The following is a 224,704-nucleotide window of genomic DNA, read 5'->3' as shown; positions in this document are numbered from 1 at the left end:
GCACAGGAGAGAAGCATGGGGGAGAGAAGCACAGGAGAGAAGCAGGGAGGAGAAGTATGGTGGAGAGAAGCACAGGAGAGAAGCAGGGGGGAGAAGTATGGTGGAGAAAAGCACATGAGAGAAGCATGGGGGAGAGAAGCACAGGAGAGAAGCAGGGGGGAGAAGTATGGTGGAGAGAAGCACAGGAGAGAAGCAGTGGGAGAAGTATGGTGGAGAGAAGCACAGGAGAGAAGCAGGGGGGAGAAGTATGGTGGAGAGAAGCACAGGAGAGAAGCAGGGGGGAGAAGTATGGTGGAGAGAAGCACAGGAGAGAAGTAGGGGGGAGAAGTATGGTGGAGAGAAGCACAGGAGAGAAGCATGGGGGAGAGAAGCACAGGAGAGAAGCATGGGGGAGAGAAGCACAGGAGAGAAGCAGGGGGGAGAGAAGCACAGGAGAGAAGCATGGGGGAGAGAAGCAGGGGGGAGAAGTATGGTGGAGAGAAGCACAGGAGAGAAGCAGGGGGGAGAAGTATGGTGGAGAGAAGCACAGGAGAGAAGCAGGGGGAGAAGTATGGTGGAAAGAAGCACAGGAGAGAAGCAGGGGGGAGAAGTATGGTGGAGAGAAGCAGGGGGAGAAGCATGGGGGAGAGAAGCACAGGAGAGAAGCAGAGGGGAGAAGTATGGTGGGGAGAAGCATGGGGGAGAGCAGCAGGGGGGAGAAGTATGGAGGAGAGAAGCATTGGGGAGAGAAGCACAGGAGAGAAGGAGGGGGGAGAAGTATGGTGGAGAGAAGCACAGGAGAGAAGCATGGGGGAGAGAAACGAAGAAGAGAAGCAGGGGGGAGAAGTATGGTGGAGAGAAGCACATGAGAGAAGCATGGGGGAGAGAAGCACAGGAGAGAAGCAGGGGGTAGAAGTATGGTGGAGAGAAGCACAGGAGAGAAGCAGGGGGAGAAGCATGGTGGAGAGAAGCACAGGAGAGAAGCAGGGGGGAGAAGTATGGTGGGGAGAAGCATGGGGGAGAAGTATGGAGGAGAGAAGCAGGGGGAAGAAGTATGGTGGAGAGAAGCACAGGAGAGAAGCATGGTGGAGAGAAGCACCGGAGAGAAGCAGGAGGTAGAAGTATGGTGGAGAGAAGCACAGGAGAGAAGCATGGGGGAGAGAAACGAAGAAGAGAAGCAGGGGGGAGAAGTATGGTGGAGAGAAGCACAGGAGAGAAGTATGGGGGAGAGAAGCACAGGAGAGAAGCAGGGGGGAGAAGTATGGTGGAGAAAAGCACATGAGAGAAGCATGGGGGAGAGAAGCACAGGAGAGAAGCAGGGGGGAGAAGTATGGTGGAGAGAAGCACAGGAGAGAAGCAGTGGGAGAAGTATGGTGGAGAGAAGCACAGGAGAGAAGCATGGGGGGAGAAGTATGGTGGAGAGAAGCACAGGAGAGAAGCAGGGGGGGAGAAGTATGGTGGAGAGAAGCACAGGAGAGAAGTAGGGGGGAGAAGTATGGTGGAGAGAAGCACAGGAGAGAAGCATGGGGGAGAGAAGCACAGGAGAGAAGCATGGGGGAGAGAAGCACAGGAGAGAAGCAGGGGGGAGAGAAGCACAGGAGAGAAGCATGGGGGAGAGAAGCAGGGGGGAGAAGTATGGTGGAGAGAAGCACAGGAGAGAAGCAGGGGGGAGAAGTATGGTGGAGAGAAGCACAGGAGAGAAGCAGGGGGAGAAGTATGGTGGAGAGAAGCACAGGAGAGAAGCAGGGGGGAGAAGTATGGTGGAGAGAAGCAGGGGGAGAAGCATGGGGGAGAGAAGCACAGGAGAGAAGCAGAGGGGAGAAGTATGGTGGGGAGAGCAGCAGGGGGGAGAAGTATGGAGGAGAGAAGCATTGGGGAGAGAAGCACAGGAGAGAAGGAGGGGGGAGAAGTATGGTGGAGAGAAGCACAGGAGAGAAGCACAGGAGAGAAGCAGGGGGTAGAAGTATGGTGGAGAGAAGCACAGGAGAGAAGCATGGGGGAGAGAAACGAAGAAGAGAAGCAGGGGGGAGAAGTATGGTGGAGAGAAGCACATGAGAGAAGCATGGGGGAGAGAAGCACAGGAGAGAAGCAGGGGGTAGAAGTATGGTGGAGAGAAGCACAGGAGAGAAGCAGGGGGGAGAAGCATGGTGGAGAGAAGCACAGGAGAGAAGCATGGGGGAGAGAAGCACAGGAGAGAAGCAGGGGGTAGAAGTATGGTGGAGAGAAGCACAGGAGAGAAGCAGGGGGGAGAAGCATGGTGGAGAGAAGCACAGGAGAGAAGCATGGGGGGAGAAGTATGGTGGAGAGAAGCACAGGAGAGAAGCATGGGGGAGAGAAGCACAGGAGAGAAGCAGGGGGAGAAGTATGGTGGAGAGAAGCACAGGAGAGAAGCAGGGGGGAGAAGTATGGTGGAGAGAAGCACAGGAGAGAAGTAGGGGGGAGAAGTATGGTGGAGAGAAGCACAGGAGAGAAGCAGGGGGGAGAAGTATGGTGGAGAGAAGCACAGGAGAGAAGTAGGGGGGAGAAGTATGGTGGAGAGAAGCACAGGAGAGAAGCACAGGGGGGAGAAGTATGGTGGAGAGAAGCACAGGAGAGAAGTAGGGGGGAGAAGTATGGTGGAGAGAAGCACAGGGGGGAGAAGAAAACAGGCCCAGTGAGTATAAATACATTGAGAATCTATATTATTAACTATATGTATAATATGTACTGTTTAATGTCATTTTGTGCCATTTTGGTTGGTGGTGCGCCCCGGGATTTTTTAAGTATAAAAAGTGTGCCGCGGCTCAAATAAGGTTGAAAATCACTAGCTTAGACTATACCCTTTGACGTGAACCTTTACTTTACATTTGCCCATCACAACAGCTTATACTGTCTACTTTGCTGAGACCTCATTGATAAGAATTACAGCACCATTAACCCACCTCACTCCTTTTTGTATTGTTGTTTGTTCTCTGTGTTTCATTGTACCCTAAGCGCATCATGTTGGTGTCCATATTCCTTGTACTATTATCTCTAAAAACTTCTCAATAAAAACAGATTTGACAAAAAAATAAAAAAACTGGGGAGAGATCTGTCTCAACACCATATACTCTACAGAAAGTACAGATAGCTTGGCTTCAAAAATCCTCCAAGTGAGTACAAGACCACATCATTGACATATTTACATAAGGTCAGCATTAGGCAAATGAAATCTGCAAATGCAATGCCAATGTGGGGATCTGCAAATGCAATGCTTGACTAAAGATTGACAAGTTGCCCTTACAGCAACATATAAAGTCTTTAGATGTAGTTCACATCATGCAATGGTACTATTACCCAGCTAGATTACCCAGGTTTTATGAGGATGCCTAGAATAGAATTTTTCCAGGGAGCAATGCACCTAGGATTTCACTGCATTTAACGTTTTAACCGGCAGCCGACAGTGTTGTCGTTTTGTTGGTCTCCCTGAGATCTGCGATTTGTTTCTCTAATGGCTTTAATAGGCATTGCTCCCACCTAGCCAGAATCCTGCTCTACACTGATGAGGGACAACACCCCGAAACAACTGTCTGTGGATGGATACCTGGGCCTTGTTTTTTTTCCTTGTCATTACATTGACTTATAGGGCTACTTAATATGGTGGTTTCCCTACAGGAGCCACCCCTTGGGATATCTGGCTAGTCCTGTGTTTCGAGACTCTTAAATGAAGCTCCAAGGGCTCTGCTTTTGCATATTCATGTTTTCCAGGGAGCAATGCACCTAGGATTTCACTGCATTAAACGCTTTAACTGGCAGTGTTATCGTTTGGCTGGTCTCTCTGAGATCTGCGATCTGTTTCTCTTATGGCTTTAATAGGCATTGCTTCCACCTAGCCAGAATCCTGCTCCACACTGATGAGGTGCAACACCCCGAAACAACTGTCTGTGGATGGATACCTGGCCTTGGTTTTTTCCCTGGTCATTACATTGACTTATAGGGCCACTTAATATGGTGGTTTTGGTGGTTTCCCTACAGGAGCCACCCCTTGGGATATCTGGCTAGTTCTGTGTTTGGAGACTCTTAAATAAAGCTCCACGGGCTCTGCTTTTGCATATTCATGTTTCCTAGGGAGCAATGCATCTAGGATTTCACTGCATTAAACACTTTAACCGGCAGTGTTATCGTTTGGCTGGTCTCCCTGGGTTCAGCAATCTGTTTCTCTTTTGGATAGATGTTGGCATTAATGTAGTAATAAGGGCATCCCTGTTCCATGTTTTGTGGCAAGACATACTGTTTTCTGGTCTAAGGTGCTGCAATCACCAAAGATGGTGCTCCTCTTTCTGCTAATTTCTGAGATTAGGTACATGGCATGTATGTTATTTATCCATGGTAAGATGGTATTGATGAGAACACTGGAAAACGGAGACTATAACCTCAGAATTAGAACTAGTAGAAGTTATCAATAATACCACTAGGAAAGAATAATTTCTACAGGCTCCATCACCTACGAGAAGTTTACTAAAAGCTGGGATAGACGCAGTGCTTTGGACTATATTGATCTACCATATGAAGCATATAAGAACGTGTTCAGTTTTGTTTCTCTGATTCTTTGTAATACTCCCCATATTACTGGGGTGCATCTGATGCTTTATGTATTAGGGAGTACGTTCACAGGGAGTAAAACTGGCGAAATTCCGCGGTGGAGCCAGCCTCCGTGTCATAATGGGAGTCTATGGGAGGCTCGCACGCCTCCTCTCTCCGCGCTGAAGAATAAACTTGTTCATTCTTCATCACAGAAAGAGAAAGAGTACGAGCCTTCCATAGACTGTCATTATGACACGAAGGTTGGCGGGTTTCCGCCAGTTTTACTCCGTTTGAATGGAGCCTAATGTAAGCTTGTTATTTGTTAAAAACTTTGAACAAGACAAATAAGATTGGGATCTGAGTCAGGTCTACACCCAATATCATGCAAGAATCTTCTACACTCCATTAAGTATATATGTGAGATGTACAATATCCAGGAGGGACCTATATACACTGGATATAACACCAGCCAAACTGGTTACAGCAACAGTTCCCCATACTCAATTTTGTACAATAGTATAACACACTAAGGGTACAAACACACGTACCGGATCCACAGCGGATTTCTTGCACAGCAAAATCCACTGTGGATGCCTTGCCTGTCAGTTTCTATAAGAATCCATACTCGCAGTGGGATTCTCATCTCACTGTGAGTATGTAAAAGCTGGCCCCTTAACCCCCTGCCGGCCTGAGCATACATTACCTGCTCCACACTCTGACTTGCTTCTGGAACCTTGGACATCCCGCTCAGCCAATCAGTGCGATGCCTCACCGCGGGACGTCCAGACACCATGAGCCCCCGAAGCAAGCCGGAGCGGAGCAGGTAATGTATGCTCCGGCCGGCAGGGGTTAATGGGGCTGTCACTTACATACTCGCAGCTGGATGTCAATCCCGCTTCCAGTATGGATTCTTATAGAAAGTGATCTGCAGCGGAAGGCAAGGGATCTGCAGTAGATTTTGCTGCGAATTCGCAGAGAGAAATCCACTGCAGATCCGGAACGTGTGTTTGTACCCTAAAGCAATAAACTTATCAGATGGCTGCAGTGCAAGTTACACAAGGTTATCCACAGGCAGCCACACACCATGGACCACCACAAGAGGCACCAATGGCTGATGCATAGCACTTTCCTTGACATCCCCAACATCGTTGGCGACCATAACTTCTGGTCAGCATAAATTGACATTCATCAGTGATCAGCACTGAGGCCACTGGTCCCTCATTCAGCGTAGGAGAGCGTTATGCATCTGACACTGTTGCCTTTGGTTGTGGTGGCGCCTACTAGACCACCATGGATGCTGGGAAATAGCTATTTAAATGCAGCTGTCAGCTTTGACAGCTGCATCCAAATAGCTAATTAGCGGGTGCAGTCCCCCCTCTGAACCCCGCTACTCGACCCAGGATGTGCAGTTACGTTCTGGGTTCAACTTACCCGGCCGTGCCTCAGCGTCAGAATGATGCTGATGCTGGCTTGGTGATCGGCCAGAGTAATACTGCACTGATCTAATGGATCAGTGCTGTATTATGTATACTACACAGTGTAGTCCTCCAGGGACTCTAAAGGTTTTTAATTAATAAAAAAAATCCCCTCCCCTAATAAAAGTTTAAATCACCCTTCTTTTCCCACTTTATAAATAAAAATAAATAAACATATTTGGTATCGCCAATGCGATATTGCCCTGATCTCGCACGGTAAACAATGTGTATAAACCCACAAAAGTGCAAAATTGCTGATTTTTAGTCACATCAAATCCTGAAAAACTGTAAAAAACTGATCAAAAAGTTGCATATACGCAATCAAGGTACCAGTAGAAAGTACAGATCATGGCGCAAGAAAAATTACTCCTCACACAGCCCCATAAACCAACAAATAGGAGCATTATGGATAGGAATAGAGCCAATTTTAAGGGAACATTTCTTTTTTTTTCTTATTTTTTTTTAACAGCAGATAAAATAAAAGTTAAACAAGTTGCGTATTTCTGTAATCGTACCGATTTAGGACTTATTCACACGTCCCGTAATTTACGGATCCATATTTCCGTATACAAGTTAGTGCACATTGATGTCTATTCGCACTATAAATAGATTACAAGGATGTAAACCAATGCTGAAAATAAAGGACATGTCCTAGTGAGACCCAGATTTTTTTTCTCACGGATCCTCTCACAGAAATCAATTTTAGAGGTCGGGCATTTACTGGTGCTAGTTTTTTTTTTAACCTACTCAACTTCATTAACTAGTATTGTGCAGTCAGTAAAAGAAACGGATTTACAGAAATAGTATGCAATACGGATGCCCAATCTGTAATTTTTATCGGATTATGCGGGAAGACTCTATAAGCCAATACTGATTGTGTGAATAAGGCCTTATACAGTCCATAGCCCCCAGGAACATGTGGCACCGTTGTCCCCGGAAGAGGCGCTGTTCTCCATAGTAATAAGACGCCTCAATGAAAGGTCCGGTTTCTATGGCGCATTTTGCGGTTCCCGTGCCGCCCTATCCGTATATATTTCCTATCCGTATATATTACGCTCCGTACAGTATACACTATAATGGCTGCAGCGAGGCCCCAGCATCCCCTCAGTCCCTGTATCTCCTGCCACTTCCGCATGCCCTACAATGGCACCCGGCGCCGTCTCTATCCTGACTGGCTGCCGGGTTGCCCTGGTGACGGCGGTGGGCGGGGCCGGTAACCGGGGAGTTGTTGTGACTGCTGTAAGGAAAGTAACGGAAGAGCGGGCACCGGATTGTCCTTGCGGTGCGGGCACGGTGTGCTATGGCCGCTGAGGTGAGTCCTTAGCCATTGTCCAGAGCGGAGGGCAGCTCCCCCACCATGTACACGCCGGAGCCCGGGGGCGCAGATGTATCCAGAGTGGTACCCGGTGCCCAGCGAGTACTGAGGGCTCTCTGCAGTGTGTGCCAGCCGGAGAGTGTGTGACCAGGGCCGGGCAGTGCCCCTCACCACCGGAGGCGGTGGTAATGAGAGTGCTATGGAGAGTGCCCGTGTAACCAGAGAGTGCCCGTGTAACCAGAGTGCCCGTCTAGTCAGTGAGTGCACAAGTAGCCGGCAGCAGCCAGAGAGTGCCCGAGTAGCCAGCGACAGCAAGAAAGTGCCCCTGCAGCCAGAGAGTGCTTGAGTAACTAGCAGCAGCCAGAGAGTGCCCTTTAAGCCAGGCACAGAGAGTGCCCGAGTAGCCAGCAGTGACCAGAGAGTGCCAGAGTAACCAGTGACAGCAAGTAAGTGCCCATAGAACCAGAGATGTCCAGGAGTACTCCTAGAGCCAGAGAGTGTGTGAGTAGCTAGCAACAGCCAGAGAGTGCCCTTTAAAGGGGTTATCCAGCACTACAAAAACATGGCCACTTTCCCCCCTACTGTTGTCTCCAGTTCAGATGCAGTTTGCAATTAAGCTCCATTTACTTCAATGGAACTGAGTTTCAAAACCCCACCCAAACTGGAGACAACAGTAGGGGGAAAGTGGCCATGTTTTTGTAGCGCTGGATAACCCCTTTAAGCCAGGCACAGAGAGTGCCCGAGTAGCTAGCAGTGACCAGAGTGCACCCGTGTAGCCACTGACAGCTAGAATGTGACTCTTTAGGGTGCCTTCACACCTACCGTATCGTAGTAGAAAATCCGCTGCAGATCCGCAGCAAATTTAACTAAATGAATGAACACAGCATTAAATACGCACTGTCAAATCCGCTGCGGATCCACAGCAGATTTGTAAGTGCGGATTTGATGCTGTGTTCATTCATTTAGTTAAATCTGCTGCGGATCCGCAGCGGATTTTCTACTGCGATACGGTAGGTGTGAAGGCACCCTTAAAGTGACTCTGTACCCACAATCTGACCCCCTGCAAACCACTTGTACCATCAGATAGCTGCTTTTACTCCAAGATCTGTCCTGGGGTCCGTTCGGCAGGTGATGCAGTTATTGTCCTAAAAAACAACTTTTAAACTGGCAGCCCTGTGCCCAAAGGTCGGGGCTTAGATTGTGTATGCATTAGACTGGCACAACCTCTCTGTCCCTTCTCCCTGCCTTCCTCATCATTAGGAATGCTCCAGGCAGATTGCCTCCTATTCTCCACCTGTCATTAAGGCACCTGTGCAATGTTCAGCATGGAGAAAATGTTCCAGTGGCATTCCTAATCATGAGGAGGGCGGGGAGGAGGGACAGAGTGGTTGTGCCAGCCTAATGCATACCCAATGTAAGCCACTGCTGTTGGGCACAGGGCTGTCCAAGTTGCTTTTTAGGACAATAACTGCATCACTTGCTGAATGGACCCCAGGACAGATCTTGGATTAAAAGCAGCTATCCGAATGTGCAAGTGGTTTGGGGGGGGGGCAAGTGGCAGATTGTGGGTACAGAGTCAATTTAACCATGCCATCAGTGGTTAGGACAGTGCTATAGAGAGTGCCCCTGTAGCCAGTGAGTGACCAAACAAAATTTGTCAGAATTTTTTTTTATATAGACAGATTCGCTTTAAAGGGGTTGTCCGGGATAAATGCTTAAAGTGACTGTACCACCAGGCCCAGGCTGAAGCACTGGGGGCGGGCCAACCCACCCTTAGTGGGAGGAAACCCTAGCCCCTCTATAATAGGGTTCCATTGATTCTAATGGAGTCACGTCATGGAGGGGCTGGGGTTTCTTCCCACTAAGGGTGGGTTGGCCCGCCTCCAGTGCTTCAGCCTGGGCCTGGTGGTACAGTCACTTTAAAGGGAATCAGGCTGATATGGTTCCCAGGAGCGCTGTATAAAGCTCCTGCAGCATCCACGGCATGTACCAGCCATGGCTGCAGCAGGAGCTTTATACCAGAGAAAAAAAGAGTTTTATTCTCCAGGCACGTGACAGACACAGGCGGGGAAGTAATCATCTGTGCGGCTTCCTGCCCGTATCTAGTCACCAGAGAGGTCCATCACTGGCCACTCTGCCTGTCAATCATCCTGCGGAGTGCGGTGACTAGATACGGGCGGGGAGCCACCCAGATGACTACTTCCCCGTCTGTGTCTGTCATGCACCCGGAGAATAAAACTCATTTTTCTCCTGTATAAATCTCCTGCTGCAGCCGTGGCCGGTACGTGCCGCAGCTGCTGCAGAAGCTTTTTACATTGCTCCAGGGAACCATATCAGCCCGATTCGGCTGATTGGTTCCCTTTAATTACCCAGGCTGCCAGGGCTGTGGGGGACATGACAGTAATGTATACTTGCCTGCCCCACTCCTCCGCAGATTCCGCTTCCTGGGCCGTCCTCTCAGCGCCACTGTCAGTGTTTTGATAATATCTGCTGGGGTGTCACTCCCATAGGAAATGGAAAGTCAGACTTCTTTTTTTTCACTCCTGATTTTGGGTAAAATTCCTGTAATTCCTGTAGGTCCTGTCTATTGACATCTATGTCCATGGGTTTCTAGTAAAGCATACCAGTAAATGCTGTTAAAAATAGCTCAGGCAAGATGGCTGCCCCCATACTAAGGTACAAAAAATGAAATTGCAATCAGAAAATAGTAAAACGAATTATTGCCATGCAAAGTAAGCTAAATAAGATCTAAAAAAAAGTGTATGCCCCTGGTGTGTTCTTTATTCTTATCTATATCTATAAATTTTGTTGTACAGGTTGACATCTGGGAAGATATAAAGCTAAAATGATTATGTGCAAACAGGGTTGTCTCCTGGTCTGAAGATGCCTACAGGTAACCCTGTCATTGTGATTCTTTGCTCTGCATTGTCACTTGGCTGGCTGTTTAGAATGTATATCAGTGATGGGCAGCCCCCAGTGCTTGGCCTGTGGTCACTGGTCTGTGTGACACTATCCAGTACACAGGACATTCACTCTGCTTTCCTGTTTATCTACACTACATGGCTTTGTTTGACTTGTGAGACCACTCTAATATCTACTATTTAAAGGGGAACTATCAGACAAATCTAACCTGCTAATAGCCCCCTATAGCTCCGGGGACGCTGAAGAGGAAGGTATGTGAACTGTCCCCAAAGTGTCATTGGATAAAGCTGTGGGGGGTGCGGCAGTACTCCTAACAGTACTCCAAGCCAAAGATTACTCCAAGTAACAGCGCAGTACCTTCATTGGAGAGGGAGGTAACACGCATACCTACCACCTCAGCACCCCGGGAGCTATAGGGGGCTATCAGCAGGTTAGATTCATCTAACCTGCTGATAATTCCCCTTTAAAACCCTTTTACATGGAGTGTTGATCAGGCCAATTGGGACGATCATTGGCTGTTTGTTGCCTTCCAACATGTTGCAAAATCATTGTCCGACAACCATGCATCGCTGTGTGTGTTAGTGATGCACGGCTGACGGCTGATAACAGTGTGAGGAAATAATAAGGTTTATACTTGTGTCCAGGCTTCCCCGGTGTCCTGCAGACTTTACCCTGCATTACCTGCTCCCCGCAGCTGCCTCTGGCACTTCTGGCCCTGTTTCTGTTCTTACAGGCCGCTCAGCCAATCACTGGCCGTGGGACTGTCCAGTCTTGGCCAGTGAGTGGCCTGTCACTGAAGGGATGGGTCCAGAAGTATCAGAGGCAGCTGCAGGGTGTAGGAAATGGAGGGAGAAGGCATTGGGACACCAGGGGAGCGCCTGGGTAATGTAAACACATGAAGTCTGACCTGTACAGAGTATCACGGCTCAATGTGTCTATCAATCACATGACTGCCTTCTCTGTGAGCACGCCAATCACCTAGGAAACACAGGACTTCTTGTGTTTAGTCTCTTTAAAAAAATTCAATTCAGGAAGTGCCGTGTTATCCATAATTAAGATAAAAATAATGAATGTAAATTGCGAACCTGCTTTATATCACATCTACTGTTGAAAGTTTTAAAAGTTATAACAACAGTGACACTTTAAAAATGTTGCTGAGAGCTCCTCATATGGGAAGGGGATGACAATATCACTATAACGGGATGATTATCGGCAAGGAGCTTTGCTGGAAATGAGACAAGCGAAATTCTCTTTTCTGCGGCTTTAACATTTTGTAAATGGGATGTGCAACCAATAGCAATATATTTAAATGGACGCACAAATAATACAGTCATCGTTTGTGCATCCTGGCTGCCCAATTAATAGCTTGTGTGCTTTCCAGGGGTCACCATGTGATCACATGACCAAACTGGAGGAAAGGATTCTAGGGATTTTCAGATAAAAAAAAAATAAAGAACTAAATAAGGTAATGCTAGTTGATGGTTCTGGTTATTGACACCTTGTTAAATCCTGTATACCATAAAGCATTGACATTGAAAACTCTTTGAGACAATCACCCAAAATTGCTATGAGCAATGTTTTTTTTTTTTTGTTTTTTTTTCAGGGGTGGTCTCACATGAAAAAACTGGTATAAATAGTGTACAGTATAGCAGGAAATCAGGTCCAGTTAAGGGGGTGGTCTTCTCAGAGAGATATTTCACTTTATATATAATATAACCTGGTATCTGTCTCTTACAGTAGAGAGTGAGGCAAAGGTGAGGACAAAGAGCCGTTTTGACGAAGTCTTCCAGAATTACGTTGCTCTTGCAGAGGCGAAAAAAAAGACGAAAAAGAAAACTCCCAAAGAAGAACATGTTGTTGTAAGTGTCTCATATGTAATGTATTCATGTGGAACTGAGAGTAAATTACAATATTTTATGTCCATTTGCTCGATGAACAGATATTAGTGTACCTGTCAGTACAAATAACTTTTGATAGGTCATCAGACATGTCAGAACTTATTAATCACAGCAGGTGTCACTGCTGAAACCCTCTCTGATCAGAAGATATAGCCGGGGAGATAATACTACAGCGTGATCCATTCCCCGGCCGACTGCAATAATTTGCTGAACCAGGCCCATTTGGCAGATTGTTGCTCTGTGTAACAACGATCATCAGCTGATTGTGTCTTTAGGTCCTGATCCAGAATCATTGGCTTCCGAGTGTGCATCGATACATGTAATAGCGATATCCGCAGCCAACAGCTGATTAATCTCTTAAGAATATAATAAAGTCTATACGCTACCTGTCCACGCTCCCTGGTGTCTTCCTAGCTGTACTGTTTTGTTATGGTATATTGCATTTTATTCTGATGATTTTTTCCCATTTTATCATAAAGCTTGAAACATTCAGCAGTCAACTCCCCCCAGTCAAAGATCATGTGCATGAAACGTTAGAAAGCAGCACCTACGGCCAAGAAGAGGATAGCCCAAGAATTACAAAGAAAAAAGCCAGAGAATTGCTGTGGGAAAGGGAAGAAGGAGACAATGGTGGTGCTAAAGAGCACAGGCATGCAAAATCTGAAAAGAAGAAAAAAAAGAAAACTGATGTGATAGACAAAAGTGAACCTAGTGACCATCAAATAGAAAACTTAGACTTAGTACAGCAAGTAAATGCTAGTAGCATTTCAAACCAGCCATTTATGCATTCTGGGATGCCAGTGGATGCCACTTCAAGAGAACAGCGTAGCCCTACTGAATTTGAGAATGAAGAACAACTTCTTGAGGCTTATAGACTTCATGTTTCCCAGGAGGAAACCAATGAAATCAAAGAAAAGATAAAAAAGAAACTAAGTGCTCATCTTCCTAGCAGCGATGACCAACAACATCTTCTACCAAATGGAACCAAAAAGAAAAAGAGAAGGAAAAAAAAAGACTTGGTGGAAACAGAGCCGGAAACGAGGTATTGATTTTGTCATAGTTAGCGGAGTATACCCAACAGTGTGAATCTGGAGACACAGGACTTACAGGCTACTTTTTATGGATCCTGGTAACCCAAGCCCATAACAAACATGTAGGGTTTAGTGAGGCAGGTCTTGATATGTCCCATACTATAAGAAATCTGCCCCAGTCAAAGAAAGCAGCTATAAAATCCTAGTAAATAGTATGGATATGCTGTGTATGATATCCTCTGTGTCTTCAGCAGAAAGCAGCAGCTCAGAACTGGGGAAGGAGACTGAAAAGTTAATAACAAGTATGGAACAAATTGTTAGTCTGCAGGAGGTGGGATGATTCCACATGTATTTTACCTGAGTGGAATACCCCTTTGTAGTGCTTTATTTCAGCCTTTTCTTATCCTTAGTATAAAACTCATCTATTGTTTTTACACAGTGTAATGTCTCTAGTGGAGCTGCAAGCTGCACCAGCAGAAATGCATGTCCAGCCTCCGCCCGAAATGTCTCCTCATGCCGATGTACAGGAAGATGTTCCTAAGGTTAAAGGCGTGAAATCTAAAAAGTCAAAAACAGGTTAGTGATGTACAGTATGTTCTGACTATTATTGAAATAGCAGGGATGATTGCCTTGGTTTTACAGGATTTTGTGTCACATTGAGACACACTTGCACATTGTTCGACAACCAGCTGTGGCTTTTTCTGGAAAGGGACATGATTTTTTCAGGAAAGGAGTTATTGCTGTCTATGACTATAGAGTCTATGGAGAAGAAGCAGCAGAAGACAGCACCTGAAGTCAAATGGAGTGTTTATTTACTGGTGCGCAATGTTTCGGCTCAACAATAGCAGTCGTTCTCAAGAAAGGCTGCTATTGTTGAGGTGAAACGTCACTCACTGGTGACTAAACACTCCATTTGATTTCAAGTGCTGTCTTCTGCTGCTTTTTCTGGATTGGATACAAACCTGAGTCCAGTTTGGTAAGGCGCACACTGTATCGCACTTACTAGAGATGAGCGAACCGGGTTCGGGTCCATCCGAACCCGAACGATCAGCATTTGATTAGCGGTGGCTAAGCTCTAAGGTTGTCTGGAAAACGTGGATGCAGCCAATGACTATATCCATGTTTTCCACATAGCCTTAGGGCTTTATCCAACTTCAGCAGCCACCGCTAATCAAATGCCGAAAGTTCGGGTTCGGATGGACTCGAGAATGCTCGAGGTTCGCTCATCTCTAGTACTTACCTCTGTGCTGCTGCTGTTCCTTATTATAGACTCTGTGGAGCTCCTCTTCAGCAAGACAGTGGTGAGAAACAGCACTCTGCATGTGATTCTCGAGTAATTGGTGGGGGCTCAGCCCCCAGACGACACCGACAAGTCTCTAATATGTGAAACACTTTCTGAAATTACATTTTCATTTTTGGGCTTTTGTTTTCTCTTTGTTCCCTATTAAAGGTTATTACTCCTAAAGGGGTACTCCAGCAAAAACATGTTTTCACATCAACTGGTGTCAGAAAGTTATATAGATTTGTAAATGATTTCTGTTTAAAAATCTAAAGTCTTCTAGCACTTAGCAGCAGCTGTATGCCTTGCAGTGAGTGGTGTATTCTTTCGAGTCTGACACTGTGTCCTGTGCATGACAGGAACTGTCCAGAGCAGTAGAGGTTTTCTATAGGGATTTGCTACTAATCTGGACAGTTCCTGTCATGCACAGGACACAGTGTCAGACTCGAAAGAATACACCACTCATTGCAAGGCATACAGCTGCTGATAAGTACTGGAAGATTTTTAAATAGAAGTAATTTACATATGTATGTAACTTTCTGACACTTTCTCTATTGGTGTCACCCTTTGCTGTAATTATGTACAAATCCCTTTCCAGCAGCCTCCTCCTTATCACAGAACAAGAAGTCTCAGTTTTGTTTTAGGATTGAAAACTGCTAGATTTTAGGATTATTTTATCATACAGATCATAAAATGAAACATTAATAAAAAAGAAAAATTCTTAAAAAATGTTTGACATAAAAATTTAATTTGAACCTTTTTCCGATGATATCATTCATTTTAATAATTTAAAGCGTAACTATAATTTTAGTAGCCAAAAAATGAAATTTCTCAAATAAAAAGCCCATGTGTTACCCTTTAAAAAGAGCCCTAAACTGCGTTGATAGCTTGTACCCCAGTTGTTTGGCTCAGAGGAATTAATGAATTTTTCTCCTGGCTGAGAGAAAGTGGGCGTGGCCTATCCCTCATCTCCCTGGCTGGCTCCCTCTATCCATTGACCAGCACCTTAGCAGATGTATCACACATAGCAGGATCAGATAGAGCCCCAGCATACAGTATCACAATGTAAGATTAGATACAGAGCCCCAGCAGATGGTATCACACACACAGTGAGATTAGATACAGTCATCTGCTCTCATAACACTGTAGGATAATGTCAGCCAGGGACGTGGGAAACCTGCTGCAGACCTCTGATAGTGAATGTTATATGTACTATGGAAGGACTACAGCTGTGTTGTGCTGGGACTTGTAGTCCTCCCCTCAGTGACTCACCCACTCTCCCTCATGCAGCACATTGGAGTCATGGCTGGGATGTCCCTCCTTGTTGAAGCACTGGGTACTTGTCCCTCCATCCATCTCCTCCCCTGCGCTGCTCCTCACACACAACACCCTCAGCTCTGCTATGTGATCTCTGTGAGGGGAGGGGGGAGTTCGTGCTGCTAGGAGGGGGGGAGGAGGGTTTGTTTATGTGTATGTCAGGGCTGTTATTTGATGCTGCTGTCAGAGTCTGTATTCTAAGGGTACTATTACACCAAGCAATTTTCCGACGACTAACGATAAACGATCTTAAACGACCGCTAAGGCAAACGACCCGAAATCGTTCGCCCAAGTACACGAAACGATGATCGTTGATCGATGATGATCGATGGTCGCTATTGCGTACGTTTCAGCTGTGAATTCTTTTTCCACCGAACGATATGCGAACGATGAGCGAACGATCAAACGATAAAAATAGGTCCGGATCCTATTAAACGATCAATGATTTCTCGTTGGTCGTTTAATCGTTGCCTGCTATTACACGAAATGATTATCGTTCAAATCTGAACGATTTAACGATTTTTCGAACGATAATCGTTCCGTGTAATACCACCCTAAGTACGGGTCTGCAGGGAGGGGGCGTGTCCAGCAGGAATGCAGAAATAAGTCAGAGCCAGACAAAGCTGTAAGGGCATAATCAGCCTTATGTATTTAAAAAACTGTTCATTTTAGGTTATTAATGTATATTGCAAAAATTGTTATCATGCCCTAAGCTAACTAAAACTCTAAGGTCAAAATATTTTATAGTTACGCTTTAAGTTTGTGTCATTTTGTCCACATACATGTTTTTATGTTTTTTTTGTTCAAGAAACAATTTCTTATTTTAATAGATATCCAAAAACTTGACCCAAGAGAAGAAGGTGTAGACAAAAGCATCCCTAGATACATGTATGATCCCAGCCTGGTGTTAGGAGTTTATGTTCATCGCTCTGACAAGCTGAAAATTGACCTCCTGGTATCTCGGCCATTGGTGAAGGTTCATGTCATTGATCAAAAAACAGGGGAATATGTCAAGAAGGAGACAAGGTGACTTTCTGGATGGTGTTTTGCTTGTTGGTCAATTGTTCTTTGTTTCTACATAAGCAGTTTTTACATAAGGTTTTTCAAGGTTCATGTTTGTAAAAAGGCGTGATTGCTTTCCACTGTCGACCTTTTTTAAATTCTTTTCTATAGTTATATTAGTCAGTATTTGTGTGTGTGTATGTGTGTGTGTATATATATATATATATATATATTTATTTATTATTTGTGTGAAGGGACTTTTGTAGGACAGTAAGATATTTTGATTTCTTTAGACATTTTTACAAATAGTAAAAATAACAAATGTTAGGTAATTGCTTCTTGTCTCATGTGGCATCAGTATGTAATTGTGTTTTTGAACTCAGTTGATTTTGTTGTGGCCATAGTGGATTGCTGCGGCTAAGCTCATATATTCTTCAATGGGATATGAGCAGCAGAAACCCTCTACACAATTACCAGAAGAAGCGATCTGCCTGCAGCCCTGTTCATTGTGTCTGTCCCAGAGGCAGGGTTGTGTTGAACAGCTGATGGTGGCAAATGTTCACACTCTGCTGGTAATGCTGCGTTTACACGAAGCGATAATTCGCCCAATCGATCGTTTAACGATTTGAAGCAGCAATTTGGTTTTTATAACGATCAGCGTTTAGAGAATAAATCTTTAGAAAAATCGTGAGAAAATTCATAAGAAAAATCGTTAATGCAATCGTTTTTACGATCGCTTAAGCCCATCTTTTACATAGGGTGAATCTTTGAAAGACTGTTTACACGAAATGATCTGCGAACTTTTAGCGAACGATGAACGACGATTTGAGAACATGTTGAAAGATCAAAATGAACGATTTTTCGCTCGTCGCTTGATCGTTTGCTGTGTATACATGGAACGATTATTGCTCAAATGCGATTGTTATTGCGAAAATTCAAACAATAATCATTCCGTGTAAACGCAGCATAATACATTAATGGCCTATCCACATGGCGGCCTTATCGAGAATGATACATATTGCACATATGGTATGAGTGTAAGGTGAGCTCTCAAAAATGAGCTCTCAAAAATGAAGTATACAGATCTACAAATCCTTTAGAGTTTTAACAACCTGACTTCATCCAGCTCACACCTTGCTGTAATTGTATTGCTTTTATTTTCAGCTCTGATGCGGTTCAATCATTTCATGACCAAGAAAGAAATGAGTATGTCCTCCCCAAGTATACACAGCCATACGACTTCAAGCGGATGAAAACATTAGTTCCTGAGTGGGATGAACAAATCATATTTATGGAGAAGTTCACACACTTTTTGCATGTCAGGGAAGACAGCCCTAACGTTATCGTATTCTTTGAGGTAGACAAAATGTTTATCTTTATAGATAAATGTATATACAGCTTGATATTAACCCCTTAAGGGTGCATTCACCGCAGATCTCCTAGTGCCTGCTCACTGATGGCCCGCTCAGCCAATCCATGCGCTGTCTCGACATAACCAGGCATTGGCTGAGCGGGCCATCCGTAAGCAGGGACCCGGAGACTGAAGAAGGAGGGAGGGCAGGTAAGCATAGGCTGTTTATTTTTACTAACTGGCTGAGCAGACTTGAAACATCACGTCTCAAGCCCACGTCAGAGACAGGAAGTGGCCAGGCAGCGGGGACCGGAGCGCCGCCATACAGGACCCACCGCTGGAACCAGGGAGGTGAGTGGACGTCGTTGCCCTCAGCCACCTCCTCCCCTGCCAGATCAAAAAAGGAGTACCCTTTTAGGCTACGTTCACACTACGTATATGTCCGGCCGTAGTTTGTACGCGGCCGGACATGTGCAGCTGAAACTACGGGCGTGGGAAAAATAGACATGCGGCCGGATTGCGAACATGCGGGCGAACCGCGAACATACGCCCGTAGTACAGTTATGCTTCCTAGCTTGTTTCGAAACAGGTCATTTACTTGAAAATCTTCGCCCAGCCCAATAAAACACACAGAACCTTTTGGATCTAAAAATCAAGTTCAATTTGGCTGAAATAAGTACAACGTACGGGGCCGCATGGAAATCCACGGCCGTGAGTTGGAACAGTTCCGGCCACAAACAATGGTCTTGTTCATTTTTCAGGCTCATAGGTAGTGTGCATTGTGCGGCCGGAAATCGTATACTTCCAAGCGTACGCATCAACCTCAAAACTACGGGCGTATATTTGCGGTTCGCACTACGGCCGGAAATATACGTAGTGTGAACATAGCCTAAATGTATATGCCAAAATATTTAACTTTAGGAGTCCTACAAGTATAACAATGTTTCAAGGCATCAGGGGGCTGTGCACACTCACTAACATCCATCATTTGTCCTTGGCGTTCTGGAGCTAGTGTCTCATAGACAAACATCTATGCGACTTCTGGTATTAATAAATGCATCTAGTCAAAGACTGGGTCACATGGGCCCTGCAGTAACTGGACACTGGACTGGACAAGCATCCCTCAAGTGCAAATAACCCCATGCTTGGGACTACAGACAGTCACAACCCTAGTGCTGACCACCCTAAAACAGGCTATACTGTATAAACTGTTTTGTCATTTATACGTTTTATTTTTGGAGTTTTCTGAATTTGAATTCATTGTGTTCCAGATCCTGGACTTGGTACATGAAGATAGTTTAAACACAAACTCGGATATTGAAATAAAGGAGAAAGCATTCCAAAAAGTTGCATGGGCTTTCCTGAAGGTATTTTACATTTTTTGTCAGATCTTCAGACTTTCCGTCATGAAGCATTGATACTTTGCATGTAAAGAAAGACAGCAATTTCTATCGATAGGCCATCAGTTGTTTATATGGGGAGAAAACATTTTAACCAGACATATTTGGTGGTTCTTTATCCCCCTCAAAAGCCCAGACTTAAAATCCAGCAAGCCTGACTCCCCTTTATTTTGGGGGGAGGGAAGTTGACAGGCCCCCATACACATTAGATAGTTGGCAATCCCTTTGTTATTATACATCTTCAATAACTGACTGCAGAACAATTGTTTGGCTTCAGTTTTAGTGTATATATTTTGCTCCTTTTCTTTTCTTTCACTTCTAGATTGTCGGTGCCAATGAAGTGCTCAATGTGGATAAAAAATTACGTCTACAACTTTATTACCCTCCTTCTAGAGCTAGGGTTGCTTCAAGCACTCATGTCTACGAATGGTGGCTTAAACATCCCAGAAACCGTTACCCATCTACTCTGTATGTAACAGTAAAAGGCCTGAAGCTACCTGATCATGTAAGTCTTCTTGATTGAAAACACAGAAAGGATCTGTCCACACACTGTTGAAATTGAGTGGATGGCCGCCATATAACAGTAAATAACTTCCATTATTTCAATACAACAGCCGTTGTTTTAAAATAACAGCACATATTTGCCATTAAATGACGGCCATCCACTCAATTACAACATTATGTGAACAGAGCCTTTCTGTGTTTTCAATCCACTCCTTGTTTTGGTTGCTATACAGCCTCAAACATACAGCCTCAAATATACGTAGTGTGAACATAGCTTAACCTCTTTAACAGTTTTGGCCCTGATGGCTGAGGCGATTACAATTTTTAATGAACAAGACGGGCTGATCACGGGGGACTCTTTCACTGCACCCCTCACAAACATTCAGCAGGAGCCGGGTTATGACCCACAGCCCAGACCCTGCTGCAACTGCAGAAAGGAGTCGTTTCCCAGTAGATTAAAGGAGAATTCTGGAAATTTAACACATTTTTCAGCTGGTAGGAAGAAACATAATAAACAATCACTACTTCCCTCTCCCAGTACCTTTGTAGTGTTGTCTCACCGCTTCGGGACTCCAGGCAGGCTCCATGATTTCCTTCTGCTGCAATGTCACAACCTGGTTAATGGGCTGCCTGCTTAGCCAGTCAATGACTGAGGCTGGACACCATTGCAGTCACTGATTGGCTGATAGGGCTATCAATCAGCCGGGTCAGGGATTTTCCTCTGAGTTGTGACCACGTCCAGTGGGGGTCCCGGAGTCTGTGTCACAGCGTTTTCCGGGCATGAGGAGAGGTAAGTAGGGATTGTTTATCGTGTTCCCCCCTGCCCCTGTCGGCTGACAAATGTTTTAAATTTGACTTCTCTTTTAACATTTTGCTTGACTCAGTCAATAGAAACCATGCAGTGTCACTCTGCGGTGCTAGAGCATTAGAATCCCAGCTGCAATATACGTCCAAGACCCTGCTGCAACTTCTGGTGATGGAGAGGAGTCTGTTCCCAGCAGTTAACTCTTTACATGTCATGGTCTCTATTGACTACAGCATGTAAAGAGAGTTACAGAGGAAAGGAGCTTACTGTGCGTCACTAGACTACTGCAGACTGGAACAGGGGGGTGTCTCTTCCTGGCAGTTACCTTTTCAAATGCTGGGCAATCAGTAGCGAGCATGTGGGATGTGAAGGAACTGGTCCATGGCTATAATCTGTATTAGGCTGAGACAGAGGCATAGCCTACTACAGTATATTGCCTGTCATTATCACACTGACAGTCAGTAATAAGGCTCTAGTATACTTGGTATACCAATGCATTATATAATAGTCTTAAGGCTTGAATCACAGCATATTTGCTATCAAATGTGCAGGCATCAGGTCAATAAACGCTGCATGCAGCGGTATCTGATATCACATCACTGTAGTCCATTTCAGCCTTTGGGGCAACAAATGGAATGCTGGATAGAAAAAAAACTATTTTGTAAAATAAAAATACCTTTGATATATTTTAGCCCCAGTTATCTGTAGTAAAAACTACAGCTCATACAGCAACATTAATAGAAGAATAAAACATGTATGGCTCTTGGAATACAGTGACACAAAAATGTATTTTTTTTTCTTAAATTTGAAAAAAATTCTAAATTATAAAAAGAGCAATACATATTTGGTGTCACTTTCTTTGTACTAATCCACAAAATAAACATAAAAGTTGTTTTTACTCCCCAGTAAATAGTGTGGGGAAAATACTAAAAAAGTGACTTTTTAGGGAAAGTTTCTCCAATTTTAATACAACTGTTCAGTGGTTAAGTGAACACATTTGTGGTTTACAACATAAGCACAAAAAAACAAACAAACAAACATAAATGCACTTGACTACTATAACACTGTATTTTTTTTTTATTAAAGGTAAACCCAAATTACAGTTTGGCTGGTCAACAAGACAGCGAAATCCTAAAGGCTGACCTGCAGAATGACATTGCTATGAAGGATAATAACTTAACCGATGCTAAAAAGGAACCTTTTAAGTGGACTCGACTGCCTGGTCAGGTATTTGTAAAATCTGCTACCTGCAAGATGACGTTTCGGTTATTAAAGTTTATCTGTTAAGTGTTTTTTGTTTTGTTATCTATTTTTTTTTTTGCCCTGTCTGATATCCAGGCGAAAGAGAGCGCTGCGTTTCATTGCTCTCCCACCCACTGCCTGCAGATTGGCAGCTGTCTATACACAGTAGGCAGACAGCTACCAAACAGCAGTGGAGGAAGTGGGTCGTCACATGCTCTTCCACACTAAGGGTGCTTTTACACAGAGACATTTATCTGACAGATTTTTGAAGCCAAAGCCAGGGACACATCATTGAAGAAAATAATAATGATAAAATTGAATTTTGCGGACTACTGAGACTACGTTCCTACTGCCAATGCCCGTGCAGTACGAATGTACAGTTTATGCGTTCCAACCTAGAACAAAGTTATAGCAAACTTACTTAAAATCCTTCTTTATTCAAACTGTTGTGGATAAAATGCACTCCAAAACATAAAACCACACGACACGTGCCACTTGCTGCAGTGAGATGCTTGGTGTATTTGCATCCTACCTGACCATATTCGTGGTAAGCCAAGAGACTGAATGGGAGGATTATGGTTAAGCAGTTACTACTTGTGTTATGTTTTTTATGCATATACGTTCCTGACATGAGGGGTTTTAATGCGCCAGGAGCTGGGGATAATGACAGACAGCCCTGATCATGCAGCTGCCTGTCATTAACCTCTTATGGTGCGTTTACACAGGCAGATTTATCTGACAGATTTTGGAAGCCAAAACCAGGAATGGATTTGAAAAGAGGAGAAATCTCAGTCTTTCCTTTATGACCCATTCCCTGTTTATGGTCTGTGCCTGGCTTTGGCTTCAAAAATCTGTCAGATAAATCTGCCTGTGTAAACGCATCATTAAACACTGCGATATAGCGATAGCTGCTTTAACGGAGTCAGTGACAGGAAAAGTACCTTTCACTGTTGGATTGGCGATCTACTCATAGAGTCTGCCTCAGGCTTGTAATAGTTCCCTAGGGGAAATTATAAAGTGTTGAAAAAATCTTTTTAAAAATAATAAACCCTCCCCAATAAAAGTTTTAAATCCCCCTTTCTGATTACAAAAATATATATAAATGAACATTTAATATGGTACTGTTTGTAATTGTTCAAAAATAATAGTGTTGTTCCTGCATGGTTAACGGCGTAAACGAAAAAAAAGAGAAAAAAATTACCAGGATTGCTGATTCTTTTTTTTTTTTTTTATTATTTATTTTTTTATTATATATGAGAAAAAAATAATAAAAACCTATCAAAGTTATTCTTTTACACCGAATCATTATAATTAGAATGGTTAGAATTTGAGATGAGCGAACCAGGTTCGGGTTCGAGTCCATCCGAACTCGAACGTTCGGCATTTGATTAGCAGTGGCTGCTGAACTTGGATAAAGCTCTTAAGGTTGTCTAGAAAACATGGATACAGCCAATGACTATATCCGTTTTCCACATAGCCTTAGGGCTTTATCCAACTTCAGCAGCCACTGCTAATCAAATGCCGAACTTTTGGGTTCGGATGGACTTGAGCGTGCTAGAGGTTCGCTTATCTCTAGTTAGAATCATCTTGCATATAAACTTCGTACTAAGCTAAGTTCCCACTGTTCGGATTTGCACTTAGATTTATGGTGCAGATACAGTTTGAAGCACTTGTGATGTGCATGAATGAGGCTAACCTACATCTACAAGACTAATCTGGCTTTGCTGTTTGTACAGGAATAAGTATTATGCTACATACTTTTTTTTTTTTCCTACACATTTTCTATAGCAATTGAATATGCTACTCTATTTACCTTCATGGTATACAGAATGTCTTCAGCACAGACTCTTTGCTGATGCATATTCACTTACATGCTTCATTTTTGCTTGTATAGCTATTTCAGCCTCTGAACCATTTAAACCCTTTGAGGACCAGGCCCAAAATGACCCAGTGGACCGCGCAAATTTTGATCTTAGTGTTTTCGTTTTTCCCTCCTCCCTTTCTAACCCATGTAACTGCTTGTTTTTTACAGGAATAGTTCTACTGTGTAATGGCGTCTTTCATTTTACCATAACATGTATGACGGAATCCCTAAATTATTATTTATGAAGATATAAATTGGTGAAATCGTAAAAAAAGAATGCAATATGGTAACGTTTGGGGGCTTCCTGTGTCTACGTAATGCACTATATGGTAAAAGCGACATGATACTATTATTCTATAGGTCAGTCTGAACACAACCATATGCAGGTTTACACAGATTCTCTAATGTTATATATTTTTTTTAAATGAAATCCTTTTTTTTGGCAATTAATTATAAATAAAATAGCCCTATTGTGATTCTTATAACAGTTTTATTTTTTCACCTATGAGGCTGTATGGGGTGTCTTTTTTTCCGCCATGATCTCTAGTTTTTATTAATACCATATTTTTGAAGATCGGACATTTTGATCACTTTTTATTAATTTTTTTTTATATATAATGTAACATTAACCCCTAGACGACCCTGGACGTAGGGATACATCATGGAAGTCTGTCCCCAGACGACCCATGACGTAACCTTACATCCTGGGTGTTTCTCCGGCTATGAAGCGTGCTCCGGAGCGGAGCGCGCTTCATAGCAGGTGGGGGCCGGCTGTAAACAGCAGCCGGGACCTCACCGGTAATGACACGCTGCAGCGATCGCGCTGCCGCGTGTCATTAACCCCTTAAACGCCGCGATCGCGGCGCGACCGCGGCGTTTAAGTGTAAGTGTAAGTGAAACGGACCGCCGGAGGTCTCTTACCTGCCTCCGTGCGGTCCGATCGCCGATCTGCTACACTGAGCCTGCACAGGCAGGCTCAATGAGCAGATCGCCGATAACACTTATCAATTCTATGTCTATGGCATAGCAATGATCAGTGTATAAATCAAAGTACTGTATGTAAAAGTCCCCCAAAGGGACTTCAAAAGTGTAAAAAAAAAAAAGTTCAATACACTATTACACTACCCCAAAACCCCTCCCCCAATAAAAGTCTAAATCACCCCCCTTTCCCATTATATAAATAAAACATATAAAAATAAATAAATAGATAAACATATAATATACTGTAGCGTGCGTAATTGTCCGATCTATTAAAATATAACAAGCGTCATTGTGATCGGTAAACGGCGTACACGAAAAGAGGGGGAAAAGTGCGCAAATTACTGATTTTATGTTACATTATATATTAAAAAAAATCAATAAAAAGTGATCAAAACGTCCGATCTTCACAAATATGGTATTAATAAAAACTAGAGATCATGGCGGAAAAAATGACATCCCATACAGCCCCGTAGGTGAAAAAATAAAACCGTTATAAGCGTCACCATAGGCCCATTTTATTAATATTTAATTGCCAAAAAAAAGGATTTCATAAAAAAAATACATATATAACATTAGAGAATCTGTGTAACCTGCATATGGTTGTGTTTGGACTGACCTATAGAATAATAGTGTCATGTCGCTGTTACCATATAGTGCATTACGTAGACACAGGAACCCCCCAAACGTTACCATATTGCATTCTTTTTTACGATTTCACCAATTTATATCTTCATAAATAATATATTTTGAATTCCATCATACATGTTATGGTAAAATGAAAGACGCCATTACAAAGTACAACTATTCCTGTAACAAACAAGCACTTACATGTCTTGCAAATAGAAAACTGAGAGTGCTAGAGCTCTTAGAAGGGGAGGAGGTAAAAACGAAAACACTAAGTTCAAAATTTGCTCTGTCCAGTGGGTCATTTTGGGCCTGGTCCTCAAAGGGTTAAATCGGTAATCCTCACACTTTTTTCCCTCTTTTCGTGGACGCTGTTTACCGTTCGCAATGACGCTTGTTATATTTTAATGATCGGAAAATTACGCATGCTACGGTATATTATGTTTATTTGTTTATCTATTTTTATATGTTTTATTTATATAATGGGAAATGGGGGTGATTTAGACTTTTATTGGGGGAGGGGTTTTGGGGTAGTGTGTTAGTGTTTTTAACTTTTTTTTTTTTTACACATTTGAAGTCCCTTTGGGGGACTTTTACATACAGTACTTTGATTTCTACACTGATGATTGCTATGCCATAGGCATAGCATTGATCAGTGTTATCGGTGATCTGCTCATTGAACCTGCCTGTGCAGGCTCAGTGCAGCAGATCGCCGATCGGACCGCACGGAGGAAGGTGAGAGACCTTCGGCAGTCCGTTTTAACGATCAGGTCCCCATCTGTAAGTGACAGGGGACTCCCCCTGTCACTTACACTTAAACGCAGCGGTCGCGCCGCGATCGCATCGTTTAAGGAGTTAATGACACGCGGCAGCGCAATCGCTGCAGCGTGTCATTACCAGTGAGGCCCCCACCTGCTATGAAGCGCGCTCCGCTCCGGAGCACGCTTCATAGCCGGAGAAACAACCAGGACGTATAGTTACGCCCTAGGTCGTCTGGTGACAGACTTCCATGGCGTAACTACCTGGGTCGTCTAAGGGTTAAAGTGTACCTGTCGTTTTAACTTTCAAATTCTAAATCAACAGTGGATGTGATATAAAGCAAGTATGCAATATACTTTTATTAGTTTTGCTGTTGTTATCCTGTTGTAAAAAAAAAAGCTGAACTTACCAGAAATCAAGGTCAATCTGCCTGAAGGCAGATTTTCGTGCTGGTCGAAAAAAACAGACTAAACAACACAGTACAGAGTCACTGCTCAATATGACCATCAATCACATGACTGCCTTCTCTCTGTGAGCGCTCAGATGACCTGAGAAACACTGGACTTCCTGTTTATAGACTCTTTGAGAAAAAAAGAGTCAGAAAACAGGAAGTGCCGTGTTTTCCATGATAATTAAAAAAAAATCTGTGTAAATTGCAAATTTTCTTTATATCTTATCTGTACTTTTGGTTTAGATTTTGAAAGTTATAATGACAATGACACTTTAAACATGTTGAACATTTATTATTTGTCACTTTTTTATACTTTTTCACATTTGGCAACGTGCATTTTTGTTCATGTTTTTTTTTATAGGCGTGTCATATTCCGAACAGACATTTTTTATCTCTTCGAGGTGGGCAGATGGGATGTTTCTCACTACGTTTTTCTCATGTTGGTAGAACATTGGCTGCAGCATGCGCGGACAGAGATGGTTATCCAGTATACTGTAAGTACCCTAACCTCTAGAAATCACATTGTTTAAATTGTCTAATTTTTTACTACATCTTTTTTTTGCTGGTCTTGAATACATTTTGTGGAAGGCTGCTAAATTAGTGGAGGATGTCATTCCCAGGGCTCTGAAATTTTGATCCTTTTACAAAATATTCAAACTATCAAATGTCATAGGGGAATGATCCCTCAACAGAAGAAGAATACTTTTTGACTAGCTTAAAAATGTAAAAACTTAGGCAAACAGGTTAATAATATCCATAACCCTAGGTAATAAAACAAAAACGTTCTCCAGAAAAAGGACACGCTGAACATAATGAGATATCTAGTCCCTGGTCCCCCCCCCCCCCCATACACACAGCTCTAAAACTAATAATTAGAGATAGGCAAATGTACAGTACAAATGAAGCAAATCGCTTTGTTAGCTCGGCAATCTGCTTATCAGCCACCTGCCTTAGAAGTCTGTGCTGCTCCCCCCAGGTGCCTGGAAAAGCTGGATGCAGTCCTGGGAGAAGTTTTTCAGTACTGGATCCAGCTTTTTCAGGCACCTGGGGTGGAGCGGCATGGACTTCAAATCAGCATTTGTTCTGTAAATTCGCTCATCTCTACTAATAATACTGAAATCCTGGCTGATATATTTTATATTACCCCGAGGCTCAATTGCTTATGCAAATAAGAAAGAGAACAATCCTGCTTTATACTTCTGGAAAGAGGAAACCCTTTGGATTGGGAACCATTAACCATAACCTAGGAGCCTGCTTTTTATGTGCAATTTGTTTTTATTGTCACCAGATCAACAGTACAGAATCACATTGCAACAAAGGGTAAATCATCTGTATAATAGTACAAAATAGTACACTGCAGACAGTGTCAAATTTTACAAACTAGAAAAGAGATATTGAAGAGGTATTGCAAAGGCGTACAATAAAATGGGCTTACGTCTGAGAATAGATAGTAGACACCTAAGCATTGTAGAAAATTGACAAGAGGGTACATTTTAAGTTGCAATCAATATCTGCATAGAGTTAAGCTCCTTATGGAGCATACTTTCAAACATCACTTTTATCAACCCTGCTTTTTTGGTAATTAAACCTTTAAGGACACAGTGGATTTTGGCATTAAAGACATTGTCCAGGAAAAATTCACGTTTCCCCTATCCACAGGACAGGGGAAAAGTAGGAGGTCGCTGTAGTCCGACCTAAGGAAATATTACCTGCAATTACTATATTGCATTCACTGTTCAATACTATCCCCTTACATAGCATTGATCAGTATTATTGGTGCTCTTCTCGTAGAGCCTGCCTGAGGCAGACTCTATGAACAGACTGCTGATCAGACTGCACGGAGGTAAGTATGAGACCTTGGCAGTTGGGGAAGACGATCGGGCGGACAGTGACAGAAGCTCAGCTCCTGTCACTGACACTTAAAGTGACACTGTCACCCCCTATTTGCATTTTGGCTGCTGTCCACAGGTGTAAAGGGTAAATGTTACAGCTTTTATTACTTATTTTATCACCTCATGGTGCTTGTTCTGGTAAAAAGTCGTTTTTATCACCTGTGGATTGGTATATGTGGGCGGGATCTCGTGGCCTATGTGCCACCTCTCTCTGCCACTTAGCCCTGCCCCCATCCATGACGTCATCGCCACACAGGCCCCGCCCCCTCAGCAGCCATTGGAGAGGCCAGCCTAAAGCCCTAGGCCCCACCCCCTAGATTCTCCCACACCAATTGCCGCTGAGGGGCGGGCCTATGCGGCGATGATGGGGCGGGGCTAAGTGGTGCTAGGGGTGGAGCGATGTGGCACATAGACCGCTAGGCCCCTCCCACATATAACAATCCACAGGTGATAAAAATGACTTTTTACCAGAACAAGCACCATGAGGTGTGATATAAAATAAGCAATGAAAACTGTAACATTTACCCTTTACACCTGTGGAGAGCAGTCAAAATGCTAATAGGGGGTGACAGTGTCACTTTAAGTGCAGCAATTGTCAAGATTTGAGAGGTCAATGACCGGCAGGAGTGCGATAGATGCAGCCTAACATTAACGGTTAGGACCTATCTACTAATAGCAGCCAGTCCTCACCCTCTAAGGAGTGAGCTCAGCTCCTGAGCTTGCTTTATATAGCCTGCAGTGAATGACATAAAATGTATGCCATGCATTGTTAGGCACAGACTTCCATCGCATACATTTATGTCCATTGTTGTTAAGGGGTTAAATAATTGCAATAAATTATCACTAAATCCAACGAGAAAGAAATCCCACTGCAACCTGTCCAAGGCCCCTCCTGTAACTTGCATTTATATCATCTGCGCCTTAGAAGCTGGACGGTAATCCCATTATACATTAATCTTCTTTCTCTTCGGATATGAGATCTAGCCATTATAGCCTGGTTTATCCCTTAAGATTTCTATATTAAATGTGCAAATGTTGCACGTTTGTTGTATTTGTTTTTTCTTTCGGATAGATGTGAGGTGGTTATATTGCAGTTATATGCTGTGGTAATATCATATCAAACACCATGAGAAGAAAACAGGTGCTACTGCTAACCCCACACATTAGCCTGAGCTCTAGTTTTGCATAAGCCAGCCTGCTTGTGCTTCCTTTTATAGATCACTAGATGGCAGTGTATTGCTAATTATACAATTTCCTTAATATTACAATAGACAGCTCTCCATAGCATAAATCTGACAAATAACTTAGGTAAGTTAAAAATTATGGAGATTCTCACCTAGTCGAGTTGTGCTAACTGCAAGGCACAACTCTTGTTTGAGCACACAATCCAGACCACTGCCACTCCCATGTAATCCTCACAGGATCAAGCAATAGACAATACACCTCCTCTCCAAGTATGGGTCAACATGGCGCAGGTCCAATAAAGTACTATAAAAGTAACAAAAAATGTAATAAAAATACATACACATTTTTTAGAACAAACACGATGCGTTTTGAGACCGTTCTGGTCACTTGATAAGGAGACCAGAATGGTCTCAAAAGGCATCGTGTCGGTTCTAATAAATGTGTATGTATTTTTATTACATTTTTTGGTACTTTATTGGACCTGCACCGTGTTGACCCATGCTTGAAGAGGAGGTGTATTGTCTAAATATTAGAGAAGACAATGATATAATGATACTCATGTTTAGAACAGACTTAAAGGGGTGATTAGGCATAAGAAAATGGGATATAGTGCTGCATTTGTATAAAAAATAATAAGGAAGCTTTTCATACATCACCATGTTGAATGGTTCGGCAGTGACGGCTCTGTGGCCAGTGATTGGCCCTGGCACTGCTCAGACAGGCTCCTGGTGTATACTGTGAGGATAGCGATAAGCCCCCATTCACCTATGTGCTGTCTTATGCACCACCAAAAAATGTATATACTTGTTTTTCTTCTTTTTTCCCCTGGCTTATACAGTAATCCCTCAATTTACAATGGCCTCAGGATACAATATTTTCAACGTACAATGTTCCTTTTTGGACCATTGTAACTTGAAAACAAACTCAACATACAATGCTACAGTCAGTCAAGAGGTGGCAAATGTGAATATGTAGATGACTGTCCAATAAAAGTGGCCATTTTACTGTCTAGTGATTGGCTGTCTAGTATCTCCTCTCTACAGTATAATGTAATACTACTTGTCCTGTGCTGCTGTGTGTGTGTCTAGTTGCGCATCTCTGTGACACTGCATGTTTTCTGCAACTTCTGCCAGCAGGAGTTGCTTCTTTGGGCACCAGGTGAGGGTGGTTTCATTTTATTTCTCTGGGACCCTGTGTGATCTGTACAGGACCCTTTGGTCTTCTACATAGGAAGTAGTTTACAGCTTACAGCTTTCTGACTGTTGTATGTAAAGACTTGCTTTATCTACACTACCGTTCAAAAGTTTGGGGTCACATTGAAATGTCCTTATTTTTGAAGGAAAAGCACTGTACTTTTCAATGAAGATAACTTTAAGCTAGTCCTAACTTTAAACAAATACACTCTATACATTGCTAATGTGGTAAATGACTATTCTAGCTGCAAATGTCTAGTTTTTGGTGCAATATCTACATAGGTGTATAGAGGCCCATTTCCAGCAACTATCACTCCAGTGTTCTAATGGTACAATGTGTTTGCTCATTGGCTCAGAAGGCTAATTGATGATTAGAAAACCCTTGTGCAATCATGTTCACACATCTGAAAACAGTCTAGCTCGTTACAGAAGCTACAAAACTGACCTTCCTTTGAGCAGATTGAGTTTCTGGAGCATCACATTTGTGGGGTCAATTAAACGCTTAAAATGGCCAGAAAAAGAGAACTTTCATCTGAAACTCGACAGTCTATTCTTGTTCTTAGAAATGAAGGCTATTCCATGCGAGAAATTGCTAAGAAATTGAAGATTTCCTACAACGGTGTGTACTACTCCCTTCAGAGGACCGCACAAATAGGCTCTAACCAGAGTAGAAAAAGAAGTGGGAGGCCGCGTTGCACAACTAACCAAGAAGATAAGCACATTAGAGTCTAGTTTGAGAAACAGACGCCTCACAGGTCCCCAACTGGCATCTTCATTAAATAGTACCCGCAAAACACCAGTGTCAACATCTACAGTGAAGAGGCAGCTGCGGGTTTTGGGCTTCAGGGCAGAGTGGCAAAGAAAAAGCCATATCTGAGACCAGCCAATAAAAGAAAAAGATTAAGATGGGCAAAAGAACACAGACATTGGACAGAGGAAGACTGGAAAAAAGTGTTGTGGACGGATGAATCCAAGTTTGAGGTGTTTGGATCACAAAGAAGAACGTTTGTGAGACGCAGAACAAATGAAAAGATGCTGGAAGAATGCCTGACGCCATCTGTTAAGCACGGTGGAGGTAATGTGATGGTCTGGGGTTGCTTTGGTGCTGGTAAGGTGGGAGATTTGTACAGGGTAAAAGGGATTCTGAATAAGGAAGGCTATCACTCAATTTTGCACCGCCATGCCATACCCAATGGACAGCGCTTGATTGGAGCCAATTTCATCCTACAACAGGACAATGACCCTAAACACACCTCCAAATTGTGCAAGAACTATTTACAGCAGAAGCAGGCAGCTGGTATTCTATCGGTAATGGAGTGGCCAGCGCAGTCACCAGATCTGAACCCCATTGAGCTGTTGGGGGAGCAGCTTGACCGTATGGTACGCCAGAAGTGTCCATCCAACCAATCCAACTTGTGGGAGCTGCTTCTAGAAGCGTGGGGTGCAATTTCTCCAGCTTACCTCAACAGATTAATAGCTAGAATGCCAAAGGTGTGCAATGCTGTAATTGCTGCAAAAGGTGGATTCTTTGACGAAAGCAAAGTTTGATATAAAAACAATGTTATTTCAAATATAAATCATTATTTCTTTGTTTTTTTTTTTCATATTTAAAGTTTTATATATTTTTATGTATAATCTGAGTTTATTGACAGCCAAGCACAAACAGTAAATGCATCATCAGAGAGGCAGTAGCAATTAGCGACCTGCAAGTCGCAAGGTGTCAGCTTTTATATAAAGTATGATGAACAGAAAACAAAAGCATTGTAATATCAGCAATACTAAACATCACGCCACCAGCTCGGCAGCGTCAAATAAACTAAACAGGAAGCATAATGAGTGTCATACAGGTTGTGAGAGAAAGAATAGAAATAGATAGAATAGAAAGAAAAAAGAAGGAGAGACGGAGATAAAGAGGAAAGGAATAAGGGAAGAGGAAAGGAGTAAGGGAAGCGGGAAGGAGGCAGGCAGGAGGCAGACCACAAATCAAGTCCTGCAATATCGCATAAGCGGAAAGGTCCCCAATCTATCGGAGGAGAGCAGGAAAGGCCTCAGAGTCCATAAACAGACGCCAGGGAAACCACACTTTTTCATATTTAGTAGACTGATCATGAGCCTCTGCAGCCAGTTCCTCCATTCTACCCAGGTCCCTGAGTTCACTAAGCCACTCTGTCACTGTAAGCACCACCGGTGTCTTCCAATGTCGGGGGATAACCATACGTGCCGCAGTCAAAAAATGTCTCAGCATCCCCTTCTTGATGGTAGCAAGGGAACCTGGAATCTGCGACAGCAAGGCTAATTGCGGAGAGTTGACGACAGGCCTTCCAGAATACGCGGTATAAATGGTTAGGATTTTGTCCCAAAACTCTCGGATGCGCGGACAAGCCCACCAAATATGCAGCATGTCTCCAGCCTCCGTAAGGCAACGCCAGCAGCGGTCGGAGACCTCAGGAAACATTTTCTGTAGGGAGACTGGGCAGTAGTACCACCTTGAGAGAATCTTATAGTATTTCTCCTTTGCCTTAGCAGCCATGGAGATACCATTGGTGAGTTCGCAGATTTTCTGGAAGGACTGACCGTCAAAAGTCATATCTAGATCATGTTCCCACTTATCAAGGAAGGGAGCTCTGTCAGGGCGTAAGAGACCAACCAAAATCTGGTACAATACAGATATGCAGTGTGAAATAGGAGTGATGGAAACGACCAAATTGTCAAAGTCTGTGAGTGTAGAGGTATATGTACCCCTAGGGAAAAGGGCCCGCAAGAACAAAGTCAACTGTTCATATTCCAGCCAGGACAACGGACGGTCAGGGGACTGGGTCTGGAGCGACAACATAGTAGAGACAGTGTCACCAGTCATGCAGTCCCTGATTCTAGGACAAGCAGATCTGTCCCATAAAAGGAATCTGTGCGTTTGCCATCCAGGCTGGAATGATGGAGTCTGGAGTATTGGAGAGAGCGGCCCCGGTACTGTAGACAAACCGTGTTTAGCAACCCATTTATCCCATACGCACAACACATGTGGGATAAAAAAGGGGAGACCGGGTAACAATTGGCGAACCCCGGGGGGGATCCAGGGCAAAAGAGAGGGTGCAGTCGGGCAGAGCGAGAATTCCAAGTCTACCCACCGCTTAAAGCCCCGACCGTGCACCCAGTCCAGAACCCCACGCAGGACAGCCGCCTCGTGGTAAAGACGCAAATCAGGTAGTCCCATGCCCCCCATAGATTTGACTTGGGTCAGGGTAGAGTACGCAATCCTGGGTTTGCTGTTTCCCCATATAAATTTTGTGATAGCCCTGCGTAAGGTTCTGAAGAATGCAACAGGGACTACTATAGGAATGGTTTGAAAAATGTACAATAGCTTAGGGAGGATGTCCATCTTAATAATGGCCATCCTGCCAAACCATGAGGTCGGTTTCAGGAAGTAAGAGGTCATGTCCGTGAGGACCCCGTTCAACATAGGAGTATAGTTCAGATCGAATAGAGAGCTAAGAACAGGCGGAAGTTTTATTCCCAGGTAGACAATGAAGTCTGTGTGCCACTGAAAAGGGAAAGAAGCTCTGACCGCATCAAGCACACCCTGTGGAACTGACACATTAAGCCCCTCGGTCTTTGTCAAATTGACCTTAAAATTACTAAGGTCGCCAAACCGCTGAAACTCCTGTAAGATAGAAGGGAGCGCAGTGGTGGGGGAAGAGATATAAAGCAGAAGATCGTCCGCATATAATGCAAGCTTGTGGTGGTCCCGTCCAATTACGACGCCCCGAATTGCATTATTTTGTCGAAGGGCGACCGCCAGGTGTTCCATTGTTAATATGTAAAGCATGGGAGACAAGGGACAACCTTGGCGCGTACCATTGTGAATGTCGAAGGAGCTGGACAGCAGGCCATTAGCCCGTACACGTGCCGAGGGACAAGAATACAATGCCATTATTCTGTCCACTATGAGCGGACCTAGTCCCACCCCCCGCAGGGCTAGCCGCAGGAATCCCCAATGCACTCGATCAAAAGCCTTCTCTGCATCGATAGAAAGCAGGCAGAAAGGGGATCCCGAACGGCCAGCCAACGAGATCAGTGTGAGGGTCCTCAATGTGTTGTCCCTTGCCTCCCTGCCAGGTACAAATCCCACCTGGTCGGTATGAATGAGTTGAGGGATGAAGCCACTCAAGCGAGTAGCCAGCATTTTGGAATAGAGTTTAAGATCACAGTTAATCAGCAAGATAGGACGATAATTTTTACAGTATTTAGGGTCACGCCCCGGTTTGGGCAGGACCACCACATGTGCTTCCAGCGACTGACGAGGGAAGGGGCACGTCACAGATATGCTGTTAAAGCACTTAGTCATAAACGGCACTAGGAGGTCCTTGAAGGTTTTAAACAAACATGCGGTAAAACCATCCGGTCCCGGGCTTTTTCCCCCCTTAGTATCAGCAATAGCACTCTGGAGTTCGTGTTCAGTAAAAAGAGACTCCAGATCCTCAATTGAGTCCTCAGGCACCTTAGGCAATTCTGTTTCTGACATGTACGCAGATATCCTAGACTCCAAGGCCGATGCTGGCATCTCCGAATAGCGACCCTTGATGTTATATAGAGACGAGAAATAAGACCTAAACATATCGGAGATCTCCCTCGGATTGTGTACCGCCTGTCCAGATCGGTCAAGGAGGCTGGGAATGTGCGTAACCTGTGTCCTCGGATGAATTAGTCTAGCTAGTGTTCGCCCACTTTTATTAGCATGCTCGTAAAGATAGCCACGGTACCGCTCCTGTTGGGAAGATGATGACTTATTAAGGAGGTCTTTTAGCTGTTCCCTAGCAAGCGTCAATGCGGCCAGAGCTTCGTCAGTGGCATTCCGCTTATGTGCTTTAGAAAGAGAGTCAAGTTCACCCGCTAGTTGGACAATTTTGGCACCCCTGTCCTTCTTGAGCCTAGCCCCATGCTGAATCAAGGTCCCTCTGACAACAGACTTTAGTGCCTCCCATTGTAAGGGCAAGGCAGTGACATCATTAGGGTGGTCACTGATGAAGTTAGTGATTGATTGGGCGACAGCCGCCTTACATGCTGTATCTTTAAGGAGCGATTCGTTCAGCCTCCAGGTCCACCCCCGGCAGAACCAATGACAGGAAGATAGGAGAGTGATCAGACCACAAAGCAGTACCCATCGTGGCCGTGGGAGAAAATGTAAGAGCATACTGAGCAATGAAAAACATATCCAGCCTGCCATAGGTACGATGTGCATCTGAGTAATGAGTAAAGTCCCTGTCCCTGGGATGAAGGATGCGCCAGACATCCACCAGACCATGGAGACCAAGGACTGATCGCGCCGAAGCATATTCGGAACGTGGCACAGCAGTTCTGCCAGAGGAGGTGTCCAGGGAAGGGTCCATGACCAGATTAAAGTCCCCTCCCAGTATCAGAACGCCCTCTATAAACACAGAAGCCCCTCTGAGTATAGCCCTCAGGGTACTGCCTTGACGGGAATTAGGGAGATAGACGTTGCCAATGGTATATATCCGGGCCTGAATTTCTATCTTAATGAAGGTGTACCTTCCTTTAGGGCATGTTAGGGTATCAAGCAAAGTGTGTGACAGTGACTTGTGCAGCGCTATGGAGACCCCTTTTGATTTGGCATCAGGGTTAGTGCTATGTGCCCACACATTGTAATAGTTAAGCCGCATACGAGGGGCACGAGCAGTCTGGAAGTGTGTTTGCTGCAAGAGTAAAATGTGCACTTTCTGTCTATGCATGGAATACAGGATCTGAGACCGTTTTTGTGGCACATTCAGTCCCCTAACATTGATAGAGGCAAGCTTAACAGCCGCCCCCGCCATGCCTCCCTCCGCACCCGCCACGTAGTACAGGGAAGGAGGGGAGGGTAGGAAAAGAAGAGGGGTAGAAAAAGAAAGGAAAAGAAAAATGGATAAGAAGAAGAGAGGAGAGTAAAAGAGACTGAACCTGCAGTCAGAAAAAGAGGATTACCAAGAATGATAACCCCCGTATCCGGGTAGTTATATACCACCAGGAGTGACCCAAACGGGTACAGCAACGCTCAAGGCGTCTATTCTAGAGAGGGGCGGACTAACAGATGAAGGTCTGTAAATCCGTGACAGAACACCAGAAATTTAAACTAAATATAACATGAGCACACTCTATTTATCTATATATGTAACAGTCTAAATTAGAAATTAGAAAGCACCCCTTAAAAAACTAACTAAGTAGGCATACAATAGGTCCCCCCCCCCCCCCCCCCCCCATCCTGAAACGCAGAAACCAATATATTCACGTGGCAAAAACACTGTAGCCCCATGACCCCAGGCATATGCCCAAGAAACAACCGAAGGCATAAAAAACAGTCAACAACTGAAAAAGATACAGCCTATGAGATCAAGGCACTTCGAGGCAACAGAAAACCAGTCCCCCATGATGTCCTCAGTCACCCGATGTTGCCAAGCCAGTAGAGCGAGGAAATCTGCCCATGGATATTGGTGGGACGGGATCCCAATCCGGTAGGGCTATCTAAGGCAGATCCAAAGCTGATAGGAAGGCAGGCAGATCTTCCGGCGTATGTAGCTCCAATCGTTTGCCGCCCCTACGGACCACCAGCTGGAATGGGAAGCCCCAGGAGTACTGGATTTCACGTTCACGTAGTAGTTCCAGCAGGGGCTTAAGAGCTCGTCGTTGAGATAAAGTGGCTCTGGAAAGGTCCTGAAGGAAAATCAACTGAGCTCCATCAAAATCAACAAACTCCATGTCACGCACTGCCTTCATAATTTCATCTTTTATACGATAGTGATGAAGCCTGCAAATGACGTCTCGGGGCCGATTCGCATCATTGGAGACTGGTCCCAGAGTACGATGGGCTCTGTCGATCTCAAATTCGTCCCCCGGCGGTCGACGTAGAATAGAAGCAAACAAATCCTGAAGTGACGGGATGAGATCAGCAGCTCTGGTCGCCTCAGGGAGCCCTCTGATGCGAATATTGTTACGCCTGCTGCGGTTCTCTACATCATCATGCAGTCGGTAAAGATGACGAATTTGCCTCTCTTGATGAGCAAGTGTAGCCTGGTCATCATCCACCGTGGTAACTAGGGAATCATGATCAGCAGCAATGTCAGTAACTTTCGTCTCCAGAGTGTGTACATCAGATTTGAGGGAATTTAATTCTTGTTTGTATGAGGCTTCCAAGCGCTCCACAAGCTTTTCCATATCTGAGCGTGTAGGTAACAGTTTCATATATTCTTTCCAATCCCACTCTGTGCCATCCTGCATAGGGTTAACAGATGTAGCAGAGCTGGTGTGGTGTAAATCACTGTCCCTAGTGGTGGAGAAAGGAAGTGCAGCAGGGGATAAGGAAGACATTGTGCCAGCTAATATGGAGCCTGTGTCTGGAGAACAGGTTATGTCTCTGCCGAGTTCAAGATGTGGGGGTCTGTCAGCAACTCTCTGACTGAGGCTGGGGGATGGTGCTGTGCTAGAACTGCGGCCAGAGGACACTGTCTCACGGGGATGGGGGCCAGAAGACGACGCTTCCCAGAGGTGAGAGTTGAGGGGTGCTGCCGCCCTGAGGTGGAGGCCGCGACACCGGGGCCGAGACCAGCAAGCTCAGGCCTCTTATCAATGGCCGGCGGCCTGTGCAGGGGCTGATGGGAGGGCTGTGCTCCGGGACCGGGACTGGAGCGCTTACCGCTGTGTCCAGGGGACCAAACCGGCCGATGGAAGGGGTATGCGGTGGCTCCGTTCCGGGAGCATGTATGGAGGACGCTGCAGCTGCTGCGGCGGCGGCCGCTCTGGTCACGCGGGATCCGGAAGTCACGGAGGCTGCAGGCTGGGCTGGTAGGCCGCGACTCGCTGTGGCGAAAAAGCGGTCCAGGCTACCCCAAGCGGGCTGGGGGTCAGATAGTTTTGTGCCTGCCTTAGTCCTCCTTCGGCCCCAAACCATTTGGGGTGCAATCCAGGAAATTTAAGGTGCTTATGCAGGCTCTCTGGTGTCCCGTCTCCGGAGCTCACAGAAGGTGCGTGCTCACTCCTCCATAGCCAGGCCACGCCCCCGTTTTATTTATTTTTATATGAGAATAACAAACAATGGACGTTGAGTCCTCATCAAAACATAAAACAACATAAAAAGGATAATAATGACAAGGCGTTATCCATACAGTACAACATACGGTCAAGGGACCCAGCTGCTAGGTGACAAGACTGCTCGCCAAATATATCTACTCCTGCAGGACATATCCAGCGCTATGGCCACTTACATTGGCCCTGACCTGTCATAAGCAATAATAGTAGAAATGATGGACGTCCTAAGTGTGCAGCAGGATCTCATGACCGCAGCCACTCGTAGATTACATGTTCTTATGAAAAACGACTTAAAGAAAGGCCTGTCATGAGCAGGTAGACATATATTGAGCCTAGTAACAGAACAAGACAACGACAAAGAGACAAAATGGAGGGAGGGGGGGGGATACTCTACATCATCTAAATAGTATGTGGTCACAGCAACATATGATACGGAAGATAAGGAAGATCACTCGGCTGCGCCTACTATTAAGGCGGTGAGGTTGGGTAGCGAGGGGGGAAGGCACTTCCCAGAGCGACGTTAAATATCCGCGTCCCTATATGAGTCTGAGGAACGGAAGAGCAACCATGAGCTCCAGGTGGCTGTATACTTCTTTACAGCTGTTGGGGTGACCGCAATAAGATTCTCCATGTCATGAATTTGGGCAATTTCAGCGTACCAATCATCTAGTGTAGGGGGTTCCGTGGTTCTCCACCGTCGGGGAAGTACTGTCTTTGCCGCCTGCAGGAGATGTCTGGCTAAGGACTTCTTAAATCGGGATTGGGCAGTGGGAAACATATACAGCAGCACCGCTTCCGGAGTGTTGGGAATAAGCATACCCGTGACAGCGTGTATAGTGCGTAGGATAGATGACCAGTACCCCCGCAGCCGTGAACAGGTATGCCAAATGTGTGTCATAGTTCCCTCAACTTCCTCACAAAGCCAGCACACAGCAGGTACTGAGGGATACCACTTGTGGAGAAGGGCAGGAACACGATACCACCAGGAGATAATCTTATAACTGGTTTCTTGCGATTTACAAGCCAGTACTGCCTTGTGCGAAAGAAAAAAAGCCTTAGACCATTGTTGTGGTGTAAAGCTTTTCCCCAACTCCGACTCCCATGCAGAACAGAACGATGGTAGGTGTTGCGAGCCCGAGGACAGCAGCTGTTGGTATACCACAGAGATGATGTGCGGCGGGCAGGAAGGAGACACATACAGATGCTCAAAGTCTGTCAGTTCCTGGTGTAGGGAGTGTGTGCGTTTAGAGGAAGAGTAGAAGTGTTGCAGTTGAGCATATTAAAACGAATGTCGTGCAGTAGGTGAGGTGGTATCCAGGATCACTGGTAAGGGCAAGAGGGAACCCTGTTTGAGTACCTGATAGAAACGGAGGACCCGGTCCGCCGGAAGCCCTAAGAAAGAGGGAGAAAGGCCCGGTGGAAACTGTGGATTATGTGTTATGGGGGTCAGTGGTCCGAGCCTACGCAGCAAAGCACGGGAATTGCCTGCCTGGTGTAGAAAGGCCAATGTATGTCGCGTGACGTAGGACAAAGCAGTGACATCCCGTAAAGAGGGTGACCAGGTCCAAGGGAGGGTGGATAGGGGTCTAGGGCATTGCGCCTGCGCAAGTTGAACCCACAGCTTAGAGTGGGAATGATGGACCATGTCCAAAATACGGGCGTGGACACAGGCCAGATAGTATAAATGACAATCTGGCAGACCAACCCCGCCCGCATCCTTAGAGCGAGATAGGGTCTCCCGCCTAACCCTAGGACGACCTGCGGACCACACAAAAGAGGTGAAGCAACGTTGCACTCGTTTCCAAAATGAAATGGGGATGTACACGGGGATGGTCTGCAGTAGATACAAAAGCCGGGGCAGTAATGTCATTTTCAGGATGTTGATTCTCCCAAACCAAGAAAATTCCTTCTTGTTCCAGGCATCAAGATCCTTAATAAAACGTGCCAATAAGGGGAGGAAGTTTACCTCAAACAATTGGGAGAGGGCGGGGGGGATCCGAATGCCCAGATAGGTGATACCAGATTTAGGCCAAGCAAAAGGGAAATTGGACTGAATGGTGCTTGCCATTTTGGGGTCTAAGGACACGTTCAGGGCTTCAGACTTGGAGAAATTGATTTTGAAATTAGACCACACTCCAAATTGTTCCAGCCTAGCCATCAGGGCGGGGAGGGCAATATGAGGATTTGTGACGTATACGAGGAGGTCATCCGCAAAGGCGGAGCATTTATATTCCTGGTTCCCAATACGTATACCCGTGATGTCTGGGTCGGAACGAATAGAGGCTAGCAAATTTTCCATGATTAATGCATATAGGAGAGGGGATAACGGGCACCCCTGTCTGGTTCCATTAAAAATGGGAAAGGGGGCCGAAAGTGTACCATTCACTTTCAGTTGAGCCAAAGGGTTCTTATATAAAGCCATTATTTTAGCGAGGAAGGAGGGGCCTATTCCAATATGTTGCAGGGTTTGTGTCAGGGAGAGCCATGAGATCCTGTCGAACGCCTTCTCGGCATCTAGTGAGAGGATCATCAGGGGGATATGGTGTGATTGCGCATAGTGGATAATATCCAGAGTTTTGAGGGGATTATCACAAATCATTATTTCTAACCTTGTCAATGTCTTGACTCTATTTTCTATTCATTTCACAACGTATGGTGGTGAAGAAGTGTGTCTTTTCATGGAAAACACAAAATTGTTTGGGTGACCCCAAACTTTTGAACGGTAGTGTATATGAGTTGTTTTCTTATTTTTATTTAAATCTTATTTTTTTCTCATTTTGGGATATTTTGGCAGTTTTAGAACCAATTATCAGTTTTCCTTAGAGCAATATAACCTTAAAGGGGTTGCCTTGTGATGGAATATAAAAAAAATTGTTCAGACTTTAAAAAAAAAAAAAAAAAAAAAAAGGAAATACACCCCCTGCCCCATCTCGACTGCTGTCCTGACTGGGGTCCCAGCATGCAGGAAGTGCATCAGTTTAGAACTATCTATCTATCTATCTATCTATCTTATCTAACTATCTTATCTATCCCTTCAAGGCACTTTTTTCATTGTATTCATGAAGTATAAAACCCATAAGTGTTTACCATTGAAAGAACTTTTTCTGTCTTTGCAGTGTATGAAATTCCTTCTGGTCAGTATCTCAAGGAGCTTCATGGTCACCTCAATGTTGTCTATGACCTTTGCTGGTCCAAAGATGACCAGAATTTGTTATCTGCTTCTTCTGATGGTACAGTCAGGTGAGTTTGATATTTTGGGTTTTAAACATTTCCTCCAGTCAGTGGTTAGTGATCTGAACACTAAGACCCCGAGCAATCCTTAGTAACCAAAGTGATCCAAACTTTTGATATGTCTTTCTGATGTGTCAAACATTTCTTTCTAAATGACTGGAGCACTAATAGAAAACACTTGATAAAATGAAGATGTTCAGGACAATAGAAGTCTCTTAGGGTACGTGCACACTACAGAATGGCGACAGAAAACCTGCCACGCATTCTGTAGCTCACACCCGCTTGCGGACTTTTGCGGATGCGCATGTCTCTGGCCGTGCCACAGACTCCATTCTATGCACGGGCGATTTCCGTTGTGGAAAGACGACGGAATCCGCCAGTGCATAGAATGGAGTCTATGACACGGGCAGACACGTGGGTGCGAGCTGCGGAATGTGCGACGGGTTTCCTGTCACCATTCCGTAGTGTGCGCATACCCTTATAGTTGTCCTCTTTCTAAATCTCTGCTGAATATGCTGAAACAGTGCACAAAAAACGTCTCTAGGACATGTCAAAAGTTTTTGAAACTGACCGTCTCCATTTAAACCAAACCCCTTTAAGGAAAATTGATCTGGAGTAAAGTACAACACTCTAACCTTTATGCCATCTTTGCTTTTTCTAACAGGCTGTGGAGAATTAAAAATGAGGCTTCATCTGCTTTAAAAGTTTTACCACACCCTTCCTTTGTATACACGGCTAAGTTCCACCCCATGTCTGATGATCTAGCTGTGACTGGATGTTATGATGCAGTCATAAGGGTGTGGAATGTAAAGGTGAAGGAAACCAATGGTCAGCTCCTACAGGAATTTGATGGCCACAAAAGTTTTATCAATTCGCTGTGTTTCGATGCAGATGGTAAGTTGTTTTACTTTAAGAGCAACATCTTCCAGAGTGCTTTGGAATTCTGTTTAAAGGGATACTAGAAGCAGGTTAGAAGACTCTAACCTGCTGTTATGTCCCCATAGGGTCGGGGATGCTGAAAATGAAGGTAATGTTCTTACCTTTCTCCTTAGCGTCGTTATCATTAAAGCTTCAGTTTTTTATTAAAATGTACATTAGGCCATGGCTGACAGATCTCTTCCTGTATGTATATAGAGAAGGTCCTGTCAGTCAAGCTTAGTCAGACTTTATACTAAGTTCCCAGCTCATCTAAAAGTATCAAGGCGTAGTACCCATGGTTAATGAAGCAGTTGACAGGTTCCCTTTAAAGTGTCACTGTCATGTGTTTTTTTTTTTTTTTTTGCAGAAATCAATAGTACAGGCGATTTTAAGAAACTTTGTAGTTGGGTTTATTAGGCAAATATTCCTTATCTGCCTTCAAAAAGACTTTTCCCAGCCCCCCCCCCCCCCCTTCCTCTCTCTCATTCACTGCTCATTATCAGGAAATTGTGTCTTTTTTACATCAGTCGGGCCCTGTCTGTTCTATGGAGAGGGAAGGGGGGAGGAGGGAGATTAGTCGGCAGAAGAGAGCAGAGAACAAAGGATTACACAGCGGGACCTGTGTAAAAGCTGGTATTGAGAGGCCAGAGAGGTCAATGCTGACGTTAGAGGAGATAGCCCGGTGATGTAGCTGTAAATTAACTCTTTTTTTGTCCTGTTTTGGTGCTTTATCTCCCTCCACCCCTCCCCTCTCCGTAAGAGAACCAAGAAGACAGGGGGGGAGATTCAAACTGCTTTTTCCATGATAAAAATGCATTTTTTGGGCTAATAAACCCAATTACAAAGTTTGCTAAAATCGCCTGTGCTATTGATTTCTGCAAAAAAAATTTAAACAACAGTGACACTTTAAGTCTTTTGTAAATTATTTATACAGATGTACAATTTTTTTTTAACCGGACTCTTCATGTTTTCACAAAAAATTGCACATTATTTTATTTTTAATATGTCTTCTACAAATTGTCTGTGTCCCGGCATCTCCTATTGTGTTACCTTTGCATACAGTACATACGGCGTCCTGGATGAAAGAAAGATTCACTAGTGAAAAAAAGCCAAAATCAACATAGGGATAGGTTTACTGAATATGTCCTTAGGGTTATTTTACTCATGTTTAAATATGGGCACCTGTCTAAAGCAGACTTTTAATTATACTCTGTTAAGCTATGTACCCATGGGTAAATTTCCTGGGACTAAAGAACAGGGTATTATACTGTATGTGCTTTTCATTAAAAGTATGTTGTGAAGGAGAAGAGAGCAAGTACAAAACATGTAAATGTTGCATCATCGCAGCTGTTCAAAGGTCTAAATGTCACAATTCCAAATCTGTATTGGAGTATTAAAAATGAAACATTGGATTTTTCTTTAACCTTGGATTTTGTGGTCCATTTGTGGTCGGACCCCCTGCAGTCATCTATCTTGTGCTTAGGGCATGACTACCCCAGATGTATATACCCTTTTAATGTATGCTGTTGTTCTGATGGGGTCTAGCAGTATACCTTTTGTTTGCCTATCACAGTTTTTCTTCCTGTAAACAGTAAAATCAATATTATATACAATGTTATGTAATACAGTGGAGTACTCTGCAATGTTTTGCTTTCTAATCAACGGTTGTCAGAACGTTTTATATAAATGTCTAATTTACTTGTATTTAAAAATCTCAGGTCTTCCAGTACTAATGAGCTGCTTTATGTCCTGCAGGAAGTGGTGTATTCTTTCCAGTTTGACAGGTATAATTGATCCAGTCTGACACACTGCTCTCTGCTGCCACCTCTGTCCATGTCAGGAAGTGTCCAAAGCAGTAGCAAATCCCCATAGAAACCCTATCCTGTTTTGCACAGCTCCTGACATGGACAGAGGTGGCAGCAGAGAGCACTGTGTCAGACTGGGAAAATATACCACTTCCTGTAGGGCATACAACAGCTCAGAAGTACTGGAAGACTTGAGATTTTTAAATAAAAGTAAATTAGACATATATTTAAACTTTCTGACAACAGTTGATTAGAAAGAAAAATATTGCATATAATAAGTACTGTACATAAAAAGAAAAAAGGAAACACAGTGGCGCTGCATGTGCAGGCGGATTAACCCTGTGAGATGTGTATGTGTAAATTCACACAAATGCACACTCACCTTGTTAGGTCGTACGTATTAGGCACGACTCTAATGTAGGCTTGTAGGTATATAAGGAGGGCTGCTGCCTTCCACCTTCCGATATCCCTGGATGTGGGATCAGGACTGAAATCCAAATGACCTTGCAACAATGGTGGATTCCTTGGCGCTCAAACCTCCAGGCACAGTCACTCTACTTCAATCAAGAGGCAGAGATTTCCAGTATTTTTGCCAACCAGATGTGTTCTTTATTGCTTTTTTATGGCAATAAAGAACACATCTGGTTGGCAAAAATACTGGAAATCTCTGCCTCTTGATTGAAGTGGAGTGACTGTGCCTGGAGGTTTGAGCGCCAAGGAATCCACCATTGTTGCAAGGTCATTTGGATATAATAATTACTGGAAGACTTGAGATATTTAAATAGAAGTAAAGTACAAATCTATATAACTTTGTGATAGCAGTTGATTTGAAGGGCAAAAAAATTGTCAAAATACCCCTTTAAGAAATGTCTTAATAAGGCATTTTAACATATTTCACCTATAAAAGATACTAAGCCATAAACTTTTTCACTAAGCTGTGTTAGGCAGTGTGCAGTTCTGTCTTGGAATTCTTGTTCTAGCGGTACATTGCTGGCCCATGTGATAACTTTGTAAGTTGATCTGTACACTAATCCGTATGCGTGATCCCTTTAACTTAGGACTGCATATGTTTTCTGGGGACAGCTCAGGACTGATTATCATGTGGAATACAAGCATCATCAGAAGTTCTAAGCAGAACCCAGTTGAGCTTTGGGGCATTTTAAAGGTAAAATTCAAATTTTGGCACGTGTCATGCAGTTTTATGTAATATGAATTAGAAGCTGAAAACTGATTAGGAAAAATAGAATATTCTTAGTTAACTAGTTTTATTTAGGAAAACATATAGGTGATACATTTTGTGTAAGTTGCACTAGGGGGGAGATTTATTAAACTTGACCCCTGGCATACGTATGTCGTTTCCCCTGCTCTCCCCGATGGGTGAAGGGTGAGGTATAGGGCAGGAAGGAGGGCCGGCTGGGTTTATTAAGAGGCGTTCAAGGGAGAGGGGCCTGCGCCGGTCTTTGTAAATGTCACCCTGGGTTTTGAACACATAGGCCCACATTTATTATGGCTTTTTTTAGTTGAATATTTGCACCCTTTCTGAGTTTAAATTTTTGTGCAAGTAAGAAAAATTGTACAAATTCACAAAGTTTTTTGCGCACAGTAGATTTCACACAAATGAAGCCTGCAATAAAAGAAGGCATACGGGGAAAAAGTAGACTGAATGATAACATTTCACCATAGTAACTTTACTTTCAACTCTGTTAATTTGTTCCCTTTTTATTCTCATATAATTGTAGGAAATAAAAGAAAGTGAAATGAAAGGAATAGCAGTGAACCATTTACAGGTTCATCCAAATGGAAGACGATTGTTAATTCATACAAAGGACAGCACGGTCCGAATCATGGATCTTAGAATGTAAGCATTTTCCTCCATGCTCTTGAGTTTAGTTTGTTGCAGAAACAGTGCCACACATGTCTATGAGCGATGTATGATATTGATGCCTAGTGTGATTAGATCAAAGAAACCTTTAAAGGGCTACTCCAGCAAAAACTATTTTCTTTCAAATCAGATTTGTCATTTATGTTTATTAAAAAAAAATCTTCAGTCTTCCAGTACTTATCAGTTGCTGTATGTCCTGCTTTAATCGGCGTATTCTTTCCAGTCTGATATGGTTCTTTCTGCTGCCACCTCTGTCCATGTCAGGATCTGTTCAGAGCAGTAGTAAATCTCCATAGGAAACCCTTCTTTTCAGACCGTCCAGTCATGACAGCACCACCTGGAGATTGAATGCCATTAGTCCTAATAGGAACAGGAAGCACGAGAGGTTAAAAAGGGCCCCTCCCCATCTCACCCTCAGTGTTTTCCTGTTCCTATCAGGACATAGCACGTGAGGTCCTACCTCCTCCTGGTCCTGGGGCTGACAGCGGGATCAGGGTCTGAAGTGGCGGTCAGGCAGGCGGGGGGCATCTGGCCGGGTCCCCAGGTCTCCTCCACAGTCTGCACTGGGTCGCGCGGAATCTGTGCCTCCCGGTCCCATCTTCTCCTCGCTGCCGCGCTCTCGGAGTCTAAGCAGCGGGGAGGGAGTGCTGCGACTCCATTGCCGGGCCGCGGGACCATGAGTGTGTCTTCCCCTGGTCTCTTCCGGTCCCGGGGTGAGCGTGGCGTCTGACGTCACGCGCAGGGCGCGATGCATGCTGGGACCGGAAGCTCCGCCCCCAAGATGGCGCCGACCACCGGGAAATCGCTGGGTCAGCGTGGGGTCTCCGGAGGGCGTGCTTGCGCCACAGGGCGCCAATTACAAGCTGGTCTGAGGTCTGACAGTCATATATAAGGTAAGACTTATAGTCATTCGGTCTCTTTGCCTCTAGCACTATGGACGCCCTCCGCTCTGAATCTGTGGAGCAGGCCGCCTCTGCCAGCAATGTGAGTAGCTAACCCTTAGGGGGTCCACTTGCTTACTTTATGTACCTATCAGTAATGGCTTCCTTCTCTCCTTAGGGAGACAAGGAGCCACATACACGGAGATGTGTTATCTGCAAAGACAAATTGTCTGAAGGATATGTTAAACCTCTCTGTCCAGGATGTACATCCAATATTGTGAGACAGGAGTCCCCTTCCCTAGTTGAGGAACTCCGAAAAATGATTAATCAAGAGGTGAAAGCCACAGTTTCTGCTGCCCTGACCAAAGACAGGTCTGAGTCGCCTGAGCCACCTCCTAAGAAACATAGACGTATTATTTCTGATTCTGACTCCGATGAACAGCCTCTGTCTTCGGGTGACAAATCCGGTGAGGAACAAACCGTAGTTGTCCCTGAGACATTGGAAGAACCTAAAAGATACTATTTCTCGGCTGAGGATACAGATATCTTATTAAACGCAATCAGAAATACTATGGATATCAAAGAAATCCAGGAGTCTCTAAATAAACAGGACAAGATGTTTGCGGGTCTTAAGCCTAGGAAAAAGCGTGTGTTCCCTATTCATAGTAACATCAAAGATATGATTCTAGACGAGTGGCGTGACCCTGAAAGAAGATTGCAAATACCTAAGGAATTTAGGTTGAGATTCCCCTTTGATGAGACAGATGTCAACCTCTGGTCGGAGTCACCAAAGATTGATATCCAAGTAGCTAAAGTGGTAAAGAAAACCTCCCTCCCCTTTGAGGATGCCTCGCAGCTTAAAGACCCCATAGATAGGAAAATGGACGGTTTGCTGCGTAAGTCATGGGATTCTGCCGCTGCTGCGCTAAATCCTAATATAGCCGCTACCAGTGCTGCCCGATCTCTGTTTGTATGGTTGGAGGAACTGGAAAATCATCTCCGTAATAAGTCCTCTAGAGAAGATTTGCTTAAGTCTGTACCTATGCTGAAACTGGCCACAGCATTTCTGGTGGACGTTTCAGCAGAATCTGTCCGCTTCGCAGCAAAAAATGTAGCCCTCACCAACTCTGTTAGGAGGGCACTCTGGCTAAAAAGCTGGGAAGGTGATAACCTCTCTAAAACTAAATTGTGTGCCATTCCCTTCGAAGGATCTCTAGTGTTCGGATCAGTTCTCGATTCCATCCTGGAGAAAGCGGCGGACAGGAAAAAGGATTTTCCTAAAGAGAAGACACCTAAAGGTAAACAGAATTTTCGTCCCTATAGGCAGAATACCACCCCCTCTTATAGAGGAAAAGGGAAATCTGGGAGATGGAGCTATCCCAAGGGCGGCAAAGGGAGAGAGTTCATGCTCAATCCCAAACCCGCAGACAAAAAACAATGACTCGATCCCGGTAGGAGGGAGGCTCTCCCATTTCGTTCACCTGTGGGAGAATATAACATCAAATCCTTTCATATTGTCAACAATAGAGAAAGGTTACAAGATAGAGTTTTCAGACCTCCCTCCTCCGAGATTCTGCACAACCAATCTCGACTCAGACCTATTGAACACCCGTCTGTGGCTAGGCGTATTAGAACTTCTCTCGTTGGAAGCTGTTGTTCCAGTTCCCCCCTCCCAACAGGGTCAAGGCCATTACTCCCGGTTATTTCTAGTCCAGAAATCAAATGGAGCTTTCAGGACAATCATAAACCTCAAGCCTCTAAACCGAGTAGTAGCCTACAAGAGATTCAAAATGGAAACTCTAAAAACAGCAATTCCATTAATATCCAAGGGAGCTTGGCTAGCCACAATAGACTTGAAAGACGCTTACTTTCATGTTCCCATCTACGAGAACCATCAAAAATACCTAAGATTTGCTCTGATACACAACAATACCACTCATCACTTCCAATTCAAGGCACTCCCATTCGGAATAGCCTCTGCCCCCCGGATATTCACGAAGGTGATGGTGGAAGTGATAGCCTATCTCAGGGTAAAAGGCGTAATGATAATTCCTTATTTAGACGACCTACTTATTGTTGCTCAATCCAAAGAACAACTGAATGCACACATTGTTTTGACCATTTCCTCTCTCCAAGATTTAGGCTGGATTGTGAACGTTCAAAAATCGGATCTGACCCCAGCCCACAGGAAAAAATTTCTGGGCATGATACTAGATACGGAAAGACAGGTGACCTTTCTTCCCCAGGACAAGGTACAAACTCTTCTGGACAAATTCAGGAAGTTTGCCAGGAAGACAACAACAACGGTCCGGGAGGCAATGTCCATTCTCGGCTCCATGACATCATGCATGTCGGCAGTACCGTGGTGCCAGAGTCACTCACGCATTCTGCAAACCCAAATCCTGAAAACCTGGGACCGTCTTCAGTCGCACCTAGATGCAAAGATGCCAGTGTCAACACAGATAAAGCGGTCGATGAAATGGTGGTTAGACGAAAAAAATCTAATAAAAGGACTTCGCTGGTCCCCTCTTCAGACGGTAACCCTGACGACAGACGCCAGCCAATGGGGGTGGGGAGCACATGTTCAAGACCTATACCTTCAGGGGCAGTGGTCGGAAAAGACAAGCCGGTGCTCATCAAACCTAAGAGAACTGAAGGCAGTATACAAAGCACTAAAAGGTGCAGAACATCTCCTACACGGAAAGGATGTCAAAATATACTCAGACAATGCGACTACAGTGGCGTTCATAAATCACCAAGGGGGGACACGTCACTCGCTCCTACAAAAAATGGCAGCAGAAATCTTCAGCTGGGCGGAAGTACACCTTCAATCATTGTCAGCAGTCCACCTAAAAGGGACAAACAACACAAAAGCGGACTTTTTGAGTCGAGAAAAGATATTACCAGGAGAATGGAGCCTAAATCAACAAGAGTTCCTGAACCTAACAGAAAGATGGGGAACTCCGGAGGTGGACCTATTCGCCACAAAGAAAAACAGAAAAGTGGAAAGGTTTTACTCCCTAAACCCAAAGGACAATCCGGAGGCGGTGGACGCGCTAATCCAGCCATGGAATTTCCATCTAGCCTACGCGTTTCCTCCATTTCCCCTGTTAGGAAGAGCACTACAGAAAATCCTAGTTGCTCATACTCAGGTAATCTTCATAGCTCCGGTATGGCCAAAAAGAAGTTGGTTTTGTCTCCTAAAAAAGCTGACAATAGAAGGTCCCCTCCTACTACCTCAAAGGGAAGATCTTCTCGTCCAGGGCCCGCTAAATCACCAAGGGATTCAACAACTCCACTTAGCGGCCTGGCTACTGAGAAGTCCCTCCTAGCTCGCAGGGGCCTTTCGCCAAGAGTGATCGACACTATGCTAAGTAGCAAAAAGGATGTTACATCCTCCATTTACTTGAAATATTGGAAAAAATTCTGCACATGGTGTGGCGACATTCCCCCTGATCCCTGCAAACCGAACATGCCGCAAATACTGGATTTCCTACAACAAGGTCTAGATAAAGGACTTTCGCTTAGTACACTTAAGGTCCAGGTGTCTGCGTTAGGTTGCTTCTTCGATTCACCAATCGCGGAGCACAGGTGGGTTAAAAGATTTTTCAAAGCAGTTTCGAGGTTAAAACCGAAAATCTCGAACCTTACTCCACCCTGGGACTTAAACCTAGTCCTACAGGCACTAACCCAAAAACCTTTTGAACCTATCCAGGAACTATCTACAAGATTTTTGACACTAAAGACCATTTTCTTAGTTGCCATAACATCGGCAAAAAGAGTCGGCGAGATCCAGGCACTCTCCACGGAAGAACCGTACCTTACGGTTCTAGACGATAGAATTGTCCTCAAGCTGAACCCGTCTTTCTTTCCTAAGGTGGTTTCAAATTTCCACAGGTCACAAGATATCATCTTGCCGTCCTTTTGTGATCCTCCTAAAAACGACCAGGAAATTTGTTTCCATACCTTAGATGTTCGCAGGGCAGTTCTCACTTATCTTCAAAATACCAAAACCTGGAGAATAGATGCTAATCTGTTTCTCCAATTTCAAGGCCCCAACAGGGGCAAGAAAGCTTCAAAGGCATCTATATCAAGATGGATGAAATCAGCAATCGCAGAAGCCTATAAAGCTTCAAATAGAGAAGTACCAAAAGCCTTAAAAGCGCATTCTACTCGAGCTATGTCTGTCTCCTGGGCAGAGAAATCTGCAGCTTCGCTTGAACAGATTTGCAGAGCGGCTACATGGTCATCCCCTCATACCTTCTATCGACACTACAAGCTAAACGTGGCCACGTCCCAAGATCTAGCGTTCGGACGAAAAGTGCTGCAGGCTGTGGTCCCCCCCTAATTGATGATCTGGTATGTCTCCAGGTGGTGCTGTCATGACTGGACGGTCTGAAAAGCGAGAATTATTACTCACCGATAATTCGTTTTTCATGAGTCCATCATGACAGCACCCGTTTATTACCCGCCCTTATTATACGATATGATACTTGTGTTAAGATATGCTATGTTGATAGTAATTGATAAACACTGAGGGTGAGATGGGGAGGGGCCCTTTTTAACCTCTCGTGCTTCCTGTTCCTATTAGGACTAATGGCATTCAATCTCCAGGTGGTGCTGTCATGATGGACTCATGAAAAACGAATTATCGGTGAGTAATAATTCTCGCTTTCTCTTGACAGTACCTGACATGGACAGAGGTGGCAGCAGAGAGCACTGTGTCAAACTGAAAAAATACACCACTTCCTGCAGGACATACAGCAGCTGTTAAGTACTGAACGACTGGAGATTTTTTTAATAGGAGTAAATTACAAATCTATATAATTTTCTGGAACCAATTAAATTGAAAAAAAATTCCTTTAATTCTGAGATTTACTGTGTAGTTTCACTATAGTAAGTTTACGTTCCTAGTTTGTGTGACATACAAGTTGCACAGTATTTGACTGTCAAGGTACTTTCCTCTGCTATATGTTGTGTAAAACATAGGAAAAGGCAAAAGAAAAAACTGTAATTACCTATTTCGTATAGTAAAGCAAATGTAAATAGTAAATGCCTAATGTTTTTATATATATTGCCTGTTTGGCAATCTTGGTGGTGTGGGCCATTTTTCAAACCAACGTCTGGTTCCGGCCATCCATGCCAGTTTCTTGATCTGCAGTTAGAGCAGGTCCAGCATCCCTAGTTCACCGATATCCCTTCCTCTCGGTGATGTGGCAAGACTTTATTCTGAAGGAGGAGCATCACTAAGGGGATATTGGTGAACTGAGGGCGCTGGGCCAGCTACCTCCTTATGGGTAGCTGTCCATTCAGTTGGAGCCTTGGGGGTGATTTGTGGGAATTTCAACACAAAGCTTCTGTTCTGCAGGTGTTTTAGGCAATTTCCACAGTATTACTAAGTTTTACATGGTATATACTGTTGGGTCCTCTTACACGTCTTTGGTTGAAGAATTCTGCAGGTGGTGATACACTTCGGCATACATGTTTTTTGGTCACCAGTAGGGACTGTTCTTGAGTATCCTAGGGTGATCACTTGTATCCTCCATGATGCAAATAAGAAAAATGGTAGCGGAGATTAAATTCTTCCAAAGACACCATTGACTGCATTGTATACACAAATAAACGAATCCTCTAGTAGTTACCGGATTCGTTTTTGTATAAAACTTTAACCATATTTAATAATAGTCTATTTTTCTAGTACTTTAATTTTATATTACAGACTGGCTGCAAAAAAATATATTGGAGTCACAAATTACAGAGAGAAACTTCACAGCACCGTCACACCATGTGGAACTTTTGTCGTAGCAGGTAGTGAGGATGGGGTGGCATACGTATGGAATGCTGAAACAGGTGAGACATACTATAAATTCATCGCTTTACGTCAACTTGTTTTACATAGTAAATTAACATTATATTGACCCATAGACTGGTAAATATTGATATGATATTATTTATACTTTATACTTTAATGAACATGGTTTTTAAAGATCATTACTGGTTATGTATTTTATCCTAGGGGATCAGGTAGCAAAGTATACAGAACTCTCCTATACAGCCCCACTTCGAGACGTGGCCTTTCATCCTCATGAACACATGGTGGCATTCTGTGCCTTTGGATTGAGTCAGCCAATTATTGTATATATGTATGACTACAAGGGTGAGAATGATACATGTATTTTCCATTAATTGTCCTGTATTATAACATTGTATAGTCTGACAACCAAAATTTAAAGGGTGTGCTCTTGTATTTCAGTTAGGAATTGGTGTGGACCATAAACTGCACTGTAAGAAGCACAAGTGATCCCTGTCTGTAGTTTAGGTAAAGGGGGATTTCTGATCAAAATGAAAGCAGGCAGGGGAGTGGTATAACATAATAAAGAAGCACTACTTGCCTGTCCCCGCAGCACTTTGTCACTGGCTCACTGGCCGCCAGAGGGCTCCAGTTTCTTCTGGGTTCTCTTGTCGTCACAACCCAGCAGGGAGGGCCTGCTTAGCTAGTCAGAGACTACAGCAGTCCCCCGTCACTGTCTGGCTGAGTCAGTATTCCTGAGCAGGGTTGTGATGTTGGAGGAACTGGAGACTCAGGAGCTCATCGGCAGTCAGTAAGCCTGCGGGGACATGATGATGGTTAAGTAGACCATCTTTATTATGTTCTGATCCTGCACCCCCTTGCCTAAGGGCCCTATTCCACCGGACAATTATCGTTCAGATTATCGATAAATCGTTCGAATCTAAACAATAATCGTTCGGTTGAAATGCAGTTAACCATTAACGACCGAACGAGAAATCGTTGATCGCTTTATAAGACCTGGACCTATTTTTATCGTTGCTCGTTTGCAAAACGTTCACAAATCGTTTGCATTGAATAAGATGTCGTTCGCAGTAGATACGAACGCAATAACGAAAAAAAAGCGGAGAAAAAACAATCGCAAATATGATCATAAGTAACGATTATCGTTCCATGGAAATGAGTGAACGTTTTCAGGTCTTTCGCAATAGCGGTCGTTTGAGATTGTTAATCGTTAACGATTATGCGAACGATAATCATCCGGTGGAATAGGGCCCTAAAGCGGATTTTTCATTTTGGCTGGAACTCACTTTTTAAGTGTCACTGTCGTTTATAACTTTCAAAATCTAAATCAACAGTATATGTGATACTGTTACATTCATTATTTCTTTTTTAGTTATCATGGAGAACACGGCACTTTCTGTTTTCTCTGACTGTGTTTTTTTCTCAAAGAGTGAGAAAACAGGAAGTCCCTTGTTTCTCAGGTCATCTGAGCACTCACAGAAAAGGCAGTAATGTGATTGATGGTCATATTGGGGGAGATTTATCAAAGGGTGTAAAATTAAGACTAGTGCAAACTTCCCACAGCAACAAATCACAGCTCAGCTTTAGGCAGTGCTGAAAGAAAAGAGGAGCTGTGATTGGTTGTTGTGGGCAGTTTGCACCAGTCTAAATTTTACACCCTTTGATAAATCTCCCCCATTGAGTTGTGACTCTCTGTACTGGCTGGGACTTCATGGGGGAGATTTATCAAAGGGTGTAAATTTTAGACTGGTGCAAACTGCCCACAGCAACCAATCACAGCTCAGCTTCCAGCTCTGGTGAAAGAAAAGAGGAGCTGTGATTGGTTGCTGTGGCAAGTTTGCCCCAGTCTAAATTTTACACCCTTTGATAAATCTCCCCCCATGTGTTTTAGTCTTTTTTTTCAACAAAAAAATAATAAATGTATATTGCAAACTTGCTTTATATCACATCTACTGTTGATTTAGATTTTAAAAGTTATAACGACAGTGGCACTTTAAGTACTACATCTTTTGTAAAGCTGCTCAGGTGACCCAGGCTTCTTTTTATTTTCCTAGAATTCTGTGTAAAAGGGATTTATGGCTTCCAGCAGCTCTTTCTGACTGATGTATGGAAGAGCTTGCTTTAGCTACATTATTTACCATATTATTTTTTCATTATACTTCTTTTTCTTTTTTTTTTCTTATTTTGGGATGACATTTTGTTTGGCTTCAGAACCAATTTATAGTTTTCAATAGAGTTTTGTTTTCAACAAACAATATTTTAAACATACTGTACAATTGTCAATTTTGTAAGTTAAAGTGAATTTACCATAACATTATTATGGTACTGTAACATTAGTTTCTCCCCTCTGTGACACTCCTCCATTAGAATCGACAGGGCCGCGTCACAGAGTGGAGGGGATTTCGTCACACTGGGGGGCATCGGGCCCACCTCCAGTGTATAGTGCCGGGCCATTGCACGAGAAAAGAAAAAAAAAATTGATTTACTTAATGGTACATTCTCTTTAATGAGACACTGTTCATTTTCATTTAAGTGACTCTACCAGCACCTAAACTCAAGTTGCTGACAGTGTGCATTAACCCCTTGCCCCAAAATGACGTCCTGGGACGTCATGAAATGCCAGTGCTTAATGCATCATGACGTCCCAGGACGTCATGAAAGTAAACAAGCACTGTGCAAAATCGCACAGTGATGTTAACTGTTTTTGGGCACCGGCAGGCCCCAGGGTCTCCTAGCAACAGCCAGGAAACACACCTGAGCCCCGATGGTCAGTTTAACCCTATAGATGCCATGGTCAGTACTGACCGTGGAATCTATAGGATTGACAGGAGGAGGGAGCTCCCCCTGTCACCCATCGGGACCCGTGCAGTGTGATGGGGAGTCCCGACGTGTGGCTGAGCCTGCTCATAATCAGTGGAGCCTGGCCCCCCGGCTTATCTGCAGATCTGACCCCCGCGCCCCCCCCCCCTCCCGCTGAGTACATATAGTAGTATATAGGAGTGACAGGAGGAGGGATCTCCCCCTGTCACCTATCGGGACCCTCACAGCGCGATCGCGGGGTCCCGATGTGTCCCCCAGCTTGTGGAATCAGTGCACCAGTAACTGCAGAAGCCTGTGAGATCGCGCCGAAGGCTTTGTCTCACACACTAAGTGACAGCCTGTCAGATCCTGCGGCGCGATCTCACAGGCTTCTGTGCAGTAGTTACTGTAGTGTAGTAGTAGCAGCAGTTACGATCGCGGGGTCCCGATGTGTCCCCCAGCTTGTAGAATCATTGCACCAGTAACTGCTGCTACTACTACACTACAGTAACTACTGCACAGAAGCCTGTGAGGTCGTGCCGCAGGATCTGACAGGCTGTCACTTAGGCTGCATTCACACGTTCCGGGAAGTTGTCCGTGCTCACGGATCCGTGCGCACGGACAATTTTACAGCCCATTGCTTTCTATGGGGCTATTCAGATGTTCCGTGATTTCACGGATCCGTGATCCGTTCCGTTAAAAAATAGGACATGTCATTACTGGGAACGGATGCATGGAAAGGATTCCCCATAGAAATCAATGAGATCCGTGTTTTTCACGGATGTGACATCCGTGTTCATCCGTGAAAAACACGGATGTGATGTAATCAATGTCATGTAAAATACTGTAAGACAGATCCGTGAAAAAAACGGGCACGGATACAAAACGGATGCAAAACGGACTGTTTTGCACGGATCACGGAGGTAGCTGCCGGACCACAATCACGGACCGGGAAAATCACTGAACGTGTGAATGCAGCCTTAGCGTGTGAGACAAAGCCTTCGGCGCGATCTCACAGGCTTCTGCAGTTACTGGTGCACTGATTCCACAAGCTGGGGGACACATCGGGACCCCGCGATCGCGCTGTGAGGGTCCCCATAGGTGACAGGGGGAGATCCCTCCTCCTGCCACTCCTATATACTACTATATGTACTCGGGAGGGGGGGGCGCGGGGGTCAGATCTGCAGATAAGCCGGGGGGCCAGGCTCCACTGATTATGAGCAGGCTCAGCCACAAGTCAGGACTCCCCATCACACTGCACGGGTCCCGATGGGTGACAGGGGGAGCTCCCTCCTCCTGTCAATCCTATAGATTGCACACATCGGGACCCTGTGATAGCTAGTATAACACATAGTAGTACAACAGAATTGATATGTGCTATACCTGTCAATGTCAGGCTATAGCACATAGCAGTACTGATAAACTACTATTTGTTATACTAGCTATCACAGGGTCCTGATGTGTGTGTGTGCTTGCACTGTGTACCTGCTAAACATGGCCCCCAGTATGGTAACCTGTGAGATTGCGCCACAGGCTCTGTCTCACAGGCTGTCAGTGTAAAACTGACAGGTATGGCACATAGCAGCACTGATGTACTGATGTACTGCTATGTGGTATACTAGCGAACTAACGATTGCAGCGTTAAGTCCCATAGGGGAACAAAATAATAAAGTTAAAAAATAAATTAAATAAATAAAGTGTAAAAACATAAATAAAATAATAAAGTAAAAAAATGTAGATTTTAACTTTATGGCAAAATGCTTAAGACTTTCCTCCAACACCTGTGAGGTCTAAATGCTCATTACACCCCTAGAAGAATTTTATGTGATGTCCAGTTTCCAAAATCGCGTAATTTCTGGGGGGTTTCCTCTGTAATAGCATCATGGGGGGTGCTGCAAACGCACATGGTCCCTAAAAACGTTCAACAAAATATGTGAGAAGAGCATCTTTCCCCAAACAACAGTTTGTGACCCATATAGGGTACTGCTGACAAATTTTTTGTATTATTTCCTTGTCTGTCTTATTATATTAGAAATCTCAAGCCAAAAATGAATTTTACTGCAATTTTTTTACATTTTCATTGCCCACTGCTAAATACTTTCTCCAAACACCTGGGGAGTGCTTATACTTACTACACCCCTGGATGATTCATTTGAAGGGTTTAGTTTCCAAAATGGGGTCACTTGTGGGGGCGGTCCACTCTGCTGATACTACAGGGGCACTCCAAGCGCATGTTGCACCCAGAAACTGCTCCATGAAAATATACACTGAAAATGCAAAAGGACACTCCTTCCCTTCTAAGCCCTGCCATATGGTTTATACCCCCATATGGGGTACTTTTGTACTCAGGAGAACTTGCGTTACAAATTTTGGGGTGAATTTTTGCATATGTTCTTTGTGAAAATATGAAATTTTAAACTAAAACAAAATATTAATGGAAAAAAAGCCAATCTTTAATTTTTTATGTCCTAATAAGAAATGCTTTCCTCAAACACCTGTAAGGTCAAAATGCTCACTACACCTCTCAATTAAATGTTTGAGGGGTGCAGTTTTTAATATGGGGTAACGTATGGGGGTTTATAACATACAAGCTGCTCCACTTCACTTCACAAATGGACTGGTCCCTAAAAAAATAGATTTTTGAAATTTTCATGAAAATGTGAAAATTGCTGAGAAACTTCTAAGCATTGTAGCATCCTAGGAAAATAAAATATGTTAACCAAATCATGCCAGCACATAGCAAACGTATTGCTAATGTGACTTAGTAACTCATTTATGTGGTGTGATCTACTTTTTTAGAAGCAGAAATTTTCAGTCATACTAATGCTAATTTTTCAAATTTTTCATAACATTTTGCACTTTTTTCCCACAAAATACCAAAAATATTGACTGATTGAATACAATAACATAAAGTACAATGTGTTATAATGAAATAAAGTGAGACAGGTCAGATTATGAAAAATGAGCTTGGTCATTAAGGCCAAAACAGGCTGCGGAGGCAAGGGGTTAAGCAACAGTTTCCTAGTTAGCAGGTTACCTTTGCCTTAGCTCTCGGGGTAGGGAATGCTGCACAATTTCATATCTTCCACTGTAATCAAGAGTCAAAGATGATTCGTGGTAAAGCGTTTGTGACGCTCTCTGGCATGCCTTCCCACTCCTTCCTTCTGCCCTTTATCAATGAATATGCACGCTCGCACCAGTCTCCATGTTTGCGCATGTGCCCATGCGGTCAAGGGCCTCTTTTCTTTGTTGTTCACACAGGTGCCGCAGACCGGGGAAGTGGCGCATGCATGCTGAGTGTCTTGACTGTGGCATTGGCTTCAGCCCCTTAGCACGCATGCGCATCTGCTGGTATGCGCTGGGACAGACCTCAGCAAGGAATTTTGACACTGTTTGGCGCACTGAGGGGCTGAAGCCAACAGTTAGGACACGCAGCACACATGCGTTGCTGCACAAACGGCACAGAGAGGAGTGATATGACTGCCACTTGCACAAACTCTCAGGACGGTATGCACGGCCCTTGACAGCTGGCACATGCGGAAACAGAGACTGGCACGAGCGTACTAGAGGCTGCTCACCACAGAATATTTATGGCAAAAAGGGAGAAGGAATGGGTGGTGAAGCGTGCCAGAGTGTGTCACGAGCGATTCATCACAACTCCTCTTTGACTCTTGATTACAGTGAAAGAGACTAAATTTTGCAAGATCCCCTCCACAGTCAGCACCTTGGGTTGGGTCTAGGTGCTGACAGATTCCCTTTAATAAAGTTTTATTACTCTATTAAGTGTAAAAAAAAATCACGTTTTTTTTCCCCCAGGTCAGAATATTAATTAAACTGTTACTTAATGTAACTTTATTTTATTATTTTTTTTAACATAGTTGCCCAACTTGAGGCTGAATCGGTGCAAACGGCCAGTGATGCAAATGGACAAAATAGTTCAGATATTCTTACATTTCAGGATTCTGTGATTGCTGCAAAATCCTCAATGCGAATGATGAAAGTGAAGCAGAAATTGGATTCTGTTTTGGTATGTCATTTGTTTTTCTTCTACTTGTCTCATTTCATCTCCTTGTTATAAGTTTTTGGACAATGATCTTGTAAGTTTATCCTGGAGATTACCTATTCCCACCATGCACACCTCCACCTAGACTTGGGGGATATGGCCAAAAATAAAGATCTCAAATTTTTTTTTCTTTTAAACTTTGGACAATTCTCGATTTAAATCTCGATTTTATTTATTTATTTTTTGGTAAATGAACAGAACATTTTTCTCTTTGCAGTGTCAGATACTATTTTAGGGTGCGTTCACACATACAGGATCCGGTGCAGATTTGATGCTGTGTGCAGTTATTTAGATAAAATCTGCTGCGGATGCGCTGCGATAGGGTACGTGTGAAGCTACCCTTAATGATGTTTCAGACAACAACTATATTACGTCCCACTGTACCAGTTCTCCCCCTGGTTCCCCATGTAGTAGACAAGCCCCCACTGTGCCCGATATAAGTAGGTTTGCTAAATAGGTGCCACTCTGTGCCTCCATATAGTATAGGAGATCTTCTTTATGCCTCCATCTAGTTGGGAGTAGTAGTGGAGGTATAGCGGATAAGGGTTGTAGTAGTACAGGTATAGATGAAGGGTGTAGTAGTAGTACAGGTATAGATGAGGGGTGTAGTAGTAGTACATGAACAGATGAGGGGTGTAGTAGTGGTAGTACAGGTATAGATGAGGTATGTAGTAGTGGTAGTACAGGTATAGATGAGGTGCGTAGTAGTAGTACAGGTATAGATTAGGTGAGTAGTAGTAGTACAGGTATAGATGAGGTGCGTAATAGTAGTAGTACAGGTATAGACGAGGTGCGTAGTAGTAGTACAGGTATAGATGAGGTGCATAGCAGTAGTACAGGTATAGATAAGGTGCGTAGTAGTGGTAGTACAGGAATAGATGAGAGGTGAAGCAGTAGTACAGGAATAGATCAGGGGTTTAGTAGTAGAAGAATATATGAGGGGTTTAGTAGGGGTAGTACAGGTATAGATGAGAGGTGTAGTAGTACAGGAATAGATGAGGGGCAGGGGCATAGCTAGGAGTCATGGGGCGCCATGAAACCTTGAAAATTTGGTGACAGGCAGACTGTGGGGGGGGCATAGGGCAGACTGGGGGGGAGGAGCATGGGGCAGACTGGGGGGGTGGAGCATGGGGCAGACTGGGGGGAGGAGCATGGGGCAGGAGGGCACACACCCGGTATGTCCTCCTCCCCCTCTGCCCGAGCGCACACTTCCTCCTTTGCCCGGGTGCATGCACCTCCTCTCACCCCGGCTCATGTACTCCCCTCCCGCCCACATATGGAGGTCCCCGGTCTCTGGAGGAGGCTGCAAGATCGAGTAACAACCTCCCTGTGGTTACTGGATCCCACTGTACAACTCCAGCACCCACAGCGACACTATGACCCGTTGCTGCAGTCCCTGCTACCTCCTCCAGAGACCAGGGACCTCCATGTGCGTCCAGAAGGGGAGATTGGGTATTCGCCCCGCTATGTGGGTGGGTCAGCGGTGGGGACAGGATGCCCAGCCCTAACTCCACCTATTCACACCATGCTCACTTCCACCTATTTACACCTTACACACTGTTACCTATTCACACCATGTATACTTCCACCCATTCACATGTTGCACCCTTTTACCTATTTGCACCATGCACACTTTCACCTATTCACACCTTGCATTTCCACCTATTCACATGAATCTCCTGAGTTCCCGTTTCGTCATGGCCCCAAAGGAACTATCCCCTTAGCCAGTCAGTGACTGCAACGGTGTCCCGTTTCAGTCACTGGTTGGGGCTGTAACATCACAGGTCCGGGAGCTTTAGGAGCTCGGCAGAACTGATGATGCTATGCTGCAGGGGCACAGGGACTGATAAGTATGACATTTTTTTATTTTCATTATTCGCCCCCCCCCCCCCTTAATTTTCACTGTTGCCCTTAGTACGCCTTCAATATAGTAGGAGCAGGTATTGATTTTATGCACTTTTATATTCTATATTTTCTTCCTGCATTGATCCCATTCAATCCAACATGTAGGTATTTTTGTTCTCTAGATAACCATACTGAAGCTGTGTTGTTTTAGGCTAAATTCCCATGATATGGCAACAATAATATTCCTGTTTGGTACATGCACAGTACATCCCACGCAAATATCCTAAAGTCCTGCTTTCAATATCGGGGAAGCCTTACAACTATGTTGCCCTGTCTTGCTATTTAGTGAGTATGGCAATCCCATCCATCATGAGCACGTGACCATGCACGTCCTTGGTGTTCTACAGGTACCTGTGATATACAGGTACAGTAGAGAATGCCAAGAGAGGAGCTTGGTCACATGCACCTCCATGATCCGCCATATTATGGGCAGGATCACCACATTATCAGTAGAGCTGGAAAAGGCATCATGCAGACTGGGCTTCTACTATAATAAAACCAGGGATTCTGTTACTCATCCAAGTGATTTGTAGATTACTTTTTGTGATATATTGTACTTTATATTGTATTTCTCATCTTGTAAAACTGATGGTAATGCTACACAGAGTAGTTGATAGTACACATTTACCATATGCTTACTTTATAATTGCTTCATTTTTTTCAAGTGCCTGTTCTTATATTTTTTATTAGGACTTTAGAAGGCTTATAAGTTTAGCAGCAATCACATTTTTAAGGCCCCAAAATAGCTCTAAAACCCTCCAGCGTTAGGGCTTATTCCCACATTCTGTAAAACACAGAACCTACTGATGGGTAAGCCCTGTCATGGACTCTATCCCTGCCTGCCATCATATATCAATATGATGCCGGGAGCGGGTAAAGTACTTAAATCTACGTGGCACTGTAATGACACAGCTGCGCAGCTGATTTATTACAGTGCCGCAAAGATTTTAACACTTTCCCTGCTCCATGATGCCGGGCAGGGATAGAGTCTATGACAGGGCTTACCCATCTGTGTTTCACAGAACTTGGGAATAAGCCCTTAGAAATGAAAGAGCATCTTGTAATTTGGCGATCCCCTTTTAATAACATGTTTTATAAGGTACCGTTTCAGGTTTGCAGAAGGTTAAACTGCTGAAATATTCCTGTAAAGAAGTAATTTTGGAACTTACACTAGAGAGTAGTGCAATTCAAGCATGCCCGAGTCCGATTATTTGGGAAAACATGGTTACAGCCTGTGGCATATGGCTTCATTCGTGATGTCCAGGACTACTTAGGGTTGCATCCAACTTCTTCAGCCACCGGTATTCAAATGCCGAACAATCGGACTTGAGCATGCTGCAGTTGCGCTAACTCTCTCTGACACCTCTAAAACAATTTATCTATGCAGGTAGTAAGCATTCTGACCCACAGGTGTTTCAGCAAATTTTAAAGCATATAATGTCTCTCAAGTATAATTTGCAACTGCTGATGTGTAAAAAGGGTCCATTGAAATCAATGGGTACTATACTAGCCGCAGTTACTTACAGATCTGTAATTGCAGAAAGTATAATATTAATGTGTGAAAGGGACCTAAGTGTGTGACTTATTCTTGGAACTCCAGACATACAGTTTCATGTACTACACCTTCAAATACTAGATGGTTCCATTTGGCCTCAGCATATGATACGACAGGTCAACCTCTCCCATGTATCTGTTGTAGTCCATGATGCAGACTAGCTTGGGAATTTCTCTACTGGTTCCCTTTGGGATGCGGTGCTGGCTCTTACAGGTGTGTACTTTTTTTATCTCATTTTTATTGAAAAATAAATTTGCATACAGAAACATTGGGAAAGTCAGTAAATGTACACATAAGTTGCCAACATGGTAACAGCCAATACAAATAATGCAAAGTACAAAATTGCAAACCTTGAGCTAGATTAGAGATCGACCCCACAAACCACTACCTCTCTGGATATTATGCTATAGGCGGTAAGGTAACTTGTGCATTAGGCAGCAGTACTGGAACCTCTTGAGCCATGTGCTGTGAGTTATTGAGTAGGGGGGTGGGGGGATGGAGCCATGTTGGGCAAACTTCCGACAGGGTTTTTACCACTATTACTGTTTTCACCTGCAAATTTGTCTCATCAAGTTTCCATAGAAGCACTGACCTTTCTGACCTGTGAATGTAGCGGCTTATGTGCCCAGAAAGTTTCCAAACAGCAGAGCTGCTTCTCTCCTCCTGCTCACTCATCCCCCTCAGCCCCTCCCGCTTCTATAGGTTATATTGGACTCAGCAAACCTGTTTCCACTTTCCTCCTCTGCGATGAACACTGCTTTGCCTGATAATGAGCAGATAAGATGGGGGTAGGCTGTAAAACAGCTTTTTCAGTACGGAAAGAGGCTTTTTTGCTCAAAGTGATACTGTCACCCCCTTTTTGTATGAGGACTTCTTTTGTATGAGGACCTTACCTTATAATAGATTTCTTGGTGCTTGGGCCAGTGAAAAATGATTTTTATCATTGGTGGATTGTGCCACCCCGGCGGGGCTTCAGTTCTGCTGTGCCACTACCTCCCCCCCCCAAATTGGCGCTGTAAGCCTCATCCCTACGTGACGTCATTGGCGTCAAGGACCCTCCCCCTCGATGGCCATTGGAAAGGGGCGACCTAGAGGGGGTGGGGCCTAGACCTCTAGGCCGGCTGAGAGAACAGCCGAGACCGCATCAGGGAGGCCAATGTGGGCGGGGCAAAGTGGCGCAGCAGCCGTGAATGACAGTTACTTTTAACTGTCCCACCAGGTAGTATAAATATATATTAGGTAAGGCCATACCAGCATCATCCTTAGGTCTTTGCAGCCTGGATAGTTGTAATGTACACCAAGTAGTGCTCCAAATGAAGGATATCTTACTAGAATCTAGCGCTCTATAGAAGGATTTGTGTACCGGAATAAACACTTGTAGAAAATAAAGACTTTTATTTAGCACTGCCACCTTAATAAGTTTAATTCGCCCAGCCACCGACAACTGGAGATCGGACCACACACAAAACCTATCCCTGAAAAGGCGTAACAAGGGATCAATATTTAATGATGATCAATATTTAATGATAAGGCAATACCAGCCCTGGAATTACAATCAGCAGTAAAATTCTTTTAATGTAGTTTGGGCCAAACCTCATCTGCTGCATCACCTACAAAAGAAACAGAATTTTAAATGCTATTGCGGCATCAAGAGATGGAAAGGTCAAATTATTATTCCTTTATAAAGCGCCCTTAATTCCAGAGTGCAAATCTTGTTTCTTCCCAACTCTACATTGTAGAATTGACTACACTCGCTGGATACTTTTAGAGATGCTGCAGCAAGGGATGGCTGTGTATTTTTTTTTTTTACTGTATCTACACACTTTTTATTCTTTGTTTAGTTTTTATTTATGAAATAATGTCAATGTGCCAAAAAACTTCTTAAAGTGCGGCACTTGAATAGTCAGATTCTTGGCGGTCGGTGCTTTACACCAGCCACATTTAATGGTTAGTGAGGGTCCCAGCGGTTGGATCCACAGTGATCATACACTTATTACCTAGCATCTACTGTAGAGAGGAACGCAACTCGATCATTCGATATTTGAATACCGGTGGGTGAAGAGATTGAAACCAGCCCTAGAGAGTCCAGGAAAACATGGCTACAGCCATAGGACTTTTGTTGTATCCATGTTTTCTGAACCCCCTTAGGCCTTATGCACACTTTCCATATTTTATTTATGTCCATAGATTCCTCCTGCTATCCACCCGTAGAACCCAATAAAAATTAGGGATTGGACCTCTGTAGTGCATCCGTATGGCAGGCAACTGTATTTCCGTAAATCTGTTTTTTAGAAACGCAACCTTTCAACATGTGACTAATGTCTCATTCCTATTTTTTTTTACGGAAATACGCAAAAAAAGTCTAGGTCCGTACATGTACTTTTTTTTTCAGGATGGGTTTGCGTCCTTGTAACTTACTGATTGTGTGAATAGCCCAATAGACAACAATGTGCGCTTACTCGAATACGGAAATACAGATCTGTAGATTACGTGACGTGTGAATAAGGCCTAAGGCTGCATCCAGTTTCCTCGGCCACCGGTATTCAAATGGTGCGCGAACAGTCAGACTCAAGCATGCTCCAGTTGCGCTCATCTCTAGTGATGAGTTTTTACTATGGGAAAACCCCTTTAAAGACTATTGTAATTATGGATGAATAAACCTTCTAGCATCAATGCCATCAGGCCCTTGTGTTAAGAGGTGTTTTCTTTTTCCATGTGACTTCTTTGTAGTTGTGTTAGAACAAAGAAATATTCTTAATATTCCTGTAACGTAGTTGTTGTTTTAATAATTAAGTGCTAAAACAAACAGAGTGATCATCATGCGTATGTCGTATCAAGTGCTGCAGATCTGCGTTACATCATCAATGCTGCTGGCTATCCAGGTGGTTATCTTTGTAAGTTTCTCTTACTCAATCTTCCTTCCAACCAAGCAGTGAAAGAGATAATTCACTTTGACAACATCTCCTGTGTGTAAGCGGCATATGTGAATACATTATTATTAAAGCCTGCAGTTATATTAGGGCTGTTCAACCCAAGGCATATTTCTTTTTTTATTTTGTTTGAAACACCATAGGACTGTATATGTGACGTTAAGACATGTTAAATGTTTAATGTGAGCTTAGCTTGAGCTGTACTCTAGGTCCTTTTACATTAATAGATTTGTCGGCCGTGGGCGGACGCAGACGAGCACCTGTCGGCAAGTTCAGCACTTGTTTGCAGTTCCTTTACATGGCACACCAAATCGAGCACCCAGGCTGTAGAATGATCTTTGTATCGCTTGTGCAGCGATTGAAACAGACAACACGGATATACATATATTCATGCTGTCAGTCTCCAGATCACAGAGCAATATAGCCTTACCTAGTGCTCTGCTGTGTGATCCGGTCATGACAAATCTGAAAACATGCAGTCTGTTGGTGATCATTTGTTTCTGGAGCCCGATCCTCTTCTGCTGTCCAGGCTGCAAGCCTTACATTTCTATGTGTAGGCTTTGTGGCGCAATGACTTATAGAGGCTTCTCTTGCAGCCTCTATCAGTCAATCCCTGATAATACTGATCATAGCTGTCTTATAAAAAAGCTATGATCAGTATAAGGAATCAAAGGATTCCTTATATTAGTCTCCTATGTATGTGAATAATAAAAGTTCAAAGCATCCTACATTTTCCAATAAAAAAGTGTAAATAATCAAATAAACATATGTAATATTGATGTGCGGGCCTAATTGCCTGAACTATTAATGTAGCATTAGCATTATTGATCAATCATTATGAACAGTGTAGAAGAAATTCGTAAATTTCTGCTTAAAAAAAACAAAACATAAAAAATAAATTTAAAATTAAATAAAAAGCTATCAAAATGTCCAAGCCAGACCCAAGTGGTGCTGATGTAAAGTACAGACCATGGAACAAGAAAATGTCCCTCATATAACTTTTTGGGTGGAAAAATAATAATTATATAAGGGTCTGAATTTAGGTTGGAAAATAAAATGATATAAATTGGTTTTTGGTGTAATCTTAGCAATCCAGAGAATGAAGATAATGTGTCAGTTTAATCGTAAATTTCATTAAAAAATGAAAGCCCCCAAAATGACCAAAAATGCATATTTTAAAAAAAATTTTGCCTCACAAAAAATTTCTTTTCTTTATGGTAAAATAAATAGTGTCATTACAAAGTAAATTTAGTTAAAAAAAAAAAAAAAGCCCTCATATGACTCTTGATTTAAAAAAAAAAAAAAATGAAAGAGCGAGCCGTGAAAAACGAAAATGCAAAAATGAAAAATTGATCTTATAAAGGTTACATCTAAATTGATGTACAACATTGTTTTGTGAAGTCTGAATAAAGAAAGCCCCTTTTACTAGATCTCTGGTGCTTTAGATTCCTTTTTTCAGTGATATGTGGGGAATGTCATGAATAACGTCTCCAGATCAGTACAGAGCAAAATGTATGGGGTAGGGGCATCCTTAGGGCCCTATTCCACCGGACAATTATCGTTTGCATAATCGTTAACGATTAACGATCTCAAACGACCGCTATTGCGAAAGACCTGAAAACGTTCACTCATTTCCATGGAACGATAATCGTTACTTATGATCGTAATTGCGATAGTTTTTCTTCTCTATTTATTCGCTATTGCGTTCGTATCTATTGCAACCGACCGAACGGCTGCTGAACTTGGATAGGGCCCTAAGGTTGTCTGGAAAACATGGATACAGCCAATGACTATATCCATGTTCTCCACATAGCCTTAGGGCTTTATCCAACTTCAGCAGCCACTGCTAATCAAATGCTTGAGGTTCGCTCATCTCTACGGAGCATACATCACCTGCTTCAGATTGCTTCGGGGGTTCTTGGCAGGACGTCCTGCTCAGCCAATCGGTGGCTGCGGCAGGGCAGCGCACTGATTGGCTGAGGGGAAGAGCAGACACGGGGAACCCAGGAGCAGGGAGAAGGTAATGAATGCTCCAGGGCCACAGGGGTTAACAGCGCTGAGTTTGACATACTCGCAGTGGGATGACAATCCTGCTGCAAGTATGTCTGCCCATTGAAATGCATGGGCAAGTATCCGCAGCGGATTCCTCTGCAAATTCGCAGCGAGAAATCCGCTGTGGATACGTTGTTTGTGAAGGCACCCTTATACTGATTTGTAAATAACTTCTATTTATGAAAAAACAAAACTCCAGTTTTTCAGTACTTATCAGTTGCTGTATGTCCTGCATGAAGTGCTCTATTCTTTCCAGTCTGACACAGTGCTCTCTGCTGTCACCTCTGTCCATGTCAGGAACTGTCGAGGTTTTCTATGAGGATTTGCTTCTGCTCTGGACAGTTCCTGTCAAGGACAGAAGAGGCAGCAGAGAGCACTGTTACAGACTGGAAATAGAACACTACTTCCTGCAGGACATATATCATCTGATAAGTACTAAAAGACTTTTTTTTTAACAGAAGTAATTTTCAACTCTATATAACTTTGACACCTGTGTATTCAAAAACTTTTTTTTTTTCAGAGTACCCCATTAATTTCATTTTTTTTTTTACAAATTTACATGCATTGTAGAAAAACAGGTTTTCTGTGAGTGCACACAGTTAGTACCGAGAATAATGTAGGTGTAAACCTCTTTATGCATTCTGTTTCACATATCTCTTTTATGTTTAGTTTTGCAATTTTACTTCCACATTTTGACTGGTGTGTGGGGGCTGACTTTTCTGTGTTAGCCTTTGTTACATTATGTTATGGAATTGTCCCAAGCAGTCCCTGTGACAGGTGTTCTCGATCAGCACTCTTTGCACAGGTGCATTCCCTGTGTGGGCGTGATGTTGGGAATTCTGCCAAGCACAGCCACTTCTATAGTAATCCACAAACAGTCATAATCAGGGGGATGTACTAGGTAAACACATACAATAGGGGCAGCTAGCAGAAGTGAGAAATTATTAGAAGAAGGGTAATTACAAGGTGGATAATTGTTTCCATTCCCTAAAAGCCCTGTTTGGTGTATATGTCACCCATGTCATTCATCTCTTGTGCTTACATGGGCAAGTAATCATTTTCATTGTCCTTCCCATCAGGCCTTTCGTGAGAACAGGCACTTGCATGGCAACTTCTGAAACCCATATATTCCTTATTTTAAAAATAACAATTGCCACAGCTACCTGGATATTGCAAAGGTGTTTGTGAAGTCAAGTAGAGTTCAAAGAAAAGCTTGGGTTCATGTGCAGTGGTGGCCTATCACGACACGGTAAAACCACATATATTTTAGAGCAAGCGCTGCGGGCTTGCAATGCGATTATTGGCCGCTTACATGGGAAACGTTTTCATTTGTTTTATCAGTGAAAATCTTAATGAAAAATAGACATATAACAAAACCGCTGTATTTTCCATTAAAACAAACACAATTTCACCACATGGTAATAGGTTATGCAGCCTAATACAGCTGCATGTGAACCCAGCCTTTGTCTCTTATGTGACATCTAATGTGAGTGCAGTCCTAAAAATACCACACATCCTAGCTTACAAGTGTAGGGGGAAATTTATTAACAGGGGATTTTTGTCCGTGTGGTCTATTATTGCTATAGCAGTAATAGACTGGTGCATTGACTGTTAGGGGAAAGCCTAGTCTATTTTATGTGGTGGTGAGTTGTTCATCTCAGAAATAGTCTTATAATTGTCCTGAAATAAATGGTCAAAACAGTATCTGGAGGTAGTTGGGGGAGGGAGCAACTATCTTATATCCTGAGGACATCGTAGATAAACCAGTGTGTTTTTTTTTTTTTTTTTTAATTCACAGGCTTAATAGTGGAAGCAGTCCATTACTAAGCTGGGGCTTAGTGATGGCTAACACTAACCAGCCCCATTAATACCCCAGTACCCACTGCCACAGGGGTACTGGGAAGAGCCAGGTACCAGTAGTCCCGAAGCATCAAAAAATGGCGCTCCCAGTCTAGGGCAGTAGCATGCTAGTATTGTTAAGCTAGAAAGGGCTAAAATAAGTGTCCCTTTCCTCTATGGTTACATTAAGCTGGTTCTAGAAAAGAAGGAGGGGCCTGCATATTGTGTTTTTATAATTACTATGTAGTAACGTAGGACACCTCTCTATTCTATAACCAACCAGGTAAAACCAGGGTGGTAAGAGCCACTTATTTTGGTCCGTTCCAGCCTAATAGTTCTAGCCTGCTACCGCCCCAGACCAGGAACAACATTTTTTGCCCTTTCCAGGCAGGTACTCTGATAATAATGTGGGGGTTAGTGCCATTTTATGGGGCAACAGTAAACCCCTGAATTAGTAATTGACACAGTTTATAAGACTTCCACTTCTGGGCCTGTAAATTAAAAAAAAAAAAAGACACAAAAAGGAAAAAAAGGATTTAAATAAAAACACACTCATACCCCTTGTTGACTGTTTTATTCACAAAATATAAACTGCTGGTCATTGGTGTAGTACTTTGAATCTGACGTAGTGCTGTGCATACTGGTATCTGAAAAATAAATGAATATATAGTACATGGAGGTTGCTGTTCCCTGCTATGCTAGGGGCTGCAGGTAACGCATGTGACTGTGAGCGCATATGCTAGTTAAGACATCTAGTGCAGTAGGAAAAAGAGCTTTAAAGTGCTGAAAGGCTGTATTCCCATGCTTTTAACATAAATGCAATGTGGGAACACAGCTTTACAATTACCCCTTTCCACTCCTGTCTGTATTCTTTCTTTCTTTCCACTGCAGCCTCTATTGATCACCTGACCATTACTTGAGGATGCAGTTCAGCTGAAGACAGAGCCAGGATCAGGGAGGGGTATGTGCCTCTCTACTGTGGAGGAGAACACCAGTCATTTTGACTAGTGTTCTCCTCTACAGTAATCCGTGATTTGTATAGATCTGGTCTGCCTGTGAATCCACAGCGGCCACCACCCGGGGTATTGAGGTCATACTCCTGTGATGTCATGTCGGAGTCAGGAAAAAATGTACTTCCATTTGAATTTTATAAATGTTCCTCGTCAATATGTTCTATCAATCATATTTATTAAAACCAAAAAACTTTCTCACATACATTTAGTTACACAGGGTGAAGCATTTCCTTCATATATCAGTAATAAAGCACTGGCCCTATTAGAGTATGGTGGTTGCGAAAAGTTGATAGTCTTTATTTGGCTGTTTGTTTTTGATCTTGAATAATCCATTGTGTGTGTGTGTGGGGGGGGGGGGAGAGATATGTTCTGTTCTCTTCCTGGATGCTGGATGATTGTATATGAGTAACAGTGTAATATGTAGATATCCTGTGTAATATAAAGAAGGAGAATAAGCCATAAATAATGTAGCAGTAAATTGTCCTCAATGTGGTGTTTTCTCTTTGGTAAAAAATTGTGTGTATTTTTTCAGGGTGCTATGGCTCTAGAAGGGTGTGTGTGTGTGTGTGTGTGTGTGTGTGTGTGTGCTATAGCTCCAGCAGGCTGCATGTGTGTTTAAGAGGCTGAAAGTTAAGGGGTATTCTGGGCAACAGTGAAAAATCCAAGGGGCAACTGATCCTGACGGGCTCCTGATCCTGTGATGTCACAGCTCCAGAAATGCCTGCTCAGCCAATCAGTGAGTGAGGCGGAACACAGCTGGCGGAGCAGGTAGTTCCTGTGGGTCCCTAATGATTCAGGAGCACGGGCGATAAACCAGGGCCTTTGTTTGACCTTTATGTCACTATGTCGGACCATTTATCAGTATGTCTGGCCCCACTATATCACAGGTATCTACCATTGTTAGCAGTTTTCCTTTGTGTATGGTGAATATTTAGCTAGACACATAGAAGATTGTCAACAGAAAAAGACCGCTTGGTCCATCTAATCCAGTTTTGAGTTGTTCAGGACATGGTGGCTGGAGTCAAGCTGCATCCTAATGCACCCACAGGATCATGTAGGACATTAGGAAGAAGCTGCAGAGCCAGATCTGCTTTACACTATTGTGATGAATAACTCCCCTGTTGTATGATTGGCCATTTATGAAGGAGCAAGAGTCAGAGTCAGTCCCTGATAAAATTTATGAGTCAGAGTCAGAGCTGCGACTTACGGACAGCCCTGCTTCTCCCCAGTTCTGTGGATAGGGGTTAAGTTAGTTAAAGTTCCATGTGGCAGCTGTGCGGGGAATTGAACACTTTCTTCCAGGCCACCTAGAAAATTACCGATTGTTGGGATACCCCAGCAACAGAGCAACCTGTGACCAGCTTGTTGTAGGGAGGCTGAATCGTCAAGAGCTGCTAACCTTCATAAAATAAATGATTAATAGTGTTTTTTTTTTAATTGTAAAAGACCTTTTCAAACAGTAAAACCCAGCTGTTATTTGACTTGCAAGCTTATATGCAAAACAATTACTGGTTATCTCATGGATCATGCATCTAAGCCTTTAAAAAACAAAGATGAATTGCTTTTAAATTTTTAACTCTACTATTTTTAAAGGAGCATAATTCATCCATTTTGCATTAAAATTAGGAACCATTGCACAATTATTATTCACATAATTTGCATTGATCTGCCAAAATGCAAAACGGGTACCTTTACCTTGGATAAAGTATTTATTATAAGGCCAAACATGCTTTACATAAATTGCTTCTGTAGTCACGTTTTATCTCTGTCTAGCAAAAACTGTAGTGAACAATCATTTTGACAGGATTGTGGTTGTTTTCATGAAGCAAGCAGAAATATATTGTGAAAAAATAAGAATAATGTACTTGCCGTCTTAACCAACATCACTACTTGTTGTTGTAAAGGTGTTAAGCAATCCTCTTCACAACCTATATTTCTTAAATGAGTTGCCTCATAGGAGGCAAGTGTATTCAGTTTCTAATCAGAAGCTACCCATTGTGTTATTTATTCCTCTTATAACAACAACAGATGTAAAGAAATTCCAATCAAGGGTAAGCTGAACAATAGCTGTTGTTAAAGGGGTTGTCCAGAGAAAATGCTTAATTGGCCGTGGTGCAGGGGACATGCAGTAATGTGTACTTACCTGTTCCATTCCTTTGCAGCCAGTTCCCGGGCATCCTGCTCCGCTCTGCTGACAGCCTTTTGACAGCATCTAACGTGCCGTTCCTACAGGAAATGGCCAGTCAGTATAGAGTTTATGCTGACTGTGGCGCAGAGCAGGTGGCCTGGGAACCGGCAGCTGTGACAGAGCAGGACGTGTAAGTATATATTACTCTCATGTTCCCAACAGCATGGGTAATTAAGCATTTATCCTAGAAAACCCCTCTTTGTGACCTACAGGGCTGGTTGGGGGTGTAATTTTTTGCGCCATGATCTATAGTTTTTATTGGTATCATATTGGTGTTAAAGAAATTTTTTTTATTTTTATAAAATTTTTTTCTGATGTTTAATTCTAAAAAATCAGCATTACTGGTGTTCTCCCCCCCCTCCTTTTTATTTACGCAGTTGACTATTGGTGCGTTTACACGAAACGATAATTGGCTCAATCGTACGATTAACAATGTCGGAGTAACGATTTTTTTTCATAACGATCAGCGTTTATACGGTACGATATATCGTACGGAAAATTCGTTTTGCGATCCTTAAGCCTATCTCACACATCGGTTAAATCGGCGAACGACTGTTCACACGGAACGATCTGCGAATTTTTTACGAACGACGATTTGATAACATTTTGAAAGATCAAAATGAACAATTTCTCGTTCGTCGTTTGATCATTAGCTGCGTTTACACGTACGATTATCGTTCAAATTCGATCATTATTGCGCAAATTCGCACGATAATCGTTACGTGTAAACGCACCATATGCAGAAACAATATTGTTATATTTTAATAGATCGGACAATTCCGCACACTATAATATTGAATATAATATATAATATTCCATATATAATATGTTTTATTTATTTACATATCTCTATTTGTGTAATGGGAAAGTGGGGGATTTAAACTTTTATTGGGGTTAATTATATAAAGGGTTTAATATTTTTTAAAAAAACTTTTTTTTTTTACACACTTTATAAATCCCCCTTGGCCATAGCATTGATCACTTCTATCCGCGATCTGCACATACAGTCTGCCTGAGAGCAGACTCTATGAGAAAATGGATGATACGATAGTAAGTGTTTTACCCCTGCCTGTTGAAAAGTCATTGGGACCCCCAAAGCCACAGGTGCTTATCCTGTCACTGACACCCATTTAGAACGGGAAATCTATTGTCACAATCAGATTTGCAATATCTCTTGTGGTTAAAAAGTTATGTGTTGAGCTTCAAGGGGTACGAAAATCTTTTTCCTTCAACTCAGCTGGTTTTAGTAAGTTATATAGATTTGTAATTTACTTCTATTTGAAAATCTCAAGACTTCTCATGTTATCCAGTATGTCCTGCAGGAAATTGTGTTTTCTTTCCAGTCTGACACAGTGCTGTCTGCTGCCACCCCTGTCTGAGATAGGAACTGTCCAGAGCAAAAGAGGTTTTCTATGGGGTTACCATTTCCTGCAGGACATACAGTAGCTGATAAATACTGGAAGACTTAAGATTTTTAAATTACAAAGTCAATTACAGATCTATATAACTTTTTGAAACCAATTGAGCTTAAAGAAAAAGATTTTCCCTGGATAACCCCTTCAGCTCGTCAGCACTATGGACAACATTAAACATGTCAAATAGTTGTGCACAGGTAAGGTGATCCCAGTTGTTGCAACTTTCTGTTGTTGCCAACAAAATTAGACACATGATCTGGAAGTGCTGCAGGTTTTCTGTGGATAAGTTGTAATGTGAAAATTAAGTAATCAGAGTGATTTATGGTGCATTTACACGAAACGATAATTGGCCTGATCGTACAATTAATGATGTCGGAGTAACGATTCTTTTTTCATAACGATCAGCGTTTATACGGTACGATATATCGTACGGAAAATTCGTTTTGCGATCGCTTTGCGATCCTTAAGCCTATCTCACACATTGGTTAAATCGGCGAACGACTTCACACGGAACGATATGCGAATTTTTTGCGAACAACGATTTGATAACATGTTGAAAGATCAAAATGAACGATTTCTCGTTCGTCGTTTGATCGTTCGCTGCGTTTACACGTACGATTATCGTTTGAAATCGATCGTTATCGCGCAAATTTGCACGATAATCGTTACGTGTAAACGCACCATTAAAATGAGTTATTGTTAGAGATGCACAAACCTGAGTGATCTGCATTTTAATCCCCCAGCTTGGAGAAGGTAGATGCAGCCTGAGGACTGCATGGGAAACAAGGATCCTAAACTAGCCTATGACTATATTTAAAAAAAAAAGACCTATCTTGTGGGCTTTTCTCTTGCAACACCATCAAGAATTTCAGCACATAATGGAATCCATTCCACAATGTATTGCTGATGTTCTGAGGGAGTTTAGATGGGTGTTTCTAGTAAAGTGACTATTGAGTGTATATAGTACTCTTATCTTTTGGAGATGGCATTTTTTTTTTTTCCAACATGAGGTTCTCCAACCAGAAATTAAAGGAGTATGCCGGCAAAAAAAAAATGTTCTTAAAAAATCAACTGGTTTCAGAAAGTTTTATATAGATTTTAAATTCACTTCTATTTAGCTTTCCAGTACTTATCAGCTGCTGTACAGTCATGGCCAAAAGTTTTGAGAATGATACAAATATTAATTTTTACAAAGTCTACTGCTTCAGTTTTTAAAATGGCAATTTGCATATACTCCAGAATGTTATAAAGAGTGATCAACTTAACAACAATTACTTGCAAAGTCAATATTTGCCTAGAAAATGAACTTTATCCCCCAAAACGCATGTCAACATTATTGCAGCTCTGCCTTAAAAGGACCAGCTAACATTGTTTCAGTGATTGCTCCATTAACACAGGTGTGGGTGTTGATGAGGACGGGGCTGGAGATCAATCTGTCATGATTAAGTAAGAAGGACACCACTGGACACTTTAAAAGCAGGCTGGTGCTTGGCATCATTGTTTCTCTTCTGTTAACCATGGTTATCTCTAAAGAAACATGTGCAGTCATCATTGCACTGCACAAAAATGGCCTAACAGGGAAGAGTATCGCAGCTAGAAAGATTGCACCTCAGTCAACAATCTATTGCATCATCAAGAACTTCAAGGAGAGAGGTTCCATTGCTGCCAAAAAGGCTCCAGGGCGCCCAAGAAAGACCAGCAAGCGCCAGGACCGTCTCTTAAAAGTGTTTCAGCCGCGGGATCGGGCTACCAGCAGTGCAGAGCTTGCTCAGGAATAGCAGCAGGCAGGTGTGAGTGCATCTGCATGCACTGTGAGGCGGAGACTCTTGGAACAAGGCCTGGTCTCAAGGAGGGCAGCAAAGAAGCCACTTCTCTCCAGAAAAAACATCAGGGACAGACTGATATTCTGCAAAAGGTACACGGAGTGGACTGCTGAGGACTGGGGTAAAGTCATTTTCTCTGATGAATCCCCTTTCCAATTGGTTGGGACATCTGGAAAACAGCTTATTCGGAGAAGACGAGGTGAGCACTACCACCAGTCTTGTCTCATGCCAACTGTAGAGCACCCTGAAACCATTCATGTGTGGGTTTGTCTCTCAGCCAAGGGAATCGGCTCTCACAGTCTTGCCTAAAAACACAGCCCCCCCCCCCCCCCCCCGGAGGAGTGATCCACATGTCCGTACTGCCCGGGTGTCTGCGCCATAATGGTGCTGATCCCGGCTCGGCACTCGATTGCTTCCGGCCGCCCTCTGCCGTGTCATCAGCTACTCAGCCGCAATTGGCTGAGCACAGTTATGCTACAGTTAAAGCACTACCACTTTAAGGAATATATTTTTGTTAACAATGGACTTTTTTTACAAGCCATCACATAAAAGAAAAGTTTTACGTGTTACATATCGTTGTAATCGTAACGACTTGACGGATATATATAACAAGTCAGTTTTACCCCAGGGCGAACGGCGTAAAAACAAATACCCTCCAAATAAACAAAATGCGTTTTTGTTGTTTTTTTTTCAATTTGACCACACATTTATTTTTTGTCTGGTTTTGCAGTGTACTTTATGAAAGAATTCAGCCTGTCATTGCGAAGTACAATTAGTGGTGCAAAAAATAAGGGCTTATGTGGGTTTCTAGGTGAAAAATTGCAAGTTCTATGGCCTTTGAAGCACAAGGAGGAAAAAACGAAAACGCAAAAAACAAAATTGGCCCGGTCCTTATGGGGTTAAAGAACGCACCACTTCCTGCAGGGCATATAGCATTTTATAAGTATTGGATGACCTTTAACCCCTTAAGGACAGAGCCTGAAATGGCCTTAATGACAGAGACAAATTTTATGAATATGACCAGTGTCACTTTATTCATTAATAACTTCGGGAAGCTTTTACCTATCCGGCTGATTCTGAGATTGTTTTCTCGTGACATATTGTACTTTACATTTCTGGTAAATTGGAGTCGATACTCATAACAAATCTTTATGAAAAAAACCCAAATAATGTGAAAAAATGCATTTTTCCAACTTTGAAACTTTTTTGCGTATACAGAAAGTGGTTATACCACATAAATTATATATTAAATAGCATTAGCAACATGTCTACTTTATGTTGGCGGCATTTATTAAACTATCTTTCATTTTTTTTAGACAATAGGAAGCTTAAAACATTAGCAGCAAATTTCCAAATTTTTAGTAAAATTTCAAAATCAGATATTTTTAGGGACCTGTTCAGGTTTAAAGTGTATTTGAGGGGCCTGTATGTTAGAAAGCCCCACAAAGCACCCCATTTCAGAAACTGCACCCCCCAAACTCTGCAAAAGCATATCCAGAAAGTGTTTTAACCCTTTAGGGGAGTCACAGAAATAAAAGCTAAGTGTGTAAGGAATTTGAAAATTTTAATTTTCTGTGCAGAGATTTTATTGTAATCCAATATTTTTCATAATTATAAACCTATTACCAGAGAAATGCACCCCAATAATTATTGTCCCGTTTCTGCAGTTTATAGAAATACCCCATATGTGACCCTATTGCGCTATTTGACGCAACCACAAGCCTCAGATATAAAGGAGCGCCTAGTGAATTTCAACGCCTCCGTTATATTTGGTCGTTTCTGACTGTACCACTTCAGGTTGGCAGAGGCTCTGGGGTGCCAAAACCTAAAAAACACCCCTAAAGGGACACCATTTAGAAAACTACACCCCTCAAGGAATGTAACAAGGGGTGCGGTGAGCATCTGGACCCCACAGGTGCTTCACAGATTTTCCGAACAATATGGCGTGAAAAAAGAAAAATTTATTTTTTACACTAAAACGTTGTTCTAGCCTTCAATTTTTTATTTTCTTAAAGGGATAAGAGGCAAAAAAAGACAAAAAATGTGTAGCGCAGTTTCTCCCGAGTACGGAAATACCCCACATGTGGCGATAGAGTGCCAAGGGGGCGCAGGACGAGCCTCCAAAGGGAAGGAGCGCCAATTGGCTTTTGGAAGCTGAATTTCACTGAAAAGGATTTCAAGGGCCATGTCGCATTTACAGAGCCCTCGTGCTGCCAAGACACTGGAAACCCCCCACAAGTGACTCCATTCTGGAAACTACACCCCTCAAGGAATCTAACAAGGGGTTCAGTGAGCATATGGACCCCACTGGTGACGGGCACAAATGTGGAACAATGTGACGTGAAAGGGAAAATTTTCATTTTTTCACTTTCACGGCACAAATGTGCCCGTCATCAAGGGGTCCATATCCTCACTGCACCCCTTGTTAGATTCCTTGAGGGGTGCAGTTTCCAGAATGGGGTCACTTGTGGGGGGTTTCCAGTGTTTTGGCAGCACGAGGGCTCTGTAAATGCGACATGGCGTTCATCATCCATTCTAGCCAAATCCAACCTCCAAAATCCAAATGGCGCTCCTTCCCTTCGGAGGCTTGCCCTGCATCCACATGGCGCTTTATGTCCACATGTGGGGTATTTACGGACTCGGGGGAAATTGCTCTACACATATTGTGTGTTTTTTTCTCTTTTAACCCCTTGTGAAAATGATAAATTCAAGGCTAAACCAACATTATAGTGTAAAAAATGTAATATTTCATTTTCACGCCACATTGTTCCACATTTGTGCCCGTCACCAGTGGGGTCCATATGCTCACTACACCCCTTGTTACATTCCTTGAGGGCTGTAGTTTCCATAATGGGGTCACTTGTGGGGGGTTTCAACTGTCTTGGCAACACAGAGGCCTTTTGAATGCAACATGGCCCCTCAAAATCCATTCCATCCAAATCCAGCCTTCAAAAACGAAATGGCGCTCCTTCCCTTCGGAGGCTTGCCCTGCACCCGCACGGCGCTTTATGTCCACATGTGGGGTATTTACGGACTCGGGGGAAATTGCTCTACACATTTTGTTTTTTTTCCCTCTTTTAACCCCTTGTGAAAATGATAAATTCAAGGCTAAACCAACATTATAGTGTAAAAAATGTAATATTTCATTTTCACGCCACATTGTTCCACATTTGTGTCCGTCACCAGTGGGGTCCATATGCTCACTACACCCCTTGTTACATTCCTTGAGGGGTGCAGTTTCCATAATGGGGTCACTTGTGGGGGGTTTCAACTGTCTTGGCAACACAGGGGCCTTTTGAATGCAACATGGCCCCTCGAAATCCATTCCATCCAAATCCAGCCTTCAAAAACCAAATGGCGCTCCTTCCCTTCGGAGGCTTACCCTGCACCCGCATGGCGCTTTATGTCCACATGTGGGGTATTTCCGTACTCAGGGGAAATTGCTCTACACATTAAATGTTTTTTTTTATCTTTTAACCCCTTGTGAAAATGAAAAAATCATGACAAGATTAATGATTTAGAGTAAAAATTTTACAAAAATTACACTAAATGTTGGTCTAGCCTTGATTTTTTTCCATTTCGACAAGGGGTTAAAAAAGAAAATGAACACAAAACGTGTAGGGTAATTTCCCCTGAGTACGAAAATACCCCACATGTGGACTTAATGTGCCATATGGGCACAGGGCAAGTCACCAAAGGGACAGAGCGCCATTTAGAGGCTGGAATGGAGGATGGAGGCCACGTCGCAATTACAAAGCTCCTGTGCTGCCAGGACAGTAGAAACCCCCGAAAATTGACCCCATTCTGGAAACTACACCCCATAAGGAATCTAACAAGGGGTGCAGTGAGCATATGGACCCCACTGGTGACGGGCACTTACGTAGAACATGTGCCGAGAAAATAAAAAATACAATTTTTTTCATTTTCACGTCCCAAATGTGGCCGTCACCAGGGGGCCATATCCCCGCTGCCCCACTTGTTAGATTCCTTATGGGGTGTAGTTTCCAGAATGGGGTCACTTGTGGGGGGTTTCTACTGTCCTGGCCGCACAGAGGCTTTGTAATTGCATCATGGTATCCTCTAATGGGAATGGCGGCCATACCTACTTAGCTGGGGAAAAGGGACCATTCTAATTTATTTGGGGGTATTGGGCCAATTATTAGTTTATAAGGTTGAAAATGACAGGTGTCCATCAAACTCAACCTGTGTTGATCCAGAGGAAGGCAAAAACCCCTCGTGAGGCAGACGACAGTAGCCTCATCACTGGGAAAAAATTCCTTCCCGACTCCATAATGGCGATCAGAATAATCCCCGGATCAACGTGACCCCTGAAATAGGAATAAGGGACAGAATTTAGATAATGTAGAACCCCAATGACGTGTGGTGCGCCTTGGAGCGATCCAGTATGCAGAGGCCGGGGTGATCAGGACAGGTGTCACACTGGAAAATGGCGTCCTTCCTGATCCCCCTGTTACGCCACACTCTGCACTTCTTCTGGGGTCTCCCTTTCTCCAGTGTGGGGGACGTCACCTGGAAAATGTTGCCCTGGTGCGATACGGGGTCCTTCATATCCAGAAGTGCTGGGTCCGCTCTATGGCTGCTAAATATTAGGGCGCTATTACTACTTCTGATATGTTCGGATCGTGCCGCAAGCTACAGTAGCTCGGGCAGCGAGGGACCGGAAGAGGGGGGGTGCTGGTATAAAAGTTATCCCCGTACGGGTGGTAACCTTTATCCAGCAGTGGGAATATCAGTTCCCGGACGATCTTCCCACTAACTCCGAGGATGGGGGGGGAGGGGGCATCTGGGGGCTACATTCGGGTGTCCCTTCCTTCATACATTCTAAGGGTACATGCACACTGCGGAATCGCGACAGATAACCCTTCGTGCATTCCGCAGTTGGCACCCGCCGGCGGACTGATGCAGGCGCACGTCTCCACACGTGTCATAGACTCCATTCTATGCACGGGTGGATTCCGCTCTCCGTCCAACGTGTTCATTCTTTGGATGGACGACGGAATCCGCCCGTGCATAGAATGGAGTCTATGACACGGACGGAGACGCGCGCCCGCATCAGTCCGCCGGCGGGTGCCAGCTGTGGAATGCACAAAGGGTTATCCTTATCCATTCCGCAGTGTGCACGTACCCTAAATCTGTAAGTGTACCCTGAGGTACTCTCACAGAGTTTGTAGAATTTCACGCCATACCGTCATCTCTTATTGCGACGGTACTGGCGGAAAAGACGTGTCTGGGGGGCAGCGTACGCTACGCTACCCCTCAGACATGTCACTGGATGATGAGGAGGATGAGGATGAATGGAGGAAAGAAGGATCCCCCATTCATCCTCACTGGCTGTTTTGGTGTCAGAGGCAATAATAACGTATTCCTCTGACGCCGAAAACACCCTGGGGGCCATCTTTATACGGGGATTGGTATATGGGGTATGTAGTGGTGTAGTGTCAAACTTTATTCAATGTAGTGTGGTGTAATGTAGTGTTTTTTACGTGTTTTTTTACAGTAAGTATAAAAAATCAGCAGACCGTGGCAGTAGAATATAGAAAAAAAACACCCTACGCCAAAAAGGAGGAGTTGCTGATTAGCAGCGCACTTTCGTGCGATGCTGATCAACACTCAGCGGCGATAGGGTGCGGAAAATAGAAGAAAAAAAAAATTGAAAAAAAAAAAAAAAAAAAATTTCTACATTCTGAACATCCCTGTAGCTGCTGATAAGTGTATTACACATATCAGCCGCTAGAGGGCAGCAGAGCGCAAAATACGGAAAAAGCCGACGCTGGAGCCGAAAATAGCCGAGAGAAGCCGAACGTGACGTCACGGAAGAAGCCGAAGACCCGAACGAAGACGAGGACGCCGCGAACCCGGAAGACGCCGATCAGGAGCCCGGGACAGGTGAGTAATGTACAAATACCTGCTCTGGACCCCTCGGCTACCTAGCTGAGGGGTCCAGGGCAGGTATTTACTATTTTGTGGGACTCTGATCGCCGTGCCACCGGCCCGATCGCCGTGAACGGCCGGCCGGCCGTTCACGGCGATCGGGCCGGTGGCACGGCGATCACCATTACTTTTTACAGTAATGGCGGTCGGTGCCGTCCTCGGACAGCACCGACCGCCATTTTTTTCCGGGTCATCGGGTCGCCGATGACCCGGAAAGGTTCCGATCGCCGCTATTGGCTGATCTGAATTGATCAGCCTATAGCGGCGATCGTAAGCACGGGGGGTGTTAACCACCCCCCGTGCCGTGAAGCTACGATGGCCTGCTATGATTTATAGCAGGCCATCTTCCCCGACCGCTGTGTGTGAACACGCAGCGATTGGGGAAACATCGGGCGTAAACTTACGCCCTGATGCGCCAAGTACCAGGGCGCGAGGGCGTAAGTTTACGCCCGATGTCGTTAAGGGGTTAAATAGAAGTAAATAAAAAATCTGTATAACTTTCTGACAGCAGTGAAAGAAAAGAAATGTCGCCAGAGTACTTCATGAAAGGACAACTCCCACGAAATTTTTTTTTGCTTATTTAACACACATTACAAAGTTATATAACTTTGTAATGTGGTTAAATACCCGGTCTGGCCCCCTTCCCCCACTTTCGGACCCCCCCCCAGCCCCCCTCACCCGGAAGTTAAAGAAATTATACATTACCTATTACGGTCGTCACTGTCCTCTTCTCCCGGGCGCCATCTTGAGATGACGACGTCAGAGCCGGGGGGGCGGTCCGGGTCTTCTTCTTCCTCGGCGTCTTCATGGAAAGTGAATGGGATAGAAAAGGCTGCTGGTGCACATGCGCACCAGCAGCCTTTTCATTGGCTGGAGCGCATCACATGGCTTCCAGCTTGCTCAGCCCTGATTGGCTGAGCTTGCTGGAAGCCATGTGATTCGCTCCAGCCAATGAAAAGGCTGCCGGTGCGCAAGCGCACTGGCAGCCTTTTTCATCCCCTGGACCCGGAAGTGAAAGACATCGCTGGACGACGGTGACGGAGAGGCGGGCGAATCGAGTGGCGATCGTCACCGGAGGGATGGTGAGTATGGTGTCTGTGCGTGTCTGTGTTTTTTTTTTTTTTGGGGGGGGGGGTCCCGCTGAAGTTGTCCTTTAAGTAGGAGAGAAAAGGTATACTGTATATTTATTTTAATGAAGTTATGGTATAATGTAATTTAACTTTATTAAAGAAATGTATTAGCAAATAAAGTTAAGTGATTTATTAATGCTGCCTACATTTCCCATAAAATCTGTGGCTTTAGGGCCCTATTACACTATGTGTAATAAAGACTACGATCAGTCGAAGAAACGATCATCGGTTTAAAAATCATCGTCCACCAGCCGCTCATTGATAGGTGTAATAGCTGTGTGCTTACCTTACCTTATTATACTTACTTATTAAATCAATTTTCTTTCCACTTTGGGGTTAATTATAACAGTAAATGGCATAAGGAAAGGTGGAAAAACTGTAAAAATTTCTTTTTTATACATGTGAATTAAATGCTACCATACATTTACTTGAAGAAATCTGACTTGTCCTGTTAATAATAAGGCTCTAAACAACTATGTAAGCATTTAAACTTAAGAGGAGGCAAGAACCTGTTGGCCCTTTAGGAGGTTAAACATTTCAAGCTTCTGTACTTTTTTATAAGTTTGTAGATTTGTACCTTTGTTATAGATATGTAAATATAATTATAAGTATGTGTTTTGAATGAGTATCGCTACTTTGAAGTGAAAGCCCTGTATTTACATTAGAAGGTGTTTCCATTCTGCAGTTATTGTGGAAGTATCAGAGAAAAGTTAGCATTTTCTATAGCAGCATACATATGCAAAAACTTCAGATGCCTGTTACATTAAAACATGTTCCATGCAGAGGCCCCGTTTTTCCCTTGCAGTGGCATTGATTATATGTGAAATGTCTCTTTTGTCATTATGGTATAGAGCCTAATCGCTGCATCTTAAAGAGGTATTCTGGCGAAACTTAGCTTGAAAGCAGATCAGCTGCTGGAAGTGTGAGGTCACGGAACGTCAGCTGCATCTCTTGCTTCGGGATGTGCCGCCCTTGTCTTCAGACAGTGCTGTGCGGTACTCTCACAAGAGTACGGCACAGCAATTTCAGGAATGGAGACACAGCAGGAGCCTGGCTGTCATACTGACATCCGAGCTCCTTGCCATCCCGGCACGAGACCCCCACACCTACTTATTCTAGCCCCGCTGTGTAAAAAAAAAAAAAAAAAAAAAAAGAGGTTAAACTACAATGTAGAAATGACAAATTCTTTTTTTATTCTTTACAGAGTGGATCCAGCAGCTTTCTACCAGCCCCGTCTTTGTTGTCTCCCCATTCTAAATTGAAGTTTACAGGGACCTCCAGCTCCCAGTTGCAGCCCCTTGGTACGAATACTTTTGGTAAGAACATTTTATTCTAGAACATTGCTTTGTTTTGCTTTATTAAAAGTATTCAGTTATATATAGGAACTATAAAATATTAATAATTAAATATATATAGGAAATCATAAAAATAGGCAGCGTAATGTATACCCATGGGAATGGGAATGTGCTTCTTGTGGACAACAAGTTTAATATTTGTCACTAGATGGCAGACACATCATAACACTGGTTTGGCAATCACTGGTTTACTTGGTTCTCTTTATATCAAATAACTTATACCACCAAGTCGCAAAAAGTTTCTGTCAGCTGTCTTGGCAAATATGTGTTTTCAGTGTAATTCATTGTGTCCTTCTAATACTAGTCTCAATGACAATGTACATCAGCCTATGCTTAAAAAAATTAAAGAAGGTTGATCATTTTAACTAGAATTAGAACAACTTTAAGGGCCTTTTACACTGAGCGTTTAAATTGGATGGGGGGGGGGGGGTTGGGGAATTGTTTGAATCTAAGGGATAATCTTCAGGTGTAAACGCGGCTATGATCAAACTACAAACGAAAATTTGTTTGTATGTCCATCACATCTTTTGAGCTGACCTCAAAATCATTGTTACTCCTTCTCAAGTCTTTCAGTGTAAACTCTCATCCTACACAGTAGATAGATACGAACGCAATTACGATCATTCAAGGTATAAATTACAATCACATTAGTGCCATTTCATATCAATTTATCTTCCCCTCTAAATGCCTATCGTTTAAAAGAAAAAATAATTGTTAATAGTCATCAAGCCTTGCAGTGTAAACACTCATCGTTCACAGTATATAGATACAAACACAATTGTGATCATTCACAGAATATATATGAATGTAATTACGAAATTACGATCGTATTAACAACTTTTTGTAGCGTTTTATCTTGTCATCTAAATGCCTATCAGCTAGGTTCGAGTAAAGCCTAGTGGACTCATACGGGAAACTGATCACTGATGTCAGGGAGACCAGCCAAAGATAACACTGTTGGCTGCTGGTTAAATCACTCAGTACAGTGAAATCCTAGGTGTATTGCTCTCTGGGAAATACGAATATGCAAAAAAGAGCCAGTGAAGCTGTCTATGGATGGATACCTGGCCCTGGTTTTTCTCTTGGTTTCCCTTCAGGAGCCACCCCTTGGCTGGGTCCTTCCCGGAGGGCTTTGTCTAGTCCTGTGTTTTGAGACTGTTAAATGAGGCTCCATGGGCTTTTTTTTGCATATTTGTATTTCCCACCTAGGGTTTCACTGCATTGAGCGCTTTAACCAGCAGTCGGCAGTGTTATCGTTTGGCTGATCTTCCTGAGATTGGCAATCTGTTTCTTTTATGGCTCTACTAGGCATTGCTCCCACCTAGCCAGAATCCTGTTCTACACTGATGAGGGGCAACACCCCGAAGCAGCTGTATGAAGATGTATACCTGGCCTTGGTTCTTCCCTTTTTGTTACACTGACTTATAGGGCCACTTAATATGGTGGTTTCCTTACAGGAGCCACTCCCTGGCTGGGTCCTTACCGGAGGGATATCTGGCTAGTCCTGTGTTTTGAGTGATCACTGGCTCTTTTTTGGCGAAAAGTCCGCAAAACAAAAAAACATTGCACAATTCTTACACAAGGGGGATCCTTCTTGCCATTTTGTGCTAGGCGCAAACCTTCATGTATCTGCCCCAGAGGGTAAAACTATTCCCTTAGCTAATCCTCACCTTCTTAGTGGTTTAATAACTAAAAATGGAACACATCAGCAGGAAATTCGACCCCTATTATTTGTAGGATTTCTACTAGACTGTGTCAGGCTTATGCAGAAAATAGTTTTTATAGTTTACCGTTTATTTAGGTTTAGTGTTTCTTCTATTCTGATGGTAATGTTAAGGAAAGTCTAAAATGATTGTGATACGTCCATATACAGGTAGGTGTTTCATTCCTCGATCTGCCTCTTAAGTCCACTATGTTGAAAATTATAAAGATCAGGCAGATGAAAAGAGAATTTAGTGTAGCGACTATATTACATTTTTTTTCTTTAATAAAAGAAATCGTTTTACATAAAAGTCATTAATGATCAGTGATTCCTTCACAGCGCTTGGATTTATGTAGAGTATTACTAAGCCACCTTTTATGTAACATTTCCCTCTATGCAAAACAAACTCTGCTATGTCTGTTGACTTGTCCATCTAGCTTTTTACTGTCACTCAAGCTTAGGAAATGTAAACAATTTTGTAAAACCTGTACACTCTCCTGCCCTTCAATATAATTCAAAAAAATAAGTCATGCAACCTGAAAATCAGGATTTTCGGCAAAAGGATGTGGCATAAAAAAATTAAACCAATATTTTCCCATGTGAAATATCTACACAATGTTTGACCTGAAGGTCTAATAAATTCACAATTGAAAATATTCAGTAAGTTATTGGAAAAACACATTAAGACGCTTAACCCCTTTAAGTGAATCTGTCAAATGCAATTCAGGTCCTGAAATATTGACACTAGATAGCGGTTAGGAGGAAGAGACACATGGGACCTTTTATATATTTGTCTGTGCCTCCACAAACGCGCCCCCCCCCCCCCCGCCTCACGTGGCAGAAGAAAAATTAGTTCTTTTTTTCTTTTTTAGCTTTACCCTCAAAATAATGGCTCTTTTAACTTGGAATATCCTAAAATAAAGACCAAAAAAGACTGACTCTGTTTAGCAGTGAACAGCTAAGGTAAGGCTATGTTCACACAACGTACGTTCCGTTGTAATCACGGCCGTTGTTGCAACGTCCATGATTAGTACGGAACTTATCTTGTGCTGAAGGCTGAGGGAATCCCGGACGGAGTACATACACATACACATGCACACATAGTATACACTCCGGACGGGATCCCTAGCGACACCGTCAGTTTTGTACGGCTGCTATTCATTGAATAGCAGCCGCAGAAAACCCTGTCAGTTCACACAAAGGAGCTTCATTGTGAGCAGTGGGAAATTCTGATGCGGGCACACATGCGCCTGCATCAGAATTCAGCGGTGGTAAAGATCATCTGACCGGTACGGCAGTACCGGCTGGGATGATCTTTTCTGACACCGAACGGCCGGTGTCTCATGTTGTGTGAACATAGCCTAAGGTTGTAAAATAAAGTGAATAATAAGAACTTAATGGTAAAAAAAAACAAAAACATGGGAACATGATCAAAGTCTTAAAAGGGAATTTACTGCTATTTAAAATTTTCAAGTCTTAAGGTACTTATCAGATGCTGTATGTCCTGCAGGAACGGTGTATTCTTTCCCGTCTGACACACTGCTCTCTACTGCCCTCTCTGTCCATGTCAGGAACTGTCGAGAACAGGAGAGGTGTTTATGGGGATTTGCTACTGCTCTGTACAGTTCCTGACATGGACAGAGATGACAGCAGAGAGCACTGTGTCAGACTGAAAAGAATACAGCACTTCCTGCAGGACATGCAGCAGCTGATAAGTACTGGAAGACTGGAGATTTTTAAATAGAAGTAAAATATAAATCTATGTAACTTTTTGATACCAGTTGATTTTAAAGAAAAAAAAAACTTTTCACTAGAGTACCCCTTTAATACTGAGAAATTGCAATCCTTACTAAAGTTTTGTTACTGTCTTAGGCTGGGTTCACACTATGTATATTTGAGGCTGTATTTGGTCCTCATGTCAGGTCCTCATGTCAGGTCCTCATAGCAACCAAAACCAGGAGTGGATTGAAAACACAGAAAGGATCTGTTGACATAATGTTGAAATTGAGTGGATGGCCGCCATATAACAGTAAATAACTTCCATTATTTCAATATAACAGCCGTTGTTTTAAAATAACAGCAAATATTTGCCATTAAATGGCGGCCATCCACTCAATTTCAACATTATGTGAACAGAGCCTTTCTGTGTTTTCAATCCACTCCCTGTTTTGGTTGCTATACAGCCTCAAATATACAGCCGCAAATATACGTAGTGTGAACATAGCCTTAAGATGTAATGCAGTTTTGTGCCTCCGTTCTTGTTGAGCTGAGGAGCATATTAGCCATTTGTTATTCAGAAGCTCCTGGACCCAAGTGGCGAATCGGTAACAGGGCCCGACACCTACAGTGTACCATTTTCATACTGGTGACTTTAGCATGGAGCAAACAGGACTTTAGCTCTACAGCCAGTTGATCATGCCACCTCTGCTCTTTCATACCTGTCCCCATTACCATTGGAGTGTGTAAAATGTCTCTACAGTGGTTGCATATTATAAAGGAAAGCCATTCCCAGCTATTGCAGACTATGAATACTGTCGATTACCATAGTCCATTTACCCATGTGCTGCAGATCATTTAAGTTCAGTATTAATATTGGAAATTCCTAATGCGTGTCTAAGAGGGATGATCTGCATAGTCACGATCAGCAAGAATGAGCATGTGCCTAAATAGAATTGGCAGGACTGCAGAATAATTACATTTATCACTGTAATTACCTCAGATGATAGTGTATGGGGGATTTCCAGTTATAATTAGATAGAGCTTTTTGCTTTGAGTATGTGCCCACTCTGTTACTACATGAGAGATTACAAGATTCCAACACTTTTTCCACAAAACAAATCCCCTGTGTATATCAGACCACATGGTGACATCTAGTTTTTGAGATAAAGATATCGTCATTCAGGAACACTATAAAACAATAGTATTTTTTTTTGTCCAATGGCTTACAGACAGTGCTTATGAACTCAAAATTTCATGCCTTTATTTTTTACGGTAAAATATTTCGATTTGAGGTTTTATTGGGGTTTTCTCCTCTACCTGGAGTGTTTATGAAGCTATTGGAACCTTACAACTGCTGCTACCAAAAAGCACACAAATGTATGGTACAGTATAGACAGAAGCATTTTTGAAGCACCACTTCAGTTTAATAAATATTTATAGAAGACCTGATCTGTGCCGTTTTCTCTATATGCAAATGAGTTTGCTTGGTGCACTGGAGGCAGAGCCAGGCCCTGGCCCTAGAGGAGGAGATTGAGATATCGGTGCATTGGAAACGCTGAGCCCGCCTCTAGTGCACCAAGCAACCTCATTTGCGTATAGAGAAAACAACGGAGATCAAGAAAAAGATCAATCAGAATCTGTGTGGTGGTGCCAATCAGGTAGATTAAAAAAAATTATTCACTAAGGCTTCATTCACACGTTCAGTGATTTTTAAGGATTGTGATTTAGACCCACCAACTAGATGAGCGATCCATGGAAAACCATTCTTGATTGCATACGTTTTTACATCCATGTCTGTGTTTTTCGCTGATGTCCATCACATCACCTCAATGTATTCCACGAGTCCCCTCAACTCTCAAATCAACTGGTGGCAGAAAGTTATATAGATTTGTAATTTACTTCTATTAAAAAATCTCAAGTTTTTCAGTACTGCTGTATTTCCTGCAGGAAGGTGTGTATTATTTCCAGTCCTACACAGTGCTGTCTGCTGCCTCCTCTCTATGTGGCAGGAAATGGACAGAGCAGTAGCGAATCCCCATAGAAAACCTTTCCTGCCCTCCAGACTAGAAAGAATACACCACTTCCTGCAGAACATACAGCAGCTGATAAGTACGGGAAGACTTGAGATTTTTTTCCCATTAGAAGTAAATTACAAATCTCTGTCAATTTCTGGTGCCAGTTGACCGTTAAAAGTACTTTCTAAGAAGATAGGATACAGATATTCCTCACGATCATTACTTGCAGTCGGAACCTCGCCAACACATGATGACCTATAGCTAATGGTGCGTTTACACAGAACGATTATCATTAGAATTTTCGCGATTCAGATCACAGTTGACCGATTATAATCGGCTTGTTTAAACATAGCGAACAATCAAGCGACGAACGATAAATCATTCATTGTGATCTTTTAACAAGCTCTCAAATCATCGTTGGTCATTCACTGAAAATTCGCAGATCGCTTCGTGTAAACAGTCTTTCACCGATTTACCCTATGTGTGACATAGGCTTAAGTGATCTTAAAACGATCGCAATAACAAATTTTCCAAACCATATATCGTTCTGTCTAAACGCTGATCGTTATAAAAAACACATTGTTACTTTGAAATCGTTAATTGTTCGATTGGGCGAATTATTACTACGTGTAATTGCACCATAAGTGATTAGAATTTTGTGGTGACATCCTGCGGCTATTAGACATTGTGTCTGGGCATAGTTTCACAGTCATGCCCAAGGCAAACTCTACATGCAGCTCACCCATTGGATAGGACAGAGGAAAGTATGAGACCTCTGGCTGGTAAATAAACTATTGGAAACCACCACTGTCACTGACACATGTAAATGCAGTAATTGCTTTAGGTTGATGCGTTTAATGGGTTAATGGCGGACTGCAGCATGAGTCAGGGTATGTTCACACTAAGCATATGTGGAATCCCGCCTGCCTCAGTGTGACAATGTTTGCATGCATGCACTGCTTGCATTCCTCTGTGTGCATTGCTCTCCGCTCAAAGAATTGACATGTCATGTCAATTCTTTGCACAAAGAGCAGCGGGAGTGGAGATGCACTAGCTCTCCCATAGAGAAGCAGTGTCACACTGAGCCAGGTGGGATTCCACCACATTTGCTCAGTGTGAATGTACCCTCACTGCGCTCTCAAAAATGCAGAAACAAAGACCACACGTTATTTAGCTGTCAGCCACAAATGTGGTAAAAACATGTATTGTACAGGACAGCAGAAACAACTACTATGATATTAAAATCTACATTGGTTCAAAATGCATAGTACCAAAGAGTTACTAATTGTAAAGGTGGAGACTTAAAGGAGAACTCCGGCCAAAATATAATTTTTATGTTATTACATAAGCAAAGTTAGACAAAATCCTAATATACACAAATTATGGGAAATGCACATATAGGGGGACATTTATTAAGTCCGGCGTTATTTTCGCCGGGCTTACTAATGTCCCCGCAGCTCCGGAGCTCAGAGGATTTATGTAGAGGCGCATTGCCTCTACATAAATCCCATGTGCACGGAGCCCACTCAGAGCTGGCGTAGATTTCCCTATCTTTTTTCCGCTAGAAAAATGGTAAATGCGGCGCACGCAGAGGCCGCGCCCCCTCTAAGTGCTGCCGCACCCCTCGTAACGCCCCCTCCCCACCCCACTAGTGCAGAAGGCGCAGATGGGCAAAATGCAAAGAAAATATTCGCAAATCTACTAAATTGAAGGAAATAGCACTATATGTGCATTTCCCATAATTTGTGTATATTAGGATTTTGTCTAACATTGCTTGTGTAATAACATTCACTTGGCATTTTGGGAAAAAGTGATATACAAATTAGCTCTTACCATATATAAAAATACAATTTAAGGCTATGTTTACACTGCGTATGAATCCGTCCATAGTGCGAACCGTGAATATACGCACGTAGTTTTGAGGTTGATGCGTTCACTTGAAAGTATACAATATACGCCTGCACAGTGCACACTACGTATGAGCTGACGGCCGGATCGTATACGGCGCTGTGAAAAATGAACAAGACCATTGTTTGAGGATGGAAATGTTGAAACTCATGGCCGTGGATTTCCATGCGGTCCCGTACGGAGTACTTATTTCAGCCAAATTGAACTTGATTTTTCGATCCAAAAGGTTCTGTGTGGTTTACGGGGCTGGGCGAAGATTTCCAAGTAAATGACCTGCCTCAGATCGCTTCGAAACAAGCTAGGGAAGCATAACTGTACTACGGGCGTATGTTCGCGGTTCGTACACATCCGGCCGCATGTCTATTTTTCCCATGCCCGTGGTTTCAGCCGCACATGTACGGCGGCGTACGATCTACGGACGGATTCATACGCAGTGTGAACATAGCCTAAGGCTGGGTTCACACTACGTATATTTCAGTCAGTATTGTGGTCCTCATATTGCAACCAAAACCAGGAGTGGATTAAAAACACAGAAAGGATCTGTTCACACAATGTTGTAATTGAGTGGACCGCCGCCATTTAATGGCAAATATTTGCTGTTATTTTAAAACAACGGCTGTTATATTGAAATAATGGCAGTTATTTACCGTTATATGGCGGCCATCCACTCAATTTCAACATTGTGTGGACAGAGCCTTTCTGTGTTTTTAATCCACTCCTGGTTTTGGTTGCAATATGAGGACCACAATACTGACTGAAATATACGTAGTGTGAACCCAGCCTTAATATTAACATAGGAAAGCACCTTCATGCAACTTTGCAAATAGAGATTATAGGTAAAGATTTAAAAAAAATGCTAATTGATGACAAAAATGGGCGCAATAGCTAAACCACATCAGTACCAGAGTTAGAGCACCATAACTTCAGTTCTGATGAACCACGAGAGTCTGCTTATTATGTCTTGGTGCAAAAAATTATTATGCCTTTTATGCCCATCTAATAGTGACCAAGTATGAAGTCTGTGCAACAGTCTTTGGGTGACTAATAGGAAACAGTTCAGTCTTTCCAGAAACGTTTCATCAATTCCTCTAGAAATAATCATTGTCACTGGAGGTTACAATGGAAGTAAAATGTACCTTCACTTTCAGTGTGACTATCCCTGGCTAGGTTGCAGGTGCCATCCTGGCCTGGTTTTAAAGTTAAGGTTCAGTAGTTTTAAAGTATACCCAACATACCCTGGAGTGAGGTGTCTTACTTACAGAGCTGTGGTATAAATGCAGTGTGACCCTAGCTTAAGGCTATGTTCACACTACGTAAGTTTCCGGCCGTAGCACGCTCCTTGAATAAGCGGCCAGAGATTTACGTAGTTTGCGTACAATGGAAAGTATAGGATCTACGGCTGCACAGTTCACACTATGTAAGAACTTACGCCCGGATCGTATGCGGCGCCGTAAAAAATGAACCAGACCATTGTTTCGGGACGGAAATGCTGTAACTTACGCCCGTAGCGTAACATGCGGTCCCGTACGGAGTGGTGATTTCTTCATTTTTACACTTTGATTTGCCGATCCAAAAGGTTCTGTGGGGTGTGTCCGGGGCTAGCCGAAGATATCCAAGTAAAAGACCGCTGTCAGATCGCTACTTGCGTAAATCCCGGCCGGAGTTTTACACGTATATGTCCGGACGCGAAAAATATCCGGCCGGACATATACGTAGTGTGAACATAGCCGTAAGGTGATTAATACCATAAGATCTATATAGCCCTGCATAAACCAGTAAGACACACAAAAACTACAAATAATTTATCTCATCTCATCTGCGTAATCTGAATAATAATAAAATGTGGTAGCCTACTGACCGTACAACAAACAAAAAGCAGTTGGGTGTTTACAACAAGCCACCCACAAGATGGCGCCATTTCAGTGGATGACAAAAGTATCTGCCTTAGCGGCACGCTGTTTCTTGCATGTATTCCACCAGGCTGTGTGAAATATTGCTAAGTTGGTTTTCACAAGCATTTTTTATTTACTGATTACTTCGCCTCCATTTTTTATATATATATATATATATATATATATATATATATATTATATATATATATAATATATGACCTGATGATTATTGTAAGGAAGGGCAGAACTGCTAGATTGGCGCTCGCTTACAGAGCCTATTATACGGCTCGATGATCGTGCAGCAAAATTGTATGTATATCCTTAGTGATGTCCATGTAGCCCTTGCTTTATATAAAATATATGTAATAGGGCACTTAGGATAGTATTACACTATGCTGTACTCGACTATCTCCAGCCGCTCCATGGAGAATGAAGGGAGCCAAGTACAGCACTGCGCTCATTACAGCGGCCACTTCATTATAATGCATTGAGCCTCTGGTCACGTATTGTACCCGCAGCTTTATTCTTTTTTTATAAATTCTTTCTTTAATAAACCAAACCACATTTTCTGCAGACAAAGACCAAAAGCGGTGACGCACCCCCAGCCATGAAATAGATCAACGTCATAAGGTGAACAAAAGAAACAGCGTGTAAACAGTACCATGTCGCGATGATGAAACTCAAAGAGGTCATTAGGGTACTTATAATATGTCGATCGCAATACAGATACCGCATATTAAAAATTCAGACCAGGAAGTTAGAGCCCACCCGGTTCCACTGCTTTTCCAGGTACATAGAGGATTGACACCCAGGGGCAGGAGATGCCCACTAGGTAAACCCTGAAAGAGGAGAACAAGATGGAGAGAAAAGGAAGGGGAAGAAAAAGGGAACGGGAAGAAGGCGAAAGAGAAGGAAGGAAGGGAAGAGGAAAAGGCCATAGGGGGGGGGGAGGGAAAAAGGGAGGATGAGGGAGGGGAAGGGTGGGTGCCCAGAGTGCAGCCAGCAAATCGCCAGAAGGCGAACATCTACACTGGTTGGGTAGCAGCATTCCCAGCCAGATGGCCGGCATATTCGGGGGTATCCTGGAACTCCATCAAGGCGATCCATGTTTGCGTAAAACGAACATTAGAGTTTTGCATTGAGGACGTCAGGTCTTCCATTCCCAACAGGTCGTTGACTTTGCTTACCCATAGCGACAGAGGGGGGGGCGTGCGTTTCCAATACAAGCGCCTGTATTTCTTCACTGCCATTTCGCTATGATGAAGAAGAAAAAGAGCGGGGGAAACTCTATGGAGAGCCCCGTAACACGTCGTGAGACCTCCATAACTTGATCCCAGAAGGCAGGGGACAGGACCAAAAGATATGTAGGAACGTGTCCTGAGAGTCCCCACATCTCCAGCACATCGGGTCAGACTCAGACCAGATTGTGTGTAACTTCACAGGAACCTGGTACCAGCGTGATAAGAGTTTATACCCTGCCTCCCGTAAGCGTGAACTGACTGAGCTTTTGTGTGCAAGAGTCAGGATATTGGTCCTTTGGACCAGAGTCAAGTCCAATTGCAGGTCTTCCTCCCATTTCACCAGGAACGGGGGGGGGATACTGGTCAGGCGGAGACACCAGATTAAAGTAAACCAGAGACAAACAGTGACGTAGGGTGTCAGAACCGTCACAGAGGGCCTCAAAGTAAGTCTTAGAAGTGGAAAATTGAGACAGTGGGGGGAGGGACCATAAGTAGTGAGTAAGTTGAGAAGTTCTCCACACACCGAGTGGCGGGAGGTCAGGAAGTGACCCCAGAGCTTCCACATTGAGCCAGGAGGAGCCAGGAATCAACCAAAATGTTTGCATATTGTTTACACCACACATTTAATGAAAAATACCATGCCATAATGTTACATGGTGAATCGCGCTAAGGCTGCGTTCACACTACGTATATTTCAGTCAGTATATGTATATTTCAGTCAGTATATTTCAGTCAGTATTGCAACCAAAACCAGGAGTGGATTAAAAACACAGAAAGGATCTGTTCACACAATGTTGAAATTGAGTGGATAGCCGCCATTTAATGGCAAATATTTGCTGTTATATTAGAACAACGGCTGTTATATGGCGGCCATCCACTCAATTTCAACATTGTGTGAACAGATCCTTTCTGTGTTTTTAATCCACTCCTGGTTTTGGTTGCAATACTGACTTGAAATATACTGACTGAAATATACGTAGTGTGAACGCAGCCTAAAGCATACTGAAGCCAGTACTATTAATACTATATCAGTATAGTAGTGTGTATGTATGTATGTATGTATGTGTATATATATATATATATATATAATATATATATAATATATTGAGGTTTTATTTAAATATAATTTTCTGACACTCGAGTGCCCCGTTTAAAAGGTATTTTTTTAAAGGGGTATAAGAGTATCTGTCAGATTTGTCAGATCTTGTCCAAGTATAGAATAAAGAGTGGAAATTGTTGTAAAAAATAATCTACTACAAAATGTTAAGACATTTGTTCATTAAAGAGGTAGTGCTGCGTTTAAAAATTATTCACTAAATAAGACATGTATGTAAGTGAATGGCCCCCTCCACCCCTGGAAGTGTGGTGCAGTATACTCAGCAGATTACTGTCGACCCCGGCCACCATCTTGGGTTGAACGACTTCATCTTCGGGAGGCCGCCCAGACCGCTCCAGCTGTCCCTCATGCCGGCCCCCCTCTGCCGCGTCATCAGCTGCTCAGCCGCGAATGGCTGAGCATAACTAAGTATACTGCACCACACTTCCGGGGGTGGGAGGACATGGGGAAGGGGGCATTCACTTACATAACACACATTACAAAGTTGTATAACTTTGTAATGTGTGTTATTTAGTGAATAATTTTTAAATGCCGCACTACCCTTTTACCTCTTAAGGACCATTAAGAGTGGATTTTGGCTTTAAAGACCATGCCACTTTTCATTTTAGCATTTTTGTTATTTCCTCGCCTTCTAAGAGCTGTAACGCTTTTATTTTTCCACCTTCAGGGTTGTTTGGTGGCTCATTTTATTCACCATGATCTATAATTTTTATTAGTACCATAGTACATATTTTATTTGCAAAATGGGAAAGAAGGTGATTTAAACTTTTATTGTAAAGGGGCTTTGTCATATTTTTAAAAGCATTTTCAACATTTTTTAAGTCCCCCTAAAGTACTATTACCTGCAATCTTTAGATTGCTTACACTGTGCAATGCTATGCCATTGCATAGGTGCTACTGACAGCTGCGGCTCCAATCCGTTTCCTTGATCTGCTACTAGCCTGTCAATTATCCCTGCAGAGCATGCTGACTGGCAGAGAGCCATGACAAGTCACCACCCAGATAACCAGTTCAATCATAATAGTAATTGTTTTCCATTTAGTAAGCAATTGAATCCATAATAGAAACAATTAAAGGACAAGTGCCATGAAAAACTTTTTCCCAGTAATTGAAGCACATTACAAAGTTATATAACTCTGTAATATGCTTCAATCACCTATCTGCCTCCCTTCCCTGTCTTTTCCCCCCTCCACCCCCACCAGAAAGTGTCCTGACTCACACAGACCTGATTACTGTCGTCACCGTCACCAGGCAGCTCCTTCTTGTGAGGATGAGTCATCAGCAGGAGGGCTGCTCTAGGTCCTGTTACAGCAGCCCCGTCCCTCCCCCTCCTTGTCAGGTGACTCTGCTTGCTCAGCTTATCTTCTCTAGTGACATGACTCCTTCACTGAGTCCATGGCAGCAGGAGAGAGGGTATGAGGGGAGGGGGAGCTGCCTATGTGCCCGAGTCAGTCTGAGGGAAGATAAGCAAGTGAGATGTGACAAGTGATGGCTTGCAGTTGTTCAGCCAATGGGAGCTGAGCAAGCCTGTCACCTGACAAGGCAGGGGAGGGGGGAGGCTGGTGTAACAGGAGAAGGAGCTGAGAGAAGAGCTTGGTGACGGTGAGGACAGTATTTAGGTCTGTGTGAGTTAGGACACTTCCTGGTGGGGGGTGGAGGGGGGAAAGACAGGGAAGGGAGGCAGATAGGTGATTGAAGCATATTACAGAGTTATATAACTTTGTAATGTGCTTCAATTACTGGGAAAAAGTTTTTCATGGCACTTGTCCTTTAAGTTCATATTATTCTTTGTTTGATATCACTACATGCTTTTCAATAATTATTAAAAAAATTACTATATATTATATATTTTATTTTATTTTTTTTTTTCAAAATGACCAGCTTTGTTTTTTTCGCCCCCAACACCCCCCCCCCCCCTCCCCCCCGATGATAGTATAATAACTTTCTTGCCTTTGGGCTTAAGGGAAGTAACTGCTGCCAAGTCATACATGGGCGTAGGATAAAGGCTATATTTCTGTCCAAAATAGGTTGTAGGTGCTAATTCCAGGGTGAAATTAAATGGTTATGCTACAAAATCAACAACTATATTAACAGGGTTTGTCATTAATATTATTATACTGTATATTAAAGAGCACCCATAGTTCTAGGGCACTTTATATATAAGGGGTAAAAATACATATTGAAACGAAATAAAGGACAATAAACATGTATAAAGTAAATTACGGGCTGCTTTAGAGAGAGAGAGAAGACCGTGCCTATGAAGGTAAGAAAAGCAGCAATGCAGTGGTAGCAGACTTATTGCAGATTGTAGGGAACATAGCGGAGGAAGGCGGATGTTAATGATCATTATTAGCAGCCGTCTATATTACAAGACATTTGCCTTTACCCAATATGTTCTCGAAGTGGGAGCATAGCCGAAGGTTGTAAAGGTGGATAAAAGTCAGATTTGTCAAGGTAGTTCCAGATATGGGGAAGCTTGAAAGAATTCTTGGAGATGGTTATGTCAGGAGCAGACAAGGGGAGAGCACAGGTGGCGGTCTTATGAACATCAGAGGGGCAGTATTGGGAGATCAGATCAAAGATGTTATAGACAGGTTGCAGTCTTGTAAGTCGTTGTTAACATTTTAAACTAACTAACTAACATTTTAACTTTATTCAGGCGGGAAGAGGTGAATTAGGGCCCCTTTACACATAGTAATAATCGCCCGAATCAGGCTGATTTGGCCGATTATCGCTCTGTGTAATAGAGACAATGATCAGCCAATGATAATGATCATTGGCTGATTGCGTCTTTGGGTCCAGACCTAAAATCATTGGCCGCCGCTCATGCATCACACTACGGATTCAGCGCGGAGATTCTTTTAGGAACCTCCATCTGCGGACTCCGCGCCAAATCCCTCCTGCTTTGTCTTTGAATGGAAGGGCTTGCTCGCCTCCTCTCTCCGCTCAAAGAATTGACAGCCCGTTTAATAGAACCCTTAGTTGAGTAGTAGGATTAAGGTAGGACTAGAGCAACACAAAGGTGTTAGATAGAAGACCACAGAAAAAGATGCAGTAGTCCAAGCGGGAGATGATGAGGTGGTTGGAAGTGCTAATGGTCTGAAAGTACAGCCAGGAGCCATACTTTACACTGTGAGTAGAGGCTATTTTGTACAGCTGCTGTTCACTGAACTGCAGCTCTACAAAATAGACCTGTCAAATATTTTGTGGGACTGCAGAGAACATCAGCCATAGTGTACACAGGGCGTATACACTATGGGGGAGATTTATGAAACATGGTGTAAAGTGAAACTGGCTCAGTTGCCCCCGGCAACCAATCAGATTCCACTTTTCATTCCTCACGGACTGTTTGGAAAATGAAAGGTGGAATCTGATTGGTTGCTAGGGGCAACTGAGCCTGTTTCAATTTACACCATGTTTGATAAATCTCCCCCTACGACCATTGTTCTATACACTGCTATGCAATGGAGCATTGTTGTGCAACAACTGCTGTTGTTGCACAGCCAAATACAGTGTGTGAATGCTGCCTTAAAGCGAATCTCTAAAGTTGTCTGTGTCTTTATTATCTGTAAAAATGACCTTCATTTCGGTCCTTACAGAGTCAGAGGGGGACTTCGAGCTCCTTTGCCCTAAGCCTGCGATGCCTCACTCGTCATGTCGCCCACTTCTTTTAAGCATAGTATCGTCACCCTGCCTTGATTCCTGACATTCTTTTCACCAAATCCCACGCTGTGGACGAGTGGGTATGTCAACCATTCTCCCTGCATGTGCACTGTAGCTGTGGTGTAAGGAAACACTCCTTCCAGATAGAGATTGATACTGGAAGGAAAGTTTTCAGTCCTGAATGGCTGACATCCACAGCCTTGTACCTCTCACTGAGCCTATGCTGCAGCAATGACAGCTCTGAACTCAAAAAAAAAAGATGGGGCAGGTGCACTGACAGAAGCAGGGAGCAAGGACTTCAGATGTGCCAGTATGACTGTGTGATTTTACTCATCCACAGCATTGGCATGGGATTTGGAGAAGCAGGCATCAAAGAATCAAGGTGGAGGGTGGTCGTTACTAAGCTTTAGATGAGTAGGCGAGTTGATCATTGAGGAGTAGCAGACCTGGGAGCCCTAGGTCCTACCTCTTTGACAACATCAGCACCGAAATAAGTCATTTTCCAGATAATAAAGACACAGAGTGAACTTCTGCACAGCATTTGTTTAGGCATATGCAACACTGACAGTAGATTGGTGTTGGTTGGAGGGGTGACATATTTGCTATAAATGGTGTATGAAAGATGCCAGTGGTTAGCGCAAGATGGTTGGTTGTGGCGCTAAACAATTATTCACAAAATAACACACATTACAAAGTTATACAACTTTGTAATGTATGTTATGTCTGTGAATGGCCCCCTTCCCCGTGTTTGCCCCCACCCACGCTAGACCCAGAAGTGTGGTGGATTATACTCACCGCATCTTGTGTCGACCCCCTGTCCGCCATCTTGGGACAATGACGTCATCATCTGGAGGCCGGTTGAACCGCTCCATCCGTCCCTCATGCCGGCCCCCCTCTGCCGCGTCATCAGCAGCTCAGCCGCGATTGGCTGAGAATAACTGTGCTCAGCCAATCGCGGCTGAGCACAGTTATGACGCGGCAGAGGGGGGGCGGTATGAGGGACGGATGGAGCGGTTCGGCCGGCCTTCCGAAGATTGCGTCATTGTCCCAAGATGGCGGACGGGGGTCGACACAAGATGCGGTGAGTATAATGCACCACACTTCCGGGTCTAGCGTGGGTGGGGGCAAACACGGGGAAGGGGGCCATTCACAGACATAACATACATTACAAAGTTGTATAACTTTGTAATGTGTGTTATTTTGTGAATAATTGTTTAGCGCCGCACTACCCCTTTAATTACCCTTAGGATCCCCAGTGTAACTTGTTTACTAGCGGGCATGATGACATATTATCCAGAGGGATATAATGTGAGCACTGAAGTGGCATGTCCTCTGTAGTGATACATTGCATATGGCATGCCTGCTCACCTGCTCTGTTTTTCAGGTTTGTTATTTTAAAATGTGTTCAGTCCAATTAAAAGGGTTCCGTGGTTTGTATATACAATGCTATTTAGTCATAAAACAAAGAATATATACGTGAGACTACTGAACATGGTTTGTGTGTGTGTGTGTGTATGCATTTGTATATTATGATATCAAGTTGGCTAAAAGAGAAATTCTGTTTGCATGTATACATCAGCCAACACACTTAAATAGCTACCTGATAGCAAGCATTGACCTTATACTGGTTGTATTCAGAGAACTAGGAAATCATAAAAACGGTCTTTGTTTTATTCCTCTATTTACACATTGGGCCAGATGTACAAATGCCCCAGAATTTTTTCCACAAAATGGGACATGGTACGTAAATAAATCTGACGCATTTGAAGACTGTCTCACTTTGTACATAGATGATTTAGTGTCTCTGGGCCAATAGGGAAAAGCAGCTGAAACTAGGTGTGCGTTTCCAGGAGGAAATAGTGCTTGAAACGAGCGCCCCTTTAACAATGACTTCCAGAGCGCCCCTTTAACAGAAACTTTAACCTTTTTGCTGGTTCTTTAGGAGCGACTTTGGAGAAGAACAAGAAAAAGAAAACGAAAGGAAAGGGATTACAATATACAGTAGTGCTTTTTCAAGCTCTCCAATTACTTTACTATCAAAATACATGGAATATTTTTAGTACAAAGTTGCCAATCCCTTTAACTTCTTAAGGACACATTAAAGGAGAAGTCAGTCGAAAATTTTTATCAAGTATTGCCCTTCAAAAGTTATACAAATCACCAATATACACTTATTACGGGAAATGCTTATGACGGGCTTTTTTCTCTGCACTTACTACTGCATCAAGGCTTCACTTCCTGGATAAAATGGTGATGTCACGACCTGACTCCCAGAGCTGTGCGGGCTATGGCTGCTGGAGAGGATGATGGCAGGGGGATGTTCAGTGTCCCTCCAGTGCCCTGTGTCTCTCAGTGTCCCCCTGCCATCATCCTCTCCAGCAGCCACAGCCCACACAGCTCTGGGAGTCGGGTTGTGACATCACCATGTTATCCAGGAAGTGGAGCCTTGATGCAGTAGTAAGTGGAGGGAAAAAGAACTTTATAAGCATTTCCCATAATAAGTGTATATTGGTGATTTGTAGAGATGAGCGAGTAGTGAAATATTCGAGAATTCGAATCGAATAGGCACTGATATTCGACTATTCAAACGAGTATTCGATCCCATTATAGTCTATGGGAAAAAGATTTGTGGCACTTGGAAATCAAAATTCGATCACTTGGAGGTCACCAAGTCCCTCATAAAACCTCCCTAAATGATGCAAACACCTCCAGAATGACACTGGGACATTAGGGGGAGCATGCCTGGGTGCACCTAACACCCCAAAATCGCAGTATAATGCAACTCTCTGCAGTTGCGAAGGAAAAATATTTGCAAACGTTTTACGAACATTTATGTCAATGTTCACACATTTCGTTCGTATTTCTTGCGCAATGTTACATACATGATTCCAATGTGTGTCCGCAGAGCGTCATGGTATTCGCGCCTATCGCGTGTAAAGCTGTATGAACGTTACTGGAACAGTATGTATGACGTGCCTTTTTCTGGGTTACTGGAACAATATGTATCACGTGCCTTTTACTGGGCTACTGAAACAGTATATATCAGGTGCCCTTAGTAGGCTACTTGAACAATATGTATAACGTGCCCTTAGTGGTGTTAAACAGGGACGCTATAAGTCACTTGTACACACAGGGTACTGGAATGAATACACCTGCTGATGCTGATGCTGTTATACAATCTATTTCTTAGCACTGAGATGTGCTTTTGATTCAAAGATGACTTTTTCGCTTGATCTTAACCCTGAAAAGGCCTTTTGGGTTCTGTAGTAAACCTGCCTAACCAAAACGCTACTAAAACCTATCTCTCCCTGCTGCAAGATCTTTCCCTTGCTAGGTTGAAAGCTCATCTGCGGTCGAGAGGCGGGAGCCAAGTATTTAAGATTCGAGGTCATGTGGTTCAGCTATCCAATGAGGGTAGACGCAGTTTTCGCGCTGCGTGCGTACTCCCAGGGTCCCTCATGGCCTCCCTGCATGGTCATTGGATAAAAAAAAAGCGCCAACTGCGATGGGAGGGCTTTCGAATGTTTCCTGCTTATTCGCCTCACTACTCGATTTGATTCGAATCTTTCAAATACCACAATATTTGATCGACTACCTCCTTGATCGAATCGTATTCGCTCATCTCTAGTGATTTGTTTAACTTGGAGGGCAATACAATACCTCAATAAAAATTCCTGCCCAACTTCTCCTTTAACTTCTTATGGACGCATGACGTACCAGTACGTCATGTGTCCGCAAGAGGTGTTCAGAGCGTTGTCAACGCTCGACTATTAGCGGGCATGGTCTGATCGCCGTGCCCGCTAATTCAGTAATCGGGCAATCGAATACTGTATGCAGCACTTCCCTGGTGTCTAGTGGGGTGAATCGCTCCTCCGAGATGTTGTCCCGGAGGAGCGATCCACACATCCTACTCCTGCCGGGGTCTTCGCCAAAATTCACAAACGAGTGCCGATCTCATTCATCTTTGCTGTATAAGTATACAGCAAAGATCTCAATGAGAGATCAGTGCACTTATACTAGAAGTCCCCCAGGGGGGCTTCTAGTATAAGTGTAAATAAAAAAAGTGTTATTATTAGTAAAAAGCCCCCTCCCCTAATAAAAGTTTGAATCACCCCCCTTTTCCCATGTTTTAAATAAAAGTAAATAAATAAACATGTTTGGTATCGCCGCGTGCGTAATCGCCCGAACTAATAATTAATCACATTCCTGATCTCGCACGGTAAACGGTGTAAACGCAAAAAAATCTCAAAGTGCAAAATTTGCGCATTTTTGGTCGCATAAAATCCAGAAAAATTGTAATAAAAAGTGAACAAAAAGTCGTATATGCACAATCTAGGTACCGATAGAAAGTAAACATTATGGCGCAAAAAATGACACCTAACACAGCCCCATAGACCAACGGATAAAAGCGCTATAAGCCTGGGAATGGAGCATTTTTAAGGAACATATATTTGTTAACAGTGGTTTGAATTTTTTACAGGCCATCTCGTAATATAAAAGTTATACATGTTATATATCGTTGTAATCGTAACAACTTGAGGAACATGCATAACAAGTCAGTTTTACGCCAGGGCGAATGGCGTAAAAACAAATACACCCCAAATAAAAGAAATGCGTTTTTTTGTTCAATTTCACCACACATTGAATTTTTTTCTGGTTTCGCAGTGTACTTTATGCAAAAATTCAGTCTGTCATTGCAAAGTACAATTAGTGATGCAAAAAATAAGGTCTCATGTGGGTTTCTAGGTGGAAAATGCAAGTGCTATGGCCTTTTTAAACACAAGGAGGAAAAAACGAAAACGCAAAAACGAAAATTGACTCCGTCCTTAAGAGGTTAAGGTTATGTTGACACAAAGTATTTTGGCCACTGTTTCTGTCAGTATCAAATCAAAATCAGGCATGGAGCTGACAGAGAACACTACAATGGAAAGATTTGCACAGTTTAGGTGTTTTCAATCCACTCCTGATTTTGGTTGAAAAAATACTGAGCAAAATACTGTGTGTGAACATGGCCTATTAGAGTCGATTTTCGCCTTAATGACCAGCCAATTTTCATTTTTGCATTTTCCTTTTTTTTCTGCCCCGCCCTCCAAGAGCCATAGCCCTTTTTATATTTATTATTTTATATTTATCATATCTGTGTCGATGGCGTTGGGAAATTTTAATAGCTTTTTTTTACTTTTTTTTTTTTTTTTTTGCTAGATAATATTACAAAAAAAATCAGCAATCCTGGACCTCTTTTTGTTCACTATGCAGGAACAGTATTGTTATATTTCACTAGATGGACAATTGCATGAGCTATGATCTCAAATATGTTTATTTTTACATGTTCTATGTGTATAATGGGAAATTGGAGGTGATTTAAACTTTTATTGGGGGAGGGGCTTTGTCATATTTTTTAATAATAATAATTCTTATTTATATAGCGCCAACAGATTCCGCAGCACTTTACAATTCTGGGGGTCCATACATAGACATTACAGAGATATACATATAATTATCCATACATGAGGAGTGAGGGCCCTGCTCGCATGCATGAGCTTACAGACTATCAGGGGGGGGGGGGGGGGGGGGGGGGGGTTGAGACAAAATGGTATAATTGTTCTAAAAAGCGTAATTTTTTTTTTTTTTTACACTTTTGAAGTTCCCCTTAGGAAAAAGGATTGGGCACTTAAATGTTGCAATCAGTGGCATTTAAGGGGTTTATGATGGGTGACAGTGCGATTGCTGCTGTCTGATAGCAGCCGGCCCTCACCCTCTATGATGGGAGCTCCGTAGCTCGCTTTATAGCGTTGCATGACTTTTTGGCAACATATATTCTGCATATTAGTAGAAACATTGCTAAGTGCTAACTTCTCTTATTTATCCTTATGTACTTGATAATATACACCAGGTATTTTCTTAGAATAAATCTTTTAATACCCGATGTCTCTTAGTAGAAGTTTACTTGAGCTCATTTTAACAGTGGTCAAACATGGATATTTGCTAGATGCTGATTAGTCCACAGCACCTGTAAGTCTTTTTGCGAAGGAAAGTATGAGATTATTAGGGAGCCGTTTAACATGATAGGTCTTGTCATCCTAATTCATTTTTCAGTCAAACTTTGTGCAATGAGGGGTAGACTTTTCCCAGGCCGAGCAATGTATGTGTCCTGGATTGTAGAACACAAAGTTTGCACATTGCCTTGACTAATGATATGCTTCATAGATCTTCCATGTATAGTTTTGCTAATAGCAAAGATCTGTTGAAAGACGTGAGACTTCTCACCGAATTGCTGCATGCTAGTCATCAACTACAAATGTACAGCTGAGTAACAATACAGAGACGGACTTAGTTTCTAGATATAATATATTGAGATATTGGATCATCTGTAAATAATTAAAAATGTGCCTTTGCTAAAATCTTTATTCAAAATAGATAAAATACACTAACCCACCTCAGTGTGTTCTACCCATCATGAAACCGAAGAACAGCTTACAAACTGATTTCTCCTGTAACTTCATCACTACTTTCACTAGTAAATACCATATTATTAGATCCGTTCTAAACAACTTTTGGAATATCATATGAATCGATCTACTAAAAAACATACTCCATAAACATAGGATCACTTTCCGAAGGGACTGTACTCTGAAATATTTTAGCAACAAACAAACCATCAAATATACTCTTAATAAATACTAAGGGGAATTGAAGCTAATTGTATGTTTAGATTGTGTTCCCGCTGTATAGAGCTCTAGTGAGACACATCTGGAATACTGTGTCCAGTTCTGGAGACCGCACCTAAAAAAAGATGTTCCTAAAATAGAACAGGTCCAGAGACAGGCTACAAAAATGGTGGAGGGTGTGATGCATAAAACATATTAGGAAAGTTAAAGGGGTATTCTAGGGAAAATCAATAATTTAGCAATGAAAAGGATTAACCAAGGTTAACCCTTTCCTAATATACTTGCCTGTCCGTTATTGGCCCCCCAAGGAGATCTCCGGTCCGGTCACGTGAGCGTCCAGCATGCCACTCCCGGATCCTCTGTCCTTCCGATTCGGTGACGTCACCACCCGGCCGGCGTCTGCTGTCTTTCTTATTAGCAGCAGAGCACTGAACCCTGACTGGCGTGGTAGCGTGCAGCCAATCAGGGTTCAGTGCTCTGCGTCCCCTGCTGTAAGTTATTAGGGTTTGGGGGGGCTCAGTGCCGGTGTCAGAACTACATTAGGGCAATGTGAGGGGTCCCTGCGGCATTACTTCATTCATAGCCATCAGACACCCGGAGCGGAGCGGAGCTATGAATGAAGTAATGCCGCCCACCGCATCCCTTCCCCTCCCAGGACTCAGGGTCAGTATTGCTGACACCCGGGGGGGAAGTCCTGTAAAGTAATGCTGATCGGCTGCTGCTGATCCCCCCGGCCCCCCTCCCTGTGTCCCTGTCAGATCTCTCACCCCCACCCCCCAGAGCGCGCTGCCGCACTGGCCCGATCTCTGCACCTCTGATCTCCTGCATCAAGCAGCCGGCGGTACTCAGCTGACAAGCGCTGTGTGACTGAGGCAGGAGAGATCTCTTTCTTGCTCCGTACACAGCGCCTGTCAGCTTAGTTTTATCGGGGTGATTGACAGGCGCTGTGTACGGAGCAAGGAAGAGATCTCTCCTGCCTCAGTCACACAGCGCCTGTCAGCTGAGTACAGGTGCAGAGATCAGTGCCTAGATCGGGGCCAGCGCGCTTCGGGGGTGGGGGTGAGAGATCTCTGACAGGGACACAGGGAGGGGGGGAGTCCTGCAAAGTAATGTGTATCGGCTGCTGATCTCACACCCACCCCCGGAGCGCGCTGGCCCCGATCTCGGCACTGATCTCTGCACCTGTACTCAGCTGACAGGCGCTGTGTGACTGAGGCAGGAGAGATCTCTTCCTTGCTCTGAACACAGCGCCTGTCAATCACCCCGATAAAACTAAGCTGACAGGCGCTGTGTACGGAGCAAGGAAGAAATCTCTCCTGCCTCAGTCACACAGCGCTTGTCAGCTGAGTACCGCCGGCTGCTTGATGCAGGAGATCAGAGGTGCAGAGATCGGGCCAGTGCGGCAGCGCGCTCTGGGGGTGAGAGATCTGACAGGGACACAGGGAGGGGGGCTGGGGGGATCAGCAGCAGCCGAACAGCATTACTTTACAGGACTCCCCCCCCCCCCCCCCCCCCCGGGTGTCAGCGATACTGACCCTGAGTCTCACATTGCCCTAATGTAGTTCTGACACCGGCACTGAGCCCCCCCAAACCCTGATAACTTACAGCAGGGGACGCAGAGCACTGAACCCTGATTGGCTTCCAGTGCTCTGCTGCTAATAAGAAAGACAGCAGACACCGGCCGGGTGGTGACGTCTCCGATCCGGAAGGTCAGAGGATCCAGGAGTGGCAAGCTGGACGCTCACGTGACCGGACCGGAGATCTCCTTGGGGGGCCAATAACGGACAGGTAAGTATATTAGGAAAGGGTTAACCTTGGTTAACCCTTTCCATTGCTAAATTATTGATTTTCCCTGGAATACCCCTTTAAGGATCTAAATCTGTCTAGTCTGGAGCAAATAAGACAAAGGGGAGACATGATCAAAAATTTGTTCACATGAATCTACTGTATGTTACAGTTTTATATGTTTATCTGGGAGAGCGATGAATTAATTTAGCCTCTTAAAGGGAACCAATCACTGGAAAAAAGCATATAGAGCTTTTGAAATGTGCTGTTAGAGCACACAGCACACTTGCCACACGTGTTTCCATAGCCTCCGTGCCTTCCCCATGCAAGCCGCAAAGTAACTTTATAAAACTGGCGCCCTGTATTCTAATTACCTGAGGTAGTCACCTGGGCGGTGTTCGGCTAGCAGGTAGTCACGGTCCCCTGGGCGTTCTTCCGCTGTAATCACGCCCCTCTGGGCGTGATTCAAATGGCAGAGTGGCTGTGGCGTCACTCGGGAGCGCGCCGTGCCCAACGTCGGCGCGCTTAGATACTGATGCCGGACGCCGCCGCACATGCGCAGTGCAGCCGCTTCCATTCCAGTTGCACTGCGCCTGTGCAGAATAGCCTCGAACTCCGGCTAACATGCTATTCAAGGCTATTCTGCACAGGCGCAGTACCGCCGGAATGAAAGCGGCTGCACTGCGCATGTGCGGCGGCGTCCGGCATCAGAATGTCACAGCTACTCGGCCATTTGAATTACATTTGATTACAGCGGAAGAACGCCCAGGGGACCGTGACTACCTGCTAGCCGAACACCGCCCAGGTGACTACCTCAGGTAATTAGCATACAGGGCGCCAGTTTTATAAAGTTACTTTGCGGCTTAGACGGGGAAGGCACGGAGGCTATGGAAACACGTGTGGCAAGTGTGCTGTGTGCTCTAACAGCACATTTCAAAAGCTCTATATGCGTTTTTCCGGTGATTGGTTCCCTTTAAGCAGCTTCATAAACTAGTTGTGCTTCAGTGAATAGCTTAGTTACCACTTTGGTGAACAGCTAAGTTCTGTTATGTAGATATTTTTCATTCTGAATTTCATACAGCACTGGTAAACAAAGTGTGGATTGTTTAAGTTGTAATTTAATTTTCACTGGAAAGCTTGGATTTTTTCCAGATGTTTCAGGTTTCAAAACTGGTTCTGCCGGTCTGTAGACACTTGGAAGTCAAATCGTTTCCTTTCTTCTAATCTGAAGAGTTGCTTGTTTTTTTATTTTTTTATTTTATACAATAAAGATCTGTTTGCATTTTAGTACATGAAATGTGGTGGAAGATGCATTTGCCATTATATAACTTGTATACATTCCGTTCACAGTCCTTTTATACAGATGATGTGGAACGGATTATCAAACCAAATCAGTTTAAATCCTTGCGGTACTGCACTGACAGTCGTGTGGAAACTGTAAATGCCCCTTAAAGTGTCCCTGTTGTTATAACATTTAAAATGGAAATCAACAGTAAATGTGAAATAAAGCAAGTTTGCCATTTACATTTTTTTATTTGTTGTTGTTGTTGTTGTTGTCATGCTGTAAAACAAAGCTGAACTTACCAGAAAGCCAGGTCCAGTCTCCGGAAGGCAGATTTTCTGTCTTTTGCTGGTTGAAAAAAAGAGGCAAAACACAGGAATTCTGGCCAGTACAGAGAGTCACGGCTCAATGTGTCTATCAGTCACATGACTGCCTTCTCTCTGTGAGTGCTCAGATGAACTGGGATACACAGGACTTCCTGTTTTCTGACTGTTTCCTGTTTTTTGAGAAAAAAGTCAGAAAACGGGAAGTGCCATGTTTTCCATGATAACTTAAAAAAATAATGAATTTAAATTGCAAACTTGCTTTATATCACATCTACTGTTGTTTTAGGCTTTAAAAGTTAAAATGACACTTTAAAGTTTCTAACTATTTTCGGCTGTCCATAAGCTAGTGTGTAGAGACTGTATCATATCTTCCATACTGCTCCTCAGTTTCTCCATAGCACACCCTCAAAATCTGCAGCAGCATGGAAAACAGTTGAATGATGTAGGGTGAGCACTTACTAGATCTTTTATCCATATCTCACTCTGCAGCTATCTTCTCCTGCCCTCTCCTTAGACTTTTATAGGCATTATGTAACCTTGATACCTCAGTCAATAGTCTGTCTCATCTCTCAAGATTCATTAGCTCATAGAGTGATTTTAAGACAGAGGGGGAAATTGAAAGGAGCTGATGGGAGAAAAGGGCATTTTTGTCCAATAACATAAATTACAAAGTTTCTTATATTCTCTTGTACTGGGAATTGGGGCATGATTTACACATTGTCAGTTGTGGCTACACCTCAGATGCAAATGATATAACATGATCTATATTTTCCATAGTATGGCTGAACGTCAGTTTGCTGGAAAATGTCTTCCAGTGTGAACTTTCAGTCTTCTTGTAAATGCTGGGATGCTTGTTTTATTTGTTTGATTTCACTCAACAAGCCTCACCAAAGCTAAGGAGATGAGACATTTAGAAACTTCTAGAGTTGCAACAGCTGGCCATTATTCTTGTAATAGGAGGGGGATTTTACATTGCAAACACTTTTTCAAAACCTAGTGCATAATGTTGCTATGTTATTTTTGCAAACAGTTTACTGAAAATGATCTATAGGGTTTGTAACCCCAGACACCAGTTGATTAGGTTTAGATATTTAAAGAGGTATTCCATCAAAATTCGACATGTGCAGTGCACAGCCTGCACCACAAATGCACCACAGGTTATCATTTTCATGGTTAAAGGAGAAGTCCGACAAAAAAGTATTGTATTGCCCCCCAAAAGAGCATCACCAACTGAGCATCCCTCTGCCATCATCCTCTCCAGCAGCCACAGCGCGCACAGCTCTGGGAGTCGGGTCGTGACATCACCATTATATCCAGGAAGTGAAGCCTTGATGCAGTAGTAAGTGCAGGGAAAAAAGCACTTTATAAGCATTTCCTGTAATAAGTGTATGCTGGTGATTTGTATAACTTTTGGGGGGCAATACAATACTTTAATGAAAATTTTTACTGGACTTCTCCTTTATCTAAGAATGGTAACTGTTTTAGAGCCCTTATGTGGCTTCCAGATTGCTTCCTGCCCCCAATTAAGTGAAAGGGCACGGCAGTTGTGTTTAAAAAATGTGATGATGTCCTGTTCCCATAGGAAATGGCTGCTCAGCATAGACATTATGCTAAGCAGTGTTTTCCACTTTAAGTGGCACAACATCAGATGTTTTCAAAATACTGATAGAGGCACAGAGCAAACAGCCTGGGACAGGTAAGTATACATCACTGGCATGTCCCCCGTGGTCCCATTAGCATGGCTAATGATGCATTTTTCCAGACAATCCTAATAAGTTTGTCACTATGTCTCCAATCTTAGGACCAAAAAGTGTCATGGATCATGCAGCATTAAAATATATACTACTAATTGCTATGGGTGACCCTTTTGCAGATTGCTGTGACACAGTAATAAATAGGGTACATTGAAAACCCATGTTTTTCAGTTTGCCAAATTCTAGCATGAAAACGAGTGAGATTCAGGGGAGGTGTTTATTTTATGTGGGTTGGGGGAGGGTTAATACTGGCATCATACATGATCTGAGTAATCATCAAAATCATAAAACCAGTGGGCTGGTTAGATGGGCTGGTTTTATTTTTAATCCCTTATAATGCAACTTTAAATTACCTGTCAAGCAATATTTTCTTGGCTTCTTGAGCAATCCTTAGCTGGCAACAGCCTAGTTGTTTGACTGGCCACCGTCACCTTTACTCTACCCTCTGACCCCATGACTACACAATATGCTAACCTTGGCTGTACTCTTTACTACAAAATCGCTATGTGTGGAGATTCTTACTGTAGGAACTGCCAGACAGCTCAGTCCAGCTCCTTTGCCTCTTTGTTACTTAGAGAACTTTGGAATATTTGCCCTCAAGCTAAGGAACTGATTACAACCCTTTAACTTCACTACATCTTTTAAACTGCACATTTAGACCCTGACCATCTCCTGCCGCCTTCACCTCAAAAGTATTTTCTGAATCCATTTTTTCTCAACCCTCTTGAACTACTATAACATCCTCCTCTTTGACCTTTTATCTTACACCCTTGCCCACCTCAAGTCCATCCTTAAAGGGGAACTCCGGGTAGAGGTAAAAAAATGAAACTTCTGCAGAAGCATATAGCATTCCTAACCCATCTATCCCAGTTTTGAAACTACCAAAAATCCATTTGTTTTGGGGGGGGGGGGGGGGGTTTGTTCTGTTTTGTGTTTCGTATTTCCTGGTTGAGCAGATGTACTCAATACTACAGGTTCCAGAATGCAATGCTTTCTCTCAGCTGTTCCATTACAGTCCCTCACCCTGCCTATTTCCCGCCCAAATCTGTTGCAGAACATCTAGGCTGTATTCACACATTTCATTGTGTTACTGAATTATTTGCAGTACTTTATCATTTCATTGTGGTCCCATAATTTTAATTTAAAATACATACAAAAATGAATAAAAAAGATGGAATGAAACAGAACCAAATACATAAATTGGTGAGGGGACATAGAAAAATGTTTTTATGAGATCATATATTGCACATGCATGGAAGATAATAAAGACTAAAATAACTGTGGCAATACAGGCACCCTTCACTGGGTAATGAGTGATGTAAGCAGTAGTGATTAGCAGCGAAAGATAAAGTATACAAGGTAAAAAACCTATTTAAAGCTGCAGTTGCTGAATGAGCAACACACTGAGGTGAAATCACCAAAAAAAATATATACAAATACAAACTAGAAGGATGCTTGTATTGCAACAAGTCCCACACACCTACTCACCCTACGCACGTTTCGCGTGGCTCGCTTTGTCAAGGGATATGACAAAGTACCCAGTGAAGGGTGCCTGTATTGCCACAGTTATTTTAGTCTTTATTATCTTCCATGCATGTGCAATATATGATCTCATAAAAACATTTTTCTATGTCCCCTCACCAATTTATGTATTTGGTTCTGTTTCATTCCATCTTTTCATCTTTTTTATTCATTTTTGTATGTATTTTAAATTAAAATTACCTAAATAAAGAATACAATTATATTTATTTGTGATTGTCCTGCACTTTTTTGATCCCTTGTGGATCTTTGTTTTGGTGTAATATATATTTCTATGTGCGTTCAGGACTGAACTATTTGGGCATTCTTTTGTTTGCATCATTTTTGTGCAGATGCTGCAGTACTGCAATGACACTCCAACATGTGTGAACACAGCCCTAATTTCTTTGTAGACTTTTGCACAATTAGCGAAGTTGAAACACCTGCTTCTGGCCGGTCAGAGATGGTAAATCACGCCCTGCCCCCTCTCCCCATCATCAGCCTGTGTCTAGCAGACAGACACAATGTGAGACACAGGCATGGAAGATTTGTCTCCTAAGGTGAGAGAGCAGTGGGAACAGGAGACAATGTGGATTGGTACAGAGGCCATTTTTTTTCTTCACTTCCTGGATTTCTATTAGCTATCAGGGTGACAGAACCGTACTGATACGGTAATACATTGTATAGACACATCTATATAACTTTTAATGTACTTTTAGAAAACAAGTTTTCCTTATCCGGAGGTCCCCTTTAACTCTGCTGTCTGTCTCCCTGCCTCTCCCAGCCAATCTTTTCACTGGCTCCCCATTGCTCAACAAATTCATTTAAAATCTTTGACCATGATGTATCAGGCCATCAACAACCTATGACCCTCGTACCTCATACAACTGCGTCCAAGTTTTGTCTGAGCAGCCCCCATACTCTGGAACTCGCTACTCCGACACATGCGACTCTCACCCACCATCAAGATCCTAAAAAAGCAAACTGAAAACTCATCTCTTGAGGTTAGGCTACAACCTACAATAACTGCACTAAACTAAAACCTTGTAGATTGTAAGCCCTTGCAAGCAAGAACCTCTATCCCTATGTACCAGTCTGCCACTTACCTTATTCATGTAATCTGTTTTGATCTTGTAATGTTCTGTTTGCCACCCCCTTTCATTTGTACAGTGCTCTGGAATCAAGGGTGCTTCAAAAATAAATAATGATGATAACAAATCTAAATCTGACTGCCTTTACTCATGTATATGCCCTTCCCTTAACCCAGTGTGTCCCCCCCCCCCCCTTCTTCTCCTAGTTGGTTGTTTTCTACCCTGTTTGTTTATTGGTTTTCTCATAAAAGTTGGTTTCCACTTGCAGAGAGTGTGATAAAGAAAAAAAATATTATTAAGAAACACTTTAATAAACTATGTATTTTTTCGTATTTGACCTAGTTTTGTTTTATATTAATGGTTCAGGAAATCTACTGGTTTATTGATAATGTACCTGTATAAAAACACATTTACATTTTAATTTTTGAAAGGTTCCTTGCATTACTGCAGTTCCATTTAAAATTCCTTTGCATTGTGCATTGAGGAGGATTGGGGGCCCTAGACCCATTTGTCACCAATTTTGTAAAGATGATAGGTGAGAAAAGTTAATTGTGGGAATTTATCACCCTTACCAAGTGTTACCATAAGCTGCTGACTGTTGCTGAACGTTCTTACAGGAATGTCTGAGCTGTGTGACAGGGTTTGTGTAAGTGTCAAAAGAGAGTATTCAGTCAACCTTGAAAGTAAATCTTTAAGGAAAAAACTTATATAGTAAATTTAGTCATTGGCTCAGTCAGCTTCATTATTACTGGATTTTAGTCTAGAGGTTGTCATGTAATTCTACTGGTTATGATGGCATCATATAACAATGACACGGTTCTTTTCAAGCAAATACTTGGGTGTAATATTTAAATAATCAAATGCATTTATGACACTGACCAATTGCCTTATGCTTTCATTCTGATTGCATCTATAAAAATACAGCACCAATGAGATCACATGCACTCACACTTTTTCAAAGCGCTTATTTCTTATTAAAAGTAATTGTGTCATTACTGAATGTTAAAGAACAACTGGCGTTGGATGTGAGGGCCTGTTGAATAGATGATGTTTTGTTAAAGTCCTGTTCCTCTACACTAAATTCTGCAAAGGAATGGGTGGATGGGTCTCGAACATAATTGGTTCTGGAAGGCTGTTCCAGAACCGAGCAGTTCAAGAACCGAGCTGTCTGTTCTCATTGGGAACAATGTAAAGCTAATTAATTGGTTCTTACACTCAGTGGGTCAGGTGCAGAACACTCCATATCCCCCGCAACAGTGAGAGGTAGGAGCGGGCGGCTATTTAAACTTGCCGCCAAGCTCCTGCTCCTCTCAGCTGCGGGGGACACCTTGTAAAGAAGTGGGGAATGTTTGCAGACTCTCCTTCACCCTGCAGACGCAGTGGGGAGCAGCGGGAGCAAGCGGCTAAGGAGCTGATGAGCGGGGCTGCGGGCGCAACAGTACAGATGTATGGCGAGCTGAAGAAGCACACAAGAAGTGCTCCAGGCCAGCGGGGAGATGCTAAGAGCAGGTCAGAGGGGACAGGGAGCAGTGAGAGGCAGGAGCGGGCGGCTATTTAAACTTGCCGCCAAGCTCCTGCTCCTCTCAGCTGCGGGGGACACCCTGTAAAGAAGTGGGGAATTCCATTATAATGAGGGTAATCTCCACTTCTTTACGGGGTGTCCCCCGCAGCTGAGAGGAGCAGGAGCACAGCGGCAAGTTTAAATAGCCCCCCGCTCCTGCCTCTCACTGTTCCTGAACACCTCTAACTGTCAGCTAAACATCAATGTTTGAGTTCCAAGAAAAACATCAGGGGGAAATTTAGTTTGAATACCGAATTGTTCGAACACCGAGGTGTTCGGGAACCGAGGTTTTACTGTGTACCGTATTTTTTGCTTTATAATACACACCTTTTGATAAGATGTACCCCTGATTTTAGAGGAGAAAAATAGAAAAAAAATATTTTGAACCAAAAAATGTTTGTTTATGCTTATGCATAGTGGGTGGCCCTGAGCAACCCCCTCTGCCCGCCCCTTCCATCGCTGCTCAGCTGACAGCCGATCAGGAGCCCAGGAGAGTGCTGCTCATGGTCACAGTTTGGAGATAGCAGCAGTGTGATCGGCGCTGGGAGCCTGGGCTGGGGTGGATGGTAAAGCTCAGCCCAGGCTCCCAGCGCCTATCACACTGCTGCTATCTCCAAACTGTGACAATGAGCGGCACTTTCCTGGGCTCCTGATCAGATGTCAGCTAAGCGGTGATGGATGAGGTGGGCTGGACGGGCGGAGGGGGTCGCTCAGGGCCGCCCACTATGCGTAAGCATAGTGAGCGGCAGGTGATTTGCAGGGAGCCATGGGAGCGGATGTGTGAGGCGTGAGCGCTCATAGCCCCCACCACCACATGTTCGTGAACGCCGGGTGATGCCGTGGTAGAAGCCGGGACGGCGGCTGGCCTCTTACTGCTATACTGCTATGGGATTCCGTGGGCTGGGGACTCAAGCAACCCTGAGAGATATCCGGGAATCACGAGGAGGAATCTGAGCAAGATGCCATTTCCGCAGTGGGAAGCCGGTGGGCCAGTGACGCTGGAGTCGGGTGTCATCTGATTCAAAGCGTCGGGTGCCGGGAGTGAGCGGCAGTGGAGGGGGCGGGCAGAGGGGGTTGCTCAGAGCTGCCCACTATGCATAAGCATAGTGAGCGGCAATGGAGGGGGCGGGCGGGACATCTTCTTTGCACAGCATAGTGGGCGGGACGTGGTGGTCCTCAGCACTGCTTGAAGCCGTCTTAGCTTTATAAGACGCACTTAGTTTTTCCTCCCAGTTTGGGAGGAAAAAAAGCGTGTCTTATAAAGCGAAAAATACGGTAATTAATAAAAGGACTTCAACTCACTGGAATTAAAGGACAACTCCAGCACTGAACTGAACTGAAGCTCCAGTTGGTGTCTTCATTTTTTCACTTCCTCGTTTGAGCTTTCCCATTATGCGCTTTGTCTCCTGTGATGTCTAACTGACTGTAGAACTGTTAGATGGTTTACATCTTGATCAGCCAATCAGTTGAGCAACCTGAGTCATCTGACAAAGAGAGGCTGGCCTAACAGATCTTAGACCCGCCTCCCTCTTGATAATGTCATTCTCACAAAATGGCTGCCACAGAAAAACCTAGGGTCAACAGTCATTAGGTAAGAATGAATTTACTTCACTTCCTGGTGGGGGGGTTGGGGGGGGGGGCGATAGGAAAGAGGGGCACAAAGGGCGATTGAAGCATATTACAAAGTTACATAACTTTGTAATGTGTTTCAATTACTGGGAAAAAGCTTTTCACTGGAGTTGTCCTTTAGGGTGCCTTCACACGTACCAGATCCACAGTGGATTTCACTCTGCGAGTTTGCAGTGAAATCCGCAGAGGATCCTGGTATAGTGAAGTTCTATGGGGTCACATACCTGCAGCGGAATTTTCACTCCGCTGTGGATATGTGACCCGGCCCCTTTAGCCCCCCACCGCCCACAGCCTCAGTCCGGAGCATACATTACCTGCTTGGCGCCGCGGCTGTGTGTGAGGCTCCCGGATCCACCCCTGCTCCCCATCGGCCAATCAGTGCTGGCGTGCACCTTTCATTTATCCAGCTGTGTTTCCAGGATGTAGAGAAATGCTTTTAATCTCAGGTGCAAAAAGTCAAAGGCTTTTCCAAGCTCCCAAAAATCTGGAAGCTCCCCCCCCCCTCCCTTCTTGATTAACACCTGAAAGTTGAGTCCCAAGCAGGTTCAGGTATGAGGGAATAAGGGGGTGGTACAGCTAGCTGAACTTCAAGAGCCCAGAAAAGCCTCCTTGGCTCAGATTTACTAACTGAGGAAACTGCAGCAATGTAGTACACATTGAGTCTGTCTAATCAGAAGCAGCTTGCAGGATAGATCATGCACTGCCAATTCGATATAGTCTGTTCAGTTCTATATGTTTTTATCATACATTTGTCTGAACTTTAGTAGTCTACTAAAACTCATGTGCATGTTTTTGTATTTCTTTCTTAAACCCTCCAAGCCCATTGCGTGATGCTCAGTATACAATGCAAATTACTGTTTGGTCTTCCCTATAATACTTTTACTGAAACCTGAGGGCTTTTGGAGCTGGTTTTGTGGTCAGCATTAAACACACAGGTCCTGTTTTGCCGCCTGAAGGCTGCTCTGTCCTTTCATGACTTATTCAGATTTGTAATAAAGCTTCTTTACCTTGCTCTTTCTTCATTTAATGACACCATTGTGTCCATATAATGTACTGTACATGGAATGTTACATTCAACATAACACTAAATGCTTCCACTTAATTTAGTTTTTCAGATGAATTCTATCTTCAATTGTAGGTACTAATTTATAGATATATTTGTCAAATTTAAAAAAAAATGAGTACAAAAGAAAAGTGGGTGAATTGCTATTAAGTGCAGCAACATTATACAGTTATACAAATCACCAATATACACTTATCATGGGAAATGCGTTGCTTATAAGTGCTTTTTTTCCCTGCACTACTACTGCATCAAGGCTTCACTTCCTGAATAAAATGGTGATGTCACGACCCGACTCCCAGAGCTGTGCGGGCTGTCGCTGCTGGAGAGGATGATGGCAGGGGGACACAGGGCACTGAGGGACACTGAGCATCCTTCTGCCATCATAATAAGGGTATATTGGTGATTTGTATAACTTTTGGGGGGCAATACAATACTTAAATATAAATTTTCACCAGACTTTTCCTTTAACCCCTAGGTGACCAAGGACGTACCAGTACGCCTTGGGTACGTCCTGAGCTATGAAGCGCGCTCCAGAGTGGAGCACGCTCCAAATGAGGCGGGGGCCGGCTGCAGTGAGACGATCGTGCTGCAGCGTGTCATTAACCCCTAAACGTCGTGACCGTGGCGTTTAAGTGTGACGGGGCAGTCCCCTGTCACTTACCGATCGGGACTCCCACAGGCAGGCTCATTGAGGAGAATGCCTATAACACTGACCATTGCTATGCCTATGGCATAGCATTGTACAGTGTATGCAATCTGGGGATTGCATGTAAAAGTCCCCCAGGGGGACCTAAAATGTGTTAAAATAAAAATAAAAAGTAAAAAAGTTTTTATAAGTACCCCAAAGTACTTCCCCCAATAAAAGTTTAAATCACCCCCCTTTAACATTATATAAATAAAAAATATAAAAATAAATATACATAAAAATATAAAAATAAATAAACATATTATATACCGTAGCGTGCATAATTGTCCGAGCAGCGTAAACCAAAAAAAAGAAAATAGCACCAGGATTACCTATTTTTTTTTGTTACATTATATATTAAAAAAAAGTATTAAAAAGCCCTGTAGATGAAAAACTAAAACCATTATAAGTGTCACAATAGGGCCATTTTATTAATAATTAATAGCAAAAGAAAAAGGATTTAAAAAAAACACATATAACATTAGAGAATGTGTCTAAACCTGCATATGGTTGTGTCGGGGCTGACATATAGAATATTGGTATCATGTGGCTTTTACCATATAGTGCAATACGTAGACACAGGAACCCCCCAAAAGTTACCATATTGCATTCTTTTTTATGATTTCATCAATTTTTTTTTAAAACAAGCCCTCACATGGCCCTGTAGATAGAAAAATGAAAGTGCTAGAGCTCTTAGAATGGGAGGAGAAAATAACAAAAACACTCAAATGAAAATTTGCGCAGTCCACTGGGTCATTTTGGGCTTGGTCCTCAAGGGGTTAATAATTTGGTTGATGCTTTATTTTTTTAAGGGCACCATATTAGGACAGAATACGGGCTCATTGGCTTCCACAGTTCCCTTGCAACAGTTGGGTGCTGGGCTGGTATATGAACATTTGGAACATCTGCATGAAACTTGTTTGTTCTTCCAATGGGGTTCCTCCCACACTTCAAACATGTTAAGGGATTTTTTGACATCCTGTGAAAGTGGCCCATGTTTGCTTTGGAGACACTGAGACCACGAACCGATGTAATGGTCTCAGTTCAGCACAATAGAATATGTTGTTGCTACATAAAAGAAAAATACTAACCAAAGAAAAAATTGCCAAACTAGTAAGTAAATAAGGCATTTAATTCTTTATTCAAACCAATAATTTATTACATGATACAAACATGGGATAAAAAATACGCAGAGGTACAAAGCTGGAGAGAGGGATAGATGTCATGTTACTGAGAATGTGAATACAAGTGCTTAAATTAGCATTCTAAAAAGGAACACCCCGTGTAAGGCAAGGACTATGAATGTATATTGGTGACTATGCGTGCTGGGCCAACACACTGGGCAATAATCACATATGTGTGTAATGGAAAGAAAATGCTGACCACTAGGATGCCCAAAAAATCATAATGGGGAGAAGCCCAAAAATAATAAAAAAAGAGTAACAAAGGAGCAACCAAACACAATAAAGAGGGGTGAACACCACCTACCACACTGACATCTTACCGCTCTCCAGCACAGACAGCCTGACGTACGTTTCACTTCATAATTTATCCATCTCCTGATGAAGTGAGTGAAACGTATGTTGGGCTGTCTGTGCTGGAGAGCGGTAAGATGTCAGTGTGGTAGGTGGTGTTCTCCCCCTCCTTTTTGTGTTTAGTTGCTCCTTTGTTCCTCCTTTTTTTATTTTTGGGCTTCTACTTATTATGATTTTTTGGGCATCCTAGTGGTCAGCATTTTCTTTCCATTACACAGATTATTATTATTATTGGCCCAGCACGCATAGGAGGTCACCCAATATACATTCATAGTCCTTGCCTTACACAGGGGGGGGGTCCTTTTTAGAATGCTAATTTAAGCACTTGTATTCACATTCTCAGTCACATATACCTTGCTGACATCTATCCCTCTCTCCAGTTTTGTACCTCTGTGTATTTTTTTATCCCATGTTTTATCATTTAATAAATTATTGATTTAAATAAAGAATTGTATGCTTTATTTACTTACTAGTTTGGCAATTTTTTCTTTGGTTAGTGTTTATAATTTGAATTGCAAACGCATTGTTTTGTGGCAGACCTTTCTTTGTTTTGGGCTTCTGTCTTATAAAAGTAAAATACTTATTGCCCATTATATCTAGATAGTAAAGGCTTATTGTAGATCTTATAAAAGATGCATTATTTAACCCTTTTATGACCCAGCCCAAAATGGCCTCAATGACCGTGCCAATTTTTTTGTTTATTTCTCCTTGCCTTCTAAGAGCTATAGTGCTTTTATTTTTTCATCTACAGGGCCAAGTAAGGGCTGATTTTTTTAGGCACAAGTATTCTTTGTAATGGCAACATTTAATCCACCACAAAATGCATGATAGAACCCCAAACATTATTTATGGGGTGCAATTGAAAAAAAAATGCTATTTCATAATTTTGGGGGGGTTTACGTGTCTACATAATGTACAGTAAAACACAATTTACAGTAAAACTGATATGGTATGTTTTTTTCTATAAGTCTATAAGCGATTTGCATGTTTTATTGCTTTTTTAACATTTAAATATTTTTTTAACTGCAAAACTTTTTTTTTTCTACACCTTTTAAGAATGTTTGTTTAGCATGGGAGACATCAAATTTCCCATTGACTTCAAAGGAGTGTATATAAAAATGTACTTCTTCAGATAAAAATGTATGAATTCCCTGTCATCAATATTTTTACAGTCTAAATCAGCAGGGGATGTTAGCAATATATAATCATTATAAATTTTCAGGTTCAGTCAATATATAATCATTATACATTTTCAGGTTCAGTCTCCTGAAGCATTTTTGTCTTGTTCTGGTTGTAAAAAGAGACTAAATGCAAGAAGTCTCAGTCACATGTGCTCACAGAGAAGGCAGTCATGTGACTGATGGACACATTGAGCTGTGACTCTTTGTACTGACCGGGACTTCCTGTGTTTAGTCTGTTTTTTCCAACCAGCACAAGACTAAAAAGCTGGATACAAGTAAGTACAGCTTTGTTTTATAGCATGAGAACTTAAAAAAAAATTCATGTAAATTGCATGTAAATTCCTTCATAAAACATCCCCTGTTGGTATAGATTCTGAATGTTATAATGACAGCGACACTTTAACTTCGTTTTAGAACCTCATTATATATGCAGAGAGAAAAAAAGGAAAAGCAGTTTATCAATTTTAGCTTTAAGATATTAAGGTGCGCCAGTAGGACATAGTATGGGTCATGTTGCTTTTGTTTCCATGGCAGTGCCACCAGAAATGGCAGCACTTGTGACATACCCTGCATCATATTTCTAATGCCATGCAACTTGAACTGGTGGAGAACCAGTGTAACAGGTCTAGCTCGTTGTACTTACTCTTCGTGATAGGATGATATGTTGGAGTATTGTGATTGCTAAGGTACACTGGCTCCTCTGATAAAGGCAAGCTGCAGAGCTCATTAGTAATGTAATGAAAGGTGACAACCATTTCCTTAAAGTCTCAATCACTGTTCTGACATGGAAACTTTGTTACATAAAATCCAGCATATCAGTCTTTATATGAGTATTCGACGTTACAATGGGACTAATAAGGGGTCCCAACCCATTGCTAGACTGAGTCCCAGTGGCAATATATTAATTTTAAATTATAGGAGAGACATGGGGATGCCACTGTTAGACTTACAAATGTTAAAACTTAACTTTTATTACACAAAGTTAAAAAGATATTTGCTTATGACATACTAACATCCAGTGTCACCCCAATATGTGAAAGTGCAGTAATAACCATGTGAGAATGTCATTCAAGAATTTAGTCTAAAATGAGAGAAAGGGATGGAGGTTCGGGGTATTTTTGATATTTCTGATATTTTTGACTCTGCCTTTTGGGGTTGTCCACCTCTTTAATAGGGTGGCCCTAACCACGGTGTCAGTCCCTCCTCTCACACTAAGTGCTCAGGACAAAATAATAAACAACTGTGAGACAAAAGTGCACAAACAAAAAATTATATACACTATATACACTGGGACTGTTGGATGAATACCAGCCTAATGGGTCTGTATGTTTAGTTAGTAAAACATTTGAATAGATTAACACCTACCACCACCAATCTGGTGGACCTAGGTGTGTCTGCTCCAACATGTTTCTGCTGCTGGATTGTAACTACAGCGTCATCAGGGAACGTACTTATATACAGTGACGCCCAATCGCGGTAACTGTATCAGACCAACAGATTATAATAAAAGGTGATTTGAGTCCATATAATATATCATATTTGCCTCTATTTATTGGACAATGGACTATGTATGCCCCAATTGTTAAACCGCCAACTTACAAAGGATATTGATGATCAATTATGTAAGTCATATATCATAATGGTGGATGATCAGCATAACTTAGTTAGCACAACACGCAGTATACCCAAATGTACTATGATTAGATGATTTAATATTTACCACACCGTTAGAAATATAAATAAGATGATCAGATGTAGAATCACTACAGGCTTGTATGTGAATAGACAGTCTAAGCACAGGAGGTATGAGCTAACTAGCTATGAACCACAACAATATGTGCCCTAAAAATTCATAATTAGCAAGAGTAGTCAACTAAAATGATCACTGCAACTACTCCTCTTATAAACCATTCAAAGATACATTGCTTAGCAAACAGTGGATACATGTGTTTGCATATACTTATCCCTCCTGGCGACGGATGCTCTCGTGTATGTTCTCATACATGGCTGCCCCTGTATGTGTGGATAGGGGATGTGGCGGCACGCCTCTTCACTGCCTAATGGTCCCGTGTTGTATGCTCGGGTAATGTTCTGATGGACTAATATAATGGCGGCGGATGTTTGAGATCAGGTGCGGTGTCGCCGGAGCTCTTCCGGAGTTAATGGGATGCTTCTGGGCCCTAGCAGTGGGACGCATCATGCGTTCCATGTATAGGCCGGTGAATGTTTATAACTTAGTGTCCGAGCGCACCCGGACATCGTACTTCCGGAGCGCCGTAATGGAACGCATTATGCGCTTCAACTGTGAATAATAGACATCACAAAGATTAATAGTGTGTGTATATATATATAAATATATATATATATATATATATATATATATATATATATATATATATATACAGTGGTGCCTTGGATTATGAGCATAATTCGTACCGGGACTGTGCTTGTAATCCAAATCTACTCTTTAACCAAAGCAAATTTTCCAATAAGAAATCACTGATATGCAGACAATTGGTTCCACACCCCAAAAATAATGATTTATTATTCTGAAAAACATGTAAAACAAATTAAACAATCATTCAGAAACAGCAGAATATGTGATATTATAAGTTACTGTACAGTAATGGAGAGAATGGGAAACAATAGGGCGGACAGAGACTGCAAAGAGCATAAAAGAATGAGCAGGGCAGATGTGGGCACAGTATAGCAGCACTCTGTCTGGCTAGAGAGGGGTTATAGCTATGGAGAGATTACCTCCACAGTCCTGTCCCCTGATGCAAGCCCCAGCCTGAGGTGGATCTGCCATGATATGGAAGGTGAGGGAGACTTTCGGGGTCAGAGTACAGGGCTTCAGACCCCGTTATGCAGACCATGCCCCTCCCCCACTCACGCTCCCACGCTCCCACTTAAACCAAGTCACAATTTTGAAAAACTGTGAGCTCTTAAACCAAGTTACTCTTAAATCAAGGTACCACTGTATATGAAAATTTGCAGCACAATACTATCCACAACCATTCCAGTAGAATTCCCCCACACTCACCGAAAAAAATGGACAAGATTGTAGTATTCATTCTAGTTCAGTACTTAACGGTGTTGATTGATGCTTCTTCCAATTCTTATCCATGAGGGCTCCACTGAGTCTTCCCAGAGATTGCATTGTTTTCACAACATATATAAATTATGTCCTAAATGCATGCTTATTGTGTTGTTTCTTCACAGGTGGTTTTAGCCCAGTTGGCCAGTCGCTACATAGGACACCATCAATCAAGCTGCAAATGGTAAGACAGCTTTTTTATTTCCTGTAATATGCAGTATTCACATCAAACATCAAATTTGTTTTGATAAAGATCGGCGCTCATTGGCAGTCCATTAGAATGCACAATTAATTGCATGGCCCGGCCACACAAATAATCCCTGTATCATTCTTGCAACCATTTAAATGTATTGCTATCGGCCGCACTTCCCAGGTTTACACAGGGAGATGTGCGACTTATAGCAATAAATGTTACCACCCGTGACCAGCCGACAAGTGGGCGTTTTTCCGATCATCGGCTGATTTACACCGGTTATCAGCCAAAGGAGCATTTCTAGCAGCACTCCTTGCTGATGATAAGCCCATATTTTATCTCCATTCTGACACAGTGCTGTTTTTTGCCACCTCTGTATATGTCAGAAACTGCTTAGAAAAGGTTTAGGAAAGGTTTTCTATGGGGATTTGCTACTGCAAATAGAAAATCAGCCGTAGCAAATCGCCATAAAAAACCCTTCCTGCTCCAGGCAGTTCCTGACATGGACAGAGGAGGCAGCAGAGAGCACTGTGTCAGACCTGAAATAATGCATCACTTCCTGCAGGACATACAGCAGTTGATGGGAAAGTATTTTTTTTGCCAAATTACGTCTTTAACAATATGCTTTATACATATTTATTAGTTAAGGGTATAACCAACAATCACACACATTGCCTGGCCATCGGAAACTAGTAATAACATACAAGTCAGCACAATATTTTGCCCTGCTTTTGTCTTGCAGATCTAAATAATAGACTAATAGGGTTGTGTCTGTTTATGAACAATTTGTTTGTTAGGATTGTATGAAACTTTAGAAGACACCTCTGAAAATACTGATCTCATTTCTACAGGTTTCTGTACAGGATATGGCTGCACTGTCTGAGTCACTGTAAACAGACCTCAGGGGCTTCTGTGCCAATTAGACACACAGACACACCCTGCCTAAAAAATGCCGTAATTTTACAAAACAAACACAACTTTATTAATTTGGCTATCGGTAAATATGTGGGCAGAAAGGAATTATAGAAGTAAAACTTGTTTTGTTAAAACACCTGTTTAGGGACTAGAAGTGATGTTCAGAAAGCTTACATTCTCACATATTTAAGTTAAAACAGTACTGTCACTTAAACTTATGAAGTCTTATCCAGTAACTTTACCCATATTGATGAATTTGATATCACTATAGTTGTAGACACCCACTAGTTAAGAGAAGAAAAAAAAACTTTACTTAGTTCTTGCTCCGGAGAAACATTGAATCGTGTAAAAAAAAAAAAAAAAAAAAGTTAAAGGGGTACTCAATCAAAAAATGTTTTCTTTCAAATCCACTGGTGTCAGAAACTTATATAGATTTGTAATTTACTTCTGTTTAAAAATCTCTATCTTCCAGTACTTACCAGCGTGAGTTAGTGCTCTCTGCTGCCACCTTTGTCCATGTGAGAAACTGTCCAGAGCAGGAGAGATTTTCTATGGGGATTTGTTCCAGCTCTGGACAGCTCTGCAGGACATACAGCAGCTGATAAATCCTAGAAGACTTGAGATTTTTAAACATAGATACAAATCTATGTGACTTTCTGACACTAGTTGATTTTTCACCAGAGTACCCCTTAAATGTGTACACACTTATTGCTTATGTCAACAGTAAACCATGCCTAGGTTTGACAGTAATATAGCTGTATGTATCATGAACCACATGCAGCTTACACGCCTCCTAGACACTTGCTTGCCCACCTTGCCAAGCAAGTGTCTAGGTCTTATTGACTGTCCAGGAATGCAATACAGATGCGATGAATACTGGCCGGCTTGTCTTCTCCAGTGCTGATTATGGACTGCAGACATCCACACAAGAAAATATAGTTACTTGTAAATTTGTTTTGGTGAATTTGAAAGCAGTGCTGGACTATGAGAGATTTGTACTATTATAGTAGTTTGCACATTTGTACATGCACTTCTCCAGCTGGCACATTTTTAGGAAGCGTAAAAGCATAACAAGCTGGTCTGTCAGCAAGGTTTAGCATTTTTTTTTCTACCGATCTATAATTATCTTTCTATAGTATATCTAACATTTTTCTATCTATAGTATAAAATAATCCAGAAATCATGCAGTTTTTATTTTGGACATTACACTTAAAACTAATCTCAGACTTCCAGTTCTTTTCCCAGCAGTGCCTTGCTTATCAACACAGGCAGGAGTACAGGGAAAAGTGACACCAGTATATAGATAACAGAGGAACACACAATCGCTGTTGCTCACAAGCTCTGCTCTTCTCTCCTGTGCAATGAGCCTATAGAGTATGCTCACAAATGTTTCCCATATGAAAAAAATAGGTCCTCGAGATGTTACAGTGAAATATACAGATTGGGGGGGGGGGCAGATTAGTGCGGAAAGGTTGCTTTCATCTTCAGCCCCGTGTGCTGTAGGGAGATATCTGCAGGTAAGATGCATATTAATAAATTGCTGTGCTAGAGGGGACAATTATGAAAATAAAGGTAATTCTTAAATCCGTTTGATAGAGAATGTATTGCTGTTGTTTTAAAATAACAGCAATTATTTGCTATTAAATGGCGGCCATCCACTCAATTTCAACAGTGCATGAACATAGCCTTTCTGTGTTTCCAATCCACTCCTGGTTTTGGTTGCAAAATCCTGAACAAAATACTGTGTTGGAACATAGCCTTACCATGTACAATTATTGTTGACCTTATTTACATGACGTTGTTGAGTTCAAACATCCATTTTCACAGATTAGGGCAAATTATTGAATGTTCTCACAATGGGGGTTCTGCACTGCATTAATTCACATACATTTTTATATTTTAGAGTAATTCTGAAGCAAAGGTTTCTTCAATTAAAATAGAAACTGACAGTATTCTACCAATCCAAGAGACAGTGAGTATCCTACATTCAGACTTTTGGTTTTGATTATTGTAGATTACTTAGGGACTGAATAGATATATAGATAACTGAGTCAATGCCAAATGCATGTGTATATTTCAGCTTTATATAAATCACAGGCAATGACAGCGAACTGCTGATAATTCACACAAAGTTGTTTAAAAAAGAAATACGAGTGGCACTCACCACTGATTACAATCTTCTTTTATTAAAGAAATTGGTTGCGATACAGAGTGCATGAATGCACGCGAATCAGACTGTCACCCTCTCTGTATCACAACCTGTTTCCTTAATAAAAGACGCTGGCTAACACACATCCCAGGTCCATCCAGATCAGATGGGTGTTATACCCACTTGATGCATGGCAACATTTGGCACCTTAGAGCCAGTTCACACTACGGAAAACAGGCAGAAATTCCGAACGAAAACCCAGCCCATGGACTTCACTCGGAATCCCACCTGCTATGTGTTTCAATGGGTTGACATGTCAATTCTTTGAGCGGAGGGGCACGAGGCATCCTATTGAAACAGATAGCAGGTGGGTTTCTGAGCAGAGTCCGCAGGCGGGGGTTCTGCTCAGAATTTCCGCCTGTTTTCCGTAGTGTGACTGGGCACTAAATCTTCAAATCCCAACTGACAGTCGGGCATCTTATTTCTTGATTCGAACTGCTGTACTACTCTCCTACGACCAGGGTAAAAATGAATGCTGGCTTGCCATTCTTCTTTCCTCTGTATAGTGGAACACAGCATTGTTATCCCATTTCTTCATTGTTCTTTGCCCTTGCCATAGAGTTATTGGTATCCTTGCATCTTTCCCATTTAGGCGTTGTCAGAAGGGGTCCATGTGATGACTGATGATTTTGTTATACCTTAATGATGCCTCACTATGTACAGACATGACAGCCATACAGTAGATAATGCCAGTTTCCCTGTTAGCTAGGAAAAATCAAAAGTAATGCAAGTTGATGCTGTGGCACCTTCCCACCTAGATTTGTCTATTTTTCTCACAGGAATTTACTAATTTAAATATCTTGGGATCACTATGAACGCCTGAATTTTACTCCACTCCTTTCTCACTTTCAGGTCAAGCTTTTGTTAAGGCCTAAGCTTTCCCTGTGGGTGCTGGGTAGGCCCAACTTACTAAACATGTTGTGGATGCCCCAGCTTCTGAATATTTTACATTATTCTCCAGTATAAATGCCTCTTTACTTCTTCCATAAAATCCATTGTCTTTTTCTAGACCTTATTTGGGGGATCACAACACCTCCGTATACATTTGGAGACACTATCAGATGGATTCTTAATGGTACCAAATTATATGATATATTTTTTTAGCTGCTCAGTTGTAGTATCTCACCTGGCAGCATACTATAGATCCCACTAGCCTTGCCCTACAACATTATTTTCATACTCCCCTTTTATTTGAGGCATTAGACACACAAAGATTCCATACCTTAGCTTCTGGCCTGCCTTCTCTGCAGTTCTACCATAAAGTATGGTTGAAGGTGAGAGATTTGTGCAGCCTGATGGGATGTTCTCCATATACAGCCATCTGGGACACTTCCTGGATTTAGAAAGAGTTGGGTCTTTTTTTTTGTTCCGCTATGGTCAATTGAAAAGCTTTCATCAGTTGTAATTAGAATACTCTATACCCAGTTCCCATTTCTATAAGTATCTACAATTTTGCCATGTATGTGGGGCAAATGGGGAGGAGTTGCTCACCCACAAATGCACTCAAATACCTCTTATTGGAATTTTCTGGGCTTTGTAAACTACCAAGGGGCTAATTTCTGTTTGTACCTGCAGTTGCACGCCTAATATTTTTTTTTTACAAAGACCCACTCATTATTAAGAACAAATGGGGGGCACGTACTGCATAGGGCTCATTTAGGATGGCAACTGGAAGGACATTAAGGAAATGATCCCTCAGTTGTCTTTTGGAGAACAACACCGCCTTTCCCAATTATATTTGCTTCACCTAGTGTATCGCACCTCTTTACTTTTTATTCCAAATCGGGTTTAGAAAGAGGCACTCGGACCTAGATGTCAGGTAGAAGAAGGTGACCTGCTACACCTGTTCTGGCGTGGCCCTAAATTGATCTAATAGCGACAGCGAGTCACCTCTACAATCCTCAAAGTGTTGTCCACACAGTTGGAGAACACTGCCCTGGTGTATATTCTTGGACATGTAGAGGACTTAGTCTTCAGGCAGTCTAAAAATTTGGCAGTGGCTTGCCTTCTATTTATAACCAGGAAAAAAATTGGTAAATTCTGACTAATATAGAACCCCCTGGATGTGAAGACCTTTATTGCAAATGTCCATTGGCTAATTACTTTCAAGAAACATGCTTATAAAAAAACAAGAAGCTCTACGCAGATTTAATATTATGTGGGCCAGCAGATAGACACTCCTTGACTCCCTCCTCCTAGCCTCACTAAGATCTCCCCCTCTTATGCCTGCCTTAGGGACCACAGATTTTAATAGATAATTGATCTTAGTGACCAAGTAACAGCAGTGATGAGTTAGCGTGTAACGATGGACGCACAACTGAGGATGTATAATCTAAACATATGGAAGAGACTTTTGTCTAAAATTAAAAGAAGTTACCAATAATTATGTGTATAATAATTTTGATACATATTACACAGCAGCTGGGCATAACAAAGAAATGAAAATGTCATATGCTTTGTCACTTCAACAAGTTTTCCAAGTGTCACACTGTGGTGTTTTTGCACTCTAAGAAATGAGTTCATGTCATGTTCATAAATCAATAAAGAAGCAGCTGTTTGGAAATTGGTACAGTAGTTGGTATGGTTAGTGTGCTAAACCATTTCTCACATTTCCCACAGTCCATTATCATATGTCTCCTGCTGTGTTCCCACCACCTTGATTCCTTTAGCAAAAGTTTACAAAGCCTCAGCTTTTTACCAAGGTAGTGCATTGGTTTCAGCTGTTTTACTGAGAGAGGAAGTAAATGGTAAAGGGTGTCTTTGTGGCATGAATGTGATAACGTTGTGGTGGTCTTATCTCTCTTCTAGGTGGTGGCTCTATATGACTACAGTGCACATCGATCAGATGAGCTAAGCATCCATCGTAGTGACATTATCCATGTGTTGTACAAAGATAATGACAATTGGTGGTTTGGCAGTCTACAGAATGGACAACAGGGTTACTTTCCAGCAAACTATGTGGCTGCTGAAAGTAAGTTCATGCAGTAAAAGTTAATGTTGGTTTAACTGATTGTTTTGAGTCTGAAATGATTTGTGTGAACTTACCATTGCCTTGTTTTCTGTGTTGTAGTCCAGCATGAGTATGACCAGCCTACAGCATCCAAATCACATTCAGTTTCCCAGGAACATTTAGAAGCAGGTCATCCTGAGCCTACCGCTTCCATGGTAAATATCCTTCCTAGCAGAGAATCTTAGTTATATAGTATCATACAGTACTGGCTGTAGAAGATCAGATTTTTCTGATTTCATTAAAGCAATTGTACCACTTCACTACCTACATTTTGTTTACAACACCTGGTCAGCACCAGCACATATATCCTGGTGGTGCTGCCCATTTTTGTTTTTGGTCTGGATGCTAGCCCCCTCCCCCTGCCCCCCCACTGATCACTAGAGCAAGTCAAGAGGTACTCGGCTTAAGCTTGGACAACCCCTTTTGATGGATTCTGCAGGGGAATCAGCATAGACACTAGTAACCAATTCATCTGGTAGAGTTTTTTAAACAAGAAAATAAGGCACTCACACATTATGCTGTATGCTGCCTGTTTTTCTGTCCTCGTGTAGCTTTATCCGATGTCAATTCCCCTATGGAGATGGTGTGGTGTGGAGGAGCATGTGACAAACGTGTAACTCTGCCTCCTTATTAGCGTTACACTGCGCTTAGTGAGGAAACATAGAAATAACAGAAAGTGTATTGCAACACCAATATTATTGCATGCATGGACCATTCCTACACATTATTCAAACTAATAGTGACCAAATAGAAGCTTGCAATCTTGCTCCGGATGACCTTGCTTAGAGGACCATTAGATCCTTTGGTTAGGTCAGCAGGCTCTTCACTACACTAAAGTGGAGGAAACACCCTCCCCATGAGTTTTTATAGGGCTATGTTCACACTACGTAAACAAATGGCCGTACTGTGAACACTGCCCTATCTGCTATGGGATCCAGGCCGGAGCGTATGCACATCATATACGCTCCGGCCGGGATCCCATGCGGACCCGCAAATAACATGTTCATATTCAGTGAATTGCGGCCGCAGAAAGCTCTGTTAGTTTACACAATGAAGCGAGCGGCTCCGGCCAGTGCGCTGATACGCCCGCATCAGAACACTACGGCCATAAAAATCTGTAGGGATGATCTGTGCAGAGACCGGCCGTTCCGTGACCCGGCCTGGGTCATGGTACGGCCGGTCTCTTACAGAGTGTGAACATAGCCTAGTACTGCATTTGTCAGCTTGCTTTTCAGGTGGAATGCACATAGTACCCTCATAAGAATTTATTTTAACAAGTAGCAGAATGTGTGGGTCTAACACACACACAGTATAATAACTATACATATTCCTATAGTAGTAGTTGATGGGGAGGAATAGTGTGGACATGTATCAGGAAGGCATGCCTCTGTGGAACAAATGCAATACTGTGGTACCATAACCATTACAGGGATAGTTGGACAATTAAAATAAAGGTGCTTCACAAAAAGTATATCCTATACTGTAAAAATGTGACCACTCCTGATCGAAATCCCCCCCCCCCCCCCAAATACTCCTCAAGAGAGTTCACATATACAAAACCTGTTTAAGTGTTTGTGAATGTCGTCATTTTTTTTCCTCACTGCCTTCAGGAACCTGTTAGGCTGGACCGACGAAGTTGATGAGCTCTGACGAGGTGTTTATTATCCTGTAGGAGGAGCCTTAATCCTTTGAGCTGTCCTTTCATAGTTGTCAAATGAAATTACCCAAGAATTACATATTGACATTGGCTTTGAAGGGAAAGACATAATCAATTAAAAATAATATTATCTTGAGCAAACAGAGGCATGCCTTTGCCTGTGAAGGTGTAATCTTAATACTCGGTTACACATTCTAGTAAGGGGTCATCCTTTGTGTTACACTTAATATGAACCTGAAGTATGTGACATTTATGTTAAAAGGTATTTAGTAATTTCATTATTATAAAAAAATAAGAGGATATTACAATATTGTATATTAACATTATATTAACATTAGAGCATTTCACAAAATCTTTAACCCCACTCCTCAATGTAAATTAACATGATGGAATGGGGGGTATGTAGCAGGCTCAGGAGCCAAGCCTGCTCCATACACCACGGGTAGCTGCTGCTATCTGCAGTAGACATCTGCCACTGATGACCGAAATCAGCGATCCAGTTGATGTCAGTCATTTAACCTCAGAAATGCTGTAATCAACAGTGATTGTGGCGTTTAGGTGACAGTCTGACAGGTGCACACCTTGTCAGACCTCTCATCGCCACCTCTCATCGCCACCCCCACAAAGCAGTTGTGGGGTGCTGAACATGGCAGCCGTTGGCATTCTGAAGGCCTCTTTTGCTCTCATGTTAACAAAAAAATGTAAGTGCTGATAGCTTCCTATAGCACCCGGGTCACTGTTAGGAGCACAGCCCCACAGCGTCATCTGCCGTGCCCACTCCATTGATTATCTCAACATTTTTGAGGGAGGGGTTTGAATACAGGTCTACGTTACAGTCATTTAACAAAAATTTTGACAAGTCATAGGCATTGTGATCCCCACCAATCGCAACCTTTAGAACTATTTGATTTCCCCATCTTGCTTCAGGAGGTGGATTCTGTTGTAAGTTTATGGAGTCCCTCTCCTGCAGAAAGCCAGGGAGACATGTGCTCAGCCAAGAGCTCATTCTAGGAATCAGACAATTGCCATGTCTCTATGATATGCCAAAAACTTTGACATTTTAAGGGTGTAGTTAGTTTTTGTGTTTGCATTCTTGCTTTTTGGCTTCACTTTCTCATCTTTTCATTTTATAATAAAATGTAATATGGAACAAAAATATTTATATACTTTTATAGTAAAATTAAGAAGTGCAATTTTGTAACTTTTTTTTGTGGAGAGGGTGGCAGCGTAATTGTTACAATGTTAACCTTACAGTAAAATTGACACGTTAATTTTATAATGCAGGACAGTACAATTACAAAAATGGCAATGGCAGTTCTTTTACTAGATTTTTTATTTTTTTTTAATGTTTAAGGGATCTATCATGTGGGTAAGTATAACATAATTTAATTAGTTCTGATGTTAATCTCGACTTGTGGCTGTCAGCTGCTGACAGCAACCGCCATCCGCAGGGCATAGATCATGCTTAGCTCCTGAGCCTTATCCATACTCAGCTAATATACACAGAAAAATGCAACAGCTCACCGCAATGGCAAGATACAGACCCACTACAGACATGAAAATAGTTAAAAGCAGCCCCCCAACTGCCCAAAAAGAAACTTCCATAAAATAATGAGGCTCTTAGTTACCACTTGAAAATGGTATAAACTGCCCAACCACGTTACTGTGGCCTCATGCTCGGGACAGTCCTACACTGTACTATGGCCTCTCCATGGCATAAAATACGCCTATGCTCTGGGCATGCAAGATCTGTCTAATACCAGCAAGAGTAATTACACCACCTGGGTGGGACAGGTGGAGTGCACGACCAAGTAGAGGCAGCCACTCCGCCATCTGGAACACAGAAAAAAAGAAAAAGACAAATTTGGTCAGCTCTCCTAGAACACTATTCACATCAGGCAGGAGCACGTTGCTATGGCTGAAGTTGCAAACACACAAATACAGTTGTACTTATACAGTAGGTAAAACAAGTTATATATACATCAAACCCGCCTCCTTCTCCTGATATGCCCACTCCTCTTTTTGACAGCTCTAAAAGCTCTGTAGCACTTTCAGCTATGCTGTTTCCAAAACTACTAGGTAATTGAAACATTGCATGTTATAGTTATATAAAGGAAACCTGTCACCCCCGTGCAGGGGTGACAGGCTCCTGACCCCCCGCTACAGCCCCCTATACTCACCTGATCCTGCCGGGTCCTGCTTCTGGATCCGGTTGGGTAACGGAGATACCAGCCGCTGCAACCCGGCGCGCGCGCTGAGAGAGGAGTCCAAAGCTCATAGAGAATGACGGAGTTCCCTATAATGGTCATAGACATAGCCTCCAGACTTTCATTTTTCATTTGACGGTATCACATTAAAATTGAATGAAGGGTTTAGGACTTCAGCTCCTTAAAGGGGTTGGCCACTTTATAGTAAAATTTGCTTAGTGTACAGTGTTGGTAAGTGTACTCTCTGCACTTACTGACAGCCGCTCCATGTGTACTTCATAGGGCTTAAATCAGACTCCCCTCCTCCAGGCGGGGCTGCCCTGTTCTGTAGTGAGTCTGTCCATAAGATAGCCGACATGGACAAGCATGTGACAGTGCATGGTAACAAGCTCCTCCATGTCGCCCATCTTATGGACAGACTGTAGTCAGATTTTAGCTCTTACTGACAGGGTTCTGTCTTTCCTGTGCCCACAGTCTGCCGAGAGGCATTTATCCTTGAGTTGTGATGAAAATACCCATCTTGGCTTTTGGACGGCACGCTCAGCCAATCAGTGACTGCAGCGTCGTCCCGCCACAGTCACTGGCTGAGTGACTAGTCCATCCGCGTGGACATGATGTCAGCTCTGCTGGATATCTCTGACCTGGGGGGGTCCTGGAGCAGTGTTCCAGCTCTGTGGCCAGAATTGTCCTTATGTCATTCTCAATTAAGCAGGCCTGGAGTTGATCTGAGATATGGTTCTTGCATTTGGAAGATTTTGCTTTGAATAAAACGTGCGGTGAAAGGAGCTATCCATGCAGATGAAACAGGCCAAATCTACAGTTTGGCAAAATCTTCAGTTTGGTAGATCCTCAGAAAGATAGAAAGCATTGCTGAACTCATCAATGCAAAAAGACTTTGATGCCCACAACAGACAACACTGGTGGATGATTGCAGAATATTTTCCATGTTGAAGAGAAACTTCTTCATAACAGCCAACCAAGTGACCAACACTCTCCAGGATGTAGGCGTATCAATATATAAAGCTACCATAAAGTGAAGACTGCATGTAAGCAGTCACAGAGGGTTACCCGCACAGTGTGAGCCACTCTTAAGCCTCAAAAATAAGGCAGCTGGATTGGACTTTTTTTTGGACAGTTTAAACCAAGATCAACCTCTAACAGCATGGCACATCTTATGTAACACATGGCAGAGGCAGTATAATGGCATGGGCATCTATAGCTGCCAGTGGCACTGGGTCACTAGTGTTTATTGATGATGTGACACAGGGCAGAAGCAACCAGATGAATTCTGAGCTATTCAAAGCACGAAAGCAAGCCAGGGGTTTATAAAAGCAAAGAAGTTGAATATTCTTAAATGGCCAAGTTAGTCACCTAGTTGAGCAGCATTTCACGTGTTAAAGACTAAACTTCAGACAGCGAGGCCACAAACAAGCAGCAATTGAAAACCACTGCAGTAAAGGCCTGGCCGAGCATTAATAAGGAGGAAGCATACGTACCCCAACAGAATACCACTTCTACTATATTGCCATATCTCTAGCTGAATGTTTTATATCCCAGCCGGTGAATGCTTTTTCCAGCATGCCAAGCTACTTAAATTCCCATTGCCTAATGCTAACCTCTTATTCTAAATTGCCAGATTACAAACATTTGCAGCTACTTTGGCAATATACCATGCATGACATCCATCCACTGTGTGTGGTTACATTACCTTGCAAGTATGTCACAAGACACGGACCAAAAAGAGAATGTGGGAATCTGGCAGCACATTATCTCACACAATACTTATACAAATAAATAGGGTTGCATTGCCTATTTAAATAAAGCTGTATTTCCTTTCATCTTCCTGATACACATTTGATGTTTGATAAGATTATCGCTGTTTTAAAACTATCATCTTCTTTTTCTCTCTACTGTAAACAGTATGCAACATTTGGCAATGGTGCATCCGTAGTATTTTGTTTTTATTGCTGTAAAAGTAAATTATAGTGTAAATTTACTTTGGTCATTAGTAATGTGGTAGAGATTTATTACTGCCACTACCTCAAGAGTGATGCTCCTCTCTGTGCTTACCTGGGCACTTTCCCTTGATTGAATCTTATTTCGAGGTAGTGTTCGACAGGTGGTCATCCTCATACTGATGCAAAGATGTAGATTTAAAAAAAACAGTGGCACTCACCCTCCAGGATGTACATGAAATTAGACTTTATTTGTCAACACAAGCATATGACAGCAGAGGTAAAAAGAACAGCGCTCAAGACATTTCACAAGTAGGTCTACATTCTAAGGCTTGGTTCACACTACGTATATTTCAGTCAGTATTGTGGTCCTCATATTGCAACCAAAACCAAAAGTAAATTGAAAACACAGAAAGGCTCTGTTCACACAATGTTGAAATTGAGTGGATGGCCGCCATTTAATGGCAAATATTTGCTGTTATTTTAAAACAACGGCTGTTGTATTGAAATAATGGCCGTTATTTACTGTTATATGGCGGCCATCCACTCAATTTCACCATTGTGTGAACAGAGCCTTTCTGTGTTTTTAATCCACTCCTGGTTTTGGTTGTAATATGAGGACCACAATACTGACTGAAATATACCTAGAGTGAACCCAGCCTAAGGGTGAGTGCCACTGTTCTCTATCTTCATCTTTGCATCACTACTTTGGTCATGCTTTATCAAATCAACATCCCAACATTAACAAGCCAACATCCCAGCTTGCTGAATAGAAACTTGTATGTTAATAACTACATTTGCTTTAAGCGAGAAGTTATTTGCTATTATCTACTTCTCCAGCACTGCAGAAAAGTCAGGAATGGCAGTTAAGAACAATTATGCACTGTTCTTATACTTTGAGCTTACTCTTCTCCTCCTGCTGGCAAAAGGGGGAAGTGCATCATTTTAGTATTCCTATATACTTAGTCCAAGGATAAAGAACATTTGGAGCCTATCACACCTTTATGCTGCATTTTTGGTTAGCCTAAATGCAACTGGTTTAACAATCAAGTATCTAATATGAGCTCTACTATTTTTCTCAATGCTCCAACAACAAATAGTAGGATTATGAGTAAATATAAGAGAAGGAGCCTGCAGGGAGAACATAGTTTATTAAAGTATAGGAATATGTTTATATTGCCCCAATAATGTTTTTCAAAGCCATATTTAGTCTTTAGTAATGTTTAGATGATTCCCAGCACAGAGGCACAACACGTATTCTGCAACTTGGAAAGTTCTTTGGCTCCTCTTCTGTATTTCTTTTTTATAATATGTAGGTAACTTTTGTCTATAAGGTTTATTTTAATATTTGCTCAGTCTATAAAAAAGTTTTTCCCATTTCCTGGATGTGTGAATACATATTACAATATAAGTCATATGAGTGTTTATTTTGGAAAAAAGGAGACTTCCTCCTTCATGACAGGCAACTTCAAACAATACTCCTTCATATTTTATGTGACATGTCCCATAGTTTGGTAAATATCCAATACACCCAAGGCACTCGCTTTGCAAAAGTGAACAAACTAATTTTTTATATATATATTTTAAAAACATTAAATAAAAAAGTCAGTCTCCCCAGAAAACCTTCACATTCATTCAATTGTACAGTACATAACCTGCCATTTCCACAATCTTTAGGCAGGGTGCAATAGGAGGGCTATCATGGCAGCCACAGAGACCTCCAGAAAACCCTGGTTACATCACTAGGAGTGATTGCATCACTAGGAGGCCAATTGGATGCTGTAAATCACTGTACATAGCTTTTGGCTATAGTTTGGTTGATATCCAATCCACCCAAGGCAATGGCTTTGCAATAGTAAAGAAACTTCATGTTGCTTGATAGTGTTCATTAAAGGGGAACTCAAGGTAGAGGTAAAAAAAATTAAATAAACCTTATGCAGAAACATATAGCATTGCTTACCTGTCTGACCCAGTTTTGTAACTACCAAAAATCCATTTGTTTTGGGGGTCTTTGTTCTGTATTTTGTGGTTGTACTTCCTGGTTTAGCAGATGTACACAGTACTACAGGTTCCAGAATGCATTGCTTTCCCTAAGCTGTTCATCACAGTCCTCCAACCTGCCCAATTCCCGCCCAAAGCTGTTGAAGAACATCTAGGTTGTGTTCACTCATTGCAGTTTTATTGTGTTACTGAATTATTTGCTGTACTTTATCATTTCATTGTGGTCCCCCCCCCCCACACAAACACACACACACAGCACACTGTATTCTGTACCTATAACACCACACAGCCCGCTGTATTCTCTACCTGTAAAACCAAGCAGCACGCTGTATTCTCGATCTGTAGCAGCACGCTGTATTCTTGATCTGTAACACCACACAGCACGCTGTATTCTTGATCTGTAACACCACACAGCACGCTGTATTCTTTACCTGTAACACCACACAGCACGCTGTTTTCTCTTCCTGTAACACCACACAGCACGCTGTATTCTCTACCTGTAACACCACACAGCACGCTGTATTCTCTACCTGTAACACCACACAGCACGCTGTTTTCTCTACCTGTAACACCACACAGCACGCTGTTTCTCTACCTGTAACTCCACACAGCACACTGTATTCTCTTCCTGTAACACCACACAGCACTGTATTCTCTACCTGTAACACCACACAGCACACTGTATTATCTACCTGTAACACCACACAGCACTCTGTATTCTCTACCTGTAAAACCAAACAGCACACTGTATTCTCTACCTGTAACACCACACAGCACACTGTATTCTCTACCTGTAACACCACACAGCACGCTGTATTCTCTACCTGTAACACCACACAGCACGCTGTATTCTCTACCTGTAACACCACACAGCACACTGTATTCTCTACCTGTAACACCACACAGCATGCTGTTTTCTCTACCTGTAACACCACACAGCACGCTGTTTCTCTACCTGTAACACCACACAGCCCGCTGTATTCTCTACCTGTAAAACCACGCAGCACACTGTATTCTCGATCTGTAACAGCACACTGTATTCTCGATCTGTAGCACCACACAGCACACTGTATTCTCTACCTGTAAAACCACACAGCACACTGTATTCTCTACCTGTAACACCACACAGCACGCTATATTCTGTACCTGTAACACCACACAGCACACTGTATTCTGTACCTGTAACACCACACAGCAAGCTGTATTCTCTACCTATAACACCACACAGCCCGCTGTATTCTCTACCTGTAACACCACACAGCAAGCTGTATTCTCTACCTATAACACCACACAGCCGGCTGTATTTTGTACCTGTAACACCACACAGCATGCTGTATTCTCTACCTGTAACACCACACAGCATGCTGTATTCTCTACCTGTAACACCACACAGCACGCTGTATTCTCTACCTGTAACACCACACAGCACACTGTATTCTCTACCTGTAACACCACACAGCACACTGAATTCTCTACCTGTAACACCACACAGCACTGTATTCTCTAACTGTAACACTGATATTGGAATAAAGCACTTTTTGAATTTAATTAATCTCCATACACGTTTATTTTCCCGGATTTTGTCTTTAAATGTAAGAAAAGTATAATGCTTGTTTTCTTGCATTTATCTGATTGCTAAATTGTGCATCTCTGTAAGCGGCACATGTTTACTTCCTAATAAGTAAAAGATATGACTTTGACAGCAAGATAATTTGCATCAGTGGTAAAGCTTTCAATGTGTTATCAGTCCTAGACAAAACAATAGTTTTTATCTAAATGTGGCATAGGCCTTGTGCTACGGAAGATCTACAACCTCAAAAGGTTGCCACACCATACCAGAATTCATTCTTATAGGGTTTTAGGTCAGAAAGAGAAGAACCAAGAAGCTATATATGGATGCCTGTGAGGCACAGCTGTAATTGTTAGTAAGACACTAACACGAATAGTATACAATTAAAATCTACTGCTGTGTACTATACTAGTGATTAAATGGTTACCATGCCTCTCCGCTCAAAGAATTGACATGTCAATTCTTTGAGTGGAGAGGCGCGGAGAGCGGAGGCACGCTAGCCCTCCCATTCAAAAAGACAGAAGGTAGAATTTGGCGTCAAGTCCATGCGGAAGGGTTCCCCATGGTATTTCGGCACTGATTCTGTAGTGTTAATGGACCCTTAGGCTTCCAAGCTAGTAGTGTTTCATGTGTTACTTATACAATGATTATGTGGTTAGCGTTCTAAACAGCCAGGTGCATATAACATTTTACTCTGAGTAATTTCTTATGTTTGTTTCTCACTTAAAAAATGCCATACTGGGAGAAAGTGGGGCCTGTACCTATTTCCTACCACATTTCAATAAGGAGACCTCAAATGAGACAGTGTTTTGAAAATGGGGTATTATCTCTCTTTCCCCAGGAAGCTGGTGGGTTTGTCAGATGTAAGACATGGCCTCCTTGCCTTTCATACTTCTACAGTGTCTTTCTATTTTCTTTGCAGATGTCAGCAGTCCCCAGCAAGTCAAAGGATCAGAAATTTATGTCACATCATGACACAGATGTGGGCTCACCTGTGACACTGTAAGATACACCGATTAAGGGGGTTTTCTCATATTTCATAATGCCAGAACAAAAACTTTCTCTAGAATATATATTTACTTTTTACAGTATAAAATGTTGAATGAAAAAGTTATTTAATCTCTTAAGAAATGTTTCTTAATTATTTGTATATCATTATCTTTTTTCTTTAATAAACCACTTATGTATAGAACTAATATATTTGTCCTAGTGATCTAATGTTTACAAACTTGTTTGGGACATTTAGGAACAAGGTTTAAACTCACATATTATCAGTAGCTTTATAATATAAGCAATATCTAGAAGCTATGACATGTCTACAGCCTGTTCTAATTAAAGTGACACTGTCACCCCCTTTGTGCATTCTGACATCTCGACACAGGTGTAAAGGGTAAATTTAGTGTTTTTCATACCTTATTTCATATGATACGTCATGGTGTTTGTTCAAGTAAAAAGTGTTCTTTTAGCGCCATTTAGCCCCACCCACAACGGCCACCGATGGCCCTGCCCCTTGACGCCCATTGGTTGGCCAACGTAAAGGGGGTGCGGTCTAGACCTTTCAGCCAACCTGTTCCAATGGCCGGCGAGGGGGCGGGGCCAATGGTGTCGTTGTGGGTGGAGCTAAGTGGCGCTAATGCCGCGAGGACACGCCCACTTAATACAATCTGCAGTTGATAAAAGGACACTTTTTGAACAAACACCATGACGTATGATTTGAAATAAGGTATGAAAAACGCTAAATTTACCCTTTACACCTGTGTAGAGATGTCAGAATGCACAAAGGGGGTGACAGTGTCACTTTAAAGAAACTGCACCGCCATTGAAGGGGTTACCCAGCACTACAAAAACATGGCCACCTTTCTTCAGAAACAGCACCACTCTGTCTCCAGTTCAGTTAAGGTTTGCGATTAAGCTCCATTCTCTTCAATGAAACCGAGTTACAAACCCCACTCAAAGTGGTGACAAGAGTGGTGCTGTCTCTAGAATAACGTGGCCATGATTTTGTAGCACTGGATAACCCCTTTAAACGGGTTTTCCAATATAAAAGCAATGATATAACACTAGGGTATCATTTATGACTTCCTCTAGTCCTAAGAATAAAAGTACTTAAAGGGGTTATCCAGCATTAGAAAACATGTTTTCTATACAGAGGGGAGAGAGGAGGCACCAAAACAGGACAACAAAGAGTTAATTTACAGCTACATCACCAGGCTCTCTCCTCTGACATCACCACTGACCTCTGAAAAGGGGTTTTCAGCGGCTCCCTGTGGTGTAATCCTTTGTTCTCTGCTGCTGACTAATCTCACCTCCCCTCTCCTCTTCATAGTACAGACAGGATCCCACTGATGTAAAAGAGTTGAGATTTCCTGATTCTGAGCAGTAGATGAGAGGAGCGGGGGGGGGAGGATGGGGGTGTTGCTGCGGAAAGGCTTTTTAACTGCAGATAATGGCATATTTGCCTAATAAACCCAATTACAAAGTTTCTTTAAATGGCCTGGACTATTGATTTCTGCAAAAATAAAATGTAACGACAGTGGCTCTTTAAGTTTGGTGGGGGTTCAGATGTTAAACTTCCACCGGTCATAAAGTGATGGCTTATTCTACTAATATGCCTTAACTTTAGAAGATAGGAGTAATCTTGTAAAAGAATGTATTATTTTTTAAGAGCACAGACTGTTAACTGTGATCAGTAGCATACAGGATGGCATTAGGAGCAGCCACTGGGAAAGTGGCTTTTAAACCAGCTATGTTTGAGGAAACATAAAAAGTTTTAGTCTCCATTTGAAGTGTAAAAACTATTTTTTTTAACATTTTCTATCCCAAGATGAGGAAGGTAAAGTATGTTAGTTTTTAAGGTCAGAACTGCTGTACCATACTGCTATTTTTAGGGTGATCTCCAAACCATCTGTAAACATATATGGTTTCTACGGGTGAGTACAGGTTTAAAGAACAATAGGACGACTATACCCAGGGAGAATTTTCAGGATCCACTATGGGATATGGGGTGCCACAGCTGCCCCCGCTCCCACGGCACTGTCTACCAACAATAACATACATTTTTAAGGGGAGAGACCACAAAGAAATCCTTTACACCATAAGATATGAAATGTCCACAATATAAGCTTTAACCTCTTAAGGACATATGACGTACCGGTACGTCATATGTCCTCACTTGCACTTCAAAGCGGGGCCGCGCGGCGGCCCCGCTTTGAAGTGCCGCGATCCCGGGTGCCGCGAGTAGCCCGGGACCGCTGCTATTAGCGGGCACGGTCGGATCGCCGTGCCCGCTAATTAGCTAATCGGAGGCAGCTGTCAAAGTTGACAGCTGCCTCCGATTACCGGAGGCAACGTTTCCCTGGTGTCTAGTGGGGGAGATCGCTCCTCCGGGACCTTGTCCCGGAGGAGCGATCTCCGTTACTGATGCCGGCCGGGGACGTGTCCAAGATGGCGCCGTCCTCGGCTCGGCACTCGGTCGTTTTCGGCTGCAGCAGCCGAAAGCAAACGAGTGCCGATCTCATGGATCTCTGCAGCATATCTATGCTGCAGAGATCTCAATGAGAGATCACAGTGTATATACTAGAAGTCCCACAGGGGGGCTTCTAGTATATGTGTAAAAAAAAAAAATAAAGTGTTGTTTATAGTAAAAAGCCCCCTCCCCTAATAAAAGTCTGAATCACCCCCCTTTTCCCAGGTTTTAAATAAAAGTAAACAAATAAATAAATAAACATGTTTGGTATCGCCGCGTGCGTAATCGCCCGAACTATTAATTAATCACATTCCTGATCTCGTACGGTAAACGGCGTCAGCGCAAAAAAATCCCAAAGTGCAAAATTGCGCATTTTTGGTCGCATCAAATCCAGAAAAAATGTAATAAAAAGCGATCAAAAAGACGTATATGGGCAATCAAGGTACCGATAGAAAGATCACATCATGGCGCAAAAAATGACACCTCGCACAGCCCCATAGACCAAAGGATAAAAGCGCTATAAGCCTGGTAATGGAGCGATTTTAAGGAACGTATATTGGTTAACAACGGTTTGAATTTTTTACAGGCCATCAGATACAATATAAGTTATACATGTTATATATCGTTTTAATCGTAACAACTTGAGGAACATGCATAACAAGTCAGTTTTACCCCAGGGCGAATGGCGTAAAAACACATTTCCCCCAAATAAAAGAAATGCGTTTTTTTTTACAATTTCACCACACTTTGAATTTTTTTCTGGTTTCGCAATGTACTTTATGCAAAAATTCAGCCTGTAATTGCAAAGTACAATTAGTGACGCAAAAAATAAGGGCTCATGTGGGTTTCTAGGTGGAAAAATGCAAGTGCTATGACCTTTTATGCACAAGGAGGAAAAAACGAAAACGTAAAAACGAAAATGGGCCATGTCCTTAAAGGGTTAAAAAAGGTGCTGAGAACTCCTTATATGGAAAAGGGTGACAATATCATCTGAAGTAGTTATGCCCTGTCCACAGGATAGGCCGTCAGTAGCTAAGGCATGTGATTACTCAAAAATACTGGTCACCAATATCACTTTAAGAAATTCAGACAAGACCATTCTAAAACACATAGTTATTTTGGAATAAGATTTAATGCTTATACCATAAAATATGTGCAAATTAAGTTGTACATTTTTGCACAAAAACACAAAACAAATTGCAACTTTTAATGCCAGAAAACTGACATGCAAACCTTGATAAATTCCTTTGTGTTTTTCCAAAACTGCAGCTTATTTGACTACTGCTGAACAATGTTTTGTGAGCAGTGTGTGATACCCAGGTGGTCTTTAGCAGTGGCTTCCTGTGTGGTAACCTTCCATGAACACTAGTCTTCATGGTACTTAGTATGGTTGCACAGATGTTATCTACTGTAAAAGATGCTTGTGTGAGATTAATATTATTGTGCTCCTGTACTTTTACCTTGGTTGTCCACTGCTAAGGAGAGTAGAGACTATTATAGTATAGTAAACTATCTGATGGAATGTTGAGGGACCCAAGTGTTTAAAAATTCTACATTTATTAGGTTAAAGGCTAATTTTTAGGTTAAAGGCTAATTCTCATATGAACTGACATAGTTACATTTGTAGAGTATGTCAAGTTAAAGCGACTCTGTACCCACAATCTGACCTCCCCCCCCCCCCCCCTCCATCAAACCACTTGTACCTTCGGATAGCTGCTTTTAATCCAAGATCTGTCCTGGGGTACGTTTGACAGGTGATGCAGTTATTGTCCTAAAAAAACAACTTTTAAACTTGCAGCCCGTGCCAAACGGGAGTATCTATGCCCTAACTTTGCACCACCCCTCCGTCCCTCCTCCCCACCCGCTTCATCATTAGGATTGCCACTGGAACATTTTCTCCATGCTGAACATGTGCTTAACGATCCAGCCCATGTGTCGTGCTGACACAGCTGATGAATAGGAGACAATCTGCCACGAGCATTCCTAATGATGAGGGTGGGGAGGAGGGACAGAGAGGTTGTGCCAGCCTAATGCATAAACGGCCGTTGGGCACGGGGCTGCCAGTTTAAAAGTAGTTTTTTAGGACAATTACTTCTTCACCTGCCGAACGGACCCGAGGACAGATCTTGGATTAAAAGCAGCTATCCGAAGGTAGTGGTTTGGGGGGTCAGATTGTGGGTACAGAGCCATTTTAAATATCTTTGCAAATACATTCATTTAGCAAACTTGCCTCCCTTACTAGGTTATCTAACTATCTTGTCTAGGGTATTGACCACCTTTCTGCTCTATTTTCTGGCTGGTGTATATAAAGTAGCTATATTTAATATATATATTAATATACTACTATATATTATACTATATACAGTATATATTCACTATAGGTACACCAATCATGCCTGCTAAGCATGATTTATCATGTGCGATTATTTAAAATAACCGCACACAGATTCCACACAAGAGGTGGTGTATTCCATTTAATGTTGAGCCCAGCCCACAGAGTTATAGAGGTTAAGTTGTCATGCAATAGCATCACCACTTACCTCCAGGCGCGATTTAGTAAGGAGCAGTCCATAGCCCACCACTACTTACTGTACAAGAGCAAGGAATCCCCTCATAATGCCTAGAATCCCTACTATGTTCAGGGTTTCCCACATAAGAGCAGAAAGCATCTACTCTTGATCGGGCTCTTTCAAATGTCTGGGCTGAGCAGAAGGCATACATTGTATAACTCCTGCCCAGCCTGCCAAGAAAGAGTTAAGTGGCTGTGCTGAGCATTTACTTTAGAATGGTGTCTGTCCTGATTTCATCCCTTATCCCTTATAAATAGCCTCTGACATAGATGTGAACAGAAAAATGGAGCAATGAAGTAATCTTATTGTTAACTTCATTGATGGCCACAGTGCATATTTTTTGACAACATATTTCTGGCTTTATATTAGGGTAACATTTACCAGTATACAAATTTCTTTTTTGTACTAATATGGGAATAATAATGACATTCTGTCATCTGTGCCAAACAAAAGAAATTATAGTCTCGGCTGGTGGCTATTTTTTTTTTGTATTGAACGTGTTTCTTCTGTGTTTATTTATAGTAACAATTGTGCAAGTAAAAGACTAGGATGCCCTTGACCAGTCAAATCATAGGATGTCCTGAGGGGATAAGGGAGATACAGGTTACGACATAATAATAAGGGTCCTTCCAGGTCATTCTAGATAAAAGTTCAAGGAAGTCATTAAGAAATACTTAAAATGTCTCATAGATTGTAAACTTGTGCGAACAGGGCACTCACTCATGTTTGACTTTATGGTTAATCTGTAATGTTTGATTTTGTCTATGTATGTTTCTCAAAAGTGGAGCAGAATATGTTGGCGTTGTCAGCTTATTAACAGGGGAGTCAGGTGTCAGCACATTGATAGGCTATTAATATCTTATTAATTGTTTTTTTTTCTGGGCAAACCGCTCAGACAAATATTAAAAAGCACAAAAACCCACAATATAGATTTGATATTACCATTGCCGTATCAACCCAGAGAATAAAGTTATCATGTTATGTAAATTGCTAGCTGATCACTGTAAAAACTAAACCCAAAAAAGAGTGGAGGAATAGCTGTCTATTTTATATGTCCCTTAAAAATTTTCATAAATGTGATAAAGTGTACTGTTTTTATCACCAAAATGGTGCCTCAAAATACAACTAAAAAAAAAAACTAGCTCTCCTTTGGTATAGTATTGTGGGAAAAGTTCAGGATAACTTGTTGTTCTTTTAACACAAGAAGTGGGGCGATGCCTTAAAAACATTAAAAGCCATGAGTCACCTGGCCCAGAAGGTATGCATCCTAGAGTTTTGCAGGAATTAAATACTGTGTTAGACAGACCCTTATTCCTAACATTTAAAGATTCTATAATGACAGGGATTGTTCCACAGGACTGGCGCATAACTAATGTGGTACCAATGTTCAAGAAGGGGTCAAAGAGTAATCCTGAAAACTATAGGCCTGTAAGTCTAACATCTACAGTGGGTAAAGTATTTGAGGGGTTTGAAAGAGATGCTATACTGGAGTATCTCAATGAAAATAATCTTATAACACAGCACCAGCATGGATTTATGAGGGATTGGTCCTGTCAGACTAATCTATGAGCAGGTCAGCTAAAGACTGGACCTGGGGGAGGCTGTGGACGTTGTGTATCTAAGTACAGGTATGTGCTAAATAGAGATGAGCGAACCTCGAGCTTGCTCGAGTCCATCCGAACCCAAACTTTCGGCATTTGATTAGTGGTGGCTGCTGAAGTTAGATAAAGCCCTAAGGCTATGTGGAAAACATGGATATAGTCATTGGCTGTATCCATGTTTTCCAGACAACCTTAGAGCTTTATCCAAGTTCAGCAGCCCCCGCTAATCATACGCCGAAAGTTCGGGTTCGGATGGACCCGAACCCGGTTCACTCATCTCTAGTGCTAAATAATAAAACACTGGGTAAAACTACTTCCGAAAAGGACCTGGGGGTATTGGTGGACAGTAAACTCAACTTAAGTGATCAGTGCCAGGCAGCAGCTACCAAGGCTAATAAAATAATGGGATGCATCAAAAGAGGTATAGATGCTAAAGATGAGAACATAGTTTTGCCTCTTTATAGGTCACTGGTCAGACCACACATGGAATACTGTGTACAGTTTTGGGCACTGGCAGAAGGACACAGCTGAACTGGAGCGGGTGCAGAGGAGGGCAACAAAGGCCATTAAGGGAATGGGTGGGTTACAGTACCAAGACAGGTTATCAAGCTTGGGGTTATTTACGCTAGAAAAAAGACGTCTTAGGCGCAATCTGATCACAATGTACAAATATATGAATGGACAGTACAGAGATCTTTGTAGTGATCTTTTTACTCCTAGGTCTGTAACCATGACAAGGGGGGTCCTCTACATCTAGAGGAAAGAATATTTCGCCATCAGCATCAACGCGGGTTCTTTACTGTATGAGCAGTGAGACTGTGGAACTCTCTGCCACATGATGTTGTCATGGCAGATTCATTAAATAAGTTCAAGGGAGGCCTGGCTGCTTTTCTTGAAAAATATAATATTACAAGTTATGGGCATTAGATTTCTGGGGATACGTTGATCCAGGGATTGTTCTGGTTGCCATTGGAGTCGGGAGGGAGTTTTCTCCCTGTGATGGGGCAATTGTCATCTGCCTCATAGGGTTTTTTGCCTTCCCCTGGAGCAACACAGTAGGGTTTCCCTAGTTTGAACCTGATGGACCCTTGTCTTCTTTCAACCTTATTAACTATGTTACTATGTCTTCATTGTGGACTAGTCACATACGTGGTTTACTCTGTGATTAACAGCTGTTAAAACGAGCATATAGAGAGAGCTGTCAATCACTGTGTAGAACCACCCACTTGACTACTTAGCTCAGAATGAGCAGATTTGTACATTTAAAAAACATTGTTATCCTGGATCTTTTCCCACAAAACTATATATCAATCTGTACAGCTACTCCTGCTCTATGACATGTTGCCTGCAGATTGGACTACCTTTTTAGGTCACTGTTGTCCAGGGGTTAAAGTGGGAGGTTACATTTTCTCATTGAACTTTACTTTTTACTGATGCTTGTTGCGTGGAAATATAAATGCTTTATAATTGACATATATTTTTGGTTTCTTTTAATAGTGGAAAGAGACAGAAAATGCAGCAGATGAGACAGTCCCCTGACTTTACTTCACAGCCTGTGGATCTATTGACAGCATTCTCCCCATCTGTAGTTTCTGGCTTCAGTGATCGTGATCTATCAAGGCAAGACAGCAGTGTTAAACCGAAAAAGAAGAAAAGCCCGAAACAAATCACCTCGGTTGGAAAAACAAACATTGCATTTCAGTCAGATGAGCAGGATGCAGAATAAGCTAAAGCTAGAGAAAGCTCAGTAGTTGTTATTAGGCATTGGCTATGAATATTGGTCTAGTAAAGTCTAGAGTAAAAATCATGTGGGATATGATTTTTATTAATAATAATGAGCTGTGAATGCCTATACAGCAATACAATCCTGAAAGCATAATTTCAGGCATGGTTCTCACTGTATTACATGGACTGAGACTAGCATATGAGACTGAAGTTTGCAACAAGCAAGCATTTCCACATTGCTAGAAAGCAAGTGTTTACTAGAGTTGAGCGAACTTTTATCATGCTTGGTTTCATCCAAACCTGAGCCCGTGGCATTTGATTAATGGTGGCGGCTGAAGTTGGCTGCAGCCCTAGGGAGTTCAGAAAGGCCGTATCCATGTTTTCCAGGACTCCCTATGGCTGCATCCAACTTCAACAGTCATCGCTAAAAAAAATGCTGCACGCTCAGGTTTGGACGAACCCGAGCATGCTCGAAGTTAACCCAAATTTAGTGTTGACTGATGTAAGAGTTTATAAAGGATCCATCTGCTTTCTGGACATGTCTGTTTTATTAAAGGGGTTGTCCGGCGATAAAAAATTATTCACAGAATAACACACATTACAAAGTTATACAACTTTGTAATGTATGTTATGTCTGTGAATGGCCCCCTTCCCCGTGTCCCACCACCCCCACCCGTGTACCCGGAAGTGTGATGCGCTATACATTACCTGTCACGTGCTGACCACGGTCTCCGATCCTCAGCAGTGACGTCTTCTTCGGGAGGCCGGCGGATCTTCCCGAGTGCCGACCGCCCTCTGCAGCGTCATCCGAAGCTCAGCCGCGATTGGCTGAGCATAACTGTGCTGAGCCAATCACGGCTGAGCGGCTGATGACGCGGCCACGTCATCAGCTGCTCAGCCGCGATTGGCTGAGCACAGTTATGCTCAGCCAATCGCGGCTGAGCTTCGGATGACGCTGCAGAGGGCGGCCGGCACTCGGGAATATCCGCCGGCCTCCCGAAGAAGACGTCACTGCTGAGGATCGGAGACCGTGGACGACACGAGATGCGGTGAGTATAATGCACCACACTTCCGGGTCTAGCGTGGGTGGGGGGAAACACGGGGAAGGGGGCCATTCACAGACATAACATACATTACAAAGTTGTATAACTTTGTAATGTGTGTTATTCTGTGAATAATTTTTTATCGCCGGACAACCCCTTTAAATACTTGCACTCTTCGAGGAATTACAAAACTGTCCCAACTTTTCCTAAAATTCTAGGTTGTACTGTTCCCCTGAAATTTCTGGATAAATTGACTATTTGGGGTTACCAGTAGAGATTATGTACCTGTATAATGTAACACTGTCCAATCTGTGTTGTGTAGATACACAAAATATAATAACACCAAGATGTTGAATTATTCATATATTTTAGTAGGAATAAAAGGAACAGCACAACTTAGTTCTAGGTAAAGAACTGACATTGTTATTTCATGGGCATTTAAGTATTTACAAAAGAATATGACCGGTTTTCTTTAACAGCTATATTAAGGGGGTATTCACACATTACGTAATTACGGTGCGTGCACACTGTGTCAGTACAGTAGTGTGAAGATTTAAACAGTTTCTGAGCTCCCGACATTGTTATGAATGATGATAACGGGAACTCCGAATTTCATTCCGTAGCATTCATATTTACGGACCATCCACGAAACATGTAAATGCCATATCAAAACAAGTCTTCAGATTGAGAAGAATACTAGAGGACCACCAGTCCTTAGGAAATGTCAATTTTTTTTTGTTACAGATATGTTAAAATTACAACTTTGTTATGGCACCTTAAGACTCTACAGTTTTCTGAGATAGATCTAGGTTATAGGTAGATGATTATAGGTGTTTCTATGAACTAATAATTGAAATTACTATGCATTTTGCATATTTGAAAGATGACTAGGGACATTCATCTCTCACAAATGAGAAGTGAAATATGTATATACATTTTTTTTTACAAATTCAAGAAGAATAAAGCCATATATAGTTGTTCATTAGTGTTGAGCGAGCATGTTCGGCTGCTGCTAAAATAAATGACAGCAGAACTATTGGTATAGCTCCGTAAAAAAATAAATTCACTTTTTTTATTTATTTATTTTTTTTATGTACATTTCATTTTTTCACTGGATGTTTAAACTAAATATACAAAAATTTTAGTGAAAAAAAATGTATTAGCGTTATGCTAAACACATACAAATGAGGCAATTGCAAGTATTCCCTTCCTCATGTGTTTTGCATTAAGCTGTTAAATTTTTTCATTCTAGTTTTTGTTTTATTTCATTTAACTATCCCCTTCAGAAACTAAATATACAAAAATAAATTTTACAAAGGTCATTTTAACTAATCAATGCTTGTGTCTCCCATTGATTTCCGTGGGGCTCATTACTCGAGTCAAGCATTAAAAAAAAATGCTCGACTCAAGTAACAATGTGTTGAGTATTTTACTTCTCGCTTAACTCTATTGTTTATTAGTATCAGGAAACTGAAAGATGTGCCTTGCAAAAGCAGTATTTTAGTTTCAGCTTTTATTTTTACCTACCTGAGGTCCATGGTGGCCAAGACCCATAAGGATCAATTGGGGGGAGGCACTTTCTTGCTACCTCATTTTATTTTTTTGTTCCAACGTCCCACTTTTACATTAGCAGTTAGGTGGTAAAACTCGCTAAGAATCTAAGGGCTATTTCTGTGTTATCAAATCAGCTCATAAAAATATTAAAACTTAATGTGTGTATATATAAAAATATATTTTGTGATTTACTTCAGTGTTAAAAGTTCTTGTTATTTGTGTTGATGTTTTCTCACTGAAATTAACAAATATGCACTTTATTTTTAAAATAATTTATGTATTTATACCATTTTGATGAAGAATAGTTTTTAATGAAGGGATGTTTTTTGTGAAATAGTGTTTTACTAAGTTAAATAACAAAAAAAATACATTTTCAGATTCTGTACCGTGATTATTAAACATGTTTAACTATAAATGAACTAGAACTTAATGACTCTTTATACATTTTACCTATTCTGTTGTGGAAAATAGAAAACTTAGCCTACAATTCTCTAGGGAGGATGTCAACAAAATTAAAATTAGATAATCCTACATTTGCCACATGACAAACGCAAGCCCATTGATAAAAAGAAAGAAGTGAGACTAGCAGCATTTGGGCCATGAAGTGTGAAAAATTCCCCAAGCGCAAACCACAATAATCCCTGCACATGTTCCTACGTTCTGCATCTGAACAAAACAAATATGATTGCTCAACAAAGGGAAAAACAAAAGTAAAAAAGATTGTAGATTGAATAAATTTTGTATATAAACATGGGTTACCGTAGTTAGTGAAATTAACAATGCAGATTTAATGACACATCTAATGTAATTTTCTGGAAATATAGCACTGGAGCTCATCTGCATCAAAATACTATTTATTGCCAAAGTGCAAACGAATGAAAATGAGTACAACTATTAAAGGGATTAATATTGTGATAACGTCAGGTAACTATGGGTGCCCACGACTTCCCACATCAGTTGCTTTTCACATCCTGTGACTTAAGTAACTCATCTTCTATACAGACCATCTTCTATTATGTTCTTTAACCCCTTAAGGACACTTTTCGTTTTTGCACTAACTTTTTAAATTCCAAAGCGCCCTAATTTTTCACCTACAGACCCCTATAAAGTCCTACTTGTACTTAGCAATGACACACTTTATTTTTCCATAAAATATGCTGCGAACCTGAAAAAAAACTTATTTGTGCAGTAAAACTAAAAGAAAAGGTATTTAAAAAAATGAACTTTAAAAAAAATTTGAAAAATGTAAAAAAATTAACTTAAAAAAAAAAATCTTTAAAATTGTTCTATTCTGATCCTTATAATGCTTAGATTTTTTGGGGGGTCTATGCGGCTATATGAGGGTTTATATTTTTGCACCGTGATCTGTACTTTTTTATTGGTACCTCTATTTGCGTGCATTTGCCTAACTTTTTTTTATCATTTTTTAGTCTACATTTTTTCTTCATGTGATATGACCAAAAAACAGCAATCTTGCGTTTTAGGAGGTTTTTGTGCTTACGTCGTTTACTGTGCAAGATCAAGAATGTTATTATTTAAAAGTTCAGGCAATTCTGTACACAGCAATACTAAATATGTTTTTTATTTTGTTATTTTAAAAATTGGAAATAGGAGTGATTACATTTTTTGCCATGGGATTGGGATTTTTTGCCATGGGATTTTTGCCATGGGATGGGATTTATATTATTTTTGTAGACTTTTTTATGAGCAAAACTATGATTCCTCTTAGAGATCGATGTAGTACCTTTGTATTGCATTTATGAATGTTATCACCTCCAATTGCCAAAGGTTGCTGAAGGCAGCCTTAAGCAATTTCCAGAAAATGCTATAGAAAATGCCCAAGCTGTGTGTAGAATGTATCGGCTTTCCGTGATTGCATAGAGAGCTAATCCCCCGACCCGACCATCAATGAAAGTTTTTTTTAATGCCATTTAAATGCTGCTATGAGTTTTGACAGTGGCGTCTAAATGGTTAAATAGCATAGCTACGGTGACTGGCTTCTTTAGGCACAACGTGACCCACTCTACTCCTTTCAGGACACATCGGCGTACACAATAATGCCTAATATGGTTAGGTTTACCTGCACATAACCAGAAATAAACATTTTAAAAAAAAGTCAAAATTTCAGCAAAAAGTTGATTAGAGGAAGGGTTAATTATATCTGCAACTGCTTATCTTTGGACCACTCCATCCCTAAATGTTGATAATTCAAGAGCGCACATACTCCAATTGCTAGAAGGAGTGAGAACATAAAGAAAAGCCTATCCCTTATGGGGTCATTAGAGGCTGTAAAAAGGGTCATATGACATTAACTTACAATCTAAATTCTTGACATTACTTGTAACTTCCTACCTCCCACCTCTCCCTTACAGTCACGCAGAAACAGAAAGTTAAACTTTACAAGTCGCACCTCAAATTCAAGCAATCACTGCATCACAAATATTTTACTTACTAAAATGTTTTAGTAAAAATTATGTTTCAATGCTTAAAAAAATCTAAGCTGTATCCCTAATATTCAAGCTGATAACATTCATGTCATTGATTGTCCATCAGGCCAGCTGCTTTGTGCAAGATGTATTTTTTGTGTCGTTAACTATTTTAGTGCACATTAGTTAGTAAATCCCTGTCCAAATGCATAATATTTACACCTCTGAAACCTCTGTCGCCAGCGGTCACAAAATGCCTGTCACTATCCCCTTAAAACACCACGATCTATAGTGATTGCAGCATTTAAAGAACAACTCCCATGAAAAACTTTTTCCCAGTAATTGAAGCACATTACAAAGTTATATAACACTGTAATATACTTCAATCACCTGTCTGTCCTCCTTCCCTATCTTTTCCCCCCTCAACCCCCCACCAGGAAGTGTAAGAAACTCCTGCATACCTAATTACTGTCGTCACCAAGCTCCTCTATCAGCTCCTTCTAGTGACGATGTGTCATCAGCAGGAGGGCTGGACTAGGTCCTGTTACACCAGCCTCCCCCTCCCCTGTCTGGTCAGGTGACTCAGCTTGCTCAGCTCCCATTGGCTGAGCAACTGTAAGCCATCTGACATTCTGCAACTCAATAATGACTCGTGACTGACTCCCAGCACATAACCAGCTACAGGACCCCCTCCCCCATACTCCCTCCTGCTGCCGAGTGGACTCAGTGAGTGAGTGAGTCATGTTACTTGCTTATCTTTCTCCTCACTCCCAGCATGTCAGCTACACAGACGTCTTATCTCTCCCCTGCTGCCCTGACCTAATTAGGGACGGCCATCCTGCAGAATGTACACTACAGTGAAGTGAAAGTATGTGTGTGCAGCTTCAGTGTGTGTATATAGCAGCCTGACTGAAGAGAGCGAGAGAGGGGGTCATGTTTAGTGTATGATGGGAGTTGTAGTAAATGGAGGGGCAAGCACTTGCAGTGTCACAGCAGGGGGCTGGCTTGTCACAGCAGCCAAAGTGCATCATGGGAAGCCGAAACCAGGAAGCAAGGAAGAAATTAAGAACAAGACTAGAAATCAGAAGGTACACAGACGGTGGGAAATTCAAACAGTGACGGCTCAGGAGGGATGATAAGTATAAAAGCTATGTTTCTGATTGTTTTTTTTTTTTTTTTCCTTAGCGCGGGAGTTGTCCTTTAAGTCAGTGACACGATAGGCTCCTGATAAGCTAAGCTTAGGGGGTCTCGATCACTTTCCCTGAAAAGCGGAGATCTTACCTACCACCGATCTTCTGATAGAGTCTGCCCTCAGGCAGGCTTTAGGAGAGGATCATCAATAATACTGATCTATGCTATGGCATAGCATTAACCTCTTAAGGACATATGACGTACCCGTACGTCATATGTCCCCAGGAGGTGTTCAGAGCGGCGCTGCGCGGCGACCCCGCTCTGAACCGCCGCGATCCCGGGTGCCGCGTGTAGCCCGGGATCGCGGCTATTAGCGGGCACGGTCTGATCGCCGTGCCCGCTAATCAAGTAATCGGAGGCAGCTGTCAAAGTTGACAGCTGCCTCCGATTACCGGAGGCAGCCGTTCCCGTCTCCGTGTCTGCAGCCGGCCGAGGTCCGCTCTAAGATGGCGCCGACCCCGGCTCGGCACTCGTTTGGTTTCGGCTGCAGCAGCCGAAAGCAAACGAGTGCCGATCTCATTGATCTTTGCTGTATAACTATACAGCAAAGATCTCAATGAGAGATCAAAGTGTATATACTAGAAGTCCCCCAGGTGGGCTTCTAGTATATGTGTAAAAAAAAAAAAAAAGTATTATTAGTAAAAAGCCCCCTCCCCTAATAAAAGTCTGAATCACCCCCCTTTTCCCAGGTTTTGAATAAAAGTAAATAAATAAATAAACAAACATGTTTGCTGTCGCCGCATGCGTAATAGCCCAAACTATTAATTAATCACATTCCTGATCTCGCACGGTAAATGGCGTAAGCGCCAAAAAATCCCAACGTGCAAAATTGCGCATCAAATCCAGAAAAAAATTTAATAAAAAGAGATCAAAAAGTCGTATATGCGCAATCAAGGTACTGATAGAAAGTTAACATCATGGCGCAAAAAATGACACCTCACACAGCCCCATAGACCAAAGGATAAAAGTGCTATAAGCCTGGGAATAGAGCGATTTTAAGGAACGTATATTTGTTAACAATGGTTAGAATTTTTTACAGGTCATCAGATACAAGAAAAGTTATACATGTTATATATCGTTCTAATCGTAACGTCTTGAGGAACATGCACAACAGTTTTACCCCAGGGCGAATGGCGTAAAAACAAATTCCCCCCAAATAAAAGAAATGCGTTTTTTTTTGTTCAATTTCACCACACTTTGAATTTTTTCCTGGTTTCGCAGTGTACTTTATGCAAAAATTCAGCCTGTCATTGCAAAGTACAATTAGTGACGCAAAAAATTAAGGCTCATGTGGGTTTCTAGGTGGAAAAATGCAAGTGCTATGGCCTTTTAAACACAAGGAGGAAAAAACGAAAACTCAAAAACGAAAATTGGCCCTGTCCTTAAAGGGTTAATCATTATTTGCAATCCATCACTGGGCTATCTCCTCTGAAGTCAGCACTGACCTCTGAATACCGGCTTTCACACAGCTCCCTCTGTGTAATCCTTTGTTCTCTGCTGGCGACTAATCTCCCTTCTCCCCCCCCCCCCCCTCTCCATAGATTAAACAGGGCTCGACTGATGTAAAAGAGTCGAGATTTCCTGATAATGAGCAGTGAATGAGAGAGAGGAGGGGGGGGGGACCAGGGGAAAGTCTTTTTGAATGCAGATAATGGCATATTTGCCTAATAAACCCAATTACAAAGTTTTCCAAACCCAAACGCTCTGCATTTAACTCCCCGTGGCTGCAAAAATTGGATACTGCCTTAGTGAGTCCTGGAAAACATGGAGAGACAGCCTATGGCTGTCTCCATGTTTTCCTGGCAGCCTTAGGGCAGCATCCAAATTCTGCAGCTGCAGGGAGTCAAATGCAGAGCGTTTGGGTTTGGAGAACATTGATGTTTGCCAACTATGTTTAAAAAATCTAGCTTATTTAGAGTGAATTTTTTTTCTTATTTCCTTTCGTCTAAAAATGGAGAGTTTTATAGTAAAAACAAAATACATTATATTTCCAGGTATGCTTTTATTCTACACTACAGACAATGTTCCAAGACTAACAAATGTATTGTAGTAATGCATTTCTCTTTGGTGAACATTAAATACATGTTTTAGTAGTATCTGTAAATCATTTTAGAGACCTTATTGTACATCCAGGTTGTAGGTACGGAAGGTTTTGTTATTTCATTATTGGGGTGGCACCAAATAAGAAAAAAAGGTAATGCAAGACAATACAGCAGCTGCCCTACCAAAAAAAGCAGTTCTGCAAGCTGTGGTCAAAGCTAGAGAAATCTTTAAGGAAAATTATAAGTGCAAAACAAGGCCTTAAAGCAAAGTTTCATGTAAAGTCAGCTTTTTGTTTGTTGCCAATGCACCCTGACAGTTTTCAATGCACTATATGCTGGTTTAAAGGATGTTATTTTGTAGACTAGTTCCTCCTAGTTGAGTGCTCCTGGGTCATTTACAGTGTAACTTGTAGGTATGGCAGGCGAGTTCCTGCTCGGTCATTTTCTCCTGCAGTATGATATAAGCCGGTGGTTGGCAGTAGCCTTTATACTGGAGTAATGGATGAATACTTCCCATGAGCTTTGTCCACACTGCAGATGAATTTGTTAGTGCGTGGGAGATCCCAGTGCTTCTTAGAAACCTTTAGCACATCATCTTTTACCTGTGCCCTACATCCCAAAGCAGCCATACCCCAATATACTGAACAGTGTAGTCTCCAGTCTTCTGGCCTCCAGTCACTTCTCTACCTACTCCTACACACGTGTAGGAGGCCATCTACACAGCTCTCCCAGCCCCAGGGACTTACTGAAAGCTTGAGACATTCCAGAAGTTCAGAACCCATATGACAAATGACTATCATTCTCTGCCTTATTCCAGATCATACATATGCTTCTACCCACTCTGAAGAAGAGTGGGTAGAAGGCGCTATCCTGGGAACAATCGATGTGGAAAGTCTCTATACCAGAATTCCACATGGAAAAGGTGTGCATGCAATTAAAACATTACTGCAACAAACGGGAAAAAGTGATAAGTTTATTGAATTTATTTGCGATTCATTGCACTTTATCTTACAAAATAATAACTTTCTATTTGGTAGAGACTGGTATGTACAGTGCGAGGGTACAGCGATGGGTACGCCCGTCGCTTGTAACCTAGCAAACCTGTACTTGGCCCTCTTAGAAAAACAAATGTTTTTTTCTGCTAACAATCCATATCTTCCACATATACAATGCTACCATCGCTATGTGGATGACGTGTTCATAATTTGGTTTGGTAGCCCAGAGGAGTCCAAAGGGTTCGTTGAGTATCTTAACACCAACCAATTAAATATGAATTTCACCCATAATTTTAACAACACAAAAATTTAGTTTTTAGACGTCCTAATTAAAAACAAAAATAATCAGATTACAACCACCAGCTACAGGAAGCCTACGGCATCTAATGCCTACCTACATCATGATAGCTATCATTCCTCCTATGTTAAAAAAGCCGTTCCTTACGGACAATATTTGCGGCCACGTAGGATAAATAGTGAAGATTCCACTTACCTGAAACAAGCAGATGAACTGACATCTAGACTAACAGCCAGGGGGTACAATAGGCCCCAGTTAGAAAAGTCCAGGGACAGAGCGATGAAGCTGAATCGCAAGGACTTACTAAAAATAAAAGGAGAAAAAAATATAAACGAAACACACGTTTTGTTTTTTCATTTAAATTCAGTCCTTTAGCTGATCTAATAAAAAAGACCATTAGTGAAAACTGGTATCTCATACAGCATGATCCCCTCTTCTCTAAAATATATACAGAAAGACCTATGGTCTCTTTTACAAGAACTAAAAACATCCGAGATCATCTAATACATAGTAAATTAAATGATAATAGAGACAGGAAAATCAAAAAAACTGGCTTGCAAAAAATCCCTTGCAAGGTAACCACAAATGTGGTAGCTGCAACTGGTGCAATTATCTTTCTGAAACACAAGTAGTAACATTAGGAGGGTATACACACCGAGTCACCGATTTCATATGTTGCAAAACCAAACAGGTGATTTAGGCAATAACATGTCCATGCGGACACTTCTATTTAGGAAAAACCATGAGAGCACTGAATAGACGTTTTTATGAGCATATACGCTCTATACGTACGGGACATGGCGCAACAAGGTTGATACACCATGTGAACGAGGTGCATAAAGGCGATACTACAGTCCTAAGATTTATGGGCCTAAAGCGAGTGTTCAGCACAAGTAATATAGATGTAAATAAGACGTTGCTACGGAAAGAGGCACGTTTAATTATGATTACTGGTGCACAAGGTAATATAGGCTTTAATGATCGCATAGACCTAAGCATGTTTCTTTGACAATCATTGTGAAGTGATAAGTTTTTAATTTCATATATATTGTTTTTATATCACTGTAACGCCTCTTTTCCTGCACGTCATGCAAGTGGGTGTATATACCTATGACGAGCAGGAAGGGGCGTAGACTGACGAAGCATGGAAACACGAAACAGCTGTCCTGCTGAGGGTGCCTGGCATCCCCCCTGCCGCCTGCTTTTTAACTTGTAATGATGATACAGTTTACAAAATAAAGCCGCACCAAAAATAAAACTGTGAGCTCTTAAACCAAAACCCCCCTAAACCAAGTTACTCTTAAACCAAGGTACCACTGTATATCTAACTGTGTATGTGTCATGTGGATGGGTGACTGCAAGAAAAAAGTAAATGATGCATGAATAACAACGGAAATGAAAACCATCAAAGAAACATATCACCAAATGTAGAGGGAGAGGAGCGATCCGTGGCTGCCCATGATGCTCCTACGCGTTACGTTCCACTGGAACTTCTTCAGGGAGAGAGAGTATGCTGTGTAGAGATCCTATTTATGTATCAACATAGAGCGGGGAGGCACCTGTAGTAAATATTCCATAAACAATCAGACAACTGCATCATTTACTTTTTTCTTGCAGTCACCCATCCACATGACACATACACAGTTAGATATACTTCTTATTTTTGGTTATGATATCTGATCTATTATGCACTGTTTGTATTGTGTTTTCACCAATGAGGGTTAGTTGAGCTGGACTTTAGGACCGTGTGCTCACCCGGGGGTCCCCTATATTGTGTGGGTCCCACCATGTGTTTTCCCTTGTGGGAATTTTTATTGTTTTTAATGTGTAGGGGTCTTCATCCCTTCGCCAGTCTTTGTGTCATTGCTTAATAAATTGTCTTTGGTTGATAATCAATAAACATATTTTTGTACCTTTCTACATCTTGGAGTGCTCCTTTATATAACATACCCCTTTCTTCTTTTTTGGTGCGATGTAGTCCTTTTGGTATGTGTTAGGAAGCACCCTTTTTCTTTGCTTCGGCACTTGGTAGTGCATGCCCCCATCTTTGTATATAGTTTACAAAATAAAGATTACAGCACATCGACCGGTGAGTGCCCTGGTATACTTCTTGTTCTGTTGACAATTCACGCGCTATATGCAAGTCGGACTGAGAGCACCACCAGAGCTGCAAGATTACCCTAAGTATGACTCCTATCCTCCTGAGTATGAACCTAGCCGCATGAAGGTGGTAGTGCCGGTAGCTGCTTCTTACATAGACATATGTTGGTAAGTGATTATGCAATCCTTAGCCAGTTTGGGGGGCGCTCACTAGCACTAAGCATTTGATCATTCTATAAGTACAGCCTAGTACATTTGAGAGGACAGCAGCCCTACCATAAGCATCTTGCTTGTGAGACATGCTCTGTGCCTTGTGGAACTGGTAAACAAAAACTATAAGCTGGTTCACGCCTACCAGACACTTTCTGTTAAGGACGGTGCTAACGGTGTAGTTGAGGGTAAGACCACATGAGGTGAACAGAAGAAAACTAGTGAAATGCCCGTCTCTGCCCCCAGTGTACTGAATCACGTAATTGGCATATTAATAAAACACAGGATTTAGTGACAACAATGCTGAGGTTGAAGCTAAGAAAACTACCTCCTCAGCGTCCCCAGTCATATGGGATCATAAAAACAGGTTAAATTTTTACTTGCTGTTAGTTTTCCTTTATACAAGTAAGTGTCAGTATCAGCTCTGTAAGATGTGTAAAAAAAAAAAAGAAGTCAGATGCAGCAGCCCTGAGACTGGAGCAAAGAGTTAGTGATGCTCATTCAGTACAAGGTCCGTAATGTATGCTCTGTCTATTGTATATTCCGCAAAACCCTGGATCATGAGAATAATGGGCCACTGCTTTTTATCGAGGCAAGTATAGAGAAAAGATATGGCACCCACCACTGGCAATCTTCTAAAAACAAAGGCTTTATTTTGTCCACACTAGGTCAAAAAACAGACATACAGGTGAGAGGACGCTACTAGCTAATAGCGTACTCTCGCCTGTATGTCTGTCTGTTGAGCTAGCGTGGACGAAATAAAGCCTTTGTTTTTAGAAGATTGCCAGTGGTGAGTGCCATATCTTTTCTCTATACTTGCATGATTGAATGCCACTGAACTTGTACCAATATAGAGCACCACCTAGATCAATACCTACAGTATATATTCTTGGACACATAGCCTAGCCACATGCACGGGAGTCCTAGTAGTGCCAAGCTCTACATTTCCTAACTGCATACTCTTCTAAAGGAACATATAGAGGTTTATACAGTACAAGACTTCAAGAACCATCCCATAGTAGAAGCCTAAGTAAAATGGTTAAAGGGAATGTCTCTAAATTTCTATTCTACTGTCTTTATTATAAAATCAGTAAATCACTAGGTCTGAAACCATAGGCCGATAATATGGGGAAAGTGAGCACTGAAATGTTGGTTCAGCCATCGCTGCCTATGCTATTACATGCACAGACTGGGAGCAGCAGGAGGGGCTGCCCAAATAATCCTTAGATCGTTCGGCCTCCCCATTGAAGTCAGCAGCAGTGCACAAATTGCAATGTTTCAACAAGTTTCAAAGACCACGATCAGCCGATATCACGCATGTCAGCTGATCAACTGCTTCACTGAGCTCTGCGCTGTACTTTAGTGATTGATGCCCTTCTTCAGAAGTTCCATCAGCTCCCCCATGGGATTTTATCCATCCCGCTACAGCAGTGGGATGAATGAAATTCCATGGGAGAGCTGATGGAACTCCTGAAGAAGGGCATCAATCACTAAAGTACAGCGCAGAGCTCAGTGAAGCAGTCATTACAGCTGCTGCATAGAAGACATCGCTGGCTGTCGGGTGTGCAGCTCTGTGATTCTCTGGATCGGTGATCGGTCAGCAGGGGGTAGATAAGATCTGATGGGGGAGCTGCTGGAATGTCTAAAAACAGGTATCAATCACTTAAGTGCAGCGCAGCACTCACTGAAGCAGGGCTAACATCGGGTACATGGAAGATCACTTCGCTGCTTCGGTGTGTGCTCCGCTGAATGTAAGCTTATGAATTGCTTCCACACTGAACAACCGGTAATATTCAATTATCGTTTACACTTAATTAGTGTGTATTTCATTCAATTAAGTCATACTGTCCACAAACATTTATCCATATCGGACAGGTTACATCCCAATTTTTGTTCTTACCCATTTTTATTCATTCTTTGCATAGCATAGCTTTTTTAGAACCAAACTTTGTTTTATTAATTAAATATTAACTATTAAAGGGGGCGGTATTATTGCTGGCAATTTTTTTTCACTATTTTTGCACTTTGATTTTTTCCATTTTTTTCATTGTAATAGCAACTGCAACTAAACGAAACTATACCCTATCACACTCCCACTATTGTAGCTGCAATTATTCAGCCGTTATAGCAAGGTTCATTTGAGGTTCGTTCGTTTGACGAATCCGAACTTCAGGAAAGTTGGCTGGATCAAACCGAACCAAACTTTTCAAAAGTTCTCTCACCCCAAGTACTAACTGTTGGGAGTTACCTTGTGTCTGTGGTCCTTGCTATATTACTTCTCTATCTTACATGGTTTATGCAAATCTTGTTCTAATCTACTCTTGAAAAAATATATATATTTTAAGTGAATTATTAACTATTTCTCCTGTCATCTGAACATTTGCATGAAGTCAGATCTTTCCCCTGAATTATTGTTTCATATAATTTTATATTTCAGACTGAACAGCAGTCAGTAAAGTTACATCTGTAAAAGTAAGAATGTGTGCCAGGATATCATACTATCATCTTAGGTATGCTGTTATTTTACATATAGCTAAAGATATGCAAATTCCAGAAATGTAAAAACTGGAAAAGACTTGCAAAGAACTAATAACACTGAGATTTGCATCACTCAAAACTTTTGAACTCAAAGTTTCATCGGGGAAGGGAGGTCTATAATAATTATAGTGGCTCTAGTTCATGAACATGCAAATATTTGAAGAGTGCTGACCACATACTGCATTTTGTTTCGAAAATCAGTTACACATTGGCCACAATATGGCTTTGCAGCTCTCAGTAAGGTGGGCATATGTTCTTTGTTTAGTCCTATAATTCTATACACGTTATAGATCAATTATACATTGTTTCTAGATTACCTGGGATAGAAGAATATACCAATGCCACTCCAGGTAAAGGGATTATCCAGCATTAGAAAAACATAACTGCGTTCTTCCAGAGACAGCACTACTCTTGTCTCCAGTTCTGGTGTTACACTGGTCAACAAATTTTCTAAAGTTGTTTGGTTCAGAAATAAAATTATCCATTTCTTAATGATTTTTATGTGTTGAATCAAATATCACAAGGAAAAATGTTAATTGGCTCTAGTTTCTATAATATGGAAGAGTTCTCATGTTACTGTTTTGTGAATTGTATAGAATACAGTATAATAGCCTACATATTTATTACTTCTGCAATCATAAGGAAGCAAGTTTACTGTTCATAAACTTTTGAAATATATTCATAGGAAACTTAGTTCTATCTGAAATCATCTACAATTTACAGGCATATCTAAGAATTTTTAAAAAATTTATTATGTTTATTGGACTCTGGAATGTAGGTCTTTATTCAATGGCTTCTCGGTGCATTTACTGTACATGTCTTTTGTATTCATACATGGGATTGTCTCTGATAACTGTCCAACAGTAATCTGCAAGCATTGATGGGTTCCATTTACCCCGATACCTTAGGCTAGGTTCACACTGTGTTTTTGCTATCCGTATTTTTCATCCGTTTTTTGCAAAAAAAAACAGATGAAAAACGGATGCACACAAAGGCATCTGTTTTTTTTCATCCGTTTTTCCGCAAAAAAACGGATGAAAAACACCGATAGCAAAACTGCAGTGTGAACCTAGCCTTATACCATAACTATTGGTCATTCTAAGATGATGCAATATACATGTTGTACATTGATGATGCAATACTGATGATGAAAACTTTTCCTAGTATTGTATCACAGGCTGTGAGAAGTATAGAAAGTACATCTATATCTTGAAAATAAGAGCCAATTTTACAATTTGAACATCATTTTCATCAGTTAAGTTCATCTGTTTTCATGTTAGAACCTTTTTGACTGTTGACCAGTGTTATTTGCACTTAAAGAAGAAGTCTGGCAAAATTTTTTATTAAGGTATTGTATTTCCCCCCAAAAGTTATTCAAATCACCAATATGCACTTATTACAGGAAATGCTTTTAAAGTGCTTTTTCCCCTGCACTTACTACTGCATCAAGGCTTCACTTCCTGGATATAATGGTGATGTCACGACCCGACTCGCAGAGCTGTTTGGGCTGTGGCTGCTGGAGAGGATGATGGCAGGGGGATGCTCAGTGTCCCTCCAGTGCCCTGTGTCCCTCACTGTCTCCCTGCCATCATTCTTTCCAGCAGCCACAGCCCACACAGCTCTGGGAGTTGGGTCGTGACATCACCATATTATCCAGGAAGTGAAGCCTTGATGCAGAAGTAAGTGCAGGGAAAAGGGCACTTTATAAGCATTTCCCGAAATAAGTGAATATTGGTAATTTGTATTACTTTTGGGGGGCAATACAATACTTTAATAAAAATTTTCGCTGCACTTCTCCTTTAAGCTTCATTCATTTTAATGGAACTAAGTTGCAAAACCTACATCCAAACTGGAGACAAGAGTGGTGCTGTCTCTGGAAGAAAGTGGCCATGTTTTTCTAATGCAGGATAACCTCTTTAAGGGTACGTTCACACGTACCGTATCCGCAGCAGATTTTAGGCTGCGAAATCTGCTGCGGATACCTCTCCTGTCAATTTCAATTGTCATTCCACTGCGAGTATGTAAGTGCCGGACCCATTAATCCCCTGCTCCACGATCCAGCCGCATCTGAGGCTCCCGGCTCACGGAGGTCCTGCACAGCAATTCAATGACTGCAGCGGGGCCATGCATTGATTGGCTGCGCAGAACCACTGGGAGCCTAAGATGCAGCCTGATCATGGAGCAGGTAAAGTATCTTCCCAGCAGCAGGGGTTAATGGGGCTGGCACTCCCGCTGTCAGTATGTAATTACATTGCAAATGACAGGAGAGGTATCTGCAGCGGATTTCGCTGCGAGCTTGCAGCGCAAAATCCACTGCAGATACGGTGCATGTGAACGTAACCTAAGAAAGATTTAACCCTATCCAATCCCCACCCATAATCTAAGCTTGTTTGTGATAGGTTTCTGTTACATGTATTGGGTAACTTGTTTGCTGCACATCCTGACTGACTCTCTAAAGCTGCTGAAAATCCTCATTGACTTGTCCACTCTGTCTCTACTCCTCTGCCCTCTCTCTCCCTTCTAAGACAGAGATCACATGATCTCATGACCAGGCAAGCTGTAACACTTCATCTGTAACCTGTAAACAACAGCCTCTCCTGAGTAGTATAGGGAAAGGTGACCCTGTTGTTTCCTATCTTGTAATGTAGTTTTCCGGCCAGGTGCCATGATGTAAAACTGGTATCTGGGATCAATTATATCTGGGACCTTTATATTTTTTATCCACTTTTAAATTTGGCTAAAAAAGTTTTGAACCAACCAGAAAATCCCCTCTGCAGCTATAAATATATTGCTATATGGTCCCCAGCATTCGGCCCCCAGCATAGGTAGGAGTGCGTTTTCGGGCCATTTAAGTAACACTCATAGCGATTATTTATATGGCTGGAAACAATGCTCGGGGCCATATAGCAATGTATTTTTAGCTGTAGAGATGATTTTCTAGTGATTCCCTTTAATCTTCACTACTGATCTTTCAGTTTTACAGTCATTTTTCACAAAGTACTTGAAGGTACATGGATGAAACTTGTGTGGTTATTTAGTATGACCTGTATTTAGGACTTAAACTTCATGCCCTGACCACAACTCTATACTATATAAGAGTAGCTGACAATAAGAAAATCCAGATTTTTTTGGTAGCTGTAAGTACAGACCAAAAAAACAAATAGAAACCCAATTTTAGCACCTGTATAATTGATGCCATTTCGGCATAAATTTTTTAAAATAATTCCTGCATCTAAAAAGAACTGGCCAGACTTCTGTTCTATACAGTGTAATACCTGATCTTACACAAAGAGATTATTTGCCAAAGAGGCTATTATCGCCATGTGATAGGTATAAGGTCTGCACTTGGTTACATTGCATATTGGAGAATCTATGTAAAGGTATGACCTGTGCAGTTTTGGGTGCATGGTATTGGTGACAGAACTAGTTGATCTTCCTCTAGAACCCTAATGTCATTTGTGTAGAAATTCAAGACTAGAAATATTCAGGGAAGCATTGAAGCTATGTAATTTCTGCTATCATGATTTATTGTTTCCACCTGCTCACAAACCATTGCACAATATTCAAGTGAGCGACAGAAACACTCACCTTATCTTAAACTCCCCAACCTACACTGAAAGACAAACTAATAGCAGAATGGGGCCAGGTGATAGGACCACAATCTATAATGACAAAAGAAAACATGAAAGATTAGCGAACATGTCTGCACATGACTTGGCCTACAGCATTTCACCAGGTACTGACGTTCAACATATAATTTGCATAAAATCTGACAATGCAGAGAACCTTGCCAGTAAGAGAGTGTTTTCTTATGGATGCGAAATGCATTGTACAGGCTGGAGATTTAACCACTAATTATCCAATTTTTAATGAACTTGTCATATCTGCTGTTTTTTTCTATACTGTCATGTACCATGGCTCCTCTGCAACTTAAAGAAGTTGTCCTGCTGTCAGCCTTTTTTTTTTTTTTTTTTTTTTTTTTTTTATAGTATATTGCTGCTGGTGCATTTAAAACAATAAACATCTTATGCTATCCTCTCCGCACTCCCTCAATGTCCTCTTCTGGAGTTGCTGGTGTCCCCCGCTAACTTAAAAGCCTCCATTTCTGAGACAAACTCGTCTCTGGAGTGATGGCCCGCTAAGCCAATCCCTGACTGTCACAGGACAGGACCGCGGCCAGTAATCGCGGAAGTCAAGGCTCTGCAGTCAGCGGGGGACACAAGAGACACCAAAGGAGGACACCAAGGGAGTGCGGACAGCTAAGGATAACGGGGGGCATTTATGAAACATCTTCCCGACGTGCAGATTCCCCCTTCTCCCTGGCATACGCCTGCCATATGCCCCGCTCGCCCAATGGGGGGGGCTGGGGGAGCTTCGGGGGCATTACAAGGTGAGGAGGAGGCGTGGCCTCCTCCCGCACCTCATTTATTGTGATTCACGCCTGCTCGCTGGGCGCAGGTTCGGGCACACCGGCCGGCCGGATTCACTAAGAGGTGTACGCCTCTTAGTGATTCCTGCCGGGGAAAAGGGGGCGGAGCGTTATATATGACTGGCGTACTGGTACACCAGTCTTCATAAATCCCCCCTATATGTTTATCTTTTTATAGGCACATATGCACCAGCAGCAGTGTTTTAAAAAGGCCGACCGTTGGACAAATCCCTTTAAGACATGAGGCTGTCACTTTACAGAAGTTAATGTCTCACTTTTATAATGCTTAGATTCACAGGAGTCTAACTGAATGTTCCTCAGCTTATGTTCCTCAGCTTAGTACCCCTTAACATTGCACTACATTGTTGGAAAGTTTAGCTACAATACTTAAAGGGGTATTCCCCCCAAGAGCTAAAAAAATGAAATGCCCCCAAACCTAGCTGGTCTTACCAAGTCCCCCTGAGTATTTTGAGCCGTCTCCCGTCTTTCTAGCTGCTGCCGTTTCCGAATTACATGTTTTTCTAAAAGATGGTCTATATGCAAGATAGGAAACTACATTTCCCATCATGCAATGCTTCTGCCTGATGATGATGATGTAGCTGAGCGGAGATGGCGATGGTGATGTAGTAGAGCGGAGATGGCAATGGCGATGTAGCAGAACTGAGATGGCAATGGCGATGTAGCAGAGCAGAGATGGCGATGTAGCAGAGCAGAGATGGCAACGTAGCAGAGCGGAGATGGCGATGTAGCAGAGCGGAGATGGCGATGTAGCAGTGCTGAGATGGCGATGTAGCAGTGCTGAGATGGCGATGTAGCAGAGCTGAGATGGCGATGTAGCAGAGCGGAGATGGCGATGTAGCAGAGCTGAGATGGCAATGGCGATGTAGCAGAGCGGAGATGGCAATGGTGATGTAGCAGAGCGGAGATGGTGATGATGCAGCAGCAGAGGAGCACTGTGGGCGTCCAGGGTGAGGGGGCTGCAGGTGGCCGCAGGTCAGTTTGCAAGGGGGGGGTGGGACTGGGGGGCCGCATGCACAGGAGTGTCGTGTGCTGCGGGCGGCCACCAGGACAGCTGGGAGGGGGGGCGCACAGAGTGAGCTGCCGGGTGAGCTGCGGGGAGATGACACAGACCGCGGGCATGGGCGGCCATCGGGAGACCTGCGGGGCTGCACTGAAAGGAGCGCCGCGGGCGAATGCCGTGTGAGTTGCGGGGGGGTTTACAGACCGCGGGCGGCCACTGGGAGTGAAGCGGTGCGAGCGGACGCCCCAGGTGAGCTGCGGGGGGACAGCACAGACCGCGGGCACTGGAGACCTGGGGGGCTGCACTGAGTGAAGCAGCGTGGGCGGACGCACCGGGTGAGCTGCAGGGGGACAGCACAGATCATGGGCACGGGAGACGTGGCGGGCTGCACTGAAAGGTGGGCGGACGTCGGGTGAGTTGCGGGGGGTTTACAGACCGTGGGCACCGGCGGCCACCGGGAGACCTGGGGGGCTGCACTGAAAGGAGCGCAGCGGGCGGCCACCGGGTAAGCGGGGGGGGGGGGGGAGATACATATTGCTGGTGAGCTCCAGAGCTCCAGGGGGGGGGGGGGGCACACAGTGTTGTGAGATCAGGGGGGGGTGAATGTGGTTACACAGTTGGGGTGGCTGCTGTCAGAGACGCAGACAGAGATCAGCTGCAGCTATAATAGTAATAATAAATAAAGTTATGTGATAAATAATAAAACACTGGGTAAAACTACTTCCGAAAAGGACCTGGGGGTATTGGTGGACAGTAAACTCAACTTTAGTGATCAGTGCCAGGCAGCAGCTGCCAAGGCTAATAAAATAATGGGTTGCATCAAAAGAGGTATAGATGCTAAAGATGAGAACATAGTTTTGCCTCTTTATAAATCACTAGTCAGACCACACATGGAATACTGTGTACAGTTTTGGGCACCGGTATATAAGAAGGACATAGGTGAACTGGAGCGGGTGCAGAGGAGGGCAACAAAGGTCATTAAGGGAATGGGTGGGTTACAGGGTTATCACGCTTGGGGTTATTTACGCTAGAAAAAAGACGTCTTAGGGGCGATCTGATCACAATGTACAAATATATGAATGGACAGTACAGAGATCTTTGTAGTGGTCTTTTTACTCCTAGGTCTGTAACCATGACAAGGGGGAATACTCTACATCTAGAGGAAAGAAGATTTTATCATCAGCATCGACGCGGGTTCTTTACTGTACGAGCGGTAAGACTGTGGAACCCTCTGCCACATGATGTTGTCATGGCCGATTCATTAAGTAAGTTCAAGGGAGGCCTGGCTGCTTTTCTTGAACAATATAATATTACAAGTTATGGGCATTAGATTTCCGGTGATACGTTGATCCAGGGATTGTTCTGGTTGCCATTGGAGTCGGGGGGGAGTTTTCTCCCTGTGGTGGGGTGGTTGTCGTCTGCCTCGTGGGGGTTTTTGCCTTCCCTGGATCAACACAGTAGGGTTTCCCTAGGTTAAACCTGATGGACTCTTGTCTTCTTTCAACCTTATTTACTATGTTACTATGTTACTATGTATGTCTCACTGTCCTCCTTCGCTTCAGTGGACTGGGTTAGAAGCGCTAACCCAGCCCATTGAAGAGACTGAGGACACCTGATGCTGTCTCGGAGGGTGCAGGCCAGGAGCAGGGAGTGGAGACGGGTTGGATTGAGATCTGATGATTCTATGCATTCCCTGGGGGTGAACACATCTAGATAACAGCAAAACTGTGCTGAATCCATAATAACTTGATATTGGAAAGATGGAAAGCTACGGGTGGGCAACGCATTAATGGAAAAATAATTTTGGGGGGAATACCCCTTTAAGCCCCTATTACACGGGGCAATGTCAGCTCTTGCTCCTCGTTCCCTGCTTGCTGCCGGCGCTATTACACGCATCGGCAGCGAGCGGGTGAGTGCAGGGGAGGCTAGGGACCTGCGGGGGGGGGGGGGGGATGCCCAGGTAATCGCTAAATAATCTGGGACACCCATGGAAGATAGCAGAAGTCTGCTGCTGCCGCTTCTATTCCATGGAGCAACGGCAGCAGATCGTTTCTATCTAAGTCCTTTGTCTTTCAACATTGTTCATGTCGGCTAATCAGTGTTTTCTATTACATGAGATTTTAATGGCCCATAATCGTTTTGTGTACCATATAGATATACATATATATATATATATATATATATATATATATATATATATATATATATAAAATCATGCTATTGCCACATTTTAGGGATGTTTACCATTGCAAGATGGATTTGTATAGTGCACAGGTTTTATATGTTGCTCCGGCCCCCAAGTGTATTGGAAGGGCAGACATTGTTTCTAGGGATGAGCAAACATCGAGCACACTTGGTTTCATCAGAACCCGAGGGTGTGGCTTTTGATTAGCGGTGGTTGAAGAATTGGATAAGCTGTATCCATGATTTCCAGGACACCTGCATTCAGCCACTGGTAATCAAATGCTGCACACTCGGGTTCAGATGAAACCAAGCATGCTCAATGTTCGCTCCAGAAAGCATATGAATAAGATGGACTGCAAGAAAGTGTGTTTTTTATAAAGGGGTCCCAATAAAAAAAATGCTCAAAAAAGTGGTCTTTGGAAAAGAGGGCAGTCTGTCTATAGAGAGACCATTTTAATATACTATAATGGGAGGAAAAAAATCAGTCTAGGTTGGGGTGGGGGGATCTTCTCAAGAGATTTCATTGAATTAGTTTGAAGCCATTTTTATTTAATTCAAATCTCACAAACCAAGTTCTCAGCTTCAATGTAACAATAATATACAGCGTCAAAGCATTTCAAGCATCTCTTTTTCTCATTTTCTATAGGTGATTTAGTTTCACATTTCCACCCACTCCAGGTTACTTACACTGAGCTGAAGAAAGTTGATAGAGCTCAGCTCGCCTCTAGCACTGAACAACCTGCAGATACTAAGGTGGGTTGTAAAAGAATGTCTAATCATTCAAAGTCAAAAACAACAAAAAGAATGAAGGCATGAGATCACTTTCCACTTGTCATCATAAAATCTGAAATGATGGATTATTGTGTAGGCCTAGTACATACCGGAAACAAATGTCAAATCTAACTATCCTTCTTATTTAGTAAATGAATTATGTGTTTTGGATGTTTGTTTATAACCATTTTGCACATTTTGAAATAATACTAAGTCAATGTTCAAATAAAATATGGTGTGGCCCGTATAATATAAATTTTTTTAATTGAATATGTTTTAATCTACAATATGATTTACACCTTAAACTTTGTATTTGTGAGTTTAAATTTTCCGGTAAATAAATGCACATAGACCATATTGATGGTGTTTCACATATCTTTTTGACGTGGCTTGAGGTGCTATGGTAATATACAGCAGGTGGGCTCTGGTGTTTTTACTGGGGCACTTGTCATGGTAGCCCACCCCGAACACACTGGCACTTCTAAGGGTAGCACAATGTGTAGGTGCAGGTGCAACAGAGAAATGAGCACTGAGTCCATCACTTACCCAGAAGAGGACTTTTATTCAAAGACTTCAGTGCAATACAGGTTAAAGTAGGCAGCTAGGTGCAGGTACAGGTAACAGTGGTAGTGACTTAGGTTAGCAGCAGAGATGAGCGAACCTTGAGCATGCTCGAGTCCATCCGAACCCGAGCTTTTGGTTAGTGGTGGCTCCTGAAGTTGGATAAAGCCCTAAGGCTATGTGAAAAACATGGATATAGTCATTGGCTGTATCCATGTTTTCCAGACAACCTTAGAGCTTTATCCAACTTCAGCAGCCCCCGCTAATCAAATACCGAACGTTCGGGTTCGGATCGACTCGAATCTAGTTAGCTCATCTCTAGTTAGCAGGTAACAAGTGAGGAAGTGTAGCATGTCTTTGGAGAGGTGCAGGGGCTGTCTTGGGGACCTTGTCTAGGTAGAACTCTGATTTGGATTTTTTTCTGACCCTCCCTTTATTTAAGAGACCCTATTAAATTGATTGTAAGCCTTCTGTCCTTCCTATTCCCATACTTTCACCCAGATGGGATGGGACCATGGTCCAGTTGGGGTCACACTTATCAGAGAGGACACTACAAGTAGGTAGCGGTAGGTGTGTGGGTTAATTTTAGGGCTGCATGTCTGTACCCCCCATATAGAAAATAAATTGGTATGTGCCAGGTTAATCTGTCTTGTCTCCCGCGTGTCCTAGTGCTCTTGCACAGCCTTGCTTGACTTAATGGGGTTCCTTGGGACCACCAGAGGAAATATTCTAAGAAGCCATCTTCCTTTTAAGCAGAACATTTGTATATTCACTTTTATTTTTTACTTATTAATATATGTAAAATATACAGTACACACCTTCATTTCCCACCAATGTCAGTAACAATATATAAAAAGCCACATCAGGTATTGTGCCCCACACGCAGTCAGGGGACAGAAAGTAGGTTCTCATGCAAGAACGGCTGGAGCAATATCTTGGAGTGTAAATAAATAGTCTAAACCTAGACAACCAAAAACATTGTGGGAAAATACATATTGTCAGGTACAAATAAGAGAAGATAAAAAGAGAGATATCAATTACACAGCAGCAAGAGATAAGAAAAAGAAGGAAAAGAAACTTCCAACATGGTTCTCAGCAATAGAGCAAAGACATATGGTGTAGTTAAGATATATATAAATGGGGGGGGGGGGGGGGTTCTGCTGTCAGAGCCCACTGGAGGATCCTCTTGCACTGTCTTCTGTGGGAGAGCCAGTACATACATAGACTATTGTGTATGTCAAAGTTGCTGGCTTGCATTAATCATTACACTGTGGAATAGTTAAACAATCTCTGAAGTCTGATACACATAATAGTGTGAGTAAGAAAGCAATGGGGATTGTGAACCCCTTAATGGCTGTCCATATGTGTTTTTAAAGCAAGTCACTAAAAGGCTCTAGAGCAGCCGGACACAGGTCTTACGTTATAGAATTGTTAGAGGTGAGCTGTTAGGGTGACCCATCTGGCTACCGCTCTGAGAGTCCTATTACACCGGAAGATTATCATACAAAAAATTGTTATATCATTAGAATTTAAGCGACAATCTTTCCGTGTGTATGCAGGCAACAATGTGGTTGGTCAATCTACAATAACTGAATGTAAACCTGCCTGGGATAAACATATATATATATATATATATATATATATATATATATATATATCCTAAGATAATAAGAAGGGAAATACTAAAAGGGCAGACTAGATGCACCAGGGGGGCTTTTTCTGTCCACAATCTTCTATGTTTCTATGTTATTATCTTTTTAGTCTCCTTCCCCAGCTCTGAGCCTGTTGCTTTCTGCTAAAGACACAGAAACTGTGTGAGCTGTTCTCTCTATCCCTGCTCTGAACCCCCTCCTCCCCCCTCCCATTCAAGATGGCCCAGGTAAACAGATGTAATTAGCATCCCTTGCTGACTGTCTCTGCACTCTGTACTGCTGGGAGGGTTACTCACAGTGAGATCATCAGCAACTTGGTGATGTCACAACCCGACTCCCAGAGCTGTGCGGGCTGTGGCTGCTGGAGAGAATGATGGCAGAGGGATACTCAGTGTCCCTCCAGTGCCCTGTGTCCCTCAGTGTCCCCCTGCCATCATCCTCTCCAGCAGCCACAGCCCGCACAGCTCTGGGAGTCGGGTCGTGACATCACCAAGTTGTTGATGATCTCACTGTGAGTCGGGTTGTGACATCACCATGTTATCAAGGAAGTGAAGCCTTGATGCAGTAGTAAGTGCAGGGAAAAAAGAACTTTGTGTGCTTTTCCCTTAATAAGTGTATATTGGGGATTTGTATAACTTTTGGGGGGCAATACAATACTTTAATAAAAATTTTCTTCTCCTTTAACCCCTTGCCGCAAAATGACGTTCCAGGAACGTCATGTAATGCAGGTAGTTCCTGCAACATGACGTTCATTGGAACGTCATGTTGTCCCTGCCTCCCCCCGCTGTCCCTATCGGCAATCGGGCAGCAGGAGGAGGCTGTCTCCCACAGCCTCCTCCAGCTGCCCCTGCCCAAAGGGGAGCTGCGTTTCCCCCCGGGCAGTTAACCCCATAGAGACCACAGTGTCTATGGGTAATCCGGTGGGGAGATCCGCTCTCTCCGACCCCCTCCCCTTCACCCCCACAGAGCCGCGCGACTGTGAGGGTAACCAAGGCAAACCCAGACGCTGCCCAGTGCGTCTGGGCTGCTATGCTTAGAACTATCAGGCCCCTGCACTGAGGCAGGGGTCTGATTGTTTGAATGAACTGTCAGTGTACTTACAGCTTATTCACTCTATAATACATTACAGCACAGATTATGTGCTGTAATGTATTATAGATGTACCTGAAAAAATAAGCTAAAAAGCACACACACACACACACTCTTCATTAAATAAATAAATAAATAAATAAGTTAAATAAATTAATTAAATAAATAAATATAAATAAATAAATATGCGCATTCCCTATCCTTTTATAAATGACCGCCATAAATATACACTTATCGCCGCGTCCGTAATAATCTGTTACATTAATTATCCTACCTGATTAACGCCATAAAAAAACAAAAATAAAACAAAATGACATTCTTTTGTTATTCCTGTCCCCTAAAAAATACAGAAAAAAATGTCACGCACCCAAAAGGTGTACCTCTAAAAATATTAGCTTATGCCACAAAAAAAAATCCCTTATATAACTTAATTGGCCTAAAAATATTACTGCTCTTACAATATGCAAGACACACAGTTTTTATAGTATAAATGCCATAAACTATAACAAAAGCTATATAAAATGGATATCACTGTAATCATATCGACCTGACGACTAAAGATAACATGTCATATGTAACGTATAGTAAACGGCATACAAAAAATGATGAAAAACAGCTGCTAAATTGTGTTTTTTATTAGTTCCACCTCATAAAAAATTAATTAAAAAATTATCAGGGTGTCACATGTCCCCCAGAATGGTACCGATGGAAACTTCAATTTGTCTTACACAAATATTTTGGCACTGCAAGGCCTCTGTGATATATAATGGCTAAAAAAACTGAAATAAAAAAAAAAGGCCCCAAAATTCTCCAGGTCTCTGTCATGTCTGCGGCCTGTGGTTGAGTCAGGTGAAGCACTGCGGCCGCATATGGGGGATTTCTAGAAACATTGGAGTAAAAGGAATAAATATTGAGTTCCCAAAAAATCTGCCAAAAAAATAAAACTTTAAATTTCCCCTGCAACTTGCCTAAATTTCTGCGAAATACCTAAAGGGTTAATAAACTTATGAAATTTTTAAGGGGTGTAGTTTTTACAGTGAAGAACTTTATTGGGGTAACTAATATACAGGCCCCACAAATCCACTTCAGAACTGAAATGGTCCCTAATAAAATCTGAATTTGAAATTTTCCTGAAAATTTGAAAAATCGCTGCAAATTTCAAAGCCCTCTAACATCCTAAAAAGTAAAAGGACGTTCACCAAATGACGTCACCATAAAGTAGACATGTTGTAGATGTTGCAGGAATAATTCGTTTATGTGGCATGATTATCTTTCTTAGGAAAAGATATTTTTGAATATAAAGAAACCTAAATTTTTCTAATTTTTGAACAAATGTTGGTTAAAGGGGTAGTGACTCTCCTTAAGGAGAGTCCGTCATAAAGACGTATGGAGACTTAGGGTGGTATTACACGGGCCGAGCAGGGCCCGATAATACCTGTAAACGAGCAGCGATCTGCTAGATCGTTGCTCGTTTACTGGACCTATTACACGGCCCGATAATCGTTTGACAAGAGCTGCAAGGACATCGTTACCGATGTCCTTGCAGCCCTTGCTAAACTGGCATACATTACCCATCCACGTTCCAGGGCTGCTCCTGCGTCCGCTTCTCCTGGGGGTCCCGCGCGCTCTCTAGCGTCACAGCAGCCTGTCAGCTGGTAGGCCGCTCAGCCAATCACAGGCCGGGACCGCCGCGGCCTGTGATTGGCTGAGCGGCCTATCAGCTGACAGGCCTCTGTGACGCTAGAGCGCGCGCGGGACGCAGGGAGAAGCGGACGGCAGGAGCAGCCCTGGAACGTGGATGGGTAATGTATATCGTTAGTCGCCGGCCACGCACCGCTATTACACGCAGCGGTGCGCGGTCGGCGCCCGACGAAAATAGGTTCTAAGCTTTATCAACGATCAGCCGATGATCGTTGTCATCGGCTGATCGTTGCATTTATTACACGGAGCGATAATCGGCCGAATCGGGCCAATTCGGCCGATTATCGTTCCGTGTAATACCACCCTTACAGACCATTGCTGCTCCACTGAGAATTCTGGGAAGAAAGGAAATGCAAAATAGCTCTCACACCTCTTGAGCAAACAGATGTCCCTTCAAGTCAAGTCTCGCTAAGTCAATCTCCAGTCAATGTTCTAAGGCTCCTTGACTGAGCGAGACTTGACTTGAAGGGACATCTCTTTGCTCAAGAGGTGTGAGAGCTATTTTGAATTTTCTTTCTTCTGAGCAAATGTTGTAATGTTTACAATAAACTACTGAATGTATCAACCAAAGTATAGCACAAACATAAAGAGGAATATGTCACGAAAAAACAATCTTAGAATAACGACGATATTTAAAAGCACCGCAGAGTTATTACTAAATAAAGAGAGACAGGTCAGAATTAAAAAATAGGCCCCGGGCATTAACCCCTTAGCGACCCATGACGTATCTGATACGTCATAGTGCCGCGGGGGGTGTTCAGAGCGGGGTCCCGCCGGGACCCCGCTCTGAACGGCGCTGATCCCGGCTGACATGTGCAGTCGGGCAGTGCCTCTATTAGCCGGCGCGGGTCCCATTGCCGCGCCGGCTAATTAAGCCTCTAAGTGCAGCTGTCAAACCTGACAGCTGCACTTAGAGGCTTTGATCCGTGCATCCCTGGTGTCTAGTGGGACGGATATCCCCCCTCGATCGCGGGGGGAGATCCGTTCTTCTGCCCGTGCCGGGCCTCCGTGTCGGAATGACGCTGATCCCGGCTCGGCAATAGATTGCTATGGCCTGCAGCAGGCCATAGCAATCCATCACCGATCTGATCGATCTTTTCTGTGTATATACACAGCATTGATCTCTATGAGAGATCAGTGCTGTCTATATACAAGTCCCCCAGGGGGACTTCTAGTTACAGTAAAAATAAAAGTAAAAATTTTTTTTATTAATAAAAAATCCCCTCCCCTATTAAAAGTCCAAATTCCCCCCCCCCCTTTTCCCATTTTATAAATATAAATAAATAAACAAATAAATAAACATATTTAGTATCGGTGCGCACATAATCACCCAAACTATTAATTAATCACATTCCTGATCTCGCACGGTAAACGGCGTAAGCGCAAAAAAACTCCAAAGTGCAAAATTGCACATTTTTGGTCACATCAAATCCAGAAAAAATTTAATAAAAAGTGATCAAAAAGTCGCATATGCGCAATCAAGGTACCGAAAGAAAGTACATGTCATGGTACAAAAAATGACACCTCACACAGCCCCATAGACCAAAGGATAAAAGCGCTGTAAGCCTGGGAATAGAGCGATTTTAAGGAACATATATTTGTTAACAATGGTTTTAATTTTTTACAAGCCATCAGATACAATATAAGTTATACATGTTACATATCGTTGTAATCATAACGACTTGAGGAACATGCATAACAAGTCAGTTTTACCATAGGGCGAACTGCGTAAATGCAAAACTCCCCAAAAACAAAACAAATTCCTTTTTCTTTTCAATTTGACAGCGCAAATAATTTTTTTCCGGCTTCGCAGCATATGTTATGGAAAAATAATGCCAGTAATTGCAAAGTACAATTGGTTTCGCAAAAAATAAGGGCTCATGTGGGTCTCTAGGTGAAAAAATGCAAGCGCTATGGCCTTTTAAACATAAAGTGGAAAAAGCAAAAGTGCAAAAACGAAAATTGGCTTTGACCTTAAGGAGTTAAGGCCAAAACAGGCTGCGGAGGCAAGAGGTTCACCTCATATTAACTTTCCAAGCATAACAGAGTACAGAATCAGACAGCCAGGGAGCTTTTACATGAACCGTCTCAGGAAGGAGGGCACAGCTCGTGCAGTTTTCTGTGTCTTCAGCAGAAAGCAGCAGCTCAGAATTGGGGAAAGAAGACTGAATAGATAATAACAACTATGGAATGAATTGTTAGTCTCAATAAGGTACAGCATGTACTTTACCTAATTAGAATACCCCTTTAAATAAATAGGGCCTGGCTATAATTAAGCATGGATACTTTGCTTTGTCATTTTGATAGTTTCCTGACATATCCTTAGAGGCACAAATCAAAATGTGAATGAGCTCGCTGTCAGATTTAATGGGGAAAAAAATGTTGTTGTTGTTGTGGGAAATGGACACCACAACAGATCTGGACAGTTCCCACTGTGAGTTACATCTGCGTTCAAATCCAAGATTGGCCTCTGTACTAGAACTAGGGCAGATTTTGAGCCACTGGAAGTAAACAGTAAAGGTTGCTAATGAAGGACTACAACCTAAACTAAATATTAATAAATGATACTGAAAGTACAAAAATAACACAGAAAAATGTTTTTGCTGCAACTGGATAACCCCTTCATATACTTTATAATCTATTGACTTTGTTTACTATCTGATAATGATGATGATAATAATAATAATAATAATAATAATACATATTTTAGAAATAATATTTCTAAAGAGTTTCTGGAAAACTTAAACCATTGTGTAAATTGAGCTGTAAAATAATGCTGGGAAAATGGTGTGAACAGAGGCTGAGGTAATGCAGAAAACTGCTTCCTCCAAGCAGCCGGAGAGTAAAAACAGCAGCAAATTGTAAAATAACTTTGCATATTATCCTCTGTGTCACATGAAAGGTCACGAGGAGAGCATTGTCTTGGAACATATTAGGGAAAACTCTGCTGAGTCCTATGCAAAGCAGTAATTTGGCACAATAAAGGTTAAATGTTGCAATAAATAACACTTGATTTAAGCACAATACCCAGGCAGAGTTCCTAATTGTGGGCACATCATCTTTTCAGGCTCAGGGATCAGGGTTACAATGATGCTCACTGGTCTGAGGATGAATAGGGCAGCTTGAGGCATGATGTGGAGGTCTGGGCTGACAGACATCAAGAGGGGTGCACAAATACATTTAATTATAGCAATACAGAACTTGCATTCATGTAATTGTTTTAAAAAATCTTAATTTAAAGACTATACAAACAGTATGTATGTATAAACGTAACCTTAAAGAGTTTATCTGGTGGTTTAAAAAGCCCCAAATGTTCTAGAAATACTGTACATAGGAATAAATAAAGATAATTGAATAACATGTTTGTTTTGAGCTTCCTTTCATCCCCATATTAATCCTGCTCTGACACTTCCTGGTTGGGGGAGTGTCAGTAGATGTCAGACAGCCCCGCCCCGCACCCTCCCACTATACCACCTTAGCAGAGATATAGAAAAGTACACACCGTCATCAGTTGAGTGAATAATATAATTTTTTTTTTTTAAAGCCTATTTTAGACAATGATGTACAGGTGGTCCTCGACTTACGACGTTGATCCGTTCTTGCGCGGCATCGTAAACCGAATTTCGACGTAAGTCGGATCATACATTCATACAGTACTGTACCATAATAACAGTACTGTGCTGTAAACACTTAGCCTATCCTAACACCTACTGTATGCTAACACAGTACCCTACATAAGTATCAATAAACACAGAGGTACATCAGGTGGCATCAGCAGAGTCTGGCTTAGGTTTGGGAGCCATAATGCAGGGCGTTATAGCAGCCAGGAGACTCGTTTTTCTCAGTCTGGAACCTGTCACTGTATAGTATAGTACAGTACTGTACTGTATTCTTCCGCCACTGCACGTACTCGACTTACGACGGAACCGCGTAGGTCGGAACAAGGCGTCGGAACAAAGCGTCGTAACCACGAAACGTCGTAACTCGAGACCGTCGTAACCCGAGGACCACCTGTATAGTTGTCATCATTGCACCTTTCCACTATTAGCATACAATGGCCGTTTCATAAAGTATAACTTGCTGCGCTAGTAGGGTGCCCTGCACCATGTGCCATGGATGTGGGGCAGGTGGGTGCAGTAAAAAGAAAAAAAAAATGAGAGCGGACTAATATCTAATCTAACTTATTGCAAATAGCACTAAAAAATTAAAATGGAAGTTTACCCACTCTTTGGAGGGGAGTATACGCCAAACTCCCTCCAGTTCAGGAATATCTTGAAAGTAATACTCCTTAGGGTTAGTTTACACTACGGATAAATTCCAGCGGAATCCGGCACTCGTACCCGTTCATGGCTGCATGCAGTGACGTTAATTCTTTCGGTGGAATGCGGAATCTTCCCTACCATAGAATGGTGTCTATGGCTCGGGCAGAGAGGTACGAGGCTGTGAGCGGGTACGAGTGACAGAATCCACTGGAATTTATCTGTGCGGATTCCGTAGTGTAAACCCACCCTTAGGAAGCAGGCCTTCTCGATCATAGCCATGTCCTTCTTAGCGCTGCCGATCACTTTGCCAGATGGGAAGAACTTTTGGCTCCACGATCCTTTGGGATTTTACTTGAGATAAAGTGAGTGAACGAATGGCAATCTTGAACAGGTAAAAACATTTATTGTGCTATCCATCACATATCTGGGAAAAGAGAATACATATCTAGGGAAAGACAATAAATCGATTCTCAGGGATCGATTTAAAAAAAAATCTATTCTAGTGGCTCACTCATTAGTTTAATTGAAGTTAGCTTAACCCCTTAACGACATCGGGCGTAAGTGTACGCCCCCGCAGCGTGGTACTTAACGCAAACGGGCATACACTTACGCCCGATGTTTACCGGATCGCTGTGTGTAAACACACGGCGATCCGGCAACGATGGCTGCTGTAATACACAGCAGACCATCGTAGCTTGTCGGCACGGGGGGTGGATTATACCCCCCGTGCTGACGATCGCTGTAATTGGCTGATTTATTCAAATCAGCCAACTACAGCGATTTTCCGGTTCCCGGGTCATCGGTGACCCGGGGCCCCGGAAATCAATGGTGATTCACTGAAATGAATTTCATGGGCCATGTCGCATTTACAGAGCCCTCGTGCTGCCAAAACACTGGAACCCCCCCACAAGTGACCCCATTCTGGAAACTACACCCCTCAAGCAACCTAACAAGGGGTGCAGTGAGGATATGGACCCCTTGATAACAGGCACATTTGTGCTGTGAAAGTGAAAAAATGATTTTTTTTACTTTCACGTCACATTGTTCCACATTTGTGCCAGTCACCAGTGGGGTCCATATGCTTACTGAACCCCTTGTTAGATTCCTTGAGGGGTGTAGTTTCCAGAATGGGGTCACTTGTGGGGGGTTTCCAGTGTTTTGGCAGCATGAGGGCTCTGTAAATGCGACATGACCCTTGAAATCCATTCCAGTGAAATTCAGCTTCCAAAAGCCAATTGGCGCTCCTTCCCTTTGGACGCTCGTCCTGCGCCCGCTTGGCACTTTATGTCCACATGTGGGGTATTTCTGTACTCGGGAGAAACTGCAGAAATGGGGCAATCAGTATTGGGGTGCATTTCTCTGGTAATGGGTTTATAATTATGAAAAATATTGAATTACAATAAAATATCTGCACAGAAAATTTCAAATTTCAAATTTCTTAAACACTTAGCTTTTATTTCTGTGACTTCCCTAAAGGGTTAAAAAACTTTCTGGATGTGCTTTTGCAGAGTATGGGGGGTGCAGTTTCTGAAATCGGGTGCTTTGTGGGGCTTTCTAACATACAGTCCCCTCAAATACACTTTAAACCCAAACAGGTCCCTAAAAATATCTGATTTAGAAATTTTGCAGAAAATTTGGAAAATTGCTGCTAATGTTTTAAGCTTTCTATTGTCTAAAAAATATTAAAGATAGTTTAATAAATGCTGCCAACATAAAGTAGACATGTTGCTAATGCTATTTAATATATAATTTATGTGGCATAACCATTTTCTGTATAAGCAGAAGAGTTTCAAAGTTGGAAAAATGCATTTTTTCACATTTTTTCACGTTATTTGGTTTTTTTTCATAAAGATTCGTTATGAGTATCGACTCCAATTTACCAGAAATGTGAAGTACAATATGCCACGAGAAAACAATTTCAGAATCAGCCGGATAGGTAAAAGCATCCCGAAGTTATTAATGAATAAAGTGACACAGGTCATATTTATAAAATTTGTCTCTGTCCTTAAAGCCATTTCAGGCTCTGTCCTTAAGGGGTTAAAGGGGTAGTTCACAAAAAAAAAATATTTCCAATCAACTGGTGCCAGATAGTGCCAGAGATTTGTAATTTACTTCTATTAAAAAATGTGAAGTCTTTCAGTACTTATCAGCTGCTGTATGTCCCACAGGAAGTGGTGTATTCTTTCCAGTCTGGAGGGCAGGAGAGGCTTTCTATGGGAATGTACGGACATGGAGAGATAAAGGAGCTGCTGCACCTCACACCTATGGCTGACACTAATGCTTCTCAGCTACATTTTAAAACCAACGGCAGGATGTTGGTATATAATTTGATCAAACCATATTGCCTCATGTACCACATGCAGGTCCCCTGGCCAGTGGGGTTGCAGGACCATTCTATGCCCCCCTTCCCTGCTTACGCTTGCTTTGTGGGGTTAGCGTTCGCTGATGGGCACAGTGTTGTTTAGTTAGGGACTCAGAAGACCTGCACGTGGTACATGAGGCAATATGGTTCGATCAAATCATATTCTGATGTTGGTTTTTAATGTAGCTGAACCAGCCTTCGTATCAACCATGGGTGCGATGTGCAGCCATTTCTGTTTCTCCAGGCTTGTGCTTTCTATGGGAATGTGTTGCTGTTCTGGACAGTTTTGAAATGGACAGAGGTGGCAGCAGAGAACATTGGGGGACATGTATGAAAAGGCGTAACTGCCTTTTTTAGGCGCAGATGGGGCAAATCAGCGTAAAAATATTCGCAAACGGTATTTTTGCCACCTTCACCAATGGGGCGGAGAGGGGGAGTAACGGGGGGATGTGGCTGCACGCAAAGGCGGCATGGCCTCTGCGTGCGCCGCATTTATCATTTTTTCTGTGAAAAAATGATACTGAAATCTACGCCAGCTCTGAGCTGGTGTAGGTTTCAAAATTTTCGCACGGACTGGCTCTGTGCGATCGGGACATATGTAGAGGCAATGTGCCTCTACATAAATCCCCTGAGCTGCGGAGACATTTGTAAGCCCGGCGTAAAAAACGTCAGACTTGAGAGAATATACCACTTCCTGCAGGACATACAGCAGCTAATAAGTAAGGTAAAACGTGAGATTTTTTTTAATAGAAGTAAACTACAAATCATTTTTTTTGGTGCTTTTAAAAAACAAAAATTACAGCATGAATCGTGCTGTATAAATAATGATATTGTTTTATAATATGTATAGTTTTTGTGTTTTCTAAGTAACCGTTTGTTATATATGGGAATACAATGCATTTTTATTATTGGAGGTGGGTTGGGGGAATAAATATATATATATATATATATATATATATATATATATATATTTATACACTCCACTACTACTGTAGTCCAGTGTATTGCCTATGTCAGCATTATGCTAACAGGCAATCTGCACACCTATGCCTTCAGTTTGCCATGGAGACAATTGGAAGCCTGGACCTCAACGCGGGACTTCCAATCAGTGTGAGTATATGGCTAAATGTCACTGGCATGATTTGAAAGAGGTATTTAACAGGTTAAACTACCTGGAGCTGAGCATTGAGATGGGACAGCACCGCAACCAGTGATTGGCTGAGCAAGCTGTCACTCTTGTCGCAAGATTTTGGCCGCTTCTGGGAACACAAGAGAAGAGGGACACGAGGAATTGTTTATCTGTTTTAGTGCAGTTCATTTAAGGTTTGGTTCGGACAAACCCCAACTTTACATTGACCCAACATTCAAACATTTTAAACTACAGGAGATTTTGCAAATCTGAATGCGGAAATCAGTTTCTGAAACTCAGCAGTTTTGGGGGTGTTTTTTGCTACATGACCACCTTCCTATTGGAAAAAGTTGCCCCTATGGCAAATATGGTGACCTTTAAAATGGCGATGTTTCAGACATGGCCTAAAACATAACCCTCTCACCTTACTTGCTCGATTATTCAGATACGTTATTTTCCCTTTCACTTCTATAAAAATAAAAGTGTGTTCTGAGAGTTTTGACTAACCCTGTATATTTCGAAAATAAGACAGGGTCTTATATCTTTTTTGTGAAAAAGGGGCTAGGGCTTATTTTTAGGGTAGGTCCTATTATTTCCATGAACAATAGTCACACATTATGCTCGATCCCTGGATGAGCGAATCTATTAATACATTTGGTCTGAATCTGAAGATGTGGGAGGCAGCAGATTGGACTCCAGAGCAAGATTTGGAAGCAGGTGAGGAGACTTTACCCTTGCCATGGTGGGAGGTAGCATGGCACTTGTCCAGGATGGTTGAGAGCTATGGTATGCCTATTTTCTGTCTCTGTTACATCATGTTAGATAACCTAGTGCTGAAGGCGCTGACTGTAACTTTTTGGAGTACGTTATACTTCAAGCCTACTTCAAAAACCCTGCAAAATCAAGCTAGGGCATATCTTTGGGGTAGATCCTATTCTATTTTTAGAGAAACAGGGTATATATATATATATTTTGTAATTACAATGATTTATTTGTATGTGGATGTATTGTTTTAATTGTGTTATATTTATTATTTTATTATTATGTTTTTATATTGGAATTTTTATTTTTTTATAAATTTTGCTTTATTCTTTAGGGGCTTATTTTAATGGCTGTTTTTTTTTATTATTTTGTTATTTATTATATAAATGATTGTCATGATGATTCAGGTGTGATTGCTCAGCATGACAGATATAAATTACACTCAGTGGAGTATTGCTTAATAACTGTCTTTACCCGCAGTTACTAGCTATTTATAAACAGACAGCAAAAGTGGGCTGTCTGTAAAGGGAATCTTTAGGTGTATGCTATCTTAAATGAAGGCAACATAAACTACTGACAGAAATGCAGAACAGAGCAATGTACAGTTTACACAGTATACATACACAGCATAGATAGACAACTATAGATAGACAACTGCCAATTAGTGGCTGGTGGGAGCTGGTGCCAATGAATATCCAGGACTAATGAGCACACACATGTAATGGAGAGGACTAGTGTGCGGTACTTGAGGTCTTGATACTGCAGGCAAATAACTTCTGATACTAAGATTCCATTAAATAACTATAAACTTTACTGAAAGGCTCTTTTGCAAAAAGCCAACAATCATACAGATTTGTTATAGCACAAGGAGTTGTACAGCTTTTATGCTTAAAAGTAATAGTAGTCACTGTACCTTTAAGCATACTTTTAATAGCAGATTAATTGGAGATTGGGCTATAGGGCAATTTGGCAGATATATAGCTTGGTTGATGTTGGTTATGGATCTTCTTAAAGCCAACATGGTCCAATTAGAGTAGACACTGCTTACGAGGATCTTCACAGCTTGGATGACTGTGGTTAAGAGGAAATATACTCACAGAAGGACTCTGCATATCTGTCACACAAGAGAGATGCATGAAGAAGCAGGATGTAAAACTCAGGTTCCTAGGTCGTGCTCCTTCTCGCCGCTTCCCTCCTGCCCACTTCTCAACTGCCCTCCATGCCGGTACCAGTCTTACTTTGGCCCCGATGGCGCCTGCTTCTTCTTGCTTCTCCACTTGTTGTGAATTTAAATGGCGAGCGTGTCTTCACCTCTTTCTGCCTTCTGCCAATCCAGTTCCAGCTGCACCCATTTAAACTCACTTTGCCAGTTCCACATTTGCCTGAGCGTTGTCGGATTCTTGCATTCCAAGCAAAGTGTATTTCTGTGGTTCTGCTTATAGCCCGTGTATCCTGACCTGTACCTGTTCTTTGGTTTATGCTTCCTGTTGGTGACTCGGATTCCTAAAGCCACCTGCCCAGATGCTTCACCTGTCTGACTACTTGGCTTGTCATTCAGTGCCTCGCACAACAATGTCTGGTCCTTGGGGACCAGATCCTACTCACATGGGGACCATACTTTGTGGCCCAAAGTCAAACAAGTTGGTCCTGGGTTCTAACTGTTATATTTCAACTGCTCATGTATAAAATTGATTAAAAAAACAGCTTGTGTCTGTGCTTTATCATAGGACCATTCAACATCTCACTACAAACATCCAGTTGTAATGAAACTCAATGAATTATGTGTATATTAGCTAAAAAATAAGTATATTTCCTGGATTTACAACTATACTGCAAATCACTGTCACGAATCAGCCCCCAAATATAGTCTTCCATCACGTTCTCTTTATACTGTCCTTGAAGTAATTGCGTTGAAAGTTCATCATATCTTGGTGAAAGCACTCGCCTCGCTCCTCTGAATAGGCCTCCATGTTCTCTTTGAATTGATCAAGTTGACCGTCAAGGATATGGACATCCTACAACCCAATGCAGGATAGTTATCTTTTAGTGTCTGAACCAGGTTTGCATAGTTTTTAGCCTTGTGATTGCCTAAGAAGCCGCAAACCACTGTGACAAAACTGTTCCAAGCGGCCTTCTGCTTCCTACGGTACTTTTTTTCCTCCTTGCAATGCTCACATGTGACATAAGGTGCCCATGATTTGTCTTGATCCCCAACAAGCACGCCAAAGTATACTTTGTATGCCTCACACATCTTAGCAGATACTTTCAGAGTGCTTTTTGACTCTTGTCTTTATACATTGGCCACAGACGTAGCAAAATATGTCTGCCAGATGTGTGCAACCTCTGGATGCCATCTATATCAACTTCAGTGTACACTAGTTCACTTATACGGTGCACAACATCAAATGGATTGGTTAGTTCAAGGTAACTGTATTTATACTGCTATGTGCACTTGGGGGGCAGTCCCAGAAAGTTCTAGAACAGTGCTTCCCAAACTTTTTCTACTGGAGCCTCATCCAACAGACAAAATGATGCCTTGGCCTCACCAGACTGACCAAGAGGATGCTGGGCCTCACCATCTATGATAGGAGTCCATGCAAATATGAAAACTATTGCTCAGTCTACCCTCCATTTGTCTCCTAATCTCTGTATAACATTAAATAAGTACAAAATGAGTCAATAATGTTCCTAAAGCAGAGATTGTTGCAGTCAGGGAAAGGACTGTGCAGCTTGTGGTCACTTTTGTGAGAACTGCCTCCCAAGCTGCGCCTCACCAGCCACTAGGGGGCACCTCACTGTTTTAGAAGCACTGGTCTAGACAATTCTAGACAGTCCTAGAAATTTCTAGAAGATTACAGACCGATCTGGACAGTTCGAGAAGCTTTTTGATAAGTCTCATAGTTCCAGAAGCTTCTAGAAATTTATCCTCAGCACTGAATATTTCATGAATATTCAAAAAAATACATTCATTTCAAAACATCACCGTGCTGACCACAAAAGCAAAGTTAAATGGGAATAATAACCCTTTTTTTAAATTCATTTTAGGCGCAAACAATTAGGAAAACACTACACAACAAAAAATTTTGGTAAAATTGTTACGTAGTGTAATCACCCTGTGTAATAGTGTCAGCGATCAGCCAAGAAGTGGGAAAACACCCAATCCTCAATGATCCCATCTTATGTACAGCGCTAAAATATATTGTTATTGGCCGCACATCTCTCTGTGTAAATGGGATGTGCAGCCGACAGCAATATAGTAGTCGGACAAGTGATGAAGGGATGGTTCATGCGGCCCAGTAGCTCAACTGATCCTTCCTTTGGAAGGCACTGCAAATAAGCGCAGATCTTGCTGATCAGCACTCTGTGTCCTTGCACGGCTTCATATTGGGCCGTGTAAAAGGACCCTTAGACAGTCTCCCTGAAATAATTTTCTGAATGTTGGCAGCTATGGCTTATTAATCTGTGTGGATAATAACCACTTAAAACCTCTTTGCTAAAACAAACAGACAACTGCTGCTTTTTCTGCAGATATAATGACTGCCTTACTTCTGCCAACTTACAGGAGCCTCAGGATATAGAGTGCTAATATATATAGTACCAGTCAAAGGTTTTAATACCAAAATACACAATAGTAAATTAATGCATTTGAAAGTTAACGTGGAATTGTAAGGTAAGCCTTTGGGGTTTGTCCCTAAGAAAAAGTTGTCAGAATCAGATGACTACCAGATATATGTAAAGGAGTAAAAAAAATAGTTTTTAGTAAAGAAACTTACATCACTGCACTGTTTTTCTCCCTCATGGATCTAATCACTTCCTAGTTTCCTCTCTGAACTGTGACCCTGGCCCTTTCCCATAGTCCCCTTTGCTCAGTAGATCATATCTTGTTTTTTGTTTATACTTTCACCAACAGAAAACACTTTTTATTTTATTTTTTTTAAATACTTAAAAATTAGTTATTTTATTATTGTTTTAATTCCTTGAGAGAGCAATAAAATGTTATCTGATTGCTGCTATAATGCTCTGGTAAGCTCTGTATACCAAAGCATCATTGCCTGCTGATGTGAAACTGACAGGCAATTTATTTGGCTGTGTCTGGCGTACAACCATGGCAGGATTGTATGACTTTGGTATTTATCTCCTGTCCTGGCTGTTGCAGGTGTATCCTTATGCTGTGTAGGATCCTTGTGTATAGCAGGTCCTGCTGCTGATTACATGAGCACAATGAGAGTGCCCACATGATCAGAGTGCTAAAAGGCTCGGTCCACACTTAGTATTTGGATCAGAATTTGTAGCCAAAATCAGGAGTGGGTACAAAACACAAAAAAAAGTTATTGGTTCCACTCTTGGTTCTGGCTTTCAAATACTGACCAAAATACCATGTATTAACCCAACATTGCAGCATAGGTCCTCTGAAGACTCTTACCTGTATCATGCTACCAAGAAGCTGGTTCTCTTCTAAATGGTTTATATTGTATGAATATTGTAGAAACATCTAAACCCTCTGGGGTGCAATTAGGGAGGAGCAAGCAGGGAATGCTTCTAGGGCTTGCCAGGGTATTTAAAGGGGTTGGCCCTCTATAGTAATGTTTAGTGTACAGTATTAGTAAATGTACTTGCTGTCCTGCTCTGTGGTGATTCTGTCATAAGATGGTCAACATGGAGGAGCATGTGACCATATCCTGCCCCCGTGTTCTCCAAAGAAAAATACATACTCAGTGGTGGAAACTGGCGCGTGGTGGGGACAGAGCATGGTCACATGCTCCTCCATGTTGGCCATATTATGGACAGAATGACCTAAATGCAGGGCAGCCCAGCCTGGAGGAGGGGAGTGTAATTTTAGCTCTATGAGGTACACAGGGAGCTGCTGTCAATAAGTACAGTGAGTCCACTTACTAATACTGTACACTGAACTATTTTACTATGAAGAGGCCAACCCCTTTAAATATTGGGCTATATTTTGCCCTGGGTAAACAAATGTCTTGATATAACTTTGGAATGCTATCTCTTCACAGTTTGAAAGAAGATGAAAGTGAACTTTTTTTTTTTTCGAGAATATAAAAACCATCACATAATATCCAGTAAATAGCATCAGGATGGTTAAGTTGCTTTCATTTCTCTGTAAGAAAAAAAAACCTGGTAAGACTGTGACAGATTGGGAAACTGTAAAATTGTTATGTACATTAACAAAATTACAATTTTTATCAAATGTCATACAGATACAAAGGTTTTACTTTGTCGTTACTTTAGGATGTTTATGAACTTTACTCTAAGTTTTAATAACACTTCAAAAGAATTAATAAAATTTGCCTAATTTGAGTTTAAGATTTTCTAAGAACTTTCTAATTTAATAATGTATGTGTTGAAGCTGTGATGTTTTTTACTTTTAGGTAACGGACTGGTAACCAGTTAAATTTGCTTGTAAACAGTAAGGCAGCTGTGTTTGTGAAATGCATCGCTTGCCTCCCCAGATAGTATGTTTTTCTGTGGAACCAGTTGGGCATAGTGATCAAAACAAAGGTATTCAGTGTTGAAGAGCAAGAAAATTTACATAGTCCCTTCATCTTTTTAATATTTACTTGTATATATGTGTTTTCTAGTGTACATGGCTCTTTTCTAGTGTTAAAGACTCTTAGAGTATTCATTTCTGTTCTTCTACACGACACACAATTCTAGATAAGCGAGCGCCAATCTGCTAGATCAGTGCTCTCTTACTAAGCCTATTACACGGCTCGATAATTGTGCAGCAAGGCCTTTATGTATATATTGTTATGCAGCCCTTGCCTTTAGTGTAAAATAATAATTCTTATACATATCTGTCCACGCTCCCCGGTGTCTTACTAGCTTCTCCCAGCTCCCCGCAGCTGCCACTGGAACTTCACAGCCGGTCAGTGACAGGCCAATCACTGGCTGAGATGGGACAGCTCAGTGGCCAGTGATTGGCTGAGAGGCCAGTCACTTCAAAGAGTGGTGTGGAAGCTTCAGCTGCAGGGGGACGGGCAGAAGGGAGCGTTAAGAGGTACTATGTATAAAGTTTATTATGTTTTTTTCACAAAGTCATCATACCACTATTGCCCCTCTATTAGACACAGTGATTCATGCCCGGCAGCCAATGATTTTAGGTCAGGACCAAAAGACACCATCAGCCGATGATCGATTTAATCGGCTGATCGTTGTCTATATTACACAGAGCGGTAATGAGCCTAATTCAGAAGATTATTGCTCTGTATAATAAGGCCCCAATGCTTATGTCTTCTGTCATCTTCTTGTTTACTGGATAATAAAATCTGGTCCACAGCACAGGACTGAAACTGGAGTAAAATGTATGGCACCGAGTACACTAGGCCATTAGATTTCTTCTAGGCAGATGGAGTATCAGAACTGTGAGGAAGGTGAATAGAGCTCCAACTGTGATTTATAATCAAATTTCATTTAATTATTAAACAGATGAAGTCAAGACCAAACAGGAAGGGGTGGTGCAACATCAAAGGGCCACAATGCAGTAGTGCTACAGACTGGTGTACATGATGCACTCAACATCATACATTACCTGGACCAGGCACTTTGCACCCATCCCAACAAATGTGTACAGGAGCAGGGATTCCTGCCTTTGACATGTTTCCCTGCTCCTGTACATATTTTGTGTAGCACAGTATGCCTATAGCTTAGGATGCCGCATAAAAATAGTAGCCCATCTGCCAATCAAGTTGGTGGTAACTACATCTGTACCTAAAAACCTAAATTGTTGGGGGTACACTGAAGAATTTATTTCCATGAGAAGTGCATGTCCATGTCTTATCCTGTGGAGTACCTGAGAGGTGGAGACTAGAGATGAGCGAGTAGTGAAATATTCGACTTTCGAGAATTCTAATCGAATAGGCACCAATATTCGACTACTCGAACGAGTATTCGATCCCATTATAGTCTATAGGAAAAAAATTCACTTGGAAATCAAAATTCGACCACTTGGAGGTCACCAAGTCCCCCATGAAACCTCCCTAAACGATGCAAACACCTCCGGAATGGCACTGGGACATTAGAGGGAGCATGCCTGGGTGCACCCAACACCGCAAAATCGCAGTATAACGCCACTCTCTGCAGTTACGAAGGAAAAATATTTGCAAATGCAATGGCAATGTTTACACATTTCGTTCGTAATTCTTGCGCAGTGTTACATACATGATTCCAATGTGCGTCTGCAGAGCGTCATGTTATTTGCGCGTATCACGCGTAATGCTGTACGAATGTTACTGGAACAGTATGTATGACGTGTCTTTTCTGGGCTACTGGAACAATATGTATCACGTGCCTTTTACTGGGCTACAGTATATATTAGGTGTCCTTAGTGGGCTACTGGAACAATATGTATAACGTGCCCTTAGTGGTGTTAAACAGGGACGCTATAAGTCACTTGTACACACAGGGTACTGGAATGAATACACCTGCTGATGCTGCTGTTATATCATCTATTTCTTAGCACTGAGAAGAGCTTTTGATTCAGAGATGACTTTTTCGCTTGATCTTAGCCCTGAAAAGGACTTTTGGGTTCTGTAATAAGCCTGCCCAACCAAAACGCTACTAAAACCTATCTCTCCCTGCTGCAAGATCTTTTCCTGGCTAGGTTGAAAGCTTATCTGCGGTTGAGAGGCGGGAGCCAAGTATTTAAGATTCGAGGTCATGTGGTTCAGCTATCCAATGAGGGTAGATGCCCTTTTTGCGCTGCGTGCGTACTCCAGGCTCCCTCACGGCCTCCCTGCATGATCATTGGATTAAAAAAAGCGCCAACTGCGATGGGAGGGCTTTTGAATGTTTCCCACGTATTCTCCTCACTACTCGTTTGAATTTGAATCTTTCGAATATATTGCAATATTCGATCAAATACCTACTCGATCGAATCGTATTCGCTCATCTCTAGTGGAGACCTAAAATGGTGGAGGTCCCTGGGTAATTTTTGCATCTCTATTATTTTGCTCTGTTAAATTACAAAACAAGCTCAATTCAAAATGAGTGATGTAAGCTTAATACAGGAAAGTTTTTGTCAGGCAGATAGGTTCCTCCCTAGAAGGTAGTTACCCCTTTGTAGGCAGCCAGATGCCCCCCCCCCCCCCTGTGTGGGATAGCGGACAGTGCCTGGTTAACATATTACATTTTTTAATTCCAATTTTTGTATATTTCATCCGTTGAAAAATTAAATATACAAAAAAAAAAAAATACAGCCAGAGTAATAATGTGTCTTGAAGAAACCTATTGCATTTTTTCATCTAATTTTTTATGTTTCATTTAAACATCCTTTCAAGGTATGAAATATACAAACATTTGAATGAAAAAATGTAATAGGATTCTGCAAGACACATTAAAACTGATGCAATGCCGGAGTTCTAAGGTGTCTTGCAGAAACATCTAAAATGTGTAGCAGCTGCGCGGCATGTTAGATTTTACAAGATGTTGTGCAGCTGCTATAGATACAGACAATAAAGCAGCCATACTTACCTGTCCACGCTCCTCCTGAGGCCCTCTGGTGCTGTCTCCACTTCCCCCTCACTGACAAACTGCTCGGCCAATCAATACGCTGTCCCACCATAGACTAGGGATTGGTTGAGCTAGCTGTCAGTGGTTGGGGGACCGGAGCTGGTGCCAGTAGGAACACAGACAGGTAAGAATAGATATTTACTGAGAAGGTACTGAACAGTTTTGGAGCTTCCAGCATTATCATGAATGGTGATGCTGGTAGCTCCAAAACTGTTTAAATATTCACGCTACTGTACTGGCACACTGTACAGTACAGTAGCACAAATATTTAAACAGTACCCAAGCACCCAGGGTGCTCAGTAGAACATTGAGCTCAAAAAAGCCCCCTCCCCCTCGATGCTCGAACGAGCATTATGTTCGACCATGCATGCTCGCTCAACACTACTTGTTACATCATTTACTTCATGTAGTGCAGCAGGTCATCTGGCTTCACTGGAAGTCACCTGTGGTTCCTTGCTCTGGGGAATTTGGGAACTGCCTCAATATCAACACTTGTGAATTGATAAGCAGTAACGCACTGCTTTTCATTGTTTCTTTATTGCAGTGAAGTAGCAGTTGCATGGCAAGGGAGAGAGTGAGTTTTTGAGTCCAGGTTCGTTTTGTGTCTAAATTACACTACCTCAGGGTGTGCACCAATTCCATGGAATGTGTATATGGAAAAGATGTTGGTAACCACTTATCATCTTTTATAGAATTTCACTAAAACCTGGTTCTCATGGTTGCATTTCTGTGACTTGAGAGAGCTGACTTCATGATCATCTGCCCAGTCGACATAGCTTGGTTGGTCTGTTTGTGGTTAATTCCTTCTCTTCTTTTTGTTTTTCCCCTTCTACTTCTTCAGTGGTTTTCTTCCTCCTACTCCCACTCACCCCCTCCCTCTAACCCCCCCCCCCCTTTCTTATAATTTATTAAATAAATCTTATAGTTTAACTCTGATTCTCTCCTGGGTTAGGATCCTATTAGACTAATCGATTTTTGTTTCTCTGATTAACTATAAACGATCGCAAATTAGCGCTTTTGGGAATGAGCTGAAATCATTCACAATAACATAGGGAACGGTAGTTGTTAGTTACAACCGTAATTACGATTGTTCTTACATTAATGATCGCAATAATGAACAAACTATGTGTATGTACACCAAAAGAGTTGCGAATGATTAGCGAACAATAAACAATGATTTTATGGTCCCCTCAAAAGATGTAATCAACGACATACAGTATAAACAAATTTTCATTAGTTGTTTGATCGTTGCCTACATACATACACATGGAAAGATTTTAGCTTCTTTCTGTGTAATAGGGCCCTTAGACCTTTCCTCCTACCGGAGCAGCCAATACTATCCTGCTGTGTTTATAGTATGCTCCATCTATGCCTGATAATATTTTCTGCAACTGAGGCTTGGCACCACTTGTTTGTTTGGGACACAGGCGATGTTAGTGGCTATTTTTCTTTTATGTACATATAAAAGTCTGTTCAATGTAAAATTTAGATCTACCATAGAAAGGAAACAATACAAGACCTACAGAAAATCTTAATTTAAGTACCTAGGCAGCTAAAACAAGCAAGATTAGGTACCAGAATGGCAATGGTAGATTTAGCAGATTTTCTTATTATAACGCCTACATTAGTAGCAAATGATTGTCTAAAGCACCAGATTCTACCATAACTACTTATAATCTAGCACTAACATGATCGGATTAAACAGAAACTTAATGTATGGTGCTAGTTATACAGGCAAAGAGATTTCACATTGATTCTCAAGCTACATAATCTGGGCGACTACTATACTGTGTAGTGTCATTGGATCACTTGTTAGAGAGAAATCATTCTGCTCAGGGAAGCCACCAGTTGACCTCAATGGAGCTACACAGACGGAGCAGATTGATTTTTTTTGAAGAATCAACATAAATGTTAAAGTGAATCTGTCAGGACCATACCAGATATGCAGCTGCAGACACAGGCAGATAGGTGATGGGGACATAAAATTAATGATGACGCGGCCATGTCCGTTACCCCCTACCTGCTCTGGGTGGCACGGCACTGTGTTCATCTCCCTTTCTCTGAGCCTGCTTGTCCTCTGGCAATTTCTCTTGCTCTAAGCTGGCCTCTTGGAGGATTGGACTCTCTTTAGTGGCAGACATGCGCCTGTCCACCTGTGTTTATAAGCTCGGCCCACAAGCATTGGAGTCTTCTGGCATGTTCTCCTGAGGGTATATATAGTCTCCACCTACTCAACACCTTGCTTAGTTGTTTCTGCAACCTCCTAGCAATCTTCTTGCTATTGGATCTCCATGTATTCTTAGTTCCAGCTCATCTCCCGGCATTTGGGTCACTTTTGGGTCAAGGACCAAGGACCGCAAAGTATGAGGTGGGCAAACACTGCCAGTTCGCTTAATGCACCCTTAACAGAACCATGCTTGTCTCCTCCCACACCCTCTCTGTATTAACTGATTGATGTATAGGATTGAAGGATCAATCAGTCAAGGCAGGGAGGGTGTCCGAGGGAAGAGTTGTGCATGCTGCGGCTCAGCATACATTTTGTGGCACTTCAGCTTGCAAAGAAAGAGGCAATTTTATAACTCTGCAAATGACTACAGTAAAGACCAAAAGGCATAATTTATTTTATCTCTCTATCACCTATCTACCTCATATAGACCTGACAGTTTCCCTTTAAAGAGGGTGCACTATGGCTATGTATGTCATGTATTAATGGGATTTGTAACTACAAATATTAAAATAATAACATTACTATATGTGTTTAACCAAGAAAACAGAAAGGTATATTTATACATCCATTGTGAAGTTGCAATGACCTAATACTCATGTCTTTAGGTGTTTAGAGATGTCTTATTATGAAAAGGGTTTAATTCCCATCATTAAAGCCAATCATTGCAAGAACTCACACACAGAAAAACATGAGTGCTTTCTAGTGAATACTCTCACACATATCAGACTACTACTATTATATGGAACAGACTGAGAAAAGGACACAGTGGGATATATCTTGTGTTTCCAAAGCATCATTGCATCTTTCCGTGAGCATCCAATGGGTTAATTAGGATGACAAAGAGAGGAGGATCAGAGTCATACTGGGGCTAATGAGGAAACAGCAGAAAGACCTGACAATCGAAAGCTCCTGTTGACCAGCAGACTAAATCTGCCGCCTGGCTCCAATTGTCTGTCGGAGAAATGAATGTCATGACCACTTAGGTTTAACAATGGCCCAACACAAGCACAACTAGACAGCTATATAAGAAATAGCCGGCATGGGATGCAGGGTTAATAATGAGGCATTCCATTCATTGCATCCTTCTGCTCTAATTGTTGAAGTGAATAGAAGATACTTTGTCAGAGGCGGGAAAGGCACAGAGCGATGGCAATTGTATTCCATTGAGTTGTTTGCACATGTGTTTTTTTTTTTTCCTTAGGTGTGTGTCAAAAATCCAGTGTAATCCCATCAGTTCTTGACTGGGAAGTCATATTCTAGCTGTATAGGTATTCCAATAACAGTCCTTAAAATCTGGTCACCAATGCCTTAAAAGCTTGAAGCACATATATTATGCTGTCTAGTCATCTGTCTGCAACTTTTCTAAAAAATATACACACAGGAATATATGTAATTTATTACTATTATTATTATTATTACTTTTACACACACTTTATAAATGTGACCATTCACACTAGATTGTTAAAATATCTTAAATCAGGATTAAAGGAGAAGTCCGGCCAAAATGAAAAATCTGCTGATTTGGTGCGGAAACATAATTAAGAATGTATATTTACCTGTCCCTGTACCCCCTGCAGCACTGCATCACCAGGCTCCTGCAGCTCCTGCTCCTGCCGTGTCACAGCCCAGGGCCAGGAAAGTCTGCTACAGTCCTTAACTGGCTGAGAGGGTACATTCCCCCGGGTCTTGACTTACCAGGGAGTTGGCGATGCAGCGTAGCAGGGGCACACGGGATGGGTAAATATTTTTATTATGTTCCTGCACCCCTCCGCGTAGCTGCGTAGCTTGCTAGATATGCTGAAACCAGCATCTATGGAACATTTATAGCAAATGCTATCATAAATGTCCCAGATGGGAATAAACCATTAATTCACTACTTACTGAAGGATTTAGGTAGTTCTCAGCAGAACGAACCAGATGAGGTTGTTTGTAGTCCACCTAGTAGCCAACTATATTGGCATCCTGGTTATGTTATATAGGCAGCAATGAATGTGGTTCAGATGTAGATGTTTAATGAAGTACATAAGATTTCTTCCTTCTTTCTAAATGCAATACAGAATTTAAAATTGAAGAAAAAAAGACTAAACACAGTACAGAGTATGACAGCTTAATGTGTCCATCAGTCACATGACTGCCTTCTCTGTGAGCACAGATGACTGGGACTTCCTGTGGTTAGTCTCTTTTTTCAACCAGGACAACACCAAAAATCTTCAGGAGACTGGACCTGAATACAAGTAAGTATAACTTTGTTATATAGCTGCCTTCAGGAGACTGGACCTGGATACAAGTAAGTATAGCTTTGTTATATAGCTGCCTTCATGAGACTGGACCTGCATACAAGTAAGTATTGCTTTGTTATGTAACTGCCTTCAGGAGACTGGACCTGGATACAAGTAAGTATAGCTTTGTTACATAGCTAGTGGTCTATAACTGCAGTGAGATAACTTTTTCATTTTTCATTTGCCATAATTTTTTTTATAAGTAATAAATACTGTACGGTGGAGAAATAGACTTTGTTGCTGTGAGGGTATGAACAAGAGATGTTCATCTATGAGACTATACTGCAAGCTCCATATTTATACCAACACACCCATTGTAGTATAGTTAGGGAAATTAGATGGTATTTTTACACATTTTTTATTTCTCTTGTTTGAGCAATGTTCGGCATTTGATTAGTGGGGGCTGCTGAACTTGGATAAAGCTCTAAGGTTGTCTGGAAAACATGGATACAGCCAATGACTACAACCATGATTTCCACATAGCCTTAGGGCTTTATCCAAGTTCAGCAGCCACCGCTAATCAAATGCCGAAAGTTCGGGTTCGGATGGACTCGAGCATGCTCGAGGTTCGCTCATCTCTAATGGCAGCATTGTGAATTTATATCCCTACAGAGAAACTTAGAATGTTGTATTTTCACCATAAAGGGGTACTCTGGTGAAAAATATTTTCTTACAGCTCATAAGTGCTGAAAGATATGAGATTTTAAATAAAAGTAAATTACAAATCTGTATCACTTTCTGACACCAGCTGATTTTATTTTTTGCCGGAGTACCCCTATAAGCACTATGGAATTTGTCATCTCCATATTTGTGGGAGATCTTGCATACTTTTTTGCGCAATTTTGTACAGCAGGATGTTTAAATGGACAGAATACCTACAGCGTAAATACATACCCCCCCCCCCCCCCCGGCCCATGGTTTTTTTCTTTTTATTACAAGGGAATGTAAAGTTTCATTACATTTTCAATCACAGGATTCGTCTATCATAACAACACAATTAGGTTACTAATGCTGTGTGCAAACAAACCAGTTTGTGGTGTCATATTCTGAACACTTGAGGGTTATCAATTACTTATTCCAACAAATATGGGAGGATGCCAAGACGGACACTTGAACCTTGCATGACACCACTTATTTGGTGCACTTGACCAGGCTGGAAACATAATTTTATTTACCAGCTCTTGTATCGTAGTTACTGAAAATAACTGCACAAAAAAGGAGGATGTTACAGGTGGAAGATGAACAGCAAGTCCTTACATTATGAAGTTCATACAGCAGGCTCTCTATGTAATCTGTACCTTGGTTGCTGTGGATACATTATGCCTATAGAAAATAATCCTTAATAATGTATATGTTATCAGAGCTAATGAAGATATGAAAGCTGAGCTGTGATTGGTTGCTGTGGGCAGAACAGCTGAAGTTCTAGGACAATTTGATAAATCTGGGCCAATAGCCAATAGCCATTCTTTGGAACCTGGAATCTCTCCTATTCTTATTAATTTTAAGATATCTGGCACCAAAGAACCATTTCTTGCTAGACATTAAAGGGGTTGTCCGTCCAGAACCTTTTTTTTAGCAGTGCCCAGGGAGGAGGTGGGTGAAAACAATTATATCCACTTACCTGCTTGGCTCCAGCTTGCCTGCATGCCACTGCTTTGGTCCCTGGTGTGTTCCCACTTCTGGGGTGTTGAAATGTGATGTCATAGGTCCACTTAGCCATTCAATGGCCATAGCAGTGTCCCGCCTCTGAAAGGCTAAGCAGAGCCCACACCAGGGACAGAAGCAGCGGAATGCGAAGAGCAGCACTGCAGCAGTAAATGGATGTTATTGTTTACTGCCACCTCCTCCCTGGGCATTGCCCAAAAAGGGGTTCTGGCTGGACAACCGCTTTTAATAGCTGTTTCACAGCTAGTGCCACTTTAATGAACCCTGAAAAAGCACTAGCCACAAAATTGTGGTCACCCATCCCCTCTCCTCTGCTACCTCTGTTGCCTGAATAACGCCAGATTGTCTGTTCACACCTGGTGAGTGCCAATTTTTTTCTTTGTACATTGTACTAACATTTTTAACAGTTTGAGATTTCTTTTTTAAATAAATATGAGCTTACTGAGCCATTGGTTCTTAGAGAGATAGTAATACAGAACAAAACACAAAGCAGCTATTTGTTTAAAAGTATTAAATCCTTTTAATGAAACAGATCCATATGTCTATTACAGTATATTCTATTAAGAAGAACTCCAGACAAATCTAAAAATCCAGTGCAGGCAGAGGGTGGGGAGAACATAATAAAAAAAATCTATACTTACCTGTCTCCACGCCCCAGTAGCTCAGCATTACCAGTTCTCTGACAGCTGCCGATTTTCTTCCTGTATATTCCCGCTTCATCCCACCCCAGACAGTCACTGACTGGCTGAAGGGGCATTTTTGAGCCAAGGCGTAGCGGGTGCGGGAGATGCAGGAGACCGGTGGTCGGCAGAGAGCTGGTGATGCTGTGCTGTGGGACAGGTAAGTATAGATCCTTGTTCCCTCCACCCCCTACCGGCACCGGATTTTTAGATTTAGAGTCCTCTTTTAATGCATTATGAATTTTAGTCTATGTGACTATTAGAGTTGAGCAAACTGGGTTCGGGTTCAGGTCGATCTGAACCCGAACGTTTGGTATTTGATAAGCGGGGGCTGCAGAACTTGGATAAAGCTGTAAGGTTGTCTGGAAAACATGGATACAGCCAATGACTATATCCATGTTTTCCACATTGCCTTAGGGCTTTATCCAAGTTCAGCAGCCACCGCTAATCAAATGCCGAAAGATCGGGTTCGGATCGACTCGAGTATGCTCAAGGTACGCTCATCTCTAGTGACTATGCAATGGTTTGTAAATCTCAAGAAAAAGCCTAAGCTTTATTACTTTGTACAAATATTACTCCAATGATGCCAATGATGCCGCTGCCTGTAAATTCACTCGATCAGGGTTTTCTCTGCCTATTTTTAGGAGGATGAGTTTGTACTATAATGGTAGTACTACTCTCTATTTTAAGTCCTGTTAGCATTTTCAGTGTAATATAGGTCTATTGCATATTATATTTCCATTTATTTATAGAATAATTCTAGAAAACCTTTATCCTGCTGTTATGTATATTTAGCATACATATTTCCTGATGTGAATTCAAAACTAGTCCAATCACCTAGTTACATGTACGTTTCCTACACTATCATGACTATCTGTACAATCTATGCGGATTATTACTGTGTCAGAGGCAGCCAGTGTATATAAACTAGTCCTCAGCAGCTGTAAATTTTCAGAGGATTTATCTAACCACAACTATATAGAAGTGGGGAAACCGTGCTATATTAAACTGTGCAAGATGCTGCCTCCATTTCTGCAACATCCTGTAATTAATTTATTATGACAGGTCTGACAAACTGAAACACCCAATTTGCTTGCGACAGACACTTATGATATACTTGTGTGGAAACCCAAGACACCAACTTATAGTAATAGTAAAAAAATCAATGCACAGAAGAATGCTGTAAAGGGTGCGAATTAAAGGGTTAGTATAACAAAATGCTTCAGAGGAATTGTATGAATGATGTAATGATATGGAGTAAAGTTATACTACCCTGAAGATTTTTAACATTCTTCCATTTTTAGGAGACGCATTGTTGTGTGGTCAAAGACCAGTATCTAAAAATGCAAAAATAACCCCCCCCCAAAAAAAAAAACTACATATTTCTCCTATATCGTATTAAATGGGCTTATTTAGAATTATAGAAACACGGCTGCTTTCTTCCAGAAACGGCATGACTCTTTGGCAGGGGCGGATTAACTTTACCATAAGCCCCGAGCCTTTCGCCATCCTTGGCCCCCCCACCCCACTGTAACTATAGCAGCACTAGCGCAGTGTTCATAGTACAGGATAGATAATGTCATGATGCCCTGGTTTGTGCAAAATCAAGGTAAAAAAGTGGCTATTGTTTACAAATCATGGCGGAACTGTAGCCAGGAGACAATACACCACTGAAAGTATAAGTCTGTTTGGGAGGCCATGGGCCCCCCAGGAGCTCAGGGCCCCTGGCTACCGCCCAAAAAGGACCTATTATAATCCGCTACTGCTCTTTGGGTTTTCAGCTTGGGTGTAGGTTTTGCAGCTCAGTTCCATTGAAGTGAATGGAGCTTAAAGTGTCATTCCATGCAAAACTAAGTTTTAATTTGTTGCTGCTCTTGGTGAAAACACAGCATTTTCTTACCTGTCCGTGCTCCCTGGGTTTCTCCTACAGCTTCTTTGGGTCCCAGCCAAGATGATCCCACCTCCACTTCCAAGACGGACTTTTCTCAGGATAACAGCCCGCTCAACCTATCACTGCCTGCGGTGGGACAGCATCAGTGATTCTGCAAAACATTTGGGGATTACTGTATAAGTGCAGATTTGTAACAAATATGAACTAATGGCTGTCAAAGTGGTAGAAGAGGTTATAAGTGAATTGTCCATGGGCATTTAAGGTGAATTTTCAGATCAATTAAAGGCGTGATATTGTGATGGAGAGATCATTTATCAAATCAATGGTATGCATACCCTCTGTATGGAACCTCTGGCCTCCTTGACCCTTACATAGAAGGATTTGGGGCGAGGGGTGGAGAGGACAGGGTGACGCTTCATGCTGATGATGTTTTTTTTTTTTATTAGGAACCCGGTGAAGGATATAGGAAGAATTATAGAACAGCAAAATGGGAGATTCTCAGGAATGCTGTTTAATTGGAAAAAATACATCTTGCTGCCTTTGCGTTCTGATCAGCAGTTCGGAGAATTACCAGTGAAAGTCTTGGAGGAAGGGGAGAGTTTAGGTATTTGGGGACACAAGTATCTAGAAAAATTGAGGATTTTAATGACCGGAATCTTAAGAGAGTAATAAAGGAATTGGAACATAGGGTTAGATTAGGTAACAGATTGTTCCTTACTAGAATTGATAGAATTGTGTTGTTAAAAACCATTTTTCTTCCCAAATTATTGTTTGTATTTGGAGTAGCTCCTATTTGGGTAGGAGATAAGCTGTTTAGGAGAGTCAGAAAGATGACAAATGATCTGATATGGGGGAGAAGGCGGGTTTGAATAAAACTGGACATCCTAATATTGCCGGTGAAAAAAGGGGGGCTTGGGGGTTTCGGATATGAAACTCTATTATCTTTCCTCACAGTTGTATTGGTTGGCTAAAGATACTGGAAGGGGATTGTTTGGATGTATTGGGGACAGTGTATACCTCAAGGGGTTGGACTTAATTCAGGAAATGGGAATTCTAGATCAGGGGAAATGGAAGAAGTTGATTATGGTAAGGGACATGGGTAGAGTCTGGAAGATAGTGAAAGCACTACTAGGGGTTACACCAACAACCTGTTAACTTGCAGGGCTGTATTAATCACTAGGCACCCGTGGTCCGATGCCTAGGGCAGCACCTTGCGCTGGGGGGCCCTGGCTTAACTTCTTCAGGAACTGTTTTCTTTGTGTTCTCTCTCTCTCTCTCTTTCTCTCTGAAAAACGAAGTAAGGACTGAACTCGCTTCCTCCGCTAGGTTACTCCTCTTATGTAAACCCTCCTGTGAGTGGTTGAGCCGAGTGAGGGCAAGAAAAGAAGAAGAGGATAGGACAGAGAGAAAGAGCACCTGTAACTGGTCAGCAGAGAAAACACATGACATAAACAGTTAACCTATTTTTCTACAGCTGTGCATAGTAGACACAAAACAGTGGAGTCATCTAGTGGGGAAGATAGAATACTTTATCTCCCAACTTAACCTGAGTGAACGACTTACTGGGGTGGATATACAACCCCGTGGTGGGACACCACAAGAACAGGGACTTGAAATAAATCCTTTACTGTTGGTTATGGTCAAACTCCTGTTAACGAGATTCTCTTTGTTTCCCATGGTAACCAATCACAGCTTAGCTATCTCTCATATTGCTCTAGTAAAATGAAAGTAGAGCTGTAATTGGTTGCTGTGGGCAACAAAGAGAAGTTTAACGTAAAACAACTTGATAAATCTCCCCCAATATGCTCGTGTTACAATTCTCTTACAGGAGAGTAAGCACCACATAACAACCATATCCTCATTATCAAAGGGTTTTCTGGGCAAAACAGATTGATGGCCCATCCACAGGATATGTCATAAATCACTGATAAGTGGGGTGCTGACACCAGAACCCTCACTGATCAGTTGTTTAGTAGTAACACACAACTGCAGCTCAGATCCCATTCAAGTGAATGGCAGCAGAGCCACAGTAACCAGATTAGGCCATTACACAGTGAATGGAGCCAGCTGCTAAAGACCCGTGCAGTGTCCCAGAGGGGGTGTCCACTGATGTTTTAGCGACTGCATCATGCCACTGTTTGCTGGTTCTTTGCTTTAATAAATCCCTGAGCTAGCTACCTCAGAGGTTGTTGACGTCAACCAAGTGTTACCTTTTCCTCTTAAGTCCAATAACTTCTCCCCTGAAGAGCCATAATATATATATATATATATATATATATATATATATATATATATATACACTACCGTTCAAAAGTTTGGAGTCACATTGAAATGTCCTTATTTTTTAAGGAAAAGCACTGTACTTTTCAATGAAGATAACTTTAAACTAGTCCTAACTTTACCCCCTTAGCGACCCATGACGTATCTGATACGTCGTGGTGCCGCGGGGGGTGTTCAGAGCGGGGTCCCGCCGGGACCCTGCTCTGAACGGCGCTGACATGTGCAGCCGGGCAGTGCTTCTATTAGCCGGCGCAGGTCCCGTTGCTGCGCCAGCTAATTAAGCCTCTAAGTGCAGCTGTCAAACCTGACAGCTGCACTTAGAGGCTTTGCTCCTCACTTCACTGGTGTCTAGTGGGACGGATCTCCCCCCCGCGATGCGATCGCGGGGGGCAGATCCGTTCTTCTGCCCTTTGCTGGGCCTCAGCGTCGGAATGAGGCTGATCCCGGCTCAGCAATAGATTGCTATGGCCTGCAGCAGGCCATAGCAATCTATGACCGATCTGATCGATCTTTGCTGTGTATATACACAGCACTGATCTCTATGAGAGATCAGTGCTGTTTATATACAAGACCCCCAGGGGGACTTCTAGTTAAAGTAACAATAAAAGTAAAAATGTTTTTTTATTTAAAAAAAATCCCCTCCCCCATTAACCCTTTGAGGACCAGGCCCAAAATGACCCAGTGGACCGCGCAAATTTTGATCTTAGTGCTTTCGTTTTTCCCTCCTCCCCTTCTAAGAGCTCTAGCACTCTCAGTTTTCTATCTACAAGCCATGTAAGTGCTTGTTTTTTACAGGAATAGTTGTACTGTGTAATGGCGTCATTCATTTTACCATAACATGTATGATGGAATTCCAAATATATTATTTATGAAGATATAAATAGGTGAAATCGTAAGAAAGAATGCAATATGGTAACGTTTGGGGGGTTCCTGTGTCTATGTAATGCACTATATGGTAACAGAGACATGATACAATTATTCTATAGGTCAGTCCGAACACAACCATATGCAGGTTACACAGATTCTCTAATGTTATATATATTTTTTTTTATGAAATCCTTTTTTTTGGCAATTAAATATTAATAAAATGGGCCTATTGTGACGCTTATAACTATGGGGCTGTATGGGGTGTCATTTTTTCCGCCATGATCTCTAGTTTTTATTAATACCATATTTGTGAAGATCGGACGTTTTGATCACTTTTTATTGATTTTTTTTAATATATAATGTAACATAAAATCGGTAATCTGCGCACTTTTTCCCCTCTTTTCGTGTACGCCGTTCACCGTTCGCAATGACGCTTGTTATATTTTAATAGATCGGACAATTACGCACGCTACGGTATATTATATGTTTATCTATTTATTTATTTTTATATGTTTTATTTATATAATGGGAAAGGGGGGTGATTTAGACTTTTATTGGGGGAGGGGTTTTGGGGTAGTGTGTTAGTGTTTTGAACTTTTTTTTTTTACACATTTGAAGTCCCTTTGGGGGACTTCTACATACATTAGTTTGATTTATACACTGATGAATGCTATGCCATAGGCATAGCATTGATCAGTGTTATCGGCGCTCTGCTCATTGAGCCTGCCTGTGCAGGCTCAGTGTAGCAGATCGCCGATCGGACCGCATGGAGGCAGGTGAGAGACCTCCGGCGGCCCGTTTCAACGATCGGGACCCCCGCAGTCACACTGCGGGGGTCCCGATCGGTAAGTGACAGGGGACTCCGGCGTTTAAGGGGTTAATGACATGCGGCAGCGCGATCGCTGCAGCGTGTCATTACCGGTGAGGTCCCGGCTGCTCACTGCAGCCGGCCCCCACCTCCTATGAAGCGCGCTCCGCTCCGGAGCGCGCTTCATAGCGGGAATACCACCCATGACGTAAGGTTACGTCATGGGTCGTCTGGGGACAGACTTCCATGACGTAACCCTACGTCCAGGGTCGTCTAGGGGTTAAAAGTCCAAATCACCCCCCTTTCCCATTTTATAAATATAAATAAATAAACAAATAAATAAACATATTTAGTATTTCCGCGTGCATAATCGCCCGAACTATAAATTAATCACATTCCTGATCTCGCACGGTAAACGGCGTCAGCGCCCAAAAAAATCCAAAGTGCAAAATTGCGCATTTTTGGTCGCATCAAATCCAGAAAAAATTTAATAAAAAGTGATCAAAAAGTCGCATATGCGCAATCAAAATACCGATAGAAAGTAAATGTCATGGCGCAAAAAATGACACTTCACACAGCCCCATAGACCAAAGGATAAAAGCGTTATAAGCATGGGAATAGAGCGATTTTAAGGAACATATATTTGTTAACAATGGTTTGAATTTTTTACAGGCCATCAGATACAATAAAAGTTATACATGTTACATATCGTTGTAATCGTATCAACTTGAGGAACATGCATAACAAGTCAATTTTACCATAGGGCGAATGGCATAAATGTTATGGAAAAATAATGCCTGTCATTGCAAAGTACAATTGGTTTCGCAAAAAATAAGGGTTCATGTGGGTCTCTAGGTGAAAAAATGCAAGCACTATGGCCTTTTAAACATAAAGTAGAAAAAGCAAAAGTGCAAAAACGAAAATTGGCTTTGACCTTAAGGAGTTAAAGAAATACACTCTATACATTGCTAATGTGGTAAATGACTATTCTAGCTGCAAATGTCTGTTTTTTGGTGCAATATCTACATAGGTGTATAGAGGCCCATTTCCAGCAACTATCACTCCAGTGTTCTAATGGTACAATGTGTTTGCTCATTGGCTCAGAAGGCTAATTGATGATTAGAAAACCCTTGTGCAATCATGTTCACACAACAGTCTAGCTCGTTACAGAAGCTACAAAACTGACCTTCCTTTGAGCAGATTGTGTTTCTGGAGCATCACATTTGTGGGGTCAATTAAACGCTCAAAATGGCCAGAAAAAGAGAACTTACATCTGAAACTCGACAGTCTTTTCTTGTTCTTAGAAATGAAGGCTATTCCATGCGAGAAATTGCTAAGAAATTGAAGATTTCCTACAATGGTGTGTACTACTCCCTTCAGAGGGCAGCACAAACAGGCTCTAACCAGAGTAGAAAAAGAAGTGGGAGGCACAACTAACCAAGAAGATAAGCACATTAGAGTCTCTAGTTTGAGAAACAGACGCCTCACAGGTCCCCAACTGGCATCTTCATTAAATAGTACCCGCAAAACACCAGTGTCAACATCTACAGTGAAGAGGCGGCTGCGGGTTTTGGGCTTCAGGGCAGAGTGGCAAAGAAAAAGCCATATCTGAGACCAGCCAATAAAAGAAAAAGATTAAGATGGGCAAAAGAACACAGACATTGGACAGAGGAAGACTGGAAAAAAGTGTTGTGGACGGATGAATCCAAGTTTGAGGTGTTTGGATCACAAAGAAGAACGTTTGTGAGACGCAGAACAAATGAAAAGATGCTGGAAGAATGCCTGACGCCATCTGTTAAGCATGGTGGAGGTAATGTGATGGTCTGGGGTTGCTTTGGTGCTGGTAAGGTGGGAGATTTGTACAGGGTAAAAGGGATTCTGAATAAGGAAGGCTATCACTCAATTTTGCAACGCCATGCCATACCCAGTGGACAGCGCTTGATTGGAGCCAATTTCATCCTTCAACAGGACAATGACCCTAAACACACCTCCAAATTGTGCAAGAACTATTTACAGCAGAAGCAGGCAGCTGGTATTCTATCGGTAATGGAGTGGCCAGCGGAGTCACCAGATCTGAACCCCATTGAGCTGTTGTGGGAGCAGCTTGACCGTATGGTACACCAGAAATGCCCATCCAACCAATCCAACTTGTGGGAGCTGCTTCTAGAAGCGTGGGGTGCAATTTCTCCAGCTTACCTCAACAGATTAATAGCTAGAATGCCAAAGGTGTGCAATGCTGTAATTGCTGCAAAAGGTGGATTCTTTGACGAAAGCAAAGTTTGATGTAAAAACAATGTTATTTCAAATACAAATCATTATTTCTAACCCTAAACTTTTGAACGGTAGTGTGTATATATATATATATATGATAGCTAAAGCACCTCAAAGAGAGACTGCGGTGAAAACTGGGACTAAACCTGTTTATGGTGGGATGCTGTTTCTTCTACTTTTGAAGGCTATACAAGTGTATTTGTAGCTATCGTACCAGCCAGAAGTTCATCACAGTGCAAACGCAGAATCTCTACTGCCAACACACTAGGTTTCCTAAGGGATACCCCCGATGGCTAGCTCTCCCAGTAGGAGGGCCTGTAGTCCCTGATCATGTGTCAGTCAGTGCCCACAGGAGAGCTCAGGCGGATGTTCATTCCCCTGGATGCAGTACTGTCTTCTAATGGTCCAAGCTGAATACCTGATGTCTGAATAGGTCCCCTGATCTGTAGCCTACAGACTTTCCAAAACCACAGTTACCACTAGTCAAGGCTATTCAAAATTATTCTTGTTAAAGTCTAATGTACTTCAAGTGTCTGTAGTATACAGAGATTGTGTCAACTCTTATTGATATCTCCTCCAGCGACCACGCTGTGCCTGAAAGTAGCAACTCTTATCTTCTCTTGTCTGCTTGTAAAGCCAGCAGTGTATTATACAAGTCAAAGCACAAAGTCTATTGTATTACCAAGATTTCTGAACTGCAAAACGATTGTCTATTTTCCCAGCAAGTCTTTCTTCAACCTGCACTGATACATAATATATATATATATATATATATATATATATATATATGCATATATATATATTACTGTACTACGCTAGAAAGTTTTCTACAGTAGAGTCTTTAACTGTTTAAGTGCCTGGGAAGTGGAAAGTGTTTACTGCTACACCTGCACTACACCAGTTCTATTACAAAAAGCTTTGTGCCAGTGTATCCAGGGGTGGGCAAACATACCACTCCTGGCCACCATGACAAGTGCCTTCTTTGGTACTACAACAACCAGCCCAGCCACATAACACCTGACCCCACTGGGTCGCTGCACCCCTTCACCGCGTAATGCAGGCACTAAGCAGCTGATCGGCAGGGATACTTGAAAATGATAAAGTGCACTTACCTCCCTGGCTCCCATGGCTTCCCTTTTCTTTTCCATCTGACAACTTTTTTCTAACTAGAACTAATCTATAGAGAATGGAGCCCCCCCATTAGTGCAGCATACAGTGATTTCCCCACTAATAATGCCCCCACTGTGCTCCACACTCATTAAAGGAGAAGTCCAGCAAAAATTTATTTATTAAAGTATTGTATTGCCCCCCAAAAGTTATACAAATTACAAATATATATTTGTTTCGGGAAATGCTTATAAAGTGTTTTTTCCTTGCACTTACTACTGCATCAAGGCTTCACTTCCTGGATAAAATGGTGATGTCACGCCCCGATTCCAAGAGCTTTGCAGGCTATAGCTGCTGGAGAGGATGATGGCAGAGGGATGCTCAGTGTCCCCCCAGTGCCCTGTGTCTCTCAGTGTCCCTCTGCTATCCTCTCCAGCAGCCCCAGCCCGCACAGCTCTGGGAGTCTGTTCGTGACATCACCATTATATCCAGGAAGTGAAGCCTTGATGCAGTAGTAAGTGCAGGGGAAAAAAGAACCTTATAAGCATTTGCCTGGGATTTGTCTGCAGTGGAGCAAAATGCCTGTAAGCCAAAGAACTTTGTTGATTCTTGCTCGACCTACTCGGGGAACCTTGAGGGGTTAGCTACACCCAGTTGTTCATGCTGGCATCGCGAGAACAGCGTCTACATTCATTGGCTGGCTTAGCCATGTGACCTCCCAACTATAAGAACATGGCTTTTGCTGCTTGATGCCATAAATGCAATAGATGCCATCTTGAAGGGAGTCAGAGAGAGTTCTTGGAGTAGGGACATTGAGCATCTAGCTGATTGTAGGCAGGCAAGACCCTTTAGGGCTACAACTAATCTGAGCACAGCATAAATCTACAGATTTCTTGTAAATAGGTTGGCTAACAGCACATCAGCTTCCTAAGCTGGGTTCACGATACATTTTTGCAATCGTTTTTGCAATACGTTTAAAAAAAAAAACGGATGAAAAACTGATGAAAAAAACGGATGAAACTGTGTGCAACTGTTTTCACAAAAACGGATTGCAAAAACGTAGTGTGAACCCAGCCTTATTCTCACAGACAGACAGGCAGCTGCTAATTGTGAAGATTAGGCTTCAGTTCATCTATTTGCTCTTACAGTCTAAAGCCCCTATTTCATGGGTCGTTTAAGAGGAGCAAACGAGCGCTTGCAGCGCTCGTCTGCTCCTCGTTCCCCGCTTGCTGCCGCCGCTATTCAGCGCGGCTGCAGCGAGCGGGTGAGTGCGGGAGGGGCGGCGGGGAGCTGCGGGGGGGCTGCCCGGGTGATCGCTGATCGTCCGGGCAGCCCACAGGATACAGCAGCGTCTGCTGCTGATGCTCCTATTCAACGGAGCGACGGCAGCAGATCGTTGCTGTATCAGTCGCTTGTTTTTCAACATGTTGAAAAACAAGCGACTGCAACGATCAGCCGACATGAACGATGTCGGCTGATCGTTGCACTCTATTCCACAGGACAATTATCGTCCGTAGTGGCCGATTACGGACGATAATCGTTCCGTGGAATAGGGCCTTAAGTATTGCAACTAGTTGAGAGATAGATATTGGAGTAGGGACAGTGAGGATCTTAGCAGATTGTAGGCAGGCAAGAGCACAAAAGCCCTTCTTAGGGCAACTGCACAGAAAAGCATATAGCTCCTTCCATACAGTGCATAGAATAGCTGCATATCAGCTATTTAGACAGGCAGGCAGGCAGGCAGCTTAGAATTCTCCTACATAGACCTATGTCTGTCTGTTTTGTCCTACATTTGAATTGTCACAGGATAGTTTCTTGCGCTCTGCATTGGTTTAAAAAATAAAAAAAACCTCTCACGTATTGCCTGCTGCCATACGTCAAAGTTCATATCTATACTGTATACACCAGGCTTGGCATGGTTCCACATACACACACACACACACATTGACGGTTAGCGGTGGGTGCTGTTTGATTTCCCCGCCTATGCTATCTGTGGTCAAATTTAGGTTTCCAAGAAACAAGCATTTTTCTCCCATTGACTTTAAGAGGGTTCAATATTAGATTGAATAGTCGAACATTGTTGTCTATTCAAAACAGATTTTGATTTTTTGAATATTTTACTACTCGCTCATCTCTAGTAATAATGCCTCCCCTGAGGCTCCCTATAGTAATAATGCCCCCACTGTGCCTCATATAAATAGGGCCATATTCATTCTTGGAGCCTAGGGTAGCACTAGCAGTAGTAAAACGAAGGTCTTGCAAATCTTTGGTGAATATAGAAGATATGATACTTTAGGTTCTCTTTTAAATATGTACACATATTTTTTCTATACACATAGCTGGATGATTATTATTATTTTTGTGGTCACTTTCTACAGAAGATGACTTAAGGCTAGTTAGTTTGTCCTTTACTGGGATCACTGACAGGAAATCTGCTATGCATAAGAAGAACTGAAATTTCTTCAAACTTTTACTTTTCTGGTGAATGGGAAGCATATGCTGACATTTGCTTCTCACTCTTATTCTAAGTTAGTAACTTAAGACCATTTTACACAGGCTGATTATTGTTAAAGGGGTTATCTAGAGTTGTAATTTATTTCTATTTAAAAACACTGCTCTCTGCTGCCACCTCTGTCCATGTCAGGAACTGTCCAGAGCAGGAGATGTATTCTCTGGGGATTTGCTAATGCTCTGGACAGTTCCTGTCATGGACTGAGGTGGCAGCAGAGAGCACTGACACAGTGCTCTCTGCTGTCACTGACACAGACTGGAGAGAATACACCACTTCTTTCGGGACATACAGCAACTGATAAGTACCGGAAAACTAGAAAGTTTAAAATAGAAGTAAATTACAAATCCATACAACTTTCTGACACCAGTTGATTTAAAAGAAAAAAAAGTCTGGCTGGAGTACCCTTTAATAGTAGTATACTCTTTTTTTAACTGGTGAGGAATGTAGCCAAACTCATAAGAATTATTATTATTATAAAAAAATTATTGGTTTTAAGGGTATTTCTCTATTGTTTTTTTTTTTTGTTTTTTTTTTGGGGGGGGGGGAGGTTTTAAACTGGTTTCTCTGTGCTTGGGGTGTAGTGTGGAATGTTTAGTATATTTTTTTAGTATACATTTTCTAACTGACAATACCATAGGTATTTATTATAGGATCTATGATGCTTTCCATTCATGTCTGTGGTAATGATATGACCCTTTGGCCATAATACAGAATTAGAAATGCCTTCATATTACATTTGTGTGAAACCTACCTAGTTTGGTATAGCTAAATGTAGTGAGGCGCCTACGTGCACCATTGTAGTTTGTTTCATTGGTCAGTGTTCATGATGACGCTAAGCTCTCCATTCCCTCTTTTATTGCTTTAGGGACCTATTACATGAAGCAATAATCTGTGGAATCAGGCCGATTTGGCAGATTATCGCTCCGTGTTATAAAGACAACATTGCCGCCGACTGTGCATCACTACGTCTGATAGCGATGCGTGGCCCGACGGTTGATGAATCTGTGAATAAGATAATAAACTTCGTACATTACGTCCCCATGTTCCCCAGTGTTCTCTTTGTTCCTGCCCGATAGCCAGTGGCGTAGCTATAGGGGTCGCAGCGGTCGCCACGGCCCCCCTTGCCACTTGTCTCTTTAAGCATCCCGAGAAGCTGCGGCCGCGCAGCTTCTCGGGATGCACAGATCGCTTTGATGTTCCACCCGCACATTGAGCGGGCGGAACATTAAAGCGAGCAGAATGCAGGAGCAGGACCTGTTAGCGTCCTGCTCCTGCATTCCCTCCCATAGGCTGCCGGCACTTCATACCAGCAGCCTATGGGACGCTGGGACGTGAACTCTCCGGCAGGCGTGATGATGTGACGTCATCACGCCTGCCGGAGGTCCCGTCCCTGCGGCTCACAGGATGGAGCCAGAAGAGGAGAAAAGCTGCTGCCTACACAGCGTGAATTAGGTGAGTAGGATGTTTGTTTTTTTAGGGGCACCTCTGGGGGCATTATTAGCTCATGGGGGCACCTCTGGGGGCATTAGTAGCTCATGGGGGCACCTCTGGGGGCATTAGTAGCTCATGGGGGCACCTCTGGGGGCATTATTAGCTCATGGGGCACCTCTGGGGGGCATTATTAGCTCATGGGGGCACCTCTGGGGGCATTATTAGCTCATGGGGCACCTCTGGGGGGCATTATTAGCTCATGGGGGCACCTCTGGGGGCATTATTAGCTCATGGGGGCACCTCTGGGGCATTATTAGTTCATGGGGGCACATCTGGTGGCATTATTACTTCATGGGTGCACATCTGGGGGCATTTTTAGTTCATGGGGGCATATCTGGTGGCATTATTACTTAATGGGGGCACATCTGGGGGCATTATTACTTCATGGGGGCACCTCTGGGGGCATTATTTGTTTATGGGGGCACATCTAGGGGCTTTATTAGCTCATGGGGGCACCTCTAGGGGCATTATTAATTCATGGGGGCACCTCTGGGGGCATTATTAGCTCATAGGGGGCACCTCTGGGGGCATTATTAGCTCATGAGGGCACCTCTGGGGGCATTATTACTTCATGGGGGCACCTCTGGGGGCATTATTAGTTCATGGGGCCACCTCTGGGGCATTATTACTTCATGGGGGAACCTCTGGGGGTATTATTAGTTCATGGGGGCACCTCTGGGGGCATTATTAGTTCATGGGGGCACCTCTGGGGACATTATTAGTTCATGGGGGCCACCTCTGGGGGCATTATTAGTTCATGGGGGCACCTCTGGGGGCATTATTAGCTCATGGGGGCACCTCTGGGGGCATTATTACTTCATGGGGGCACATCTGGTGGCATTATTACTTCATGGGTGTACATCTGGGGGCATTGTTAGTTCATGGGGGCATATCTGGTGGCATTATTACTTAATGGGGGCACATCTGGGGGCATTATTACTTCATGGGGGCACCTCTGGGGGCATTATTAGTTTATGGGGGCACATCTAGGGGCTTTATTAGCTCATGGGGGCACCTCTGGGGGCATTATAAATTCATGGGGGCACCTCTGGGGGCATTATTAGCTCATAGGGGGCACCTCTGGGGGCATTATTAGCTCATGGGGGCACCTCTGGGGGCATTATTACTTCATGGGGGCACCTCTGGGGGCATTATTACTTCAGGGGGGCACCTCTGGGGGCATTATTAGTTCATGGGGCCACCTCTGGGGCATTATTAGTTCATGGGGGAACCTCTGGGGGCATTATTAGTTCATGGGGGAACTTCTGGGGGCATTATTAGTTCATGGGGGAACCTCTGGGGGCATTATTAGTTCATGGGGACCACCTCTGGGGGCATTATTAGTTCATGGGGACCACCTCTGGGGGCATTATTAGTTCATGGGGGCCACCTCTGGGGGCATTATTAGTTAATGGGGGCCACCTTTGGGGGCATTATTAGTTCATGGGGGTCACCTCTGGGGGCATTATTAGTTCATGGGGGAACCTCTGGGGGCATTATTAGTTCATGGGGACCACCTCTGGGGGCATTATTAGTTCATGGGGGCCACCTCTGGGGGCATTATTAGTTCATGGGGGCACCTCTGGGGGCATTATTAGTTCATGGGGGCCACCTCTGGGGGCATTATTAGTTCATGGGGGCACCTCTGGGGGCATTATTAGTATATGGGGGCACCTCTGGGGGCATTATTAGTTCATGGGGGCCACCTCTGGGGGCATTATTAGTTCATGGGGGCCACCTCTGGGGGCATTATTAGTTCATGGGGGCACCTCTGGGGGCATTATTAGCTCATGGGTGGCACCTCTGGGGGCATTATTAGCTCATGGGGGCACCTCTGGGGACATTATTAGTTCATGGGGGCACCTCTGGGGGCATTATTAGCTCATGGGGGCACCTCTGGGGGCATTATTAGCTCATGGGGGCACCTCTGGGGGCATTATTAGTTCATGGGGACCACCTCTGGGGGCATTATTAGTTCATGGGGGCCACCTCTGGGGGCATTATTAGTTCATGGGGGCACCTCTGGGGGCATTATTAGTTCATGGGGGCCACCTCTGGGGGCATTATTAGTTCATGGGGGCACCTCTGGGGGCATTATTAGTATATGGGGGCACCTCTGGGGGCATTATTAGTTCATGGGGGCCACCTCTGGGGGCATTATTAGTTCATGGGGGCCACCTCTGGGGGCATTATTAGTTCATGGGGGCACCTCTGGGGGCATTATTAACTCATGGGGGGCACCTCTGGGGACATTATTAGTTCATGGGGGCACAGCAGGGAATCCTACATACAGGGGGCACAGCAGGGAATCCTACATACAGGGGGCACAGCAGGGAATCCTACATACAGGGGGCACAGCAGGGGATCCTACATACAGGGGGCATCCCACATTCCTACTCGCTTTACTGCAGATAACACCAAATAGCGCAGTTACTATGGAAGCTTACAGGAGGGAGAAAGGAAAGGAAGCTGCTGGAAATGTGCGGAGCCTAAATTGTTTGTCTCGCAGGTTCTGAAAAGATGAAAAGTATCTGGAAGGAATCATCATGGAGGACTGGACTGGATGGAGAGGAAGAGGGAAAGTGACGCCTCAGATCAAAGATCAAAGATCATTGGAATACAATGATTAGACAATGACACAGTACAGTCCATTAATTATAGGGGCAGTAGTGCAGTACATGAGGTGGAGGCAGTGGCAGTGCATTAGAACATGGTGGCACATTAGAGTAATTGGATATAACGTTAGATAGGACTTTGCCTGATCGGGTGAGATGGGGGGGGCCCAAGCTAAAATTTTGCACCAGGACCCATCAGCCTTTAGCTACACCTCTGCCGATAGCTGCAGCTGTAATTTGAGAGTCGGTCTCTGAAGTCACCGGACCGCTGCGACCAGTGATTGGCTAAATGGCTAAATGGCCTGTCACTTTAGTGACCGACTCTGAAGTGGCACCAACAGCTGCAGACAGCGAGCAGTAGCAAAGAGAACACCAGGGAGCATGGAGACATAATGTATGAACTTCACTTTTAAAGCAAGGGCTGCACGGATGTATATACAGCCCTTGCCGCACGATAATCAAGCCATGTAAGGGTGCCTTTATACAGAGAGATTTATCTGGCAGATTTTTAAAGCCAAAGCCAGGAATAGATATGAAAAGAGGAGAAATCTCAGTCTTTCCTTTATGACCTCTTCCCTGTTTATTGTCTGTTCCTGGCTTTGGCTTCAAAAATCTATCAAACTCTGTGTAAAGGCTGTGTAAAGGCTCAGTAAACAAGCACCGATCTAATGGTGCGTTTACACAGACAGATTTATCTGACAGATTTTTTTAAGCCAAAACCAGGCACAGACTATAAACAGAGAACAGGTCATAAAGGGAAGACTGAGAATTCCTCCTTTTTTTAAATCCATTCCTGGCTTTGGCTTCAAAAATCTGTCAGAAAAATCTCTCTGTGTAAATACACAATAACTCATCCTGATCACAGAAAAGTATAAAAAAAATACAGAAAAATTTAATTAGCATGAAACATGTTTTCCAGTTTTCAGTTGTCTAAACTAGGGGTCTTATAGTCAGGTATGTTTTATAGATTGAAAAATATGGTAAATTGCATTGTACAGTTATTACAAAAAAGTTATTTAAACAAGAAAAAAATGTTTTAAAAAATATTTAAAAAATCCTCCTAATAATTTAAATTTCCCATTTTTTAAAAAATAAAAAACTCCCCATAAATTAACATAATTGGTATGGTCACATGCATAATTGTCTGAATGATTGAAACTTTATGTTACTGTTGCACACCAGAAACAATGGAATGAAAGTTGATCAAAAAGAGCATGTGGCATTGGACTACCCATGGATAAAGAAGCCTGATGCGGACCTCGGGAGTCCTGGAAACATGGATACAGCTATAGGCTACAGGTTGTGTCCATGTTTTCCAGGACTCTCTTCAGCCAGTGCTAATCCAATGCTGCACACTTGGGTTTGGATGGACTCAAGTGTACTCATCTCTACTACAGATCATTGTTCAAAGGGGTGTGAGGCCATGGCTGAAGTCTTCTTGCCGAGTTTTTTTTTCATGGCTGCAATGATGATGTGCCCATAAAGCCACTTCATTGCTCCATTGGTGATGTGAGCATACAGGAAGGTCATTGCTGCAGCCAGGTCAAATAAGTTCAGTGGGAAGAACCGAAGCAGTGGCACTGGATATAGTAAGGATTTAACGCATAACTACTAGAGATGAGCATGCTCAGTCTGATTGTTCACCATTTGATTACCCACAGCTGAATACTTTGGATGTGGCCCTAGGGAGTCTTGGAAAACATGAATACAGCCTATGCCGAATGTTCAGAGTTTGAGTATTCTCAAGTTGTGCTCATATCTACAGTAGGTACTGCAGGTATTTTCATCTCACCAAATTCAGAGTTCGGACTACCCCTTAAACAAACATCATAGTTGTAAACTATTGATGTTGACATAATAGATTGAAGTTTTCTGGGGGGGAGGCTACTTCTTTTCAGACCTAAATAGTCATTATCACTAGAGATAAGAAAATATTTTAAGCTTGAGAGAAGACTGTGATCACGACAGGAGATATTTTCCTACATACATTGCACTTCCTGTCAAAAATGTCACTAAAAGGTAAGAGCCTCTATAGACATCCTCCTGGCTGATAACAATCAACAGCTGCTTGTCAATTGTTCACATGATAAAAAGTGTTGTGTTCTGTCAAAGGATGTCGGCTGCGTTGGCTGCAAACCAGTATTTCAGGTTTATTAGTATTTTAACTACCCCAAGCAATGCTGTACTCCCTCTCCTCATTTGTGTTGGGTTATTGTTATGTCATTTGGGCTATACAGGATGCACTATGTTCAATGGTCTGAATATTTTCCACTGCACTGATCCTTAATTTGACCTTACAAACAGGATAGATAGCCCCTATTTTCCATGATTTTTCCACCCTATCAACACCTGGCTAGGCCACCAGGCAGGTTTAACAGTTTACTTTAATAGGTAAAGGTGACTAAGCACCCCTGGATAACCTATGTAACCACAAAGAACCTGATAAAATCCAATATACCCTATATTTGATTTTCTTGATGTCCACACCTAGAGGAGAGCTGGGCCCTACTCCATCTGGGCACTTGATCAAGCTCAATGCTCGATGGAACATCTCGGGGGTTCCTTTTAAATATTTGCGCTACTGTACTGTCACAGTGTATGGAAATTCAAACATAGGGCCTCTTGATCATCCCTTAAACCGTAGATGATGGAAGAAAAACATCCTTGATTTTTATGGGACATAAACTGCTGAAGTGTCTAATCTGTGAAATCAAAGTGCTCTGGTGAATGTCATGTACATTTGTCTACTGTTGTCTACTCTCTACTTTTGAATAAAAAGGGATTTCCATTAAAATTTAAGGGGTTATCCAACATTGTAAAACGTTTAATATTGTGTTGCTTATATATATATAAGCAAGACAATAATAATAATAAAGAAACTATGCTTACCTCTCCGCGTTCCTCTGGTGTCCTCCTGTGGTGTCTCGGGTGTCCCCCGCTGACCACTTGTCTCAGAAGCCACAGCCCTCTCAGCCAATCAGTGGCCTCTGCGCTGTCCCATCTCAGTCAGTGAATGGCAAAGTGAGCTTTTACTCCCAAGACAAGTTTGACTTAGAAGCGCCAGCATCTGCGGTCAGCATGGGTCCCAGCGACACAGCAAAAGGACCAAGGGAGCACAGAAAGGAAAGCAATGTCTCTTTATTATTTCTTACATAACAGCAGCACAATATCAAAAGTTTTACAATGCCGGATAGCCCCTTTAATTGAATCCATTTTGGTATCAGTTTCCCTCTAAAAGTTTTGTGTAAAAGGTAGAATAAATAGACAAAATGGTCAGTTCTTAGTGCACCAAACCACCTAATTTACATACTATAAAAACACAAGATTTACTGTCATTAAAAAAAACTTTTGACATGTCATCTGGCATAAGGGTACAAACAGACGTACTGGATCCGCTGCGGATCCCTTGCCTGTCAGTTTCTTTTTTTTTTTTTTTTTTATTCAAAATTTTTATTAAGCCTGTCAGTTTCTATGAGAATACATACTTGCAGCGGGATTGTCATCCCACTGTGAGTATGTAAATGCCTTAACCCTTAACCCTCAGGTGCCCCCCCCCCACCGCCGGCTGGAGCATACAGTACCGGCTCTAGGCTCCAGCAGTATGCGCCGGCCAGCGCGGGGTTAAGGGGGCGGCATTTACATACTCGCAGCGGGATGATAATCCCGCTTCAAGTATGTATTCACATAGAAACTAACAGGCAAGGCATCCGTAGCGGATTTCACATGGAATTTGCAGCGAGAAATCCGCTGCGGATCTGGTACATGTGTTTCTACCCTTACAGAGAGTAACTGGACAATGTCAAACCCTTGTTGGTCAGCTCACCTACTCATCTCCTCCAAATGGTGCATGGAAAAACACAGAACAGAGTCACCTTGAGTAGAGTAAATTGACAACCAAAAAATGATTGACGGCCATGTATTGACCACCATAAATCCATGCACCTTTGCTGCCAAACATTATATTTGTTGATCACAGACACAACATTCATATAGACACTAATGCTATATATTCTGCCTATGAAACAAAAAGATTAATACAGAAAAAAGCAAGCTTTTTTTTTTTTTTTTTTTTAACATTTAAGGGGTTGTCCAGCGAAAATCTTTTTCTTTCAAATCAACTGGTGTCAGAAAGTTATATAGATTTGTAATTTACTTCTATTAAAAAATCTCAAGTCTTCCCATTCTTATCAGCTGCTGTATGTCATGCAGGAAATGTTTTATTTTCAGTCTGACACTGCTTTCTGCTGACATCTCTGGCCGTGTCTTGGTCAGAGATGTCAGCAGAGAGCACTGTGTCAGACTGAAAATAAAACACCATTTCCTGCATGATATATAGTAGCTAATATTTAACCCCTTAAGGACAGAGCCTGAAATGACCTTAAGGACCGGGCCAATTGTCACTTTTGCGTTTTCTTTTTTTCCTTCTCGCCTTCTAAGACCCATAACACTTTTACTTTTCCACCTACAGGGCTATGTGAGGGCTTGTTTTTTTCAGGAGCAGATGTACTTTGTAATGGCATCTTTCAATCTGCCAGAAAATGAATGGAAGAACCCCCAAAATATCATTTATGGGGTGAATTCGATTCAAAAAATTAGATTCCCCAAATTTTGGGGGGTTCCATGTTTACGTAATGCACTTTACAGTAAAACTGGCATTTTTCCTTTATTCTATAATTCGGTCTGAACACAGCGATATGCAAGTTTACTAGGTTTTCTAAAGTTTTACTATTTTTATTAGCAGTAAAACATTTTTTGCGCTATGATCTTTAGTTTTTATTAGTAACATTTTTTTCTAGATCAGACGTATTGATCGTTTTTTAATAATTTTTTTATACATAAAATGTCATTTAAAGCCATCTCTGCAATTTTTTACCACTTTTTGTTCACGCCATTCCCCATGCAGGAACATTAATGTTTTATTTTAATAGATTGGACGATTGTGCACGCTACGGTATATTATACGTTAATTAGCGTTATTATTTCTATGTGTTTTATGTATAAAATGGGAAAGGGGGGGGTGATTTTCACTTTTATTGGGAGAGGGGCTTTGGGACGTTTTTTAAAACTTTTTATTTATTGATTTTTTTTTACACTTTTATAGTCCCCTTAGGGAACTATTACATGCATACATTAGATTGAATACACTGTTATCTGTGATCTTCTGATTTGATTTGAAAGAAAAAGATTTTGCTGTAATACAACTGTTGGAGAGGAAAACTCTGATGAACATCTGTCCAGGTTATTAGATCTGCCTTTACATTGCTCTTTCCATTGCCAAGGTGAATGACAATGGGGATCGGGATTGCCAGGTGTAATTTTTGTGAATAGTTGTGAACATCATTTGGAAGGTAGCACTAGTATTTTTTGTTCTCCTACAGAGCTCTATTAGTACAAAACTACAGAAAATAAGAAGAATATCTCTTCCATACCAAGCAATCAAACTATAGCATAGTCATCTTGATACCATGTGCATTATATTATCATACTGTAAAATAGACTGGAGTTTTTATAGGGTCAATTTTCAGTTCCTATTTCTTGTCGATTGGCTCCGAATGTTTGCTCTAATCCTACCAATAAAAAGCCGAGAGTCTAATTAAATTGTTTGCTTTCAGGCAAGCTACCTAATCACATGTATACTGATAGTCAAGGATCGTATATAGTATTCATTAAGCTGCCAGTCATGAGCTCTCTATTATAAAGCAATACAATAACTTTGATCTCAAGGGGGTTAAAGAGGAAGTTAGTTTTTGCTTTTCCACATTTCTTTTATAGACAGCAAAGTCCATGCTTCCACCTGTACACAAAGCTCAGTGACAGCTGGGCGAACAAAGCACTCGAGGGACTATCTGCCCCGAGTCTGTGTGACACTGCCAGCATACAGGTGCAGTCTTGTTTGTCAGCACTCTCTCAGCCACTGATGACTGACAATGTTTTATACAACTTTTTTCCACTTTAGAGGTCCACACCACCGTTGGTATAAAACTTACCTTAAAGGAGAGAACTGTAAGTTGAGAGTACATGA

General features: G+C 42.4%; 1 protein-coding gene and 1 long non-coding RNA gene across 7 annotated transcripts; one reads left to right on the top strand and one right to left on the bottom strand.

Moving 5' to 3' along the window:
- Window positions 1-7,160: 7,160 nt before the first annotated feature.
- AHI1 (Abelson helper integration site 1) lies at window positions 7,161-151,712 on the top strand. 4 transcript variants are annotated; one of them, XM_069974987.1, is made up of 26 exons: window positions 7,161-7,308; window positions 10,128-10,204; window positions 11,974-12,092; window positions 12,611-13,173; window positions 13,602-13,738; window positions 16,589-16,784; window positions 17,925-18,117; window positions 19,383-19,478; window positions 19,834-20,016; window positions 21,907-22,047; window positions 27,103-27,235; window positions 42,201-42,324; window positions 42,980-43,209; window positions 46,097-46,203; window positions 46,778-46,896; window positions 53,521-53,651; window positions 53,818-53,958; window positions 60,291-60,439; window positions 64,080-64,148; window positions 85,482-85,593; window positions 126,190-126,248; window positions 129,076-129,144; window positions 132,190-132,352; window positions 132,452-132,546; window positions 142,704-142,783; window positions 150,916-151,712. In XM_069974987.1, exons 2-26 carry the CDS (start codon window positions 10,195-10,197, stop codon window positions 151,142-151,144), a joined length of 3,648 nt encoding a protein of 1,215 aa, XP_069831088.1. In that variant the 5' UTR covers window positions 7,161-7,308; window positions 10,128-10,194; the 3' UTR covers window positions 151,145-151,712. The 4 variants fall into 4 exon arrangements, with proteins under 4 accessions (XP_069831088.1, XP_069831086.1, XP_069831089.1 ...); XM_069974985.1 differs by having other exon boundaries at window positions 11,971-12,092; XM_069974986.1 differs by lacking the exon at window positions 7,161-7,308 and adding an exon at window positions 7,315-7,757 and having other exon boundaries at window positions 11,971-12,092.
- On the bottom strand, window positions 150,857-204,814 carry LOC138795637 (uncharacterized). 3 transcript variants are annotated; one of them, XR_011363647.1, is made up of 3 exons: window positions 204,741-204,814; window positions 160,888-160,995; window positions 150,857-151,030 (listed from the first exon to the last, which is right to left on the bottom strand). It is a non-coding gene; the product is annotated as an uncharacterized lncRNA (long non-coding RNA). The 3 variants fall into 3 exon arrangements; XR_011363646.1 differs by lacking the exon at window positions 204,741-204,814 and adding an exon at window positions 175,325-175,457; XR_011363645.1 differs by lacking the exon at window positions 204,741-204,814 and adding an exon at window positions 169,129-169,204.
- Window positions 204,815-224,704: the final 19,890 nt, after the last annotated feature.

Source organism: Dendropsophus ebraccatus, chromosome 6, assembly GCF_027789765.1.
Source record: "Dendropsophus ebraccatus isolate aDenEbr1 chromosome 6, aDenEbr1.pat, whole genome shotgun sequence".
Taxonomy (NCBI): domain Eukaryota; kingdom Metazoa; phylum Chordata; class Amphibia; order Anura; family Hylidae; genus Dendropsophus; species Dendropsophus ebraccatus.
Note: the sequence above shows the minus strand (reverse complement) of the source record. Positions and strands in the feature narration are given on the sequence as shown.

What these genes read in the sequence shown, in the direction of transcription:
- AHI1 (XM_069974985.1), top strand. An exon ending in GGACTCGACTGCCTGGTCAG is followed by an intron (nt 22,048 to 27,102) that starts GTATTTGTAAAA and finishes TTTTTTTTATAG; the next exon opens with GCGTGTCATATTCCGAACAG. An exon ending in CGTATGGAATGCTGAAACAG is followed by an intron (nt 53,652 to 53,817) that starts GTGAGACATACT and finishes ATTTTATCCTAG; the next exon opens with GGGATCAGGTAGCAAAGTAT.